Source organism: Taudactylus pleione, unplaced genomic scaffold (assembly GCF_031769625.1).
Source record: "Taudactylus pleione unplaced genomic scaffold, aTauple2 ptg001149l, whole genome shotgun sequence".
In the NCBI taxonomy this organism is placed as follows: Eukaryota; Metazoa; Chordata; class Amphibia; order Anura; family Myobatrachidae; genus Taudactylus; species Taudactylus pleione.
This window is the reverse complement of record NW_028285550.1, coordinates 115,060-403,417: the sequence shown is the minus strand read 5'-3', so window position 1 is coordinate 403,417 and position 288,358 is coordinate 115,060. Positions and strand designations below refer to the sequence as shown.

The 288,358-nt window shown below is 47.8% G+C and overlaps 2 protein-coding genes and 1 non-coding gene across 5 annotated transcripts; 1 reads left to right on the top strand and 2 right to left on the bottom strand.

Moving 5' to 3' along the window:
* Positions 1-25,972: 25,972 nt before the first annotated feature.
* On the bottom strand, positions 25,973-26,079 carry LOC148453469 (U6 spliceosomal RNA). Its single transcript, XR_015874938.1, has one exon. It is a non-coding gene; the product is annotated as a U6 spliceosomal RNA (small nuclear RNA).
* A 53,869-nt stretch (positions 26,080-79,948) lies between these two features.
* FAM117B (family with sequence similarity 117 member B) lies at positions 79,949-211,955 on the top strand. 2 transcript variants are annotated; one of them, XM_088462090.1, is made up of 9 exons: positions 79,949-80,688; positions 100,776-100,924; positions 102,995-103,087; positions 105,885-105,992; positions 140,465-140,611; positions 140,823-140,894; positions 155,557-155,764; positions 200,122-200,242; positions 210,041-211,955. In XM_088462090.1, exons 1-9 carry the CDS (start codon positions 80,139-80,141, stop codon positions 210,357-210,359), a joined length of 1,767 nt encoding a protein of 588 aa, XP_088318216.1. In that variant the 5' UTR covers positions 79,949-80,138; the 3' UTR covers positions 210,360-211,955. The 2 variants fall into 2 exon arrangements, with proteins under 2 accessions (XP_088318216.1, XP_088318217.1); XM_088462091.1 differs by lacking the exon at positions 140,823-140,894.
* Positions 211,956-227,259: 15,304 nt separating this feature from the next.
* ICA1L (islet cell autoantigen 1 like) lies at positions 227,260-284,254 on the bottom strand. 2 transcript variants are annotated; one of them, XM_088462092.1, is made up of 11 exons: positions 284,089-284,254; positions 280,299-280,371; positions 256,664-256,787; positions 256,310-256,508; positions 244,369-244,494; positions 240,829-240,927; positions 239,251-239,309; positions 238,753-238,802; positions 233,401-233,637; positions 228,995-229,069; positions 227,264-228,005 (listed from the first exon to the last, which is right to left on the bottom strand). In XM_088462092.1, the coding sequence occupies exons 1-11, from the start codon at positions 284,248-284,250 to the stop codon at positions 227,890-227,892; spliced, it is 1,320 nt and encodes a 439-aa protein (XP_088318218.1). In that variant the 5' UTR covers positions 284,251-284,254; the 3' UTR covers positions 227,264-227,889. The 2 variants fall into 2 exon arrangements, with proteins under 2 accessions (XP_088318219.1, XP_088318218.1); XM_088462093.1 differs by lacking the exon at positions 228,995-229,069 and having other exon boundaries at positions 227,260-228,005.
* Between the last annotated feature and the right edge of the window lie 4,104 nt (positions 284,255-288,358).

Below are 288,358 nucleotides of genomic sequence, written 5' to 3'. Positions count from 1 at the left end.
TTTCAGGCATATCATGGGACAATTTCAGTTTCTGCTGTTGCTGTTTTAACTGTTTACTCATTGATATAAGATACCTTACAGTTACCTCGTTGATACCTTTCAAATCTTCCTGTGGGCTTATAATCAAATGAGGTTGTCTACCCTATTTCAAAAGGGGAAAGATTTAGAGGGGATCTAGGAGTGGTCCTTATGCTATGTAGGAACAACGGTAGTGCTTCTGGCCATCCTAGTCCAGTTTCTGCCATGATTTTACTTAATTTGTTTTTAACAGTACTGTTCATCCTCTCCACCTTGGCACTAGCTTGCAGTCGGTAGGGGGTATGAAGTCGACTATTAATACCCATCAGTTTACACATATTTTGAAAAACATCACCTGTGAAATGAGTACCCCTATCACTCTCGATAATCTTAGGGATACCGTATCTGCATACAAACTCTTGAACAGTTTTCTTGGCAGTAAAGGCAGCAGTATTCGTGGCAGCTGGGTATGCCTCAACCCAATTGGAAAACACATCAGTGCACACCAATACATACTTGAGATACCTGCAGGGTGGTAATTGGATGAAATCAATTTGTATTACCTGGAAAGGTCCGTCAGTCGGAGGAACTGAAGACATTTGCAGTAGAGGCCTGGCAGAGCATCACCAGGGATGAAACCCAGCGTCTGGTGATGTCTATGCATTCCAGACTTCAGGCTGTAATTGCCTGCAAAGGATTTGCAACAAAGTATTAAAAAGTGAAAATGTTAGATTTAGGATTTTTTAGTTTGTCCCATTACTTTTGGCCCCTTAAAAAGTGGAAGGCACATATTGAAACCATTGTAATTCCTACACCGTTCACCCGATTTGGATGTAATTACCCTCAAATTAAATCTGAAAGTCTGCAGTTAAAGCACATCTTGTTTGTTTCATTTCAAAACCATTGTGTTGGTGAATAGAGGCCAAAATATGACAATTCTGTCAATGTCCCAATATTTATGGACCTGACTGTAACTCTCCAGTGTCAGTTTGTCTATGACAACTCCCATCCGTGTAAAATGTCACATCTACATTTTCTAAAGGTGTGTCCCATATGTCAGGTCTTGCAGTAAAGGTTTGATTCACATATTCCATACAGTCATGTGCATCAATATACCTGCAGAACTCACCTCTCTCCACTCTTTGTGCATCATGTTGCACATATGGTAAATACGTAGCTGGATTTAATGTACTGCACCTTTTGACGGTGATGTTTGCAGGTGCTATTAAGGCCAGTTCCCATTTTGTGAACCTAGCTGAGGAGACATGTCTGGTTTGGGCAGAGTTTAGCAAAGCAGATACAGCATGGGGAGTATAGACAATCATATCATGGCCTAATACCACATCCTCACTCTTACTGGCTTACCTTGTCCATCCCTCCAGAGCCCGGAGGACTCTTGCCCACATCCCTTGGACTTCCAAATGGACTTTTCCTGAATTGAACACAAATTTTGCATCTCAATTAATTTCAGCATATCAATTGTTTGGAAAGACATAATTGTTTCAGTTGGAGAAAACATTTTTAACCCTGCTGGCCATTTTGCAGCTTCATCAGCTCTGTTGTTGCCCAGTGACACCGGATCATCCTCACATGTATGGGCTTTGCATTTAATTACTGCCACCGCTTTGGGCAGTTGGATTGCTTCTAAAAGATGTTTTATGTGTTGGGAATGTGCAACTGGTGTGCCTGCTGCTGTCATAAATTTTCTCAGACGCCATAGAGCCCCAAAATCGTGCACCACCCCGAACGCATACCTCGAGTCAGTGTAAATGTTAGCAGATTTGCCTGCTGCCAGTTCACACGCTCTAGTTAGTGCTACTAACTCTGCCACCTGGGCTGAGTGAGGAGGACCAAGAGGCTTAGCTTCTATGATTTCTGTGTCATTTACAACAGCATAACCTGTACATAATTCACCTGTGTCTGTTTGTCTATGACAACTCCCATCCGTATAAAAAGTCACATCCACATTCTCTAAAGGTGTGTCATGTATGTCAGGTCTAGCAGTAAAGGTCTGCTTCAGATATGTCATACAATCGTGCATATCATTGTCTGCTGAACTCACCTCCCGCCAGCAACTCGTCTCCTTCCACCCTTTGTACATCATGTTGTACATATGGTAAATACGTTGCTGGATTCAGCATGCTGCAACATTTAACAGTGATGTTTGCGGGTGCGATTAGAGCTAGTTCCCATTTGGTAAACCTAGCCGAAGAGACATGTCTGGTTTGAGCTGAGTTCAACAGAGCAGATACAGCATGGGGAGTGTAGACAATCATATCATGACCCAGTACTATGTCCTCACTTTACTCACCAATAGAGCGGTAGCTGCTACACTTCTTAAACATGTATGGAGCAATCTTGCCACAGTGTCTAATTGTGCACTGCAGTATGCTACGGGCCTACTGGCATCACCATGTTTTTGTGTGAGGACACCTGCTGCACAACCATCAGCTTCCGTACAATACAAATCAAAAGGTTTTTCATAATCAGGTTCTCCCAATGCAGGTGCTCTTGTCAGACTATCCTTAAGATAAAGGAAAGCCTGCTCTGATTCCTCTGTGTGTATGACACGATGGGGCTTTGAGGAAGACACTAAGGACCTCATTCAGAGTCTGTCCTAGCGGCCGCACGGTCGTACGGGCTACGACCGCAAAATCCGATTGTACGGCAGGTCCATCGTAAACAAAGTGATCCACATTCATTAGCACTGCACCTCCTCTAGCTACCGACTGATCTGATCTAACAACCGATACAATCGTAGTCAGGCGCTGTCAGTCGCTGTATGCTAATTATGTTCTGATGTTTGTGGCCATATGTGTTGTATTGATGGTCACATGTCATGTTTACATGGACTATCAATCAGCTTGTTATTAGCTTGTTGTCAATTATCTAATTAAGATTGTTTAACTCTTGCTATTCTTTTTAACCAGTTTTTTTTTCATGTGTCAATAAACTTTATTGTTTTTTTCGTGGGTGTTTTCTCCGTTCTCTTTTTTTTCCAAAATTTCCAAAACAAAGTAATGTTTATTATCTGTGAATGTACTGTTGCTAATTGTGTTATCTTTAAAAATGCATGTGCATTTTGCGTTAGGATCATTTGCATTCTTATGTTTGCAAATGCACACTGCGTGTTTTATCCAATCAAATCTGACCTTATTTTTCGGGGCACATGATTAAAGGATTGGCCAATAGTGTTTTTTTTTAGGAAACTGAGTAAATATTTTAGCCAATCATCTTTATTTTACCCCATGTATATTTCATGTTTTCTGTAAAATCGGCCATTGCCATCATGAGAGCCACGGCCTTTACCCGTCGGGAATTGATGATCCTCGTTCAGATCATGGACAGGCGGATTACGACCGCCCAGCCTCCAATTTCAAACCGCATAAAGCGGGCGGCCTATGCGGAGGTGAGGCGAGCCCTTCGCAGTGCGGGATACAGGCGCAATATAGCGCAACTAGAGAGGCGGTGGTCAGATCTGCGCCACCGGTCGCCAGTCCTTTTGCGAAATTTGCAGACGTAAGTATGCGTTTGTATAAATGTTATAATTAGTGGACTGTTAAAAATGTATGTTCCTTTTCCAATTCTTTTAGTAACTGTAAAAAGACCCTCCTGTATGTTGTCCCTATTGTTCTGAATGTGTAAAGTGTACTTGTATTGTGTAGCCGAAAGTGAAAACTAAACTTATTTTTCTTTTTAATATCTTTAAATTTTAGAAACACAGCGGAGACAGAGAAGGGCCCGCAGATTTGAAGGAAATGCAGGGCCCAACCTGCAGCCCTCCCCCTCACCTTCCCCATCTGCTCAACCCAGCCCTCCCTCCCCACCACAATACTCCCCCAGTAACCCTCCCTCCCTCTTCCAAACCTCCCCTAATATTCCTCCCTCCCCTGCCCACTCATCCCAAATCTCCACTTCTGTGCCCGAGTCCTCCCTTTGATGTTTTCCACTCCATTTCCCCTCCCACCATTCCCCCAACTCCAACTTACTCCCCATCTCCTGCACCATCTCCTGCACCATCTCCATCGGGTGCTTTGTTAGAACGCTCTGATGGTATGTGTTTTGTAATATTTTGGTTTTGTTTTTTTTTGTTTGTAGTGTTGTTGTTATCCTTGTTTTTTTAAACATTTTTGGGCGGTGTGTTTGTTTTCTTTTTTTCAGTATGGGTGTCAAAATCATTGCGCAGTAATGCTGTTATTCAATATTTTGTGCTTATGTTTTGTGCCTGGGCCATTTTTTTGGGGGGAGCCCAAAAATGTATGCCTTTTGGGGTTTCCCAAATGCTTTTTATTTGGTGTAAAAAATGATTACATTTGGATTAGTATTTTTGATTTAAATCAAACATGTCACAGAACTTGGGAAGGTGATAGGAACCAGACTAACTTTGTTAATGTTGTGTACACTGTGTTTAAAATGTACTAATATGTAACTTCATTAGGAAAAGTGATGTTTGCCATAGCAAACAAACACATTTTAGTTTTGGATTATCAAGAACATTCTAGAAGTGAATACGTGCAGTGTGCTTTAAGGATATGGCTATCATGACTTAAGAATACACCTCCCATTTTTTTTTAAACATCCTAGGGGTTTTTTGCTTATGCCACATAGTTAGGGTTTCCAATTGTTTTTACACCATAAAAGTTTCAACAGATTAATAATATTGTGTGGATGAAACTTTCAAACACACCCTAACAACATTGTGTTTTCACACTTTTTGGGACATTGACTAATGTTTAATGTTCAAATGTTGGACATTTTTTAGATGTTTGTAACCTACAAATAAATGTTTCTGTCCACAGATCTAACCAACATCATGGTGGACATTCGGGAGGAGCTGAAAAGAACAAGTGGCCATTTGCTGCAGGCCTACTGCTGCCTACAGCGTATTGTGGGGAGTCTGGAGAGATTTTAATTTTTTTTTGTCGTCTTTGTCCATGTCAAAATTTTAGTTATTACAGTGAAGTTTTTTTGGGAAAAACATTTGTCCTCTTTATTTACAAAAATTAAAGGGTGTAATTCAGCATTTCAAATACTTTGTGAACAAAGTTGGGTGCCTTTCCATAGTGTAACAATTTCAAAAATGTTTTGGTAAACCTTAAGAACATTTGCAGTAATGTTTTTTAATAGTTTTGTTGGGGGTTGCCCTACATTATCCACCTCAAAATGGCTTTCCCAAAAAATTGACAACAAACATTTTTATTTAGGAAAATCATTTATTAACTAACAAACATGTTGCCAACATGCTTTTAATCGTAAAAAGCATTTCATCACAGAATCACACATAAATGTCATCAGGGTTTTTCAAAATAAAATATCTGGCTTAGTCAGACATAAAAAACAATATTATAAAACAAACATAAAATTTTTTGGGAATCAGACAAATTAATCAAACAAAATGCAAATTAACTAAACATGTTGTGGTATATCCGTGCAAAATTTGTTAGTTGTCCAAAAACAGTACAGGGTATTGCCAATGGGTTCCATTAGTTTAGCAGTTTTGGAAAGTGTTGAGATTTTTGTGGAAGAAAAAAAAAAAATTAGGTACACCTTAAAATACATTTGCTCTAAGTGTAAAAAAACAAAATAAATGTAAAAATTATTACCTAAAAAATTGAGAAACAACAGATTCGTGTCTGCCCCCCCCCGACAGCATCGCAACACCTTCCTCCAGGGGGCCATCCTCTGGCAAGGCATCCTCCTGGCTGCATGGGTACTCAACTCCTTATTGCAATGTTGTGTAAAATCCCACACAGGATCACAATGCGAGAAACCATATCCGGCGAGTACATGAGTGCACCACCAGAGTGATGGAGACACCAGAACTGGCCCTTTAAAAGGGCGATACAGTGCTCCACCACCTGCCTGGTGGCAGTAAACGCAGAATTATATTGAGTTTGTGGCCCTGGTGTGGGAGTCAAATAAGGAGTCAGCAGCCAGGGCGTTCAAGGATATCCACTGTCACCTGATGGAAATGGGACACCAAAAGATACATAAATTGACCATGAAAACATGTTTACACTATTACTATAGCTACATACTGGATTTATACTTACCAAGAAGCCAAGCGTCACCAGCTTGCAGTGTGCTTAATTTTGGCCAAATCCCTGAATGCTGGATCACGTACACATCATGGCTGCAGCCTGGAAATTTGGCATTCAGGGAGAGGATCTGGAGGGAGGCATCACATAGCACCATTACATTTAGTGAATGGAAATGTTTACGGTTCCTATATATTTGTTCCCTGCATGCAGGGGGCTGAAGTGCTATGTGAGTGCCATCCACTACCCCTATGACATGAGGAAAGCCTGCAATCTCAAAAAACTTCTACTTTACCACATCAAGGGCTTCCGTATCCAAAAGGCATACTAATAAAATGTGCTATATGATTGAAGAATGCATCTAGCACACGCCTCAGGATCCATGAAAATGAGAGCTGGGAGAGGCCACCCACCAGCCCCACAGTGGTTTGGAAGGACCCTGAGGTGCAGAAATGTAACACCGCCAACAACTGTGTAAGTGGTGAGATTGCTGTAGGAATGTGAATCTGACTTTCTAGATCATTCTTTATTATTAAAAGAGTGTCTAGGATAATATTTGGAGGCAGGCAATAAGTGGTTACAACCACATCATCTGGCATTCCAAAAAGGGTGACATGTGTTCTATATATCTTGGCCCTTGTACGCCTCCTATGCCTATGCCCAGGAGGAGGCTGAGGAAGGTTGGTGGGGGGCAACATGGCCACTATTTGCCGGGCCACATCGCTCTGTAAATTTAAAAAAAAAAAAAAAGTATTTTTGAGAATGATTTTTCAATATTTGGCCCAGAATACTTAGCTTAGTAATAATGGTGCATATTCTTACAGGGTCGGGCAGTGCCATCTTCGGGAACCCCTACAGGTGTATTTGGTGTACAGTTTTTTTTGGTGAAGAAAAAGAAAATAATATTATATTTTTAAAAATCCACTATTACTACTATTATTGTTAAAACAAACCTTAACTTTTAAATTGGGCAATATTACATTTTTAAAACTTTATTATTGTTTTTTCCAAAAAATTAAAAACTGCATTATTAAATGTTAAAAAAAACAGCAAAAACACTTCATAATTAAAATAAACAAACTTTTAGGATTGTAAAAATAGACACTTACCTGATTCAAGTACAAACAGGACTGTTAAACAACTTCAAAAAAAAAAAAAAAACATGATATAAATTTTTCGAATAATGTAATGTTTCTGGGTTTATATAACCAAAAAATGGCAGTAGGTTGGCACACTTACTGGAGTCTTCAACTAACGTTGGATTTTTGATCCTCCAAAAGTACGGCCACCCAAACACACCAAGTAACTGGGTTTGGGAAATGTATGCACCAAACAAAATTAGAAATTAAAAACCACCGCCCAAAATAAAATTAGAAATAAAAAACCACCACCCAAACAAAAAAAATAAGAAAGAAAAAACAACCACCCAAAAAAATAAAAAACAAAAACCACCATCCAAAATAAAATTAGAAATAAAAAACCACCACCCAAACAAAAAAAAAAAAAAAAACACCACCCAAAATAAAATTAAAAATTAAAAACCACCACCCAAACAAAACACAAAAATAAGAAAGAAAAAACAACCACCCAAAAAAAAAACACCACCCAAAATAAAAAAAAAAAAAAACCCACCACCCAAACAAAAAACAAAAATAAAAAAACACCCCAAAAAAACACTCAAACACACACAAGCACCACTCAAACAACTCCAAACAAGCACCACTCAAACAACACACACAAGCACCACTCAAACAACACACAAAAGCACCACTCAACACACACAAGCACCACTCAAACAACTCCAAACAATGTAACCACTAGCAATCCCTTCCTGCACCACAAATCACTCCAACTACAACCCACAAGTAAGGGAACATTTGGCTTTGCCTTAAATAAGGAAAAAAAACAAAAACACAATTATTGAATCATGCAGGCAAGGTGTGCATTGTACTTAGGCAAATAGGGATGCACGGGTAACCAATCCAGGGATGCGCTCACATCTAGCCCAACCCACGCAGTGATTACAGAATGCAGGCAAGGTGTGCATTGTACGTAGGCAAATAGGGATGCACGGGTAACCAATCCAGGGATGCGCTCACATCTAGCCCAACCCATGCAGTGATTACAGAATGCAGGCAAGGTGTGCATTGTACGTAGGCAAATAGGGATGCACGGGTAACCAATCCAGGGATGCGCTCACATCTAGCCCAACCCATGCAGTGATTACAGAATGCAGGCAAAGTGTGCATTGTACATAGGCAAATAGGGATGCACGGGTAACCAATCCAGTGATGCGCTCACATCTAGCCCAACCCACGCAGTGATTATGGAATGCAGGCAAGGTGTGCATTGTACTTGGTCAAATAGGGATGCATGGGTAACCAATCCAGGGATGCGCTCACATCTATAAAAAAGTCTGCACAAGCAGTATTCTTCATGCTCTCTCACATGTTTGTAAAATGTCAAGCGAGGAGCATGGTGAGCAGAGGCCAACTGAGGCAGGTAAGTGCGAATCACATTTTGAAAAAACCCAAGAACAGTTCATATTTACAAAATTAGACTTTTTTTATTTTATCTAATTTTAAAAATGTTGTAGGTGCTGGGAATCCAATTCCACCACTAGAGGAGGAGAGGCGGGCCCAAGCAGGCCAAGGCCAAGAAACCCTCCGTTTTCACGGATCGAGCTTGAGACATTGGTGACCATGACAATGGATAACCTTGTCTATGCCCCAAGAAATATGGGGGCTGGAGCCAAAGACAGGATTTGGGAGGAGATATCCAGGGCTGTTAATGCTGTGGGGGCAACCCACAGAACCATGAAAGTCGTTAAAAAACGGTAAGAAAATTATATTGTGAGTGTACTGAAGTCAAAAGCGAGATCTTATTTTAAAAAACTAACCCTTGAAAAATGCAAAATCACAATGACAGCTGGACGGATTTCAAATACCAGTTGAAGAGGAAGCTACGGAGTAGGGTGGACCATGCTGCGGGGACAGGTGGTGGTCCCATTCCTGAGGAGTTGGCCTTGACAAGGTTGGAGACGTTGGCTCAGGGATGTGTGACGGAAGAGGAGATAGTCGGCGTGTCCACTATGGACACTGACATGGCTGACTTCAACGCTCCACATGTGCAAGAATGTAAATATTTTTAAGACTCAAAAAAGTATGCGTTGTTTTATAGCATAAAAATACAAATGGTTTTTTTTTCTTCTTTTTTCCAGACTCAGAGGAGGTAGTACCTGTTCCTGAGGTCAGGTCTGGGTCCAGCACAGATGGAGACTCTGCAGGGGAGGATCCAAGTACTCCATCTGGGGACCCTGTGGAGTCTACTCCAGGGCAACCATCACACCGAGCAGTGCCTCTCCTCACCAGGTTGGTCTCCCAAACTCAGGAGAACAGATGTGTTCTTCTGAGGATGGAGACCACTCTGGTGAGGGTGGCGGTGGCCCTGGAGACCATTGCTGGGGCCTTTGATCATTGGGCCAATACCCAGGAGCAGGCAAACCCACCTGCCATGATGGAGTGAGACGCCCTTCCTCCCAGGACCACCACCTCTGGCAGCCCAACAGCCACCCCCGCAAGTATGGAGAGCCCTATGCCTAGGCCTGAGGAAATCCCATCTACCTCTGGCCAGGCCAGTCGGCGTGTTACACGCCAGTTGGCTGTCCGTAGCTTACCTCTTCCTCTGAGCTGGCCCAAATGACGAAAGTAGCCCCGGGTATCTCCTCCCTCACCTGTTGTCCAGTCCCCATATTTCTTGTCACCAATGTCTCAAGCTCTTTTTTTTTTTTATTATTTATTCAGAATTGTGTTTTGTTTTTGTTTTTTTTTTATTATATGCAAATGTTGCCCTAACAATTGTTATTTAAATTGTGCTGAATTCCCTAATGCACACGCAAGTGAAATCAGTTAGAAGGTAATTAGCAGTGTTAATAGTTACAATGCACCAATCTTAGCTGCTTGGTTTGTGTGGTTCCAATTAGAAACATTGCAAGTAACATCGGATTTACGATTGTACTGTTGTGGCTTACAGACGCTTCTTGCCTACCTTAGCCTGGACGATCATCCTGTTCGTAGAGTGACGTTGTCATGCATCCGCAATTCTTGGTCGTACGAAGCAGATAATTGATGCACTCCCCTAAAACGCCTGGAAACGCTGAAGAATGCCTCCATTTGCAGACCACCACCCCCGTATACTCCCACAAACGGACTTTCCTGTCAATCAACTTTAGCAATCCACTTCCGTGTCGGAAGCCCTACGACCGACAGTATTTTTCATCGGTAGAGCTCGTATGCACATGCGCACAGCTAGCCGTGCGCAGGCGCAGAAAGAAAAACATCGGATGCGTACGACCGTGCGGCCGCTACGACCGACTCTGAATGAGGTCCTAAGTCCTGTAATGGCAAGGCCAAAATAGAAAAACCTGGGATCCACATTCTGCAGTATCCACACATTCCCAAGAGGGTATGAATTTGCTGTTGATTCTGCGGCAGTGTCATGTTTTGTATGGCCTGGATTCTGTCATTTGTTAGATGTCGTAACCCCTGGGTTAGGCAGTGTCCCAAATATTTTACTCTGTATTGGCACGGCTGTAGTTTGTCCTTAGCAACCTTGTGTCCTGTATGCGAGAGATGAAATAACAAAAGTTTAGTATCATTCAAACATGACATAAACGAGTCAGAACATAGCAATAAATCGTCCACATATTGAATTAGAACAGATCCATTGGCAGGTTGGAAAGATTGTAAACAGTCGTGCAATGTCTGGGAGAAGATACTGGGGCTGTCTATGAAACCTTGGGGTAACAGTGTCCATGTATATTGTACACCTCTGTATGTAAATGCAAATAGATACTGACAGTCAGGGTGGAGAGGCACAGAGAATAAAGCAGAACAGAGGTCAATGACAGTGAAATGGGTTGCATTTGGTGGGATCTGCATCAGGATGACAGCTGGATATGGCACTACAGGGAATTGGCTCTCTACTACCTTATTAACACCTCTAAGATCTTGTACCAGCCTATAACCCCTCCCACCACTCTTCTTCACTGGAAAGATGGGACTGTTGGCTACACTAGCTGTACAAACTAAAATTCCCTGTTGCAATAATCGCTAAATTATTGGAAAAACCCCTAATTCTACCTCCTGTTTTAGTGGGTACTGGGGAATTTTTGGAGCTTGCCTACCGCTTTTTAAATTTACCATTACAGGGCTTACGTTTGCCATTAATCCAGTGTCCTGTCCATCCTTAGTCCAAAGGGAATCTGGAATTTGGGACAACATTTCATCTACCTGAGATGGATTTTCATTTAAACTTGTAGAGTGATACATTATCCTTTGGGGAGTGTCCAATATATCCCGCACCTCGTGTACAACTCTCTGGGATATCTAAAAATACACCATCAGGGGTGCAATATATAGCACATCCCATCTTACATAACAAGTCTTTACCCAGCAGGTAGTAGGAAAGAATGTCTGGTTTGCAATGGCCCAATAGTAACCTCTGTGGACTTTGTTAAAGGATAATGTTCCACTTTACCTGTTACACCCATTGTTGGTACTGTCTCATTGGTCACCTGTAAATTAACGAGGAGATTTCATCACTGACCTGGTTGCCCCTGTATCTACAAGAAAAGGATATTCAGTACCAGCTACATCAACCATCATGACCGGTTCTTCCCTAGTACTTCCCGTTAACCTGACCCCTAGCGTTGGCTACCATTCCCCAATAAGGCATTTACGGCCACAATTGGAGCTGGTGCCTGCTGAACATTTGCTGGTCTCTGTGAATATCCCTTATGGGGATATCCAGGTCTTCCCTGATTTGGGGTTCCTACTCTTTTTACTGTACAGTTTCTACTTAAGTGTCCTGTTTGCTTACAATTAAAACATGTCTGTGAATCGGGTAATATGTGTTGTTGTGAGGTTTGAGCAGAGGGTAAAGGTGGTGGATATGGGTAAGGATAGGGAGGGTAAGGATATTGTGGGGGATATGAGTATGGGACCTGTGGTTGTATTGGGTTAGTGGAATAGAGCTGTGTTTGTTGTTGCGTGGGGTTAGTGAGGGTATAAGTGTGTGTGCAGGTGCGAGTGTGTCTGTTGGCTTCCCTCCAGAGCTTGGATACTGACAGCCATTAGTTTTTCGCTCTGGGTCTCTCTCTTTTTTGAGATGTTTTTGTCATGTTCTATAGCAGACTCTATGAGGGTATCTATTGTGAGTCCCCTCCAGCCAGGCTGTGAGGTCTGAACCCAAGTCTTTAAATTCTCTTTCAGACCGTCCATTAGTACCGTGACTATCATTCCCCTGTGGTGAGTGCTATCTTTAATATCTTCTATCCCAGTGTACTGGGTGATAGCCTGCAGAGCCCGATCGCAATAATCTTCTGCAGTTTCACTCTCTTTTTGCTTAATGGTGAAATTTTATTCCAGTTAACTACTACTGGAAAATATATATCAAATTGAGTTACAATGCGGGAAATGTTACCTTGGTTTACTTGGTCTGTTAAGGGAACGTCACCATCCAATACACAATCCGTGATAAATTTTGTCACGTCGGTATTGCGTGGCAGACAGGCCCTTAACACCACACGCCAATCTTTATTAGTGGGCTCATGTGAACTACCCAAATTTCTCAAAAATCTTTGACATTTGGCTAGTTCCTTTTTGGGATTGGGGAAATAATTTATGATGGAATTTAGTTCCGCTCTTGTCCAAGGACAATGCATTACTACTTCCCTCATGGGCACTATACCATTCGCATCTGCATTTCCATTCGGAACGGTTATTGTCCGAATGGGATGCAGACCGGTAGCGCTGCTACCTTTGACCTGGTTACCTGGCTGGGGGTTTAATCGGCTGCTGCTACGTATGGTATGAACAACTTCCTCTGCGGGTGCAGAGGGTGTTAGCACTTCCCTTGCTGTTACCGATGGAGATGGCGGCACCACTCGTGATTGTGGTGATGCAGCATCTATCATTTGCACAGCATGGGAAATGGCAGACATTACAATAGGCTCATCATCCACATCATAAACATTTTCTTTATAGTTGCTTAAGAGAGGGTACAAGTTGCTTGTTACATTTTTATGGGTATTTTTGGTAACTGTACTTGCACCTCCATCCACATAAGGTGGGGGAGGTGATCGTGAACTGCTGGCAATACTATCCACAACGCTACCTTGCTGCACGTGTGCGCCATTTTGCGGCTTGCCCGTATTGCAATTTAGCGCTGCGGATGTATTCTCTGGCAATGCACTCGCGACGCTAGTTTGCGTCGCTTGCACATTTTTAAGCCACGCATCCCCTTCATGCTGCCACAATTTTAAACATTCATAATATTTAACCTTTTTCTCTCGGGAGCGCATCAGACTGATGTGATCCCGGGCATTATCTAATACATCTTTATCAAAACTACCAATTCTGGGAAACGGTCTAACACTCTTCATCGTCATTTTAAACAATACATCACAATACCTTTATTGCATAAGTACCTTACTCCATTAGCAGCACATCATTGTCTAACATCTCTACTGTTTGCGCGGCTCCCATTCTGAGACAAAATCCTACGCTTTTCAATAAAGATTTAAACTGGTGAAAGACAATCAAGATACTTTCACTTAACTGTGGACGATTTAAGTCGGCGGCGCCCACACACCTGGATAAGATTTTAAAAAGGCAACTTCCACACCCGGATAAGATTTAGTAAGGCAACTTCCACACCTATGGCAGTTTGTATGTCGGCTACTTCCACGCACCTCTCTACAACAAAGACAACATGTACACCTGCTACTGTGTATAGAACGGTAAGCTGCTTACCGAGCGGCTAGACTAACCCTTGCACTTAGCCCTTAAGGATCATACGATACCCTTAACTGTAGGGAACAAGTTACCCCTACCAACAAATACTCACTGTTACACACTTTAACCCAGATATTGATAATAATTGAAAAATGTAAACCTCAACGGCTTTATTTAAACACGTGGCAGCACAACCGTAAGTACATATACGCTATTGTGCGACCAGTCGCATACACAATAATGCGACTACCACACAACCGTATGACAACCTCTTTTAGCTGCATATGCAAAAGTGCGTCTTTGCTGTGCGCAAAACTGCGACTCAGCCGCGTACTCAATACTGCGGCACCCCTTTAAACGTTAGGTTCTATCAACAAAGGAAAACAAACTTTTTCCTTTCTTGTCCCTGGATTCTAGTCAGCTTCCTTGGCTCACACGGAAATGGATAGCGATCTTTCAGTACAAAGCGGTTGCAGGTAAACCCTGCATGTGGCCACTCCACCCTTTGCTGAGATATCTATAGCCGTATGTACCGTGTGAGTAGGTAAGTGACTTCACAACGAGCCCCCAACTAACGATACTGGATTAGAACCTCTATATACCCCTACCTATACCTTCTAATAATCCTACCTATAAACCTCTAAGGATGACGCTAATTTGCGTACGCAGTCATACAGTAAATAGAGACTCCAGACTTAGAACATCTGGTTCCAAAGCACAAAGTATTATTCAAGTAAAAGTACAGTCAGTTACATGCTATTGATCCAGACACAATTCGGCGCAAAGGAATTATACAGACCCAACTACAGTATACATACGCAGCGCTTCCGGACCTGATGTTAGGCATCAGCAAGAAACCCCTCGTCTATCAGCATTCAGCACGAAGACTAAAGACCCAGTGTTTGAGCACACATATTTATACCCCCCAGGAATAGACAAAACAATAGAGACGTTTGTTGCTGACGTCATTGGTTCCCAAGGGGGCTACATCTGTTACAGAGCGTTTAACAGGCTGATTCAAATAGACCCAACCTAGCCTCTAACAACTGGGGGTCTCTGGATTCCCGCCACATGCAACATCCTAACAGTTGTTCATATTATATACATTTTGTTGCTTGAAGTCTCTGCGGTCCATAAGTCGAGAATGCATGATGCGATCTCCACACCAATAATACCGGAATTTTGTTGAAAGAGTACGCATCAGAACAAAACCAAACACGCTTACTTAGCATGTATAAAACCTTAGTTACCAAATAATCTTTATTTCACAGCATTTATACTAAGTGAACAAACTTAAATCTTATACCTTAAAGCTTATGGAACCTTGTATGTGAATATGTAATGTGTGAGTATACAGGGTTTGATATAAAGACGCTAGTTAACTGGGGACATATGCGTGCGAATTTAGCTACTACTTATGCATTCGCTAATATGCAACTAGTTAACAGCGCAATTGTGCGTATTAATGTGTATATGAGAAATTATGAAAGATGCAATCGCATGGTGCTAATAGTACTATCGCAATATGTACTTAATTGTGAGTTTATCTAAAATGGCGCTTGGGCGGCCATTCGCAAAATGGCGTCTTGTGATCTAATTTCCAAGATGGCATCTTGCGGCCAGTCGCAAGATGGCGTCGCCACAAATAAATTTTAAACTGATCTTGTCTCAGCCAATTATCCAGCTTCGACAGTAATGACACCAATGGTTCAGAGTTGGGTTTATAATCAAGTTTCGGTATAGGATTTTTAAGAAAGTGCCTTTGTACTGTTAGATTGCGAACAAATTTCTTTAGATTGATAAAAAAGTAAAATTTGTCTACATGGGAATCCGGGGCAAATTTGAGACCCTTTTCTAGTAGCGAGGATTGTGGTATGGAAGGTGTTTTTTGGAATAGGTTGATAATCCCTGTTGTCCGTTTTCCTGGAAATTGGCTCATCTTTTTTGGGGGGAGTTTCCTCCCTCCCCTAATTCCTCTCCTCCTATTATTAGGATCCTCTTTACGCCCTGTGGAAAATCTATTCTCGTGAATAATTCCTCTTTTCTTTGGGTATTGGGGAACCGCGTTCCTTTCCTCCCCTCTAAAAAATTAGAGTGATACTCATTAAATACTGGGGATGGCGATCTTAAATTTTCAAATCTATTTCTATGATTATAATCTCTATTCCTTTCTCTTATAAATTGAGGAGAAGAGTAAGAAGAAGAATTTCTTCTTGGTTTCATTTTTATTTTCTGCCATTCAGATCTCCAATGGTGATGTGATTGTCTTTGTGGAAGACTTTCCCATCTATTTGATGTTCCATATTGGGTATCTGAATACCCTAATTGTGGGCCATTCTCATGTGATGTGGAAGATGTCCAATTATGGGCTTTTCCATTGTCATAATTTCTTTTATCTCTTAGAAATTTTCTTTGTTTAGTAGATGCTATATTTTCAAGTCTATCTAATTTTTCTTGAAATTCTTCCACATCTCTTTTGAACTCTTCACTTTGTTCAAATTTTGTTATCAATTTTTCAAACTTATTAATGTCTTCTTCTATTCTTACTAGATCTTTTTTCCTCTCTGATATTATTAGACCCATTAGTTCTGCTGAACATTTATCTAGAATTCGATACCAGTTTGATAAAAACATTTCATCTTGAGATCCGAAAGTGGGGGCTTTTGATCGTCTTAAGCCTCTTGGTATTCTACCTACTTCTAGGTACTTCTCTAGCGTCAAGATATCATACCAGCATTTTAATTCTCTTATGGCTAGTTTTTCCATACTTAAAAGATACCCTGAGTAATCACTATCATCATCCTCTAGTTCTAAAATTTGATCTTCATCTAAGAATATTGATCTACATTTTTGTGATCTTTTAGTACGGTCCCGAAAAACAGGCATCGCAACCAGCTGCAGGTAAGGCTACTAACAGTAAAATAAAACACACAAAAAAATGCCTTCAACTTGCGCTTCACATATTAAATATATAGAAGATGAATAACAGTACTTGTTAGATTCACAAGCTGCTCCCTTCACAAAATCCCCTGTTAGAAGGACTAGATAGAACACACACCAAATATATAGAAAGGGGCGCTAATAGTGATTTATAGTCTGTAGATGATGAATAATCTCAGTCTATTCTTTTTTGTAATTCAATCTATTAGTAGAAGAAGAAGAAGATACGATGATGACCCAGAAATCTTGTTGTCTTCTCTGAGATTGTATGATCCACGTTGTAACCTTTCTCTTGAAGGAATTTTTTCATGGATATCCTTTTACTAGAAATAAACCCTCGCACCAAGGGAAAAACACCCAAAATATAATAAGTCAACAGTTCATGTGAACATGAATATATTTATTCCAGCATAAAATCTTTTTTGATAAAAAATCTTTACAAGATATTTTTCACAGCAAAACAGTAAAACTCAGAATAAGGATAAAGCACAGCATCTGTTTTACAAATGTTTTATAAAAGGTTTCCCCACCTTTACATTCTATGATTCACAAATCGTGGGGACACAAAACAAATGTGCTCAAACTGTACCCGACGCGTTTCTTCCTAATAAGGGATCCTCAAGTGTAGTTTTAACACTACATTATAACAATAGAAATGGGTGTTAGAAATAATAGTGTGAGTTGGCTATAGTAGATTTGAATAGTTTATATAAACGGACATACCATAGTCATAATGCCTCACCAAACCAGTAGATGGAAATATTCTGGAATCCAAACCTCAAATATTCTGGGATCCAAACCTTAAAAATCTCTACAATGCCTACAATTTAATAAAAACAATTTCTCAGGGCTGTGATGATCAAAAATACAGTACTACTTTGTCTGATTTATCAAATACTCACAAATTTTAGCCATGATGACACACTTATTTCTGATGGTATATCTATAAAACCATATATACATCAGGTAGGTACCTAAAAATGGGTCAGAGGATATATAAGTGACTTCTCCTCTCTTACAAGATAGCATGAGTAACATTACTCTTCTATAATTACTTGTTTTATATGTCCCCAATACATTATTCATAATTAGGTAGTTGTGATCGTTAGTACAAAATAGGCTACATCTAAATAACTAACCTGAGTTATATTATTATTATTACCAGTTATATATATATAGCGCACACATATTCCGCAGCACTTTACAGAGGGAATATTTGACCATTCACATCAGTCCCTGCCCCAGTGGAGCAGTGTATGTGTGCATATGTGTGCGCATGTGGTAGGGTTAATTTGTGTTGGGAGCCACTTATCCTACCAGTATATTTTTGGAGTGTGGTAGGAAACCGGAGTACCCGGGGGAAACCCACACAAGCACAGAAAGAATATTCAAACTCCACACAGTTAGGGCCGTGGTGGGAATCGAACCCATGACCTCAGTTCTGTGAGGCGGTAATGCTAACCATTACACCGTCTGTGCTGCCCTGTTAAGGAGTATTAGTCACAGTGTTCACAACATATCTGAATTGTGGGCATTCAGAAATTGATAATCCCAACATTTATAACATAATATAGAACATACATACAATTATCTTAATCGCAAACTTTCTGAAGAAGCAAGTATAGTCTTACCTTGGACCTGTAAATTCAGTCCTGACAACAGTATTGAGCAAATGGTTGGTGTAGTGCAGGACTTACTATTTATTCACCTGGGCTTGGTGACCTCACTTCCTCCAATAATTGATTCCCAGTGACACTAAATCTAGTATAGTACTTTATTTCCTATAGTAAGCATAATGCTTTTTATTTCTTAACTTAGCTCGCATGAACATTATATATCTATCCATATCAAACTTCTATTTGCAATAAAACAATGTTTATATTGGCCTAATTGGGTACATTTACCCATCATACCTCCCGTGCGTGTCAACCCACTTTCTGTGATTGGCGGCGTGCGCTCCAAAAGACCTGGTCACGTGGTCACTGACCTGCGATTGTGTTCCTTAGGACTTAATCACGTGATCGTTGGTCCGCGATTAGGTGATCTCCCTAGTGTGCTTATGCACACTGCTCCGTCATAGAGCTGAGAGCTCTATATGGATACTAGGGAAAAGACGTGGATTCTTCATCTGTGACCATTTTGTGTATGACATAAATGTCTTTTGACACTTAGACTCTCAAAGAAGGGAGCTTTATATCAGCTAATAGTTTTAAAGGGAAAAGGAGCTTTTTATCTAGTGCTGGTACAAAAATAGAGAAAATCTACATTCATATTATTAGTTGAGTAAATTCATTATTGACAAATATAGATCTTATGACGGTGGCCATTTTGTTGAAGTTAATATTTTATTGTATTTTATTTTATATATAGTATTAGATATCAAACACAGAATGTAATGTATATCATAAAAAATTTTCATGGCATACATATATATATATATATATATATATATATATATATATAACTCTTTATATATACAACTGAATACTAGTTACAAATTTCACATTCAGCATTGGTATTAGACTATAAAAATAATAATAATAATAATAATAATAATAATAAATTCCCCCCCTTTTTGTTTTAGTGCTTATAAATACATTTCTCTCTATGTAGCCAATGTGTACTATATTTAGTGAACTAATATTACCTCTATTTAATTCTAAAAATTTTATTAAATAATCAACCTATCACTATATATCTCTATTATATTTCCTATATGTTGTGAATTCTCCATTAGTGCTTCATTATTAATTTATTACATCGATTCTTCATAATATTTATCGATTTTACAATATTTATATCCCAAATTTTACATAAATTTAAATTTCTTATATAACTGTGTTTCCTATTTTAACATTAGTATATTATATAGTCACAATCCTCAGTGCTAGATGTCACTTGATTTCCAACTTAACAGGGATCTGTTATTCACCTTGTCACAACATTATTTAAATGCTACCGTTTTTGAATTTCCCTTAGTTTTTAAATTCTTATCAAAATGTTTCTCCCTCAACTCAAGAGGTATCCAAAAATAATAGCTGTTGGATATATTTCTTATTTATTATTGTTCAAATGAATGCAACCACATCAATATTCTCATTTAGACCCTCAGGGTACATCGTACCTAAAGTATATATCCAAAAGGATTCCCTTTTGGATAACTCTAATTCTCTACTTCCTCCTCTTATATTGACCCGAATGTGTTCTAAGGCTGTATAAGTTAGACCTTTTCTGTTCGAATGGTGTATTTCTTTGTAATGTCTGGGTAGACTATGTGTTAGAACCTTATTACAGATATTTCGCAAATGCTCTTGAATGCGGATTTTTAGAGGTCTTTTTGTTTTTCCCACATATGCTTTCCCACAACTACATGTTATTCTGTATATCATAAATGTGGTATCACAAGTGATGACATCTATGATGGTATATTTTATATTACTATTGATTATATTAAATGAGTTTTTCTCCATAAATTTACAACATATGCATTTCCCACATGGGAAGCATCGTGTTCTTTTCATTAGGAAATTGTTTCCTCTATCCGTCTCTTTTTCTACCACTTTTAGTCTGCTTGGTGCTATTATACTTTTCTTTTTTTTGCCCTTTTGAAAATCATTCTTGGTTCTTGGGGAAGTGCAGGACCCAATATGGGGGTCTTTTAATAATATGGTCCAATGGCGTTTAAGAATGTTTTTGATTTTATTGTTCTCTCTGTTAAACTGAGTAATAAAAGGTCTGGCTTGTAATTTCATCTTTATTTTGACCATTTCTTTCTTGTCGGAGAGTATTTCTATCTAAATTAGAGGTTTTTTTCATTGCTTCTAATATCTTATCCTTATTATATCCTCTTTCCTCAAATCTTTCTTTTAACATATTTGACTGTTCCCAAAAATGACTTTTGTCGCTACAATTTTTTCGAATTCTTTTGCGAATTGGGAATAGGGTACATTATTAAGCCAAGATGGTAAATGGCAGCTTGAAGATAAAGCTATTTGCATCTACTTCTTTGAAAAAGGTTGTGGTTTCTATTCTTCCATTTGGTTTACCTTCTAAGACTATATCTAAATAGTCAATGACTTCTTTATGTTGTTTGAAGGTAAATTTTAAATAAAATTCATTTTTATTTAGATATGATAAAAAATGTTCAACATTGGTTACATCCCCCTCCCAAATGAAGATTAGGTCGTCTATATAGCGATGAAAAAAAATGATGTTATTCATTTCAAATTCTGAACCATAGATGTATTGTCGTTCCCACTGTCCCATCAGAATATTAGCGTATGATGTGGCAAATTTTGTGCCCATCGTTGTCCCTTGTTTTTGCAGGAAATATTCTCCCTCGAATTAAAAAAAGTTGTGTTCTAAAATAAACGCAATACTTTTTAAGATGAAATGTCTTTCTTTGTGGTCTATTTCTTCTGAAGCTTTTAATGTATCATCTATTGCTTGAATCCCTTTTAAATGTGGGATTGAAGAATATAGGGCCTGCACATCTACTGTAAGCCAAAGATATGATTGTAACCATGTCAAATCTTTCAACCATCTAATTAAGCTTGTAGAATCCTTAAGGTAAGATTTTAGTTCTTACATAAGGTTGTAGCTTTAGATCTAAATAATAGGATAAATTTGAAGTTAAGGACTCTATACCCGAAATTATCGGACAACATAGGCATTATGCCTATGTGTTAAAACTACCCCTGAGGAAGCCCTTATTAGGGCGAAACATGTCGGGTACAGTTTGAGCACGTTTGTTTTGGGTCCCCACAGTTTGTGAATCATAGAATGCAAAGGTGGGGAAACCTTTTATAAAACATTTGTAAAACAGATGCTGTGCTTTATTCTTATTCTGAGTTTTACTGTTATGCTATGAAAAATATTTTGTAAAGATTTTTTTTTTTTTAATTGAGTACATTTTTATTGGTTTATAGAAATACATTAACAAATAACCAAACAAAATAAATAATAAAAAATATATAATAAAAAATAAAAAATAAAAATAATAATAACATATATATATACATATACATACACACACATACATACATACATACACACACACATATACACATAAATACATAATCAAATAACAGTATCTGGAATATAAAACCTAGATCTACAAACTGCATCCCAGATCCATTGCTTATAAAAAATATAATATTAATGTGTATACCAAAACAATAAACATAGAGAATATATATATATATATACATACACATATACATATAAAAAAAAAAAAAAAAATTATTAAAATAAAAAAAATACCACACTATACAAATATTGGAATATTATCAAAAATAACACCTGAAAAATTGGCAAAATCAACTAGATCCCAATAAATTCTCAACTTATCACACAGCACATTACCTCCAACAAAGTAATAATCTACCTCATTATCCTAACAATAATATACTGGTCAATCATTAGGCAGTGCACGGGCATAACAGGATTTAAGCCAACTGCTCCAGATATGTTCATACTTCTTCTCAGCTTTGCGACAAATAAACACATGTTTTTCATGTTCAACAGTGGTACGGACCAAGGACAGCCAAGCATTATAATCTGGTCCTGTAGGAGCCATCCACGACCGAGCCACACATACCTTAGCTAGTGTACACATATTGACAATGTATTGTTTAAGATATCTGTCCACTACCTCATTGTCCATAGAGCCTAAACAGCACGTCAATGGCGTAGCTAAAGTGGGAGCAATACCTGTATTGGACAAAACTCTCAGAACCTTATTCCAAAAAGTGCTAACCACCGGACAATCCCATAGAAGGTGCCAGAAAGTACCGCTACTAATTTTACACTTAGGGCATATGTCAGATGCTCTCCCCCCAAACTTTAGCAAACGAACAGGAGTTAAATAGGTACAGTGTAGAATAAACAGTTGAATCTGTTGAAATCCTATAGAAGTCGTGGAAATACGAGGAGCTTCTAGAGCATTATCCCATTCCGTATCACTTATAAGGCCAATATCTCCCACTTTGATCTAAGATGTGGCAAACTATCCTTATGATAAGAAGACAATATATAGGAGTATAAGTAACAAAGCATCTACCAGGTACCTAAAGATAAAAGGAATGACTTCAATGGGGATATTTGAATTAGAGGAGGGCCATCTGAAAATTGAGCCAAGAGAGCATGCCGTAATTGTAAATATCTATAGAAATATGTTTGAGGGAGATGATGAGCTTCTTGGAGTTGTGCAAAAGATTTAAGAATTGAAGTGTCATATAAATGACCCAATGTAGTTACACCGTTAGAACCCCATGTCACCTCAAGCTGTAAAGAGGCCAGTTCAAGTAATATACGATAACTACATAGAGAAGTGTCTGGATCTAATCCCGTAAACTGTAGAATATTAGATACCAATTTCCATATCTTAATAGCTTGCATCAACAGGGGAGGGCCTTTCTGTATAATTCTACCCGCAAGCAAGGCCTGCAATGGTGTAAAGTTAGGGAAAATCTGAGAAACCAACAAAACGTGCAGGGCATTAGGGGAGTCATCTTGAAGCCATAACTGTATATGTGCCATCTGCGCCGCATAATAATAAAATTGTAAAGATTTTTTATCAAAAAAGATTTTATGCTGGAATAAATATATTCATGTTCACATGAACTGTTGACTTATTATATTTTGGGTGTTTTTCCCTTGGTGCGAGGGTTTATTTCTAGTAAAAGGTTATCCACAAAAAAATTCCTTCGAGAGAAAGGTTACAACGTGGATCATACAATCTCAGAGAAGACAACAAGATTTGTGGGTCATCATCGTATCTTCTTCTTCTACTAATAGATTGAATTACAAAAAGAATAGACTGAGATTATTCATCATCTACAGACTATAAATCACTATTAGCGCCCCTTCCTATATATTTGTTGTGTGTTCTATCTAGTCCTTCTAACAGGGGATTTTGTGAAGGGAGCAGCTTGTGAATCTATCAAGTACTGTTATTCATCTTCTATATATTTTATATTTGAAGCGCAAATTGAAGGCATTTTTCGGTGTGTGTGTGTGTGTATATATATATATATATATATAAACACTTGGCCTACCCCAAAAAGGGACAACCAGCCCCAGGCTCTGGAGACCCAGTACTGCTTGTGCTAAATACAGGGGACAAATGACATAGGGGTCCCCCGTATGAAGCACAACCAGCACTGGCTTTTCAGAACCAGTCTTGGTTGCCAAAATACAGGGGACAAATTACGTAGGGGTCCCCTGTACTAAGCGCAACCAGCACTGGAAACTGAGCTGGTCCTGGTTCTGGAAATACAGGGAAAAACTGCGTAGGGCTCCCCTGTAAATTTCAGAATCAGCACCAAACTTTTTCTAGTGGGGGGATAATGCCATAGCCAGGGGAGCCCATTCACCGGGTCCTCCAGCCGAAGCATCATTCCTGACAGCTAGTCAGCCCAGAACAGGGATCCCTGGGGAGTTGGGGACCCCCCATAAAGAGGTCCTCCTCTCCAGGCACCTCAGGCCTGGACTGATAGCCTGGGGCTATCCCCAGCACCCCTGGCCGGTGGGTGCCGGCTTGATAGTGTAGTGTGGTGTATATAAAAGTTAAAATATTGTCTTTTTCAGTAGGACTACAGGTCCCTTCAAGCCTCCCCCGCATGCTGGTACTTGGAGAACACAAGTACCAGCAAGCAAGGGATTAAGGGCCCGCTGGTACCTATAGTATCCCTGTAAATATAGAATTTTGGTACTTACTGGTGAATCCATTTCTCTGATTCCACAGGGGACACTGGAGCTGAAGATACTGGTGTATAGAATGTAATAGAGTAGAGACTGGCACTTTAAATCATTTAGAAGTGTGAGTGGCTCCTCCCCCTCTATGCCCTATCAGCCCACCATGTCCCATCAGCCACAGTTAAGAAACTGAGCCTGAGGAGAGACAGTGACAACAGGAAGCTTAGGAGAAGGAGAATTCCACAAAACGGAACAAGACCAACTGAAGGAAAACCGAGGAACCCACTGTAGAGAATACATGCAGTCACACAAACACATAATGCAAATAACTGGAATAGAACTAGAAGAGACCAACAAAATGGTAGGGAGCAGCGCTGGGCGGGCGTCCAGTGTCCCCCGTGGAATCGGAGAAATAGATTTACCGGTAAGTACCAAAATCCTATTTTCTCCTTCATCCACTAGAGGACACTAGAGCTGAAGACACTAGGGACGTCCCAAAGTGAACCTCCTGGGTGGGAAGCACTGAGAACTAGCCGACCCCTCGATTAACTGAAAGAGGGACCACCAAGGACTGAAGAACCAATCTAAAATAAAGAACTGAGAACTGAGGACCCTGCATAGTAGAGCACTGGAGACACTCAACTCCTAGCGGGACCATCACAGAAAACTCCACAACATACAGCGTCAATAAATGGAATAGGAGAACTGTGACTCTGGCGGACAACAAAAGACGGAACATCAGAACACCATAAGCACCGCTGAAACAGACCAACCTGACCATTGGTATCACAAACCTAACAAGAATCCTTAGGAGCTGGGAAGCAACACAAGTACAACACTCGAGAAAACCCGACCAGATCAGAAAAATTAGAAAGATGCAAAAGCCACTGACAGTAGAACCAAGCACTGGCGACCATCAAAGGTTACATAAAGATATGTAATATCATACGTACATCTATACAATAATAGCAGATTCCACAGACCCTTCCAACCAGAGTATACAGAAAGTCCAGAGCGAAGGACAGAACAATTCCAGAACCCAATATAAGGTCCATAGATTATGGGGATTGCAACCAGCAGAAGGAGACTATAACACCTTTCAGAGGATCAGATAGCTGGACAACCCATGCTAGAACAGATAGATAAGAGAGCAAATTGACCCCTTCAGTGAGCCCAGATGAAGAACAGCATCTACTTCGTCTAAAAAATTAAACCATCAAAGCATAAACCCAAAACGACAAACAACCTCCAACATGAAGGGAGAATGTAGTGGGTACCAGCCAATGTGGTGGTCTCAATCACTTGGGGAAGGTCCCGAAGCCTAGTATATGGCGTCCCAGACAGGAGCTTAAGGCACATACTACTGTGCCTGCCATCCTATAGGTACCTTAGATAAGGGGAAGATACACTTTATGCTTTGCAGTCAGACAGCTTACAAATGAGCTATCTGCTGTTACCCCAAAGAGGCCTTCCGTGCAGAATTCAAAAGAAGAACACTTCACAAAATTGCGTATCATCCTAGCTCAGGGGCCATGCTAATCTTCTCTGTATTGTACCAGCTTTAGTTTACGTGCTGCTGAAGCGAGCACACAAGAGTCGCTAATCTCTAGTCCTGCTTAAGAGATGAACAGGAGAGTCCTCAAACAAGCGACCATCCTAGTGAAGCAGAAGTGCGAGCTTACCTCCCGCTGCAAAGAGCGAACTATCATTTTTCCCAGGCAGAAAGTTGAAGTATAAAAAATTCCTTACAGAGTGTTAAGGTTCTCGCACGGTTACGATTGAAATTTGCCAAAAAATTTATTCTGTGCACTCTGGGGATCGTACCCCAAAATACCTGCCGAAACGGTAAGATTTTCAAAGAATAAAAAAAAGGGATGTCGTACAAAATCACACTGATGTAAACCATAGTGATATAATGTATCTGACCTGTGTAATGTATCTAATTTTTTATTATTTTTTAAATAATTTTTGTAGAGGTTTATAAATTTTTAAAGTGGTGAAATTATTAAATTCCATAAATATTTATTTACATTTATTTCTTAATATATATTTAATTTAGATGGAGTGACCTTTGCAGCCGACTCCGGTGAAAATGTAAATCTCGGATCCAGCACGAAAATGGGTCAGGGGTTCCCATCCCTCACCTCTTGCAACTGTCCCCACAGGATTTGAAAATTGTTGTTGCTGCCAATGATGCCCCACATGCTGTGTCTGGTACTTGTTTTCTACCTGTCTATTTGTAAATTCAAAATGGTTTCATTTTTTATTTTTTTTAGGAGACCAAGAGCAATGAAAAGCTGCAGTCGGATGGGGGGGGACAACCTCCATAATCAGTGTCACCCCATTCACCACTGCCACCCTTGCCCAAGTTATCTATGGGCTTAGGGTGACAGTGGACAGACAGACTGCAATCATTGTGGCAAAGCGCCAATCAATCCAGACCAGCATGGGGGTGCAAACCACTGTTCTGAGGGAAATTAAACAAGATCTCAGGGAGATAAAAGATAGACTTACTGGCCGAAGTGGATGCTCCCACGAAGTGGGCCAGTGCCCTGCCCAGCCAAGAACCAGCTCTGGGCAGGGTACACGATGGCCCACCCGGATCCAGGATAAGGCATCTCCTGAGTTGGCTGTTAAGCATCAGTGCACAGAATGAATTTTTGGGCAAATTTCAATCCAGAACTTTCCATGACCTATGTGACCTTTGGCCTACTATGAAATCTGGATATTGTCTCTTTAATGCACCTCCAGCTTACTAATACTTTGAACTTGTATCATGCCATCATATGTTGTGTCTGTTTAAGTTGTGGCAGACACATTTGGAGGTGAATATTTTGTTTGAGGAAGTGGAGTAGACAGGCGTAACTATGGTATTTAGAGCCCAGGGCAAAATTAAAATAGGAAACCTCCCCATGTGTGCTCGACAAAAAATGGGAGTGGTCATATGCCACAAGGGGCGTGATCACTGAAAAATGGGCGGGTCTACATGACACACACCCCTTTCTCGTCACTCTGGGAACATTCCTTTCCATTCTATATGCACCTTAATCCAGGCCCCCAGTAGTTATCACACATAGACATACACACACAAAACATAGACAGGCTTACCTGAATCCCCGCTCCTGATGCTGCTCCTCCGTCTCTGTCCTCCTGCTCTGCATTATGGGAGACGTCATGACGTGTCTCCCATCACCCACTGCAGGAGCCAGAAGGTGGAGCTCACGAGTGAGCTCCAGCCCGGATCTGGCAGTAGGCGCAGCAGCCAATGAGAGTCTGTCTGACTGTCATTGGCTGCTAACACACACACATCGCCGCCGTGTAGTACTGGCGACGGCGGCGATGTGTGTGTAAATGTGTAGTGCGACTGCACTCACTGCGGTCTGCACTACACTGGCTGACTAGGGCGTGGGGCGCCGCCAGTCCCACGACGCCCAGGGCACAAGTCCCGGTGGCCCTGCCCTAGTTACGCCACTGGGAGTCGGGACATTTGGTCATGTCCCTCTTCCAAATCCTTCCAGAAATTAATGTATATGAAAATGCCCAAATTTATTTTACTTTATTATTACTTGTTATTACTTACATATATTTTGTTTGTTTAAGAGCTATTATATTTTGGACATTATGAGCTATTATTTTTGGACATTATGAGCTATTATTTTTGGACATTATGAGCTATTATTTTTGGACATTATGAGCTATTATTTTTGGACTTTGAGCTATTATTTTTTGGACATTATGGCTGTTTTATAATTAAATAAAATAAAAATATGATATGTCTGTGATTGTTATTTTACATAAAAATTACATTATGGTACTATTATATATGCATTACAATTAATATAGACAAATTCACTAGTGTATTTATTAAGGGTGGGGAACGTGCGGCACTCCAGCTGCTGTGGAACTATACATCCAAGCATGGCCTGCCACACTATTGCTATTAAGGCCTGTAATAACTGTGCCAGAGCATGCTGGGATGTGCAGTTCCACAGCAGCAGGAGAGCCGAAACTATAAGACAACCACATTTAATTACAAAAACTATTCCAGAGTATCCAAGTACACTCCTGTATTGCACAATTGTGAATGGTTGTTAAATGAAAGATGCTGTTATCTTTTTGTGCACTTATATTAACACATAACAGTATGAAAGTCTTTAGTGTACATATAGGTTAGTGTCATTGCGATCATACCTCTGTAACAGACTCGCACTGTGCTGCGCTCTGCACCTGTACTGCTCTCTGCACCTGTACTGCGCTCTGCACCTGTACTGCGCTCTGCTTACAATGATATGTACAGCACCTGCTAGGTAATTACTTGTTTGCATTGGTACCATCGACAACCATCGGAACCATACGCACAATAGTGACCCTCCCGCAGACATTGCTACATTTCCTGCACGCAGTGAGAGCTCAGGCTGCGTAGGGCCACGCAATGGCTAATTAATGCACGCCCCAGCAACAGCGTTGAAACGCAATGGTGTGCCTGCGTTCGGCCGACCACCTCCCGTCAACACCCCCAAACGGTGCTTCCTGTCAGTCACTCGGTCATGGGTTTGCATACTTACTGCAATTGCTTTACCCTTAGCAGTTGCTAGTTCGCGTACTGCGATGCATTGCCCAGATCACCAACTTCAGCCGATTACGTGCGTATAAGTAACTGCGTTCCTGGCAGAATAAAGCCCAGAGTAGGATATTGTAAGTAACTGTTGTGCATCTTGGTAACACCAGGCTACACTGCAGGGGGCAGATGGAACATGGGCAGAGAGTTAGATTTGGGAGGGGTGAGTCCAAACTGAATGCAGTGTAATAATAAAGCTGTCCAGCATTTGTGGGCTACATGCAGAAGCTGCCAGTATTTACCCTGCATGCAACATAAAATGTATGAATATGCTCCCCCTGCATTGCAACATGGGCTGTCCAGGTACAGAGTAATGTGCTATATCTTACTCTATTCCCAACTCTGATCAGGTCCACTGTTATTTACAGTACAACATGGGCTGTCCAGGTACAGAGTAACCTGCTCTATCTTACTCTATTACCAACTCTGATCAGGTCCACTGTTATTTACAGTACAACATGGGCTGTCCAGGTACAGAGTAACCTGCTGTATCTTACTCTATTCCGAACTCTGATCAGGTCCTCTGTTATTTACAGTACAACATGGGCTGTCCAGGTACAGAGTAACCTGCTGTATCTTACTCTATTCCCAACTCTGATCAGGTCCACTGTTATTTACAGTACAACATGGGCTGTCCAGGTACAGAGTAACCTGCTCTATCTTACTCTATTCCCAACTCTGATCAGGTCCACTGTTATTTACAGTACAACATGGGCTGTCCAGGTACAGAGTATCCTGCTCTACCTTACTCTATTCCCAACTCTGATCAGGTCCACTGTTACTTACAGTACAACATGGGCTGTCCAGGTACAGTGTAACCTGCTGTATCTTACTCTATTCCCAACTCTGATCAGGTCCACTGTTATTTACAGTACAACATGGGCTGTCCAGGTACAGAGAATCCTGCTCTACCTTACTCTATTCCCAACTCTGATCAGGTCCACTGTTATTTACAGTACAACATGGGCTGTCCAGGTACAGAGAATCCTGCTCTACCTTACTCTATTCCCAACTCTGATCAGGTCCACTGTTATTTACAGTGCAACATGGGCTGTCCAGGTACAGAGAATCCTGCTCTACCTTACTCTATTCCCAACTCTGATCAGGTCCACTGTTACTTACAGTGCAACATGGGCTGTCAAGGTACAGTGTAACCTGCTGTATCTTACTCAATTCCCAACTCTGATCAGGTCCACTGTTATTTACAGTGCAACATGGGCTGTCCAGGTACAGAGTAACCTGCTGTATCTTACTCTATTCCCAACTCTGATCAGGTCCACTGTTATTTACAGTGCAACATGGGCTGCCCAGGTACAGAGTAACATGCTGTATCTTACTCTATACCCAACTCTGATCAGGTCCACTGGTATTTACAGTACAACATGGGCTGTCCAGGTACAGAGTAACCTGCTCTATCTTACTCTATTCCCAACTCTGATCAGGTCCACTGTTATTTACAGTACAACATGGGCTGTCCAGGTACAGAGTATCCTGCTGTATCTTACTCTATTCCCAACTCTGATCAGGTCCACTGTTATTTACAGTACAACATGGGCTGTCCAGGTACAGAGAATCCTGCTCTACCTTACTCTATTCCCAACTCTGATCAGGTCCACTGTTATTTACAGTACAACATGGGCTGTCCAGGTACAGAGAATCCTGCTCTACCTTACTCTATTCCCAACTCTGATCAGCTCCACCGTTATTTACAGTACAACATGGGCTGTCCAGGTACAGAGTAACCTGCTGTATCTTACTCTATTCCCAACTCTGATCAGGTCCACTGTTATTTACAGTACAACATGGGCTGTCCAGGTACAGAGTATCCTGCTCTACCTTACTCTATTCCGAACTCTGATCAGGTCCACTGTTATTTACAGTACAACATGGTTTGTCCAGGTACAGAGTAACCTGCTCTATCTTACTCTATTCCCAACTCTGATCAGCTCCACTGTTGTTTACAGTACAGCATGGGCTGTTCAGGTACAGAGTAACCTGCTCTATCTTACTCTATTCCCAACTCTGATCAGCTCCACTGTTATTTACAGTACAACATGGGCTGTCCAGGTACAGAGTAACCTGCTGTATCTTACTCTATTCCCAACTCTGATCAGGTCCACTGTTATTTACAGTACAACATGGGCTGTCCAGGTACAGAGTAACCTGCTCTATCTTACTCTATTCACTCTGATCAGGTCCACTCTTATTTACAGTACAACATGGGCTGTCCAGGTACAGAGTAACCTGCTCTATCTTACTCTATTCCCAACTCTGATCAGGTCCACTGTTATTTACAGTACAACATGGGCTGTCCAGGTGCAGAGTAACCTGCTGTATCTTACTCTATTCCAAACTCTGATCAGGTCCACTGTTATTTACAGTACAACATGGGCTGTCCAGGTACAGAGTAACCTGCTTTATCTTACTCTATTCCGAACTCTGATCAGGTCCACTGTTATTTACAGTACAACATGGTTTGTCCAGGTACAGAGTAACCTGCTTAATCTTACTCTATTCCGAACTCTGATCAGGTCCACTGTTATTGACAGTACAACATGCGCTGTCCAGGTACAGAGTAACCTGCTGTATCTTACTCTATTCCCAACTCTGATCAGGTCCACTGTTACTTACAGTACAACATGGGCTGTCCAGGTACAGAGTAACCTGCTCTATCTTACTCTATTCCAAACTCTGATCAGGTCCACTGTTATTTACAGTACAACATGGGCTGTCCAGGTACAGAGTAACCTGCTTTATCTTACTCTATTCCAAACTCTGATCAGGTCCACTGTTATTTACAGTACAACATGGGCTGTCCAGGTACAGAGTAACGTGCTCTATCTTACTCTATTCCCAACTCTGATCAGGTCCACTGTTATTTACAGTACAACATGGGCTGTCCATGTACAGAGTAACCTGCTCTATCTTACTCTATTCCCAACTCTGATCAGGTCCACTGTTATTTACAGTACAACATGGGCTGTCCAGGTACAGAGTAATGTGCTGTATCTTACTCTATTCCCAACTCTGATCAGGTCCACTGTTATTTACAGTACAACATGGGCTGTCCAGGTACAGAGTAACCTGCTCTATCTTACTCTATTCCCAACTCTGATCAGGTCCACTGTTGTTTACAGTACAGCATGGGCTGTTCAGGTACAGAGTAACCTGCTCTATCTTACTCTATTCCCAACTCTGATCAGCTCCACTGTTATTTACAGTACAACATGGGCTGTCCAGGTACAGAGTAACCTGCTGTATCTTACTCTATTCCCAACTCTGATCAGGTCCACTGTTATTTACAGTACAACATGGGCTGTCCAGGTACAGAGTAACCTGCTCTATCTTACTCTATTCACTCTGATCAGGTCCACTCTTATTTACAGTACAACATGGGCTGTCCAGGTACAGAGTAACCTGCTCTATCTTACTCTATTCCCAACTCTGATCAGGTCCACTGTTATTTACAGTACAACATGGGCTGTCCAGGTGCAGAGTAACCTGCTGTATCTTACTCTATTCCAAACTCTGATCAGGTCCACTGTTATTTACAGTACAACATGGGCTGTCCAGGTACAGAGTAACCTGCTTTATCTTACTCTATTCCGAACTCTGATCAGGTCCACTGTTATTTACAGTACAACATGGTTTGTCCAGGTACAGAGTAACCTGCTTAATCTTACTCTATTCCGAACTCTGATCAGGTCCACTGTTATTGACAGTACAACATGCGCTGTCCAGGTACAGAGTAACCTGCTGTATCTTACTCTATTCCCAACTCTGATCAGGTCCACTGTTACTTACAGTACAACATGGGCTGTCCAGGTACAGAGTAACCTGCTCTATCTTACTCTATTCCAAACTCTGATCAGGTCCACTGTTATTTACAGTACAACATGGGCTGTCCAGGTACAGAGTAACCTGCTTTATCTTACTCTATTCCAAACTCTGATCAGGTCCACTGTTATTTACAGTACAACATGGGCTGTCCAGGTACAGAGTAACGTGCTCTATCTTACTCTATTCCCAACTCTGATCAGGTCCACTGTTATTTACAGTACAACATGGGCTGTCCATGTACAGAGTAACCTGCTCTATCTTACTCTATTCCCAACTCTGATCAGGTCCACTGTTATTTACAGTACAACATGGGCTGTCCAGGTACAGAGTAATGTGCTGTATCTTACTCTATTCCCAACTCTGATCAGGTCCACTGTTATTTACAGTACAACATGGGCTGTCCAGGTACAGAGTAACCTGCTCTATCTTACTCTATTCCCAACTCTGATCAGGTCCACTGTTATTTACAGTACAACATGGGCTGTCCAGGTACAGAGTAACCTGCTCTATCTTACTCTATTCCCAACTCTGATCAGGTCCACTGTTATTGACAGTACAACATGGGCTGTCCAGGTACAGAGTAACCTGCTGTATCTTACTCTATTCCCAACACTGATCAGGTCCACTGTTATTGACAGTGCAACATGGGCTGTCCAGGTACAGAGTAACCTGCTCTATCTTACTCTATTCCCAACTCTGATCAGGTCCACTGTTATTTACAGTACAACATGGGCTGTCCAGGTACAGAGTAATGTGCTGTATCTTACTCTATTCCCAACTCTGATCAGGTCCACTGTTATTTACAGTACAACATGGGCTGTCCAGGTACAGAGTAACCTGCTCTATCTTACTCTATTCACTCTGATCAGGTCCACTGTTATTTACAGTACAACATGGGCTGTCCAGGTACAGAGTAACCTGCTCTATCTTACTCTATTCCCAACTCTGATCAGGTCCACTGTTATTTACAGTACAACATGGGCTGTCCAGGTACAGAGTAACCTGCTGTATCTTACTCTATTCCCAACTCTGATCAGGTCCACTGTTATTTACAGTACAACATGGGCTGTCCAGGTACAGAGTAACCTGCTTTATCTTACTCTATTCCCAACTCTGATCAGGTCCACTGTTATTTACAGTACAACATGGTTTGTCCAGGTACAGAGTAACCTGCTTTATCTTACTCTTTTCCGAACTCTGATCAGGTCCACTGTTATTGACAGTACAACATGCGCTGTCCAGGTACAGAGTAACCTGCTGTATCTTACTCTATTCCCAACTCTGATCAGGTCCACTGTTATTTACAGTACAACATGGGCTGTCCAGGTACAGAGTAATGTGCTGTATCTTACTCTGTTCCCAACTCTGATCAGGTCCACTGTTATTTACAGTACAACATGGGCTGTCCAGGTACAGAGTAACCTGCTGTATCTTACTCTATTCCCAACTCTGATCAGGTCCACTGTTATTTACAATACAACATGGTTTGTCCAGGTACAAAGTAACCTGCTTTATCTTACTCTATTCCGAACTCTGATCAGGTCCACTGTTATTGACAGTACAACATGCGCTGTCCAGGTACAGAGTAACCTGCTGTATCTTACTCTATTCCCAACTCTGATCAGGTCCACTGTTATTTACAGTACAACATGGGCTGTCCAGGTACAGAGTAACCTGCTCTATCTTACTCTATTCCCAACTCTGCTCAGGTCCACTGTTATTTACAGTACAACATGGTTTGTCCAGGTACAGAGTAACCTGCTCTATCTTACTCTATTCCCAACTCTGATCAGCTCCACTGTTATTTACAGTACAACATGGGCTGTCCAGGTACAGAGTAATGTGCTGTATCTTACTCTATTCCCAACTCTGATCAGCTCCACTGTTATTTACAGTACAACATGGGCTGTCCAGGTACAGAGTAACCTGCTGTATCTTACTCTATTCCCAACACTGATCAGGTCCTCTGTTATTTACAGTACAACATGGGCTGTCCAGGTACAGAGTAACCTGCTGTATCTTACTCTATTCCCAACTCTGATCAGGTCCACTGTTATTTACAGTACAACATGGGCTGTCCAGGTACAGAGTAACCTGCTCTATCTTACTCTATTCCGAACTCTGATCAGGTCCACTGTTATTTACAGTACAACATGGTTTGTCCAGGTACAGAGTAACCTGCTGTATCTTACTCTATTCCCAACTCTGATCAGGTCCACTGTTATTTACAGTACAACATGGGCTGTCCAGGTACAGAGTAACCTGCTGTATCTTACTCTATTCCCAACTCTGATCAGGTCCACTGTTATTTACAGTACAACATGGGCTGTCCAGGTACAGAGTAACCTGCTCTATCTTACTCTATTCCCAACTCTGATCAGGTCCACTGTTATTTACAGTACAACATGGGCTGTCCAGGTACAGAGTAACCTGCTGTATCTTACTCTATTCCCAACACTGATCAGGTCCTCTGTTATTTACAGTACAACATGGGCTGTCCAGGTACAGTGTAACCTGCTGTATCTTACTCTATTCCCAACTCTGATCAGGTCCACTGTTATTTACAGTACAACATGGGCTGTCCAGGTACAGAGTAACCTGCTCTATCTTACTCTATTCCCAACTCTGATCAGGTCCACTGTTATTTACAGTACAACATGGGCTGTCCATGTACAGAGTAACCTGCTGTATCTTACTCTATTCCCAACTCTGATCAGGTCCACTGTTATTTACAGTACAACATGGGCTGTCCAGGTACAGAGTAACCTGCTTTATCTTACTCTATTCCCAACTCTGATCAGGTCCACTGTTATTTACAGTACAACATGGGCTGTCCAGGTACAGAGTAACCTGCTCTATCTTACTCTATTCCCAACTCTGATGAGGTCCACTGTTATTTACAGTACAACATGGGCTGTCTATGTACAGAGTAACCTGCAGTATCTTACTCTATTCCCAACTCTGATCAGGTCCACTGTTATTTACAGTACAACATGGGCTGTCCAGGTACAGAGTAACCTGCTGTATCTTACTCTATTCCCAACTCTGATCAGCTCCACTGTTATTTACAGTACAACATGGGCTTTCCAGGTACAGAGTAACCTGCTTTATCTTACTCTATTCCCAACTCTGCTCAGGTCCACTGTTATTTACAGTACAACATGGGCTGTCCAGGTACAGAGTAACCTGCTCTATCTTACTCTATTCCCAACTCTGATCAGGTCCACTGTTATTTACAGTACAACACGGGCTGTCCAGGTACAGAGTAACCTGCTCTATCTTACTCTATTCCCAACTCTGATCAGGTCCTCTGTTATTTACAGTACAACATGGGCTGTCCAGGTACAGAGTAACCTGCTGTATCTTACTCTATTCCCAACTCTGATCAGGTCCACTGTTATTTACAGTACAACATGGGCTGTCCAGGTACAGAGTAACCTGCTCTATCTTACTCTATTCCCAACTCTGATCAGGTCCACTGTTATTTACAGTACAACATGGGCTGTCCAGGTACAGAGTATCCTGCTCTACCTTACTCTATTCCCAACTCTGATCAGGTCCACTGTTACTTACAGTACAACATGGGCTGTCCAGGTACAGTGTAACCTGCTGTATCTTACTCTATTCCCAACTCTGATCAGGTCCACTGTTATTTACAGTACAACATGGGCTGTCCAGGTACAGAGAATCCTGCTCTACCTGACTCTATTCCCAACTCTGATCAGGTCCACTGTTATTTACAGTACAACATGGGCTGTCCAGGTACAGAGAATCCTGCTCTACCTTACTCTATTCCCAACTCTGATCAGGTCCACTGTTATTTACAGTGCAACATGGGCTGTCCAGGTACAGAGAATCCTGCTCTACCTTACTCTATTCCCAACTCTGATCAGGTCCACTGTTACTTACAGTGCAACATGGGCTGTCAAGGTACAGTGTAACCTGCTGTATCTTACTCAATTCCCAACTCTGATCAGGTCCACTGTTATTTACAGTGCAACATGGGCTGTCCAGGTACAGAGTAACCTGCTGTATCTTACTCTATTCCCAACTCTGATCAGGTCCACTGTTATTTACAGTGCAACATGGGCTGCCCAGGTACAGAGTAACATGCTGTATCTTACTCTATACCCAACTCTGATCAGGTCCACTGGTATTTACAGTACAACATGGGCTGTCCAGGTACAGAGTAACCTGCTCTATCTTACTCTATTCCCAACTCTGATCAGGTCCACTGTTATTTACAGTACAACATGGGCTGTCCAGGTACAGAGTATCCTGCTGTATCTTACTCTATTCCCAACTCTGATCAGCTCCACCGTTATTTACAGTACAACATGGGCTGTCCAGGTACAGAGTAACCTGCTGTATCTTACTCTATTCCCAACTCTGATCAGGTCCACTGTTATTTACAGTACAACATGGGCTGTCCAGGTACAGAGTATCCTGCTCTACCTTACTCTATTCCGAACTCTGATCAGGTCCACTGTTATTTACAGTACAACATGGTTTGTCCAGGTACAGAGTAACCTGCTCTATCTTACTCTATTCCCAACTCTGATCAGCTCCACTGTTGTTTACAGTACAGCATGGGCTGTTCAGGTACAGAGTAACCTGCTCTATCTTACTCTATTCCCAACTCTGATCAGCTCCACTGTTATTTACAGTACAACATGGGCTGTCCAGGTACAGAGTAACCTGCTGTATCTTACTCTATTCCCAACTCTGATCAGGTCCACTGTTATTTACAGTACAACATGGGCTGTCCAGGTACAGAGTAACCTGCTCTATCTTACTCTATTCACTCTGATCAGGTCCACTCTTATTTACAGTACAACATGGGCTGTCCAGGTACAGAGTAACCTGCTCTATCTTACTCTATTCCCAACTCTGATCAGGTCCACTGTTATTTACAGTACAACATGGGCTGTCCAGGTGCAGAGTAACCTGCTGTATCTTACTCTATTCCAAACTCTGATCAGGTCCACTGTTATTTACAGTACAACATGGGCTGTCCAGGTACAGAGTAACCTGCTTTATCTTACTCTATTCCGAACTCTGATCAGGTCCACTGTTATTTACAGTACAACATGGTTTGTCCAGGTACAGAGTAACCTGCTTAATCTTACTCTATTCCGAACTCTGATCAGGTCCACTGTTATTGACAGTACAACATGCGCTGTCCAGGTACAGAGTAACCTGCTGTATCTTACTCTATTCCCAACTCTGATCAGGTCCACTGTTACTTACAGTACAACATGGGCTGTCCAGGTACAGAGTAACCTGCTCTATCTTACTCTATTCCCAACTCTGATCAGGTCCACTGTTATTTACAGTACAACATGGGCTGTCCAGGTACAGAGTAACCTGCTTTATCTTACTCTATTCCAAACTCTGATCAGGTCCACTGTTATTTACAGTACAACATGGGCTGTCCAGGTACAGAGTAACGTGCTCTATCTTACTCTATTCCCAACTCTGATCAGGTCCACTGTTATTTACAGTACAACATGGGCTGTCCATGTACAGAGTAACCTGCTCTATCTTACTCTATTCCCAACTCTGATCAGGTCCACTGTTATTTACAGTACAACATGGGTTGTCCAGGTACAGAGTAATGTGCTGTATCTTACTCTATTCCCAACTCTGATCAGGTCCACTGTTATTTACAGTACAACATGGGCTGTCCAGGTACAGAGTAACCTGCTCTATCTTACTCTATTCCCAACTCTGATCAGGTCCACTGTTATTTACAGTACAACATGGGCTGTCCAGGTACAGAGTAACCTGCTCTATCTTACTCTATTCCCAACTCTGATCAGGTCCACTGTTATTGACAGTACAACATGGGCTGTCCAGGTACAGAGTAACCTGCTGTATCTTACTCTATTCCCAACACTGATCAGGTCCACTGTTATTGACAGTGCAACATGGGCTGTCCAGGTACAGAGTAACCTGCTCTATCTTACTCTATTCCCAACTCTGATCAGGTCCACTGTTATTTACAGTACAACATGGGCTGTCCAGGTACAGAGTAATGTGCTGTATCTTACTCTATTCCCAACTCTGATCAGGTCCACTGTTATTTACAGTACAACATGGGCTGTCCAGGTACAGAGTAACCTGCTCTATCTTACTCTATTCACTCTGATCAGGTCCACTGTTATTTACAGTACAACATGGGCTGTCCAGGTACAGAGTAACCTGCTCTATCTTACTCTATTCCCAACTCTGATCAGGTCCACTGTTATTTACAGTACAACATGGGCTGTCCAGGTACAGAGTAACCTGCTGTATCTTACTCTATTCCCAACTCTGATCAGGTCCACTGTTATTTACAGTACAACATGGGCTGTCCAGGTACAGAGTAACCTGCTTTATCTTACTCTATTCCCAACTCTGATCAGGTCCACTGTTATTTACAGTACAACATGGTTTGTCCAGGTACAGAGTAACCTGCTTTATCTTACTCTTTTCCGAACTCTGATCAGGTCCACTGTTATTGACAGTACAACATGCGCTGTCCAGGTACAGAGTAACCTGCTGTATCTTACTCTATTCCCAACTCTGATCAGGTCCACTGTTATTTACAGTACAACATGGGCTGTCCAGGTACAGAGCAATGTGCTGTATCTTACTCTGTTCCCAACTCTGATCAGGTCCACTGTTATTTACAGTACAACATGGGCTGTCCAGGTACAGAGTAACCTGCTGTATCTTACTCTATTCCCAACTCTGATCAGGTCCACTGTTATTTACAGTACAACATGGTTTGTCCAGGTACAAAGTAACCTGCTTTATCTTACTCTATTCCGAACTCTGATCAGGTCCACTGTTATTGACAGTACAACATGCGCTGTCCAGGTACAGAGTAACCTGCTGTATCTTACTCTATTCCCAACTCTGATCAGGTCCACTGTTATTTACAGTACAACATGGGCTGTCCAGGTACAGAGTAACCTGCTCTATCTTACTCTATTCCCAACTCTGCTCAGGTCCACTGTTATTTACAGTACAACATGGTTTGTCCAGGTACAGAGTAACCTGCTCTATCTTACTCTATTCCCAACTCTGATCAGCTCCACTGTTATTTACAGTACAACATGGGCTGTCCAGGTACAGAGTAATGTGCTGTATCTTACTCTATTCCCAACTCTGATCAGCTCCACTGTTATTTACAGTACAACATGGGCTGTCCAGGTACAGAGTAACCTGCTGTATCTTACTCTATTCCCAACACTGATCAGGTCCACTGTTATTTACAGTACAACATGGGCTGTCCAGGTACAGAGTAACCTGCTGTATCTTACTCTATTCCCAACTCTGATCAGGTCCACTGTTATTTACAGTACAACATGGGCTGTCCAGGTACAGAGTAACCTGCTGTATCTTACTCTATTCCCAACACTGATCAGGTCCACTGTTATTTACAGTACAACATGGGCTGTCCAGGTACAGAGTAACCTGCTGTATCTTACTCTATTCCCAACTCTGATCAGGTCCACTGTTATTTACAGTACAACATGGTTTGTCCAGGTACAGAGTAACCTGCTGTATCTTACTCTATTCCCAACTCTGATCAGGTCCACTGTTATTTACAGTACAACATGGGCTGTCCAGGTACAGAGTAACCTGCTGTATCTTACTCTATTCCCAACTCTGATCAGGTCCACTGTTATTTACAGTACAACATGGGCTGTCCAGGTACAGAGTAACCTGCTCTATCTTACTCTATTCCCAACTCTGATCAGGTCCACTGTTATTTACAGTACAACATGGGCTGTCCAGGTACAGAGTAACCTGCTCTATCTTACTCTATTCCCAACTCTGATCAGGTCCACTGTTATTTACAGTACAACATGGGCTGTCCAGGTACAGAGTAACCAGCTCTATCTTACTCTATTCCCAACTCTGATCAGGTCCACTGTTATTTACAGTACAACATGGGCTGTCCAGGTACAGAGTAACCTGCTTTATCTTACTCTATTCCCAACTCTGATCAGGTCCACTGTTATTTACAGTACAACATGGGCTGTCCAGGTACAGAGTAACCTGCTCTATCTTACTCTATTCCCAACTCTGATCAGGTCCACTGTTATTTACAGTACAACATGGGCTGTCCATGTACAGAGTAACCTGCAGTATCTTACTCTATTCCCAACTCTGATCAGGTCCACTGTTATTTACAGTAGAACATGGGCTGTCCAGGTACAGAGTAACCTGCTGTATCTTACTCTATTCCCAACTCTGATCAGGTCCACTGTTATTTACAGTACAACATGGGCTTTCCAGGTACAGAGTAACCTGCTTTATCTTACTCTATTCCCAACTCTGCTCAGGTCCACTGTTATTTACAGTACAACATGGGCTGTCCAGGTACAGAGTAACCTGCTCTATCTTACTCTATTCCCAACTCTGATCAGGTCCACTGTTATTTACAGTACAACACGGGCTGTCCAGGTACAGAGTAACCTGCTCTATCTTACTCTATTCCCAACTCTGATCAGGTCCACTGTTATTGACAGTACAACACGGGCTGTCCAGGTACAGAGTAACCTGCTGTATCTTACTCTATTCCCAACTCTGATCAGGTCCACTGTTATTTACAGTACAACAGGGGCTGTCCAGGTACAGAGTAACCTGCTCTATCTTACTCTATTCCCAACTCTGATCAGGTCCACTGTTATTTACAGTACAGCATGGGCTGTTCAGGTACAGAGTAACCTGCTCTATCTTACTCTATTCCCAACTCTGATCAGGTCCACTGTTATTTACAGTACAACATGGGCTGTCCAGGTACAGAGTATCCTGCTGTATCTTACTCTATTCCCAACTCTGATCAGCTCCACCGTTATTTACAGTACAACATGGGCTGTCCAGGTACAGAGTAACCTGCTGTATCTTACTCTATTCCCAACTCTGATCAGGTCCACTGTTATTTACAGTACAACATGGTTTGTCCAGGTACAGAGTAACCTGCTCTATCTTACTCTATTCCCAACTCTGATCAGGTCCACTGTTATTTACAGTACAACATGGGCTGTCCAGGTACAGAAAATCCTGCTCTACCTTACTCTATTCCCAACTCTGATCAGGTCCACTGTTATTTACAGTGCAACATGGGCTGTCCAGTTACAGAGAATCCTGCTCTACCTTACTCTATTCCCAACTCTGATCAGGTCCACTGTTAGTTACAGTGCAACATGGGCTGTCAAGGTACAGTGTAACCTGCTGTATCTTACTCAATTCCCAACTCTGATCAGGTCCACTGTTATTTACAGTGCAACATGGGCTGTCCAGGTACAGAGTAACCTGCTGTATCTTACTCTATTCCCAACTCTGATCAGGTCCTCTGTTATTTACAGTGCAACATGGGCTGCCCAGGTACAGAGTAACCTGCTGTATCTTACTCTATACCCAACTCTGATCAGGTCCACTGGTATTTACAGTACAACATGGGCTGTCCAGGTACAGAGTAACCTGCTCTATCTTACTCTATTCCCAACTCTGATCAGGTCCACTGTTATTTACAGTACAACATGGGCTGTCCAGGTACAGTGTAACCTGCTGTATCTTACTCTATTCCCAACTCTGATCAGGTCCACTGTTATTTACAGTACAACATGGGCTGTCCAGGTACAGAGTAACCTGCTCTATCTTACTCTATTCCCAACTCTGATCAGGTCCACTGTTATTTACAGTACAACATGGGCTGTCCAGGTACAGAGTAACCTGCTGTATCTTACTCTATTCCCAACACTGATCAGGTCCACTGTTATTTACAGTACAGCATGGGCTGTCCAGGTACAGAGTAACCTGCTCTATCTTACTCTATTCCCAACTCTGATCAGGTCCACTGTTATTTACAGTACAACACGGGCTGTCCAGGTACAGAGTAACGTGCTGTATCTTACTCTATTCCCAACTCTGATCAGGTCCACTGTTATTTACAGTACAACATGGGCTGTCCAGGTACAGAGTAACCTGCTTTATCTTACTCTATTCCGAACTCTGATCAGGTCCACTGTTATTTACAGTACAACATGGGCTGTCCAGGTACAGAGTAACCTGCTGTATCTTACTCTATTCCCAACTCTGATCAGGTCCACTGTTATTTACAGTACAACATGGGCTTTCCAGGTACAGAGTAACCTGCTTTATCTTACTCTATTCCCAACTCTGCTCAGGTCCACTGTTATTTACAGTACAACATGGGCTGTCCAGGTACAGAGTAACCTGCTCTATCTTACTCTATTCCCAACTCTGATCAGGTCCACTGTTATTTACAGTACAACATGGGCTGTCCAGGTACAGAGTAACGTGCTCTATCTTACTCTATTCCCAACTCTGATCAGGTCCACTGTTATTTACAGTACAACATGGGCTGTCCATGTACAGAGTAACCTGCAGTATCTTACTCTATTCCCAACTCTGATCAGGTCCACTGTTATTTACAGTAGAACATGGGCTGTCCAGGTACAGAGTATCCTGCTCTACCTTACTCTATTCCCAACTCTGATCAGGTCCACTGTTATTTACAGTACAACATGGTTTGTCCAGGTACAGAGTAACCTGCTCTATCTTACTCTATTCCCAACTCTGATCAGCTCCACTGTTGTTTACAGTACAGCATGGGCTGTTCAGGTACAGAGTAACCTGCTCTATCTTACTCTATTCCCAACTCTGATCAGCTCCACTGTTATTTACAGTACAACATGGGCTGTCCAGGTACAGAGTAACCTGCTGTATCTTACTCTATTCCCAACTCTGATCAGGTCCACTGTTATTTACAGTACAACATGGGCTGTCCAGGTACAGAGTAACCTGCTCTATCTTACTCTATTCACTCTGATCAGGTCCACTCTTATTTACAGTACAACATGGGCTGTCCAGGTACAGAGTAACCTGCTCTATCTTACTCTATTCCCAACTCTGATCAGGTCCACTGTTATTTACAGTACAACATGGGCTGTCCAGGTGCAGAGTAACCTGCTGTATCTTACTCTATTCCAAACTCTGATCAGGTCCACTGTTATTTACAGTACAACATGGGCTGTCCAGGTACAGAGTAACCTGCTGTATCATACTCTATTCCAAACTCTGATCAGGTCCACTGTTATTTACAGTACAACATGGGCTGTCCAGGTACAGAGTAACCTGCTTTATCTTACTCTATTCCGAACTCTGATCAGGTCCACTGTTATTTACAGTACAACATGGTTTGTCCAGGTACAGAGTAACCTGCTTAATCTTACTCTATTCCGAACTCTGATCAGGTCCACTGTTATTGACAGTACAACATGCGCTGTCCAGGTACAGAGTAACCTGCTGTATCTTACTCTATTCCCAACTCTGATCAGGTCCACTGTTACTTACAGTACAACATGGGCTGTCCAGCTACAGAGTAACCTGCTCTATCTTACTCTATTCCCAACTCTGATCAGGTCCACTGTTATTTACAGTACAACATGGGCTGTCCAGGTACAGAGTAACCTGCTTTATCTTACTCTATTCCAAACTCTGATCAGGTCCACTGTTATTTACAGTACAACATGGGCTGTCCAGGTACAGAGTAACGTGCTCTATCTTACTCTATTCCCAACTCTGATCAGGTCCACTGTTATTTACAGTACAACATGGGCTGTCCATGTACAGAGTAACCTGCAGTATCTTACTCTATTCCCAACTCTGATCAGGTCCACTGTTATTTACAGTAGAACATGGGCTGTCCAGGTACAGAGTAACCTGCTGTATCTTACTCTATTCCCAACTCTGATCAGGTCCACTGTTATTTACAGTACAACATGGGCTTTCCAGGTACAGAGTAACCTGCTTTATCTTACTCTATTCCCAACTCTGCTCAGGTCCACTGTTATTTACAGTACAACATGGGCTGTCCAGGTACAGAGTAACCTGCTCTATCTTACTCTATTCCCAACTCTGATCAGGTCCACTGTTATTTACAGTACAACATGGGCTGTCCATGTACAGAGTAACCTGCAGTATCTTACTCTATTCCCAACTCTGATCAGGTCCACTGTTATTTACAGTAGAACATGGGCTGTCCAGGTACAGAGTAACCTGCTGTATCTTACTCTATTCCCAACTCTGATCAGGTCCACTGTTATTTACAGTACAACATGGGCTTTCCAGGTACAGAGTAACCTGCTTTATCTTACTCTATTCCCAACTCTGCTCAGGTCCACTGTTATTTACAGTACAACATGGGCTGTCCAGGTACAGAGTAACGTGCTCTATCTTACTCTATTCCCAACTCTGATCAGGTCCACTGTTATTTACAGTACAACATGGGCTGTCCAGGTACAGAGTAACCTGCTTTACCTTACTCTATTCCAAACTCTGATCAGGTCCACTGTTATTTACAGTACAACATGGGCTGTCCAGGTACAGAGTAACGTGCTCTATCTTACTCTATTCCCAACTCTGATCAGGTCCACTGTTATTTACAGTACAACATGGGCTGTCCATGTACAGAGTAACCTGCTCTATCTTACTCTATTCCCAACTCTGATCAGGTCCACTGTTATTTACAGTACAACATGGGCTGTCCAGGTACAGAGTAATGTGCTGTATCTTACTCTATTCCCAACTCTGATCAGGTCCACTGTTATTTACAGTACAACATGGGCTGTCCAGGTACAGAGTAACCTGCTCTATCTTACTCTATTCCCAACTCTGATCAGGTCCACTGTTATTTACAGTACAACATGGGCTGTCCAGGTACAGAGTAACCTGCTCTATCTTACTCTATTCCCAACTCTGATCAGGTCCACTGTTATTGACAGTACAACATGGGCTGTCCAGGTACAGAGTAACCTGCTGTATCTTACTCTATTCCCAACACTGATCAGGTCCACTGTTATTGACAGTGCAACATGGGCTGTCCAGGTACAGAGTAACCTGCTCTATCTTACTCTATTCCCAACTCTGATCAGGTCCACTGTTATTTACAGTACAACATGGGCTGTCCAGGTACAGAGTAATGTGCTGTATCTTACTCTATTCCCAACTCTGATCAGGTCCACTGTTATTTACAGTACAACATGGGCTGTCCAGGTACAGAGTAACCTGCTCTCTCTTACTCTATTCACTCTGAATAGGTCCACTGTTATTTACAGTACAACATGGGCTGTCCAGGTACAGAGTAACCTGCTCTATCTTACTCTATTCCCAACTCTGATCAGGTCCACTGTTATTTACAGTACAACATGGGCTGTCCAGGTACAGAGTAACCTGCTGTATCTTACTCTATTCCCAACTCTGATCAGGTCCACTGTTATTTACAGTACAACATGGGCTGTCCAGGTACAGAGTAACCTGCTGTATCTTACTCTATTCCCAACTCTGATCAGGTCCACTGTTATTTAGAGTACAACATGGGCTGTCCAGGTACAGAGTAATGTGCTGTATCTTACTCTGTTCCCAACTCTGATCAGGTCCACTGTTATTTACAGTACAACATGGGCTGTCCAGGTACAGAGTAACCTGCTGTATCTTACTCTATTCCCAACTCTGATCAGGTCCACTGTTATTTACAGTACAACATGGGCTGTCCAGGTACAGAGTAACCTGCTCTATCTTACTCTATTCCCAACTCTGATCAGGTCCACTGTTATTTACAGTACAACATGGGCTGTCCAGGTACAGAGTAACCTGCTGTATCTTACTCTATTCCCAACTCTGATCAGGTCCACTGTTATTTACAGTACAACATGGTTTGTCCAGGTACAAAGTAACCTGCTTTATCTTACTCTATTCCGAACTCTGATCAGGTCCACTGTTATTGACAGTACAACATGCGGTGTCCAGGTACAGAGTAACCTGCTGTATCTTACTCTATTCCCAACTCTGATCAGGTCCACTGTTATTTACAGTACAACATGGGCTGTCCAGGTACAGAGTAACCTGCTCTATCTTACTCTATTCCCAACTCTGCTCAGGTCCACTGTTTTTTACAGTACAACATGGGCTGTCCAGGTACAGAGTAACCTGCTGTATCTTACTCTATTCCCAACTCTGATCAGGTCCACTGTTATTTACAGTACAACATGGGCTGTCCAGGTACAGAGTAACCTGCTGTATCTTACTCTATTCCCAACTCTGATCAGGTCCACTGTTATTTACAGTACAACATGGGCTGTCCAGGTACAGAGTAACCTGCTGTATCTTACTCTATTCCCAACTCTGATCAGGTCCACTGTTATTTACAGTACAACATGGGCTGTCCAGGTACAGAGTAACCTGCTTTATCTTACTCTATTCCCAACTCTGCTCAGGTCCACTGTTATTTACAGTACAACATGGGCTGTCCAGGTACAGAGTAACCTGCTCTATCTTACTCTATTCCCAACTCTGATCAGGTCCACTGTTATTTACAGTACAACACGGGCTGTCCAGGTACAGAGTAACCTGCTCTATCTTACTCTATTCCCAACTCTGATCAGGTCCACTGTTATTGACAGTACAACACGGGCTGTCCAGGTACAGAGTAACCTGCTGTATCTTACTCTATTCCCAACTCTGATCAGGTCCACTGTTATTTACAGTACAACACGGGCTGTCCAGGTACAGAGTAACCTGCTCTATCTTACTCTATTCCCAACTCTGATCAGGTCCACTGTTATTTACAGTACAGCATGGGCTGTTCAGGTACAGAGTAACCTGCTCTATCTTACTCTATTCCCAACTCTGATCAGCTCCACTGTTATTTACAGTACAACATGGGCTGTCCAGGTACAGAGTAACCTGCTGTATCTTACTCTATTCCCAACTCTGATCAGGTCCACTGTTATTTACAGTACAACATGGGCTGTCCAGGTACAGAGTAACCTGCTCTATCTTACTCTATTCACTCTGATCAGGTCCACTGTTATTTACAGTACAACATGGGCTGTCCAGGTACAGAGTAACCTGTTGTATCTTACTCTATTCCCAACTCTGATCAGGTTCACTGTTATTTACAGTACAACATGGGCTGTCCAGGTACAGAGTAACCTGCTGTATCTTACTCTATTCCCAACTCTGATCAGGTCCACTGTTATTTACAGTACAACATGGGCTGTCCAGGTACAGAGTAACGTGCTCTATCTTACTCTATTCCCAACTCTGATCAGGTCCACTGTTATTTACAGTACAACATGGGCTGTCCATGTACAGAGTAACCTGCTCTATCTTACTCTATTCCCAACTCTGATCAGGTCCACTGTTATTTACAGTACAACATGGGATGTCCAGGTACAGAGTAAAGTGCTGTATCTTACTCTATTCCCAACTCTGATCAGGTCCACTGTTATTTACAGTACAACATGGGCTGTCCAGGTACAGAGTAACCTGCTCTATCTTACTCTATTCCCAACTCTGATCAGGTCCACTGTTATTTACAGTACAACATGGGCTGTCCAGGTACAGAGTAACCTGCTCTATCTTACTCTATTCCCAACTCTGATCAGGTCCACTGTTATTGACAGTACAACATGGGCTGTCCAGGTACAGAGTAACGTGCTGTATCTTACTCTATTCCCAACACTGATCAGGTCCACTGTTATTGACAGTGCAACATGGGCTGTCCAGGTACAGAGTAACCTGCTCTATCTTACTCTATTCCCAACTCTGATCAGGTCCACTGTTATTTACAGTACAACATGGGCTGTCCAGGTACAGAGTAATGTGCTGTATCTTACTCTATTCCCAACTCTGATCAGGTCCACTGTTATTTACAGTACAACATGGGCTGTCCAGGTACAGAGTAACCTGCTCTATCTTACTCTATTCACTCTGATCAGGTCCACTGTTATTTACAGTACAACATGGGCTGTCCAGGTACAGAGTAACCTGCTCTATCTTACTCTATTCCCAACTCTGATCAGGTCCACTGTTATTTACAGTACAACATGGGCTGTCCAGGTACAGAGTAACCTGCTGTATCTTACTCTATTCCCAACTCTGATCAGGTCCACTGTTATTTACAGTACAACATGGGCTGTCCAGGTACAGAGTAACATGCTTTATCTTACTCTATTCCCAACTCTGATCAGGTCCACTGTTATTTACAGTACAACATGGTTTGTCCAGGTACAGAGTAACCTGCTTTATCTTACTCTTTTCCGAACTCTGATCAGGTCCACTGTTATTGACAGTACAACATGCGCTGTCCAGGTACAGAGTAACCTGCTGTATCTTACTCTATTCCCAACTCTGATCAGGTCCACTGTTATTTACAGTACAACATGGGCTGTCCAGGTACAGAGTAATGTGCTGTATCTTACTCTGTTCCCAACTCTGATCAGGTCCACTGTTATTTACAGTACAACATGGGCTGTCCAGGTACAGAGTAACCTGCTGTATCTTACTCTATTCCCAACTCTGATCAGGTCCACTGTTATTTACAGTACAACATGGGCTGTCCAGGTACAGAGTAACCTGCTTTATCTTACTCTATTCCCAACTCTGATCAGGTCCACTGTTATTTACAGTACAACATGGGCTGTCCAGGTACAGAGTAACCTGCTGTATCTTACTCTATTCCCAACTCTGATCAGGTCCACTGTTATTTACAGTACAACACGGGCTGTCCAGGTACAGAGTAACGTGCTGTATCTTACTCTATTCCCAACTCTGATCAGGTCCACTGTTATTTACAGTACAACATGGGCTGTCCAGGTACAGAGTAACCTGCTTTATCTTACTCTATTCCGAACTCTGATCAGGTCCACTGTTATTTACAGTACAACATGGGCTGTCCAGGTACAGAGTAACCTGCTCTATCTTACTCTATTCCCAACTCTGATCAGGTCCACTGTTATTGACAGTACAACATGGGCTGTCCAGGTACAGAGTAACGTGCTGTATCTTACTCTATTCCCAACACTGATCAGGTCCACTGTTATTGACAGTGCAACATGGGCTGTCCAGGTACAGAGTAACCTGCTCTATCTTACTCTATTCCCAACTCTGATCAGGTCCACTGTTATTTACAGTACAACATGGGCTGTCCAGGTACAGAGTAATGTGCTGTATCTTACTCTATTCCCAACTCTGATCAGGTCCACTGTTATTTACAGTACAACATGGGCTGTCCAGGTACAGAGTAACCTGCTCTATCTTACTCTATTCACTCTGATCAGGTCCACTGTTATTTACAGTACAACATGGGCTGTCCAGGTACAGAGTAACCTGCTGTATCTTACTCTATTCCCAACTCTGATCAGGTCCACTGTTATTTACAGTACAACATGGGCTGTCCAGGTACAGAGTAATGTGCTGTATCTTACTCTGTTCCCAACTCTGATCAGGTCCACTGTTATTTACAGTACAACATGGGCTGTCCAGGTACAGAGTAACCTGCTGTATCTTACTCTATTCCCAACTCTGATCAGGTCCACTGTTATTTACAGTACAACATGGGCTGTCCAGGTACAGAGTAACCTGCTTTATCTTACTCTATTCCCAACTCTGATCAGGTCCACTGTTATTTACAGTACAACATGGGCTGTCCAGGTACAGAGTAACCTGCTGTATCTTACTCTATTCCCAACTCTGATCAGGTCCACTGTTATTTACAGTACAACACGGGCTGTCCAGGTACAGAGTAACGTGCTGTATCTTACTCTATTCCCAACTCTGATCAGGTCCACTGTTATTTACAGTACAACATGGGCTGTCCAGGTACAGAGTAACCTGCTTTATCTTACTCTATTCCGAACTCTGATCAGGTCCACTGTTATTTACAGTACAACATGGGCTGTCCAGGTACAGAGTAACCTGCTCTATCTTACTCTATTCCCAACTCTGATCAGGTCCACTGTTATTGACAGTACAACATGGGCTGTCCAGGTACAGAGTAACGTGCTGTATCTTACTCTATTCCCAACACTGATCAGGTCCACTGTTATTGACAGTGCAACATGGGCTGTCCAGGTACAGAGTAACCTGCTCTATCTTACTCTATTCCCAACTCTGATCAGGTCCACTGTTATTTACAGTACAACATGGGCTGTCCAGGTACAGAGTAATGTGCTGTATCTTACTCTATTCCCAACTCTGATCAGGTCCACTGTTATTTACAGTACAACATGGGCTGTCCAGGTACAGAGTAACCTGCTCTATCTTACTCTATTCACTCTGATCAGGTCCACTGTTATTTACAGTACAACATGGGCTGTCCAGGTACAGAGTAACCTGCTCTATCTTACTCTATTCCCAACTCTGATCAGGTCCACTGTTATTTACAGTACAACATGGGCTGTCCAGGTACAGAGTAACCTGCTGTATCTTACTCTATTCCCAACTCTGATCAGGTCCACTGTTATTTACAGTACAACATGGGCTGTCCAGGTACAGAGTAACATGCTTTATCTTACTCTATTCCCAACTCTGATCAGGTCCACTGTTATTTACAGTACAACATGGTTTGTCCAGGTACAGAGTAACCTGCTTTATCTTACTCTTTTCCGAACTCTGATCAGGTCCACTGTTATTGACAGTACAACATGCGCTGTCCAGGTACAGAGTAACCTGCTGTATCTTACTCTATTCCCAACTCTGATCAGGTCCACTGTTATTTACAGTACAACATGGGCTGTCCAGGTACAGAGTAATGTGCTGTATCTTACTCTGTTCCCAACTCTGATCAGGTCCACTGTTATTTACAGTACAACATGGGCTGTCCAGGTACAGAGTAACCTGCTCTATCTTACTCTATTCCCAACTCTGATCAGGTCCACTGTTATTTACAGTACAACATGGGCTGTCCAGGTACAGAGTAACCTGCTTTATCTTACTCTATTCCCAACTCTGATCAGGTCCACTGTTATTTACAGTACAACATGGGCTGTCCAGGTACAGAGTAACCTGCTGTATCTTACTCTATTCCCAACTCTGATCAGGTCCACTGTTATTTACAGTACAACACGGGCTGTCCAGGTACAGAGTAACGTGCTGTATCTTACTCTATTCCCAACTCTGATCAGGTCCACTGTTATTTACAGTACAACATGGGCTGTCCAGGTACAGAGTAACCTGCTTTATCTTACTCTATTCCGAACTCTGATCAGGTCCACTGTTATTTACAGTACAACATGGGCTGTCCAGGTACAGAGTAACCTGCTTTATCTTACTCTATTCCGAACTCTGATCAGGTCCACTGTTATTGACAGTACAACATGCGCTGTCCAGGTACAGAGTAACCTGCTCTATCTTACTCTATTCCCAACTCTGATCAGGTCCACTGTTATTTACAGTACAACATGGGCTGTCCAGGTACAGAGTAACCTGCTGTATCTTACTCTATTCCCAACTCTGCTCAGGTCCACTGTTATTTACAGTACAACATGGGCTGTCCAGGTACAGAGTAACCTGCTGTAATTTACTCTATTCCCAACTCTGATCAGGTCCACTGTTATTTACAGTACAACATGGGCTGTCCAGGTACAGAGTAACCTGCTGTATCTTACTCTATTCCCAAATCTGATCAGGTCCACTGTTATTTACTGTACAACATGGGCTGTCCAGGTACAGAGTAACCTGCTGTATCTTACTCTATTCCCAACTCTGATCAGGTCCACTGTTATTTACAGTACAACATGGGCTGTCCAGGTACAGAGTAACGTGCTGTATCTTACTCTATTCTCAACACTGATCAGGTCCACTGTTATTGACAGTGCAACATGGGCTGTCCAGGTACAGAGTAACCTGCTTTATCTTACTCTATTCCCAACTATGATCAGGTCCACTGTTATTTACAGTACAACATGGGCTGTCCAGGTACAGAGTAATGTGCTCTATCTTACTCTATTCCCAACTCTGATCAGGTCCACTGTTATTTACAGTACAACATGGTTTGTCCAGGTACAAAGTAACCTGCTTTATCTTACTCTATTCCGAACTCTGATCAGGTCCACTGTTATTGTCAAGTACAACATGCGCTGTCCAGGTACAGAGTAACCTGCTGTATCTTACTCTATTCCCAACTCTGATCAGGTCCACTGTTATTTACAGTACAACATGGGCTGTCCAGGTACAGAGTAACCTGCTCTATCTTACTCTATTCCCAACTCTGCTCAGGTCCACTGTTTTTTACAGTACAACATGGGCTGTCCAGGTACAGAGTAACCTGCTGTATCTTACTCTATTCCCAACTCTGATCAGGTCCACTGTTATTTACAGTACAACATGGGCTGTCCAGGTACAGAGTAACCTGCTGTATCTTACTCTATTCCCAACTCTGATCAGGTCCACTGTTATTTACAGTACAACATGGGCTGTCCAGGTACAGAGTAACCTGCTGTATCTTACTCTATTCCCAACTCTGATCAGGTCCACTGTTATTTACAGTACAACATGGGCTGTCCAGGTACAGAGTAACCTGCTTTATCTTACTCTATTCCCAACTCTGCTCAGGTCCACTGTTATTTACAGTACAACATGGGCTGTCCAGGTACAGAGTAACCTGCTCTATCTTACTCTATTCCCAACTCTGATCAGGTCCACTGTTATTTACAGTACAACACGGGCTGTCCAGGTACAGAGTAACCTGCTCTATCTTACTCTATTCCCAACTCTGATCAGGTCCACTGTTATTGACAGTACAACACGGGCTGTCCAGGTACAGAGTAACCTGCTGTATCTTACTCTATTCCCAACTCTGATCAGGTCCACTGTTATTTACAGTACAACACGGGCTGTCCAGGTACAGAGTAACCTGCTCTATCTTACTCTATTCCCAACTCTGATCAGGTCCACTGTTATTTACAGTACAGCATGGGCTGTTCAGGTACAGAGTAACCTGCTCTATCTTACTCTATTCCCAACTCTGATCAGCTCCACTGTTATTTACAGTACAACATGGGCTGTCCAGGTACAGAGTAACCTGCTGTATCTTACTCTATTCCCAACTCTGATCAGGTCCACTGTTATTTACAGTACAACATGGGCTGTCCAGGTACAGAGTAACCTGCTCTATCTTACTCTATTCACTCTGATCAGGTCCACTGTTATTTACAGTACAACATGGGCTGTCCAGGTACAGAGTAACCTGCTGTATCTTACTCTATTCCCAACTCTGATCAGGTCCACTGTTATTTACAGTACAACATGGGCTGTCCAGGTACAGAGTAACGTGCTCTATCTTACTCTATTCCCAACTCTGATCAGGTCCACTGTTATTTACAGTACAACATGGGCTGTCCATGTACAGAGTAACCTGCTCTATCTTACTCTATTCCCAACTCTGATCAGGTCCACTGTTATTTACAGTACAACATGGGATGTCCAGGTACAGAGTAAAGTGCTGTATCTTACTCTATTCCCAACTCTGATCAGGTCCACTGTTATTTACAGTACAACATGGGCTGTCCAGGTACAGAGTAACCTGCTCTATCTTACTCTATTCCCAACTCTGATCAGGTCCACTGTTATTTACAGTACAACATGGGCTGTCCAGGTACAGAGTAACCTGCTCTATCTTACTCTATTCCCAACTCTGATCAGGTCCACTGTTATTGACAGTACAACATGGGCTGTCCAGGTACAGAGTAACGTGCTGTATCTTACTCTATTCCCAACACTGATCAGGTCCACTGTTATTGACAGTGCAACATGGGCTGTCCAGGTACAGAGTAACCTGCTCTATCTTACTCTATTCACTCTGATCAGGTCCACTGTTATTTACAGTACAACATGGGCTGTCCAGGTACAGAGTAACCTGCTCTATCTTACTCTATTCCCAACTCTGATCAGGTCCACTGTTATTTACAGTACAACATGGGCTGTCCAGGTACAGAGTAACCTGCTGTATCTTACTCTATTCCCAACTCTGATCAGGTCCACTGTTATTTACAGTACAACATGGGCTGTCCAGGTACAGAGTAACATGCTTTATCTTACTCTATTCCCAACTCTGATCAGGTCCACTGTTATTTACAGTACAACATGGTTTGTCCAGGTACAGAGTAACCTGCTTTATCTTACTCTTTTCCGAACTCTGATCAGGTCCACTGTTATTGACAGTACAACATGCGCTGTCCAGGTACAGAGTAACCTGCTGTATCTTACTCTATTCCCAACTCTGATCAGGTCCACTGTTATTTACAGTACAACATGGGCTGTCCAGGTACAGAGTAATGTGCTGTATCTTACTCTGTTCCCAACTCTGATCAGGTCCACTGTTATTTACAGTACAACATGGGCTGTCCAGGTACAGAGTAACCTGCTGTATCTTACTCTATTCCCAACTCTGATCAGGTCCACTGTTATTTACAGTACAACATGGGCTGTCCAGGTACAGAGTAACCTGCTTTATCTTACTCTATTCCCAACTCTGATCAGGTCCACTGTTATTTACAGTACAACATGGGCTGTCCAGGTACAGAGTAACCTGCTGTATCTTACTCTATTCCCAACTCTGATCAGGTCCACTGTTATTTACAGTACAACACGGGCTGTCCAGGTACAGAGTAACGTGCTGTATCTTACTCTATTCCCAACTCTGATCAGGTCCACTGTTATTTACAGTACAACATGGGCTGTCCAGGTACAGAGTAACCTGCTTTATCTTACTCTATTCCGAACTCTGATCAGGTCCACTGTTATTTACAGTACAACATGGGCTGTCCAGGTACAGAGTAACCTGCTTTATCTTACTCTATTCCGAACTCTGATCAGGTCCACTGTTATTGACAGTACAACATGCGCTGTCCAGGTACAGAGTAACCTGCTCTATCTTACTCTATTCCCAACTCTGATCAGGTCCACTGTTATTTACAGTACAACATGGGCTGTCCAGGTACAGAGTAACCTGCTGTATCTTACTCTATTCCCAACTCTGCTCAGGTCCACTGTTATTTACAGTACAACATGGGCTGTCCAGGTACAGAGTAACCTGCTGTATCTTACTCTATTCCCAACTCTGCTCAGGTCCACTGTTATTTACAGTACAACATGGGCTGTCCAGGTACAGAGTAACCTGCTCTATCTTACTCTATTCCCAACTATGATCAGCTCAACTGTTATTTACAGTACAACATGGGCTGTCCAGGTACAGAGTAACCTGCTCTATCTTACTCTATTCCCAACTCTGATCAGGTCCACTGTTATTTACTGTACAACATGGGCTGTCCAGGTACAGAGTAACCTGCTCTATCTTACTCTATTCCCAACTCTGATCAGGTCCACTGTTATTTACAGTGCAACATGGGCTGTCCAGGTACAGAGTAACCTGCTGTATCTTACTCTATTCCCAACTCTGATCAGGTCCACTGTTATTTACAGTACAACATGGGCTGTCCAGGTACAGAGTAACCTGCTGTATCTTACTCTATTCCCAACTCTGATCAGGTCCACTGTTATTTACAGTACAACATGGTCTGTCCAGGTACAGAGTAACCTGCTCTATCTTACTCTATTCCCAACTCTGATCAGGTCCACTGTTATTTACAGTACAACACGGGCTGTCCAGGTACAGAGTAACCTGCTCTATCTTACTCTATTCCCAACTCTGATCAGGTCCACTGTTATTGACAGTACAACACGGGCTGTCCAGGTACAGAGTAACCTGCTGTATCTTACTCTATTCCCAACTCTGATCAGGTCCACTGTTATTTACAGTACAACACGGGCTGTCCAGGTACAGAGTAACCTGCTCTATCTTACTCTATTCCCAACTCTGATCAGGTCCACTGTTATTTACAGTACAGCATGGGCTGTTCAGGCACAGAGTAACCTGCTCTATCTTACTCTATTCCCAACTCTGATCAGCTCCACTGTTATTTACAGTACAACATGGGCTGTCCAGGTACAGAGTAACCTGCTGTATCTTACTCTATTCCCAACTCTGATCAGGTCCACTGTTATTTACAGTACAACATGGGCTGTCCAGGTACAGAGTAACCTGCTCTATCTTACTCTATTCCCAACTCTGATCAGGTCCACTGTTATTGACAGTACAACATGGGCTGTCCAGGTACAGAGTAACGTGCTGTATCTTACTCTATTCCCAACACTGATCAGGTCCACTGTTATTGACAGTGCAACATGGGCTGTCCAGGTACAGAGTAACCTGCTCTATCTTACTCTATTCCCAACTCTGATCAGGTCCACTGTTATTTACAGTACAACATGGGCTGTCCAGGTACAGAGTAATGTGCTGTATCTTACTCTATTCCCAACTCTGATCAGGTCCACTGTTATTTACAGTACAACATGGGCTGTCCAGGTACAGAGTAACCTGCTCTATCTTACTCTATTCACTCTGATCAGGTCCACTGTTATTTACAGTACAACATGGGCTGTCCAGGTACAGAGTAACCTGCTCTATCTTACTCTATTCCCAACTCTGATCAGGTCCACTGTTATTTACAGTACAACATGGGCTGTCCAGGTACAGAGTAACCTGCTGTATCTTACTCTATTCCCAACTCTGATCAGGTCCACTGTTATTTACAGTACAACATGGGCTGTCCAGGTACAGAGTAACGTGCTTTATCTTACTCTATTCCCAACTCTGATCAGGTCCACTGTTATTTACAGTACAACATGGTTTGTCCAGGTACAGAGTAACCTGCTTTATCTTACTCTTTTCCGAACTCTGATCAGGTCCACTGTTATTGACAGTACAACATGCGCTGTCCAGGTACAGAGTAACCTGCTGTATCTTACTCTATTCCCAACTCTGATCAGGTCCACTGTTATTTACAGTACAACATGGGCTGTCCAGGTACAGAGTAATGTGCTGTATCTTACTCTGTTCCCAACTCTGATCAGGTCCACTGTTATTTACAGTACAACATGGGCTGTCCAGGTACAGAGTAACCCGCTGTATCTTACTCTATTCCCAACTCTGATCAGGTCCACTGTTATTTACAGTACAACATGGGCTGTCCAGGTACAGAGTAACCTGCTTTATCTTACTCTATTCCCAACTCTGATCAGGTCCACTGTTATTTACAGTACAACATGGGCTGTCCAGGTACAGAGTAACCTGCTGTATCTTACTCTATTCCCAACTCTGATCAGGTCCACTGTTATTTACAGTACAACACGGGCTGTCCAGGTACAGAGTAACGTGCTGTATCTTACTCTATTCCCAACTCTGATCAGGTCCACTGTTATTTACAGTACAACATGGGCTGTCCAGGTACATAGTAACCTGCTTTATCTTACTCTATTCCGAACTCTGATCAGGTCCACTGTTATTTACAGTACAACATGGGCTGTCCAGGTACAGAGTAACCTGCTTTATCTTACTCTATTCCGAACTCTGATCAGGTCCACTGTTATTGACAGTACAACATGCGCTGTCCAGGTACAGAGTAACCTGCTGTATCTTACTCTATTCCCAACTCTGATCAGGTCCACTGTTATTTACAGTACAACATGGGCTGTCCAGGTACAGAGTAACCTGCTGTATCTTACTCTATTCCCAACTCTGCTCAGGTCCACTGTTATTTACAGTACAACATGGGCTGTCCAGGTACAGAGTAACCTGCTGTATCTTACTCTATTCCCAACTCTGATCAGGTCCACTGTTATTTACAGTACAACATGGGCTGTCCAGGTACAGAGTAACCTGCTGTATCTTACTCTATTCCCAACTCTGATCAGGTCCACTGTTATTTACTGTACAACATGGGCTGTCCAGGTACAGAGTAACCTGCTGTATCTTACTCTATTCCCAACTCTGATCAGGTCCACTGTTATTTACAGTACAACATGGGCTGTCCAGGTACAGAGTAACCTGCTGTATCTTACTCTATTCTCAACACTGATCAGGTCCACTGTTATTGACAGTGCAACACGGGCTGTCCAGGTACAGAGTAACCTGCTCTATCTTACTCTATTCCCAACTCTGATCAGGTCCACTGTTATTTACAGTACAACATGGGCTGTCCAGGTACAGAGTAACCTGCTCTATCTTACTCTATTCCCAACTCTGATCAGGTCCACTGTTATTTACTGTACAACACGGGCTGTCCAGGTACAGAGTAACCTGCTGTATCTTACTCTATTCCCAACTATGATCAGCTCAACTGTTATTTACAGTACAACATGGGCTGTCCAGGTACAGAGTAACCTGCTGTATCTTACTCTATTCCCAACTCTGATCAGGTCCACTGTTATTTACAGTACAACATGGGCTGTCCAGGTACAGAGTAACCTGCTGTATCTTACTCTATTCTCAACACTGATCAGGTCCACTGTTACTGACAGTGCAACATGGGCTGTCCAGGTACAGAGTAACCTGCTCTATCTTACTCTATTCCCAACTCTGATCAGGTCCACTGTTATTTACAGTACAACATGGGCTGTCCAGGTACAGAGTAACCTGCTGTATCTTACTCTATTCCCAACTCTGATCAGGTCCACTGTTATTTACAGTGCAACATGGGCTGTCCAGGTACAGAGTAACCTGCTGTATCTTACTCTATTCCCAACTCTGATCAGGTCCACTGTTATTTACAGTACAACATGGGCTGTCCAGGTACAGAGTAACCTGCTGTATCTTACTCTATTCCCAACTCTGATCAGGTCCACTGTTATTTACAGTACAACATGGTCTGTCCAGGTACAGAGTAACCTGCTCTATCTTACTCTATTCCCAACTCTGATCAGGTCCACTGTTATTTACAGTACAACACGGGCTGTCCAGGTACAGAGTAACCTGCTCTATCTTACTCTATTCCCAACTCTGATCAGGTCCACTGTTATTGACAGTACAACACAGGCTGTCCAGGTACAGAGTAACCTGCTGTATCTTACTCTATTCCCAACTCTGATCAGGTCCACTGTTATTTACAGTACAACACGGGCTGTCCAGGTACAGAGTAACCTGCTCTATCTTACTCTATTCCCAACTCTGATCAGGTCCACTGTTATTTACAGTACAGCATGGGCTGTTCAGGCACAGAGTAACCTGCTCTATCTTACTCTATTCCCAACTCTGATCAGCTCCACTGTTATTTACAGTACAACATGGGCTGTCCAGGTACAGAGTAACCTGCTGTATCTTACTCTATTCCCAACTCTGATCAGGTCCACTGTTATTTACAGTACAACATGGGCTGTCCAGGTACAGAGTAACCTGCTCTATCTTACTCTATTCACTCTGATCAGGTCCACTGTTATTTACAGTACAACATGGGCTGTCCAGGTACAGAGTAACCTGCTGTATCTTACTCTATTCCCAACTCTGATCAGGTCCACTGTTATTTACAGTACAACATGGGCTGTCCAGGTACAGAGTAATCTGCTGTATCTTACTCTATTCCCAACTCTGATCAGGTCCACTGTTATTTACAGTACAACATGGGCTGTCCAGGTACAGAGTAACCTGCTTTATCTTACTCTATTCCGAACTCTGATCAGGTCCACTGTTATTTACAGTACAACATGGTTTGTCCAGGTACAGAGTAACCTGCTTTATCTTACTCTATTCCGAACTCTGATCAGGTCCACTGTTATTGACAGTACAACATGCGCTGTCCAGGTACAGAGTAACCTGCTGTATCTTACTCTATTCCCAACTCTGATCAGGTCCACTGTTACTTACAGTACAACATGGGCTGTCCAGGTACAGAGTAACCTGCTCTATCTTACTCTATTCCCAACTCTGATCAGGTCCACTGTTATTTACAGTACAACATGGGCTGTCCAGGTACAGAGTAACCTGCTGTATCTTACTCTGTTTCCAACTCTGATCAGGTCCACTGTTATTTACAGTACAACATGGGCTGTCCAGGTACAGAGTAACCTGCTGTATCTTACTCTATTCCCAACTCTGATCAGGTCCACTGTTATTTACAGTACAACATGGGCTGTCCAGGTACAGAATAACCTGCTCTATCTTACTCTATTCCCAACTCTGATCAGGTCCACTGTTATTTACAGTATAACATGGGCTGTCCAGGTACAGAGTAACCTGCTCTATCTTACTCTATTCCCAACTCTGATCAGGTCCACTGTTATTTACAGTACAGCATGGGCTGTTCAGGTACAGAGTAACCTGCTCTATCTTACTCTATTCACTTTGATCAGGTCCACTGTTATTTACAGTACAACATGGGCTGTCCAGGTACAGAGTAACCTGCTCTATCTTACTCTATTCCCAACTCTGATCACGTCCACTGTTATTTACAGTACAACATGGGCTGTCCAGGTACAGAGTAATGTGCTGTATCTTACTCTGTTCCCAACTCTGATCAGGCCCACTGTTATTTACAGTACAACATGGGCTGTCCAGGTACAGAGTAACCTGCTGTATCTTACTCTATTCCCAACTCTGATCAGGTCCACTGTTATTTACAGTACAACATGGGCTGTCCAGGTACAGAGTAACCTGCTCTATCTTACTCTATTCCCAACTCTGATCAGGTCCACTGTTATTTACAGTACAACATGGGCTGTCCAGGTACAGAGTAACGTGCTGTATCTTACTCTATTCCCAACTCTGATCAGGTCCACTGTTATTTACAGTACAACATGGGCTGTCCAGGTACAGAATAACCTGCTGTATCTTACTCTATTCCCAACTCTGATCAGGTCCACTGTTATTTACAGTACAACATGGGCTGTCCAGGTACAGAGTAACCTGCTGTATCTTACTCTATTCCCAACACTGATCAGGTCCACTGTTATTGACAGTGCAACATGGGCTGTCCAGGTACAGAGTAACGTGCTCTATCTTACTCTATTCCCAACTCTGATCAGGTCCACTGTTATTTACAGTACAACATGGGCTGTCCAGGTACAGAATAACCTGCTCTATCTTACTCTATTCCCAACTCTGATCAGGTCCACTGTTATTTACAGTACAACATGGGCTGTCCAGGTACAGAGTAACCTGCTGTATCTTACTCTATTCCCAACTCTGATCAGGTCCACTGTTATTTCAGTACAACATGGGCTGTCCAGGTACAGAGTAACCTGCTGTATCTTACTCTATTCCCAACTCTGATCAGGTCCACTGTTATTTACAGTACAACATGGGCTGTCCAGGTATAGAGTAATGACGATATTAAAATGAACCTCTATATACCCCTGCTTGTACCTTCTAAAATCCTTCCTATAAACCTCTAAGGATGATGCTAATTTGCGTACGCAGTCATACAATAAAAAGAGACTCCAGACTCAGAACATGTGGTTCTGAAGCACAAAGTATTATTCAAGTAAAAGTACAGTCACTTACATGCTATGATCTGTGTACAATTTAGCGCAAAGGAATTATACAGACCAAAGTACAGCATACATACGCAGCGCCTCTGGACCAGATCCCGGCATTCAGAAATAAAACCTCCGTCAATCAGCATTCAGCAAGAAGACTAAGACTCAGTGTTTGAGCACACATGTTTATACCCCCCCAGAATAGACAGGACAATAGAGAAGTTTCTTGCTTATACCATTGGTTCCCAGGGGAGATGCATATGTTACAGTGCATTTAACAGGCTGGTTCAAATAGACTCGCCCAGCCTCTAACAACTGAGGGTCTTTTCCCTCCCGTCTCCCCATGCTGCATCCTAACAGCTGTTCATAAAATATACATTTTGTTGCTTGTAGTCTCTGCAGTCCATAAGTTGGGAATGCACGATGCGATCTCCACACCGATAGTACCGGAATTCTGTTGAAAGAGTATGCATCAGTTCAAAACCAAACACGGCTGTCTTAACATGTACAGAACCTTAGGTATCAAATATCTTTATTTCACAGCATTTAAACTAACTGAACCAACTTAAATCATATACTTTAAAGCTTATTAAACCTTGTGTGTGAATATATAATGTGTGAGTATTCGGGGTTTGATATAAAGACGTATTAATGTGTGTATGAGGAAGGGTGCACTTAGCTCTCACTAAGTGAACATCTTAGCAGTGTGACATGCTGAGCCAGATAGTTCCACATGCCCACTCTGTCAGCAGTCCCCCCCACCTGTCCCAGGCTTCAAAAGAAAAACTCTTTATTCTCCCAGTCTCTTGTGTGAAATGCAAATAGCCCAGCTACAGGAGACAGACCTAAGATGACACTCTAGTCTTTGAAATCATGTCATTGCAGGAAGCCTGCTAATGTAAGGTGTGTATTCGAGCCAGACCACCTGTAGTGAGGGCAGACACTGTCCAGGAAGGTTATCTACACAAGCTAGTTGTCACGTAGCCATTTGCTCTATTCATCTAATGCAGTCAATTTTGGCATACTGTAAAGCCATTTCTGAAATATATATATCCTTTATAATACGTAAAGTAATGAAATGGACTTTTGGTGAATCGCCGTGAACCTATGGCGATGGTCACAGATGCATTTGCATGATGCTAATAGTATTATCGCCACATGTATTAAAGTGTGAGTTTATCTAAAATGGCGCTTAGGTGGCCATTTTGCAAACTGGCGTCTTGCGGCCAGTCGCAAGATGGTGTCGCTGCGATTCAATTTTAAACTGATCTTGTCTCAGCCAATAATCCAGTTTCGACAGTCCACCCTTTCATAGTGAACAACATGCTATCACAATCTGATCTTAAAATTTAATTTAGGCTTACATTTATATATTATTTAGTGTTATTATGGGATGGCACAAGGTGGTTCTTAATCCATCAATAATGTGTCTCTGGTTGGGGACATAAAACTACTATTATGCGCACACCGCGGATCTTGGAAGATCATGTGAAAGGTGTGGGGATACACCAGTCCTATAAAAGCAGTCTTGAAGGGGAATTTAGACTTTACATTATCTGAGGTGTTTTAAAAATAACATTTCAATAATACATTTTTATGCATGGCTAAATATAATACATTAAATGATGGTATTTCGTAGCTCAGGGTTGTAATGCAGTTCTGTATTTACCTCGGTATTCATACTGGCCACTATCATATTTTCATTCTTTCATTTTACTCTATTTTTACATTTTCCACACTTCAACACAATAGGAACACACCGGACGCATATGCCAATTATTATGATGACAATCAGTATAAGGATTAAGAATTTGCCTATGCTGGCGATCACTTCCTGTACCCATTCCCCTAGACCTGAGAACCATTTCACTGGGTTCAGCCATGAAACCCATCCTTCTATCTTCTCCCCTACTTCAGCCACTGAAGCATTATGGTTCTTGCGAAATTCCCACTTTAGCTGCAGAATTTCATCCATCTTCCGGTCTATCACCTCCTTGGGGTTGCTGGTATAATTGGTGACATAGGTGCAACATTTTACTCCAAATTGGGTGGCTAACGTTACGCAATACCCTCCAGTAACAGCAGTTAAATAATTCAGCACTAGCCTGTGTTGCACCAGTTCTTCCATGTACGCTTGCAATTCTCTCCCTGTATACCTGAATGTGTCATCGTACATCTCGGTGATATTATCTATCAATTTGGCAAGTTCCTGAATATATCTAAATTTTAATGTACCCCTAGCAATTCTGGTGGGATCCAGTGCTACTAAAACTTGAAAGCCAGTTGTCTCACTGATTAACTGAGTGGCTTTATGCACATCACCAGGTATCATATTTCTCTTGCCTCTGTGTTCATATTGCGTGTGAAGATATGGTGATTGTGTGTTTTTATGTATACCAAGCATTTCAACATGTGTGAGGGTCATAACTTCTGGAAGTATTCTTCCCAAATAACATAACAATTACAATACTAAGATTGGTCAGACACTCCCCTGATTGGTATAGCACTCCTCCTCATGACTCCACTCCATCAGCACTGCCATCAGCTCCCATCTCCTCTATCCGTCCTCCATCACAGACACTGGGTATCTCCAAACAGATCACCATGACAGAAACTTCTGGAAGAAAGAACTAGGATGACCACAGCAGACCATTCCATTGCTGGAAGCACTGATCTACACATTTCTTTAGCTCAGAAATCTCACCGTCACCTTTTTAATCCTTCCGGCACAAGCTCGCAATCGACAGGTCCATGTTATCGGCCTTGTCTCTGCCTTGTATCTCCACCGGTTGGTTAACCTCCCTATAGTGAGTGGAAAGGACCCACGTATCTTCCCCGGCCACCTTTTGAGGATGCTGTATCGTCAGATACGGATTTTTCCACCGATCAGTCAAATGACCTGAGCTAAAAAAAAAAATTTGGATCATAACAAATTCTCCAGGTTTAACATCATGACAGTTTGCATCAGACATGTTAGTTAATAACACTTTCAATTTCTGTTATTCGCATTCATCTTCGTGAGACCCTGCACAGTAACCTCATTATCATATTTTCACATGAGGCTACCTGTTTGAAAAGTATCTCAAAGGGGTGCAAATAAAGGAAAAGACAGTCTGGGATAATCTTAGTGTTGTTACCCATCACCTTAGACATGTTCTTAGAAACGTCACCTGTAAAATAAGTCCCCCTATTATTTTTTTTTATAATTCTAGGGAAAGAGGCCCTCATTCAGAGGCGGTCGGACGATGAAAGCGGTCGCTCAGAAACTGGGCGGCCGCTTGCATCCTGACCGGCCGCCTCTGTTTCGGTCGTTAGGCTGTGGGTTAACACCCACAGCTCTAATGACCGCTAGGGTGATGGTCGCGATGGTCATTGACCATCGCGACCATCGGGGCTTACGACGAGACCCTAGGGTAGGGTCTCACTTGTCGTAAGCCCCGGAGAGCTTCTGGTTCTGTCAGAGCCGGAAGCTCTCCACTGACATCACTAGTGATGTCAGTGGGGCCTCCCCCAAACGGCAGGCGTACCCATGGGAACGCCTCCATTTGGGCTGCCACCCCCCCGGCCCGCCTTCCAAATGGGGCGAGCTGTCAATCAACATTGACAGCTCGCCCCCTTTGGAAAGAGACCTGCTACGACTGGCGCTGTCGGTCGTAGCGGGTCTCACGCATGCGCACGAAGGAGCCGGCTCCCTCGTGCGCATGCGCACTAGACAAACATCGAGGCGGCCATGCGGTCGTAGACCGTATGGCCACCTCTGAATAAAGCCCATAGTATCTGCATACAGGTTCCTGCAATTAAATCTTGTTATTAATAGCTACTGCTCTAAATAATGCCTGTGCCGCTGGGTTGGATAGTTTTCCGAGTAGTCGACCTCAGCCTGGCATGGCTGCCGTTTATCCTTAGCAACCTTGTGTCCTATGAGTGGGAGATAAAGCACAACAGTTTAATATCATTTAAACATGACCTAAAATACAACAATAAATCGTCCACATTTTACATTAGAACAGATCCATTGGCAGGTTGAAAAGATTGTAAACAGTCATATAAGGCCTGGGAGAAGATACTGGGGTTACCTATGAACCCATGGGAAACCCGTGTTCATGTGTGGTGTTCTTCACTTTGCAGTACTTACTTACGTGTCCCACTTGGTGACAGTTAAAACATAATTTTGAACGGGGTGGATGAAATGATTGTTGTGGGATTTGAGCAAGAGGGAAAGGTGGTGGGTATGGGTAAGGATAGGGAGGGTAAGGATATTGCGGGGGATATGAGTATGGGACCTGTGGTTGTGTATGATATGTGGGGTAAGGATGTGTTTGCTGTGGTGTGGGATTGGTGAGGACATGTAATTGTTCAGGTGCAGGTGTGTGTGTGGGTGCAGGTGTGTCGGTTGGCTGTGATGTTATTGTCATTCCTTCCAGAGCTTGGATACTGACAGCCATTAGTTTTTTGCTCTGGGTCTCTCTCTTCTTTGTGATATTTTTATCATGTTCTATGGCCGACTCTATGAGGTTATCTATTGTGAGTCCCCTCCAGCCAGGCTGTGAGGTCTGAGCCCGAGTCTTTAAGTCGTCTCTCAGACCGTCCATGAGTACCGTGACTATCATTCCCCTGTGGTGAGTGCTATCTTTAATATCTTCTATCCCAGTGTACTGGGTGATAGCCTGCAGAGCCCGGTCACAATAATCTTCTGCAGATTCACTCTCTTTCTGTTTAATTGTGAAAATTTTGTTCCAGTTAACTACTACTGGAAAATATATACCCAATTGAGTTACAATGCGGGAACCTTGGTTTACTTGGTCTGTTAAGGGAATGTCTTTGACATTTGGCTAGTTCCTTTTGGGGATCGGGGAAATCATTTATGATGGAATTTAGTTCTGCTCTTGTCCAGGGACAATGCACTACACCGTTTGCATCCGCATTTCCATTCGGAACAGTTATTGTCCGAATGGGATGCAGACCGGCAGCGTTGCTGCCTCTGACCTGGTTACCTGGCTGGGGGTTTAATCTGCTGCTGCTACGTATGGTATTAACAACTTCCTCTATGGGTGCAGAGTGTGTTAGCACTTCCCTTGCTGTTACCGATGGAGATGGCGGCACCACTCGTGATTGTGGTGATGCAGCAAATGGCAGACATTACAATAGGCTCATCATCCACATCATAAATATTTTCTTTATGGTTACTTAAGAGAGGGTACAAATTGCTTGTTACATTTTTATGGGTATTTTTGGTAACTGTACTTGCACCTCCATCCACATAAGGTGGGGGAGGTGACCGTGAACTGCTGGCAATACTCTCCACAATGCTAACTTGCCGCACGTGCGCGCCATTTTGCGGCTCGCCCATATTGCTATTTAGCGTCGCGGATGTATTTTCTGGCAATGCGCTCGCGACGCTAGTTTGCGTCGCTTGCTCATTTTTAAGCCACGCATCCCCTTCATGCTGCCACAATTTTAAACATTCACAATATTTGACCTTTTTCTCTCGGGAGCGCATCAGACTGATGTGATCAAAACTACCAATTTTGTGTAACGGTCTAACACTCTTCATCATCATTTTAAACCATACATCACAATACCTTATTGCATAAGTACCGTACTTAGTATGCATAATACGACGGGCCGATCCAAACGGCGCTTGCATTTGCAGCACATCATTCTCTAACATCTCTATTGTTTGCATGGCTCCCATTCTGAGACAAAATCCTACGCTTTTCAATAAAGATTTAAACTGGTGAAAGACAATCAAGATACTTTCACTTACCTGTGGACGATTTAAGTCGGCGGCGCCCACACACCTGGATAAGATTTGAAAAAGGCAACTTCCACACCCGGATAAGATTTAGTAAGGCAACCGGTAAATCATTTTCTCTGATTCCACAGGGGACACTGGAGGTGCTTACGCTGGGGTACAGAGGCGTGGATAACTGGAGCCGGCACTTTAAATAATTTAGAAGTGTGAAGCTCCTCCACCTCTATGCCCCATCAGCCCTCAGTTTAGAAAATGAAGACCGAGAGGAGATGGAGAACAAGCGGAATAAGAAAAGGAGAGAACACACAAATATCATACAACATACAGAACAAGCCTAATAGGCAGGCTAAGAGCGCTGAGGTGGGCGTCCAGAGAAAAAGATTTACCGGTAGGTACCAAAATCCCATTTTCTCTTTCATCCACTAGGGGACACTGTAGGTGCTTACGCTGGGGACGTCCCAAAGTTTTCCCACGGGCGGGAGCGCTCTGCGTCACCTGCAGACCTAGGCAGCCAAAACGGGATGCCGAAGTAGCAAACATATCAAAGGTATAAAACTTGACAAACCTGTGAACTGAAGACCAAGTGGCCGCACGGCACAATTGTGACGTGGAGGCTCCTCTACCGGCCGCCCATGACGCACCCACAGAACGTGTGGAATGAGCCTAATGGACGAAGGAGGCCGACAGTCGACACTAACATAAGCCCGATGAATAGTCAGCCGAATTCAACGTGCCAAAGTCTGGTTAGACAATGGCCAACCCCTCCGAACAGCATCATAGAGGACAAAAAGCGACTCAGACTTACGGATGGACGCTGTTCTGGCAACATAGATGCGGAGAGCCCTAACCACATCCAAGGTAGAAGAAACACCAGAGTCCTCCACCAACAACGGTACCACAATAGGCTGATTGATATGAAAAGCCAACACAACCTTGGCAAGGAAAGCGGCTGCCGTCCCGCTTATAAGACAGAGCACCCACTTCTGAACGTCTACAAGCCGAAGCGAGAGCCAGGAAGAGAAACGTCTTCCAAGACAGGTACTTAAGATCAACCTCCTCCAAAGGTTCAAACATGGGCGACTGAAGAAACAGAAGCACTAAGTTTAGATCCCAGGAAGCTATTGGAGGTACAAAAGTGGGCTGCACGCGCAAGACCCCTTGAAAAAATGTCTGCACCTCAGGAATGAGGGCCAATTTCCTGTGAACGAAAATGGAAAAGGCAGAGACCTGCACCCTTAAGGTTCCCAGACGAAGGCCAGAATCCAGACCTGTCTGAAGGAAAAGCAGAAACCGGGTGAAATATGAGCACACCAGATGCGATGATAATGCGCAGCCGAAACGGGTGAAAGAGCCACCCCGGTAAACGCAGTTGTGCTAGGTTTGGGTGTATGAAAGGGCCCTGCTGTAGAAGATCCGGGCGCAGAGGAAGGGATCACGGATCGTCTGACAATAGGGATCGAAGGTCCGAGAACCAACTTCTCCAAGGCCAATTCGGAGCCACGAAAATTACAGAGGCTGTCGCTTGTCTTATCCTTTTTTAGAAGACAAGGAGGAAGCGGAATCGGAGGAAGAAAAGGTAAACGAAGTCATAGATCCACTGACTTGTCAGAGCGTCTACTGCTTCCGCCTGCGGATCTCGAGTTCTTGACCCGTATACTGGTAGCTGACAATTCAGTAGTAACACCATGAGGTCCACCTGAGGACATCCCCATCGACGTATCAGCACGTTGAACACGTCTGGATGAAGCTTCCATTCCCCGGAATGGATATCCTGTCAATTTAGGTAATCTGCTTCCCAGTTGTCCACACCCGGGATGAATACCACCGACAGGATTACTGAATGGTTCTCGGCCCACCGGAGGATCCGAATTACTTCTCGCATAGCCATGCGACTCAGAGTTTCTCCTTGGTGGTTGATGTAAGCGACAGCCGTCGCGTTATCGGACTAAACTCTTACCGGATGAGCCTTTAGAAACTAGGTTGCCTCTATCAGAGCATTGTAAAGCGCTCTGAGTTCCAATGCATTTATGGGCCATCTCTGTTCTAGAGAGGACCCTCTAAAAGTGGTAATCGAGGACTACTGCTCCCCATCCTCGGAGGCTGGCATCCGTTGTTACAATGATCCAGTCCCACACTCTGAATCTCCGGCCCGCTAAAAGATTTGTGGATTATGTCCACCAGAGAAGGGCCATTCTGGTAATCTGGCTCAGACGGATCTGTTGATGTAGAAGCAGATGAGACCCTGCCCCTGTGCTAACAGGTCCAGCTGAAAAACCTTGGAGTGAAATCGGCCGAACTGTAGTGCCTCGAAAGTAGCTACCCTCTTTCCTAAGAGACGCGGACAAAGAAGCATTAACACCTTCTTTGGACTGAGGACAAGCTGAACTAACAACCGGATATCCCTGGCCTTGTCTGTTGGAAGAAAAATCCTCTGTGATTCCATATCCACTATCATGCCCAGAAATAGAAGCTTCTGGGACGGATTGAGATTTGACTTCTTGAAGTTGATTATCCAACCGTGTTGGGTTAGAGTGTGATAGCTCAGTAAGGCATGATCTAATAGAAGAGATACCGATGGAGCCTTGAGCAACAGATAGTCCAAATAAGGGATTATGTTCACTCCTGATGACCAAAGGAGAGCGATCATGACTGACATGATCTTGGGGAATATGCGGGGAGCCGAGGATAACCCGAACGGCAATGCTGAAACTGGTAATGATCTTTCAATATGGCAAAACGCAGAAAAGCTTGGTGTGGTTCCCAATGGGAACATGGAGATAAGCCTCCTTGATATCCAGGGATAATAAGAACCCCCCTGGTTCCAAGCTCGCAATGACAGACTGCAGATGTCCCATTTTGAAATGATACATCTTCAGAGACAGATTTTAAGCTCCTGAGGTTTAAGATGGGTCTGACCGCACCATTCGGTCTGGGCACTACAAACAGGTTTGAGTAAAACCCCATACCTCGCTGATGCTCCGGAACTGGAACTAGCACAGATGAAACTACTAGAGACCTGAAGCCTCCTGTAGAACTTGAAATTCTTGCAAGCATGCTCCCACCGCAGGAAACCCCAGGTGGGACAGAAGACCATCAAGCCACCCATTTCTCAGCTGGTTTAGGCTCTGGTCTATGTGCCACCGTGAGTGGACGACCTCTACCTCTGCAGCCTCTCGGTTGCGTGGAAGCATCTCTGGCTCTACCTCAAAAGGAATGAGGCGCACGAAAGGAATGAAACGAAGGTCCAGTATAAGGTCTTCTGGAAGCCGGGGCAGTAGACCTGAGGAAAGAGGACTTACCCCCCCCCCCCCCGTGGCCTAGGATATCCACTTGTCCAATTCCGGGCCAAGAAACATATCACCCATGAATGGTAAACCCTCAACCGCACGCTTGGACTCTGCGTCTGCTTGCCAAGCGTGCAACCACAGAGCTCTGCGTTCAGAAATAGCAGATGCAGGCACTAATCTGACTGATATCCTTAGAAACTTCCCCTAAGTAAACTGCAGACTCACAGATGTGTTCTGCTAGTAGACTTAATTCTGCTCTGGAAGTACCCGAGTGTAATCAACTGGTCAACCCAGCAAACCACAGCCTTGTTAACCCAGGCGGTAATAAGAGTAGGTCAAAGCTGAGCTCCTGCTGCGGTATATATAGATCATAGTGTTGTCTCAAACTTACGATCCGAAGGGTCCTTTAAAAACAGTAGCTCCCGGCACCGGAACTGCTGTTTTCTTAGAGAGACTGAAATCAGATGCATCTACAGGAGGAGGTGTTTCCTAGTTCTCCATCGTGGATGATGGAAAAGGGTAGCTAGGGGGAAACCAGCGTGGAATTTGGAACCGCTTATCCGGAACCGTTTATCGGTTTCCAGGCCACTGATAACTGTTGTTGAAGTTGTTGTGAGAACGGAAAACCCGCTGAACACTTAGGTTGTTCGTGAAATAGTTCCCACTCCTGGGATGCAGTAACTATCTTCTCAGGCAAATTAAGGACCTTTCTGACTGCCAAGATTAGAGATTCCACCCCAGGGGGTTTCTTGTAAAACTTCCTCCAAATCACCCTCTACGGTATCCTCTGTAGCGAGGAATTGTTCGTCCAACTCTTCTGACTGGAGAACAGTCAGAGTACGCTCTTGTGACTGTTTTTTTTTTTTTTGATAGGAAGTGGAGGGTGCAGGCACCATTGTACTCTGAACCAGGGTGTCTCCTGCCCATGGCGGAGCAAAAGAGCTAGTAATCGCCATCTGTGAACCCGTTGTTATACAAGCATCACATAACGTGGACCCAGTGGCATGTGGCTTGGTCTGTTTGTTGTTACACTTGGAACAGACAAACAGCCTTAGAGAAGCCTTGGTTCTGTTGGACCTGGTACACACAGTCACCCAGAAAAACAGCATAAAACAGAAAAGACACAGACAAGATAAACAAGAAGGCTGTGGGACACAGAGGAGGAGAAACCCCCCTCCCACAGATCAGATTCCCCTGCACTTACACCCCAGTTACTTACAGCCTCTCTACCAGAGATGTAATCAGGAGATGTACTTGTGCAGCACTTGGCAGCAGAGGAATCCATCCTTCTGTTTCTTACACTGCAATCTCCTGTATAGAGATGCAGTATGTGCTGCTGTGTAATAAAGAACAGCAGCCCTGCTGTTATACAGCCGCTTGCTGCATAGAGAGACCCGCGCTGCCTTTAAGCTCCGCCCCCTTCTTTATGCCCTGAAGGGCTACACAAGATGGCTTCTGTGGCCATTACACTCCCCCCGCGCATCTCACACCGCGTGTACAGCGGGGAGAGTTAGAGCAGGTGGCCGCGCTTGTAGCGCACTTAACCTGCTGCCCAGTGCCACTGTAAAGCGGGAAGAGGGATTGAGAGAGCTCTGCATAAGCTGCCCTGCGCTGTAACAGCGGGGAGAGGGAGACCTGGTGCCGCGCTATCAGCGGGAGGGACAGCGGTGAGCCGCGCTGATCAGCAGGTGGAGTGAGATCCGGGTGCCACGTTGTAGCGCGCTTCATAAGCAGCCCAGCGTCTCCAGTAATAGCGGGAGAAGGGAGAGCAGGGGAGCCGCGTGTAGCACTCTGCATAAGCAGCCCAGCGTTTCCAGTAATAGCGGGAGAAGGGAGAGGAGGGAGAGCAGGGGAGCCGCGTGTAGCACTCTGCATAAGCAGCCCAGCGTCTCCTGTAATAGCGGGAGAAGGGAGAGGAGGGAGAGCAGGGGAGCCGCGTGTAAAACTCTGCATAAGCAGCCCAGCGTCTCCTGTAATAGCGGGAGGAGGGACAGCAGGGAGCTGCGTGTAGCGCTCTGCATAAGCTGCCCAGCACACTAAGTTTGTACAACGCTGGGCAGTGGCGGGGCTGGGAGCAGGGGGATGCGCAGGTGGTTACTCTCTGCGTGGTCCCCGATAGAAGTCTCTCTGCAGCTCCAGCACTTCTCTTCTTCTTCCTTGTTGAGAATGTGCTGTGGCGGTAAGGAGCTGTCAGTGCTTTTAGTATAAGCGCTGTGCACTCCTTCCTACCTTCTATAAAGAGCAGGGCGCCAGGTACCCGGACCCCACCTTTAGAGAGGTGGCGAAGGGTACCTAAAAGTGTCAAAAAAAGATGCTATAAATAAAATAACCTAAATAAATAAATAAATATATGTGTTGCTGGAGCACACGGATTGTGACCAGCTCCTAGTAGGCACATTTTCTAAACTGAGGGCTGATGGGGCAGAGAGGGGGAGGAGCTTCACACTTCTAAATTATTTAAAGTGCCGGCTCCAGTTATCCGCGCCTCTATACCCCAGCGTAAGCACCTCCAGTGTCCCCTAGTGCATGAAAGAGAAAAGGCAACTTCCACACCCGGATAAGATTTAGTAAGGCAACTTCCACACCTATGGGAGTTTATATGTCGGCCGCTCCTACGCACCTCTCTACAACAAAGACAACATGTACACCTGCTACTGTGTATAGAACGGTAAAGCTACTTACCGAGCGGCTAGACTAACCCTTGCACCTAGCCCGTAAGGATCATACGATACCCTTAACTTTGTCCAACAAATATTCACTGTTACACTTTTTCCTGCGCAGAAAAATACACGTTAACCCAGATATTGATAACAATTGAAAAAGCTAAACCTCAACGGCTTTGCTTATACACGTGGCAGTAGAACCGGAAGTACGTATACACTATTGTTTGACCAGCCGCATACACAATAATGCGACTACCACACAACTGTATAATGACTTTACAACTGCGTACGCAAAAGTGCGTCTTTGCTGTGCGCAAAGCTGCGACTCAGCCGCGTATTCAATACTGCGGCACCCCTTTTAAATGTTAGGTTCTATCAACAAAGGAAAACAAACTTTTGCCTTTCTTGTCCCTGGATTCTAGTCAGCTTCCTTTGCTCACAGGAAAACGGATAGCGATTTTTCAGCACAAAGCGGTTGCAGGAAAACCCTGTATGTGGCCACTCCACCCTTTGCTGAGATATCGATAGCCGTATGTGCCGTGAGTAGGTAAGTGACTTCACTCGATGAGCCCCCATCTGACGATATTAAAATGAACCTCTATATACCCCTGCCTGTACCTTCTAAAATCCTTCCTATAAACCTCTAAGGATGATGCTAATTTGCGTACGCAGTCATACAGTAGAGACTCCAGACTCAGAAAATGTGGTTCCGAAGCACAAAGTATTATTCAAGTAAAAGTACAGTCACTTACACGCTATGATCTGTGTACAATTTAGCGCAAAGGAATTATACAGACCAAAGTACAGTATACATACGCAGCGCCTCTGGAGCAGATCCCGGCATTCAGAAAGAAAACCTCCGTCAATCAGCATTCAGCAAGTAGACTAAAGACCCAGTGTTTGAGCACACATGTTTATACCCCCCCAGAATAGACAGGACAAGAGAAGTTTCTTGCTTATGCCATTGGTTCCCAGGGGAGAAGCATATGTTACAGAGCATTTAACAGGCTGGTTCAAATAGACTCATCCCAGCCTCTAACAACTGGGGGTCTCTGCCCTCCCGACCCCCCATGAACATCCTAACAGTTGTTCATAATATACATTTTGTTGCTTGCAGTCTCTGCAGTCCATAAGTTGGGAATGCATGATGCGATCTCCACACCGATAGTACCGGAATTCTGTTGAAAGAGTAAGCATCAGTTCGAAACCAAACACGGCTGTCTTAACATGTATAGAACCTTAGTTATCAAATATCTTTATTTCACAGCATTTAAACTAACTGAACCAACTTAAATCTTATATTTTAAAGCTTATTAAACCTTATGTGTAAATATGTAATGTGTGAGTATGCGGGGTTTGATATAAAGACGTATTGATGTGTGTGTGAGGAAGGGTGCACTTAACTCTCACTAAGTGAACATCTTAGCAGTGTGACATGCTGAGCCAGATAGTTCCACATGCCCACTCTGTCAGCAGTCCCCCCCACCTGTCCCAGGCTTCAAAAGAAAAACTCTTTATTCTCCCAGTCTCTTGTGTGAAATGCAAATAGCCCAGCTACAAGAGACAGACCTAAGATGACACTCTAGTCTTTGAAATCATGTCATTGCAGGAAGCCTGCTAATGTAGGTGTGTATTCGAGCCAGACCACCTGTAGTGAGGCGGCAATTTTGCAAAATGGCGTCTTACGGCCAGTCGCAAGATGGTGTCGCTGCGATTCAATTTTAATCTGATCTTGTCTCAGCCAATAATCCAGTTTCGACAGTAACCTGCTGTATCTTACTCTATTCCCAACTCTGATCAGGTCCACTGTTATTTACAGTACAACATGGGCTGTCCAGGTACAGAGTACCCTGCTCTATCTTACTCTATTCCCAACTCTGATCAGGTCCACTGTTATTTACAGTACAACATGGGCTATCCAGGTACAGAGTAACGTGCTCTATCTTACTCTATTCCCAACTCTGATCAGGTCCATTGTTATTTACAGTACAACATGGGCTGTCCAGGTACAGAGTAACCTGCTGTATCTTACTCTATTCCCAACTCTGATCAGGTCCACTGTTATTTACAGTACAACATGGGCTGTCCAGGTACAGAGTAACCTGCTGTATCTTACTCTATTCCCAACTCTGATCAGGTCCACTGTTATTTACAGTACAACATGAGCTGTCCAGGTACAGAGTAACCTGCTGTTTCTTACTCTATTCCCAACTCTGATCAGGTCCACTGTTATTTACAGTACAACATGGGCTGTCCAGGTACAGAGTAACCTGCTGTATCTTACTCTATTCCCAACTCTGATCAGGTCCACTGTTATTTACAGTACAACATGAGCTGTCCAGGTACAGAGTAACCTGCTGTTTCTTACTCTATTCCCAACTCTGATCAGGTCCACTGTTATTTACAGTACAACATGGGCTGTCCAGGTACAGAGTAACCTGCTGTTTCTTACTCTATTCCCAACTCTGATCAGGTCCACTGTTATTTACAGTACAACATGGGCTGTCCAGGTACAGAGTAACCTGCTGTTTCTTACTCTATTCCCAACTCTGATCAGGTCCACTGTTATTTACAGTACAACATGGACTGTCCAGGTACAGAGTAACCTGCTCTATCTTACTCTATTCCCAACTCTGATCAGGACCACTGTTATTTACAGTACAACATGGGCTGTCCAGGTACAGAGTAACCTGCTGTATCTTACTCTATTCCCAACTCTGATCAGGTCCACTGTTATTTACAGTACAACATGGGCTGTCCAGGTACAGAGTAACCTGCTGTATCTTACTCTATTCCCAACTCTGATCAGGTCCACTGTTATTTACAGTACAACATGGGCTGTCCAGGTACAGAGTAACCTGCTCTACCTTACTCTATTCCCAACTCTGATCAGGTCCACTGTTATTTACAGTACAACATGGGCTGTCCAGGTACAGAGTAACCTGCTGTATCTTACTCTATTCCCAACTCTGATCAGGTCCACTGTTATTTACAGTACAACATGGGCTGTCCAGGTACAGAGTAACCTGCTGTATCTTACTCTATTCCCAACTCTGATCAGGTCCACTGTTATTTACAGTACAACATGGGCTGTCCAGGTACAGAGTAACCTGCTGTATCTTACTCTATTCCCAACTCTGATCAGGTCCACTGTTATTTACTGTACAACATGGGCTGTCCAGGTACAGAGTAACGTGCTCTATCTTACTCTATTCCCAACTCTGATCAGGTCCACTGTTATTTACAGTACAACATGGGCTGTCCAGGTACAGAGTAACCTGCTGTATCTTACTCTATTCCCAACTCTGATCAGGTCCACTGTTACTTACAGTACAACCCGCAGACCAGGCAGAGACCACGTCTATAGGATTTATACATAATATTATTATCTGCTGGTGACTGAGAGGACCGGTGCCACACACAGGAGTGAGGCTGCTGCTACATCTACAGCCCCTGCCCCCCCTTCCTATGAGTGACAGCCCCCTACCCCCTGTGACAGCCCCCCGCCCCCTGTGAGTTTCAGTGACAGCCCCCACCCCCTATGAGTTTGAGTGACCGCACCCTGCCCCGTGAGTGACAGCCCCCACCCCCTTTGAGCGCCAGTCACCGGCGCCCCCTGTCTACGAGTGTGGGTGACAGCCCCCACCCCCTCTGAATTTGAGTGACAGCCCCTGCCACCTGTGAGTGTAAGTGACAGCCCCCTGCCCCATGAGTGACAGCCCCGTGAGTGTGAGTGACCACCCCGTGTGACAGCCCCCTGTGAGACAGTCCCCGCCCCCTGTGATTGTGAGTGACTGCCCCCACCCCCTGTGAGTGTGACATCCCCCGCCCCTGTGTGAGTGATAGCCCCCGCCACCTGTGAGTGTAAGTGACAGTCCCCCACCCCGTGAGTGACTGTCCCGTGTCAGCCCCCGCCCCATGTGAGTGACTGCCCCCTGTGAGACATGCCCCGCCTCCTGTGATTGTGAGTGACAGCCCCCGCCCCTTGTGAGTGCGTAACAGCCCCTACCACCCCATGAGTGACAGCCCCCTGTGAGTATGACAGCATCCACCCTGTGTGTGACATCCCCCTCCCCTGTGTGACAGCCCCCTGCGTGTGACAGCCCCTGCCCTTTTTGAGTGACAGCCCCCTGTGAGTATGCAAGCCCTCGCCCCCTGTGAGTGACAGCCCCTTGAGTGAGTCACAGCCCCCTGGGAGTATGACAGCCCCTGCCCCTGGGAGTGACAGCCCCATCCCTGTGAGTGACAGCCCCCGACCTCTGTGAGTGTGACAGCCCCGCCCCGTGAGTGCCAGCCTCCGCCTCCTTTGAGTGTGACAACCCCCGCCTCCTGTGTGTGACAGCCCCCGCCCCCTGTGAGTGTGAATGACAGCCCCGCCCCCTGTGAGTGACAGCCCCCGCCCCCTGTGAGTGTGAGTGACAGCCCGACCCCGTGAGTGTGAGTGACAGCCCCGCCCCCTGTGAGTGTGAGTGACAGCCCCCGTCCCCTGTGTGAGTGACAGCCCCCGCCCCCTGTGAGTATGAGTGACAGCCCCGCCCCCTGTGAGTGTGACAGCCCCCGTCCCCTGTGAGTGACAGCACCAGCCTCCTGTGAGTATGTGTCAGCCCCGCCCCCTGTGAGCATGAATGACAGCCCCTGCCCTTGTGAGTGACAGCTTCCGCCCCCTGTGAGTGTGACAGCCCCGTCCCGTGAGTATGAGTGACAGCCCCGCCCGTGTGACAGCCCAACCCCTTTGAGTGTGACAGCACCCGCCTTCTGTGAGTATGAGTGACAGCCCCGCCCCCTGTGAGTGTGAGTGACAGCTCCTGTCCCCTGTATGAGTGACAGCCCCCGCCCCCTGTGAGTGTGAATGACAGCCCCGCCCCCTGTGAGTGACAGCCCCCGCCCCCTGTGAGTGTGAGTGACAGCCCGACCCCGTGAGTGTGAGTGACAGCCCCGCCCCCTGTGAGTGTGAGTGACAGCCCCCGTCCCCTGTGTGAGTGACAGCCCCCGCCCCCTGTGAGTATGAGTGACAGCCCCGCCCCCTGTGAGTGTGACAGCCCCCGTCCCCTGTGAGTGACAGCACCAGCCTCCTGTGAGTATGTGTCAGCCCCGCCCCCTGTGAGCATGAATGACAGCCCCTGCCCTTGTGAGTGACAGCTTCCGCCCCCTGTGAGTGTGACAGCCCCGTCCCGTGAGTGTGAGTGACAGCCCCGCCCGTGTGAGTGACAGCCCAACCCCTTTGAGTGTGACAGCACCCGCCTTCTGTGAGTATGAGTGACAGCCCCGCCCCCTGTGAGTGTGAGTGACAGCTCCTGTCCCCTGTATGAGTGACAGCCCCCGCCCCCTGTGAGTGTGAGTGACAGCCCCGCCCCCTGTGAGTGTGAGTGACAGCCCCCGTCCCCTGTGTGAGTGACAGCCCCCGCCCCCTGTGAGTATGAGTGACAGCCCCGCCCCCTGTGAGTGTGACAGCCCCCGTCCCCTGTGAGTGACAGCACCAGCCTCCTGTGAGTATGTGTCAGCCCCGCCCCCTGTGAGCATGAATGACAGCCCCTGCCCTTGTGAGTGACAGCTTCCGCCCCCTGTGAGTGTGACAGCCCCGTCCCGTGAGTATGAGTGACAGCCCCGCCCGTGTGAGTGACAGCCCAACCCCTTTGAGTGTGACAGCACCCGCCTTCTGTGAGTATGAGTGACAGCCCCGCCCCCTGTGAGTGTGAGTGACAGCTCCTGTCCCCTGTATGAGTGACAGCCCCCGCCCCCTGTGAGTATGAGTGACACCCCTGCCCCCTGTGAGTGTGAGTGACAGCTCCCGTCCCCTGTATGAGTGACACCCCCGCCCCCTGTGAGTGTGAGTGACAGCCCCACCCCCTGTGAGTGTGAGTGACAGCACCCGCCTCCTGTGAGTGTGAGTGACAGCACCCGCCTCCTGTGAGTGCCTCAGCAGGTGAGTGGCCGCCGTGCTGTTGCCAATGACATGATGACAGACAGAGCAGCAGCAGCAGCAGCACGTTCCCTCCCACTTTCATCACTCCCTGGAGGCCAGGGAACCGCCGATCGCTCATTGGCTCCCCAGCGCCTAGGAGACGCAGCCAAACCAATCAGCTGCTGTTGCCTCGCTGAATGCCGCGGTCTTATTGGCCAGTTGCAGGCGGACCAATCAGGGCGAGGATCGGGCGGCGCAGGCGCACTGGCTGTTGTGTTGTCTCCTCACAGCCGCCACCGGCGCTACAGGTGCAGCAGCTGCATTCGGTACCGAGCGCCTCCCACGTGACCCCCGCCGCCTGCATCCAGGCCCACACACGCCGCCGTCTCCACGGAGTCTGAGGAGCGGGAGATGTCCCAGCAGCGGGTGAGACGGAACGGCTCCCCCCCGCCGCCGCCGGTAACCCCCGTCAGTAAGGGCGGAGCACCGGCAGGCCGGCTGCAGCCCATGAGAGCCACGGTCCCGTTCCAGCTCAAGCAGCACGGCAGCCCCACCCGGGTCAACAACAACGGGACCGGCCAGCGCCACTCATCCCGGAGCAGCAGCCCCAGCAGAGGGAACGGGAACGGGCTGGAGTCCCCGCCCGCTGTCACCAGCACCCGGGGGAGCCCCACGGTGTCCACCCAGACCGGCTCCTCACCCCCCCGAGGACATCACCACCATCATCACCATCACCACCATCATCACTCCCACCACCACCACCATCATCACCACCACAGCGGCCAGCAGCCGGGGTCACCTACCTCCACCTCCCCCATACCGCCTGGCACACCGGCCGGGGACTGCGGAACACCGGCCGCTCTCTGCTCCTCCTCCTCCCCGTCACCGGTGTCCAATGTCAGCAGGTCGGTCTGGCAGCAGCGGAGCTCTCCGGAGAGCAAGAGCCCGTGCTCCCCCAAAGGTAACCCTCCCCCCCGCAGTGCTGGCCCGCAGAGGGCGGCTAGTGTCTATGGTCCACAGAGGGCGGTCCCCCCTGGGGGCATCTGTACTCTGCCTGGTCCAGTGCCTCCCCGGAGGTGTCCGCACTCAGCCTGCTCTACTACCTCGGGGGTGTCCGCGCTCAGCCTGCTCTAGTACCCTCGGAGGGTGTCCGCGCTCAGCCTGCTCTAGTACCCTCGGAGGGTAACCGCGCTCAGCCTGCTCTAGTACCCTGGGGGGTGTCTGCGCTCAGTCTGCTCTAGTACCCTGGGGGGTATCTGCGCTCAGCCTGCTCTACTACCTCGGGGGTATCTGCGCTCAGCCTGCTCTACTACCTCGGGGGTGTCCGCGCTCAGCCTGCTCTAGTACCCTCGGAGGGTGTCCGCGCTCAGCCTGCTCTAGTACCCTCGGAGGGTAACCGCGCTCAGCCTGCTCTAGTACCCTGGGGGGTGTCTGCGCTCAGTCTGCTCTAGTACCCTGGGGGGTATCTGCGCTCAGCCTGCTCTACTACCTCGGGGGTATCTGCGCTCAGCCTGCTCTACTACCTCGGGGGTGTCCGCGCTCAGCCTGCTCTAGTACCCTCGGAGGGTAACCGCGCTCAGCCTGCTCTAGTACCCTGGGGGGTGTCTGCGCTCAGCCTGCTCTAGTACCCTGGGGGGTGTCCGCACTCAGCCTGCTCTAGTACCTCAGGTGTGTCTGCGCTCTGCCTGCTCTAGTACCCTGGGGGGTGTCCGCACTCAGCCTGCTCTAGTACCTCAGGTGTGTCTGCGCTCTGCCTGCTCTAGTACCCTGGGGGGTGTCCGCGCTCTGCCTGCTCTAGTACCCTGGGGGGTGTCCGCGCTCAGCCTGCTCTAGTACCCTCGGAGGGTGTCCGCGCTCAGCCTGCTCTAGTACCCTCGGAGGGTAACCGCGCTCAGCCTGCTCTAGTACCCTGGGGGGTGTCTGCGCTCAGTCTGCTCTAGTACCCTGGGGGGTATCTGCGCTCAGCCTGCTCTACTACCTCGGGGGTATCTGCGCTCAGCCTGCTCTACTACCTCGGGGGTGTCCGCGCTCAGCCTGCTCTAGTACCCTCGGAGGGTGTCCGCGCTCAGCCTGCTCTAGTACCCTCGGAGGGTAACCGCGCTCAGCCTGCTCTAGTACCCTGGGGGGTGTCTGCGCTCAGTCTGCTCTAGTACCCTGGGGGGTATCTGCGCTCAGCCTGCTCTACTACCTCGGGGGTATCTGCGCTCAGCCTGCTCTACTACCTCGGGGGTGTCCGCGCTCAGCCTGCTCTAGTACCCTCGGAGGGTAACCGCGCTCAGCCTGCTCTAGTACCCTGGGGGGTGTCTGCGCTCAGCCTGCTCTAGTACCCTGGGGGGTGTCCGCACTCAGCCTGCTCTAGTACCTCAGGTGTGTCTGCGCTCTGCCTGCTCTAGTACCCTGGGGGGTGTCCGCACTCAGCCTGCTCTAGTACCTCAGGTGTGTCTGCGCTCTGCCTGCTCTAGTACCCTGGGGGGTGTCCGCGCTCTGCCTGCTCTAGTACCCTGGGGGGTGTCCGCGCTCTGCCTGCTCTAGTACCCTGGGGGGTGTCCGCGCTCTGCCTGCTCTAGTACCCTGGGAGGTGTCCGCGCTCTGCCTGCTCTAGTACCCTGGGGGGTGTCCGCGCTCTGCCTGCTCTAGTACCCTGGGGGGTGTCCGCGCTCTGCCTGCTCTAGTACCCTGGGGGGTGTCCGCGCTCTGCCTGCTCTAGTACCCTGGGGGGTGTCCGCGCTCTGCCTGCTCTAGTACCCTGGGGGGTGTCCGCGCTCTGCCTGCTCTAGTACCCTGGGGGGTGTCCGCGCTCAGCTTGGTCCGGTGTCCGCGCTTTGCCTGGACCAGTGGGCGTCCGTGCTTTGCCTAGTCCAAGTGGGGGGGGGGGGGGGCGCCTGTGCTATGGACCAGTTTTCAAGTTTGCAGCACATGAACATAGAGCATATAGTGCACATGAGATGCCACACTGTAGTGTATCGCCATTACCAGGTGGCAGCCCACATGCTGCATATAACCTTCCTGTACTAATGTGGACGGATTATTAGGACAAAGGGCTCGATTCAATTGACCGCGAATTAAATAGCGCCCGGTGGGAGCTGCGCACAGGTGGGGGAATGCCCGTTCTCGCGCCATAAGGGTGTTTAGTCGTGAGAATGGGCATTCTCTGACTAAACTTCCCGGTGCGATGCTGTTTTCCAGGCGCTAAGGGCAGAAGACAGCATCGCGCCTGTACTTTTGTTGGATTTCTGCTCGCATCCCTGGAGGGGTGCAAGAAGAAATCCTTAACAGCTCCCTCCCGGCACTATTTAATTTGTGGTTAATTGAATCGATCCCTTAGGGGTCAATCCTATTAGGTGCGAATTGCGAGTAGCAACTTTGTTTCTTGAAACTCTCACACTTCGCAGCAAAGCGCGCTCCCAAAAATTCTCCAATTAAAAATGCTTATTCACACTACTCGCAGCGGAGGGGTGCGAATTGTCCGCCAAATGAGGCTTGCCCAGAAATGCATGAAAAATGTGGGGAGACCATCCCAGACCCCCAGAATGGATAATTTAGTTAGCAGGACCATATAGGCGGCTGTTTGTGGCCATTAGGAAGTTACTGTAGGTTTTTAAATGGTGACAAATAGCCGCTTTGTGCTTTTTATTTATTTATTTATTTAAATGCAAGAAAATTATAAAAAAAACAAACTTTTCGTTTGCCTTTTTTCCACCAGAAACCCAGGTTGGACACCGTTTACATAGCACCATCGATCTGGGTTATTCTCAGGTCAGCCCCGTTCACATTGAACCTGGATCTGCTCTGCTAAACGTGTGAGGTCATAAAAAGTGGGAGTTGACTGCTCCACAACCACCAATCAGCTTGTTTTAGCCATGACCCAGGTCGGATAACCCGGGTTGTGCCGTTTACACTGCACCATTACCCAGGTCCATCCTGGTAGCTACATGGGCTGGATTGCCAGGTCACTTGACCTAGGGTTTTTTCAGGGACCCTTTTAAACTGAGCTTCGACCCGGGTAGACCCAGCAATAACCCAGGTTTTTACTTTGGTGTAAAAGGGGTCTGAACCTCAAACAAACTAAGCAAAAAGCTGCAAAAAAAAAGTAGGAAAAAGGGTGATTTTTTGGGGGGTACTTTGAGGGCACCTTGAAAAATTTAAATAAATGATAAAAACAATTTTTCAACGTAAAAATTATTGTAATTAAATTTGGGGTGCCTAAACTAACGAAAAAGTTGATTTTGGAGTAATTTGAGGACTTTTTAATTAATTTTTTTAACCCCAAAAATTACATGTAGTTATTGGACTAATTAAGCTAATTGGAAACTTCCAAATGTTTAGTCATTAGGGGCTGTCTGAGGGGTTCAGCACAGTATCCCGACATTTTAACCTTTAAAATAAAGATTTTCCTTCCCATCTCTCAGCCTCAGGGAGGTGTCAATTCAGTCTGATCAGTGCGAGTTGCTAATTGGATTGCAGAATGAATTTGTTATGTGAAATTATTAACTCGCAATTCGCACCTAATGGGATTGACCCCTTCGTGTTGGATATGAGCACCGTGCGCTGCTGCCAGTGTTCTCCCCAGAATCGTCAGTACAGCTTGACTTTCGGCTGCATCACAGTGCCGGACGGCAGGGAAATGTTGCTGTGCGAACTGCCCCAGAAATCTAGTATGGGGAGAACATTGCCCGTGATGTGTGCCTCCACTGCAGTGATGGCAATCCGAGGGCGCGTGCATGCTGCTTACACCTCATTGTAATGAGTGATTATTATTGTCAGGATACTTGTAATTAACATGGTCGCACTTCTAGACAATCACTACAGCACACTGCAATATTCTGCGCACACCGCTGCAATGGTGTGTAGTCAGGGAGCCGGCGGTATAACGTAGAGATTACGCTGCATTGGTGTGTAGTCAGGGAGCCGGCGGTATAACAGAGATTACGCTGCAATGGTGTGTAGTCAGGGAGCCGGCGGTATAACAGAGATTACGCTGCAGTGGTGTGTAGTCAGGAAGCCGGCGGTATAACGTAGTGATTACGCTGCAGTGTTGTGTAGTCAGGAAGCCGGCGGTATAACAGAGATTACGCTGCAGTGTTGTGTAGTCAGGAAGCCGGCGGTATAACAGAGATTACGCTGCAGTGGTGTGTAGTCAGGAAGCCGACGGTATAACATAGAGATTACGCTGTAATGGTGTGTAGTCAGGGAGCCGGCTGTATAACAGAGATTACACTGCAGTGGTATGTAGTCAGGAAGCCGGCGGTATAACGTAGAGATTACGCTGCAGTGGTGTGTAGTCAGGAAGCCGGCGTTATAACAGAGATTACGCTGCAATGGTGTGTAGTCAGGGAGCCGGCGGTATAACAGAGATTACGCTGCAGTGGTGTGTAGTCAGGGGGGCGGCTGTATAACAGAGATTACGCTGCAGTGGTGTGTAGTCAGGGAGCCGGCGGTATAACAGAGATTACGCTGCAGTGGTGTGTAGTCAGGGAGCCGGCGGTATAACAGACGACGCTGCAGTGGTGTGTAGTCAGGAAGCCGGCGGTATAACAGAGATTCCCCTGCAGTGGTGTGTAGTCAGGGAGCCGGCGGTATAAGGTAGAGATTCCCCTGCAGTGGTGTGTAGTCAGGAAGCCGGCGGTATAACGTAGCGATTACGCTGCAGTAGTGTGTAGTCAGGGAGCCGGCTGTATAACCGATTACGCTGCAGTAGTGTGTAGTCAGGGAGCCGGCTGTATAACAGATTACGCTGCAGTGGTGTGTAGTCAGAAGCCGGCGGTATAACGTAGCGATTACGCTGCAATGGTGTGTAGTCAGGAAGCCGGCGGTATAACGTAGAGATTATGCTGTAATGGTGTGTAGTCAGGAAGCCGGCGGTATAACGTAGCGATTACGCTGTAATGGTGTGTAGTCAGGAAGCCGGCGGTATAACGTAGAGATTACGCTGCTGTGGTGTGTAGTCAGGAAGCCGGCGGTATAACGTAGAGATTACGCTGCAATGGTGTGTAGTCAGGAAGCCGGCGGTATAAGGCAGAGATTACGCTGCAGTGGTGTGTAGTCAGGAAGCCGGCGGTATAACAGAGATTCCCCTGCAGTGGTGTGTAGTCAGGAAGCCGGCGGTATAACAGAGATTCCCCTGCAGTGGTGTGTAGTCAGGGAGCCGGCGGTATAAGGTAGAGATTACGCTGCAGTGGTGTGTAGTCAGGAAGCCGGCGGTATAACGTAGCGATTACGCTGCAGTAGTGTGTAGTCAGGGAGCCGGCTGTATAACCGATTACGCTGCAGTAGTGTGTAGTCAGGGAGCCGGCTGTATAACAGATTACGCTGCAGTGGTGTGTAGTCAGAAGCCGGCGGTATAACGTAGCGATTACGCTGCAATGGTGTGTAGTCAGGAAGCCGGCGGTATAACGTAGAGATTACGCTGTAATGGTGTGTAGTCAGGAAGCCGGCGGTATAACGTAGTGATTACGCTGTAATGGTGTGTAGTCAGGAAGCCGGCGGTATAACGTAGCGATTACGCTGTAATGGTGTGTAGTCAGGAAGCCGGCGGTATAACGTAGAGATTACGCTGCAGTGGTGTGTAGTCAGGAAGCCGGCGGTATAACGTAGAGATTACGCTGCAGTGGTGTGTAGTCAGGAAGCCGGCGGTATAACGTAGAGATTACGCTGCAGTGGTGTGTAGTCAGGAAGCCGGCGGTATAACGTAGAGATTACGCTGCAGTGGTGTGTAGTCAGGAAGCCGGCGGTATAAGGTAGAGATTGCGCTGCAGTGGTGTGTAGTCAGGAAGCCGGCGTTATAACAGAGATTACGCTGCAGTGGTGTGTAGTCAGGAAGCCGGCGGTATAACGTAGAGATTACGCTGTAATGGTGTGTAGTCAGGAAGCCGGCGGTATAACGTAGCGATTACGCTGCAGTGGTGTGTAGTCAGGAAGCCGGCGGTATAACGTAGCGATACCCCTGCAGTGGTGTGTAGTCAGGGAGCCGGCGGTATAACGTAGCGATACCCCTGCAGTGCTGTGTAGTCAGGGAGACGGCGGTATAACGTAGCGATTACGCTGCAATGGTGTGTAGTCAGGGAGCCGGCGGTATAACGTAGCGATACCCCTGCAGTGGTGTGTAGTCAGGAAGCCGGCGGTATAACGTAGCGATTACGCTGCAATGGTGTGTAGTCAGGGAGCTGGCGGTATAACATAGCGATACCCCTGCAGTGGTGTGTAGTCAGGGAGCCGGCGGTATAGCGTAGCGATTACGCTGCAATGGTGTGTAGTCAGGGAGCCGGCGGTATAACAGAGATTACGCTGCAATGGTGTGTAGTCAGGAAGCCTGCGGTATAACGTAGAGATACCCCTGCAGTGTTGTGTAGTCAGGGAGCCGGCGGTATAACGTAGCGATACCCCTGCAATGGTGTGTAGTCAGGGAGCCGGCGGTATAACATAGCGATACCCCTGCAGTGGTGTGTAGTCAGGAAGCCGGCGGTATAACATAGCGATACCCCTGCAGTGGTGTGTAGTCAGGAAGCCGGCGGTATAACGTAGCGATACCCCTGCAATGGTGTGTAGTCAGGGAGCTGGCGGTATAACATAGCGATACCCCTGCAGTGGTGTGTAGTCAGGGAGCCGGCGGTATAGCGTAGCGATTACGCTGCAATGGTGTGTAGTCAGGGAGCCGGCGGTATAACAGAGATTACGCTGCAATGGTGTGTAGTCAGGAAGCCTGCGGTATAACGTAGAGATACCCCTGCAGTGTTGTGTAGTCAGGGAGCCGGCGGTATAACGTAGCGATACCCCTGCAATGGTGTGTAGTCAGGGAGCCGGCGTTATAACGTAGCGATACCCCTGCAGTGGTGTGTAGTCAGGAAGCCGGCGGTATAACGTAGCGATACCCCTGCAGTGGTGTGTAGTCAGGAAGCCGGCGGTATAACGTAGCGATACCCCTGCAGTGGTGTGTAGTCAGGAAGCCGGCGGTATAACGTAGCGATACCCCTGCAGTGGTGTGTAGTCAGGAAGCCGGCGGTATAGCGTAGCGATTACGCTGCAATGGGTAATGTGTCATTGTGGGAAAGCAAATGGAAAATTATTTTAGTGTCCTCCAAGTAGGAACCGTTGTAACTTGAACTTTAACCCTCATATTAAAATGTTAACGAGTGGGAAAGTTTGTTTATTATTAACTTTTCCCTATTATTATTATTAATATCGTTTATTTATATGGCGCCATAAGTGTTCCGCAGCTCTTTACAAAGTACATAAACAAATAATTTGACAACGGACTTACAGTAAAAAATAGGACAAGGACATGGATAATATACATTGATACATAAGTGACCATAACACCTAGATATGCAACAGAGCGTAAACAACCTAGTGTTAGGAGCCATGGTGGGGGAAAGATGTAGGTGAGAGTAAAGTAAGGAGAAGCACAAGAGGGTAGAGGCCCTGCTCGTAAGAGCTTACATTCTAAAGGGGAGGGGAAGACAAACAGGTGTGACACAGATGGGGTAAACGGAGGAAGGAGCATGTTGCAGCAAGTTAGGATGGGAGCTGGAAGGCTTTGATGAATTAGTGGGTCTTGAGAGCCCGTTTGAAGGATTGTAAAGAGGAGGAGAGTCTGATAGGGAGAGGGAGAGAGTTCCAAAGGTTGGGAGCATCCGGGCAAAATCTTGGAGGCGGGAGTGGGAGGAAGTAATCAGTTGGCATGAGAGGCGGTGTGCATTGGTTGAGCGAAGGGGGCGTCCTGGAGAGTGGAGGGAGATGAGGTCAGAGATGTAAATGGGAGAGGAATGGGTGAGGGCTTTGTAAGCAAGTGTGAGAACCTTGAAGTGGGTTCTAAAAGGGAAGGGGAGCCAGTGGAGGGCTTGTAGGAGAGGGGAGGCAGATGTAGAGCGTTTGGAGAGGAAGATGAGTCGAGCAGCAGCATTGAGGACAGACTGGAGAGGAGAGAGATGGGAGTTGGGGAGGCCAGATAGGAGGAGGTTACAGTAGTCCAATCTGGATATGACCAGTGAGTGTATGAGGGTTTTGGTTGCATCCTGGGTGAGAAAGGGTCTAATCTTGGAAATATTTTTGAGATGGAAGCGACAGAACTGTGAGAGGCTCTGGATATGTGGTTTGTAGGAGAGGGAGGAGTCCAGGATAACTCCAAGACAGCGCACCTTCGGGCTAGAAGAGATAGTTGTGCCATCAATTGTTAAAGAAATAGTGGGAAGTGAGGTTATGTTGGAGGGTGGAAAAATGATCAGCTCAGTCTTAAACATATTAAGTTTAAGAAATCGCTGGGACATCCAGGAAGAAATAGCAGAGAGACAGTTGGAGATACGAGTGAGGAGAGAGGGGGAGAGGTCAGGGGAGGAAAGGTAGATCTGAGTATCATCAGCATAGAGATGATAATGGAGGTCAAAAGAGCTGATGAGTTCACCTAGAGAGGACATATAGAGGGAAAATAGTAGAGGTCCAAGAACGGAACCTTGGGGAACACCTACTGTAAGAGGCTGTGGTGGGGAAAAGGAGTCATGAGAAGAGACAGGGTAGGACGACAGCCAGGAGAGGGCAGTGTCACGTAAACCAAGAGATTGAAGGATTTGCAGCAAGAGAGGGTGGTCAACCGTGTCAAATGCAGCAGAGAGGTCAAGGAGAATAAGCAGAGAGTAGTGGCCCTTGGATTTGGCAGCAAGGAGGTCATTGCTGATTTTTGTGAGGGCAGTTTCAGTGGAGTGGAGAGAACGGAAGTCAGACTGAAAAGAATCAAGGAGGGAGTGGGAGGTAAGAAAGGTGGTAAGGCGTTTGTAAACAACACGCTCAAGGAGCTTGGAGGCAAAAGGGAGGAGAGAGATGGGACGGTAGTTAGAGAGAGTGTTGGGATCAAGGGTAGGTTTTTTAAGAATGGGGGAGACTATCGCATGTTTGAATGCAGAAGGGACAGTGCCAGATGAGAGGGAGAGATTGAGGAGATGGGCAAGATGGGAACAGGCACAAGGAGAGAGGTAGCGGAGGAGACGTGAAGGGATAGGGTCAAGGAGGGATGTAGAAAGGGGGAGGACTGGATGAGAGCTATGACTTCCTCTCCAGATACAGGGGAGAAGGCTGTCAGAGTCTGTGAAATGGATGGAGATGGGTGATCAGGGAAAGAAGGAGGTGTAGAGCAGGGGGACTGGTGGGATGTTATGTCCTGACGTATGGAATCTATTTTTAATGTAAAGTAGGTAGCAAAGTCAATGGCAGTGAGTGAGGAGGGGAGGCGGGGAGGGGGTGGACAGAGGAGGGAGTTGAAGGTGGTGAAGAGACGCTGGGGATTTGAGGACTGGGAGGAAATGAGGTTCTTGAAATAGGACTGTTTAGATAGGGAAAGAGCAACACTGTAGGATGAGAGCATAAATTTGAAGTGGAGAAAATCTGCCTTAGAGCGTGATCTTCTCCACTGTCGCTCGGCAGTTCTTGAACACCTTTGCAGATATCTGGTGCATTTGGAATGCCAGGGTTGTAGTGTGGATCTGCGAGGGTGAGTAGTGATTGCCGGTGCAACAGAGTCCAGAGCAGAAGTAAGGGAGGCATTGTATAGGGAAGCAGCTTGTTCAGGGCAGGAGAGAGAAGAGAGGATAGGTGAGAGAAGAGAGTCAAGCAGGAAAGATAAAGAAACGGCATTGATATCCTCAATGTTTCGTTTAGTGATGGTGGCCTTCGGAGGTAGAGGAGGGAGAGAGAGAGGTTAAAAGAAAGAAGGTGATGATCAGAGAGGGGGAATGGGGAGTTGGAATAATTAGAAATATTACAGCGGTGAGTGAAGGCTAAATCAAGTGAGTGCCCACTCACATGTGAGGGTGAGGAGGTCCATTGTGAGAGACCAAATGAAGATGTGAGGGTAAGGAGTTTGGAGGCAGAGGATTCTGTGGGGATATCAATTGGAATATTGAAGTCACCAAGGATAATGGAGGGGAGGTCAGAGGAGAGAAAGTGAGGGAGCCAGGAAGCAAAGTTGTCAAGGAACTTGGAGGGTGGGCCAGGGGGACGGTAAATGACAGCTACTCGCAGGTGTACTGGTTGGAAGAGGCGTATAGCGTGAACCTCAAATGTAGAGAATGTAAGGGATGGTTCAGAGGGTAGGAGTTGGTAGGAGTAACCTGGGGATAGAAGGACCCCCACACCACCACCATGGCGACCCCCAGACCGAGGGGTGTGAGAGAAGGTGAGGGCCCCAGAAGAGAGAGCTGCAGGGGAAGTGGTGTCAGAGGGTGAAATTCAGGTTTCAATAATGGCTAGGAGATGCAAGTTTTTGGAAATGAAAAGGTCATGGGTGGGAACCAGTTTATTACAGACTGATCTGGCATTCCAGAGGGCACAAGATAGCGGGACAGTGTTTATGGGAGAGATGTGAATGAGATTATCAGGGTTGCTGTGATGAGAAGGTGAGATTAATTTGGGTGATCGAGATGAATGTAGTGGAGAGATTGTGCGGGCACCAGTGTTGGGAAGGGAACCTGGAGGTGGTGGGCAGGGAAGGAGTTTAATGAGATGTGGGTGGAGGCGGGGTGGCATGGCGTGGAGAGGAGGCTTGGAGGAAGGATTAGCGGTGGGGTAGTAGGACCCAGGTGGGGTAGAAGAGAACAAATGTGGAGTAATGGGAGAGGAGAGGGAGGAAGGCAGACAGAGGAGGAGAGATAAAGGAAGGAAGAGGTGGAGGAGATAAGGGGGACATGATAAAGGTGGAAGAAGGGGGCAAAGCAGTGATCGGGTATACACTGAGTGGAGGAGGAATTGGATGAAAACATGGTCATGGTGTGGCTGGGTAGAGTTTGGGGAGGAAATCTAGATGTAGGAACAGAATATATATGTAAGAGAAAGTGCAGGAGATTTGCAGAGAATCAAGTAAAAGTACAGTGGAAGAAGGTGTATGTGTGTAATGATAAAAGGTTAGAATTGAGGGAAGGAAAAATGGAGATTTAGTGGGGAAGAAATGGATTATTAAAGTAAACTGTCACAGATAAAGGCACAGACACAGTACATTATGCTGTGAAATATTTGTGAAATCAGAGAGCCAGCACAAATATTAGCAAGTGACGTGTAAGTTCATAGTGAGTCCAGTGAGTAATGTCCAGACAGCAGTTTCTTGTAGAGAAGAGATTGTGAAGTTACATATCTTGTTTATACTGTGTCCAGATGGTCAGGTTTTTTGGATGGGTTGAGGTTAGAGTGGTCTCCTTCTGTAAAGCTGCATACACACACAACGATTTAGTTAATGAACGATTTTAGTAAACGATTTTCTCCCTTGAAAAAATGAACTAAAATCGTTTACTAAAGTTGTTCATTTACTATGTTCATTTAAATGTAATGAACGATTTTTATGAACTACAAACGATTTTTGCATATTAACTTAATGAAAATCGTTGAGTTGACAAGTCTGACTGAACTACAAACGTGAACGCGCATGAACAATAATCGTTCATCGTTTGACTCAGAAAGTGAACGATTTTTTCAAACGATTATCGTTAAACGATATCGTTTAACGATTATCATGTAAAAAATCATTGTGTGTATGCACCTTTAGACTTCGGTTTAACGCCGGTATAATGCCAAAATATGGATACAGTGCACTTATTAATATTATGCACCAGCAGCCTCTCAATGAAAGTTAAATAGTGAATGCTGACATGTGTATGCAATGCATCTCTGTGATATGTGTGTGTGTGTGTATGTATATATATATGTGTATATATATATTACACACACATTATATTTTCTAGTTCTGTGCATCATACTCCTGGGGGCAGCATGTGAGACCTGGCTATGAGCACGTGTTAGCTGGGCCCTGTATTTACGCCTGTGTGTGTATTATAATAATAATAATAATAAGTTTCTCTCTTATGGTGCATACACACGGTCAGATTTTTCCTTCAGATATGAACGATAACGATTTAAAAATCGTTCAGTCGTTCATATCTGAAGGAAAATCTGACATATCTGACATACCTGAACGATGGACGATCAACGATGCGCGTTCCCGATGGTCAGATAACGATATCTGACATCTGATGGGTTTGCAGTCAGACTTGGACGATTCCATTCATTTTAATGCAGTCAAAAATCGTTCAATCGTTCAAATCGTTCAAATCGTTTAATCGTTCAGTCGTTCATCTGACAAATCTGACAAGTCTGACAAATCTGACCGTGTGTACGCTCCATTATACCTGTATCTGGAGACATCTTTCTTTACTAACGTGGATGTGAAGTGATAGAGCCACGTTCCCGGAGTATGTATGGAGAGGGGCAGATGTGGGGCGCTGGCTCTTTATCCCCCCATGTTTATGTACATGAGTGTTTCCCTGACTTATTGCTTTGAATGGATTTTTGTACCTAGTTCTCACTTATTGCACCCGGGAAACAATATAAAAAAGTCTTCTGCTAATATTGTGCAGGCAGAGAGCATGGGTATCTGTTATGTAACCTCTGAGAAAAATGGAGCTTTAGTTATTATTATCTACATTACAGAGGTGTAGACGGTGTTCCCTGTGTCGGGTCAGTAATCAGATGTACCTATGAAGCATTCAGGGGGCTCAGAGCGGCCACGTTGCTGTATAATGATCATAGAGACATAACGAGAATTATAATCGTGTCAGGCTATAGGGACATGTGCACCCTGCCTATATCAGATCAGTATTTACTATTACTATTTCTGCTGATTACAGTGTTCTCTTTAGGATCACATTAGTAACACCCGCAATACACTGCTACTGAATAGCAAGTTCTGAATTAAAAGCAGCTTAATAAGGATTTTATGTTGGTGTGCTGCCGGTCTCCAGGCCCTGTCTCGGTCTCCAGGCCCTGTCTCGGTCTCCAGGCCCTGTCTCGGTCTCCAGGCCGTATTAGGGTCTTGTATGACCCGTCAGTCTCTTGGGTCAGGAGGTTAGATGGACCCCCTCATTGCTAGCACTGATACAATCAATATATCATGGAAATACGGAGTTACATGTAAAAAAACCGGTATACGTTCAGGAAGCCGGCCGTGGCAATGCCGACAGCAGGATTCCCGACTGTCTAACTATAGAAAAAACTGCTGCGCTAATCTTTTTGTGATGTTTGTAATATCGTGAAATGAACCAAAGCTAGAACCCTTCTTATTTTAACCAGCAACTGATAATTAATTCTGAGTCAGGAAAAGATAAAATAGTTTACTAATCGGTTCAGCACGTGATTAAGGATACAATAAATGGTTACAATAGAAATAAGCACATTAATAAACGTATAAATGAAGTCGTACAAAAAATATTGCACTGAAAGATTTCAGTGACAACTTATGGTGGTATATGTCCTTGTCCCATAAGTGTGGTCAATGCAGGCCTGCAGCCTAATTATGATAGACAGGTAGCTTGTGACATGTAACATACATTTATAGTGACGGTATATGTACATTCATGTTTGCTGGCAAGTGCCAGATAGTCTTTGCCCGATATGTTGTCAGTAAGAGTCACTCACGTGCCCATGTATTGATGACAGTCAATTTAAAAATAATAAATGGAAATAAAGTACAGTCTCATGCGGCGTCCCCCTTGTATATAGTACAGTCTCATGCAGCGTCCCCCTTGTATATAGTACAGTCTCATGCAGCGTCCCCCTTGTATATAGTACAGTCTCATGCAGCGTCCCCCCTTGTATATAGTACAGTCTCATGCAGCGTCCCCCTTGTATATAGTACAGTCTCATGCAGCGTCCCCCTTGTATACAGTACAGTCTCATGCAGCGTCCCCCTTGTATATAGTACAGTCTCATGCAGCGTCCCCCTTGTATATAGTACAGTCTCATGCAGCGTCCCCCTTGTATATAGTACAGTCTCATGCAGCGTCCCCCTTGTATATAGTAGTCTCATGCAGCGTCCCCCTTGTATATAGTACAGTCTCATGCAGCGTCCCCCTTGTATATAGTACAGTCTCATGCGGCGTCCCCCTTGTATATAGTAGTCTCATGCGGCGTCCCCCTTGTATATAGTACAGTCTCATGCGGCGTCCCCTTTGTATATAGTACAGTCTCATGCGGCGTCCCCCTTGTATATAGTACAGTCTCATGCGGCGTCCCCCTTGTATTTAGTACAGTCTCATGCGGCGTCCCCCTTGTATTTAGTACAGTCTCATGCGGCGTCCCCCTTGTATACAGTACAGTCTCATGCGGCGTCCCCCTTGTATACAGTACAGTCTCATGCGGCGTCCCCCTTGTATACAGTACAGTCTCATGCGGCGTCCCCCTTGTATATAGTACAGTAGGTATTTAAGGGATTCCGTTGGTGCACATGCCGCAGTGCGAGGGGTCAGATATTGCACTTGGGCTGCGGGCAAGGCCAGATTAACAATGGGGCGGATGGAGCTACAGCTCCAGGCCTCCACATAAATATAGGTCCATCATCACGACAGCACGATGTTGACTGGCCATCTGCTGTCCACAAGGCCAAAATTGTAGTAAAATTATATTTCTAGTTGCCTCACAAAATGAAGCTTTTTTTTTTTCTTACTTAGGGAGACATTGGGGATGACAGTGTAGGGTGTGTACACTCCCACATGGCACTGCCACACCCACGCACCAATGGTCACACCTCCTCTGCTTCTCATAATAGGCCCTTTGATCATTTTCAGCTCCAGGCCCATGTGGCCCTCAATCCGGCCCTGGCTGCGGGCTATCGGCGTGAGTGATGTCAAGTGCTCCGGACTTGGCTCAGTCTCCGATTTGCCTAACACTGGGGGTCCGCCTTTGTGCAGGTGCCCCCAGTATCTAGCTCTTGCGGAGTTGATGCCGTTGTCTCAGGTGGGGATAAGCCGATCACCGGGTACCCTGCCACTACAGAGTCTTACCTGTTTGATGCTCACACTGACCGCTCTGGGAGGTTAGGGGGAGGGTTAGGGTTAGGGGGGGATTAGGGTTAGGCGCAGGGGGGAGGTTAGGGGGGATTAGGGTTAGGCACAGGGGGTGGAGGTTAGGGTTAAGGGGGGATTAGGGTTAGGCACAGGAGGGGGAGGTTAGGCACAGGGGGATTAGGGTTAGGCACAGGGGGGAGGTTAGGGGTGGATTAGGGTTAGGCACGGGGGGGAGGTTAGGGGTGGTTTAGGGTTAGGCACAGGGGGGGAGGTTAGGGGTGGATTAGGGTTAGGCACAGGGGGGGAGGTTAGGGGGGGATTAGGGTTAGGCACAGGGGGGGAGGTTAGGTGTGGATTAGGGTTAGGCACAGGGGGGGAGGTTAGGGGGGGATTAGGGTTAGGCACAGGGGGGGAGGTTAGGGGGGGATTAGGGTTAGGCACAGGGGGGGATTAGGGTTAGGCACAGGGGGGGAGGTTAGGGGGGGATTAGGGTTAGGCACAGGGGGGGATTAGGGTTAGGCACAGAGGGGAGGTTAGGGGGGATTAGGGTTAGGCACGGGGGGATTAGGATTAGGCACAGGGGGGGGAGGTTAGGGTTAGGCAAAGGGGGGCGATTAGGGTTAGGCACAGGGGGGGAGGTTAGGGTTAGGCACAGGGGGGGAGGTTAGGGTTAGGGGAGGATTAGGGTTAGGCACGGGGGGAGGTTAGGGTTAGGGGGGATGAGGGTTAGGCACAGGGGGGGAGGTTAGGGGGGATTAGGGTTAGGCACAGGGGGGGGATTAGGGTTAGGCACAGGGGGGGAGGTTAGGGTTAGGGGGGGAGGTTAGGGGAGGATTAGGGTTAGGCACGGGGGGAATAGGGTTAGGCACAGGGGGGGAGGTTAGGGTTAGGGGGGGATTAGGGTTAGGCACAGGGGGGGAGGTTAGGGGGTATTAGGGTTAGGCACAGGGGGGGATTAGGGTTAGGGGGGGAGGTTAGGGTTAGGGGGGGATTAGGGTTAGGCACTGTCCAGTGCTGGCTGACTTTGCAGTTGAATGTGATGAATGCAGCTTGTGTGCCAGGCCCCACTGTTACTGCATAATAATGGATGTATGCAATAGCAACTACTGTACTAAATCATTTTCTACCTGATCTAAGTGAAGTCCAAGATAAAAATGAAATAGTGCAAATAGCAATGATATTCTTTATTGTTGCCATGGTATTCACGGCGTGATACTGCGCAGCTACAGACTGAGGCTTTTGTAAGACTTGTGTTGTGAAATGTCCACTGAGAATAATCCGCAAAATGATAATGCAAAGTCCTGTGGCCACAATCCCAGCGCTTCCCCTGTATGACTCCCGTATGCTGTTACAGCCTGGTATGGAAATTCCTTTATATATTCCTGCTTAGAACAGTCCGTGTTTCAAATGGCATCTAAGTATGTGAGGAGTTTTTGATGAAGAGGGAAAAAATAAAACCTCCTTCCGGTAAGGCCAAGGTCATAGCTTTGAGCGCCAGGACATTCACATGCGTTAGAGAAGGTTTAGGGCCTACTCGTAGACTGTATTTAAAGCTTTGAATACACTTAAGCTGGCCACACACATGGTGATCTGCCCACGCTCAGCCGATGTGTACGATTTGTGTACGATTTCCCTTGATACTCTCCCCGGCAGCTCTGCACACAATTTGGTGTCCAATCTTCATACGATCTCTCCTGCATCCAGGCTTTTCTCCTGTGCATCGTGTCCTAGATTGTCAGATCTGCCCTACTGCACGGCAGATCTGACGATGCGATGTGTGACCCGCGGGGACTCGCATCGTGAGTGGGGACTCGCGATTTCCTCAGGATTTGGCCATATTTTACATGATCTGTCGTTCCAATGTGTCGGAATCGGCCAGATCGGGTAAAATATCGCTGTGTGTGTGGCCAGCTTTTAATATGGTGTCCGTGTAGTCTCCCGGTTGTGGTATGTACATGGGTTGGGTATGAAGTCCCGTCCTCAGCGCCATGTGCAAAGCCGATGCCGTAAGCCCGAAATACCAGAATCCTGACGGGGCAGGTAAGTATACTAAACCTACCCTTCTAACCCTCCCTTAGGGGTGCCTAAACCAAAAACTCCTCGGGTGGTGCCAAACCCTGTCCCTCCCGGGGGTGCCTAAACGCTAACCCTGTCCACGCTTACCTTCGTTCGGGGAGCCGTCTTGTAGGGAGTCCGTCATCTGGCCTAAAGATAAGTGTCGGTATTTAGACGCCTATCTTTAGTACTAAGTTGGGATTTCGACGCTGGGATTCCGTCAGATGGCTTCTCATGTCTCGTATTCTAACTACATCCCATGTACACACAGGCAACAGGAGAAAGCCTTGGACAGCACAAAAGGATTTCTAACCAGATCTTACTTTTCTTTTGCTGACAACTTTTCTCAGTTGCCAACGTCCTGCCAGGCTAGAGGTTTAATTTGTAAAGAAAAATCTCAACCAATCCAGCACCTAAAAACTGCTACCAGCAACAGAAAAGGGAGATCTGGTTAAAGTAGTGATTTGTGCTGTTCATGGCTTTTACCCATGGTGACTGTACCTACTTCAACGGAGAGACTCCACTGATGCCTGTGGGTCCCTGTCCCAGCCAACTGAGAGACTCCACTGATGCCTGTGGGTACCTGCCCCAACCAACGTAGAGACTCCACTGACGCCTGTGGGTACCTGCCCCAACCAATGGAGAGACTCCACTGACTCCTGTGGGTACCTGCCCCAACCAACGGAGAGACTCCACTGACGCCTGTGGGTACCTGCCCCAACCAACGGAGAGACTCCACTGACGCCTGTGGGTACCTGCCCCAACCAACGGAGAGACTCCACTGACGCCTGTGGGTACCTGCCCCAACCAACGGAGAGACTCCACTGACGCCTGTGGGTACCTGCCCCAACCAACGGAGAGACTCCACTGACGCCTGTGGGTACCTGCCCCAACCAACGGAGAGACTCCACTGATGCCTGTGGGGTACCTGTCCCAGCCAACTGAGAGACTCCACTGATGCCTGTGGGTACCTGCCCCAACCAACGGAGAGACTCCACTGATGCCTGTGGGTACCTGCCCCAACCAACGGAGAGACTCCACTGATGCCTGTGGGTACCTGCCCCAACCAACGGAGAGACTCCACTGATGCCTGTGGGTACCTGTCCCAGCCAACGGAGAGACTCCACTGATGCCTGTGGGTACCTGCCCCAACCAATGGAGAGACTCCACTGATGCCTGTGGGTACCTGCCCCAACCAACGGAGAGACTCCACTGATGCCTGTGGGTACCTGCCCCAACCAACGGAGAGATTCCACTGACGCCTGTGGGTACCTTCCCCAACCAACGGAGAGACTCCACTGACGCCTGTGGGTATCTGCCCCAACCAACGTAGAGACTCCACTGACTCCTGTGGGTATCTGCCCCAACCAACGTAGAGACTCCACTGACTCCTGTGGGTACCTGCCCCAACCAACGTAGAGACTCCACTGATGCCTGTGGGTACCTGCCCCAACCAAGGGAGAGACTCCCCTGATGCCTGTGGGGGTACCTGTCCCAGCCAATGGGGGGACCACACAGACGCCTGCAGGTACCTGCCCCATCAGGGAAACTGTTTATCATGGGCGGTAGTGTGGTGTTAATCAGGCTTTTGGCTGACGTGTGGCTCCCTTGTACAGTGACACGCTCAATTGTTTGGGGCTGTTGGAGGAGATAAGTGAAGTCTTTGTGGTCTCTACGTTGGTTGGGGCAGGATGCTGTAACCACACCCATTTTGTGTTTTCTGGGCGTAACTTATTCCACCCAGGGTAATCCTATGTAGTGCGCCCAAAACGGCTGCCTCAATTGGTACTTTTGTGGGTGGAATATTTAACCCATAGAAGGTAATTTCCAAAATGTCTGCACCAACCCTGCAATACGCTTATTGTGCTCTCTAGATTTCAGTTGATTGTAATTATCTCAATGCGGATTTCTACTGTTTGTTTTTTTTCCAACACCAAATCCTTGTACAACGTACCATGTTTTCTGACGTTTGTAAAGCGACTTTGAGTCCTATGGGAGAAAAGCGCTATATAAATACAATTATTATTATTAGATATGAGAGAGAACTGTATTTACAGTAGACGCTGGACTTATTTGGGGCAACATATTTGGCTACAGAAAATGATCATTCAATTTCAAAGTGCTGAGATTAGTATCAGCGGTTCTGTGTAGGCACTGATAGAAATAAATGTCTGTAATCCATAGAAGAGACCCCTGCCTAATTCCTCTAGCAGAATATAAAAGGCAATGTGAGACCGTCCTGCATGCTATTGAATCCCATCTTACTCCATTGTTGTATAATATCCCCAATAAGTGTTAGGAAAGGCTCTGCTCCCTACACGCACATATTCAGCAGTGTTATTTACAATATATTATGCCACACCACATATTTCACATCCTGTGTGTCCCTGATCTCTATGGGGGTGATTCAATTCAGTGCCATGTGAATAGCGCCGGGAAGGAGTACCCGGAGCTATTCAATTGACCGCGCTGTTAGGTCCCACTAAAACCACTTAAGTCGGAGTATGCCGGTTACCGCGCCTAAAGCTGGGTGTTTAGTGCTCAGCTGTTGGCACCGCACTGAGTCGGAAAACAGCATCGCGGCTGGCACTTAAGTCCTTCAAGGTGGCGCTGTATTGAATATCCCCCTATATGACTACACATGTTTAGCTCAGCAAGTTGTGAGTGTTCTGTAAGAGAAGACTGTGATGTCCTTTTACTCTTAGTTGTGGCCCTGGGGCACCCTGTGTCTGCTTCTTTATGCTTAATCATTAGTAAAGAAAATTCAGCAGTGCTTTGTGCGGCCTTGAATGCCCGGGCAGGGTGTGGTGAATGCGCCGGCAGGGTGTGGTGGATGCACGGGCAGTGTGTGTGGTAAATGTGCCGGCAGTGTGTGTGGTGAATGCGCTGACAGGGTGTGGTGAATGCCCGGGCAGCATGTGGTGAATGCCCGCGCAGCGTGTGGGGTGAATGCGCCGGCAGGGTGTGTTGGATGCACGAGCAGTGTGTGTGGTAAATGTGCCGGCAGTGTATGTGGTGAATGCGCCGGAAGGGTGTGGTGAATGCCCGGGCAGCGTGTGTGGTGAATGCACGGCAGTGTGTGGTGAATGTTGAATAGTTTATGAAGGACACAAGATAAATATTTGCACTAGGAGGAGCCGCTTTCTGGAGGGGTTGATGATAAATGTGTTTCTCTTATCAGGTGATAAACCGCCGCCGCCTTCGTCCAGCCCATCAAGCTTAATCCGTCGCACATCATCGCTAGATACTCTGGCTGCTCCTTATCTCTCTGGACAGTGGCCCCGAGAACACGGCCAGATCGCTCCATGCATGAGAGATAAATCCACTCAGGTAACTGGGAGGGTGACGGTGTCATTACTGCCGACCACTAGCCCCTGTGTATCTCCCCTCCGCACCGGTGTAGCCATTCTCACTTTTATTTCTTCACTACGGTAATAATGACACATACGTACTATGGCTTCTCCTCTCCCCTGTACCCTAACTACGGTAATAATGACACATACGTACTATGGCTTCTCCTCTCCCCTGTACCCTAACTACGGTAATAATGACACATACGTACTATGGCTTCTCCTCTCCCCCGTACCCTAACTACGGTAATAATGACACATACGTACTATGGCTTCTCCTCTCCCCCGTACCCTAACTACAGTAATAATGACACATACGTACTATGGCTTCTCCTCTCCCCCGTACCCTAACTACGGTAATAATGACACATACGTACAATGGCTTCTCCTCTCCCCCGTACCCTAACTACGGTAATAATGACACATACGTACTATGGCTTCTCCTCTCCCCTGTACCCTAACTACGGTAATAATGACACATACGTACTATGGCTTCTCCTCTCCCCTGTACCCTAACTACGGTAATAATGACACATACGTACTATGGCTTCTCCTCTCCCCTGTACCCTAACTACGGTAATAATGACACATACGTACTATGGCTTCTCCTCTCCCCCGTACCCTAACTACGGTAATAATGACACATACGTACTATGGCTTCTCCTCTCCCCCGTACCCTAACTACGGTAATAATGACACATACGTACTATGGCTTCTCCTCTCCCCCGTACCCTAACTACGGTAATAATGACACATACGTACAATGGCTTCTCCTCTCCCCCGTACCCTAACTACGGTAATAATGACACATACGTACTATGGCTTCTCCTCTCCCCTGTACCCTAACTACAGTATCTGCATCCACCCGCTGCTCAGTATAGGACCGCTCTCACCTCTCCCATTCCACAGCTAACCCCAGGGGCCGCACATAATTGGGGGGTCGACAATCACAATTGTTAAAATCAATACATTATTTTTGGTTGAATTGAGCAGCGTGGGTGGGTTGGCATGCAGGGTAGTGGGTGGGTTGGCATGCAGGGTAGTGGGTAGGTTGGCATGCAGGGTAGTGGGTAGGTTGGCATGCAGGGTAGTGGGTAGGTTGGCATGCAGGGTAGTGGTTGTGCAGTGGTAGGTACACCTGAAACCTGAAGATAAAATGTTTCAGCTGCTCGGAATGAACGTCGGTGAAAATGTCGGTACAGATCTCCCATATTGCTCCTATACATTTGGCTAAATGCACGGGCAGAGCTTTTCCTGGTGTTGGGGCATCTGGCAGCCTCAGCGTAGGGTACTGTGTTCTAATAGAGCCCTAGCCCTTCCCATTGGTGCAGGATCCCTGATATGCTTTGTGTGTTAGTGTATTCCGGCCCATCACTTTCATTCATTCACGGACTGTCTGCATCATAGCTTGTTTGTGCCGTAAGTGGCAGATCCCAGAGGCGGTACACATCGCAAAGTGCGCCCGCGCGTGCTTCGCTACAACTCTCCATCATTAGTGTAGGAGATGCAGCACAGGCTACGCATCCTAATGCTGCTCTGATTATCTACTTTATTAAAGCTAATGTTACGGAAACTAGTTATGGTTACAGAATAAATGCACAGGTGACCGATTGGTTGTGGCCAGTAACTAGTGGCGATATGGCTGTAAAATATCCCTGTCTCCTATAGATAATGGAGGCAGCCAGTATTCCCGAGACGCAGTGCATTGCAGCAAGTTAATGGTATTAATTCTACGTATCTTAGTGTAGCTTCCTTTATTAATGGATGCCTTGGCGCTGTGTACATGAGTTAGTAAATACTAGTAGAAGCTGTGCGGGGACTCTCTCTGGTTGGCTGATATTTCGGGGCCGTTTTGCATTGAATAAACATGATCATGAGAAGATTACTTTATTGTAGGTCTCTAGTAAGAATCGCAAACAGACCAAGCGTTAGTGATGGAAATGATTGTGCTACATACCAAATACACGATACCCCGCTAAATCATCGTCCGAGCATGCTCTAATGAAGCGCTGCATAATTATAATATATATCTTCTTCATCCCAAATGCAGACGGAGAATGCCTGGGCCGAGGAGTACGCAGAGAAGAAGAAAAGCTCCCACAAGCGTTCTGCGTCCTGGGGTAGTAACGAGCAGCTGAAAGAGGTTAGACAGCTACCATCATGTGTCATTGTACGTGTGTGGTTATTCCTCCTCATCCTCACACTGCCCATTCTCATGTGTTATGGGGCATGGCTGGTATTCAGCCCCGGTTACTCTGTGTCATTGTACGTGTGTGGTCACTCCTCATCCTCACACTGCCCATTCTCATGTGTTATGGGGCATGGCTGGTATTCAGCCCCGGTTACTCTGTGTCATTGTACGTGTGTGGTCACTCCTCGTCCTCACACTGCCCATTCTCATGTGTTATGGGGCATGGCTGGTATTCAGCCCCGGTTACTCTGTGTCATTGTACATGTGTGGTCACTCCTCGTCCTCACACTGCCCATTCTCATGTGTTATGGGGCATGGCTGGTATTCAGCCCCGGTTACTCTGTGTCATTGTACGTGTGTGGTCACTCCAACTCATCCTCACACTGCCCATTCTCATGTGTTATGGGGCATGGCTGGTATTCAGCCCCGGTTGTAATTGTACGTGTGTGGTCACTCCTCCTCATCCTCACACTGCCCATTCTCGTGTGTTATGGGGCATGGCTGGTATTCAGCCCCGGTTGTAATTGTACGTGTGTGGTCACTCCTCCTCATCCTCACTCTGCCCATTCTCATGTGTTATGGGGCATGGCTGGTATTCAGCCCTGGTTACTCTGTGTCATTGTACGTGTGTGGTCAGTCCTCATCCTCACTCTGCCCATTCTCATGTGTTATGGGGCATGGCTGGTATTCAGCCCTGGTTACTCTGTGTCATTGTATGTGTGTGGTCACTCCTCCTCATCCTCACTCTGCCCATTCTCATGTGTTATGGGGCATGGCTGGTATTCAGCCCTGGTTACTCTGTGTCATTGTACGTGTGTGGTTACTCCTCATCCTCACACTGCCCATTCTCATGTGTTATGGGGCATGGCTGGTATTCAGCCCCGGTTACTCTGTGTCATTGTACGTGTGTGGTCACTCCAACTCATCCTCACACTGCCCATTCTCATGTGTTATGGGGCATGGCTGGTATTCAGCCCCGGTTGTAATTGTACGTGTGTGGTCACTCCTCCTCATCCTCACACTGCCCATTCTCATGTGTTATGGGGCATGGCTGGTATTCAGCCCCGGTTACTCTGTGTCATTGTACGTGTGTGGTCACTCCTCGTCCTCACACTGCCCATTCTCATGTGTTATGGGGCATGGCTGGTATTCAGCCCCGGTTACTCTGTGTCATTGTACGTGTGTGGTCACTCCTCGTCCTCACACTGCCCATTCTCATGTGTTATGGGGCATGGCTGGTATTCAGCCCCGGTTGTCATTGTACGTGTGTGGTCACTCCTCATCCTGACACTGCCCATTCTCGTGTGTTATGGGGCATGGCTGGTATTCAGCCCCGGTTGTAATTGTACGTGTGTGGTCACTCCTCCTCATCCTCACACTGCCCATTCTCATGTGTTATGGGGCATGGCTGGTATTCGGCCCCGGTTACTCTGTGTCATTGTACGTGTGTGGTCAGTCCTCATCCTCACACTGCCCATTCTCATGTGTTATGGGGCATGGCTGGTATTCAGCCTCGGTTACTCTGTGTCATTATACGTGTGTGGTCACTCCAACTCATCCTCACACTGCCCATTCTCATGTGTTATGGGGCATGGCTGGTATTCAGCCCCGGTTGTAATTGTACGTGTGTGGTCACTCCTCCTCATCCTCACACTGCCCATTCTCGTGTGTTATGGGGCATGGCTGGTATTCAGCCCCGGTTGTAATTGTACGTGTGTGGTCACTCCTCCTCATCCTCACACTGCCCATTCTCATGTGTTATGGGGCATGGCTGGTATTCGGCCCCGGTTACTCTGTGTCATTGTACGTGTGTGGTCAGTCCTCATCCTCACTCTGCCCATTCTCATGTGTTATGGGGCATGGCTGGTATTCAGCCCTGGTTACTCTGTGTCATTGTACGTGTGTGGTCACTCCTCATCCTCACTCTGCCCATTCTCATGTGTTATGGGGCATGGCTGGTATTCAGCCCTGGTTACTCTGTGTCATTGTACGTGTGTGGTCACTCCTCCTCATCCTCACTCTGCCCATTCTCATGTGTTATGGGGCATGGCTGGTATTCAGCCCTGGTTACTCTGTGTCATTGTACGTGTGTGGTTACTCCTCATCCTCACACTGCCCATTCTCATGTGTTATGGGGCATGGCTGGTATTCAGCCCCGGTTACTCTGTGTCATTGTACGTGTGTGGTCACTCCAACTCATCCTCACTCTGCCCATTCTCATGTGTTTATGGGGCATGGCTGGTATTCACATGAAATGGCGTTTACAATCTGAACAAAGGTATATAATGTGAAATGTCTTTGTTACACTGTTGGAGGGGTTCCCATGGGTGGTCTTGCTGCATTGATGGGACGGGCACACATTGTACATCACTTGGTGTTAGAAGGTGAACGCAGGTATATTGTAGCGCTCTTCCATAAAGGGCTTGTTACAGAGCCCATGTACTGCGCTGCGACACTACCAGTCCATGTCCTCACCTCTGTCCTGCTCATTCGTTATTGGGGGTTAATCCTGAGCTGCTGTCAGACTTGTTTGGTTCAATATTAGGGAAAGTCACTGGCGTCAGTGTAAGTCCTCATATGTACAGCCAGGGGCACTGATCAGCCACACTTCCTAGAAAGGTATATATAGAGATTGTTTGTGATTGTTCCTTTTTGTATTATTTTCTTTGACTCTCACACAGAAAAATAATTTTCATTAAATACAAATTCATTTCCCAGCAGCCACTAATGTCTCCTGCTCTCTCCTTAGATTGCAAAATTACGTCAGCAGCTTCAGAGAAGTAAACACAGCAGCAGACACCACCGGGATAAGGAGCGGCAGTCTCCGTTCCATGGCAACCACACCGCTATAAACCAGGTAAGGCTCTGCAAGAGGCGATACCATGGAAACCAGCTAGGATTTCTCCGGAGCGCGCTCCGCATTGTGTGAGCGTTACAGCACTATATATTAAAACTGTGACATGGCCGCAGGATTGCCATACCTAATGCTACAGCTCTGGTACATAATTATATTACCATACCTAATGCTACTGCTCTGGTACATAATTATATTACCATACCTAATGCTACTGCTCTGGTACATAATTATATTACCATACCTAATGCTACTGCTCTGGTACATAATTATATTACCATACCTAATGCTACTGCTCTGGTACATAATTATATTACCATACCTAATGCTACTGCTCTGGTACATAATTATATTACCATACCTAATGCTACTGCTCTGGTACATAATTATATTACCATACCTAATCCTACTGCTCTGGTACATAATTATATTACCATACCTAATGCTACTGCTCTGGTACATAATTATATTACCATACCTAATGCTACTGCTCTGGTACATAATTATATTACCATACCTAATGCTACTGCTCTGGTACATAATTATATTACCATACCTAATGCTACTGCTCTGGTACATAATTATATTACCATACCTAATGCTACTGCTCTGGTACATAAATCCTGCCTTATTATATTGCCAGCCGTTCTCTTTCCTGATGTACATAGATTTGTACATTCCAGTAACATTGTGACGGGTTCTCCTACTGTAATGTGGCTGCAGATTTGCATCTTCTGACAATGAAATGGGATAGTGTAAGTCATGACTGGATAATTGCCTCTATTAGCAGCAAAGTCCAGATTTGCTGTCACTGACCCCTGCCTGACCAAGCATCAGCTACGGAGGTCCCTGTATGTCTTTGTGTACATTTAGCGCTATTATAGGGATCTTCATGGATTTTCCCAACATCCTTTTAGTGTGTAAAATATCCTCCTGTTTAGTAGCAATGTATCCTAAGCCGGGAGTCGTGTGTGTGTGTCTGTGTGTGTCTGTGTGTGTCTGTGTGTGTCTGTGTGTGTCTGTCTCTGATGAGGCCTTCTAGGCTAAACGCCATCCTAATACACTTTACATACTTTAGGGGAGGTGGGTGGTGTCAGACTCGGAGGGGTGAAGACGTCTCAGTTATATATATATATATATATATATATATATTATATATATATGTATGTATAATATGCACTCTCTGATAGTGAGCAGTAATTGGTACACAGTGATAAAACGTATGTTAATGAAGCATCTCCACATGGTCTGGGTGATATATGAAAATGTACGTGATGGATTCTCTTGGTTCATTTGTTTACTGTAGTGTTACACCAAACACGCTCCTGAGGCGAGCGCTCACTGCGATAATACGGTCTACCAGTATAGTTTTCTATGAAAATGCTGCCTGTCCTGGTTACTTATAATTGTGGCTGCAAGGGGCATGTTTGGTGGTGTAACACGCTGTAGGGTCACCTCCCTCTAATGATGGGACAGGCTCCCTAATTCTCACCTGCCCAGGTGGTGTAACACGCTGTAGGGTCACCTCCCTCTAATGATGGGACAGGCTCCCTAATTCTCACCTGCCCAGGTGGTGTAACACACTGTAGGGTCACCTCCCTCTAATGATGGGACAGGCTCCCTAATTCTCACCTGCCCAGGTGGTGTAACATGCCGTAGGGTCACCTCCCTCTAATGATGGGACAGGCTCCCTAATTCTCACCTGCCCGGGTGGTGTAACACGCTGTAGGGTCACCTCCCTCTAATGATGGGACAGGCTCCCTAATTCTCACCTGCCCGGGTGGTGTAACACGCCGTAGGGTCACCTCCCTCTAATGATGGGACAGGCTCACTAATTCTCACCTGCCCAGGTGGTGTAACACGCCGTAGGGTCACCTCCCTCTAATGATGGGACAGGCTCCCTAATTCTCACCTGCCCAGGTGGTGTAACATGCCGTAGGGTCACCTCCCTCTAATGATGGGACAGGCTCCCTAATTCTCACCTGCCCAGGTGGTGTAACACGCTGTAGGGTCACCTCCCTCTAATGATGGGACAGGCTCCCTAATTCTCACCTGCCCGGGTGGTGTAACACGCTGTAGGGTCACCTCCCTCTAATGATGGGACAGGCTCCCTAATTCTCACCTGCCCAGGTGGTGTAACACGCCGTAGGGTCACCTCCCTCTAATGATGGGACAGGCTCACTAATTCTCACCTGCCCAGGTGGTGTAACACGCCGTAGGGTCACCTCCCTCTAATGATGGGACAGGCTCCTTAATTCTCACCTGCCCAGGTGGTGTAATACGCCGTAGGGTCACCTCCCTCTTATGATGGGACAGGCTCCCTAATTCTCACCTGCCCAGGTGGTGTAACACGCCGTAGGGTCACCTCCCTCTAATGATGGGACAGGCTCCCTAATTCTCACCTGCCCAGGTGGTGTAACACGCTGTAGGGTCACCTCCCTCTAATGATGGGACAGGCTCCCTAATTCTCACCTGCCCGGGTGGTGTAACACGCTGTAGGGTCACCTCCCTCTAATGATGGGACAGGCTCCCTAATTCTCACCTGCCCAGGTGGTGTAACACGCCGTAGGGTCACCTCCCTCTAATGATGGGACAGGCTCCCTAATTCTCACCTGCCCAGGTGGTGTAATACGCCGTAGGGTCACCTCCCTCTTATGATGGGACAGGCTCCCTAATTCTCACCTGCCCAGGTGGTGTAACACGCCGTAGGGTCACCTCCCTCTTATGATGGGACAGGCTCCCTAATTCTCACCTGCCCAGGTGGTGTAACACGCTGTAGGGTCATCTCCCTCTAATGATGGGACAGGCTCCCTAATTCTCACCTGCCCAGGTGGTGTAACACGCCGTAGGGTCACCTCCCTCTAATGATGGGACAGACTTAATGCTCTGAAGCTTAAACCCACCAGTGTGTGGAATTATTGTCCTACATTTGGCTGCACAAAATCAAATTTTTCTCCCGTGGAATCTGGCTTAAGTGTGGAATTCCCCTCATCTTATTTATTTGTAGCTTTCAGTATGCAGATTTCAAAACAAAACTTTTCTGTATATAGGGTGTGTACACACTATATACAGTACCACATACACACTATATACAGTACCATATACACACCCGCCCAGGCTACCTGAGTGTCTCTGAGAATAAGCCTGTTCTGTACATACACACTATATACAGTACCACATACACACTATATACAGTACCACATACACACTATATACAGTACCACTATATACATACACACCCGTCCAGGCTACCTGCGTGTCTCTGAGAATAAGCCTGTTCTGTACGAACACACTATATACAGTACCACATACACACTATATACAGTACCACTATATACATACACACCCGTCCAGGCTACCTGCGTGTCTCTGAGAATAAGCCTGTTCTGTACGAACACACTATATACAGTACCACATACTCACTATATACAGTACCACATACACACTATTTCTACTTCAGGGTCCATAGGGGGTCCACAGGGTTGACCTTGGGGTTATAGCTGGAACAGGATCCATGGGCACCACACAGTTAAGCTTTTAGCTCCCAGGATGCACTTGGGTCCTCCTCTATACCCCGCCCCCGAGCCACAGGCACCTCAGTGTAAGCTGGTGCCCGGCCGGAGTCGGTCACCGCACAGGGGGGCTGCAGGAGCAGCCCCCAGAAGCTTTTTATTTTAAGTTAAATTTTATTTAGTTTTTTAATCTATTTTTACTACAGACGGCAGCGAAGGGCTGTCTGTACAGACGCCCACGCTGCCGCTCTGATCCCCGACTGGCGCCGCGACGCCAGTACTGATCTGGGGATCGCGGCGGGAGGACAGAGTCCGTACTAGCCGGACTCTGTCTACCTCCCAGGACTGCTGCCGGAGTCGCCGGGGATGCAGGTAAGCCGCGCGTCGCTGGCTAGCGGCGGCGCGCGGAATGCCTTAAATGCAGTCCTTTAGTGCTGGCAGTGGCGGCGGGCCCCCCCCCATAACCCGTGGGACCACTAGACCACCAGGGATAACCGGCAAGCGGGAAGCCAGCATCCCTGGGGTTATGGCCAGCCAGGGGAGGAAGCCTTCCCTGTCAGCGGCTCCTCCCCTCAGCTCAGCGCGCCTTTCAGCACGCAGTCTGGCGTCGCTGAGCTGCAGATTCCTCGGCCACTCCTCCTCTGAGGTCTCCAGCGGCCATTTTCCCACAGTGGCAGCGCAGATCTCAGGGAGCACGCGGACCGGTCCCCCTGTGTACCTCTCCCCTGATTAAGGACAGCGTACACAGCACTATAGCCCTCCCAGACACTGAATCTGGGCAGGTTGATTGTAGTGTAAAGGTGCAGTGAGTATATCTTCCTGCATGGTATGTGACTTTTTGCTAGTGCTGCCTGTCTGTGCTTATTTTCCGCTTACTGTCAGCTTATACCTATCCCTTTACTTCTCCTACAAGCCCTGCAGGTGTGTGGGGGAGGGGCGTTTCTACTGACCTCACTTATATAGATCACGTATTTGTGAGGTCCGTCACATACAGTAGTGTGCTACTCAGTGCCATATTGTGGGCTGTTGTTCAGCACACCGGTGAGTGCGTTTCACTTCTACCCTGGTGCCAGATATATAATATATTCTGTCATGTCAGACGAGGAGGTTGAGCGCTCAGTGGCTCCGGTGTTGGCCTCCTGCGGACGCTGTTCTGCAGGAGTAGATAGGGAGGATTTGTCACAGGATGGCCTGTGTAGTCGATGCCAGGTGGCTCCTGGCCCATCCAGACCTTCTCTGGTGCAGGAACCACCGTGGGCGATGTTTTTTCAAGTGCTGGTGTCTATTGCGGACCGTCTGTCGGTCCCGACTGCTCTCCCTACTAGGGCGGTGCCCCAGCCGACCATCCCCCATTCCCCGGGTGTCCCGCAGTTATTGCGGAGTCCTCCTGGGTCTCAATCAGTTGGTCCCTATGCGGGGTTGCCTATGTATATACAGGCTTCCCCTGTGCCGCAGCAGCCTGTGGTACCTTTTCAGGCCCCTATGGCGACGCCTCCACCATGGGTGGATGTGCTCTCCAACTCCGTGCAAAATTTGGCGGCCGCTTCCTCGGCTTTTCAGTCAATGTTGCAGACTGACATGCCTTCTAGGATTTCTAAACGCCCACTCATGACACGGGCTGCTCAGGTATCGGACTCAGAGGGTTCCTCAGATGATGGGGAGGTCCCTGATGACACTGACTCGGACGCCTCGGTCCAGGAAATGGATACCAAGTCGTCCATTAATGTGCGAGCACTAGTTAGGGCGGTGCGAGCTATTCTTCTTATAGAGGATGAGGCACCGGTTCCTAGGTCGAAGTTTCCTAGTTTCAAAAAAACTAAGGTGGCTTCTGCGGTGTTTCCCCTGTCGGATCAGTTGATGGATCATATGGCGGTAGCTTGGCAGGCGCCCAGTAAGAGATTCCTTCCTCAGAAGCGGTTGGCTTCTAATTACCCCTTCCCTGAGGCACATTGTAAAAAATGGGAAACTCCACCGGCGGTGGATTCCCATGTCACCCGTTTAACTCGGGGCGCCACCTTACCATTACCGTCGATATCCTCGCTGAAGGATCCCACGGACAGGAAAGTTGAGACTTGCTTAAAGTCTATTTACTCCCTCTCCGGGGCGGTGGCCCGACCGTCCATGGCCATTTCCTGGGTGGCCAAGGCCATTGAGGGGTGGGCCAATGCTTTGGAAGATACCTTCCCGGACGACGCTCCGGATGTCCAGCGGGCGTTGTTGGGACAAATGAGGGACGCCGCTTCTTACATTGGAGAAGCTTCTTTAGATGCTAGTCTGCTGACCTCGCGGGTATCGGCTGCAGCGGTGTCTGCCCGCCGATCCTTATGGTTGCGGTCCTGGAGAGCGGACTCTGATTCAAAGAAAGGTCTGGAGGCCTTACCTTTCAATGGGGAATTACTATTTGGTCCGGACTTGGACAAAATAGTGGACACCCTGGCTAAATCCAAGTCGGCCTTCCTCCCTTCGGCGGCACTGCCTGCTAAGGTTCGGAGTTCGGCTTTTCGTTCCTTTCGGGTTCAGGGTAAGGCGAAAGGTCAGTCCTTCCCAAGACAGTCTGCAAGTAAGACGGCCTCTAAACCCAAGAAGCAAGCCTGGAGTGCTCGGCGCCCTTCTTCCAAGCAGGAAGATAAACCTGCGGCCTGATGGGACGGGCCTCCCTCTGGGGGACCTCAGAGTGGGAGGCCGACTTCTTCTATTTGCCCAGTGCTGGCACAATACCACCACGGATGCCTGGGTTCGAGAAGTGGTCTCCCAGGGGTACGCCCTGTCTTTTCGGCACAGACCACACCACCAGTTTTTCTGCACAAGTCCTTCTCAGAACAAGACCAAGGCGTTACAGGTTCAGGAGGCTATAGAGTCCTTGCTGAAAGCAGGGGTCATTGTTCCCGTTCCTCTATCACAACGAGGGACGGGGTATTATTCGTCTCTGTTTCTGGTGCAGAAACCCAATGGTTCTCATCGCCCTATCCTCAACTTGAAGTCTCTGAACAAATTCCTCAGAGTTCCCAAGTTCAGGATGGAAACGTTACGTTCCATCATTCTGGCGATGGAACCGGGGGATTACATGGTGTCCCTGGACATCCAGGACGCCTACCTCCATGTTCCGATAGCATCTTCACACCAGCGGTATCTGAGGTTCGCTATCCTTCAACACCACTATCAGTTCCAGGCGCTACCCTTTGGTCTCTCCACGGCACCGAGGGTGTTCACGAAGATTATGGCGGTCATGGCCACACATCTTCGGAACCAGAATGTACGGCTGCTGCCGTACCTGGACGACCTCCTGTTGCTGGCGAGCTCCCCGGAGGTACTGCTTCAACATCTCCACCTGACGATCGCTTGCCTGCAAGCGCACGGGTGGTTGATAAATTGGAAAAAGTCCTCTCTGATTCCATCACAGCGGATGGTTCATTTGGGAGCCCTGCTGGATTCGCGTCAGCAAAGGATCTTCCTGACTCCGGAGAAGGTCGCCTCACTACAGCTGCGGATACGCAGTTGCCTGAGCCGTTGCCGCCTGTCGGTCCATTCGGCTATGAGAGTTCTGGGGTCCATGGTGTCGACATTCGACATGGTGGAATTTGCCCAGTTCCATTCCCGGCCCCTGCAAGGGCTGATTCTATCAGAATGGAACGGGTTACCTCACCGGATCCGCTCTCAGGTGCTGGTGTTGTCTCCGGACGTTCGGCTATCTTTGGCTTGGTGGCTTCAGACAGCTCATCTGGTCGAGGGGCGCCCATTTTGGATCCCGGACTGGGTCCTGCTCACGACGGATGCCAGTCTCCGGGGTTGGGGGGCAGTGACCGGCTCTTTGTCGCTTCAGGGTCGTTGGTCAGCGGAAGAAGCACTTCTCCCCATCAACATCCTGGAACTGCGGGCAGTATACAAGGCCCTGCAGTCGTCCGGCCCCGCTCTTCACGGAAGGGCGGTACAGGTGCAGTCCGACAACGCCACCACGGTGGCGTATATCAATCACCAAGGCGGAACTCGCAGTCAGGCAGCGATGTCGGAGGTGTCTCGTATCCTGTCTTGGGCGGAGGGTCACATTTCAGCGATCTCGGCGGTCTTCATCCCCGGAGTCCTCAATTGGGAGGCGGACTTCCTCAGCCGGCACGACGTGCATCCCGGGGAATGGTCGCTTCACCCAGAGGTGTTTCAGCTACTCGTGGACAGGTGGGGACTGCCGGAGCTGGACTTGATGGCCTCCCGTCACAATCACAAGTTGCCCGTTTACGGGTCAAGGACAAGAGACGCAGGTGCAAGTCTGGTGGACGCGCTGTCGGTGACATGGACGTTTCACCTGGCGTATCTGTTTCCTCCGATATCCCTGCTTCCTCGGGTTCTGCGGAAATTCAAGCAGGACGGCGGCATGCTCGTGCTGGTAGCTCCGGCGTGGCCCAGACGTCCTTGGTACTCCGATCTGAGGAGCCTCTCCATCGACGCTCCGTACCTTCTTCCTCAACGTCGGGACCTGTTGTCTCAGGGGCCCTGCCTTTACCCGGATCTGGGTCGGCTGTCTTTGACGGCGTGGCTCTTGAGACAGCCGTCTTGAGGTCTCGGGGCTTCTCCAGTTCGGTTATTGGTACGATGCTCAGGGCACGCAAGCCTGCTTCAGCACGGATTTATCACAGAGTGTGGCACACTTACTTTCAGTGGTGTGAGTCCAGACTTTATGATCCTCAGGTGTTCCGAGTTTCTAGGATCTTGGAATTTCTTCAGTCAGGATTGGATCTCGGCTTACGCCTTGCATCTCTGAAGGTTCATGTGTCCGCCTTGTCCGTGTGGTTTCAACGGCGGATTGCAATACTACCAGACGTTCACACCTTTTTCCAAGGTGTTCTCAGGATCCAGCCTCCCTTTGTGCCTCCTGTGGCTCCTTGGGACTTGGCGGTGGTGCTACAGGTCCTGCAGGGTCCTCCGTTTGAGCCTCTTGAGGCGGTGGAGCTCAAGTGGCTGACATTTAAGACGGTTTTTCTCCTGGCAATTGCTTCGGCCAGGAGGGTGTCTGAATTGGGGGCGCTTTCCTGTCGCCCTCCTTTCCTGATTTTTCACCAGGACAGAGCGGTGCTCCGCACTCGTCCTGAGTTTTTGCCCAAAGTGGTCTCGAAGTTCCATATTAATCAGGAACTTGTTGTGCCAGCTTTTCAGTCCCCTGATCTTTCAGCTGGTGAGACTTCCTTAGATGTGGTCCGGGCGCTTAGAATTTATGTAGACCGGACGGCTTCGGTTAGGAAGTCTGATTCCTTGTTTATCCTCTTTGGTTTTCACAAGAGGGGTTGGCCTTCCAACAAACAAACGTTAGCCCGTTGGCTTCGTTCCGTTATTTGTGAGGCTTATGCACAGGAGGGCTTACCTGTGCCAGCCTCTGTTAAGGCTCATTCCACTCGTTCTGTGGGTCCCTCTTGGGCTGCTAGACGTGGCGCTTCTGCTGTTCAGCTGTGTAAGGCGGCCACTTGGTCTTCAATTCAAACGTTTTTGAGGTTCTATGCGTTTGACACCTTTGCCTCTCAGGATGCATCCTTTGGGCGCCGGGTACTCCTTTCAGCACAGGAGCGTCCCCGCCCTTAGTTGTACTGCTTTGGGACATCCCCAAGGTCAACCCTGTGGACCCCCTATGGACCCTGAAGTAGAAAACAAGAGATATGGTAAGAACTTACCTTTGTTATCTCTGTTTCTACGAAGTCCATAGGGTCCACAGGGCGCCCGCCCTGACGCACCTGGCTTCAAATGGGCTGTGTGGCTGGTCACCGGTTTTCCGTCTCCTATTGCTGTGAGTATGGTTTCTTGTGTGTTCCAGTCTTCCTTCTCTCTGTTCCATATTCTCCTCCGGCCTAGGCTGCTTACCAACTGAGGTGCCTGTGGCTCGGGGGCGGGGTATAGAGGAGGACCCAAGTGCATCCTGGGAGCTAAAAGCTTAACTGTGTGGTGCCCATGGATCCTGTTCCAGCTATAACCCCAAGGTCAACCCTGTGGACCCTATGGACTTCGTAGAAACAGAGATAACAAAGGTAAGTTCTTACCATATCTCTTGTTATACAGCACCACTATATACATACAAGCCTGTCATGTACGTACACACATACACTATATACAGTATTACATACACACTATATACAGTACGACTATATACATAGATATAAGCCTGTCATGTACGTACACACATACACTATATACAGTACGACTATATACATAGACATAAGCCTGTCATGTACGTACACACACACTATATACATACACATAAGCCTGTCATGTACGTACACACACACACTATATACATACACTATATACATACATATAAAGCCTGTCATGTACGTACACACATACACTATATACATAGACATAAGCCTGTCATGTACGTACACACATACACTATATACATAGACATAAGCCTGTCATGTACGTACACACATACACTATATACATAGACATAAGCCTGTCATGTACGTACACACATACACTATATACATAGACATAAGCCTGTCATGTACGTACACACATACACTATATACATAGACATAAGCCTGTCATGTACGTACACACACACACTATATACATAGACATAAGCCTGTTATGTACGTACACACATACACTATATACATACACATAAGCCTGTCATGTACGTACACACACACTATATACATACACATAAGCCTGTCATGTACGTACACACATACACTATATACATAGACATAAGCCTGTCATGTACGTACACACACACACTATATACATACACATAAGCCTGTCATGTACGTACACACATACACTATATACATAGACATAAGCCTGTCATGTACGTACACACATACACTATATACATACACATAAGCCTGTCATGTACGTACACACATACACTATATACATACATATAAAGCCTGTCATGTACGTACACACATACACTATATACATACACATAAAGCCTGTCATGTACGTACACACATACACTATATACATAGACATAAGCCTGTCATGTACGTACACACATACACTATATACATACACTATATACATAGACATAAGCCTGTCATGTACGTACACACATACACTATATACATAGACATAAGCCTGTCATGTACGTACACACATACACTATATACATACATATAAAGCCTGTCATGTACGTACACACATACACTATATACATAGACATAAGCCTGTCATGTACGTACACACATACACTATATACATAGACATAAGCCTGTCATGTACGTACACACATACACTATATACATACACATAAGCCTGTCATGTACGTACACACATACACTATATACATACATATAAAGCCTGTCATGTACGTACACACATACACTATATACATACACATAAAGCCTGTCATGTACGTACACACATACACTATATACATACATATAAAGCCTGTCATGTACGTACACACATACACTATATACATACATATAAAGCCTGTCATGTACGTACACACATACACTATATACATACATATAAAGCCTGTCATGTACGTACACACATACACTATATACATACATATAAAGCCTGTCATGTACGTACACACATACACTATATACATACACATACACTATATACATACACATACACTATATACATACACATACACTATATACATACACATAAGCCTGTCATGTACGTACACACATACACTATATACATACACATAAAGCCTGTCATGTACGTACACACATACACTATATACATACACATACACTATATACATAGACATAAGCCTGTCATGTACGTACACACATACACTATATACAGTATCACATACACATACACTATATACAGTATCACATACACTATATACATACATATAAAGCCTGTCATGTACGTACACACATACACTATATACATAGACATAAGCCTGTCATGTACGTACACACATACACTATATACATAGACATAAGCCTGTCATGTACGTACACACATACACTATATACATACACATACACTATATACATACATATACACTATATAAATACACTATATACATACATACATAAACACTATATACATACACTATATACATACATATACACTATATACATACACTATACATACACTATATACATACACTATACATACACTATATACATACATATACACATACACTATACACATACACTATACACATACACTATACAAATAGACTATACACATACACTATACACATACACTATACACATACACTATACACATACACTATACACATACACTATACACATACACATACACTATACACATACATATAAAGCCTGTCATGTACGTACACACATACACTATACACATACACTATACACATACACATAAAGCCTGTCATGTACGTACACACACACACTATATACATAGACATAAGCCTGTCATGTACGTACACACATACACTATATACATAGACATAAGCCTGTCATGTACGTACACACATACACTATATACATAGACATAAGCCTGTCATGTACGTACACACATACACTATATACATACATATAAAGCCTGTCATGTACGTACACACATACACTATATACATACATATAAAGCCTGTCATGTACGTACACACATACTCACACTATATACATACACTATATACATAGACATAAGCCTGTCATGTACGTACACACACACTCACTATATACATACACATACACTATATACATAGACATAAGCCTGTCATGTACGTACACACATACACTATATACATACATATAAAGCCTGTCATGTACGTACACACATACACTATATACATACATATAAAGCCTGTCATGTACATACACTCACACTATATACATAGACATAAACCTGTCATGTACGTACACACACACTCACTATATACATACACATACACTATATACATAGACATAAGCCTGTCATGTACGTACACACATACACTATATACATACACATAAAGCCTGTCATGTACGTACACACATACACTATATACATAGACATAAGCCTGTCATGTACGTACACACATACACTATATACATAGACATAAGCCTGTCATGTACCTACACACATACACTATATACATAGACATAAGCCTGTCATGTACGTACACACATACACTATATACATAGACATAAGCCTGTTATGTACGTACACACATACACTATATACATAGACATAAGCCTGTCATGTACGTACACACACACTATATACATACACATAAGCCTGTCATGTACGTACACACATACACTATATACATAGACATAAGCCTGTCATGTACGTACACACACACACTATATACATACACATAAGCCTGTCATGTACGTACACACATACACTATATACATAGACATAAGCCTGTCATGTACGTACACACACACACTATATACATACACATAAGCCTGTCATGTACGTACACACATACACTATATACATACATATAAAGCCTGTCATGTACGTACACACATACACTATATACATACACATAAAGCCTGTCATGTACGTACACACATACACTATATACATAGACATAAGCCTGTCATGTACGTACACACATACACTATATACATAGACATAAGCCTGTCATGTACGTACACACATACACTATATACATAGACATAAGCCTGTCATGTACGTACACACATACACTATATACATAGACATAAGCCTGTCATGTACGTACACACACACACTATATACATACACATAAGCCTGTCATGTACGTACACACATACACTATATACATAGACATAAGCCTGTCATGTACGTACACACACACACTATATACATACACATAAGCCTGTCATGTACGTACACACATACACTATATACATACATATAAAGCCTGTCATGTACGTACACACATACACTATATACATACACATAAAGCCTGTCATGTACGTACACACATACACTATATACATAGACATAAGCCTGTCATGTACGTACACACATACACTATATACATAGACATAAGCCTGTCATGTACGTACACACATACACTATATACATAGACATAAGCCTGTCATGTACGTACACACATACACTATATACATACATATAAAGCCTGTCATGTACGTACACACATACACTATATACATAGACATAAGCCTGTCATGTACGTACACACACACACTATATACATAGACATAAGCCTGTCATGTACGTACACACATACACTATATACATACACATAAGCCTGTCATGTACGTACACACATACACTATATACATACATATAAAGCCTGTCATGTACGTACACACATACACTATATACATACACATAAAGCCTGTCATGTACGTACACACATACACTATATACATACATATAAAGCCTGTCATGTACGTACACACATACACTATATACATACATATAAAGCCTGTCATGTACGTACACACATACACTATATACATACATATAAAGCCTGTCATGTACGTACACACATACACTATATACATACATATAAAGCCTGTCATGTACGTACACACATACACTATATACATACACATACACTATATACATACACATACACTATATACATACACATACACTATATACATACACATAAGCCTGTCATGTACGTACACACATACACTATATACATACACATAAAGCCTGTCATGTACGTACACACATACACTATATACATACACATACACTATATACATAGACATAAGCCTGTCATGTACGTACACACATACACTATATACAGTATCACATACACTATATACATACACATACACTATATACAGTATCACATACACTATATACATACATATAAAGCCTGTCATGTACGTACACACATACACTATATACATAGACATAAGCCTGTCATGTACGTACACACATACACTATATACATAGACATAAGCCTGTCATGTACGTACACACATACACTATATACATACACTATATACATACATATAAAGCCTGTCATGTACGTACACACATACACTATATACATACACTATATACATACATATACACTATATACATACACTATATACATACACATACACTATATACATACATATACACTATATACATACACTATATACATACACGTACACTATATACATACACGTACACTATATACATACACATACACTATATACATACATATACACTATATACATACATATACACTATATACATACACTATATACATACATACATATACACTATATACATACACTATATACATACATATACACTATATACATACACTATACATACACTATATACATACATATACACTATACACATACACTATACACATACACTATACACATACACTATACACATACACTATACACTATACACATACACTATACACATACACTATACACATACACATACATATAAAGCCTGTCATGTACGTACACACATACACTATACACATACACTATACACATACACTATACACATACACATAAAGCCTGTCATGTACGTACACACACACACTATATACATAGACATAAGCCTGTCATGTACGTACACACATACACTATATACATAGACATAAGCCTGTCATGTACGTACACACATACACTATATACATAGACATAAGCCTGTCATGTACGTACACACATACACTATATACATACATATAAAGCCTGTCATGTACGTACACACATACACTATATACATACATATAAAGCCTGTCATGTACGTACACACATACTCACACTATATACATACACTATATACATAGACATAAGCCTGTCATGTACGTACACACACACTCACTATATACATACACATACACTATATACATAGACATAAGCCTGTCATGTACGTACACACATACACTATATACATACATATAAAGCCTGTCATGTACGTACACACATACACTATATACATACATATAAAGCCTGTCATGTACGTACACACATACTCACACTATATACATACACTATATACATAGACATAAGCCTGTCATGTACGTACACACACACTCACTATATACATACACATACACTATATACATAGACATAAGCCTGTCATGTACGTACACACATACACTATATACATACATATAAAGCCTGTCATGTACGTACACACATACACTATATACATACATATAAAGCCTGTCATGTACGTACACACATACACTATATACATACATATAAAGCCTGTCATGTACGTACACACATACTCACACTATATACATACACTATATACATAGACATAAGCCTGTCATGTACGTACACACACACTCACTATATACATACACATACACTATATACATAGACATAAGCCTGTCATGTACGTACACACATACACTATATACATACATATAAAGCCTGTCATGTACGTACACACATACACTATATACATACATATAAAGCCTGTCATGTACGTACACACATACACTATATACATACATATAAAGCCTGTCATGTACATACACTCACACTATATACATACACTATATACATAGACATAAGCCTGTCATGTACGTACACACACACTCACTATATACATACACATACACTATATACATAGACATAAGCCTGTCATGTACGTACACACATACACTATATACATAGACATAAGCCTGTCATGTACGTACACACATACACTATATACATAGACATAAGCCTGTCATGTACCTACACACATACACTATATACATAGACATAAGCCTGTCATGTACGTACACACATACACTATATACATAGACATAAGCCTGTTATGTACGTACACACATACACTATATACATAGACATAAGCCTGTCATGTACGTACACACACACTATATACATACACATAAGCCTGTCATGTACGTACACACATACACTATATACATAGACATAAGCCTGTCATGTACGTACACACACACACTATATACATACACATAAGCCTGTCATGTACGTACACACATACACTATATACATAGACATAAGCCTGTCATGTACGTACACACATACACTATATACATACACATAAGCCTGTCATGTACGTACACACATACACTATATACATACATATAAAGCCTGTCATGTACGTACACACATACACTATATACATACACATAAAGCCTGTCATGTACGTACACACATACACTATATACATAGACATAAGCCTGTCATGTACGTACACACATACACTATATACATAGACATAAGCCTGTCATGTACGTACACACATACACTATATACATAGACATAAGCCTGTCATGTACGTACACACATACACTATATACATACATATAAAGCCTGTCATGTACGTACACACATACACTATATACATAGACATAAGCCTGTCATGTACGTACACACATACACTATATACATAGACATAAGCCTGTCATGTACGTACACACATACACTATATACATAGACATAAGCCTGTCATGTACGTACACACATACACTATATACATACACATAAAGCCTGTCATGTACGTACACACATACACTATATACATACACATAAAGCCTGTCATGTACGTACACACATACACTATATACATACATATAAAGCCTGTCATGTACGTACACACATACACTATATACATACATATAAAGCCTGTCATGTACGTACACACATACACTATATACATACATATAAAGCCTGTCATGTACGTACACACATACACTATATACATACATATAAAGCCTGTCATGTACGTACACACATACACTATATACATACACATACACTATATACATACACATACACTATATACATACACATACACTATATACATACACATACACTATATACATACACATAAGCCTGTCATGTACGTACACACATACACTATATACATACACATAAAGCCTGTCATGTACGTACACACATACACTATATACATACACATACACTATATACATAGACATAAGCCTGTCATGTACGTACACACATACACTATATACAGTGTCACATACACTATATACAGTATCACATACACTATATACATACACATACACTATATACAGTATCACATACACTATATACATACATATAAAGCCTGTCATGTACGTACACACATACACTATATACATAGACATAAGCCTGTCATGTACGTACACACATACACTATATACATAGACATAAGCCTGTCATGTACGTACACACATACACTATATACATACATATAAAGCCTGTCATGTACGTACACACATACACTATATACATACATATACACTATATACATACACTATATACATACATATACACTATATACATACATATACACTATTTCTACTTCAGGGTCCATAGGGGGTCCACAGGGTTGACCTTGGGGTATAGGTTGGGAACCAAATCCGGGCACCACGCAGTTAAAGCTTTTAGCTCCCAGGATGCACTTGGGTCCACTCTCCCTATAACCCCACCCCCCAGCCAGAGGCACCTCAGTTTAAGTTGGTACCCGGCCGGAGTTGGGTCACCGTTACTGCAGGGGGGCTGCTTAGCAGCCCCTAAGCTTAAAAGAGTTTTATTTTATTATTTTTTACTACTCTTCAGAGCGGCAGCATCAGACTGTCCAATGGACGTCTGAGCTGCCGCTCCTACACCCCGCCGGCGCTGCGACCCCAGTACAGATCTGGGGATCGCAGCGGGACCCCAGAGTCTGTACTAGCCGGGCTCTGGAGGAATCCCTGGGCTGCTGCCGGATCGACGGGGACAGGTAAGTCGCGTGGTCACCGCTTGCGGTGATCCACGTGTGAATATGCAGCCTTATGCCTCCGGTCTCTGGGGACAGACCGGAGGCGCTAGCGGTGGCGGCGGGCTCCCCCTCCATGGAGGCATACCCCGCGTGTCCACAGCCCACCAGGGATTATAGCGGCAGCGGGAGCCGGCATCCCGGGGGGTTAATTGCTAGCCAGGGGAGGAAGCCTTCCCTGTCTAGCGGCTCCTCCCCTCAGCTCAGCGCGCCTTTCAATAATACAGTCTGGCGTCGCTGAGCTGCTTCCTCCGCGGGCCACGCTTCTTCTGAGGTCTCCAGCGGCCATTTTCTCTCTGTGGTGCTGCAGAACTCTTAGGATGTCAGTGAGCCCAGTCCCCCTGCGTACCTGGCCATTTTGGGTGAGTGTACACAGCGCTATAGCCTTCCCAGACACTGAATCTGGGCAGTTGAATGTAGCGACATTGTGCAGTATATTATATGTCATGCTTATGTATGTATATATATTTTTCTGCATTGTATGTGACTTATGCTAGTGCTGACTGTCTGCTTTTTCTCTCACCTGTCAGTGTATATCTATCCCTTTTCTTTATCTGCCCTAATACAGGTGTACCTGGGGTGGTTCTGAGACCTCACATATATATATTTGTTAATATCTGTGAGGTTTGTCACATACTGTTACGTGCTGCACGTTGCCATATTTTAGATGGAACTGTGAGTTGCGTACGCTGATAATGGGTCCCTGCAGCTAATCTTAGCGTCAGTCAGGACCGGTATGGCGCTGCTTAATATTTCCGTCAAGATAGTCAGATATATCTGACCAGGAGATTGCACACGATACTGCACCCATTATTGCGATCCTGCAAGTCATAGCCTGCAGGAATTAGTGCGGAGGATTTTAACTCAGAAAGGTTTATGTATGCGGCACCATCTGGCGCCGGGCCCCTTGCACGACCCCCTTAAAGGGCGGTTTATTTCTCAGGATCCTCTCCTTTGAGGATCGCCGGGCGGGCCCCATTGTCGTCACTCGCTTGGAGTTACTTCACCATACTGCCCTTTTGAACTCGGGGTATCTCGCAATTTCTTGCAATTTACCCCTGTGCAACAGACTGTCGCTCCCCGCCGGGGTTTTTCACAGTACATGAATTACCTCCGATACCACATCGGTCTGTCATTCCCCTTGCAGGGATTACCACAACGGCCACCCTGGTGGATGTTGTTTTATAGAAATACTAATTGGCGTGATATACGTCCTGTGGTTACTGACCAGTGGCTCTGCCGTGAACTGGATGGTATATTCGGCTCTTTCCCTCTCACATGGGTGGAGCCGATTTCAAGTATTATTATCCCTGCTTTGGGGCTGGTAGCCAGGTTCATTCTGGATATAGAGAATGTCGATCCTGCACCTGTATCATACATCTCCCGTTTTCTGCCCAGAGGGTGGATCTCATAGCGGGAGTCTGGCTGTCGCCAGATACGAGGAGTCACAAAGGCCTCCTGTTTCCCATTCCCTGAGGGTCCTCACAAGTAATGGAAATCCCCTTCTGGGATGGATTTGTATGTTAATCATCGGGTTACAGGCATTAATACGCCTCCCATCCCGGCCTGGACGGATTTTACGGATCCGTAGGTGGTAACTTTGCCTGAAATCAATGTACTCGTTTTCAGGGCCTGTTGCCCGTCCTACCATGGCCATCGCATGGTGATGCTTTTGTGACGTTTTTCCCCTCCAACACGTCCTGAGGTTCAAATATCTTTTGCCGCTCACATAAAATATGCAGTGGTCATATGTGGGATTACCTCATGGGATGCCGGTCTTCTAACTTTCAGGGTTTCGGCTGCGTCTGTATCCGCCGCAGTACCCTATGGCTGCGTTATGGGAAAGCAGAGGTGCACACTCCTTCCATGGGGAAGATCTTGTTTGGTCCTGACCTTGACAAGATCGTTGCATCATTGGCAGTATCACTAATGGGGAGATACCGTCTTTAGCTACTCCCACTACATTCGGACTAACTCTGTTAAGTCTTTTTGTCCTCAGGGTCAGCCTAAAGGCCTGTTTTTTCCTAGGCTGTCGGCCTCCACGGGGGCCACCATATCCAGTACCGAGCAGTCCTGGACTTCCGGACGACCCTGTTTCTACACCTGAGGATATACCCTCAGCCTGACGGGACAGGTCTACATCTGGGGAATTTCCAGAGTGAGGTACTGATTCTCAACGGCCTCTCATTGCTCATGCAGCCTCCTCACAGGCATTGTTACACGGGCCCTTCTTCAGAACTGATCAGGGCCTTACAATCCCAGAAAGCTATACAGTCTTTGTGGTAAGCAGAGCTATTTCGGCCAACCTCACTATCTCAGTGAGGGCCTGGTTGTTCTACTTTCTTTCTGGGGCGGTGACCGACTGGTCCTCATTTGCCTATACTCTGTCTCAAATCCCTGAATCAGATTCCAACGGTGCCTGGACTCAGGTGGAATCGTCCATGCTCCATCATCCGACGTTTGGAACCTGGGGATTTTAGGGTATATCTGAGTATTCAGGATACGTACCTACGGGTACGTACAGAGCCATCTCATCAGCATGGGTTCAGGTTTGCTGTGCCACAGCAACACTTGTAAGTTTCGGGCTCTGCCTTTTGGGACTGTCCTCAACTCCACCGGGGTTTACCAGCCTTATGGATTTTCTGACAGTTCACCTGTTCAGGGTATCCGAATGCTCCTTTCTCTGGACGGTCTCCTGCTTTTAGCAGGATCACCAAGGTACTTTACCGCCAGGTCAGGATAACCGTGGCTTCTTCTCGGCACAGATAATTAGTCAACGGAGAAAAAGTCCTCCCTACATCCCTCACAGGGTTTTCTTCATCTGGGAGCACTGCTGGATTCTCAGACTCTGAGAATTTTTCTGGCGTAAGACAAGATCTCCACTCTTCAACTTGGAGTGTGCGGATATCTACGCATTCGACATATGTCATTACTCTTTGTGATGCGCGGTCTACCAGAGTGTCTACCTTTTGGTAGGGTGGAATGTGCTCAGTTCCATTCCAGACCTTGCCATAATTGACTCCCCTCCAGATGGATCGAGTTTTTCCCATCGGATCGCTGTTCGAACGATGATACTTTCTCCGGAGGCGAGTTGGTCTCTGTCCGGGTGGCTATGGCCATCTCGTCCAGGGTGTTCTTTGCTACAGACAGTGTCTGGTCCGCATTCGTTTCGGGGCAGTTGGACGTCTGTCGTTTCTGTCCTGCCACTTAACTTGTTGATACTTTAGGCTGTCTTGGACCTTCACTCTGGCCTAACCCATATGTCACGGTAAACCTGAATAGGTTCAGTCCGACAGTGTCACAACAGTGACTTCCATCTAGGCAACACTGGTAGTTGGGTGGCAATGTCAGGTATGTCATCCATTCTGACATAGTCCAAGGGTCTTCTCCTGGCCAACTCTGCAGTGTTTATTCCCGGAGCTCTCCATTGGGAAGCGGGCTTCCTCAGCTGTTGCGACGTGCATCCCAGGGACTAGTCTCTTCTCCAAGAGAGGTTTCAACTCCTGGTGAGCAGAGGGGGCCTCCCTGAGGGGATTGATCCTCATGGCCTTCTGACTTGATCACACATTACCGGTGTTACAGTCCAGCTCCAGGAGTACTGAAGCTACCTTCAGTGACTCTTTGTCAGTGAAGTGGTCCTTCCACTTTGTGTACCTGTGTCCTCCGGTCTCCCTTCTTCCTCGAGGTCTTCGGAAGTTTAATTCGAGACGGAGGGGTTTTCCTTCTGGGGGCTCCAGTTCGTCCCAGACATCACTGGTACTGAGATTTTCGGAGTCTCCTCATCGATACTCCGTTCCTACTGCGTCACTATCTGGACCTGTTGTCTCAGGGTCCTTGTTTTTCCCTGGACCTGGATCGTTTGTCTTTGACTGCGCCCCTACTGTGGTCCTAGGGCTTCCCTGGCTCTGTCTTCATTGAGATGTTTAGAGCAGATAGGCCAGACTTTGCTGGGATCTGCCACGGACTGTGGCATACATAATTCTTATGGTATCGTACCTGTCGATACGATCCTCCGGTGTCCAGGATTTTCAGATATTCTGGCATTCCTTCCGGCTGGCTTGGGTTTCACCCTTGGCCTGGCCTTCCTGACAGTGCGGATCTCTACACTGTCGGTATGGTTAAGATATGGAATTGCTCCGCTCTGGTATCCAGTTCATCCTTTGGAGTGTTTTCTGGATTATGTCTCCACTTGTCCTCCCTAGGGACTCCTGGGGAGTTAGTAGTGGTTCTTTGTTCCGTCCGGGGACAGTCAATGGAACTGCTGGTTGTGATAGCCATTACATGGTCTATTGTTTAAGCTCTCTCTCTCTCAGGGTGTTTAAATCAACCAGGAGAGTGTCTGAATTGGGAGCGTTCTCATGTGGCTCCCTCTTCTGGAGGGCATCAGGTCAGGGTGTGAGTTGCTCTCGCCCTGTATTTCTTCTTAGAGTGGTTTTTAGGTTCCATATTATTCTGGAACTTATGGTACGGCCATTCAGTCCCCAGTCTTCTCGGCTGGTGTGGCCTCATTGACTGTGGTCCGGCCTCTTTGGCTTTATATGATCCGTTCAAGTTCCTTATGGTAATCGGACTCCTTATTGGTGGTCTGCGGTTTCTGGTTTTCACAGGAAACGATGGCCGGCCTATAATGAAATGTTGGCTGGATGGCCTCGTATGTCTTCCTCAGGGGCCTACCCATAGGTAGGCATTTCTGTCGTTTAGGCTTGTTTTTTCTCGGGTCATGTAACCCTCGTGGGCGGCTCGTTGTGGCGCCTCGGCTGTTTTGCCTTACTAGGTGTCCACGTGGTCTTCTGTCCAAACCTTTTTTTAAGGTTCTAGGCATTGGTTTCCTTTGCCTCTCAGGATGCTTCCTTTTTGGCGACGGATTCTCCTCTCAGCACAGGAGCGTCCCCACCCTTGGTTGAACTGCTTTGGGACATCCCCAAGGTCAACCCTGTGGACCCCCTATGGACCCTGAAGTAGAAAACAAGAGATATGGTAAGAACTTACCTTTGTTATCTCTGTTTCTACGAAGTCCATAGGGTCCACAGGGCGCCCGCCCTGACGCACCTGGCTTCATATGGGCTGTGTTACTGGTCACCGGTTTCCCGTCTCCTTTTCTGTGAGTATGGTTCTAGAGTGTTCCAGTTTTCTCTCTCTTTTTCTCTCCTCCTCCGGCCTTTGGCTACTTACAAACTGAGGTGCCTCTGGCTGGGGGGTGGGGTTATAGGGAGAGTGGACCCAAGTGCATCCTGGGAGCTAAAAGCTTTAACTGCGTGGTGCCCGGATTTGGTTCCCAACCTATACCCCAAGGTCAACCCTGTGGACCCTATGGACTTCGTAGAAACAGAGATAACAAAGGTAAGTTCTTACCATATCTCTTGTTATACATACACTATATACATACATATACACTATATACATACATATACACTATATACATACATATACACTATATACATACACATACACTATATACATACACTATATACATACACTATACACATACACTATACACATACACTATACACATACACTATACACATACACTATACACATACACTATACACATACACTATACACATACACTATACACATACATATAAAGCCTGTCATGTACGTACACACATACACTATACACATACACTATACACATACACATAAAGCCTGTCATGTACGTACACACACACACTATATACATAGACATAAGCCTGTCATGTACGTACACACATACACTATATACATAGACATAAGCCTGTCATGTACGTACACACATACACTATATACATACATATAAAGCCTGTCATGTACGTACACACATACACTATATACATAGACATAAGCCTGTCATGTACGTACACACATACACTATATACATACATATAAAGCCTGTCATGTACGTACACACATACACTATATACATAGACATAAGCCTGTCATGTACGTACACACATACACTATATACATACACTATATACATAGACATAAGCCTGTCATGTACGTACACACATACACTATATACATAGACATAAGCCTGTCATGTACGTACACACATACACTATATACATACATATAAAGCCTGTCATGTACGTACACACATACACTATATACATAGACATAAGCCTGTCATGTACGTACACACATACACTATATACATAGACATAAGCCTGTCATGTACGTACACACATACACTATATACATACATATAAAGCCTGTCATGTACGTACACACATACACTATATACATAGACATAAGCCTGTCATGTACGTACACACATACACTATATACATAGACATAAGCCTGTCATGTACGTACACACATACACTATATACATACACATAAGCCTGTCATGTACGTACACACATACACTATATACATACATATAAAGCCTGTCATGTACGTACACACATACACTATATACATACACATAAAGCCTGTCATGTACGTACACACATACACTATATACATACACATAAAGCCTGTCATGTACGTACACACATACACTATATACATACATATAAAGCCTGTCATGTACGTACACACATACACTATATACATACATATAAAGCCTGTCATGTACGTACACACATACACTATATACATACACATACACTATATATATACACATACACTATATACATACACATACACTATATACATACACATAAGCCTGTCATGTACGTACACACATACACTATATACATACACATAAAGCCTGTCATGTACGTACACACATACACTATATACATACACATACACTATATACATAGACATAAGCCTGTCATGTACGTACACACATACACTATATACATACACATACACTATATACATAGACATAAGCCTGTCATGTACGTACACACATACACTATATACATACACATACACTATATACAGTATCACATACACTATATACATACACATACACTATATACAGTATCACATACACTATATACATACATATAAAGCCTGTCATGTACGTACACACATACACTATATACATAGACATAAGCCTGTCATGTACGTACACACATACACTATATACATAGACATAAGCCTGTCATGTACGTACACACATACACTATATACATACATATAAAGCCTGTCATGTACGTACACACATACACTATATACATAGACCTAAGCCTGTCATGTACGTACACACATACACTATATACATACATATAAAGCCTGTCATGTACGTACACACATACACTATATACATAGACATAAGCCTGTCATGTACGTACACACACCTGGTTCAGAGAACCTGCCAATGGCTGTCCCTACGTTCCGGGTCACGTTGTGTGTGTGGAGCTCAGACCTCTGTCCCTCTGACCATATGTTATAACCAGTAATTGTCCAGCTTAGTAATGAGGATTACTGTTACTAAGAACACAAAGTGGCTTCATCTGCTCTCTAAGCATTTTCCTGTGATGTTTGGAAGCTTTAGCCGCCCCCTATTATATGTCTGAGCTGTGACCGTGTCATTGTAACCCATCCATGCTCGTGTAACCCCCCTGCTGCGTATGTCCTGTATACAGGTATATACTACACCAGGCTCCGTAACCTGCCGGCACGGCCTGCTCATTACACAGTGCTGTAATATAGGCCTAGAATTAAGCTCACACTTATTTTTATGTTACTTAATGAAAACCAGGTCCCCCCCCCCCCCCCCCCCAGCAGCTGACACTTCTGTCCCGGGAACAGTCTATAGAGCAGTCAGTGTTTGGTTAGTTACTGTGCAGCCTATGTATGACTGGGGCTGCTCTATAGAACATGTAAGTAACTCTGCGCTTTTGGTGGTAAAGTGGAATAAAGCAATGTCCCACTTTATTATGTGTGTCTGAGAATATGCTCATACAGAACAGCTAGCAGCATTGCTCTTCCCCCAGACAGCAGCAATGAGCCCCAGGGGAAGCCGTCCTGTCTGCTCTGTATTCAGAGAGCGCTTCTACCCCCTGCTGGGTACCACAGATTTACCCTGCACATAAGCCCCAAATGCAGGTTACCAGCTGCCACTCGCATAAAGCTCAGTCTGCAGCACTGGCACCGCCCTCTAGCTGCCCAACCACCGCTCTCCCGCAGGCTCGTCCCTCACTTCTATTCATTTACTTATAGTGCAAAATACCGTCTCAGTCCTTTTATTTACTGCTTTGTTCTAAAAGCAAAGATGAACTCCTATCACTTAGATCTCTCACCACACACACACACACATATATATATATATATATATATATATATATATATATATATATACACCTGCCTTACAATAACACAAAACACCTTAAGAAACCTGAACAGAATTCTCTATGGGGAGCGGACAGTCTATTGCAGGATTCATATATTGTGTTTGTTGGGACATCCTGAGGAGCCGATAGGAGAGAAGGTCATTGTGATGGGGGGATAGGAGCTGGGGTCTTCTCTCCATACCTTTGGGGCCCATCTCTATTCATACACACTGTGTTATGGAGACTGTAATTAGTGAGAAGAAGGTGTCTTGGAGCCCGTGGTCAGTCTGTATTAGGCCTAACCTGTGGGGATCTGGAACTAGTGGAACCCCCTGGAATGGAGAATAAGAAATCTATTAGACCCCTGGCTGAGGGGATGTCTGATCCATTCCGTTACCGCTGGCTGGGGATGTCCACCTACCATGGGAAGATTCAAGCACCTCGTGGTGAAGGAAAAATGTTTTTTGTGTGTTCCTAAAAAGACAATCCCCAGAGACATACAGATGTGTCCTGCTACGTGTTTCCTCATAACGTGGCATCCTGGCTTCCCTGCCGCGTTGTGGCGTACTGTATTCCACGAAGACTACACGCCATACAGTACGCAGTTTAACCCCTGGGTGGTGAATGCTCCACAGATGAAGACTGCAGTACAGTGCTGAAAACAATACTGCCGCAATGGGTGGCGATGTGTGCGAGGCGGCCAATCACGTTCCGGCAGTGTAAACGGTCACTCCTCCAGGTGCTGGAAACGATCACTTTGTGTCCAGACTATACTGACATTAATGTATATTGTACAATATGGAGACTTCTGATGCATCACCGCAGTGTTAGACACCAAAGCCGCCTTTTTGGAACAGCAGAATTTTGGGGTAGATGTGGAGCAGATATTTGCTGTTGTAAAGGGCTGAGGGTGACAAAAGTCTGAAAACTGTTACGATTTATTCTGAAAAATTGTTATAAATGTAGAATAATGTGCCAGAAAGCCTAAAACACCCGTCTAGTAACGCATAGATCCTGCTTTCCATCAGATTACAGCAGCAACACGACCGGGCATGAACTCCGCCATCTCTCTGAAGTACTGTGTATAGTGTTCCCGCTAGGCTGTTTTAGCGGGGCACCACGCCCTGCCCGATTCTAAAAGGGCCCAGTGTGCCCTGCCCTTTTAGCGGTGCTTAGCTAAAACAACCTGCCCTGATCCTTCTTCACCAACCGCAGGCCATAGTGTTTTCCGAGGGATGGAAAAGTTGCAGTGAACGATCACCGCCAGGTGCATGCGCACGCCATCTATTCACCGAGTAGGGAGAGCTTGGGGGAAACCCAGCACCTCCGCGAGTGAGACGAATTATTGGCAAGTTACAAAGTCACACCCCCTACCTGGTCGGCCACGCCCCCTTTTCGGGAGCACGCCAAAGACACTCGCAGAGGCCCCCTGCTACAGTCTAGAAGGAACACAAGTGTAGATGGTGTACACCAGTGGTGTCAAACTCTGGCCCTTCAGGTTTTGTGGGACTACATATCCCAGCATGCCCTCCACAGTTTTAGCATGCCCTAATAGCAAAACTGTGACACTGCATGCTGGGATGTGTAGTTCCACTGCAGCTGGAGGGCCCGAGTTTGACACCACTGGTGTGCACCAAGCCTCCTGAATAATGGTCCACAATTCCGTAATATTCGCCGGTGGTAGAACCAAACCATTGATGGCACATTAAACTGCGTTCCACGTGTGTCCAGTTGGGTTCAAATCTGGTGAATGAGGGGCCAACACATGGTGCCAAACTCTTGAGGAATGCTCCTCCAGCCATAATCTGGTGGCTTCATTCAGTGGCGCATTGCCCTGAAAGAGCCAGCTCCCATCTGAGCAAATGCATGACATGAATGGGTGCAAATGATCAGCAAGGATGGGTTACGTAGCGTCCGTCGGTCAGTGATGTCTGCAGATGTATCAGGGGTCCTAATACGTGCCAGCTGAAAAGAACCCACACCATAACTGCATCACCGCTAACCTGGATTGTGCCCTGTTGGCATGAGAGGTCCATTGCGTTGTGTGGTTTTCTCCACACATGAAATTGTCCATCTGCCTAAAACAGGTAGAACCTGGACACGTGGGATCAGGCTACACATTTCGTTATCTTGCGTCCGGTGGTATTGGTGGTGCACGCGAGCCCGAACGGTTGTGTCAACGACGGGACCCAAGTGGGCTGTCTGCTCCTTTACCTCATAGAAGAAATGCTGATGTTAGTTGTGGTCGAATGTGACCGTGTGTTTAATGCAGGGTGGCATGTACTGGGAATGGCAGCGGATGTCTGTCTGGCACATGACTGTATAGGACAAGGTTGTATATTGCTCCCCCTTTTTCTCCTTCATCCACTAAGGGACACTGGAGGCTTCATGACAGTGGGGTATGGATGGTGCTAAGGCACTTTACATTTTAGAAGTGTAACTAGCTCCTCCCCCTCTATACCCCCTATAAGCCCAGTCTTAGATTGTGCCCGAGAGGAGCTGGTAGTGTAACCACATTCTCCAACGGGTTTTTAGAGTTTTATAATAGCGCTACTGCGCTGAAGCTGACAAGCTCTGAGGACAGACAGGCAGCATCTGCCCCTTCCTGTCTGCTCCGTTAGAAGCTGCCGAGAGAGACCCACTCGCAACTGCTTGCAATACGCCTGGGGTCTGTTTACAAAAGAGACCACTGTCTCTGGGGGTACTGCATGCCACTGCGTGCAGAGAGGTCCCCTGTTAGTCTGACCGCCGCTGGCAGCCAGGTGGTCTCTAAGTATGCCCTGGCTACCTCGATTAGCGAGGTAGCCAGGTTAAACCGCTTCAAGGCGGTCCTTTTATAGCAGCAGTGGTTCCGGCATACAGTAGCGGCTGTGTGGGGTCTCCCTCCGGAGCCCAGCTCCTTCCTCCCTGCGGCCCCAGCGCTTCTCTGAAGTGTGCTGGCGGCCATTACACGGATGACGCTGTATGATGCTGCGATGAGACTGAGCGCCAGTCCTGTCCTGTAAGTGCACAGTGGGGTGTAGGCTGGTTAGAACAGCATTTAAGAAGACGGTAACTACCTTATTCTCAGTTACTTGTTATAGTGCCTAGCATTTTCTGCACTGCTGGAAGCGCTTTTTGGGGGTAAGTGTGATGCTCCTTTCTCTCCTGCCTCTGCATAGCTCAGTCTTTACCCGTTAACCCTTTCTACTACACGTTACTGTTGTTTGTGTGGGGTTTGTACTGTATGTACCATGGCTGGAAGGGGCTCTAAGGCTTCTCAGAAGGGTGCAGAAAAGCATACACATGGGCAGTCCTCTAGCCCCACATTCTGTGACCAGTGTAATCCACAGCAAGAGTCTCCTCAGACGACAGAACCGCTGGAGGCTTCTCGTAAGGAGAGCAAACTTTCTAGATCCGCTACTATAGAAGAACCGGCTTGGGCGCGGTCTTTAGCTACATCTATGGAAGGGGATTGCAAAAACCATGGTATCTTCCGGTGCTACGTCATCTGGACCCTCACCGCAGGTCTCAAAATAGAGACAGTTTCCCTCAGTTCTCCAGTCGGAGGAAGAGGAAATTACGGCTCTAGAGGAGGGCGAATATACTCAGGATTCGTCTGAGGCGCTCCAGGAAGAACCTGAGCCTGTGTCCCAAGGGATAGAAGGGTTAATTTCTACAATTCGACAGGTATTGCAGATAGAAGATGAGGAAAAGGGGCCTGCACGGACGTCTTTCTTTTAACAAAGCAAAGGCAGGTTACTACTTTTCCAATTTCTTCTGGTTTCAGCTTGAGAACATCCTGATAAAAAATTTTGGATGTCCCGGCAGTTGTTATCTTCCTATCCTTTTCCTGCAGATAGTAGAAAATCTTGCGAGACTCCTCCTACAGTAGATCCTTCGGTCTCTTGTCTATCTAAAAAGACTATTCTACCGGTCCCTGGAGCCGCGGCTTTGAAAGAGACATCGAACAGGAGACTGGAGAATACTCTCAAGTCCATTTACACAGCTGCCGGGGTGACACTGCTTCCTGCGATTGTAAGCTGCTGATCTAACAAAGCTATTGAGGTTTGTGCAAAACGGTTAGATGATGGGATGAGGGACCAGCTCCCGCGGAGGAACTTATTCCTCTAGCAGAACACACAGGGGAAGCTGCAGCCTACCTTGGAGAGGCGTCCAAGGATGTTTGTAATCTCTCCTCCAGAACTTCAGCTCTGGTGGTTTCAGCGCGCAGGGCGCTTTGGCTTAGTCAATGGCAGGCGGACGCGGAAACGAAAAAAGCTGTGGAAACTCTTCACTTCAAGGGAAGTGTCTTATTTGGAGCGGAACTTGATAAGTGGATTTCTCGGGCTACTGGGGGTAAATCCACTTATCTTCCGTCGGCTGCTCTGTCTCCTAGAGGGCCCTACTCACTGCCCTCGTTTCGGTCCTTTTTGTTCCCAGGGTCGTTTCCGTGGTCGCACCAGAGGAGGACCTAATACTTCCTGTGGTTCCAGAGGTTGTAGAGAAAAGACAATATACTGCGCTTAAATACCTCAGTCAGGACATTAATTCAAACAAATGTAAAAAATTATTAGGTTTAATTACCCACACTTATGGTCAGCAATAGTACATACATACCAATAAATACACAACCTAAAGGAATTTATATATCATACTGATAACAACATAGATAGTATTATAAAAAATACAGAGAGTTGGTCAGACTCTATGTATAGGAACCATATCTTACTGTCCCCAATCACAGGTTTCAGTTTCAACCTCCCCCTCGGTTTTTCACAATAGGTTTGCCAGATTACAACGACACGAGTGTCTTATTACAACGGGCGATAGACAAATTTCTGTCCACGAGGGTTTTGGTCCAGGTTCCTAGGCATCAGACCGGACAAGGTTTCTACTTTGTCAGACCTATTCTGAACTTGAATGATCTCAATCCCTACCTGAAGAAGATTTTCAAGTTCAAGATTGAGTCCCTTCAGTCGATTATTTTGGTACTTGAGGAAGGCGAATTCATGGTACCTCCTAGATACCAAGAACACCTACCTTCACATCCCTATCTGGCCGCCTCACCAGGTGTTTCTGAGATTCGCCATTCGGAAATCACATTTCCAGTTTTAGGCTTATCAGCCCCTAGGGTATTCACGAAGGTCATGGCGGTGATGATGGGTCTCCTTCGGAAACCAAGGATTACGATTATACCTTACTTGCATGATCTCCTTCTGAAGGCTCATTCCAGAGAACAATTACTGCAGAATATCGCACTAACTCACAAGCTCCTCACAGGTGGATCCTGAACTGTCCCAAGTCTTATCTGCAACCGACACAGAGTCTCCAGTTTCTAGGAATGATTCTGGACACACTATGTCAGCGGGTTTTCCTTCCCGAAGAAAAGGCAGCCACCATTCAGGAGATGGTGAGGACAATCCTTCGACCGTCTGGTATCTGTGCACGTCTGCAATCGACTCCTGGGAAAGATGGTGGCGACATTCGAGGCCATTCCTTACGGACGTTTCCACTCCAGAACATTTCAGCTCAACCTACTCTCCCAATGGTCAGGATCCCATCTTTTCCTCCACCAACGTGTGAGGTTAAATCCCATAACTCTGATATCCCTTCTCTGGTGGCTGAACTCATCGCACCATTTGGAGGGTAAGCGATTCTGTGTGGGATTGGACTGTCCTCACTACAGATGCGAGTCTGAGAAGGTGGGGGGCAGTGATTCGGGAACACCACTTCCAAGGCGCTGGACCTCCACAGGAACGAATCTGCCGATTAAACATCCTGGAATTACGGGCAGTGTTCTACACTCTTCAACCAGCACATCACCTGTTGCGGGGCCAAGCAGTCAGTCCAGTCAGACAACGCCATGGCAGTTGCGTACATAAAGAGACAGTGTGGCACCCGAAGTCAGGCGGCAATGAAGGAAGTAAGCCGCATCCTACTCTGGGCAGAAAAAGTTTGCGGTGGCGATTTCAGCAATTTTTATTCCAGGCGTTGCATATTGTGAGGCAGACTACCTCAGCCGGCAGGAGGTGCATCCAGGGGAATAGGTGTTAGACTTAAGGCGGTTACATTTGATGACGTGGCTGTTGAACGGGCCATATTACGACGAAGAGGAAAGCCATCCAGGGTAATCCCTACTATGCTTCGAGCCCGATAAGAAGTTACTTCGAAACATTACCACCATATTTGGAAGGCTTATGTTTCATGGTGTGAAAGACGAGAGTTGCCTCCTATAGTTTTTAGTCTAGCCAGACTCCTGCTTTTTTTTTGCAAGTAGGCTTCTCGGCCAGACTACGTCTGGGCTGCCTGAAAGTTAAAATTTCGGCACTGTCAGTATTTTTCCAGAAAAAGAAGAAGCTGGCCTTAATTCCAGATCTTCAGACCTCTCTGCAAGGAGTTATCCGGTTACAACCACCCTTTGTGCCTCCGACGGCCCCATGGGATCTGGATCTGGTCCTTTCATTCTTACAATCTCCTCTGTTTGAGCCTTTGGAGACTTTGGAGTTTAAATACCTTTCATAGAAGGTGGTACTTCTTCTACTCGTTCTGGCCTCAGCCAGATGGGTGTTGAAGCTTGGGGCCCTGTCCTGTCGTCCTCCATACTTGGTATTTCACTCGGATAGGGCGGAACTCCGTACGAGAATGGAATTCCTTCTCAAACTGGTTTCGGCTTTCCACATCAATCAATTTATTGTGGTACCGGTTCTTCCACAGGATTCACCAATTTCAATATCCTTGGACGTCGTTGGAGCACTTCAGATCTATGTGGAACGGACTGCAGATATACGTAAGACAGACGCTTTGTTTGTCTTATATGACGCTGCTCGTCCTGGTTGGCCAGCCTCCATAACAGATGCCTGCCCGCTGGATTCATCTGACCATCAGTCAGGCATATGTGGCCTCCTCCGAAGGAGCCTCCTTTTTCTATTACTGCGCATTGCACTTGCTCAGTGGGTTCCTCATGGGCGGCTGCTCGCGAGATTTCCATGGAGTTGCTTTGCCGGGTAGCCACTTGGTCGGCCTGGCATACCTTTCTCCTTTTTTACAGATTTGACACCTTTTGCGGCCTCTGCAGTGCAGTATGGCGTGCTGTTTTGCAGGGTTCTCAGCGCTCTCCCGTCCGTAATGGGAGCTCTGGGACGTCCCCACTGTCATGAAGCCTCCAGTGTCCCCTAGTGGATGAAGGAGAAAACTGGATTTTGGTACTTACCGATAAATCCCTTTCTCCGATTCCATAGGGGAGACTGGATGCCCACCCTGTGCTGTTCCTTCCTGCCAGGGTTATAGTCATTATAAGTTATGACTGGTTTGGTGTTTTTCTTGTGTACTGTTTCAAACTTTCTATACGTTCCGTGTTGTGTACTAGTTTCACCTCCTCCTCCTCTTACGTTTGTTTCTCCTAGCTCCCCTCGGGTACAGTTTCCCAAGACTGGGCTTGTAGGGGGGGTATAGAGGGGGAGGAGCTAGTCACACTTCTAAAATTTAAAGTGCCAGCTCCCACTTAGCACCGTCTATACCCCACTGTCTTGAAGCCTCCAGTGTCCCCTATGGAATCGGAGAAAGGGATTTATCGGTAAATACCAAAATCCTGTTATTTCCAGAATATATTTCTAATTAAGTATTGTCTAATAGAAGCCCTGAAGTGCGTGCGCGATGGAATCAGGCAATGATTACGATTTCTGCGTGTATGTGTAGATGGATGGATGGATGTAGCCTGGACATGTTGGAAGGAGCTGTTACAGCATAAAGTGGTACCTTTTTTTTTAATCCATTGTGAATGTATTTAGTTGAATGTTGATAAAAAAATAAAAAATAAAAAAATCCTCGTGCTTACCTGGCTAAAGGCGGAAAATGAATCTATTTGTTAGTATTTATACTTTGCATCATTTAGGCTTCTGGTCGTTCCCTTGCAGCAACATACTCCATAGCGTAACATCTGCGCCCATGCTCCATAGCGTAACATCTGCGCCCATAGCGTAACATCTGCGCCCATGCTCCATAGCGTAACATCTGCGCCCATGCTCCATAGCGTAACATCTGCGCCCATGCTCCATAGCGTAACATCTGCGCCCATGCTCCACAGCGTAACATCTGCGTCGGAGCATAGTATGAAGTGACTCTCTCTCTCTCATTTGTTTTAAAATATAATTTAAGGCTAACTTAATTTCCACAGGCATCCATGTCCAAGAATGTACTGACGCCAATGACTATACCCATCACCAAGTCCTCGGGGTCTCGCTTCCGGAACAGTGTGGAGGGGCTGAACCAGGAGATTGAGATCATCATTAAGGAGACTGGGGAGAAGGAAGAGCAGCTGCTGGTAAGTGATCACTGGAGCCGTATCCCACTTACTGGTTCTTGATGGTAATTTATGTCTTACCATTGAGAAGGCTCTATTCACTTTTCTCCGCTGCACATGGAATCAAGAAGCATTTTTATTTTAAGATTTCACCCTCCATATTATGGGTTTATTAAGGAGGGCGGGTTGCTCCAATATTCATCTTGAAGCATATATCCTTGTGGTTTCCCAGCATGGTGACTGGTCAGGCCTTCCTGATGTCAATGGGAACATTACAATGAGTTTCCTGCATCTGCTTCCAGAGGTGAGTTCTTGCTGTGTGTGCTCTTTTATTATTCATATTAATCTGAAATGTCTGTTGTATATGTGTCAGCTTGGAGGACAAAGTGCTGTTTAATATGAAATGTTTTTAATTCCTGCATTTCTAGCTTCAAACCTTAAATTAGTAGATTTGGGCTCTAGTATCATTAAGTAATTTCATATAATGTGTGTGTGCACGCTACATAAACCTTTTATATAGTGTATATAATCCTTAATATGATCTGCCCTATATGTTTAAGGAGAAATCTGTCGCCTCCATCACCATGTTTTGTGCCCTGTTGTAGCTGCGCTGTGTGTTCCCGCGCTGTGACTGTGCTGGAGCTATAGACGTGATGACGGAAATACGGTTACCCTGTAACGTCGCCCTGTTGTACCTGCGCTGTGTGTTCCCGCGCTGTGACTGTGCTGGAGCCATAGACGTGATGACGGGAATACGGTTACCCTGTAACGTCGCCCTGTTGTAGCTGCGCTGTGTGTTCCCGCGCTGTGACTGTGCTGGAGCCATAGACGTGATGACGGAAATACGGTTACCCTGTAACGTCGCCCTGTTGTAGCTGCGCTGTGTGTTCCCGCGCTGTGACTGTGCTGGAGCCATAGACGTGATGACGGGAATACGGTTACCCTGTAACGTCGCCCTGTTGTAGCTGCGCTGTGTGTTCCCGCGCTGTGACTGTGCTGGACCTATAGACGTGATGAGAGGAATACGGTTACCCTGTAACATCGCCCTGTTGTAGCTGCGCTGTGTGTTCCCGCGCTGTGTGTTCCCGCGCTGTGACTGTGCTGGAGCCATAGACGTGATGAGGGGAATACGTTACCCTGTAACATCGCCCTGTTGTAGCTGCGCTGTGTGTTCCCGCGCTGTGACTGTGCTGGAGCCATAGACGTGATGATGGGAATACGGTCACCCTGTAACGTCGCCCTGTTGTAGCTGCGCTGTGTGTTCCCGCGCTGTGACTGTGCTGGAGCCATAGACGTGATGACGGGAATACGGTTACCCTGTAACGTCGCCCTGTTGTAGCTGCGCTGTGTGTTCCCGCGCTGTGACTGTGCTGGAGCCATAGACGTGATGACGGGAATACGGTTACCCTGTAACGTCGCCCTGTTGTAGCTGCGCTGTGTGTTCCCGCGCTGTGACTGTGCTGGGGCCATAGACGTGATGACGGGAATACGGTTACCCTGTAACGTCGCCCTGTTGTAGCTGCGCTGTGTGTTCCCGCGCTGTGACTGTGCTGGGGCCATAGACGTGATGACGGGAATACGTTTCCCTGTAACAGCTTTAGGACTTGTATTGATAACATAATTGTCTGACATGTCTTAGTGTGACCCATTTGCTCACATGTTGCATATTCCATGTTCCATGTGTGGAGCATGTTACATGTCAATCAGTGTAAGCTGTATTTATACGAATGTTCAGGGTAACCTGCAAAATTTTGTGACTGATTAAATGGTTGCCACTATGAAAATACAGGCACGTATGCTGGAATGACGCAGGGTATTACCTAATTGCCCAAGTAATGTTCACCGGCACTAGGTTAGATGAAGCCCCATAGCAATCTATCAGATGATTGCAGAGAAGTACACACGTGCCATGTTTGCGATATACCAGCATTATAAACTACAGCAGGTCGGAGGGTTCCTGACGGGCTCATGAGTTAAAGGATATTAATGATTTATAGCCTGCTAGCCTATGTCTGTATTAACCTAAAATGGCAAAAATATGTTGTCACATTTGTTACTAATGTCAGGCTGTGGCCGAGTCCCCAGTCCCGTTGCCGGCTCCCAACCCCCCCTCCCCCCCACCCCACCAAGAAGGGGTTTACTCCTGTGGTGTGGCGCCATACTTGAACTGATATAGACGTCGTGGGCCCATAGTAAATGTATATGCCGCAGACCTGCTCCTGCGGCAATGATGTGTGTTAACCCCTGGTGCGCTTTACTGTGGTGACTATAGCACCGCAGCCCTGGACCATCTCCGGCGGCTGCAGCAACGGAGGATGTTAACCCCTGGTGCGCTGCACCAGGGGACGGGGAACAATGTGGAAGGAGCCGCTGGGTGCTCCTTGCGGGACAATTGTATGTTTAGGCATGTTGAACCCCCGAGCGCTGCATAGGGGGGGACCAGGGAGAAGGTGCCACTGCTGTCGGGACTTGGTCCCAGGCTGCAGCGTGGTGAGCGGTAAGCTGACCGCTGGGGACTAGGAGCAAAGCTCTTAGCACTACAGCTTCCTGCTGCCCTGAGACGCCGAGTGCCGCACACAGGGGGACCGAGCTGCATGCAGGGCAGTGTGCCGGGACGCTGGAGACCGTTGAGCTAAGCTGAGGCACTACGTTGCGCAGGGATCTGGTGCCACTACTTGGGACGCACTGGTTGACCTTATGTGCCGCCCAGCTAGCTGAAAAGTATGTGCAATTCGGCCACAAGGGCAAAAGCGCCCGAACAGCAGCCAACCCCAAAAGACTGTACAACCAGGCGAACAACACTCTTCTAGTCATCACCCCCCAAAAGCAAGCATCCTCCAACCCGGGTGCTCTTGGCCAGCAACCGCCTCGTCCTGTCCCTGCAAATCATCAGAGACCACCGGGGCCCCGACTGGACAAGAAGTGCTACAGCTGTGGGAAAATCGGACTTCTGAAGATGAACTGTCCCACACCCCAAGCACCCCAGACTTGTGTCCCAGATCAGAGTGCTGGAGCCCGGCTTGCTTGTCTGACCCGGGGAGGTGAGACCAAAGAGACTGTTCCTACTCCAGTCAGTCCAATGAAGTGTGGTGAGAATCAGGTCACCTGCATGGCCAAGGGGCCACCCCAAAATTTGTGGCAGCACCTGCAGATGGTCCAAGTGGGGCCCGAGCAGGGACAAGGATTAGGAGACTCTTGGGCCTCAGTCACTGTCGTGAGCCCCCAACTTATCGATCCTACCGCAGTACTGCCAGGTCGCACTGCCAAAGTGACCGTGGCAGGCGGAATGGAGCGAGAGGTACCTGTGGCGAGAGTCTACCTGGACTGGGGAGCTGGCCCGGAGTTGAGGGATGTTGCCACCATGGATGGCCTTCCAACCAATGTGGTCCTGGGGAATGACCTTGGTGGTGGAATCGTTACCACGTTTGCTGACGCCATCGCCCGGAGTCAAGTTTCCAGATCACTGTCTACAACATTTGCACCAGAGCAACCCAGCCCACAGGAAAAGACAACAGCGGCTAGACAACTGCCAGCGCAGCCTACCACAGCATTAACCAGCCCAGAGGTAAAGATTACAGCGGCTAGATCAGCACATCTACCCAGCATGCCTTTTGCCTCTGGTATGCCTACGTCCCCTAGCAACGCAGAGGATGTTGGTTCCAGCTTGTTGGATCCTGTGAGGGTGCCCAGTGATGCTCCTGTCCCTAGTGGTTTGCCAACTGTGGCGGTTAGTATGAGTGACCACACTGACTTCCCTTTGACTGACCTCAACTAGACTGACCCTAGTGATCCCAACCCATATCCCCCTGTAGACTGTCCCTACTTAGAAGGAAGTGAGTGCCCCAGACAGAAGTTCAGGGAAGCTCAGCTTGCTGACCCATCACTGGAAGGCATATCGTGCCAAGCTGGCAGCGGCCTTTCAGGGATAGCAGCAGTGAGTGTGACCTGGCGGGGAGGGTAAAGATACAGAGTAGCCTGGAAGGTAGAAGAGGTTAGGTCAGAGGGGGAACATGTCCAGCTGGTGCCCCCCAGGGAGCTTTTCTGCGCAACTGCTGTCAGTTACCAATTTGTTGGCAGCTTGGGCACTCCAGTGTTTGTATTTCCTCCAGGTCTCTGCCCATAGTAGAGCCCTTACAGCAAGTTGCTGTGGGTATAGCAGATTCCTTGCTTGTGCCCAGTAGATCGGGGAAGACACAAGGTGGTAAGAGAAGGCCTGGGTGACAGGATAGGTTCCCCTAGTCATAGATCATTGGAGGGCAGGATTGACAAGACAGATGCCAGGTAGAAGTGACGGAGGTGCAGCGTCTGGGGTATAGTGTGGGGGGAGACGGGTAGGCCCAGACCAGTGGAGGTAGAGGCAACCAGAGACTGTCCCCGTCCCACAAGCCCCAGGCAGGTGTGGACCTTAGAAACTGTAAGGCCCTACGGACGACTTTAGTACTGTAGTGACACCACTTACAGATTGGACTAGGGAGGGACTTCCCAAGTCAGTGGACTGGATACCCGCTGGTGAGTTGGCATTCCAGTCTTTGAAGGAGGCTCTGATACCGGCTCCAGTACAGATGGCGCAATTTCAGGACCAGGACATTGTGGTACGAACTAATGCGGCATTGCACAGACTGGGAGCAGTACGGAGCCAGGAGGAGCCATATGGGCAGGAGCACCCTGCGGCCTGTTTGAGCAGGATACTGCTATGGTGAGAGGTGGGGTATGCCACAATTGGAACACAGTGGTTGGCAATTGTTTAGGCATTGGACCAACTTCATCACGATGTGTGCAACTGGCCCCCCACAGTGGTAACTGACCACCACCCTTTTCAGTGGCTGCAAACTACCTTGTGGGAAACTGATAGACTGTTGTGGTGGAGCCTTGGACTTCAGTGTGACTATTTGGACATTGTGGACCGACAAAGGAAGGCCCACTGCAATATGGATGATCTGTCTAGGCCAGAGCCAAAGCCCCCCAAGCTGGTTTTATTCATAGACATGTGAAAGGACGAATGGAATTGAAATCAACATTATATTTACCTTTTCTACTTCAGGGTCCATAGGGGGTCCACAGGGTTGACCATGGGGTATAGCTGGATCTGGATCCACGGGCACCACGCAGTTAAAGCTTTGCTGCTCCCAGGATGCACTTGGGTCCGTCCTCCTCTATACCCCGCCCCGGCCACAGGCACCTCAGTTTTAGTTGGTGCCCGGCCGGAGTCGGGTCACCCTGTCGCAGTGGGGCTGCAGGAGCAGCCCCTAAGCTTTATTTTAAAAGAGAAATTTTTTATTTTTTTCTACTTTTTTTACACTGTTAGAGCGGCAGCATCAGACTGTCCTTTAGGACGTCCACGCTGCCGCTCCTTCTCCCCGCTGGCGCCGCGACGCCAGTACAGCTCTGGGGATCGCGGCGGGACCCCAGAGCCTGTACTAGCCGGGCTCTGGGGACTCCCTTGACTGCTGCCGGACGCGACGGGGATCAGGTAAGCCGCGGGTCGCCGCGTGCGGCGGGCCGCGGATACTTCAATGCAGTCAGGAGCCTCCGGTCTCTGGGGACAGACCGGAGGCGCTAGCGGCGGCGGCTGGCTCCACCTCAATTGAGGAATACCCCGCGTGTACGCTAGACCACCAGGGTATCAGGCTGGTAGCGGGACCGGCAACCCGGGGGTTAATTGCTAGCCAGGGGAGGCAGCCTTCCCTGTCTAGTGGCTCCTCCCCTCAGCTCAGCGCGCCTTTCAACTAGGAGTCTGGCGTCACTGAGCTGCTCTTATCTCTCGGCCACTCCTCCTCTGAGGTCTCCGGCGGCCATCTTTACTGGCACATCGCAGACTCCCAGGCGGTATCAAGTGGACCGGTCCCCCTGTGTACCTCTCCCCTGCAAAAGGACAGTGTACACAGCGCTATAGCCCTCCCAGACACTGAATCTGGGCGGTTGATTGTAGCGGAAGGTGCAGTGAGTATAACTTTTCTGCATTGTATGTGACTATTGCTAGTGCTGCCTGTCTGTGACTTATTCTCCTTACTGTCAGCTTATAACTATCCCTTTCCTTCTCCTACGGCCCGGCAGGTGTGTGGGGGAAGGGCGTTTTTCTGAGACCCTCACTTATATAAAACACGTATTTGTGGGGTCAGTCACATACTGTTGTGTGCTACACAGTACCATATCTGGGCTGTTGTGTCGCATACTGGTGAGTGCGCGGGTGTTAAAACCGTAATTCCTCTGGTGATACCTATTTCTTGTGATTTACGGTATCATGTCTGATGAGGAGACTGAGCGCTCTGTGGCTCCTGTGCTATTTTCCTGCAGACGCTGTGCTGCTGGAGTTGATGGGGAGGACTTATCTCAGGATGGTCTGTGCGGGCGGTGCCAGCTGGTACCGGGCCCCTCCAACCCCCCTGTATCACAGGACCCTCCTTGGGCGATGTTTTCACAGGTGCTGGCGTCTATTGCGGACCGGTTATCGGTCCCATCAGCGGTCCCTTCTAGGGCGTTACCGCAGCCCACCATCCCCCATTCCCCGAGGGTTCCACAAATGTTGCGGTCTTCCCCCGGGGCCCAGACTGTGGGTCCTTACTCGGGACTGCCTGTGTATGTGCAGTCTTCCCCAGGGACGCGTCAGTCTGTAGTGCCTTTGCAGAGTTTTGCTCCGACGGCTCCTCCGCCTTGGGTGGATGTTCTATCCAGCTCCGTACAGAGTCTGGCGGCTTCATCCTCGGCGTTTCAGTCCATGTTGCAAGGTGATGTGCCACCAAGGGTGTCTAAACGTCCGGTTGTGAGTTCACTAGCTGCGCAGTTGTCGGACTCGGAAGTGTCCTCAGATGATGGAGAAATCCATGAGGACTCTGACTCTGATGTCATGGGGCAGGAGGTGGAAGCTAAGTCCTCCATTAATGTTCCAGCCTTAGTTAGGGCGGTGCGGGCTATCCTACATGTTGAGGATGATGCGCCGGCTCCTAGGTCGAAGTTTCCTAATTTTAAAAAGGCCAAGGTGACCTCAACTGTGTTCCCCCTGTCTGATCAATTATCGGATCATATGGCGGCGGCCTGGCAATTACCTAGTAAGAGGTTCCATCCACAGAAGAGGTTGGCGGCGAACTATCCTTTTCCTGAAGCTCATTGCAGGAAATGGGAAACTCCGCCGGCGGTGGATTCCCACGTTACCCGCTTGATCAAAAGCGCGACGCTGCCATTGCCGTCTATCTCCTCTTTGAAGGATCCCACGGACAGGAAGGTGGAGACTTGTTTAAAGTCCATTTATTCTCTTTCCGGGGCGGTGGCTCGCCCGTCCATGGCTATCTCCTGGGTGGCTAAAGCCATTGAGGCATGGGCCAATGCCTTGGAGGATACCTTTCCTGATGAGGCTCTGGATATCCAGAGAGCGTTAGTGGGACAGATGCGGGATGCAGCTTCCTATATTGGGGAAGCGTCTTTGGATGCCAGCCTGCTCACTTCTAGGGTGTCGGCTGCAGCGGTGTCTGCTCGGCGCTCCCTGTGGCTGAGGTCCTGGAGGGCTGATGCAGATTCAAAAAAGGGTCTGGAGGCCTTGCCTTTTAATGGTGATTTACTATTTGGTCCGGATTTGGACAGAATAGTGGATACTTTGGCTAAGTCCAAGTCGGCTTTTCTCCCTTCGGCCTCTGCGCCGGCTAAAGTGAGGAGCTCTGCCTTTCGGTCCTTTCGGGTTCAGGGTAAGGCCAAGGGCCAGTCCTTCCCGAGACATTCGGCGACCAAGGCCGCACCCAAGCCCAAGAAGCAGGCATGGAGTGCTCGGCGTCCTTCTTCCAAGCAGGAGGATAAGCCTGCTGCCTGATGGGACGGGCCTCTCTCTGGGGGACCCCAGAGTGGGAGGCCGACTTCTCCAATTCGCCCAGTGTTGGCACAATACCACCACGGATGCCTGGGTTCGAGAAGTAGTCTCTCAGGGGTACGCCCTGTCTTTTCGGTTCAGGCCGCCCCACCAGTTTTTCTGTACGAGTCCTTCTCTGGACAAGACCAAAGCTGGTCAGATTCAGGTAGCTATAGAATCCTTGCTACAAGCAGGGGTCATTGTTCCCGTTCCGCAGTCTCAGCGCGGGACGGGGTACTATTCTACTCTGTTTCTGGTACAGAAACCCAATGGTTCTCATCGCCCTATCCTGAATTTGAAGTCTCTGAACAGATACCTCAGAGTTCCCAGGTTCAGGATGGAAACGTTACGTTCCATCATTCTGGCGATGGAACCCGGGGATTATATGGTCTCCCTCGATATCCAGGACGCCTATCTCCATGTGCCCATAGCACCGGCACATCAGCGGTATCTGAGGTTTGCTATCCTGAACCATCGCTACCAATTTCGGGCGTTGCCTTTTGGCCTTTCCACGGCTCCGAGGGTGTTCACCAAGGTGATGGCGGTTATGGCTGCCCACCTTCGGGGTCAGGGTCTACGTCTGTTGCCGTACCTGGACGATCTTCTGCTGCTGGCGAGCTCCCCGGAGGTGCTTCTTCGACATCTCCACCTGACCATTGCTTGTCTTCAAGCACACGGGTGGTTGATAAACTGGAAGAAGTCCTCCCTGATTCCATCACAGCGGATGGCTCATTTGGGAGCCCTGCTGGATTCTCGTCAGCAGCGGATTTTCCTGACTCCAGAGAAGGTCTCCTCCCTGCAGCTGCGGATACACAGTTGCCTGAGCAGTTGCCGCCTGTCGGTCCATTCAGCTATGAGAGTTCTGGGGTCCATGGTGTCGACATTCGACATGGTGGAATTTGCCCAGTTCCATTCCCGGCCCCTGCAGGGGCTGATTCTATCGGAATGGAACGGGTTACCTCACCGGATCCGCTCTCAGATGCTGGTGTTGTCCGCGGAGGTTCGGCAGTCTTTGGCTTGGTGGCTTCAGACGGCGCATCTGGTCGAGGGGCGCCCCTTTTGGATCCCGGACTGGGTCCTGCTCACGACGGATGCCAGTCTTCGGGGTTGGGGGGCAGTGACCGGCTCATTATTGCTTCAGGGTCGTTGGTCCGCGGAAGAAGCACTTCTCCCCATCAACATCCTGGAACTGCGGGCTGTGTACAGGGCCCTGCAGTCGTCCGGCCCCGCTCTTCACGGAAGGGCGGTTCAGGTGCAGTCCGACAACGCCACCACGGTGGCGTACATCAACCACCAAGGGGGAACTCGCAGTCGGGCAGCAATGTCGGAGGTGTCTCGCATTCTTGCTTGGGCGGAGTGTCACGTTCCAGCGATCTCGGCAGTCTTCATTCCCGGAGTCCTCAATTGGGAGGCGGACTTCCTCAGCCGTCACGATGTGCATCCCGGGGAATGGTCGCTTCACCCAGAGGTGTTTCAGCTACTCGTGGACAGGTGGGGGCTGCCGGAGCTGGACTTGATGGCCTCCCGTCACAATCACAAGTTGCCCGTTTACGGGTCAAGGACAAGAGACGCAGGCGCCTGTCTGGTAGACGCTCTGTCGGTGAAATGGGCGTATCTGTTTCCTCCGATATCCTTACTTCCTCGGGTTCTGCGGAAATTCAAGCAGGACGGCGGCACGCTCATGCTGGTGGCTCCGGCGTGGCCCAGACGTCCTTGGTACTCCGATCTGAGGTTCCTCTCCATCGACGCTCCGTACCTTCTTCCTCAGCGTCGGGACCTGTTGTCTCAGGGGCCCTGCCTTTACCCGGATCTGGGTCGGCTGTCTTTGACGGCGTGGCTCTTGAGACAGCCGTCTTGAGGTCTAGGGGTTTCTCCAGTTCAGTGATTGGTACCATGCTTAGGGCACGCAAGCCTGCTTCCGCGCGGATTTACCACAGGGTGTGGCGCACTTATTTTCAGTGGTGTGAATCCAGAAACTATGATCCGCAGGTGTTCCGGGTTTCCAGAATCTTGGAATTTCTTCAATCGGGTTTGGACCTCGGCTTACGCCTGGCCTCTCTGAAGGTTCATGTGTCTGCTTTGTCCGTGTGGTTTCAGCGACGGATTGCTACACTGCCAGATGTTTACACCTTTTTCCAAGGTGTTCTCACGATCCAGCCTCCCTTCGTGCCTCCGGTGGCTCCGTGGGACTTGACGGTGGTACTGAGTGTCTTGCAGGGTCCTCCTTTTGAGCCGCTTGAGTCGGTGGAGCTCAAGTGGCTGACGTTTAAGACCATTTTTCTCCTGGCAATTGCTTCGGCCAGGAGGGTTTCAGAATTGGGGGCGCTTTCCTGTCGCCCTCCTTTTCTGATTTTTCACCAGGACAGGGCAGTGCTCCGCACGCGTCCTGAGTTTTCGCCCAAAGTGGTTTCAAAGTTCCACATTAATCAGGAACTTGTTGTGCCAGCTTTTCAGTCACCTGATCTTGCTGCTGGTGAGGCTTCCTTGGATGTGGTCCGGGCACTTAGAATCTATGTGGACCGGACTGCTTCGGTTAGGAAGTCGGATTCTTTGTTTGTCCTCTTCGGTTTTCACAAGAGGGGTTGGCCTGCCAACAAGCAAACGTTAGCCCGTTGGCTTCGTTCAGTTATTTGTGAGGCTTATGCGCAGGAGGGTTTACCTGTGCCAGCCTCTGTTAAGGCTCATTCCACTCGTTCTGTGGGTCCCTCTTGGGCTGCTAGACGTGGCGCCTCCGCTGTTCAGCTGTGTAAGGCGGCTACTTGGTCTTCAATTCAGACGTTTTTGAGGTTTTATGCGTTTGACACCTTCGCCTCTCAGGATGCATCCTTTGGGCGCCGGGTGCTCCTTTCAGCACAGGAGCGTCCCCGCCCTTAGTTGAACTGCTTTGGGACATCCCCAAGGTCAACCCTGTGGACCCCCTATGGACCCTGAAGTAGAAAACAAGAGATATGGTAAGAACTTACCTTTGTTATCTCTGTTTCTACGAAGTCCATAGGGTCCACAGGGCGCCCGCCCTGACGCACCTGGCTTCAAATGGGCTGTGTGGCTGGTCACCGGTTTTCCGTCTCCCATTTCTGTGAGTATGGTTTCTTGTGTGTTCCAGTCTTCCTTCTCTCTGTTTAGTCTCCTCCTCCGGCCTTAGCTGCTTACCAACTGAGGTGCCTGTGGCCGGGGCGGGGTATAGAGGAGGACGGACCCAAGTGCATCCTGGGAGCAGCAAAGCTTTAACTGCGTGGTGCCCGTGGATCCAGATCCAGCTATACCCCAAGGTCAACCCTGTGGACCCTATGGACTTCGTAGAAACAGAGATAACAAAGGTAAGTTCTTACCATATCTCTTGTTTTAAGATAGTTATACTGTATGCTAAATCAGTTTGTGTTTTAGGAAGCAACTGGTTTTGGGTGGTATATTAGAATGGTGGAAATTGCTTCACTACTTTGAAATCTAAGATCTATTTATTTATATTTTATGAGATAGTTTGATGAAGTAACCACATGACTGAGTTACCCCCCATGGTAATGTGTATTGGAGTAGGATAAAAGAGGACATGTGAGTCCTGTATGTGTGTATTTTGAACATCAAGACTGCTGTAACATCTGTATGCTGTACCCCCTTGACACTGAGGGGAAGAGTCTTTCCAAGACTATTGAGCAATAAACATCTCTGCCTTACGACTGCATCCGAATCCTGCGACCAACAGAATTGCACAACACGCTATTCCGTTCTCCGGCTGTTCTGGACTGAGCCCAGGTGCCTCCAAGCTCAAGTCCTCTGCCACCTACAGTGTAGAGCCTGGTTCACTGCGAGGGATCAGGAGGAATTGGCCGACACCAATCAGGAGGTGCGGCCGCAGCTAGTCAACGCATAAGCCGCAGAAGCCGTTCCAGGTGCCGAGGGTAGGAGCATGGTTCTATGTAAGAAGAGGTTCAAAACACCGATGGTAGTTTGGTGGTGGTGGCAGCATCGTTACATGCCCATGGCGCAGTGGGTGGAGTTAGTGACAGGCGGTTACTGACGTTAAGTGGGAATCCCGAATACCCTAATATCCAGTGGGGATCAAACACAGTCTGCGATCGGGTGTCGAGTTGAGGTCCTCCAGTCACACTGATCGTATATGTTATTGTACCATATTTCTTATAATACTAGAATCTGTTGTTGTACAGGATCTCTTCTAGTAATCGGATCTGTTGTTGTACAGGATCTCTTATAATACTTGAATCTGTTATTGTACATTATCTCTTCTAGTGATCGGATCTGTTGTTGTACAGGATCTCTTAGAATACTAGAATCTGTTATTGTACAGGATCTCTTCTAGTAATCGGATCTGTTGTACAGGATCTCTTAGAATACTAGAATCTGTTATTGTACATTATCTCTTCTAGTGATCGGATCTGTTGTTGTACAGGATCTCTTAGAATACTAGAATCTGTTATTGTACAGGATCTCTTCTAGTAATCGGATCTGTTGTACAGGATCTCTTAGAATACTAGAATCTGTTGTTGTACAGTATCTCTTCTAGTGATCGGATCTGTTGTTGTACAGGATCTCTTAGAATACTAGAATCTGTTATTGTACAGTATCTCTCCTAGTGATCGGATCTGTTGTACAGGATCTCTTAGAATACTAGAATCTGTTATTGTACAGGATCTCTTCTAGTAATCGGATCTGTTGTACAGGATCTCTTAGAATACTAGAATCTGTTATTGTACAGTAGCTCTTCTAGTGATCGGATCTGTTGTTGTACAGGATCTCTTAGAATACTAGAATCTGTTATTGTACAGTATCTCTCCTAGTGATCGGATCTGTTGTACAGGATCTCTTATAATACTAGAATCTGTTATTGTACAGTATCTCTTCTAGTGATCGGATCTGTTGTTGTACAGGATCTCTTATAACACTAGAATCTGTTATTGTACAGTATCTCTTCTAGTGATCGGATCTGTTGTTGTACAGGATCTCTTATAACACTAGAATCTGTTATTGTACAGTATCTCTTCTAGTGATCGGATCTGTTGTTGTACAGGATCTCTTATAATACTAGAATCTGTTATTGTACAGTAGCTCTTCTAGTGATCGGATCTGTTGTTGTACAGGATCTCTTCTAGTAATCGGATCTGTTGTTGTACAGGATCTCTTATAATACTAGAATCTGTTATTGTACAGGATCTCTTCTAGTGATCGGATCTGTTGTTGTACAGGATTTCTTATAATACTAGAATAAGTTATTGTACAGGATCTCTTCTAGTAATCGGATCTGTTGTACAGGATCTCTTATAATACTAGAATCTGTTATTGTACAGGATCTCTTCTAGTGATCGGATCTGTTGTACAGGATCTCTTATAACACTAGAATCTGTTATTGTACAGTAGCTCTTCTAGTGATCGGATCTGTTGTACAGGATCTCTTATAATACTAGAATCTGTTATTGTACAGTATCTCTTCTAGTGATCGGATCTGTTGTACAGGATCTCTTATAATACTAGAATAAGTTATTGTACAGGATCTCTTCTAGTGATCGGATCTGTTGTACAGGATCTCTTATAATACTAGAATCTGTTATTGTACAGTATCTCTTCTAGTGATCGGATCTGTTGTTGTACAGGATCTCTTATAACACTAGAATCTGTTATTGTACAGTATCTCTTCTAGTAATCGGATCTGTTGTTGTACAGGATCTCTTATGCTGGGTACACACGGGATGATCTGTTCAGCGAACGATCTCCCTTGAAATTCCTGGTGTGCTGGATGAACGATATTGTTCATCGTTGGTGATATCTTTGGTGTGTGGATGAACGACCAACGATCACATGCCCCTATGGAAAGTGCACGATATCGTCCAGCGGGAGCGCGCATTGTTTGTCGTTCATTGCATACACACGGAACAATATGAGCGATATATCGTTGAAAGATATCGTTAGCGTTCATATCTTAACGATATATCGTTCCGTGTGTATGCACCTTTATAGTGGCAGGATGTGTACTAGATGTTAGATGGAACAGTTCTATGTGGTCATTGCTTTCTTCCTGCTCTTTTCTTCCTGTCACAACCAAGCATGAATAGAGCAGCAGGTTTGGTTGTGCCAGCTCACAATTCTAAGCTGGATTAGTCCTTTTCCATAGGCCAAGGTGAGATCCGGCAGCTCATCTCAGTGGCCATCAGCAGCTCTATTGTCCTGTGCTTGGCTGTGAGCTGAGCTCTGCAAAGGAAGGACCTAATGCAATTCACAGTAAGATGCTGAACTGTCCGGAAGCACATTTATACACGAGTTGTTTAGTATTGCCATCCCCTGCCTAGTGCCTGGTGCCTGGTACTGCCGCTGTATTACAGTGCGGCATATTTCCCCATACTGAATATTATTGGTGGGACGTTCTGTACAGTGAGAGGTACAGGAGGCGGCTATATAACGCACATTATATTCATGTGATAATTCTATCTCTTAAAAATAAAGTGAAACATTTTAACCTTTTTGTTTTTGTAAACCTCTATAACGCCAGGAAATTCTACAGAGTCAGCAAAACGTTGTATATAATAAACCATTAGAGCAGAGGTTCCCAAATACTGTCCTCAAGGCTCCCTAATAATCCAGGTTTCATTTAAAGAGATCCTTGGTTACGCACAGATGGTTCAATCAAATGACAGAGGTACTAATTAAGTCACCTGTGGTTAAGCATGGATATCCTTAAAACCAGGACTGTTGGGGTACCTCAAGGACAGAGTTTGGGAACCACTAGCTTAGAGTATTCTTATGCAGGTGCTGTCACGCCTCTATCTGTGCTTCCCGGGCATGCAGTAACCCTAGTGGCCTGTAGGTGGTGCTCTCCTTTGTATGTGCCATGGCCGGTGACTCTATGCTCTCCTGCTAAACCAACCCAGCCCCAATCTGGGATCAGAGACGAGTACATAAATGCCGCAATGGCTAAAAGTTCCGCAAGTAAAACACAATATTTGCTTTACACAAATACAAACTGAAAATAAAATAAAGTTGTTCAATGTCTTTCATATGGTAAATTCTAGTGATGTGCTAAATCCAGGACATTATAATTCTGAGCACTTTGGGTTTTAAGGAAAAATTATTTGCATCATTTTTTTTTATTTTTTTGTTTTGTATGTTTTCTCTATTTCTTTTCTAGCCACAAGATATCCCAGATGGACACCGCGCCCCCCCACCGCTTTCCCTACGCAGTGTGGACACTCAAACTCCCGGAGGGAATGACCGCAGCAACAACAGCAGCCGCTCGCAGTCCATATCGCCCGCCTCCTTCATCACCATATCTAACGAATGCAATGAGGAAAGCCTGTGCCCAGCTGACTGCACCCTGGCAGAGCCTCCAGACAAAGGTAGTGATGCTGGCGCTAATGCCATCCACTGACCTATAAGAGCTGTGGTGTATAGAAAATCTAATAACGTGTATGTATGTACACACACACACACACACACACACACACACGTTATTGTATTAGTGTGTATAGCAGACTCCCTGTCCCTAAGACTTATTGTGGGTACTATGAAAAAACATGGTACACGGTGCCCAACGCATCTACTTCATTCACTAAACTGCGGGAAAAACATGAACCAATACGTGGCCCAATTATCACTGACAACGCTACTACAAATATTATATATTCCTGTAATAATCCATGTGCCTCCAGATGTCTGATAAGTGCGTGCAGTGCAGAGATAAATAACCTGCACATACTGCATGGCTCCCTTACACACGCACACTGCATGGCTCCCTTACACACGCACACTGCATGGCTCCCTTACACACGCACACTGCATAGCTCCCTTACACACACACACGCACACTGCATAGCTCCCTTACACACGCACACTGCATAGCTCCCTTACACACGCACACTGCATAGCTCCCTTACACACACACACTGCATGGCTCCCTTACACACACACACACACACTGCATGGCTCCCTTACACACACACACTGCATGGCTCCCTTACACACACACACACTGCATGGCTCCCTTACACACACACACACACTGCATGGCTCCCTTACACACACACACACACACTGCATAGCTCCCTTACACACACACACACACACACACACACACACACACACTGCATAGCTCCCTTACACACACACACACACTGCATAGCTCCCTTACACACACACACACACACACTGCATAGCTCCCTTACACACACACTGCATAGCTCCCTTACACACGCACATTGCATAGCTCCCTTACACACACTGCATGGCTCCCTTACACACACACTGCATAGCTCCCTTACACACACACACTGCATGGCTCCCTTACACACACACACACTGCATAGCTCCCTTACACACACACATTGCATAGCTCCCTTACACACACTGCATGGCTCCCTTACACACACACTGCATAGCTCCCTTACACACACACACTGCATGGCTCCCTTACACACGCACATTGCATAGCTCCCTTACACACACACACACACACACACACACTGCATAGCTCCCTTACACACACACACACACATTGCATAGCTCCCTTACACACACTGCATGGCTCCCTTACACACACACACACACTGCATAGCTCCCTTACACACACACACTGCATGGCTCCCTTACACACGCACATTGCATAGCTCCCTTACACACACACACACACACACACTGCATAGCTCCCTTACACACGCACACTGCATAGCTCCCTTACACACACACACACTGCATTGCTCCCTTACACACACACGCACACTGCATTGCTCCCTTACACACACACGCACATTGCATAGCTCCCTTACACACGCACATTGCATGGCTCCCTTACACACACACACACACACACACACACACACACACACACTGCATGGCTCCCTTACACACACACACACACACACTGCATGGCTCCCTTACACACACACACACACACACTGCATAGCTCCCTTACACACGCACATTGCATAGCTCCCTTACACACACACACACACTGCATGGCTCCCTTACACACACACTGCATGGCTCCCTTACACACACACACACACTGCATAGCTCCCTTACACACACACACTGCATAGCTCCCTTACACACACACACACACACACACTGCATGGCTCCCTTACACACACACACACACACTGCATAGCTCCCTTACACACGCACACTGCATAGCTCCCTTACACACACACACACTGCATGGCTCCCTTACACACACACACACTGCATAGCTCCCTTACACACACACACACTGCATGGCTCCCTTACACACACACACACACACACACTGCATGGCTCCCTTACACACACACACACACACACTGCATGGCTCCCTTACACACACACACACACACTGCATGGCTCCCTTACACACACACACACGCACTGCATGGCTCCCTTACACACACACGCACTGCATAGCTCCCTTACACACACACACTGCATAGCTCCCTTACACACACACACTGCATAGCTCCCTTACACACACACACACTGCATAGCTCCCTTACACACACACACACACACACACACACACACACACACTGCATGGCTCCCTTACACACACACTGCATAGCTCCCTTACACACACACACACTGCATAGCTCCCTTACACACACACACTGCATAGCTCCCTTACACACACTGCATAGCTCCCTTACACACACACACACACACACACACACACACACACACACACACACACTGCATGGCTCCCTTACACACTGCATAGCTCCCTTACACACACACTGCATGGCTCCCTTACACACACACACTGCATGGCTCCCTTACACACACACACACACACACACACACTGCATGGCTCCCTTACACACACACACACACACTGCATGGCTCCCTTACACACACACACACACACACACACACACACACACTGCATGGCTCCATTACACACACTGCATAGCTCCCTTACACACACACACACACTGCATGGCTCCCTTACACACACACACACACACTGCATAGCTCCCTTACACACACACACACACACACACACACACACACTGCATAGCTCCCTTACACACACACACACACTGCATAGCTCCCTTACACACACACACACACACACTGCATAGCTCCCTTACACACACACTGCATAGCTCCCTTACACACGCACATTGCATAGCTCCCTTACACACACTGCATGGCTCCCTTACACACACACTGCATAGCTCCCTTACACACACACACTGCATGGCTCCCTTACACACACACACACTGCATAGCTCCCTTACACACACACATTGCATAGCTCCCTTACACACACTGCATGGCTCCCTTACACACACACTGCATAGCTCCCTTACACACACACACTGCATGGCTCCCTTACACACGCACATTGCATAGCTCCCTTACACACACACACACACACACACACACTGCATAGCTCCCTTACACACACACACACACACATTGCATAGCTCCCTTACACACACTGCATGGCTCCCTTACACACACACACACACTGCATAGCTCCCTTACACACACACACTGCATGGCTCCCTTACACACGCACATTGCATAGCTCCCTTACACACACACACACACACACACTGCATAGCTCCCTTACACACGCACACTGCATAGCTCCCTTACACACACACACACTGCATTGCTCCCTTACACACACACGCACACTGCATTGCTCCCTTACACACACACGCACATTGCATAGCTCCCTTACACACGCACATTGCATGGCTCCCTTACACACACACACACACACACACACACACACACACACACTGCATGGCTCCCTTACACACACACACACACACACTGCATGGCTCCCTTACACACACACACACACACACTGCATAGCTCCCTTACACACGCACATTGCATAGCTCCCTTACACACACACACACACTGCATGGCTCCCTTACACACACACTGCATGGCTCCCTTACACACACACACACACTGCATAGCTCCCTTACACACACACACTGCATAGCTCCCTTACACACACACACACACACACACTGCATGGCTCCCTTACACACACACACACACACTGCATAGCTCCCTTACACACGCACACTGCATAGCTCCCTTACACACACACACACTGCATGGCTCCCTTACACACACACACACTGCATAGCTCCCTTACACACACACACACTGCATGGCTCCCTTACACACACACACACACACACACTGCATGGCTCCCTTACACACACACACACACACACTGCATGGCTCCCTTACACACACACACACACACTGCATGGCTCCCTTACACACACACACACGCACTGCATGGCTCCCTTACACACACACGCACTGCATAGCTCCCTTACACACACACACTGCATAGCTCCCTTACACACACACACTGCATAGCTCCCTTACACACACACACACTGCATAGCTCCCTTACACACACACACACACACACACACACACACACACACTGCATGGCTCCCTTACACACACACTGCATAGCTCCCTTACACACACACACACTGCATAGCTCCCTTACACACACACACTGCATAGCTCCCTTACACACACTGCATAGCTCCCTTACACACACACACACACACACACACACACACACACACACACACACACACTGCATGGCTCCCTTACACACTGCATAGCTCCCTTACACACACACTGCATGGCTCCCTTACACACACACACTGCATGGCTCCCTTACACACACACACACACACACACACACACACTGCATGGCTCCCTTACACACACACACACACACTGCATGGCTCCCTTACACACACACACACACTGCATAGCTCCCTTACACACACACACACACACACACACACACACACTGCATGGCTCCATTACACACACTGCATAGCTCCCTTACACACACACACACTGCATGGCTCCCTTACACACACTGCATGGCTCCCTACACACACACACACACTGCATGGCTCCCTACACACACACACACACACACTGCATGGCTCCCTTACACACACACTGCATAGCTCCCTTACACACACACACACACACTGCATGGCTCCCTTACACACACACACACACACACACACACACTGCATGGCTCCCTTACACACACACACACACACACACACTGCATAGCTCCCTTAAACACACACACTGCATAGCTCCCTTACACACACACACTGCATGGCTCCCTTACACACACACACACACACTGCATAGCTCCCTTACACACACACACACACTCTGCATAGCTCCCTTACACACACACATTGCATAGCTCCCTTACACACACACACTGCATGGCTCCCTTACACACACACACACACACACTGCATGGCTCCCTTACACACACACACACACACACTGCATGGCTCCCTTACACACACACACACACACTGCATGGCTCCCTTACACACACACACACTGCATAGCTCCCTTACAGGCACACACACTGCATGGCTCCCTTACAGGCACACACACTGCATGGCTCCCTTACACACACACACACACACACACACACTGCATGGCTCCCTTATACACACACACTGCATGGCTCCCTTACACACACACACACACACACACACTGCATGGCTCCCTTACACACACACACACACACTGCATGGCTCCCTTACACACACACACACACACACTGCATAGCTCCCTTACACACACACACACACGGCATAGCTCCCTTACACACACACACACACGGCATAGCTCCCTTACACACACACACACACGGCATAGCTCCCTTACACACACACACGGCATAGCTCCCTTACACACACACACACACGGCATGGCTCCCTTACACACACACACACACACACACACACACTGCATGGCTCCCTTACACACACACACACACACACACACACACTGCATGGCTCCCTTACACACACACACACACACACACACTGCATGGCTCCCTTACACACACACACACACTGCATAGCTCCCTTACACACACACACACACACACACACACTGCATAGCTCCCTTACACACACACACACACACTGCATAGCTCCCTTACACACACACACACACACACACTGCATAGCTCCCTTACACACACACTGCATAGCTCCCTTACACACGCACATTGCATAGCTCCCTTACACACACTGCATGGCTCCCTTACACACACACTGCATAGCTCCCTTACACACACACACTGCATGGCTCCCTTACACACACACACACTGCATAGCTCCCTTACACACACACATTGCATAGCTCCCTTACACACACTGCATGGCTCCCTTACACACACACACACACTGCATAGCTCCCTTACACACACACACTGCATGGCTCCCTTACACACGCACATTGCATAGCTCCCTTACACACACACACACACACACACACACTGCATAGCTCCCTTACACACACACACACACATTGCATAGCTCCCTTACACACACTGCATGGCTCCCTTACACACACACACACACTGCATAGCTCCCTTACACACACACACTGCATGGCTCCCTTACACACGCACATTGCATAGCTCCCTTACACACACACACACACACACACACACTGCATAGCTCCCTTACACACACACGCACATTGCATAGCTCCCTTACACACACACACACTGCATTGCTCCCTTACACACACACGCACATTGCATAGCTCCCTTACACACGCACATTGCATAGCTCCCTTACACACACACACACTGCATGGCTCCCTTACACACACACACACACACTGCATGGCTCCCTTACACACACACACTGCATGGCTCCCTTACACACACACACACACACACACACTGCATGGCTCCCTTACACACACACACACACACACTGCATGGCTCCCTTACACACACACACACACACTGCATAGCTCCCTTACACACACACACACACACACACTGCATAGCTCCCTTACACACACACACACACACTGCATAGCTCCCTTACACACACACACACACACACACACTGCATAGCTCCCTTACACACACACTGCATAGCTCCCTTACACACGCACATTGCATAGCTCCCTTACACACACTGCATGGCTCCCTTACACACACACTGCATAGCTCCCTTACACACACACACTGCATGGCTCCCTTACACACACACACACTGCATAGCTCCCTTACACACACACATTGCATAGCTCCCTTACACACACTGCATGGCTCCCTTACACACACACACACACTGCATAGCTCCCTTACACACACACACTGCATGGCTCCCTTACACACGCACATTGCATAGCTCCCTTACACACATACACACACACACACACTGCATAGCTCCCTTACACACACACACACACATTGCATAGCTCCCTTACACACACTGCATGGCTCCCTTACACACACACACACACTGCATAGCTCCCTTACACACACACACTGCATGGCTCCCTTACACACGCACATTGCATAGCTCCCTTACACACACACACACACACACACTGCATAGCTCCCTTACACACGCACACTGCATAGCTCCCTTACACACACACACACTGCATTGCTCCCTTACACACACACGCACATTGCATAGCTCCCTTACACACGCACATTGCATAGCTCCCTTACACACACACACTGCATGGCTCCCTTACACACACACACACACTGCATAGCTCCCTTACACACACACACACACACACACACTGCATAGCTCCCTTACACACACACTGCATAGCTCCCTTACACACGCACATTGCATAGCTCCCTTACACACACTGCATGGCTCCCTTACACACACACTGCATAGCTCCCTTACACACACACACTGCATGGCTCCCTTACACACACACACACTGCATAGCTCCCTTACACACACACATTGCATAGCTCCCTTACACACACTGCATGGCTCCCTTACACACACACACACACTGCATAGCTCCCTTACACACACACACTGCATGGCTCCCTTACACACGCACATTGCATAGCTCCCTTACACACACACACACACACACTGCATAGCTCCCTTACACACACACACACACATTGCATAGCTCCCTTACACACACTGCATGGCTCCCTTACACACACACACACACTGCATAGCTCCCTTACACACACACACTGCATGGCTCCCTTACACACGCACATTGCATAGCTCCCTTACACACACACACACACACACACTGCATAGCTCCCTTACACACGCACACTGCATAGCTCCCTTACACACACACACACTGCATTGCTCCCTTACACACACACGCACATTGCATAGCTCCCTTACACACGCACATTGCATAGCTCCCTTACACACACACACACTGCATGGCTCCCTTACACACACACACACACACACACACACACACACACTGCATGGCTCCCTTACACACACACACACACACACTGCATGGCTCCCTTACACACACACACACACACACACTGCATAGCTCCCTTACACACGCACATTGCATAGCTCCCTTACACACACACACACACTGCATGGCTCCCTTACACACACACTGCATGGCTCCCTTACACACACACACACACACTGCATAGCTCCCTTACACACACACACTGCATAGCTCCCTTACACACACACACACACACTGCATGGCTCCCTTACACACACACACTGCATAGCTCCCTTACACACGCACACTGCATAGCTCCCTTACACACACACACACTGCATGGCTCCCTTACACACACACACACTGCATAGCTCCCTTACACACACACACACTGCATGGCTCCCTTACACACACACACACACACACTGCATGGCTCCCTTACACACACACACACACACACTGCATGGCTCCCTTACACACACACACACACACTGCATGGCTCCCTTACACACACACACACGCACTGCATGGCTCCCTTACACACACACGCACTGCATAGCTCCCTTACACACACACACTGCATAGCTCCCTTACACACACACACTGCATAGCTCCCTTACACACACACACACTGCATAGCTCCCTTACACACACACACACACACACACACACACACACACTGCATGGCTCCCTTACACACACACTGCATAGCTCCCTTACACACACACACACTGCATAGCTCCCTTACACACACACACTGCATAGCTCCCTTACACACACTGCATAGCTCCCTTACACACACACACACACACACACACACACTGCATGGCTCCCTTACACACTGCATAGCTCCCTTACACACACACTGCATGGCTCCCTTACACACACACACTGCATGGCTCCCTTACACACACACACACACACACTGCATGGCTCCCTTACACACACACACACACACACTGCATGGCTCCCTTACACACACACACACACACTGCATAGCTCCCTTACACACACACACACACACACACACACACACACACACTGCATGGCTCCATTACACACACTGCATAGCTCCCTTACACACACACACACTGCATGGCTCCCTTACACACACTGCATGGCTCCCTACACACACACACACACTGCATGGCTCCCTACACACACACACACACACACTGCATGGCTCCCTTACACACACACTGCATAGCTCCCTTACACACACACACACACACTGCATGGCTCCCTTACACACACACACACACACACACACACACACTGCATGGCTCCCTTACACACACACACACACACTGCATAGCTCCCTTAAACACACACACTGCATAGCTCCCTTACACACACACACTGCATGGCTCCCTTACACACACACACACACACTGCATAGCTCCCTTACACACACACACACACTCTGCATAGCTCCCTTACACACACACATTGCATAGCTCCCTTACACACACACACTGCATGGCTCCCTTACACACACACACACACACACTGCATGGCTCCCTTACACACACACACACACACACACACTGCATGGCTCCCTTACACACACACACACACACTGCATGGCTCCCTTACACACACACACACTGCATAGCTCCCTTACAGGCACACACACTGCATGGCTCCCTTACAGGCACACACACTGCATGGCTCCCTTACACACACACACACACACACTGCATGGCTCCCTTATACACACACACTGCATGGCTCCCTTACACACACACACACACACACACACACACTGCATGGCTCCCTTACACACACACACACACACTGCATGGCTCCCTTACACACACACACACACACACTGCATGGCTCCCTTACACACACACACACACACACTGCATAGCTCCCTTACACACACACACACACGGCATAGCTCCCTTACACACACACACACACGGCATAGCTCCCTTACACACACACACACACGGCATAGCTCCCTTACACACACACACGGCATAGCTCCCTTACACACACACACACACGGCATGGCTCCCTTACACACACACACACACACACACACACACACACACACTGCATGGCTCCCTTACACACACACACACACACACACACACACACTGCATGGCTCCCTTACACACACACACACACACTGCATGGCTCCCTTACACACACACACACACTGCATAGCTCCCTTACACACACACACACACACACACACACTGCATAGCTCCCTTACACACACACACACACACTGCATAGCTCCCTTACACACACACACACACACACACTGCATAGCTCCCTTACACACACACTGCATAGCTCCCTTACACACGCACATTGCATAGCTCCCTTACACACACTGCATGGCTCCCTTACACACACACTGCATAGCTCCCTTACACACACACACTGCATGGCTCCCTTACACACACACACACTGCATAGCTCCCTTACACACACACATTGCATAGCTCCCTTACACACACTGCATGGCTCCCTTACACACACACACACACTGCATAGCTCCCTTACACACACACACTGCATGGCTCCCTTACACACGCACATTGCATAGCTCCCTTACACACACACACACACACACACACACTGCATAGCTCCCTTACACACACACACACACATTGCATAGCTCCCTTACACACACTGCATGGCTCCCTTACACACACACACACACTGCATAGCTCCCTTACACACACACACTGCATGGCTCCCTTACACACGCACATTGCATAGCTCCCTTACACACACACACACACACACACTGCATAGCTCCCTTACACACGCACACTGCATAGCTCCCTTACACACACACACACTGCATTGCTCCCTTACACACACACGCACATTGCATAGCTCCCTTACACACGCACATTGCATAGCTCCCTTACACACACACACACTGCATGGCTCCCTTACACACACACACACACACTGCATGGCTCCCTTACACACACACACTGCATGGCTCCCTTACACACACACACTGCATGGCTCCCTTACACACACACACACACACACTGCATGGCTCCCTTACACACACACACACACACTGCATAGCTCCCTTACACACACACACACACACACACTGCATAGCTCCCTTACACACACACACACACTGCATAGCTCCCTTACACACACACACACACACACACACTGCATAGCTCCCTTACACACACACTGCATAGCTCCCTTACACACGCACATTGCATAGCTCCCTTACACACACTGCATGGCTCCCTTACACACACACTGCATAGCTCCCTTACACACACACACTGCATGGCTCCCTTACACACACACACACTGCATAGCTCCCTTACACACACACATTGCATAGCTCCCTTACACACACTGCATGGCTCCCTTACACACACACACACACTGCATAGCTCCCTTACACACACACACTGCATGGCTCCCTTACACACGCACATTGCATAGCTCCCTTACACACACACACACACACACACACTGCATAGCTCCCTTACACACACACACACACATTGCATAGCTCCCTTACACACACTGCATGGCTCCCTTACACACACACACACACTGCATAGCTCCCTTACACACACACACTGCATGGCTCCCTTACACACGCACATTGCATAGCTCCCTTACACACACACACACACACACACACACTGCATAGCTCCCTTACACACGCACACTGCATAGCTCCCTTACACACACACACTGCATTGCTCCCTTACACACACACGCACATTGCATAGCTCCCTTACACACGCACATTGCATAGCTCCCTTACACACACACACACTGCATGGCTCCCTTACACACACACACACACACACACACTGCATGGCTCCCTTACACACACACACACACACACTGCATGGCTCCCTTACACACACACACACACACTGCATAGCTCCCTTACACACACACACACTGCATAGCTCCCTTACACACGCACATTGCATAGCTCCCTTACACACACACACACACTGCATGGCTCCCTTACACACACACTGCATGGCTCCCTTACACACACACACACTGCATAGCTCCCTTACACACACACACTGCATAGCTCCCTTACACACACACACACACACACACTGCATGGCTCCCTTACACACACACACACACACTGCATAGCTCCCTTACACACGCACACTGCATAGCTCCCTTACACACACACACACTGCATGGCTCCCTTACACACACACACACTGCATAGCTCCCTTACACACACACACACTGCATGGCTCCCTTACACACACACACACACACACACACACACTGCATGGCTCCCTTACACACACACACACACACTGCATGGCTCCCTTACACACACACACACGCACTGCATGGCTCCCTTACACACACACGCACTGCATAGCTCCCTTACACACACACACTGCATAGCTCCCTTACACACACACACACACTGCATAGCTCCCTTACACACGCACATTGCATAGCTCCCTTACACACACACACACTGCATAGCTCCCTTACACACACACACACACACACACACACACACACACACACACACACACACACACACACTGCATGGCTCCCTTACACACACACACACTGCATAGCTCCCTTACACACACACACTGCATAGCTCCCTTACACACACTGCATAGCTCCCTTACACACACACACACACACACACACACACTGCATGGCTCCCTTACACACTGCATAGCTCCCTTACACACACACTGCATGGCTCCCTTACACACACACACTGCATGGCTCCCTTACACACACACACACACACACACACACACTGCATGGCTCCCTTACACACACACACACACACTGCATGGCTCCCTTACACACACACACACACACACACACTGCATAGCTCCCTTACACACACACACACACACACTGCATGGCTCCATTACACACACTGCATAGCTCCCTTACACACACACACACTGCATGGCTCCCTTACACACACTGCATGGCTCCCTACACACACACACACACTGCATGGCTCCCTACACACACACACACACACACTGCATGGCTCCCTTACACACACACTGCATAGCTCCCTTACACACACACACACACACTGCATGGCTCCCTTACACACACACACACACACACACACACACACACACACACACACACACACACACTGCATGGCTCCCTTACACACACACACACACACACACACTGCATAGCTCCCTTAAACACACACACTGCATAGCTCCCTTACACACACACACTGCATGGCTCCCTTACACACACACACACACACACTGCATAGCTCCCTTACACACACACACACTCTGCATAGCTCCCTTACACACACACACTGCATAGCTCCCTTACACACACACACTGCATGGCTCCCTTACACACACACACACACACACACTGCATGGCTCCCTTACACACACACACACACACACTGCATGGCTCCCTTACACACACACACACACTGCATGGCTCCCTTACACACACACACACTGCATAGCTCCCTTACAGGCACACACACTGCATGGCTCCCTTACAGGCACACACACTGCATGGCTCCCTTACACACACACACACACACACTGCATGGCTCCCTTATACACACACACTGCATGGCTCCCTTACACACACACACACACACACACACTGCATGGCTCCCTTACACACACACACACACACACTGCATGGCTCCCTTACACACACACACACACACACTGCATAGCTCCCTTACACACACACACACACGGCATAGCTCCCTTACACACACACACACACGGCATAGCTCCCTTACACACACACACACACGGCATAGCTCCCTTACACACACACACGGCATAGCTCCCTTACACACACACACACACGGCATGGCTCCCTTACACACACACACACACACACACACACACACTGCATGGCTCCCTTACACACACACACACACACACACACACACACACACACACTGCATGGCTCCCTTACACACACACACACACACACACACACACACTGCATGGCTCCCTTACACACACACACACACTGCATAGCTCCCTTACACACACACACACACACACACACTGCATAGCTCCCTTACACACACACACACTGCATAGCTCCCTTACACACACACACACTGCATAGCTCCCTTACACACACACTGCATAGCTCCCTTACACACGCACATTGCATAGCTCCCTTACACACACTGCATGGCTCCCTTACACACACACACTGCATAGCTCCCTTACACACACACACTGCATGGCTCCCTTACACACACACACACTGCATAGCTCCCTTACACACACACATTGCATAGCTCCCTTACACACACTGCATGGCTCCCTTACACACACACACACACACTGCATAGCTCCCTTACACACACACACTGCATGGCTCCCTTACACACGCACATTGCATAGCTCCCTTACACACACACACACACACACACACACACACACTGCATAGCTCCCTTACACACACACACACACATTGCATAGCTCCCTTACACACACTGCATGGCTCCCTTACACACACACACACACACACTGCATAGCTCCCTTACACACACACACTGCATGGCTCCCTTACACACGCACATTGCATAGCTCCCTTACACACACACACACACACACTGCATAGCTCCCTTACACACGCACACTGCATAGCTCCCTTACACACACACACGCACACTGCATAGCTCCCTTACACACACACACGCACACTGCATAGCTCCCTTACACACACACACACACACTGCATTGCTCCCTTACACACACACACACTGCATTTCTCCCTTACACACGCACATTGCATAGCTCCCTTACACACACACACACTGCATGGCTCCCTTACACACACACACACACACTGCATGGCTCCCTTACACACACACACACACACTGCATGGCTCCCTTACACACACACACACACACTGCATGGCTCCCTTACACACACACACACACACTGCATGGCTCCCTTACACACACACACACACACACTGCATGGCTCCCTTACACACACACACACTGCATAGCTCCCTTACACACGCACATTGCATAGCTCCCTTACACACACACACACTGCATGGCTCCCTTACACACACACTGCATGGCTCCCTTACACACACACACTGCATAGCTCCCTTACACACACACACACACACACACACACACACTGCATGGCTCCCTTACACACACACACACTGCATAGCTCCCTTACACACACACACACTGCATGGCTCCCTTACACACACACACACACACACTGCATAGCTCCCTTACACACACACACACTGCATGGCTCCCTTACACACACACACACACTGCATAGCTCCCTTACACACACACACACACTGCATGGCTCCCTTACACACACACACACACACTGCATGGCTCCCTTACACACACACACACACACTGCATGGCTCCCTTACACACACACACACGCACTGCATGGCTCCCTTACACACACACGCACTGCATGGCTCCCTTACACACACACACTGCATAGCTCCCTTACACACACACACACTGCATGGCTCCCTTACACACGCACATTGCATAGCTCCCTTACACACACACACACTGCATAGCTCCCTTACACACACACACACACACACACACACACACTGCATGGCTCCCTTACACACACACACACACTGCATGGCTCCCTTACACACACACACACACTGCATAGCTCCCTTACACACACACACACTGCATAGCTCCCTTACACACACACACTGCATAGCTCCCTTACACACACTGCATAGCTCCCTTACACACACACACACACACACACACACACACTGCATGGCTCCCTTACACACACACTGCATGGCTCCCTTACACACACACACTGCATGGCTCCCTTACACACACACACACACACACACACACACTGCATGGCTCCCTTACACACACACACTGCATGGCTCCCTTACACACACTGCATAGCTCCCTTACACACACACACACTGCATGGCTCCCTTACACACACTGCATGGCTCCCTACACACACACACACACACTGCATGGCTCCCTACACACACACACACACTGCATGGCTCCCTTACACACACACTGCATAGCTCCCTTACACACACACACACTGCATGGCTCCCTTACACACACACACACACACTGCATGGCTCCCTTACACACACACACACACACTGCATAGCTCCCTTAAACACACACACACTGCATAGCTCCCTTACACACACACACTGCATGGCTCCCTTACACACACACACACACTGCATAGCTCCCTTACACACACACACACTCTGCATAGCTCCCTTACACACACACACACTGCATAGCTCCCTTACACACACACACTGCATGGCTCCCTTACACACACACACACACACTGCATGGCTCCCTTACACACACACACTGCATGGCTCCCTTACACACACACACACACACACTGCATGGCTCCCTTACACACACACACACACTGCATAGCTCCCTTACAGGCACACACACTGCATGGCTCCCTTACAGGCACACACACTGCATGGCTCCCTTACAGGCACACACACTGCATGGCTCCCTTACACACACACACACACACACTGCATGGCTCCCTTACACACACACACTGCATGGCTCCCTTACACACACACACACACACACTGCATAGCTCCCTTACACACACACACACACTGCATAGCTCCCTTACACACACACACGGCATAGCTCCCTTACACACACACACGGCATAGCTCCCTTACACACACACACGGCATAGCTCCCTTACACACACGCACACGGCATAGCTCCCTTACACACACGCACACTGCATAGCTCCCTTACACACACGCACACTGCATAGCTCCCTTACACACACGCACACTGCATGGCTCCCTTACACACACACACACTGCATGGCTCCCTTACACACACACACACTGCATGGCTCCCTTACGCACACACACTGCATGGCTCCCTTACACACACACACACACACTGCATGGCTCCCTTACACACACACACTGCATGGCTCCCTTACACACACACACTGCATGGCTCCCTTACACACACACACTGCATGGCTCCCTTATACACACACACTGCATGGCTCCCTTACACACTGCATGGCTCCCTTACACACACTGCATGGCTCCCTTACAGACACACACACTGCATAGCTCCCTTACAGACACACACACTGCATGGCTCCCTTACACACACACACTGCATGGCTCCCTTACACACACACACACTGCATGGCTCCCTTACACACACACACACACACTGCATGGCTCCCTTACACACACACACACTGCATGGGTCCCTTACACACACACACACTGCATGGCTCCCTTACACACACACACACTGCATGGCTCCCTTACACACACACTGCATAGCTCCCTTACACACACACACACACTGCATGGCTCCCTTACACACACACACACACACACACACACACACACACACACACACACTGCATGGCTCCCTTACACACACACACTGCATAGCTCCCTTAAACACACACACTGCATAGCTCCCTTACACACACACACACACACACTGCATAGCTCCCTTACACACACACACACTCTGCATAGCTCCCTTACACACACACACTGCATAGCTCCCTTACACACACACACTGCATGGCTCCCTTACACACACACACACACACTGCATGGCTCCCTTACACACACACACACACTGCATGGCTCCCTTACACACACACACACACTGCATGGCTCCCTTACACACACACACACACTGCATGGCTCCCTTACACACACACACACTGCATAGCTCCCTTACAGGCACACACACTGCATGGCTCCCTTACAGGCACACACACTGCATGGCTCCCTTACACACACACACACACACACACACACACACACTGCATGGCTCCCTTATACACACACACTGCATGGCTCCCTTACACACACACACACACACACACACTGCATGGCTCCCTTACACACACACACACACTGCATGGCTCCCTTACACACACACACACACACACACACTGCATAGCTCCCTTACACACACACACACACACTGCATAGCTCCCTTACACACACACACACACACACACACACACGGCATAGCTCCCTTACACACACACACGGCATAGCTCCCTTACACACACACACGGCATAGCTCCCTTACACACACACACACGGCATGGCTCCCTTACACACACACACACACACACTGCATGGCTCCCTTACACACACACACACTGCATGGCTCCCTTACACACACACACACACACACTGCATAGCTCCCTTACACACACACACACACTGCATAGCTCCCTTACACACACACACACACTGCATAGCTCCCTTACACACACACACACACACTGCATAGCTCCCTTACACACACACTGCATAGCTCCCTTACACACGCACATTGCATAGCTCCCTTACACACACTGCATGGCTCCCTTACACACACACTGCATAGCTCCCTTACACACACACACTGCATGGCTCCCTTACACACACACACACTGCATAGCTCCCTTACACACACACATTGCATAGCTCCCTTACACACACTGCATGGCTCCCTTACACACACACACACACTGCATAGCTCCCTTACACACACACACACTGCATGGCTCCCTTACACACGCACATTGCATAGCTCCCTTACACACACACACACACACACACACACACACACACACACACACACACACACTGCATAGCTCCCTTACACACACACACACACATTGCATAGCTCCCTTACACACACTGCATGGCTCCCTTACACACACACACACACTGCATAGCTCCCTTACACACACACACTGCATGGCTCCCTTACACACGCACATTGCATAGCTCCCTTACACACACACACACACTGCATAGCTCCCTTACACACACACACGCACACTGCATAGCTCCCTTACACACACACACGCACACTGCATAGCTCCCTTACACACACACACGCACACTGCATAGCTCCCTTACACACACACACACACACACTGCATTGCTCCCTTACACACGCACACTGCATTGCTCCCTTACACACGCACATTGCATAGCTCCCTTACACACACACACACTGCATGGCTCCCTTACACACACACACACACACACACACACACACTGCATGGCTCCCTTACACACACACACACACACTGCATGGCTCCCTTACACACACACACACACACACTGCATGGCTCCCTTACACACACACACACTGCATGGCTCCCTTACACACACACACACTGCATGGCTCCCTTACACACACACACACTGCATAGCTCCCTTACACACGCACATTGCATAGCTCCCTTACACACACACACACTGCATGGCTCCCTTACACACACACTGCATGGCTCCCTTACACACACACACACTGCATAGCTCCCTTACACACACACTGCATAGCTCCCTTACACACACACACACACACACACTGCATGGCTCCCTTACACACACACACACACTGCATAGCTCCCTTACACACACACACACTGCATGGCTCCCTTACACACACACACACACACTGCATAGCTCCCTTACACACACACACACACACACACACACTGCATGGCTCCCTTACACACACACACTGCATGGCTCCCTTACACACACACACACACACGCACTGCATGGCTCCCTTACACACACACACACACACACACTGCATAGCTCCCTTACACACACACACACACACGCACTGCATAGCTCCCTTACACACACACACACACTGCATAGCTCCCTTACACACACACACACACTGCATAGCTCCCTTACACACACACACACACACACACACTGCATAGCTCCCTTACACACACACTGCATAGCTCCCTTACACACGCACATTGCATAGCTCCCTTACACACACTGCATGGCTCCCTTACACACACACTGCATAGCTCCCTTACACACACACACTGCATGGCTCCCTTACACACACACACACTGCATAGCTCCCTTACACACACACATTGCATAGCTCCCTTACACACACTGCATGGCTCCCTTACACACACACACACACACTGCATAGCTCCCTTACACACACACACTGCATGGCTCCCTTACACACGCACATTGCATAGCTCCCTTACACACACACACACACACACACACACACACACTGCATAGCTCCCTTACACACACACACACACACTGCATAGCTCCCTTACACACACTGCATGGCTCCCTTACACACACACACACTGCATAGCTCCCTTACACACACACACTGCATGGCTCCCTTACACACGCACATTGCATAGCTCCCTTACACACACACACACACACACACACACACTGCATAGCTCCCTTACACACACACACGCACACTGCATAGCTCCCTTACACACACACACGCACACTGCATAGCTCCCTTACACACACACACGCACACTGCATAGCTCCCTTACACACACACACACACACTGCATTGCTCCCTTACACACACGCACATTGCATAGCTCCCTTACACACGCACATTGCATAGCTCCCTTACACACACACACACTGCATGGCTCCCTTACACACACACACACACACACACACACACACACTGCATGGCTCCCTTACACACACACACACACACTGCATGGCTCCCTTACACACACACACACACACACACTGCATGGCTCCCTTACACACACACACACTGCATAGCTCCCTTACACACGCACATTGCATAGCTCCCTTACACACACACACACTGCATGGCTCCCTTACACACACACTGCATGGCTCCCTTACACACACACACACTGCATAGCTCCCTTACACACACACACTGCATAGCTCCCTTACACACACACACACACACACACACTGCATGGCTCCCTTACACACACACGCACACTGCATAGCTCCCTTACACACGCACACTGCATAGCTCCCTTACACACACACACACTGCATGGCTCCCTTACACACACACACACACACTGCATAGCTCCCTTACACACACACACACACACACTGCATGGCTCCCTTACACACACACACTGCATGGCTCCCTTACACACACACACACACACGCACTGCATGGCTCCCTTACACACACACGCACTGCATGGCTCCCTTACACACACACGCACTGCATGGCTCCCTTACACACACACACACTGCATGGCTCCCTTACACACACACACACTGCATAGCTCCCTTACACACACACACACGCACTGCATGGCTCCCTTACACACACACACTGCATAGCTCCCTTACACACACACACTGCATAGCTCCCTTACACACGCACATTGCATATCTCCCTTACACACACACACACTGCATAGCTCCCTTACACACACACACACACACACACACACACACACACACACACACACACACACACACTGCATGGCTCCCTTACACACACACACACACTGCATAGCTCCCTTACACACACACACACTGCATAGCTCCCTTACACACACACACTGCATAGCTCCCTTACACACACTGCATAGCTCCCTTACACACACACACACACACTGCATGGCTCCCTTACACACTGCATAGCTCCCTTACACACACACTGCATGGCTCCCTTACACACACACACTGCATGGCTCCCTTACACACACACACACACACACACTGCATGGCTCCCTTACACACACACACTGCATGGCTCCCTTACACACACTGCATAGCTCCCTTACACACACACACACTGCATGGCTCCCTACACACACACACACACTGCATGGCTCCCTACACACACACACACACTGCATGGCTCCCTTACACACACACTGCATAGCTCCCTTACACACACACACACTGCATGGCTCCCTTACACACACACACACACACTGCATGGCTCCCTTACACACACACACACACACTGCATAGCTCCCTTAAACACACACACACTGCATAGCTCCCTTACACACACACACTGCATGGCTCCCTTACACACACACACACACACTGCATAGCTCCCTTACACACACACACACTCTGCATAGCTCCCTTACACACACACACACTGCATAGCTCCCTTACACACACACACTGCATGGCTCCCTTACACACACACACACACACTGCATGGCTCCCTTACACACACACACACTGCATGGCTCCCTTACACACACACACACACACACACACTGCATGGCTCCCTTACACACACACACACTGCATGGCTCCCTTACACACACACACACACTGCATAGCTCCCTTACAGGCACACACACTGCATGGCTCCCTTACAGGCACACACACTGCATGGCTCCCTTACACACACACACACACACACACACACACACACACACTGCATGGCTCCCTTACACACACACACTGCATGGCTCCCTTACACACACACACACTGCATAGCTCCCTTACACACACACACACACACACTGCATAGCTCCCTTACACACACACACGGCATAGCTCCCTTACACACACACACGGCATAGCTCCCTTACACACACACACGGCATAGCTCCCTTACACACACACACGGCATAGCTCCCTTACACACACACACACGGCATAGCTCCCTTACACACACACACACGGCATAGCTCCCTTACACACACACACACGGCATAGCTCCCTTACACACACGCACACTGCATAGCTCCCTTACACACACGCACACTGCATAGCTCCCTTACACACACGCACACTGCATAGCTCCCTTACACACACACACACTGCATGGCTCCCTTACGCACACACACTGCATGGCTCCCTTACACACACACACACACACACACACACACACACACACACACACACTGCATGGCTCCCTTACACACACACACTGCATGGCTCCCTTATACACACACACTGCATGGCTCCCTTACACACTGCATGGCTCCCTTACACACACTGCATGGCTCCCTTACAGACACACACACTACATAGCTCCCTTACAGACACACACACTGCATGGCTCCCTTACACACACACACACACTGCATGGCTCCCTTACACACACACACACACTGCATGGCTCCCTTACACACACACACTGCATGGCTCCCTTACACACACACACACTGCATGGCTCCCTTACACACACACACACACTGCATGGCTCCCTTACACACACACACACACTGCATGGCTCCCTTACGTACACACACTGCATGGCTCCCTTACGCGCACACACTGCATAGCTCCCTTACACACACACACACACACACACACTGCATAGCTCCCTTACACACACACACACACACACTGCATGGCTCCCTTACACACACACACACACTGCATGGCTCCCTTACACACACACAACAAGAGATATGGTAAGAACTTACCTTTGTTATCTCTGTTTCTACGAAGTCCATAGGGTCCACAGGGTTGACCTTGGGGTATAGGTTGGGAACCAAATCCGGGCACCACGCAGTTAAAGCTTTTAGCTCCCAGGATGCACTTGGGTCCACTCTCCCTATAACCCCACCCCCAAGCCAGAGGCACCTCAGTTTGTAAGTAGCCAAAGGCCGGAGGAGGAGAAAAAAAGAGAGAGAAAACTGGAACACTCGATAACCATACTCACAGAAATGGGGGACGGAAAACCGGTGATCAGCCACACAGCCCATTTGAAGCCAGGTGCGTCAGGGCGGGCGCCCTGTGGACCCTATGGACTTCGTAGAAACAGAGATAACAAAGGTAAGTTCTTACCATATCTCTTGTTTTCTACTTCAGGGTCCATAGGGGGTCCACAGGGTTGACCTTGGGGATGTCCCAAAGCAGTTCAACCAAGGGAGGGGACGCTCCTGTGCTGAGAGGAGAATCCGCCGCCAAAAAGGAAGCATCCGGAGAGGCAAAGGAAACCAATGCCTAGAACCTTAAAAAGGTGTGGGCAGAAGACCACGTGGCCATCTAGCAAGGCAAAACAGCCAAGGCGCCACAGCGAGCCACCCACGAGGGTTACATGGCCCGAGAAAAAACAAGCATCAACAACAGAAAGGCCTACCCATGGGTAGGCCCCTGAAGAAGACATACGAGGCCGTCCAGCCAACATTTGGCCATAGGCCGGCCATCCTTTCCTGTTAAAACCAGAAATCTCAGACCACCAATAAGGAGTCCGATTTCCGTCAGGAACTTTAACGGATCACATAAATCCACAGAGGCCGGACCACAGTCAATGAGGCCACACCAGCCGATAAGACTGGGGACTGAATGGCCTCACCATAAGTTCCAGAATAATATGGAACCTAAAAATCACTAAGAAGAAACACAGGGTGAGAGCAACTCACACCCTGACAAGATGCCCTCCAGAAGAGGGAGCCACATGAGAACGCTCCCAATTCCGACACTCACCTGGGTGATATAAACTCCCTGAGAGAAAGCCAAAGCAATAGACCATGTAATGGCAATCACAACCAGCGGTTCCATTAACTTTCCCCGGAGTCAACGAAGAACCACTACTAACTCCCAAGGAGTCCCTAGGGAGGACAAATGGAGGCATAATCCAGAAAACACTCCAAAGGATGAACTGGATACCAGAGCGGAGCAATTCCATATCTTAATCATACTGACAGTGTAGAGATCCGCACTGTCAGGAAGGCCAGGCCGAGGGTGAAACCCAAGCCAGCCGGAAGGAATGCCAGAATATCTGGAAATCCTGGACACCAGAGGATCATATCGACAGGTATAATACCATAAGAATTATGGCTGCCACAGTTTGTGGTAGGTCCCAGCAAAAACTGATCCATGTGCTCTAATCATTCCAACGATGACAAAGCCAGGGAAGCCGTAAGACCACTGTAGGGACGCAGTCAAAGACAAACGACCCAGGTCCAAGACAAACCCCAGGACCCTGAGACAACAGGTCTGGGCAGTGAAGCATCAGGAATGGAGTATCGATGGAGAGACTCCAAAAAACCAAGTACCCCTGACATCTGGGGCAATCAGGAGCCACCAGCAGGAAAGCATCTCCGTCTCGATTGAAACACTTCCCTCGAGGAAGAATGGAGACCGGAGAACACAGGTACACAAATTGGAAGAACTACTTCACCGACAAAGAGTCACTGAAGGTTGCTTCAGAATCCCCAGAGTTGGACTGTAACACCATAGTGTGATAGAGTCAGAAGGCCATGAGGGTCACCTCAGGAGGACCCCCCCCCCCCTGCTCACCAGGAGATGAAACCTCTCTTGGGGAAGAGACTAGTCCCCTGGATGCACGTCGTGACGGCTGAGGACTCCCGCTTACCAATGGAGAGCACCTGAAATGAACACTGTCGAGATGGTCGGGAGGAGACCCTCAGACAATGTCCGAATGTATGACATACCTGACATTGCCACCCAACGAACAGTATTGCTAAAAAGGAAGCCACTGTTCTGACCCTGTCGGACTGAACTTTTTCAGGTTCACCGGGAAACAAGGGTTATGCCAGAGTGAAGGCCCAAGACAGGCTAAAGTTCCAACCAGTTAATTGACAGGGTGGAATCGACAGACATCCAACTGCACTGAAATGGATGCGAACCAGACACTGTCCTTAGCAAAGAATACCCTGGACGAGATGGCCATAGTCACCCGAAAAGGGACCGACTTGCCTCCGGGGAGAGCATCATCGTTTGAACAGTGATCAGACAGAAATAACTTGTTCCATCTGGAGATAAGCCAATTATGGAAAGGCCTGGAATGGAACTAAGCCCATTCCACCCTTCCAAAGGCAGACACTGAATAGTGGACCATGCATCCCAGAGTGTAAAGACATATGTCGACTGCGCAGACATCCATGTACTCCTAATGGAAGAGTGGAGATGCCGTCTTACGCCAGAAGAATTCTCAGATTCTGAGAATCCAGCAGGGCTCCTAGGTGAAGAATACCCAGAGAGGGATGCAGGGAGGACTTTTTCCCCATTGATTAAACGTCTGCAGTCAACCCCCCTGTCAGTCAGTCAGACCCGGCTGTAAAGTACCCCGGTGATCCTGCTAAGAGCAGGAGGCCATCCAGGTACAGGAGCATTGGGATATACTGAACAGAAGAACTGTCAGAAAATCCAAAACGCTGGTAAACCCCTGTGGGGCTGAGAGCAGTCCCAACAGGCAGAGCCCGAAAAAATCGTAAGTGCTGTGATACAGCAAACCTCAGTCCATGCTGAGGTAAGGTCTCTGTAAGTACCCGTAGGCACGCGTCCTGTATATCCAGTGATACCATAAAGTCCCCAGGTTCCAAACATAGTATGATGGAGCATAGGGATTGCTTCCTGAGCCCAGGTAGCTTTAGGAACTGGTTCGGGGAATTGAGACAGAGAATAGGCCAAAGAGGACCATTCAGCCACTGCACCAGAAAGAAAGCAGAACAACCAGTCCCTCGCTGAGAAAGTGGGGATGGCCCAATTAGCTCCGCTTACCGCAACAACTGTATAGCTTTCTGGATTTGTAAGGCCCTGTTCCGAATAAGGGCCTGCGTACCATCACATGGAAATAGGCCGCCTGAGCAAAGAGAGTGCGTACCCTCCTACCCACGTAGCCGCGGCAACTAGACACTAGTACCGGGCAAACTGAGAAATCGCCATCTCCCAGTGGTAGGCCTGTCTCGTCAGGCTGACGATATATCCGTAGGTTCAGAAGCAGGATCGGCTGGCAGTCCAGGTCTGCTCGGAACTGGATATGTCGGCCCTTGTAAAGGCCGACAGTCTATGAAGAAACAGACCTTTAGGCTGACCCAGAGGACAAAAAGACTTAATAGTCTGAGGCCCCGTAGTGAGCATAGCTGACGGCGGGAAATTTGTACTGCCACTGTCAAGGTCAGGACCCAACAAGATATACCCTATAGATGGTATCTGCACCTCTGCATTCCCAGAGCGCAGCCATAGGGTATTACGGAGGATACCGTCGCAGCCGGAACTCTGAAAATTAGGAGCTGGTATCCAATATAGGCATGTCCATCTATGACAACTGCATATATTACGTGAGCAACCAAATACATTTGAACCCCAGACGTGTTGGAGGGGAAAAAACATTACAAATGCATCAGCTCAGTATGCAATAGTATTAACCAACCATGCTATCGCCATGGTAGGATGGGTAACAACCCCTGAAAGCAAGTATACTGATTTCAGGCAGAGTTACCACCTACGGATCAGAAGAATCCGACCACGCAGGAATGGGAGGAGTCAACGTCTGTAATCCGACGAGTAACACGCCCATCCACCCCAGGAGGGGCTCATGATGACCCTCAGGGAATTTGGGACAGGAGACCAAACACTGTTGTAATACCTCATATCTGGCAACAGCCAGAGTCCCGCCATGCGATCCACCCGCTAGTCAGCAACAGGCACCCAAAAGGCACGTAATACTGAGGGGTGTATGATACAGGTGCAGAATGGACCTGCTACCAGCCCTAAAACAGGGATAATAATACTTGAGATAGGCTTCCCCCCGTGTAAGAGGGAAAGAGCCCAAAACAGTATCCAGTTCACGGTAGAGCCAAGTGGGAAGTAAGCACAGGGCGTCAACCACGCCAATTTGCGTTTCATAGAAAAACGACATCCACCCAGGGTGGCTGTTGTGGTAATCCCTGCAAGGGGCATGACAGACTATTGTGGCACCAGGGGGAATTCATATACTCGAAAAACCCCTGTAGGGAGCGGTAGTCTGTGTCACAGGCGAAGAGTGCAAGAAACTGCGAGATACCCTGAGATGAAAAAGGGCAGTATGGTGAAGTAACCCCAAGTGAGGTACAACAATGGGGCCCGCCCGGGATCCGCAATTAAGAGGATCCCGAGAAAACAAACCGCCCAAGGGGGTCGTGAAAGGGGCCGGCACCCGATGACGCCACATACAGAACCCTTTAAGAGTTAAATCCTCCGCACTAACACCTGCAGCACATGGCTTGCAGGATAGTAAAAATGGGTGCAGTATAACGCTCTATCTCCTGGTCAGACATATCTGACCAAGCCTTGTGATCAAGCAGCGCTATACTGGTCCTGACTGAAACTAAAAATTAGCTGCAGGGACCCATTTTCAGCGTATGCAACACACAGTTCCACTCAAAATATGGCAACGTGCAGCACGCAACAGTATGTGACAAACCTCACAAATATTAACAAGTATATAAATGTGAGGTCTCAGAACCACCCCAAGTACAGCTGTATTAGGGCAGATAAGGAAAGGGATAGATATACACTGACAGGTGAGAGAATAAAGTACAGTCAGCACTAGCATAAGTCACATACAATGCAGATATATACATATATACATAAACATGTCATATAATATACTGCACTATTACACTGCATGCAACTTACCCAGATTCAGTGTCTGGGAAGGCTACAGCGCTGTGTACACTGACCTGATGGTGAGGTACGCAGGGAGACTGGACTCACTGCCATCTTCGGAGATCTCTGCTGCACCACAGAGAAAATGGCCGCTGGAGACCTCAGAAGAAGCGTGGCCCGCGGAGGAAGCAGCTCAGCGACGCCAGACTATGGATACTGAAAGGCGCGCTGAGCTGAGGGGAGGAGCCTCTGTAACAGGGAAGGCTGTCTCCCCTGGCCGGCTATTAACCCCCGGGACGCCGGCTCCCTGCACCGAACACTAAGTCCCTGGTGGTCTAGTGGACACACGGGGTATGGGGGGCCCGCCGCCACTGCCGGCACCTCCGGTCTGTCCCCAGAGACCGGAGGCACAGGACTGCATTTCAAATGCGCGGATCACCGCAAGCGGTAACCCGCGCCTTACCTGCTCCCCGTGGATCCGGCAGCAGTCCTGGGCGCCCGCAGAGTCCGGCTAGTACAGACTCTGGGGTCCCGCTGAGATCCCCAGATCTGTACTGGCGTCTCAGCGCCAGCGGGGTGACGGACCGGCAGCTTAGACGTCCTATGGACAGTCTGACGCTGCCGCTCTGAAGAATCCAAAGGAAAAATAAAAAACTTTGTCCTTTAGAAAAAATAAAGCTTAGGGGCTGCTAATCAGCTCCCCACTGCACTAAACGGTGACCCGATTCCGGCCGGGCACCAACTTAAATTGAGGTGCCTCTGGCTTGGGGGTGGGGTTATAGGGAGAGTGGACCCAAGTGCATCCTGGGAGCTAAAAGCTTTAACTGCGTGGTGCCCGGATTTGGTTCCCAACCTATACCCCAAGGTCAACCCTGTGGACCCCCTATGGACCCTGAAGTAGAAACACACTGCATGGCTCCCTTACACACACACACTGCATAGCTCCCTTACACACACACTGCATAGCTCCCTTACACACACACACTGCATAGCTCCCTTACACACGCACACTGCATGGCTCCTTACACACACACCACTGCATGGCTCCCTTACACACACGCACACTGCATGGCTCCCTTACACACACGCACACTGCATAGCTCCCTTACACACACGCACACTGCATAGCTCCCTTACACACACGCACACTGCATAGCTCCCTTACACACACGCACACACTGCATGGCTCCCTTACACACACGCACACTGCATGGCTCCCTTACACACACGCACACTGCATGGCTCCCTTACACACACGCACACTGCATAGCTCCCTTACACACACACACACACACACTGCATGGCTCCCTTACACACACACACACACACTGCATGGCTCCCTTACACACACACACACACACTGCATGGCTCCCTTACACACACACACACACTGCATGGCTCCCTTACACACACACACACACTGCATGGCTCCCTTACACACACACACACACACTGCATGGCTCCCTTACACACACACACACACTGCATGGCTCCCTTACACACACACACACACTGCATGGCTCCCTTACACACACACACACACTGCATGGCTCCCTTACACACACACACACACACACTGCATGGCTCCCTTACACACACACACACACACACACACTGCATGGCTCCTTTACACACACACACACACACACTGCATGGCTCCCTTACACACACACACACACACTGCATGGCTCCCTTACACACACACACACTGCATGGCTCCCTTACACACACACACTGCATGGCTCCCTTACACACACACACTGCATGGCTCCCTTACACACACACACACACTGCATAGCTCCCTTACACACACACACACACACACACTGCATGGCTCTCTTACACACACACACTGCATAGCTCCCTTACACACGCACACTGCATGGCTCCCTTACACACGCACACTGCATGGCTCCCTTACACACGCACACTGCATGGCTCCCTTACACACACACACACTGCATAGCTCCCTTACACACACGCACACTGCATAGCTCCCTTACACACACGCACACTGCATGGCTCCCTTACACACACACACACACTGCATGGCTCCCTTACACACACACACACACACACACACTGCATGGCTCCCTTACACACACACACACTGCATGGCTCCCTTACACACGCGCACACACACACACACACTGCATGGCTCCCTTACACACACGCACACACACTGCATGGCTCCCTTACACACACACACGCACACACACTGCATGGCTCCCTTACACACACACACACACACACACTGCATGGCTCCCTTACACCCACACACACACACACACACTGCATAGCTCCCTTACACCCACACACACACACACACACTGCATAGCTCCCTTACACACACACACACACACTGCATGGCTCCCTTACACACACACACACACACTGCATGGCTCCCTTACACACACACACACACTGCATGGCTCCCTTACACACACACACACTGCATGGCTCCCTTACACACACACACACTGCATGGCTCCCTTACACACACACACACTGCATGGCTCCCTTACACACACACACACTGCATGGCTCCCTTACACACACACACACTGCATGGCTCCCTTACACACACACACACTGCATGGCTCCCTTACACACACACACACTGCATGGCTCCCTTACACACACACACACACACACACACACACACTGCATGGCTCTCTTACACACACACACACTGCATAGCTCCCTTACACACACGCACTGCATAGCTCCCTTACACACGCACACTGCATGGCTCCCTTACACACACACACTGCATGGCTCCCTTACACACACACACACTGCATGGCTCCCTTACACACACACACACTGCATGGCTCCCTTACACACACACACACTGCATGGCTCCCTTACACACACACACACTGCATGGCTCCCTTACACACACACACTGCATGGCTCCCTTACACACACACACACTGCATGGCTCCCTTACACACACACACACACACACACACACACACTGCATGGCTCTCTTACACACACACACACTGCATAGCTCCCTTACACACACGCACTGCATAGCTCCCTTACACACGCACACTGCATGGCTCCCTTACACACGCACACTGCATGGCTCCCTTACACACGCACACTGCATGGCTCCCTTACACACACACACACTGCATAGCTCCCTTACACACACGCACACTGCATAGCTCCCTTACACACACGCACACTGCATGGCTCCCTTACACACACACACACACACACTGCATGGCTCCCTTACACACACACACACACACTGCATGGCTCCCTTACACACACACACACTGCATGGCTCCCTTACACACGCGCACACACACACACACTGCATGGCTCCCTTACACACACGCACACACACTGCATGGCTCCCTTACACACACACACACACACTGCATGGCTCCCTTACACCCACACACACACACACACTGCATGGCTCCCTTACACACACACACACACACTGCATGGCTCCCTTACACACACACACACACACACACTGCATGGCTCCCTTACACACACACACACACACACACTGCATAGCTCCCTTACACACACACACACACTGCATAGCTCCCTTACACACACACACGGCATAGCTCCCTTACACACACACACACGGCATAGCTCCCTTACACACACACACACGGCATGGCTCCCTTACACACACACACACACACTGCATGGCTCCCTTACACACACACACACACACACTGCATGGCTCCCTTACACACACACACACACTGCATAGCTCCCTTACACACACACACACACTGCATAGCTCCCTTACACACACACACACACTGCATAGCTCCCTTACACACACACACACACACACTGCATAGCTCCCTTACACACACACTGCATAGCTCCCTTACACACGCACATTGCATAGCTCCCTTACACACACTGCATGGCTCCCTTACACACACACACTGCATAGCTCCCTTACACACACACACTGCATGGCTCCCTTACACACACACACACTGCATAGCTCCCTTACACACACACATTGCATAGCTCCCTTACACACACTGCATGGCTCCCTTACACACACACACACACACTGCATAGCTCCCTTACACACACACACTGCATGGCTCCCTTACACACGCACATTGCATAGCTCCCTTACACACACACACACACACTGCATAGCTCCCTTACACACGCACACTGCATAGCTCCCTTACACACACACACGCACACTGCATAGCTCCCTTACACACACACACACACACTGCATTGCTCCCTTACACACACACACACTGCATTGCTCCCTTACACACGCACATTGCATAGCTCCCTTACACACACACACACTGCATGGCTCCCTTACACACACACACACACACACACACACACTGCATGGCTCCCTTACACACACTGCATGGCTCCCTTACACACACACACACACACTGCATGGCTCCCTTACACACACACACACTGCATAGCTCCCTTACACACGCACATTGCATAGCTCCCTTACACACACACACACTGCATGGCTCCCTTACACACACACTGCATGGCTCCCTTACACACACACACACTGCATAGCTCCCTTACACACACACACTGCATAGCTCCCTTACACACACACACACACACACACACACACTGCATGGCTCCCTTACACACACACACACACTGCATAGCTCCCTTACACACGCACACTGCATAGCTCCCTTACACACACACACACTGCATGGCTCCCTTACACACACACACACACTGCATAGCTCCCTTACACACACACACACACTGCATGGCTCCCTTACACACACACACACTGCATGGCTCCCTTACACACACACGCACTGCATAGCTCCCTTACACACACACACACTGCATAGCTCCCTTACACACACACACACTGCATGGCTCCCTTACACACACACACACTGCATAGCTCCCTTACACACACACACTGCATAGCTCCCTTACACACGCACATTGCATAGCTCCCTTACACACACACACACTGCATAACTCCCTTACACACACACACACACACACACACACACTGCATGGCTCCCTTACACACACACACACACACTGCATAGCTCCCTTACACACACTGCATAGCTCCCTTACACACACACACTGCATAGCTCCCTTACACACACTGCATAGCTCCCTTACACACTGCATAGCTCCCTTACACACACACTGCATGGCTCCCTTACACACACACACTGCATGGCTCCCTTACACACACACACACACACACACACACTGCATGGCTCCCTTACACACACACACACACACACACACACACACACACACTGCATGGCTCCCTTACACACACTGCATAGCTCCCTTACACACACACACACACACACACTGCATAGCTCCCTTACACACACACACACACACACTGCATGGCTCCCTTACACACACTGCATAGCTCCCTTACACACACACACACTGCATGGCTCCCTTACACACACACACACTGCATGGCTCCCTTACACACACTGCATGGCTCCCTACACACACACACACACTGCATGGCTCCCTTACGCACACACACTGCATGGCTCCCTTACACACACACACACACTGCATGGCTCCCTTACACACACACACTGCATGGCTCCCTTATACACACACACTGCATGGCTCCCTTACACACACTGCATGGCTCCCTTACACACACTGCATGGCTCCCTTACAGACACACACACTGCATAGCTCCCTTACAGACACACACACTGCATGGCTCCCTTACACACACACACACTGCATGGCTCCCTTACACACACACACACTGCATGGCTCCCTTACACACACACACACTGCATGGCTCCCTTACACACACACACACTGCATGGCTCCCTTACACACACACACACTGCATGGCTCCCTTACACACACACACACTGCATGGCTCCCTTACACACACACACACTGCATGGCTCCCTTACACACACACACACTGCATGGCTCCCTTACACACACACACACTGCATGGCTCCCTTACGTACACACACTGCATGGCTCCCTTACGCACACACACTGCATAGCTCCCTTACACACACACACTGCATAGCTCCCTTACACACACACACACACACTGCATGGCTCCCTTACACACACACACACTGCATGGCTCCCTTACACACACACACACACACACACACACACTGCATGGCTCCCTTACACACACACACTGCATAGCTCCCTTACACACACACTGCATAGCTCCCTTACACACACACACTGCATAGCTCCCTTACACACGCACACTGCATGGCTCCCTTACACACACACACACACACTGCATGGCTCCCTTACACACACGCACACTGCATAGCTCCCTTACACACACGCACACTGCATAGCTCCCTTACACACACGCACACTGCATGGCTCCCTTACACACACGCACACTGCATGGCTCCCTTACACACACGCACACTGCATGGCTCCCTTACACACACGCACACTGCATGGCTCCCTTACACACACGCACACTGCATGGCTCCCTTACACACACACACACTGCATGGCTCCCTTACACACACACACACACTGCATGGCTCCCTTACACACACACACACTGCATGGCTCCCTTACACACACACACTGCATGGCTCCCTTACACACACACACACACACACACACACACTGCATGGCTCCCTTACACACACACACACACACACTGCATGGCTCCCTTACACACACACACACTGCATGGCTCCCTTACACACACACACACTGCATGGCTCCCTTACACACACACACACTGCATGGCTCCCTTACACACACACACACTGCATGGCTCCCTTACACACACACACACTGCATGGCTCCCTTACACACACACACACTGCATGGCTCCCTTACACACACGCACACTGCATGGCTCCCTTACACACACGCACACTGCATGGCTCCCTTACACACACGCACACTGCATGGCTCCCTTACACACACGCACACTGCATGGCTCCCTTACACACACACACACTGCATGGCTCCCTTACACACACACACACTGCATGGCTCCCTTACACACACACACACTGCATGGCTCCCTTACACACGCGCACACACACACACACTGCATGGCTCCCTTACACACACGCACACACACTGCATGGCTCCCTTACACACACACACACACTGCATGGCTCCCTTACACCCACACGCACACACACACTGCATGGCTCCCTTACACACACACACACACACACACACACTGCATGGCTCCCTTACACACACACACACACACACACTGCATGGCTCCCTTACACACACACACACACTGCATAGCTCCCTTACACACACACACACACACACACTGCATAGCTCCCTTACACACGCACACTGCATGGCTCCCTTACACACGCGCACACTGCATGGCTCTCCCTTACACACGCGCACACTGCATGGCTCCCTTACACACGCACACACTGCATGGCTCCCTTACACACGCACACACTGCATGGCTCCCTTACACACACTCACACTGCATAGCTCCCTTACACACACACGCACACTGCATGGCTCCCTTACACACACACACACACTGCATGGCTCCCTTACACACACACACACACACACACTGCATGGCTCCCTTACACACACACTGCATGGCTCCCTTACACGCACACACACACACACTGCATGGCTCCCTTACACACACACACACTGCATGGCTCCCTTACACACATACACTGCATGGCTCCCTTACACACACACACACACTGCATGGCTCCCTTACACACACACACACACTGCATGGCTCCCTTACACACACACACACACTGCATGGCTCCCTTACACACACACACACACTGCATGGCTCCCTTACACACACACACACACACTGCATGGCTCCCTTACACACACACACACACACTGCATGGCTCCCTTACACACACACACACACACTGCATGGCTCCCTTACACACATACACACTGCATGGCTCCCTTACACACACACACACACACACACACACACTGCATGGCTCCCTTACACACACACACACACACTGCATGGCTCCCTTACACACACACACTGCATGGCTCCCTTACACACACACACACACACTGCATGGCTCCCTTACACACACACACACTGCATGGCTCCCTTACACACACACACACACACACACTGCATGGCTCCCTTACACACACACACTGCATAGCTCCCTTACACACAGACACACACACACACACTGCATGGCTCCCTTACACACACACACACACTGCATGGCTCCCTTACACGCACACACACACACACACACACACACACTGCATGGCTCCCTCACACACACACTGCATGACTCCCTTACACACACACACTGCATGGCTCCCTTACACACACACACACACACACACAGCAGGGCTCCCTTACACACACACACTGCATGGCTCCCTTACACACACACACACACACACACACACTGCATGGCTCCCTTACACACACACACACACACTGCATGGCTCCCTTACACACACACACACACAGCATGGCTCCCTTACACACACACACACACACACACACACTGCATGGCTCCCTTACACACACACACACTGCATGGCTCCCTTGCACACACACACACTGCATGGCTCCCTTGCACACACACACACACACTGCATGGCTCCCTTACACACACACACTGCATGGCTCCCTTACACACACACACTGCATGGCTCCCTTACACACACACACACACACACTGCATGGCTCCCTTACACACACACACACACACTGCATGGCTCCCTTACACACACACACACACTGCATGGCTCCCTTACACACACACACACACACTGCATGGCTCCCTTACACACACGCACACACTGCATGGCTCCCTTACACACACGCACACACTGCATGGCTCCCTTACACACACACACGCACACACTGCATGGCTCCCTTACACACACACACGCACACTGCATGGCTCCCTTACACACGCACACACTGCATAGCTCCCTTACACACACGCACACTGCATGGCTCCCTTACACACACACTGCATGGCTCCCTTACACGCACACACACACACTGCATGACTCCCTTACACACACACACGCGCACACACACTGCATGGCTCCCTTACACACACACACACACACACTGCATGGCTCTCTTACACACACACACTGCATGGCTCCCTTACACACACACACTGCATGGCTCCCTTACACACACACACACACACACACTGCATGGCTCCCTTACACACACACACACACACACACTGCATGGCTCCCTTACACACACACTGCATGGCTCCCTTACACACACACTGCATGGCTCCCTTACACACACACACTGCATGGCTCCCTTACACACACACACTGCATGGCTCCCTTACGCACACTGCATAGCTCCCTTACACACACGCACACTGCATAGCTCCCTTACACACACGCACACTGCATAGCTCCCTTACACACACACACACACTGCATGGCTCCCTTACACGCACATGCACACACTGCATGGCTCCCTTACACGCACATGCACACACTGCATGGCTCCCTTACACGCACATGCACACACTGCATTGCTCCCTTGCGCACACACACGCGCGCTCACACACACACTGCATGGCTCCCTTACACGCACACACACACACACTGCATGGCTCCCTTACACACACACACACACACTGCATGGCTCCCTTACACACACACACACTGCATGGCTCCCTTACACACACACACTGCATGGCTCCCTTACACACACACTGCATGGCTCCCTTACACACACACACACACACACTGCATAGCTCCCTTACACACACGCACACTGCATAGCTCCCTTACACACACACACTGCATGGCTCCCTTACACACACACACACACACACACACACACACTGCATGGCTCCCTTACACACACACACACTGCATAGCTCCCTTACACACACACACACTGCATGGCTCCCTTATACACACACACACTGCATGGCTCCCTTACACACACACACACACACACTGCATGGCTCCCTTATACACACACACTGCATGGCTCCCTTACACACACACACACACACACACACACACTGCATGGCTCCCTTACACGCGCGCACACACACACACTGCATGGCTCCCTTACACACACACACACACACACACTGCATGGCTCCCTTACACACACACACACTGCATAGCTCCCGTACACACACACACACACTGCATAGCTCCCTTACACACACTGCATAGCTCCCTTACACACACACACACTGCATAGCTCCCTTACACACGCACACTGCATGGCTCCCTTACACACACGCACACTGCATGGCTCCCTTACACACACGCACACTGCATGGCTCCCTTACACACACACGCACACACTGCATGGCTCCCTTACACACACACACTGCATGGCTCCCTTACACGCGCACACACACACACACTGCATGGCTCCCTTACACACATACACTGCATGGCTCCCTTACACACACACGCGCACGCACACACACACACTGCATGGCTCCCTTACACACACACACACACACTGCATGGCTCCCTTACACACACACACACTGCATGGCTCCCTTACACACACACACACTGCATGGCTCCCTTACACACACACACACACTGCATGGCTCCCTTACACACACACACACACACTGCATGGCTCCCTTACACACACACACACACTGCATGGCTCCCTTACACACACACACACTGCATGGCTCCCTTACACACACACACACACTGCATGGCTCCCTTACACACACACACTGCATGGCTCCCTTACACACACACACACACACTGCATGGCTCCCTTACACACACACACACACACACACACACTGCATGGCTCCCTTACACACACACACACACTGCATGGCTCCCTTACACACACACACACACTGCATGGCTCCCTTACACACACACACACACTGCATGGCTCCCTTACACACACACACACACACTGCATGGCTCCCTTACACACACACACACACACACACACACTCTGCATGGCTCCCTTACACACACACACACTGCATGGCTCCCTTACACACACACACACACTGCATGGCTCCCTTACACACACACACTGCATGGCTCCCTTACACACACACACTGCATGGCTCCCGTACACACACACACACTGCATAGCTCCCGTACACACACACACACTGCATGGCTCCCGTACACACACGCGCGCGCGCACACACACACACACTGCATGGCTCCCTTACACACACACACACACTGCATGGCTCCCTTACACACACACACACACACACTGCATGGCTCCCTTACACACACACACACACACACACACACTGCATGGCTCCCTTACACACACACTGCATGGCTCCCTTACACACACACTGCATGGCTCCCTTACACACACACACTGCATGGCTCCCTTACACACACGCACACTGCATAGCTCCCTTACACACACGCACACTGCATAGCTCCCTTACACACACGCACACTGCATAGCTCCCTTACACACACACACACTGCATGGCTCCCTTACACGCACATGCACACACTGCATGGCTCCCTTACACGCACATGCACACACTGCATGGCTCCCTTACACGCACATGCACACACTGCATGGCTCCCTTACACACACACTGCATGGCTCCCTTACACACACACACTGCATGGCTCCCTTACACACACACACTGCATGGCTCCCTTACACACACACACTGCATGGCTCCCTTACGCACACTGCATAGCTCCCTTACACACACGCACACTGCATAGCTCCCTTACACACACGCACACTGCATAGCTCCCTTACACACACGCACACTGCATAGCTCCCTTACACACACACACACTGCATGGCTCCCTTACACGCACATGCACACACTGCATGGCTCCCTTACACGCACATGCACACACTGCATGGCTCCCTTACACGCACATGCACACACTGCATGGCTCCCTTGCGCACACACACGCGCGCTCACACACACACACACTGCATGGCTCCCTTACACGCACACACACACACACACTGCATGGCTCCCTTACACACACACACACACTGCATGGCTCCCTTACACACACACACACACACACTGCATGGCTCCCTTACACACACACACTGCATGGCTCCCTTACACACACACTGCATGGCTCCCTTACACACACACACACACTGCATAGCTCCCTTACACACACGCACACTGCATAGCTCCCTTACACACACACACACTGCATGGCTCCCTTACACACACACACACACACACACTGCATGGCTCCCTTATACACACACACACTGCATGGCTCCCTTACACACACACACACACTGCATGGCTCCCTTATACACACACACTGCATGGCTCCCTTACACACACACACACACACACACACTGCATGGCTCCCTTACACGCGCGCACACACACACACTGCATGGCTCCCTTACACACACACACACACACACACTGCATGGCTCCCTTACACACACACACACACACACACACACACTGCATGGCTCCCTTACACACACACACACACTGCATAGCTCCCTTACACACACACACACACTGCATAGCTCCCTTACACACACACACACTGCATAGCTCCCTTACACACACACACACTGCATAGCTCCCCTTACACACGCACACTGCATGGCTCCCTTACACACACGCACACTGCATGGCTCCCTTACACACACGCACACTGCATGGCTCCCTTACACACACACGCACACTGCATGGCTCCCTTACACACACACGCACACACTGCATGGCTCCCTTACACACACACTGCATGGCTCCCTTACACGCACACACACACACACTGCATGGCTCCCTTACACACATACACTGCATGGCTCCCTTACACACACACGCGCACGCACACACACACACACACACACACTGCATGGCTCCCTTACACACACACACACACACTGCATGGCTCCCTTACACACACACACACACACTGCATGGCTCCCTTACACACACACACACACTGCATGGCTCCCTTACACACACACACACTGCATGGCTCCCTTACACACACACACACACTGCATGGCTCCCTTACACACACACACACACTGCATGGCTCCCTTACACACACACACACACTGCATGGCTCCCTTACACACACACTGCATGGCTCCCTTACACACACACACACACTGCATGGCTCCCTTACACACACACACACACTGCATGGCTCCCTTACACACACACACTGCATGGCTCCCTTACACACACACACACACTGCATGGCTCCCTTACACACACACACACACTGCATGGCTCCCTTACACACACACACACACACACACACACTGCATGGCTCCCTTACACACACACACACTGCATGGCTCCCTTACAAACACACACACACACTGCATGGCTCCCTTACACACACACACACTGCATGGCTCCCTTACACACACACACACACACTGCATGGCTCCCTTACACACACACACACACACACACTGCATGGCTCCCTTACACACACACACACACTGCATGGCTCCCTTACACACACACACACACTGCATGGCTCCCTTACACACACACACTGCATGGCTCCCTTACACACACACACACACTGCATGGCTCCCTTACACACACACACACACTGCATGGCTCCCTTACACACACACACACACACACACACACACACTGCATGGCTCCCTTACACACACACACACTGCATGGCTCCCTTACAAACACACACACACACTGCATGGCTCCCTTACACACACACACACTGCATGGCTCCCTTACACACACACACACACACTGCATGGCTCCCTTACACACACACACACACACACACTGCATGGCTCCCTTACACACACACACACACTGCATGGCTCCCTTACACACACACACACACTGCATGGCTCCCTTACACACACACACTGCATGGCTCCCTTACACACACACACACACACACACTGCATAGCTCCCTTACACACACACACACTGCATGGCTCCCTTACACACACACACTGCATGGCTCCCTTACACACACACACACTGCATGGCTCCCGTACACACACACACACTGCATGGCTCCCTTACACACACACACACACACACACACACTGCATGGCTCCCTTACACACACACACACACACACACACACACACACACACTGCATGGCTCCCTTACACACACACACACACACACACACACACACTGCATGGCTCCCTTACACACACACACACACACACTGCATGGCTCCCTTACACACACACACACACTGCATGGCTCCCTTACACACACACACACACACTGCATGGCTCCCTTACACACACACACACACACTGCATGGCTCCCTTACACACACACACACACACACTGCATGGCTCCCTTACACACACACACACACACACACACACACTGCATGGCTCCCTTACACACACACACACACACACACTGCATGGCTCCCGTACACACACACACACACTGCATGGCTCCCTTACACACACACACACACACTGCATGGCTCCCTTACACACACACACACACTGCATGGCTCCCTTACACACACACACACACACACACACTGCATGGCTCCCTTACACACACACACACACACTGCATGGCTCCCTTACACACACACACACACACACAGACACTGCGTGGCTCCCTTACACACACACACACACACTGCATGGCTCCCTTACACACACACACACACACTGCATGGCTCCCTTACACACACACACTGCATGGCTCCCTTACACACACACACTGCATGGCTCCCTTACACACACACACACACACTGCATGGCTCCCTTACACACACACACACTGCATGGCTCCCTTACACACACACACACACACTGCATGGCTCCCTTACACACACACACACACACTGCATGGCTCCCTTACACACACACACACACACACTGCATGGCTCCCTTACACACACACACACTGCATGGCTCCCTTACAAACACACACACACACTGCATGGCTCCCTTACAAACACACACACACACTGCATGGCTCCCTTACACGCACACACACACACACACACTGCATGGCTCCCTTACACACACACACACTGCATGGCTCCCTTACACACACACACACTGCATGGCTCCCTTACACACACACACACTGCATGGCTCCCTTACACACACACACACTGCATGGCTCCCTTACACACACACACACTGCATGGCTCCCTTACACACACACACACTGCATAGCTCCCTTACACACACACACACACACTGCATGGCTCCCTTACACACACACACACACACACACTGCATGGCTCCCTTACACACACACACACACACACACTGCATGGCTCCCTTACACACACACACACTGCATGGCTCCCTTACACACACACACTGCATGGCTCCCTTACAAACACACACACACACTGCATGGCTCCCTTACACACACACACACTGCATGGCTCCCTTACACACACACACACTGCATGGCTCCCTTACACACACACACTGCATGGCTCCCTTACAAACACACACACACACACACACACACTGCATGGCTCCCTTACACACACACTACATAGATCACCGCTGTACTGGTTAGAGAAGACGGCCATTATACTATAACACGGCTCCCCGCGCACGCTGCATAGATCACCGCTGTACTGGTTAGAGAAGACGGCGATTATACTATAACACGGCTCCCCGCGCGCGCTGCATAGATCACCGCTGTACTGGTTAGAGAAGACGGCGATTATACTATAACACGGCTCCCCGCGCGCGCTGCATAGATCACCGCTGTACTGGTTAGAGAAGACGGCGATTATACTATAACACGGCTCCCCGCGCGCGCTGCATAGATCACCGCTGTACTGGTTAGAGAAGACGGCGATTATACTATAACACGGCTCCCCGCGCGCGCTGCATAGATCACCGCTGTACTGGTTAGAGAAGACGGCGATTATACTATAACACGGCTCCCCGCGCGCGCTGCATAGATCACCGCTGTACTGGTTAGAGAAGACTGTGATTATACTATAACACGGCTCCCCGCGCGCGCTGCATAGATCACTGCTGTACTGGTTAGAGAAGACGGTGATTATACTATAACACGGCTCCCTGCGCACGCTGCATAGATCACTGCTGTACTGGTTAGAGAAGACGGTGATTATACTATAACATGGCTCCCCGCGCACGCTGCATAGATCACTGCTGTACTGAGCTTTGAATTGATCTTGGGGCAGAACGTGGTTGAAGATGCAACGCCTGGGATTACCTATAGTATAATGGCAGAGTTTATAGGGAAAGCACTTGTGTATAACCATGCATACATTTTATACATGGCGGAATAGCTCCTAATAGTAATTGTTTCCTCCCTGCAGAGAATGGAAACCACTCTCCTCTTCCAAAGTATGCAACATCCCCAAAACCAAATAACAGCTACATGTTCAAGCGAGAACCACCTGAGGGTTGTGAGAGGGTCAAAGTTTTTGAGGAAAGCTCGTAAGTACATAGAACCTTCTGCAAGTGTTTCAAGCATTTTCTTTCTGTGATTGTTTTATGTTATTATTGGCTGTTATACACGTGTGATTATAGTCAGAGTAGGACTAATACATGACATATTGTATTAGCACAAACAAATCACATGTTACCGTGTACAGTATATTACAGAACTAAAACAAGGTAACATTTTAGGGCTTTCATTTAAAAATAAAATATTGCGATTCACCTAGAAAATATTATGTAGGTCAGCAAGAATCTTATTTCTACTTCAGGGTCCATAGGGTATCCACAGGATACCTTGGGGTATAGGTGTGACGTCAGTCGCAGGGCACCAAAGAGTTAAGCTTTCAGCCTCCCAGGATGCACTAGGTCCCCCTCCTATACCCCGCCCCCAGGCCAAGGCACCTCAGTTTAGTTTGGTGCCCGGCCGGAGTCGGGTGCACCTGTTGGAGTGGGGGCTAGAAGAGCCCCTGAAGCTTATTCTTCATGCAGCTGTGGCTGCACAACTGGATGAACAGCATGGACAGTCAGTCCTGACGTCCATGCTGTCTTCCCTACACCCCGCCGGTACCAGAACGCCGGTACTGATCCGGGGATGCTGGTGGGCGTCTGGGGTCACAGCTAGCGGTGACCCCAGATGCTCCGGACCATGGCCGGATTCAAGGGGGACAGAGGTAAGCAGCGGGGTCCCGCGGTGGGTCCCCGCTGATCACATGGTCCTAAGTCCCCAGGCAGGGGGCTCCCTGGGGACTGGCTGCAGCGTGGAGCCAGGCGACCAACCTGCGCTTCCACTACCCCCTGGGACAGCGGACCGCAGCAGAGCGGTAGCGCTGCGGCGTCCCAGGGGTTAAATGCATGCCAGGGGAGCGCGCCTTCCCTGTCTCACAGCCGGCGCCTCCCCCGCTGCACACAGCCCTCTCTGCACTGTGCTGACTGGTCCTGTGTCAGCGCTCCTCCCCCAGGCCAGCTTCTCTCTGCTCCTCGGCGGCCATCTTCTCTGCAACGCATGGTGAACGCTGCTGGAAGTCTGGAAGGAAGCATCGTGGTCTGGGTCCCCCCGCATACCTCTCCTCCGCTGTGGCTCAGGTCTGTGTATGCAGCGCTGTGTCCTACCAGGCCCTGTGTCTGTGTAGTTGAGTGATCAGCGCTGTTAGTGCAGGAATTGTTATTTCTCTGCATTGTATGTGACTGTGCTAGCGCTGCCTGTAACTATTCTTCACTAAACTGTCAGCTTTATTACTGTCCCTGTTCTTTCTGCTAAAGCCCTTGCGGTGCGGTGCTGCAGGGTGGTCTCTCGCCTATTTAATACTTAATTGGTGAGAGAGGTCACATACGTGGTGCCATCATGTCTGAAAGTGATTTTCCCCTCCGGCTACAGTGTACCACGTGCAAAGTACCGTTAGCGGAGGGGGAGGGTAGCGCGGAGGGCCTTTGCCGGCAGTGTTGTCCATGGCGCGGCCTATTACGGTTACAGCACCGGTACAGGAGCCGCCCTGGGCTTGTTTCGCTCAGGCGTTAACAGCTTTAGTGGGCCAGTTAGCTCCGCAGCCCGCGTTTACTCCGATGGGTTTGTCCCAGCAGTCTGTGGTGTCGTCACCCATGCAGGGGTTCCCACGACAATTGGTGGTACCCCACAGTCTCCCTATTTCCCCGCACCCGGGTTCTCAGGAGCCAGCGTGGGTTAACTCCCTGACGAGTTCTTTACAGCACTTGTCGGATGTATTGCAAGGGGAGTCTGTGATGCGGCCTCATAAAAGGCCGGTGGCGTCTCTGTCCGCTCCTTATGAGGATGACGAAGGGACGTCTGATGATGGGGAGATTCTGGATCCTTACGATCAGGAACCTTTCCATACTAAGGACGCTGATGCTAAGTCCAAAGTATATATTCCTGGACTTATTCGGGCGGTCCGCACAGCCTTGGTGATTGAGGACGAAGTTCCCCCAGCGGCTAAATCTAAGTATGCCTTTTTCAAAGATGTGAAGGGCGATGCCACAGTCTTTCCTCTTTCGGGTCAGTTGGTGGACCATTTAGAGGAGGCGTGGAAACAACCTGGCAAAAGATACCAGCCGCAGAGACGCCTGGCGGTGGCTTATCCGTTCGCGGATAATTATTTTGCTAAGTGTGAATCCCCTCCACAGGTGGATTCTCACGTGACCCGTCTTGTCCGTAGTGCCACATTGCCGATGCCATCCATGTCCTCCCTTAAGGATGCTACGGACTGCAAGGTAGAAATCTGCCTGAAGTCCGCTTATTCCCTTGCAGGGGGGGCAGCACGGCCGGCTATGGCCATTTGCTGGGTTGCCAGAGCGATGGAGCGCTGGGCGGATTCATTAGAGGCTTCTTTTGAATCCGACTGTCCGGCCGAACAAGCGGAGTTGATTGGCAATCTCCGTGATTCGGCCACCTACATCAACGAGGCGGCTCTAGACATTAGTACTCTGGTGTCTAGAATTTCTTCAGCAGCGGTAGCTGCTCGTCGCACCTTGTGGCTGCGATCCTGGAAGGCGGACGCAGATCCAAGAAAGGTCTGGAAGCGTTGCCGTTTACCGGAGAAGTTCTCTTCGGTCCGGATCTGGATAAGATTGTGGCCACGCTGGCGGCAGCCAAATCTGCTTGTCTCCCGTCGGCCGCTGCTCCTTCTGGTTCTGGACCATCGTCCTTTCGGTCATCTAGGGCCCAGGGCAGGCCCAAACCACAGTCGTTTCCTCGACAGGCTGGCCCTAAGAAATCGGGCAAGTCCCGGAAACAGGCATGGAGTACCAGACGTCCGGCCCCCAAGCCAGATGACAAGCCTGCGGCCTGACGGTCCGGGTCTCCCCTTGGGGGATCCCAGGGTGGGAGGCCGCCTGCTGCAGTTCTCCCGGTGTTGGTCGTTCACTACGACAGACACTTGGGTTCTGGAGGTGGTCTCTCACGGGTACGCCCTCTCCTTCCGGCACAGACCCCCGGCTCGATTCTTCACCACGGGTCTACCATCAGACCGGAACAAGGCTACGGAGCTGCGGAAGGTATTGCACACTATGCTCCAGGCTGGAGTTATAGTGCCTGTTCCATTCTCCCAGAGGGGCCAGGGTTTCTATTCAAATCTATTTTTGGTACAGAAACCCAATGGGTCATATCGTCCGATTCTCAACCTCAAAGCACTCAACAAGTCTTTGCGGGTCCCGAAGTTTCGGATGGAGACCCTACGGTCCATCATTCTGGCGCTGGAACCTGGGGACTACATGGTGTCATTGGACATACAGGACGCTTACCTGCATGTCCCTATTCTTTTGCGCCATCAAGAGTTCTTTCGGTTTGCAACCGCAGCGACCATTTCCAGTTTCGGGCGTTACCTTTTGGCCTGGCGACAGCACCACGTGTTTCACCAAGGTGATGACGGTCATGGCGGCTTCTCTGCGGCTGCAAGGAGTCCGCATGTTGCCGTACTTGGACGACCTGTTATTGGTGACAGGATCTCCAGAGCTCCTGTTACACCACTTGGACCTGACCATTGCACTGCTGCAACGGCACGGCTGGCTAATCAACTGGCAGAAGTCCACTCTAATCCCGTCTCGGAGGATTCTGCATCTTGGAGCCTTATTGAACTCGGGACAGCAAAGGATCTTCGTGACGGAGGACAAGATCTCTGCTTTACAGTCAAGGGTGCGCAGTTGTCTGCACAGCCGCCGGGTGTCCTTACACTCGGCGATGAGGTTACTGGGCTCCATGGTGTCGGTGTTCGACATGGTGGAATACGCCCTGTTTCACTCCAGACCTCTGCAGCACCTGATCCTGTCCAAGTGGAACGGGCTGCCTCAGTCTCTGAAGTTCCAGACGATTGTGCTCACCCCGGAGGTTCGCCTGTCCCTTGCGTGGTGGTTAAAGACGACCCACCTCAACAAGGGACGTCCGTTCTGGGTTCCAAATTGGGTCCTGTTGACAACGGACGCCAGTCTTCGGGGCTGGGGAGCAGTTTCGGGTCCACACTTGTTCCAGGGCAGGTGGACGCCGACAGAAGCGGAGCTTCCAATAAATATCTTGGAACTCCGTGCGGTCTTCAATGCTCTCCTGCAGGCACAGCGGTTTCTCCAGGGTCACCCGGTGCAGGTCCAGTCGGACAATGCTACCACCGTGGCCTACATAAACAGGCAAGGAGGAACTCGCAGTCGGGAGGCTCTCGTAGAGGTCTCTCGGATCCTGGTTTGGGCGGAGCGCAATCTTCCGGCCATATCAGCGGTCTTCATCCCGGGAGTGCTAAATTGGCAGGCGGACTTTCTAAGTCGCCAGGACGTTCATCCAGGGGAATGGTCCCTGCACCCGGACGTTTTTCAACTACTGGTGGACAGGTGGGGTCTTCCAGAAATCGACCTCATGGCGTCCCGGCACAACAACAAGTTGCCGGTGTACGGGTCTCGCACAAGAGACGAAGGGGCGTCTCTGGTGGATGCTCTGTCCGTCCGGTGGACGTTCAGGTTCACATACCTGTTCCCTCCGGTCTCCCTTCTTCCACGGGTAGTCCGGAAATTCAAACAGGAAGGAGGGATGCTCCTGTTGATAGCTCCCGCGTGGCCCAGACGGCACTGGTTCTCAGACCTTCAGGGTCTGTCCGTGGACAGTCCTCTGCGGTTGCCGCTACGACCGGACATTCTGTCTCAGGGTCCTTGTCTTCACCCGGACCTGACTCGGCTGTCTTTGGCGGCGTGGCTATTGAGACGGCCATGCTGAGGTCCCGGGGGTTTTCCAGCTCTGTGGTGCGTACCATGTTACGAGCTCGGAAACCGTCTTCCGCGAGGATATACCATCGCGTGTGGCATATGTTCTTCCAGTGGTGTCGACCGAGAGGTTATGCACCGCGGGAGTTTCGTCTGTCTCGGATTCTCGCCTTCCTGCAAGCGGGACTAGATCATGGGCTTCGCCTTGTTTCTTTGAAGGTACAGGTTTCGGCCCTATCTGTCTGGTTTCACCGTAGGATTGCTACAATCCCGGATGTGCGCACCTTTATGCAAGGTGTTCTCCGTATTCAGCCGCCCTTTGTTCCACCTGTGGCGCCTTGGGATTTGGCTGTGGTCCTGAGGGCTCTCCAAGGACCGCCGTTTGAACCACTGGGCTCAGTGGATATTAAATGGCTAACAGCTAAGACTGTTTTCCTTCTGGCCGTTGCTTCAGCCAGACGTGTTTCTGAGTTAGGGGCTCTTTCTTGTAGACCCCCTTTCTTGGTTTTTCATGGGAACAGGGCAGTGCTCCGCACTCGGCCCAAGTTTCTTCCCAAAGTTGTTTCCCAGTTTCATGTTAACGAGGAAATAGTTGTTCCGGCCTTTAACTCACCGGGTCTTTCCGTGGGTGAGGCCTCTTTGGATGTTGTGCGGGCCTTAAGGACTTATGTGGACCACACTTCTTTGTTTAGGAAGTCGGACGCTTTGTTGTTCTCTATGGCTTCTGTAAAAAGGGTTGGCCTGCTTCAAAGCAAACTTTGGCAGCCTGGATCCGTATGGCTATTTCTGAAGCTTATCTTCATGAAGGCCTACCGGTCCCTCCTTCTCTGAAGGCTCATTCCACTAGGTCTGTGGGTCCTTCGTGGGCAGCTTGACGTGGTGCCTCGGCAGTTCAGATCTGCAAGGCTGCTACGTGGTCTTCTGTCCATACCTTCGTGAGGTATTACAGGTTTGACACCTTCGCCTCTCAGGATGCTTCCTTCGGGCGGCGGATTCTCCTTTCTGCACAGGAGCGTCCCCACCCTTAAAGGATACTGCTTTGGGACATCCCCAAGGTATCCTGTGGATACCCTATGGACCCTGAAGTAGAAAATATGAGATATGGTAAGAACTTACCCTTGTTATCTCTATTTCTACGAAGTCCATAGGGTTCCACAGGACTCCCGCCCTGTCGCACCTGTGCTGCAGATGGGCTTTGCTCTGGTCACCGGTTTTCCGTCTCCCTCTGGTGAGAATGTGATTCTTGTATGTGTCCAGATCTTTGTTCTCTCTCTTCCTTCTCCTCCTCCGGCCTATGGCTTGGTAACTAACTGAGGTGCCTTGGCCTGGGGGCGGGGTATAGGAGGGGGACCTAGTGCATCCTGGGAGGCTGAAAGCTTAACTCTTTGGTGCCCTGCGACTGACGTCACACCTATACCCCAAGGTATCCTGTGGAACCCTATGGACTTCGTAGAAATAGAGATAACAAGGGTAAGTTCTTACCATATCTCATATTTTACTGACCCTGTGTGTTGCCGGTGACACTCTACTGACCCTGTGTGTTGCCGGTGACACTCTACTGACCCTGTGTGTTGCCGGTGACACTACTGACCCTGTGTGTTGCCGGTGACACTCTACTGACCCTGTGTGTTGCCGGTGACACTCTACTGACCCTGTGTGTTGCCGGTGACACTCTACTGACCCTGTGTGTTGCCGGTGACACTAGGATATATTAGGGAAATATATATGCAGAAGTGGTGTTGTAAGGATCACCTTTCAGGGGGAAATAATTGTAGTAGCCGTCTCCCACACCCCAATTGGGTGCATGACTGGGTGTAGATCAGAGAGATTCCCAGCTCTTCTAGTTACCCGTCCATGGTATGTCTCAGTTGCTGATCTCATTGTACACTCAGATCAGCACACAAACACTATCCATGCAGGCTGAGTGTACAATGAGATCAGCACACACTATCCATACAGGCTGAGTGTACAATGAGATCAGCACACACTATTCATACAGGCTGAGTGTACAATGAGATCACCACACACTATCCATACAGGCTGAGTGTACAATGAGATCAGCACACACTATTCATACAGGCTGAGTGTACAATGAGATCACCACACACTATCCATACAGGCTGAGTGTATAATGAGATCAGCCCACAGACACTGTCCATACAGGCTGAGTGTACAATGAGATCAGCACACACTATCCATACAGGCTGAGTGTACAATGATATCAGCACACAGACACTATCCATACAGGCTGAGTGTACAATGATATCAGCACACAGACACTATCCATACAGGCTGAGTGTACAATGAGATCAGCACACACTATTCATACAGGCTGAGTGTACAATGAGATCAGCACACAGACACTATCCATGCAGGGTGAGTGTACAATGAGATCAGCACACACTATCCATACAGGCTGAGTGTACAATGAGATCAGCACACAGACACTAGCCATACAGGCTGAGTGTACAATGAGATCAGCACTCAGACACTATTCATGCAGGCTGAGTGTACAATGAGATCAGCACACACTATCCATACAGGCTGAGTATACAATGAGATCAGCACACAGACACTATCCATACAGGCTGAGTGTACAATGAGATCAGCCCACACTATTCATACAGGCTGAGTGTACAATGAGATCAGCACACACTATCCATACAGGCTGTGTACAATGATATCAGCACACAGACACTATCCATACAGGCTGAGTGTACAATGATATCAGCACACAGACACTATCCATACAGGCTGAGTGTACAATGAGATCAGCACACACTATCCATACAGGCTGAGTGTACAATGAGATCAGCACACACTATCCATGCAGGCTGAGTGTACAATGAGATCAGCACACAGACACTATCCATACAGGCTGAGTATACACTGAGCTCAGCACACAGACACTATCCATGCAGGCTGAGTGTACAATGAGATCAGCACGCAGACACTATCCATGCAGGCTGAGTGTACAATGAGATCAGCACACAGACACTATCCATACAGGCTGAGTGTACAATGAGATCAGCACACACTATCCATACAGGCTGAGTGTACAATGATATCAGCACACAGACACTATCCATACAGGCTGAGTGTACAATGAGATCAGCACACACTATTCATACAGGCTGAGTGTACAATGAGATCAGCACACACTATTCATACAGGCTGAGTGTACAATGAGATCAGCACACACTATCCATACAGGCTGAGTGTACAATGAGATCAGCACACACTATCCATACAGGCTGAGTGTACAATGAGATCAGCACACACTATCCATACAGGCTGAGTGTACAATGAGATCAGCACACACTATCCATACAGGCTGAGTGTACAATGAGATCAGCACACAGACACTAGCCATACAGGCTGAGTGTACAATGAGATCAGCACACAGACACTATCCATACAGGCTGAGTGTACAATGAGATCAGCACACACTATCCATGCAGGCTCATTGTACACTCAGCCTGTATGGATAGTGTCTGTGTGCTGATCTCATTGTACACTCTGTATGGGTAGAAGCTGACCAGGTCCCTTGCTTGGGATTTCAGAGCTACAGATTCTACATTCTGTATCCCTGGAAACTATGTAACTAAAGATGTAGAGCAGTGTATATAGGAGACGTAGGACGTGGAAAGCAGTGTATATAGGAGACGTAGGATGTGGAAAGCAGTGTATATAGGAGACGTAGGACGTGGAAAGCAGTGTATATAGGAGACGTAGGACGTGGAAAGCAGTGTATATAGGAGACGTGGAAAGCAGTGTATAGAGGAGACGTGGAAAGCAGTGTATAGAGGAGACGTGGAAAGCAGTGTATAGAGGAGACGTGGAAAGCAGTGTATAGAGGAGACGTGGAAAGCAGTGTATAGAGGAGACGTGGAAAGCAGTGTATAGAGGAGACGTGGAAAGCAGTGTATAGAGGAGACGTGGAAAGCAGTGTATAGAGGAGACGTGGAAAGCAGTGTATAGAGGAGACGTGGAAAGCAGTGTATAGAGGAGACGTGGAAAGCAGTGTATAGAGGAGACGTGGAAAGCAGTGTATAGAGGAGACGTGGAAAGCAGTGTATAGAGGAGACGTGGAAAGCAGTGTATAGAGGAGACGTGGAAAGCAGTGTATAGAGGAGACGTGGAAAGCAGTGTATAGAGGAGACGTAGGACGTGGAAAGCAGTGTGTATATAGGAGACGTGGAAAGCAGTGTGTATATAGGAGACGTGGAAAGCAGTGTATATAGGAGACGTTGGACGTGGAAAGCAGTGTATATAGGAGACGTAGGACGTGGAAAGCAGTGTATATAGGAGACGTGGAAAGCAGTGTATATAGGGGACGTGGAAAGCAGTGTATATAGGAGACGTTGGACGTGGAAAGCAGTGTATATAGGAGACGTAGGACGTGGAAAGCAGTGTATATAGGGGACGTGGAAAGCAGTGTATATAGGGGACGTGGAAAGCAGTGTATATAGGGGACGTGGAAAGCAGTGTATATAGGGGACGTGGAAAGCAGTGTATATAGGAGACTTAGGACATGTGCAAGGCGAGAATTTAGTCACCGTGTCACATACAGAGACACTGAGGGAGATGTTACATACAGGTGACTGCCCAGGTTCCCTCCTCCCACCAGTATTATGTGCATACACAGGACTCAGAGGTCAGGGGCCTATAACATGTATTAGAGAAGCAGCTTGTACAATAGACAATCGTACAGAGAAATCTACAAAAAACTTCTCATACCCAAAGGTACTAAAACATTTATTTTTCAGTCGGTTACATTCAGCGAGTGAGGATTATGCCTTTAATGAATGTTCTCTGTGTAGAGATCCAGTGGAACCTGGGATTTTACCAGTGGTCTCTGTTTTGCCCTCAGCTGTACGTTAGCTTTCCCCAAATCTATACATTGTGGCATCTGTCCCAGTGATTGTATGACCTAACTGTACATAGGGGTGTTAGTATTTCAGCACCAGCCATGTATGAGTTCCCGCGTCATGATGCCACCTTCCCTGTAGTGCCAGCTCTGGACTCTTGTTAGGAGGAGGATAGGAAGGGAATACAAAGGACTTGCTGTATGAATAACCTGAATATTCTCTGTATCGTCAGACCAAAGCCGCTGCATGAAATCCCCCAGTTCTACTGCCCTGACAAGAACAAAGTGAACTTTATTCCAAAGAGCGGATCTGCCTTCTGCCTTGTCAGCATCCTGAAGCCGCTTCTGCCCAACCAGGAAATTACCTTCAAAGGCTCCACCCACAGTCTGACCGTGCCCTCCGGTATCCCGCCGGCATTAATCCAGAATTTCAGCTTGGCCTCCATATCAGCCAACATAGAACAGGAGCGCAGCTCTCGTGGCACCAATACGCTGGCCTCTCCCATGTCTCTGCTGCACCCGACTGGCCAGATCGATGAGGAGGATGACTGAGCGCAGGTGTCTACTCTCACCTGGGACTCTAGAGCGCAGTATTGTCACTACAAGTAACACGGACAGCATGCCTTACCATTGTGGGTATTAATCTGATCCTGGAAAGGGCTTTCAGCTTCAGCTCATTCTTAAAAGACTTTTTTTTTTTTTTTTTAATATATATTTTATTTGAAATGCAGCTGCCATAAGAAATGGGTAGTTAGTAGGAATACTGTAGCGGTATTGGCCAATTTGCTGTTATAGATGACTTGTTGGGCTTTCATTGAACCATTGTGGTGCTAGTGTGCCAGGGACGGGGACCCTGCAGCTTTTATGGTGATTGCTGGATGAGGTCTCCCCTGGCGCACAACTAGCGGGGGGAAGGGGGGGAAGTTAGACCCCCATCCATTGCCTCATGAGGGGAGAGCTCTGCTGCAGTCCATATGCCGGAGGTCACCCATCCCTTGTAGTAGGTACAAATTAGATTATTGTAACCGTAGTGAATACATAATGATGGAGAGATCCGCTGTGTTATTACTTCTGCATGTGTGTTATTTCCTATTCATTTCAGCTGTGCTCCAGCTGTGGGGACCAAACCTATGGGATAAAGTCTATATACACGTTACAGCTCCCCATTAGGAATGTAAACCTGTAAGTAGGGCAAAGACGATAAAGTGCTCAGCAAATGTATCATTGTGTTACGTGGCTGCTACATTGTCAGCAGATTGGTTCTCCTATAAATGCTGTTACATCGCGCCCCAAAGCCAGGCATATGCTTTCTGCTAGGGGTGCGTCACCCTTCCCGAGGATGGGCGTCTGCTTGCTCTCAGCTTTGCGCGGATTCATATGAGCGGACGCAGCGGCTGGGAATGGCTCCTGTCACTTCACACACTGATAACTATGAGCAGATAAAGACGCCATAGTTACTATTGTATAACCGGTTTATTCATGTCTGTGTGTGCGCAGAGAGAACAAACCACCAGTGATTAGTGCACCTGGAGGGTGAATCAGTAGCACCAGGATTATGGTAGTCTGTGCGTCCTGTGACGTACAAGATGGCAGCTGATTCTTATCCACTTCCCTCCTGTTTATTCCTAGAATCCAGCACAGGGCATAACATTGAGAAAAGTAGCACGTCTGATATTCTGTGGTGTCTGCCATTGCTGGCCGGGTGCATAGGGGTGATCCAATCGTGCTAATGTTACTGCTCCAAATTTCCTACAACGTACCCCATGACTAACGTGCAGGGGGTGCTGGGCCTGTTCTTTCATAGCAGACTCGCGCTAAGCTAATGCAGACTACACAGAAGTTTGGCTGTGATCGCATTAGTCAGAGCTTCCCCTGGGCCTTGGCGGAGGTTGTGGTAATTTCTAAGCAGTAATGTTGCATCTATACTTGTGATTCTCTGTAAAACAACGCCCGTTCCCATGATTTATTTCTACAGCAATAACTCTTCTAGCGCGGGCGGCCTGTACACCAGCCTTTACGTAAAGCATAGTGAACATCTTTTTACACTGTAGCCCAAGCACGGAATGAATAGTTGTGTGTAAGTCACTATGTTTCCAACATGGTGAAATGTGAGTATCGGACTTAAGTTAATAAAACTTTGTTTGGAAATCTGTGTTGATCGTCATTATGTTACATGGAACTGTGTAACTATTTTTTGGACTCCTTGTATTTGTGTCTGCTTTAGAAGGTTACGCTCAGTCTCTGAGAGCTATATTACAAGTAGGAGGCAAATCGACATTCGGGCCAGCTCCTAGGAAAAGTGAGGCATTCAGCAGAGGAAAAGTGAGGCATTCAGCAGAGGAAAAGTGAGGCATTCAGCAGAGGAAAAGTGAGGCATTCAGCAGAGGAAAAGTGAGGCATTCAGCAGAGGAAAAGTGAGGCATTCAGCAGAGGAAAAGTGAGGCATTCAGCAGAGGAAAAGTGAGGCATTCAGCAGAGGAAAAGTGAGGCATTCAGCAGAGGAAAAGTGAGGCATTCAGCAGAGGAAAAGTGAGGCATTCAGCAGAGGAAAAGTGAGGCATTCAGCAGAGGAAAAGTGAGGCATTCAGCAGAGGAAAAGTGAGGCATTCAGCAGAGGAAAAGTGAGGCATTCAGCAGAGGAAAAGTGAGGCATTCAGCAGAGGAAAAGTGAGGCATTCAGCAGAGGAAAAGTGAGGCATTCAGCAGAGGAAAAGTGAGGCATTCAGCAGAGGAAAAGTGAGGCATTCAGCAAAGGAAAAGTGAGGCATTCAGCAAAGGAAAAGTGAGGCATTCAGCAAAGGAAAAGAGACGACATAGAGGCATCTGTAAGTGTCAAAGAAAAATACTTCAGCCGGGATGTACTGTCATCGTGCGTGTAGTGCTTATCGGATATTTCACATTAACGTCTGAGGTGACTTGTGGCTATCCTGCTTTCCATAGTAGCTTATACATATGTATTTCGCTCTTCAAGGCTTATTTTCATATCGATAGTGGTAATTATATAAATTGGGTCCCCTCCAACTAACTTGCAGGACGTGTAACTGCTGACACTGTACATGTATGACAACCAGCCTTCATGCTTTTCAGACAATGAGAGAGACGCTTTGCCAGTCTGTGATGTGTATCTGCTGTGAAATGACCCAGAAATCGGATACATGTGTGACTGCCTGCATTAGAACACTGCGTTCCTCCCTCACCTCTACAGAGCATGGTAATAGTGTTAGAGTGCTTGTGGGCTCTCTCTCTCCGCAATGTTGCACCCATTCTGCTCTCCTGCAGGCTATGTGCTGCACCCATTCTGCTCTCCTGCAGGCTATGTGCTGCACCCATTCTGCTCTCCTGCAGGCTATGTGCTGCACCCACCACTCTGCTCTCCTGCAGGCTATGTGCTGCACCCACCACTCTGCTCTCCTGCAGGCTATGTGCTGCACCCACCACTCTGCTCTCCTGCAGGCCATGTGCTGCACCCACCACTCTGCTCTCCTGCAGGCCATGTGCTGCACCCACCACTCTGCTCTCCTGCAGGCCATGTGCTGCACCCACTCCTCTGCTCTCCTGCAGGCCATGTGCTGCACCCACTCCTCTGCTCTCCTGCAGGCCATGTGCTGCACCCACCACTCTGCTCTCCTGCAGGCTATGTGCTGCACCCACCACTCTGCTCTCCTGCAGGCCATGTGCTGCACCCACCACTCTGCTCTCCTGCAGGCCATGTGCTGCACCCACTCCTCTGCTCTCCTGCAGGCCATGTGCTGCACCCACTCCTCTGCTCTCCTGCAGGCCATGTGCTGCACCCACTCCTCTGCTCTCCTGCAGGCCATGTGCTGCACCCACCACTCTGCTCTCCTGCAGGCTATGTGCTGCAGGGGTGAGTAAGGAGGATTTAATTCAGGATGTGTGGGGTGCTATCAGTTGCCTGGCCCCTCAAACCCCCCAACTACGGGACAGGACCCCCCCCCCCTTGGGCATTTTTTCCCTCGGTCCTGGCCTCTATTGTGGGTTGCCTGGCGGTCACGACTGTTTTACCCCATATGGGGGTTACCTCAACAAACCATCCTTCCTTCTCAGGGTATCCCGCATTGTTAGCAGTCTACTCCTGTACCACAGTCTGTCTCTCCCTACCAGGCGTTACCGCAATACAGTATATACAATCCCCTTCGGTTCTGCAACAGTCTGTCAGTCCCTTCCCTAACACAAGCTGTACATCCACCCTGGGTGAATGATTTATCTAGTTCACTTTAGAGTTTGGCAGCTTCCTCTATGGCCTTTCAGACCATGTTGCGGAATGAAGGACCTCAGAAGGCGTCTAAATGCCCTGTAATGTCATCCCAGCCTACACAACTATCAGACACAGACGTGTCGTCAGATGATGGGGAAGGGGCTGAGGCGTCTGATTCCCCTGCACAGGAGGTGGAGCCTAAATCAGCTATTAATATTCCGGCTTTGGTCCGATCCATACTAGATATAGAGGATGACGTTCCTGCCCCTAAATCCAAATACCCTGAGTTTAAACAGGTAAAGGTGACTTCGGCAGGTTTTCCTCTCTCTGACCAGCTGGTAGACCTGGCAAGCGCCTGGTAAAAGGTATCAGCCGCAAAAGCGTTTGGCCTCATGTTATCCATTCCCTGAGGGGCACTGTAAGGAGTGGGAATCACCTCCTGCGGTGGATTCTCATGTTACTCACTTAGTAAAAAGTGCCACACTACCCATGCCTTCCTTTTCCTCCTTGAAGTATTCCATGGATAGGAAGGTGGATACGGGCCTGAAATCTATTTACTCTCTCTCAGGAGCGGTTGCCCATCCATCCATGGCTATCTCATGGGTGGCTAAGGCAATAGGTTAGGCAAATGTTCTGGAGGACACTTTACCTGAAGAGGCTCCTGAAACTGAGAGGTCTTTGGTGGGCCACATTAGAGATTTGGCTGCTTATATTGGTGAGGCTGCTTTGGAGGCCAGTCTGCTGACCTCTAGTGTGTCAGCCGCGGTTGAGTCTAATCACCGCTCCCTGTGGCTACACTCCTGGAGGGTGGAAGCTGATTCTAAAAAGGGCCTGGAGGCCTTGCCCCACATTGGGGAGATATTATTTGGCCCGGACTTGAACAAAATTGTAGACACACTGGCAAAATCTAAATCTACATTTCTGCCATCTGCACCTTCCAAGGCTAGAACCTCTTCCTTTCGTCCGCGAGGAAAACCCAAAGGACAGTCTTTCCCTAGACAATCGGCGACCAAATCTAACACGAAAGCCTAAGAAACAGGCCTGGAACGCAAGACGCCCTGCTTCCAAGTTTGAGGATAAACCCTCAGCCTGATGGGACGGGCCTTCCTATGGGGGATCCCAGAGTGGGAGGCCGACTTCTTTAGTTCACCCAGTGCTGGTGTCAAACCACCAAGGATGCATGGGTAAAAGTGCCAGAATGAGAGAGCGTGAGCGTACCCCTGAGAGACCAAAGACCTCCCCACCAATTTTTCTGCATGAGCCCTCCTTCCGACAAGAACAAGGCCTTGCAGATCCAGGAAGCCATAGACTCCTTGCTGAAAGCAGGGGTAATTGTGCCAGTTCGACTATCTCAATGTGGGACTGGTTATTATTCTACTCTGTTTCTGGTTCAGAAGCCAAATGGGTGTCATCGGCCTATCCTCAACTTCAAATCTCTGAACAAGTTCCTCAGAGTGCCCAAGTTCAGGATGGAAACTTTACGTTCCATCATACTGGCTCTGGAACCTGGGGATTACATGGTCTCCCTGGACAAGCAGGATGCTTACCTGCATATCCCCATAACGTCTTCTCACCAGCATTATCTACGGTTTGCTATGCTGCACCACCACTTCCAGTTTCAAGCTATGCCCTTTGGCCTAGCCACGGCTCCAAGGGTCTTTATGAAAGTTATGGCTGTCATGGCAGCTTATCTGCGGAGTCAGGGTATACGACTCCTGCCGTACCTGGACAACGTTCTCCTGCTGGCGGGTTCTCCAGAGGTGCTTCAACACCGCCTACACCTGACAATTGCTTGTCTACAAGCGTACGGGTGGCTAATCAATTGGAAAAAGTCCTCCCTAATTCCCTCACAAAAGGATGGTTCATTTGGGAGCCTTTCTGAATTCTCACCAGCAGAGAATCTTCCTAACTCCAGAAAAGATCTCACTGCGAGTGCGCAGATTCCTCCGCAGCCATCGGGTGTCAATACACTCGCCAGGTTCTAGGGTCATTGGTGTCCACATATGACATGGTGGAAAATGCTCAGTTTCATTCAAGGCCCCTGCAGGCGCTGATCCTTTCCAAATGGAGAGGCTTAGGCCACTGGATCAAGGCTCAGACGATGGTGCTCTCTCCAGAGGTGTGCTTGTCTGTGTATTGGTGGCTCCTGCCACCTCATCTCACCACAAGTCGCCCCTTTAAGGTCCCGCACTGGGTTCTCCTCATGACAGACTAAAGTCTCCGGGGCTGGGGTGCAGTAACCAGTCCCCACCCATTTCAGGGCTGTTGGGCAGAAGTCGAAGCGGCCCTGTCCATTAACATATTGGAACTTGGCAATTCACATTCTTCACGGAGAATCCGTGCAGGTTCAGTCCGACAATGCCACCACAGTGGTTTACATCAACCATCAGGGAGGCACTCAAAGACTGGCAGCAATGACAGAAGTGTCATGTATTCTGACATGGGCGAAGTGCCACCTCCTGGCAATTTTGGCAGTGTTCATTCCAGGAGTTCTCAATTGGTAAACGGACTTCCTCAGCCCTCACGATGTGCATCCATGGTATTGGTCTCTTCACCAAGAGGTGTTTCAACTCCTAGTGGACAAATGGGGCCTCCAGACACAATCACAAGTTACCAGTGTACGGATCCAGAACAAGAGATGCCGAAGCAAGCTTGGTGGACACTCTGTCGGTAAAGTGGGTCTTCCAGTTTATGTACCTCTGTCCTCCAGTATCCCTGCTTCCTCTGGTTCTTTGGAAGTTCAAGCAAGACGGAAGCACAGTCCTGCTGGTGGCTCCAGCTTGGCCAAGACGTCATTGGTACTCAGATCTTCGGAGTCTATCCATTGACACTCCGTTCCTGCTGCCTCAACGTCCGGACCTGTTGTCTCAGGGTCCTTGCCTTTAACCGGACCTGGATAGTCTCTTTGACGGCGTCGCTCTTGAGACATCCCTCCTAAGGTCCAAGGGGTTCTCTAGCTCAGTCATCGGAACGATGCTCCAAGCACGCAAGCCTGCTTCAGACAGAATATACTACAGACTGTGGAATACATATTTCCAGTGGTGTTGCTCTCGGGATTACAACCCTCAGGTGCTTCCAGGATTCTGGCATTCCTTCAAGCAGGATTGGACCTCTACCTTCGCCTGGCTTCATTGAACGTACATGTCTCCGCACTGTCAGTGTGGTTCCAACGAAGGATAGCTCCGCTCCCAGATATCCACACCTTTCTATAGGGTGTTCTCCAGATTCAACCTCCCTTTGTCCCACCTGTGGCTTCATGGGATTTGGTGGTTCTTCGGGCCCTCCAGGGTCCTCCATTTGAACCGCTAGATTTGGTGGATCTCAGTGTCAGAATTGGGGACGCTCTCCTGTTGTCCTCCCTTTCTGATATTTCACCTGGACAGGGCTGTGCTTCACACGCGCCCTGAATTTCTTCCTAAAGTGGTTTCTAATATCCATATTAGTCAGGAAATTATTGTATCAGCCTTTGTCACCTGATCTCTTGGCAGGTGAGGCCTCATTGGATGTGGTCCGTGCTCTCCAGATGTATGTAGACCGGACAAGTTGTCTTAGGAAATCAGGCTCCTTATTTGTGCTCTACAGATTTCACAAGAAAGGATGGCCAGCCAATAAACAAACATTGGCCAGATGGCTTCGTATGACTGTTTCAGAGGCTTGCACACAGGCAGGCTTGCCTGTTCCGGCTTCTGTTACTGCTCATTCTACTTGGTCTGTGGGCAGCTCGCCATGGCGCCTCGGTTGTTCAGCTTTGTAAGGCGCCACGTGGTCTTCCATTCAGACCTTTCTAAGGTTCTATGCATTTGATACCTTCGCCTCTCGGGATGCTTCCTTTTGGGCGCTGGATTCTCCTCTCAGCGCAAGAGCGTTCCCACCCTTAAAAGGACTGCTTTGACCCAATCCCCAAGGTCTCCCTGTGGAGCCTATGGACCCTGAAGAAGAAAATGCGTTATGGTAAGAACATACCTTGGTTAACGTTCTTCGCAGTCCTTATGGTCCACAGTGCATCTGCGCTGACACATCAGGCTTCATATGGGCTATTTGGCTGGTCACCGATTTTCCGTCTCCTTCTATGTGAGTGTGATTCTCGAGTGTTCCAGTCTTCCCTCTCTCTTTTTCCTCCTCCGACCTTTTGGCTACTTACAAACTGAGGTGCCTCTGGCTAACGGATGGGGTATAGAGGAGGATGGACCAGTGCATCCTGGGAGCAAAGTTTAACTGTGTGGTGCCTGGTATCCAGATCCAGCTATACCCCAAGGTCTCCCTGTGTACGTTATGGACTTCGAAGAAATAAGAGTTAACCCAGGTAAGTTCTTACCATAACATTCATTTTGTCATTGGTTGGTTGGTTGCTGACAGCGAAGAAAGTATAATTTCCTCAATGGTAATTAATGTACTTTGGGTGGAAAAGGACTAGTGCTAATTTGTCCATATACATACAGTGCATCCAGAAAGTATTCACAGCGCTTCACTTTTTCCACATTTTGTTGTTACAGCCTTATTCCAAAATGGAAGAAATTAAATTTTGTCCTCAAAATTCTACACACAGTACCCCATAATGACAATGTGTAAAAAGTTGAGATTTTTGCTAGCTTAATTAAAAAAAAAAACAACCTAAAATCACATGTACAAAGTATTCACGGCCTTTGCCATGAGGCTCAAAAATACAGGTGTCACATATCACATTACTCAGCACAGTCTCCCATATACAGACTCAGGAGCACACAGATATACTGGTGTCACATATCACATTACTCAGTGCAGTCTCCCATATACAGACTCAGGAGCACACCGATATACAGGTGTCACATTACTCAGCGCAGTCTCCTATATACAGACTCAGGAGCACACAGATATACAGGTGTCACCTATCACATTACTCAGCGCAGTCTCCTATATACAGACTCAGGAGCACACAGATATACAGGTGTCACATATCACATTACTCAGCACAGTCTCCTATATACAGACTCAGGAGCACACAGATATACAGGTGTCACATATCACATTACTCAGCGCAGTCTCCCATATACAGACTCAGGAGCACACAGATATACAGGTGTCACATATCACATTACTCAGCGCAGTCTCCCATATACAGACTCAGGAGCACACAGATATACAGGTGTCACATATCACATTACTCAGCGCAGACTCCTATATACAGACTCAGGAGCACACAGATATACAGGTGTCACATACCACATTACTCAGCGCAGTCTCCCATATACAGACTCAGGAGCACACAGATATACAGGTGTCACATATCACATTACTCAGCGCAGTCTCCCATATACAGACTCAGGAGCACACAGATATACAGGTGTCACATATCACATTACTCAGCGCAGTCTCCTATATACAGACTCAGGAGCACACATATATACAGGTGTCACATATCACATTACTCAGCGCAGTCTCCTATATACAGACTCAGGAGCACACAGATATACAGGTGTCACATATCACATTACTCAGCGCAGTCTCCTATATACAGACTCAGGAGCACACATATATACAGGTGTCACATATCACATTACTCAGCGCAGTCTCCCATATACAGACTCAGGAGCACACAGATATACAGGTGTCACATATCACATTACTCAGCGCAGTCTCCTATATACAGACTCAGGAGCACACAGATATACAGGTGTCACATTACTCAGCGCAGTCTCCTATATACAGACTCAGGAGCACACAGATATACAGGTGTCACCTATCACATTACTCAGCGCAGTCTCCTATATACAGACTCAGGAGCACACAGATATACAGGTGTCACATATCACATTACTCAGCACAGTCTCCTATATACAGACTCAGGAGCACACAGATATACAGGTGTCACATATCACATTACTCAGCGCAGTCTCCCATATACAGACTCAGGAGCACACAGATATACAGGTGTCACATATCACATTACTCAGCGCAGTCTCCCATATACAGACTCAGGAGCACACAGATATACAGGTGTCACATATCACATTACTCAGCGCAGTCTCCCATATTCAGACTCAGGAGCACACAGATATACAGGTTTCACTTATCACATTACTCAGCGCAGTCTCCTATATACAGACTCAGGAGCACACAGATATACAGGTGTCACATATCACATTACTCAGCGCAGTCTCCCATATACAGACTCAGGAGCACACAGATATACAGGTGTCACATATCACATTACTCAGCGCAGTCTCCCATATTCAGACTCAGGAGCACACAGATATACAGGTTTCACTTATCACATTACTCAGCGCAGTCTCCTATATACAGACTCAGGAGCACACAGATATACAGGTGTCACATATCACATTACTCAGCGCAGTCTCCTATATACAGACTCAGGAGCACACAGATATACAGGTGTCACATATCACATTACTCAGCGCAGTCTCCCATATACAGACTCAGGAGCACACAGATATACAGGTGTCACATATCACATTACTCAGCACAGTCTCCTATATACAGACTCAGGAGCACACAGATATACAGGTGTCACATATCACATTACTCAGCACAGTCTCCTATATACAGACTCAGGAGCACACAGATATACAGGTGTCACATATCACATTACTCAGCGCAGTCTCCTATATACAGACTCAGGAGCACACAGATATACAGGTGTCACATTACTCAGCGCAGTCTCCTATATACAGACTCAGGAGCACACAGATATACAGGTGTCACATTACTCAGCGCAGTCTCCTATATACAGACTCAGGAGCACACAGATATACAGGTGTCACATATCACATTACTCAGCACAGTCTCCTATATACAGACTCAGGAGCACACAGATATACAGGTGTCACATATCACATTACTCAGCACAGTCTCCTATATACAGACTCAGGAGCACACAGATATACAGGTGTCACATATCACATTACTCAGCGCAGTCTCCCATATACAGACTCAGGAGCACACAGATATACAGGTGTCACATATCACATTACTCAGCGCAGTCTCCCATATACAGACTCAGGAGCACACAGATATACAGGTGTCACATATCACATTACTCAGCACAGTCTCCCATATACAGACTCAGGAGCACACAGATATACAGGTGTCACATTCATTAGCAGAGTCTCCTGGTGTGTCATAGTAACACCATGTTGCGACAGACATTTTCAACAGAAGAGACGCCCTGAGCTAGCAGAGTCTCACAGGACCTGGCACATCTGTATATCTGTCAGAGCTGGCAGTGAGGGGTGACAAGAGTCACAAATGCTTTTTTTATGTGTTAATAATGAAATTACATTTCTACTTCAGGGTCCATAGGGGGTCCACAGGGTTGACCTTGGGGTATAGGTTGGGAACCAAATCCGGGCACCACGCAGTTAAAGCTTTTAGCTCCCAGGGTGCACTTGGGTCCACTCTCCCTATAACCCCGCCCCCCAGCCAGAGGCACCTCAGTTTAAGTTGGTGCCCGGCCGGAGTTGGGTCACCGTTACTGCAGGGGGGCTGCTTAGCAGCCCCTAAGCTTAAAAGAGTTTTGTTTTATTATTTTTTACTACTCTTTCAGAGCGGCAGCATCAGACTGTCCAATGGACGTCTGAGCTGCCGCTCCTACACCCCGCCGGCGCTGCGACGCCAGTACAGATCTGGGGATCGCAGCGGGACCCCAGAGTCTGTACTAGCCGGGCTCTGGAGGAATCCCTGGGCTGCTGCCGGATCGACGGGGACAGGTAAGTCGCGTGGTCACCGCTTGCGGTGATCCACGTGTGAATATGCAGCCTTATGCCTCCGGTCTCTGGGGACAGACCGGAGGCGCTAGCGGCGGGCTCCCCCTCCATGGAGGCATACCCCGCGTGTCCACAGCCCACCAGGGATTATAGCGGCAGCGGGAGCCGGCATCCCGGGGGGTCAATTGCTAGCCAGGGGAGGAAGCCTTCCCTGTCTAGCGGCTCCTCCCCTCAGCTCAGCGCGCCTTTCAATAATACAGTCTGGCGTCGCTGAGCTGCTTCCTCCGCGGGCCACGCTTCTTCTGAGGTCTCCAGTGGCCATATACACCTGTATATCTGTGTGCCTCTGAGTCTGTATATTCTGTGGTGCTGCAGAACTCTTAGGATGTCAGTGAGCCCAGTCCCCCTGCGTACCTGGCCATTTTGGGTGAGTGTACACAGCGCTATAGCCTTCCCAGACACTGAATCTGGGCAGTTGAATGTAGCGACATTGTGCAGTATATTATATGTCATGCTTATGTATGTATATATATTTTTCTGCATTGTATGTGACTTTTGCTAGTGCTGACTGTCTGTACTTTCTTCTCTCACCTGTCAGTGTATGTCTATCCCTTTTCTTTATCTGCCCTAATACAGGTGTACCTGGGGTGGTTCTGAGACCTCACATATATATATTTGTTAATATCTGTGAGGTTTGTCACATACTGTTACGTGCTGCACGTTGCCATATTTTAGATGGAACTGTGAGTTGCATACGCTGATAATGGGTCCCTGCAGCTAATCTTAGCGTCAGTCAGGACCGGTATGGCGCTGCTTAATATTTCCGTCAAGATAGTCAGATATATCTGACCAGGAGATTGCACACGATACTGCACCCATTATTGCTATCCTGCAAGTCATAGCCTGCAGGAATTAGTGCGGAGGATTTTAACTCAGAAAGGTTTATGTATGCGGCACCATCTGGTGCGGGGCCCCTTGCACGACCCCCTTAAAGGGCGTTGTTTCTCAGGATCCTCTCCTTTGAGGATCGCCGGGCGGGCCCCATTGTCGTCACTCGCTTGGAGTTACTTCACCATACTGCCCTTTTGAACTCGGGGTATCTCGCAATTTACCCCTGTGCAACAGACTGTCGCTCCCCGCCGGGGTTTTTCACAGTACATGAATTACCTCCGATACCACATCGGTCTGTCATTCCCCTTGCAGGGATTACCACAACGGCCACCCTGGTGGATGTCGTTTTATACGAAATACTAATTGGCGTGATATACGCCCTGTGGTTACTGACCAGTGGCTCTGCCGTGAACTGGATGGTATATTCGGCTCTTTCCCTCTCACATGGGGGGAGCCGATCTCAAGTATTATTATCCCTGCTTTGGGGCTGGTAGCCAGGCTCATTCTGGATATAGAGAATGTCGATCCTGCACCTGTATCATACATCTCCCGTTTTCTGCCCAAGGGTGGATCTCATAGTGGGAGTCTGGCTGTCCCCAGATACGAGGAGTCACAAAGGCCTCCTGTTTCCCATTCCCTGAGGGTCCTCACAAGTAATGGAAATCCCCTTCTGGGATGGATTTGTATGTTAATCATCGGGTTACAGGCATTAATACGCCTCCCATCCCGGCCTGGACGGATTTTACGGATCCGTAGGTGGTAACTTTGCCTGAAATCAATGTACTAGTTTTCAGGGCCTGTTGCCCGTCCTACCATGGCCATCGCATGGTGATGCTTTTGTGACGTTTTTCCCCTCCAACACGTCTGAGGTTCAAATATCTTTTTGCCGCTCACAAAATATGCAGTGGTCATATGTGGGATTACCTCATGGGATGCCGGTCTTCTAACTTTCAGGGTTTCGGCGGCGTCTGTATCCGCCGCAGTAGCCTATGGCTGCGTTATGGGAAAGCAGAGGTGCACACTCCTTCCATGGGGAAGTTCTTGTTTGGTCCTGACCTTGACAAGATCGTTGCATCATTGGCAGTATCACTAATGGGGAGATACCGTCTTTAGCTACTCCCACTACATTCGGACTAACTCTGTTAAGTCTTTTTGTCCTCAGGGTCAGCCTAAAGGCCTGTTTTTTCCTAGGCTGTCGGCCTCCACGGGGGCCACCATATCCAGTACCGAGCAGTCCTGGACTTCCGGACGACCCTGTTTCTACACCTGAGGATATACCCTCAGCCTGACGGGACAGGTCTACATCTGGGGAATTTCCAGAGTGAGGTACTGATTCTCAACGGCCTCTCATTGCTCATGCAGCCTCCTCACAGGCATTGTTACACGGGCCCTTCTTCAGAACTGATCAGGGCCTTACAATCCCAGAAAGCTATACAGTCTTTGTGGTAAGCAGAGCTATTTCGGCCAACCTCACTATCTCAGTGAGGGCCTGGTTGTTCTACTTTCTTTCTGGGGCGGTGACCGACTGGTCCTCATTTGCCTATACTCTGTCTCAAATCCCTGAATCAGATTCCAACGGTGCCTGGACTCAGGTGGAATCGTCCATGCTCCATCATCCGACGTTTGGAACCTGGGGATTTTATGGTATATCCGAGTATTCAGGATACGTACCTACGGGTACATACAGAGCCCTCTCATCAGCATGGGTTCAGGTTTGCTGTGCCACAGCAACACTTGTAAGTTTCGGGCTCTGCCTTTTGGGGCTGTCCTCAACTCCACCGGGGTTTACCAGCTTTATGGATTTTCTGACAGTTCACCTGTTCAGTGTATCCGAATGCTCCTTTCTCTGGACGGTCTCCTGCTTTTAGCAGGATCACCAAGGTACTTTACCGCCAGGTCAGGATAACCGGGGCTTCTTCTCGGCACAGATAATTAGTCAACGGAGAAAAAGTCCTCCCTGCATCCCTCACAGGGTTTTCTTCATCTGGGAGCACTGCTGGATTCTCAGAATCTGAGAATTTTTCTGGCGTAAGACAAGATCTCCACTCTACAACTTCGAGTGTGCGGATATCTACGCAGTCGACATATGTCATTACTCTTTGTGATGCGCGGTCTACCAGAGTGTCTACCTTTTGGTAGGGTGGAATGTGCTCAGTTCCATTCCAGGCCTTGCCATAATTGACTCCCCTCCAGATGGATCGAGTTTTTTCCATCGGATCGCTGTTCGAACGATGATACTTTCTCCGGAGGCGAGTTGGTCTCTGTCCGGGTGGCTATGGCCATCTCGTCCAGGGTGTTCTTTGCTAAAGACAGTGTCTGGTCCGCATTCGTTTCGGGGCAGTTGGACGTCTGTCGCTTCTGCCCTGCCACTTAACTTGTTGATACTTTAAGCTGTCTTGGACTTTCACTCTGGCCTAACCCATTTGTCACGGTAAACCTGAATAGGTTCAGTCCGACAGTGTCACAACAGTGGCTTCAGTCTAGGCAACACTGGTAGTTGGGTGGCAATGTTAGGAATGTCACCCATTCTGACATAGTCCAAGGGTCTTCTCCTGGCCAACTCTGCGGTGTTTATTCCCGGAGCTCTCCATTGGGAAGCGGGCTTCCTCAGCCGTCACGGCGTGCATCCCGGGGACTAGTCTCTTCTCCAAGAGAGGTTTCAACTCCTGGTGAGCAGAGGGGGCCTCCCTGAGGGGATTGATCCCCATGGCCTTCTGACTCGATCACACATTACCGGTGTTACAGTCCAGCTCTAGGAGTACTGAAGCTACCTTCAGTGACTCTTTGTCAGTGAAGTGGTCCTTCCACTTTGTGTACCTGTGTCCTCCGGTCTCCCTTCTTCCTCGAGGTCTTCGGAAGTTTAATTCGAGACGGAGGGGCTTTCCTTCTGGGGGCTCCAGGTCGTCCCAGAAATCACTGGTACTAAGATTTTCGGAGTCTCCTCATCGATGCTCCGTTCCTACTGCTTCACTATCTGGACCTGTTGTCTCAGGGTCCTTGTTTTTCCCTGGATCTGGATCGCTTGTCTTTAACTGCGCCCCTACTGTGGTCCTCGGGCTTCCCTGGCTCTGTCTTCATTGAGATGTTTAGAGCAGATAGGCCAGACTGCTGGGATCTGCCACGGACTGTGGCATACATAATTCTTATGGTATCGTACCTGTCGATACGATCCTCCGGTGTCCAGGATTTCCAGATATTCTGGCATTCCTTCCAGCTGGCTTGGGTTTCACCCTTGGCCTGGCCTTCCTGACAGTGCGGATCTCTACACTGTCGGTATGGTTAAGATATGGAATTGCTCCGCTCTGGTATCCAGTTCATCCTTTGGAGTGTTTTCTGGATTATGTCTCCACTTGTCCTCCCTAGGGACTCCTGGGGAGTTAGTAGTGGTTCTTTGTTCCCTCCGGGGACAGTCAATGGAACCGCTGGTTGTGATAGCCATTACATGGTCTATTGTTTAAGCTCTCTCTCTCTCAGGGTGTTTAAATCAACCAGGAGAGTGTCTGAATTGGGAGCGTTCTCATGTGGCTCCCTCTTCTGGAGGGCATCAGGTCAGGGTGTGAGTTGCTCTCGCCCTGTATTTCTTCTTAAAGTGGTTTTTAGGTTCCATATTATTCTGGAACTTAGGACTGGGAACTGAATGGCCATACCATCTCGGCTGGTGTGGCCACATGGACTGTGGTCCGGCCTCTTTGGCTTTATGTGATCCGTTCAAGTTCCTTATGGTAATCGGACTCCTTATTGGTGGTTTGCGGTTTCTGGTTTTAACAGGAAACGATGGCCGGCCTATAATGAAATGTTGACTGGATGGCCTCGTATGTCTTCCTCAGGGGCCTACCCATAGGTAGGCATTTCTGTCGTTGAGGCTTGTTTTTTTCTCGGGCCGTGTAACCCTCGTGGGCGGCTCGTCGTGGCGCCTCGGCTGTTTTGCCTTACTAGGTGTCCACGTGGTCTTCTGTCCATACCTTTTTAAGGTTCTAGGCATTGGTTTCCTTTGCCTCTCAGGATGCTTCCTTTTTGGCGACGGATTCTCCTCTCAGCACAGGAGCGTCCCCACCCTTGGTTGAACTGCTTTGGGACATCCCCAAGGTCAACCCTGTGGACCCCCTATGGACCCTGAAGTAGAAAACAAGAGATATGGTAAGAACTTACCTTTGTTATCTCTGTTTCTACGAAGTCCATAGGGTCCACAGGGCGCCCGCCCTGACGCACCTGGCTTCATATGGGCTGTGTTACTGGTCACCGGTTTCCCGTCTCCTTTTCTGTGAGTATGGTTCTAGAGTGTTCCAGTTTTCTCTCTCTTTTTCTCTCCTCCTCCGGCCTTTGGCTACTTACAAACTGAGGTGCCTCTGGCTGGGGGGTGGGGTTATAGGGAGAGTGGACCCAAGTGCATCCTGGGAGCTAAAAGCTTTAACTGCGTGGTGCCCGGATTTGGTTCCCAACCTATACCCCAAGGTCAACCCTGTGGACCCTATGGACTTCGTAGAAACAGAGATAACAAAGGTAAGTTCTTACCATATCTCTTGTTTTTTATTTAGTTTCTGAGAATATTAATCACTCTTGTTGTTTATTTTAAAAATTCAATTAAAATCTTTAATGTGTAGTGTGTACAATGGGTGGGGGTGTTAGAATAAATGTATACACAGATGGATACGGTGGTCCTGTGCTATGTTCCGTGGATCTGACACCAGTGTCTCGCTGAACATATCACACAGACAGAAAGAGAACGTCAACAGTTTTTATTTATTAGGATAGTAAATTTTCCTTATAAATCTATCAACCTTGTGGCCGACCGTGGTTCAGCTTTCAGTCACATTACTTGTACACTATGGGGCATCAGCGCCAGTGCTTGTGGGGTGTAAGTAACACTCAGGGTGGTATGCCCCTAATTAGACCAGCTGAGCGATCATCCACTCAGCGCACTGAATGTACAGCCGCCACGGTATGTCCGGTTACCTATAGCGGCCATCTTACAATGTGAAATAAGTGAGGATACTGAATGAGAGTTTTGTGACCATGAGGGAGAAAACCTGCAGCCAGATTACAGAGCATCCGTATTCCATGTGCATAGAACCCCTTCCCGTGAGAGGCGGCCAGACTACAATGTTGGCTCCGGGTGTGTAAAGTATCACAGACTGGGGAGGGAGAGGAATGTCAGTAAAAGCACTTTAAGTGGTTTGTTATGCTCCAGGAGAGCTCAAAAAGTATTTTTGTAAATTAGAGCAGGAGACTCCGGGGAAAACAGCGATCCTTTTACATCATCTTCCCCCGTCTCCGGTCACGCACTGAAAGGTTCATTGTCTGAGTGGTTGGTGGCATCAGGACTTGCAAGTGGGTCAAGATCTGCAAACATGTTTAACCACGCTGACATATCTGTACTTCCTGGCTTCAGGCCTGCAAGAGACAGGGGAACGTTAGTAGTGACTATGGGAAATGGACAAACAATGCCTGGGTTCCTGCTGCTGGCATGATGGAGAACATGTTTGGGGCTGGAGACAGCGAAACTGAAATAACTGCGTGGATACAAGGTGAGATGATATTGCCGATGTCTGGCCATACTAACCTCTTCCTTTATCTATTCTCATCAGGCCATGGGTAAGTGGGGCCTATAGCATAACGTGTAATCACTCTGTACACCTTAGAAGTGATGAGCCAGCCAATTAGACTGCAGCAATCTAGCACTGAGTGTAAAGATGGCGCTAAAAACAGCGAGGCTCGAACCCACGATGCGGCAGTTCCAGGAATCAACAGCATCCATCTAATAATCACAGAGGAGGAATAACCCACAAGGTGGCACAAAGGGGGAGCGGCCACAGATTGGTTCCCGGGGAAGGTGGCATATGGGTCATCTCTGTACTCGCACAGAGAAATGTAACTGACCCCCAGCGACATGTGAACAAACCAATGTGCCCACTTTTCACGTAAGCTACAGGGAACACTATTGGCGAAACAGACATGGTAATATGCATGATTCACCAGCGGTTTCCACTACCACCTATGTGGGTACCTGTAGGCTGTTCAGCAGCGGTCCAGTTACAATGCTGCCCATCTGTCTGAACCCTTAGAACAGGGATGGGCAATCCTGAGCGGCCCACTGCCCCGGTCTACATTACAATGAGAACTGATCTGAGAGCGTCATTACACCAGACTGCAGGATTGTAGCCAACTTTCTATAGTGACAGCCGAATAACACGGATCTGGTTATAAAGATATGGTGGCACAGTGGTTGGTAGTGCTGCTGCACAGTGCTGCCTGTGTTGAGTTTATGATTAAAATGATGAAGCTAAATATGTCGCTATATAAATACGGGTTAATGATGATGTCATAAGACGCAGCAGTCAGGTTCATGTATTGGGTGCGGCTGGGGCGGTATTTGTACTTACTATTGGCTGGCAGCTCAGGTGATTTAATGACAGAAGCCTTAATGCCACCGGAAGACGGGCCTTGCATTGTCCAGCCTAAGGGTATAGAAACAGTTCATTCACTATAGAGTAGATGGGAATCTATTACCTGCTCCAGGCTACTCCCAGCCCGATAACGTCATTACATAGACATGCATTGCCAAGCAATCATCACATACACAATCTATCTGCACCATCTTCCTGTGTGTTCCTGTAGTCTCGTTCACCTGGATCTTTCACTAACCATAACCATGGACTCGCATGGCTGAGACGCAGCCAAAGTCTTCTGCACCTCTCCTTGTGCAGACGCTAGCAGTGGTGCAGAGGCTTTCAGCACCTAATGGGTTGGCTGGGAGGAGGTGAGACTGCTTGGTAAGAAAGAGTAGGCACATTGGTGCTCCTGGTTTGGGTAGCAGGATTTCCTGTTGTGACATCGGAGCATTTTTTGCAGTGTTCTGTCCTGTGCTGAGGGGCACATGCCCAAGTCACTGCTATAACCACAGGTGGGGCCGGGTAAACACATATGTGGCTGATGCCCCTTGTATACCATGGTGACTGCCTCCCATCTTGCTGCAGTATGTCATGTGCTGTGACAAGAGGGAGTAAAATAAGTATGCCACACTCTGTGGTAAATCCTGGCGGAGGCAGGCTTGCGCGCCTGCAACATCGTGCCGATGACTGAGCTGGAAAAACCCAGAGACCTTAAGACTGATGTCTCAAGAGCCACGCCGTCAAAGACAGACGACACAGATCCGGGTAAAGGCAGGGAGTCTGAGACAACAGGTCACGACATTGAGGCAGAAGGAATGGAGTGTCGATGGAGAGGCTCCGAAGATCGGAGTACCAAGGAAGTCTGGGCCAAGCCGGAGCCACCAACAGAAGCGTGCCGCCGTCCTGTTTGAATTTCCGAAGGACCCAAGGAAGTAGGGATATTGGAGGGAATAGATACACCAACTGAAAGGTCCACTTCACTTGCGTCCGGATCTCTTGTCCTGGACCTGTACACGGGCAACTTGTGATTGTGACAGGAGGCCATGAGGTCCACCTCCGGCAGTCCCCACTTGTCCACGAGTAGTTGAAACACCTCTGGGTGAAGCCACCATTCCCCGGGATGCACGTTGTGATGGCTGAGGAAGTCCGCCTCCCAATTGAGGACTGCTGGGATGAAGACTGTCGAGATGGCCGGAAGGTGGCAATCTGCCCAAGACAGGATGCGTGACACCTCTGACATCGCTGCTTGACTGTGAGTCCCCCCTTGATGGTTGCTGTACACCACCGTGGTGGCGTTGTCAGACTGAACTTGCACAGCCCTTCCTCGAAGAGCGTGAACGGACAACTGGAAGGCCCTGTATATGGCCCGAAGTTCCAGAAAGTTGATCGGGAGAACTGCTTCTTCCACAGTCCAATGGCCCTGAAGTGAAAGCTGACCTGTCACTGCACCCTAACCCCGGAGACTGGCATCTGTCGTGAGCAGAACCCAGTCCGGGATCCAAAAGGGGCGATCCTTGGTGAGATGAGACATCTGAAGCCACCAAGCATACAACAAGCGCACCTCCGGTGACAATACTAGCATCTGAGTCCGGATCCGGTGTGGTAACCCGTTCCATTTGGATAGAATCAGTCCCTGCAGGGGCCTGAAATGGAACTGGGCATACTCCACCATGTCGAACGCCGACACCATGGACCCCCAAAACCCTCAGGCAACTGCGCACTCATAGTTGTAGGGAGGAAATCTTTTCTGGAGTCAGAAAAATCCTTTGCTGACGAGAATCCAGAAGGGCTCCCAAATGAACCATCCTTTGTGACGGAATCAGTGAGGAATTTTTCCAGTTTATCAGTCACCCGTGCGATTGCAGACAAGCGATTGTCAGGTGCAGATGCTGTAGAAGTACCTCCGGAGAGCTTGCCAGCAATAGGAGGTCGTTGAGATACGGCAGAAGCCGTATACCCTGGCTCCGCAGATGGGCAGCCAGGACAGCCATAATTTTGGTGAATACCCTTGGAGCCGTGGAGAGGCCAAAGGGCAGAGTCTGAAATTGGAAGTGGTGCTGACTTATAGCAAATCGCAGATACCGCTGGTGTGAAGGCGCTATAGGAACATGGAGGTAAGCGTCCTGGATGTCAAGGGAGACCATGTAATCCCTCGGTTCCATAGCCAGAATGATGGAACGTAAAGTTTCCATCCTGAACTTGGGCACTCTGAGGAACTTGTTCAGTGACTTTAGGTTGAGGATAGGCCAATGACACCCTATTCTGTTTCTGGTTCAGAAACCCAATGAGTAGTAACCCGTCCCGCGTTGAGAAGGCGGAACGGGAACAATGGCCCCTGCTTTCAGCAAGGACTCTCTGGCTCCCCGAATCTGCAAGGCCTTGGTCTTGTCCTGAGAAGGACTCGTGCAGAAAAACTGGTGGGGAGGTCTGTGACGAAAGGAAAGGGCGTACCTCTGAGAGACCACTTCTCGTACCAAAGCATCCGTGGTGGTAGTGCACCAGCACTGGGCGAATTGAAAAAGTCGGCCTTCCATTCTGGGATCCCCCAGAGGGAGGCCCATCCCATCAGGCTGAAGGTTTATCCTCTGGCTTGGAAGCAGGGCTTCTAGCGCCCAAGGCCTGCTTCTTTGGTTTAGGGGCGGCCGTGGTTGTCGACTGCTTCAGGAAGGACTGTCCCTTGGACTTCCCCTGAGTTCAAAAGTACCGAAAAGCAGAGGTCCTAGCCTTAGAAGGCGCAGCCACCAATGGTAGAAAAGCTGACTTAGACTTTGCCAGGGTATCTACAATTTTGTCCAGGTCTGGAATCCACATCCGCTCTCCAAGAACGTAACCACAAAGACCGGCGAGCACACGCAGCTGCAGCTGATACTCTGGAAGTCAGAAGACTGGCATCCAAAGATGCTTCTCCAATATAGGAAGCGGCATCCCTCATCTGTCCCACTAAAGCTCTCTGAACCTCCGGAGCTTCCTCAGGAAAGGCATCTTCCAGCACATTGGCCCAGCTCTCAATGGCTTTGGGCACCCAAGAGATAGCCATGGACGGACGGGCCACCTCCCCTGAAAGAGATGAGATTGATTTTAAACAAGTATCCACCTTCCTGTCTGTGGGATCCTTTAGGGATGTAATGGACGGCATTGGCAAGGTAGCACTCTTGATCAAGCGAGTAACATGAGAATACACCGCAGGTGGAATTTTCCCCACGTTTTGCAATTGCTTGCAGGGAATGGATAACTAGACGCTAAACGTTTCTGTGGCTGGAACCGTTTACTAGGTGACTGCCAGGCCTCCGCCATATGATTAGTCAGTTGGTCAGATAGAGGAAAAACACCGGTCCGCACGCTGCCCCAGAGATCTGCGATGTGCCAGGGAAGATGGCCGCTGGAGACCTCAGAGGAGGAGTGGCCAAAGGAGGAAGCAGCTCAGTGACCCCAGACCCGAGCAGAAAAGGCACACTGAGGGGAGGAGCCGCTAGGCAGGGAAGGCTGGCAATTAACCCCCGGGACGCCAGTTCCCGCTACCGGCATAACTCCCTGGTGGTCTAGTGGACACACGGGGTATGCCTCCGCAGAGGGGTAGCCCGCCGCCACTGCTGGCGTCTCCGGTCTGTCCCGAGACCGGAGGCAAGAGACTGCATGTACACTTACCTGATCCCTGGGAATCCGGCAGCAGTCATGGGATTCCTCCAGAGCCCGGCTAATACAGATTCTGGGGTCCCGCCACGATCCCCAGGTCTGTACTAGCGTCGCGCGCCAGCGGGGTGTAGAAGCGGCAGCTTGGACGTCCAATGGACAGTCCGACACTGCCACTCTGAAGAGTCATTAAAAGTTAAAAAATATAAAAGAAACCTCAAAATTAAGCTTAGGGGCTGCTAATCAGCCCCCCTGCGCTAACGATGACCCGACTCCGGCCGGGCACCAACTTAAACTGAGGAGCCTGTGGCTCAGGGGCGGGGTATAGAGGAGGATGGACCCAGTGCATCCTGGGAGCTTAAGCTTTAACTGCCTGGTGCTCGTGGATCCAGATCCAGCTATACCCCAAGGGCAACCCTATGGACCCTGAAGAAGAAAGAAGCAGCACAATATAAAGTAAATAGACTGAAATTGTGTAAACGAAAAAGAAACAATGTTAGTATGATAAACTCCTGCAATGTATGGTAGGATTCTGGGCACAATGATTCACCAGGAAATATACAGATAGATCTTTGTACTATGAATGGTTTGGAGAACAGGATATCTGAGCATCAATTTGAAGATAAATATTGGCTCAGTGACACACAAATGCAACCAAGTCAGTGTGTTCTATCCACTTACACCAAAGTGCTACAGACCTGTACAACACTCCAATACATTATTATATTGCAGAACACAGAGAGAATAAATGTCACCTATTCACTTACCGCTGAGGCCTCCCACAGACTGAAGACTCATGTCTAGGAGCTGCGAAGGGAGGAATCCTGACACACTGGCTGGCTGCTTTCCCCATGGGCTCGCCTCTTCTGATCCCCTACCCCCAAATATCTCCTGCTCTTCTGGAGGAAAGTCTGGAGACATGGGAGGCTGCAGGCGTAGGAAGGAGAACTCCTGATCAAAGTCTTCCCCCTCCTCTGTGTTGTCCAGGAGCAGGTGCTTGGGTTCTGTAAGTGAGAATCAGAGTTACATCTACATAACATCGGGATATGGTGTATAATAGCCAAGCACATACAGTATTCCCTGCTGGCACACGCCATAATGTGTATAGTCATTTATATAGCCGCGCTGATAAGCCGCCCACATATCCCTCAGGGACTGTTCATTAGTTTGGTATTTGTTTTACTATTTAGAAATAAATATGTTATTCTGAGTTATAATGAATGTGACGTACAGGCTGAGAGCGCTACAGTATCGGGGGCTTTTCTCATGCACCGCCGCCAAGCAGCGAGACTCTCTAGCGCACTGCCCTGTTCAGTCTCAGGTCTTCCTCTTAGGGTTTGTACTGGAGCGGCGGTATAACCACCCAAGGTTAGTTGCCCTACACTAAGCTCACTGGATGATGACCGCAGCTGAGCAACGGACCACAGGGCAGACATTCTACATCTACAGGTAACCATTGCCTTTCTACAAACGCACGGTTGGCTGATCAACTGGAAAGAGTCTTCCTTGACACCTTCTCAAAGAATGGTATATCTGTGAGCCCTCCTGGACTCTCAGGTTCAGAGAATCTTCCTAACAGCAGACAAAATCTCAGTATTACAGCACCGGGTGCGCAGATAACTACACAGTCGCCTAGTGTCAATTCACTCTGCAATGCAGACCCTGGGCTTTATGGTGTCCACCTTCGACATGGTGGAGTTCGCTCAGTTTCACTCCAGGCCCCTACAACACTTGATCCTCCCCAGGTGTAACGGGCTGCCCCATTTGCTCAGATCCCAGATGATGGTCCTCTCCCCGGAGGTTCGCCTGGCCCTATCCTGGTGGCTACAGACGTCCCACTTAAACAAGGGGCGCCCCTTTTGGATCCCGGACTGGGCACTCCTAACCATGGATGCAAGCCTTCGCGAGTGAGGCGCAGTGGCCGGCCAGCACTCCTTCCAAGGACGTTGGACTCCAGCCAAGGCGATAATGCCTAGCAATGTTCTGGAATGCCGAGCCATATACAGAGCTCTCACTCTGGCTCAGGATATTCTGCAGGGCAGGCCAGTACAAGTACAGTCCGACAACGCCACGGCAGTGGCCTACTTCAATCACCAAGGAGGCACTCGAAGTCGGACAGCAATGGCTGAAGTGTCCCGCATTCTCACATGGGGCAAACGCCATCTCCCAGCCATCTCCACAGTGTTCATCCCAGGAATTCTCAATTGGGAAGCGGATTTCCTCAGCTGTCACGACGTGCAGGCAGGGGACTGGTCTCCACATCCAGAAGTCCTTCAGCTCCTGATAGACAACAGATGTGGACCTCATGGCCTCACGACGCAACCACAAACTTCCAGTGTATGGAGCCAGGACAAGGGAACATAACACGGTCTTCATGGCCGCATTATCTGTGAGGTGGACCTTCCATTTGGAGTACCTCTTTCCTCCAATCTCCCCTCTTCCTCGGGTTCTTCGGAAGTTCAAACAGGAAGGGGGCACAGTCCTGTTGGTAGCTCCGGCTTGGCCCAGATGCCATTGGTACGCTGATCATGAAAGTCTCTCCATAGACGTTCCTCTTCAACTACTTCTACGACCAGACCTGTTGTCTCAGGGTCCCTGTCTACATCCGGACCTGGCTCGTCTGTCTTTAGCGGGTTGGCTCTTGAGACATCCCTCCTACAGTGCATCCTGAAAGTATTCACAGCGCTTCACTATTTCCACATTTTGTTATGTTACAGCCTTATTTCAAAATGGAATAAAATTAATTTTTGTCCTCAAAATACTACACACAATACCCCATAATGACAATGTGTAAATAGTTTTTTTTTTTTTATTTTTGCAAATTTAATAAAGAAATAAAAACTAAGAAATCACATGTACATAAGTATTCACAGCCTTTGCTCGATACTTCACCCGGAGTGAGTAAGATTTAGATAGCCCTTTCTCAGTGAGTCCAATAATAGATGGAGGGTCCCTCTTTACCACCAACGCGTTTCTGACCTATCGGGTCCTTCCTCAGGGTGAAGGGGATAGGGTAGCCCTGTGAGACCATTTTTTCATTTGGAGGAGGAGGAGTTTTTTGGTTTTTTTGGGACTGTGTTTTATTGACTTTGTTTGGAATAAATAATCTTTAATGAAAAATCATCGGGAGCTTTTGATGTTTCCCCCTATGAAGTGTGCATAATCGGTGTATGGATTTTTTTCAACATCCAAAAAGATACCTTTTGAGGAACGCCTATACCTGTACCCAGGTGAGTCTATCCCCAAGGGGGAGATTGATTATCCCACCGTCGTTTTGATTACCATACATAGGAGGTGTGACAACTTGAAAGAAACCTTTTAGTGAATGCATTTCACCTTTATTAGGTGAGTCTGAAGCTATTCCAGGCTATTGAATACTGAGATTGCAGATATTGGCAATTAATTAAGGAAAATTGTGTCTCTGTTTTTTCTCCTGAGAGTGACATATCTCCAGTGCTTGACTCTAGAGGAGACTGATATATTCCCATTCAAGGGACAGCGCCTATTGGACCGCTCATTCTTTCTAATTGCCCAAACTGCTCCCTGCCCCAAGCACTGCCCAAACTGCTGCCTGCCCCAAGCACTGCCCAAACTGCTGCCTGCCCCAAGCACTGCCCAAACTGCTGCCTGCCCCAAGCACTGCCCAAACTGCTGCCTGCCCCAAGCACTGCCCAAACTGCTGCCTGCTACCCCAAGCACTGCCCAAACTGCTGCCTGCTACCCCAAGCATTGCCCAAACTGCTGCCTGCCCCAAGCACTGCCCAAACTGCTGCCTGCTACCCCAAGCACTGCCCAAACTGCTGCCTGCTACCCCAAGCATTGCCCAAACTGCTGCCTGCTACCCCGAGCATTGCCCAAACTGCTGCCTGCTACCCCAAGCATTGCCCAAACTGCTGCCTGCTACCCCGAGCATTGCCCAAACTGCTGCCTGCTACCCCGAGCACTGCCCAAACTGCTGCCTGCCCCAAGCACTGCCCAAACTGCTGCCTGCCCCAAGCACTGCCCAAACTGCTGCCTGCCCCGAGCACTGCCCAAACTGCTGCCTGCCCCAAGCACTGCCTAAACTGCTGCCTGCCCCAAGCACTGCCTAAACTGCTGCCTGCTACCCCAAGCACTGCCCAAACTGCTGCCTGCTACCCCGAGCACTGCCCAAACTGCTGCCTGCCCCGAGCACTGCCCAAACTGCTGCCTGCTACCCCGAGCACTGCCCAAACTGCTGCCTGCCCCAAGCATTGCCCAAACTGCTGCCTGCCCCAAGCAATGCCCAAACTGCTGCCTGCCCCGAACACTGCCCAAACTGCTGCCTGCTACCCCGAGCACTGCCCAAACTGCTGAAAAGTCAATTCACATGGAGAAGTGCACATTTTCATACTAAAAGTCTGATGTATTTATCTGCAGTGACCTCTCCAGTGTTCTCTTTTTTTTCCAGATATGATCCAACAAATTAATCTCCGCAAGATTTTTACCCAGAAGAGAATAAATATATATATAAGGTGCAGAACGTTCCAAACACGCAAAAGGTATTTATTCATAAAAAAATCTCATCTGTAAAAATGATGACATACATAAAACAAATAAAAATAGTAACACTTGTAGCCCTTAGTGTACAGTACAGATGATTGAGCGGAACCGTACTGCGATCGCTTCTGTAAAAGGAGGGAAGAAGTGCACTAAGATATGGTAAGAGGGAGATTCCGCTATTCCCACATTTGAGCGCACTTCTTCGCTCCTTTTACAGAAGCTATCACGCTACGGTTCCGCACAACTCTGGATGCTACAAGTGTTACTGCATTTTTTGTTTTATCTATTTTACATATATGAGATTTTTTATGAATAAATATCTTTACATGTTTGGAACGTTCTGCACCATATATATGGTTTCTTTTCTTTTGGGTAAAAATCTTGCGGCGATTCATTTGTTGGATTATAGCCCCCAAAAAAGAGAAGACTGGTGTGGTGACTGCAGATTAATACAACAAACTACTGTACGGAAAAGTGGTCTTATTCATGTGAATGAGAACTTTTGGATGATACGATTCCTAAGGGAAGTTTCTTTTAATAAATATTTATTATATTCTGTGTGTGACTACCAGAAGCGCCAAAGAACGTTCTCTCCCTTTTATTTTTATCATTGTGTATTTCTGGTGGCAGGGAACCAACGTGAGAATGTACAGGCCGTATATCTGGGGACGCCAGCACAAATTCAACTCTATATATATATATATATATATATATATATATATATATATATATATCCCAAACTGCTAGCTGCCTTTACTCACCCCCTCCCTACCGCCAGCACAGTAATGCCTGCCCTTACTCCCTCCCTATCACTGCCTGCACCCCCCCCTTTACCCCAACGGCTGCCTGTCGCAAGCTGTTTTTATAAGCAGTGTATGTGTAAGCAATGTGGAGTGGTCTGATGTGATGTGAGGAAGCATATGGGTGCTCAAAAGCATAAATTGTGATGGGACCCAGAGTAGGTCCCCATTTTTTTTTTAGTGAGGGGTCCCTGAAACCCACAATTCTTTTTGCTCAGCGCGATCACTGTACATATCCTTGAAAAGTTACCGTTTTCTCCTCAATTTGCAAATATCACATTTTATTGACAATCTGTTGTCAGGAAGAGAGTTCCAGGTGCTTAAAGTGGCGGCAACCAAGCATCGGGCTGCACTGAGAATTGCATGGAGAGTTGATGGGAATATTTATCCAGTCCCTCCAGCAGATATATAAAGGAGGAAGGACCATTTACTTGTTTGAGTTTAGAACATCATTAATAAGGATGGCTACATCATACCAGGACTAAACAATTTAGGGGCAGGAGCGCCAGACATAGGACCTTTTTCTATTTCCCCCAGCACCACCAGCAGAGGTGTGAGCCAGCGCTATGCCCAATCTAGTGGGCACCATGTGTTACCTATAATAGCCCTTACAGATGTTCTCCTTTACTAGGGGTGAGATTGCAGATCTAGAGATCCTTTCCCTCACAAGGGAATATAGTCATTAATATTTTATCTTTTTTTTGCAAATGGATAAACATGATCTAACAATGAAGGTAAATAGCCGCTGTAGATATTGAATGAGTAACACAAATGAGAAAAGTGATAATGCAGACTTACTGGGGCTGGTTTCCTGATGCTTTGGTGCTTCCCCTTGTAATTCAAGTAGCCTGAATGCAAGAAGTGTCCGATTAAAACAGAATTGTACACTAGGGGGCGATACACTAGGGGGCTATACAGTGTTGTACGTGTGCCCACTTGTGCAGCGCATCTTACGTGTTTCACACTGCGTGCTCCGGAAGCAAGCTTATGTAAGCCCACGGGCGATACAGAGTCACATGCATTATAGTCCTGACTGTGTCTGATGTATGTAATATAGGCAGAGGTCTGAGAGGGGGTGCGAGTGCAACCGGGGGCTACGCAGAGGTGGATGACAGTGTATCTGGTTCCAGATGAATCACTTGTACCAAGTAAGGGGGCTCAGATAAGGATGATGGGTACCAAACCACGGATACGGGGAGGGTACAACTCAATATATATGCGCTGTGTGTGAGCAACTCCATCTGGCATCAGGCCCCATGTCAGTAGCACATACAGCTGCAGCACGCATGTACTCACGTGTGGTTATCCCCGTCTGTCTGGTCCTCAGGCACCTGCTCAGAATACTCCATGCTGGGCTGCAGAACAATAAGTACATGATGAGGAACGGGATCTCCCTGTGATACACATAATGTGATGGCGGACGTAGGGTAGAATGCTGGGCTGCAGAACAATAAGTACATGATGAGGAACGGGATCTCCCTGTGATACACATAATGTTATGGGGGACGTAGGGTAGAATGCTGGGCTGCAGAACAATAAGTACATGATGAGGAACGGGATCTCCCTGTGATACACATAATGTGATGGCGGATGTAGGGTATAATGCTGGGCTGCAAAACAATAAGTACATGATGAGGAACGGGATCTCCCTGTGATACACATAATGTGATGGCGGATGTAGTGTAGAATGCTGGGCTGCAGAACAATAAGTACATGATGAGGAACGGGATCTCCCTGTGATACACACAATGTTATGGCGGACGTAGGGTAGAATGCTGGGCTGCAGAACAATAAGTACATGATGAGGAACGGGATCTCCCTGTGATACACATAATGTGATGGCGGACGTAGGGTAGAATGCTGGGCTGCAGAACAATAAGTACATGATGAGGAACGGGATCTCCCTGTGATACACATAATGTGATGGCGGACGTAGGGTAGAATGCTGGGCTGCAGAACAATAAGTACATGATGAGGAACGGGATCTCCCTGTGATACACATAATGTGATGGCGGACGTAGGGTAGAATGCTGGGCTGCAGAACAATAAGTACATGATGAGGAACGGGATCTCCCTGTGATACACATAATGTTATGGCGGACGTAGGGTAGAATGCTGGGCTGCAGAACAATAAGTACATGATGAGGAACGGGATCTGCCTGTGATACACATAATGTGATGGCGGACGTAGGGTAGAATGCTGGGCTGCAGAACAATAAGTACATGATGAGGAACGGGATCTCCCTGTGATACACATAATGTTATGGCGGACGTAGGGTAGAATGCTGGGCTGCAGAACAATAAGTACATGATGAGGAACGGGATCTCCCTGTGATACACATAATGTGATGGCGGTCGTAGAGTAGAATGCTGGGCTGCAGAACAATAAGTACATGATGAGGAACGGGATCTCCCTGCGATACACATAATGTGATGGCGGACGTAGGGTAGAATGCTGGGCTGCAGAACAATAAGTACATGAAGAGGAACGGGATCTCTGCCACATCCCCCCCTCTGCTCTGTCCCGCCCCGTCCCCCCCTCTGCTCTGTCCCGCCCCGTACCCCCCTCTGCTCTGTCCCGCCCCGTCTCCCCGTCTGCTCTGTCCCGCCCCGTCCCCCCGTCTGCTCTGTCCCACCCTCTGCTCTGTCCCGCCTCGTCTGCTCTGTCCCACCCTCTGCTCTGTCCCGCCCCGTCCCGCCCTCAGCTCTGTCCCGCCCCGTTCCACCCTCTGCTCTGTCCCGCCCCGTCCCACCCTCTGCTATGTCCTGCCCCGTCCCACCCTCTGCTCTTGAGAAGTAGTGTGTGACAAGCTCAGCATTAGACCCTATATCTGTAGGATAATACAAATAGAGGACTAGTAAAGACACAGAAACCTTTAGATAAGACGGGGTATATGGAAGCATCTCCTGGTATTCCGCCTGGATCTCAGACATTAGATGAGCCGTCCTCCTCCAGAAGTGCAGCAGCGTTGTCTGTGAGAGGGAGACATGGTGAGACCCTGGCAATCCCTGTAGTCACATGAAAGGATGGTGCACATGACAGGTGAGAATGATTGCAGCTGAGAAGGGAGAGTGGCAGGACCGCCGCCTGTTTTGGCCATATGCAGGATTACAGAACACACTGGCCGGATAGCGAGCACACACACCCCTACAGTTGTCATCTTCCAAAAGCATGTACACATATAATGATCCAATCATCTTCAATCAAGTTATCGGGAACCATGCTTACGGTCTATATTCGCAGGGATGTACGGTAAGGTCAATGCCTGGAGGGGCACACATAGAGACGGGTCTGAGTGCTGGCAGCCTGTCTCACCCCCTACTCACTGTAACTCTCCCCTCACTACACTAAGCTTCAGTGTCCATTGACACTGACTGAGCTCCGATCTCCAAACACTGCAGTGCACTTCCTGGTCACATGACACATCCAAGGTGTCCATCAGTGCTCAAGGCGCACACCCCCCCCCCCCCATACTCAGAGGCATGCCTCTATTAGATCTCTTTCTGTGCAGCTTACTGCCCGTGGTGTGGTCCCACCCCATCTCTGCCAGCAGTGTCTGACTATACAGAAGCGAGGCTGAGCCGTTGCTGCCTCATCTCCCTGCAGTGCTTTTTGTATTCCAATTATTATTATATATCAAATCTCAGGAGTATGACAGCAGAGGCACTGCCTCCATTGCCTGCACGTATATTCGGTAATATTAGGCACATTACTAAACATAGTCAGTGATAAAGACACAAACAATGAGCAAGATCAGGTCAAATCTTAGCTGGTCTACTTTTATTAACAAGTACAATTCACCTCCGTTATCTCTCACTATTGTATCTACATCCATTAATCTCACCTGAAGCTCACGGCTGGACTGGATTATGTTCTGCTTCATATTTGCATTTCATTTTTTCAGCTACAGTATTTAACTACACTCAGTGGCCACTTTATTAGATATCCACTTGTAGTACTGGGATTGGGTCCCTATTGCCCCCAGAACAGCCGGAATTCTTCATGACATAGACACAACAAGAGGCTGGAGAGATTCCTCAGAGACTCTGGGCCTGATTCAGATCCGCTCGCGAGCGCTATGCAAGCGGGTCGGTGGTGGCCCAGTGCGCATGCGCACGACGGAGCCGGCTCTGTCGTGCGCATGCGAGAGACCCGGATAGCGACTGTCAAACCGTCGCTCCGGGTCTCGTACCAAAGGGGGCGTGCTGTCGATGTTGAGTGACAGCACGTCCCCTTTGGTGGGCAGGCCGGGGGCGTGGCTGCCCAGACCTAGACGTTCCCATGGGAATGCCTACCGTCTGGGGCCGGCCCCACTGACATCACAAGTGATGTCAGTGGGAGTGCTTTCGGCTCTGTTGCACTCCTGGGCTTGCGGCAACGAGATCCTACCACAAGGGTCTCGTCGCAAGCCCGATGGTCGCGATGGTCTTGACCATCGCGACCATCTTCCTAGCCGCTTGCTATAGCTGTGGGTGTACACCCACAGCTATGCGAGCGGCCAGGAGGCCGCTCTAAAAAAACAGGCCGGCCCTGATTCAGAGCGAGCGCTCTGTCAGAGCGTCCGGCTCTGAATCAGGGCCTCTGGCTGATAGTGACAAGATGGCGTCACGCAGTACTACAACACTAAAGACTGTTGTGCCTCAAAATCCCAGACACTGAGCAGAATCTGAGATACTAAAGCTATCCGACCTCAGGCACCAATCATCAGTCTATGTTCACAGTCACTTAGATGGCATTCCCTCCACATTCTAGGCGGCCAGTGACGTTACCCCTAGTAATTGGAGCCCTGTACCTGGTAGGAGGCCAGTGACGTCACCCCTAGTAATTAGGAGGCCTGTACCTGGTAGGAGGCCAGTGAGTGTCACCCCTAGTAATTGGAGCCCTGTACCTGGTAGGAGGCCAGTAAGTGTCACCCCTAGTAATTAGGAGGCCTGTACCTGGTAGGAGGCCAGTGAGTGTCACTCCTAGTAATTGTAGCCCTGTACCTGTAGGAGGCCAGTGACGTCACCCCTAGTAATTGTAGCCCTGTACCTGGTAGGAGGCCAGTGACGTCACCCCTAGTAATTGTAGCCCTGTACCTGGTAGGAGGCCAGTGAGTGTCACTCCTAGTAATTGTAGCCCTGTACCTGTAGGAGGCCAGTGCGTGTCACCCCTAGTAATTGTAGCCCTGTACCTGGTAGGAGGCCAGTGACGTCACCCCTAGTAATTGTAGCCCTGTACCTGGTAGGAGGCCAGTGAGTATCACCCCATGTAATTGTAGCACTGTACCTGGTAGGAGGCCAGTGAGTATCACCCCTAGTAATTGTAGCCCTGTACCTGGTAGGAGGCCAGTGAGTATCACCCCTAGTAATTGGAGCCCTGTACCTGGTAGGAGGCCAGTGAGTATCACCTCTAGTAATTGTAGGCCCTGTACCTGGTAGGAGGCCAGTGAGTATCACCCCTAGTAATTGGAGCCCTGTACCTGTAGGAGGCCAGTGACGTCACCCCTAGTAATTAGGAGGCCTGTACCTGGTAGGAGGCCAGTGACGTCACCCCTAGTAATTAGGAGGCCTGTACCTGGTAGGAGGCCAGTGACGTCACCCCTAGTAATTGTAGCCCTGTACCTGGTAGGAGGCCAGTAAGTGTCACCCCTAGTAATTAGGAGGCCTGTACCTGGTAGGAGGCCAGTGAGTGTCACTCCTAGTAATTGTAGCCCTGTACCTGTAGGAGGCCAGTGCGTGTCACCCCTAGTAATTGTAGCCCTGTACCTGGTAGGAGGCCAGTGACGTCACCCCTAGTAATTGTAGTCCTGTACCTGGTAGGAGGCCAGTGCGTGTCACCCCTAGTAATTGTAGCCCTGTACCTGGTAGGAGGCCAGTGACGTCACCCCTAGTAATTGTAGCCCTGTACCTGGTAGGAGGCCAGTGAGTATCACCCCTAGTAATTGTAGCCCTGTACCTGGTAGGAGGCCAGTGAGTATCACCCCTAGTAATTGTAGCCCTGTACCTGGTAGGAGGCCAGTGAGTATCACCTCTAGTAATTGTAGGCCCTGTACCTGGTAGGAGGCCAGTGAGTATCACCCCTAGTAATTGGAGCCCTGTACCTGTAGGAGGCCAGTGACGTCACCCCTAGTAATTAGGAGGCCTGTACCTGGTAGGAGGCCAGTGAGTATCACCCCTAGTAATTGGAGCCCTGTACCTGGTAGGAGGCCAGTGAGGTCACCCCTAGTAATTGTAGCCCTGTACCTGGTAGGAGGCCAGTGAGTGTCACCTCCAGTAATTGTAGCTCTGTACCTGGTAGGAGGCCAGTGAGGTCACCCCTAGTAATTGTAGCCCTGTACCTGGTAGGAGGCCAGTGAGGTCACCCCTAGTAATTGTAGCCCTGTACCTGGTAGGAGGCCAGTGAGGTCACCCCTAGTAATTGTAGCCCTGTACCTGGTAGGAGGCCAGTGAGTGTGACAGCAAGTTGCAGCGGCTGGCTCCCAGAAGATCTACTTTCTGGCACACGTCCATCTTGGTTTTGTCGAAGTGGCTCTTGGTGTTTCTGACTTCTATCTGCACCTGAGGACATTGCACAATAGCTGGTAGTCAGGTCTTCTGAGGATGGATGCTGCAATAGCTTATTGTAATAATCTCACCAAGCATAACCTAATACAGTTCCCGGAAATAGCTGTCTAGTATTACACAATGCTTGTGTCATCTGCACTGCAAAACCAGGGGCACCTACCACCTACGGGTCAGCTAACGAGTGCCAACGGCTAACATAGTTTTCTGCTTTCAACACTTCTATCGGATTGGGGCAGGATGGATTTCGGCAAATATAATACCAAACTGGTCACCAAGCTGTTCATATGCTTGGCATGCAGAAGAGATGGATTTAATGCGGGACAAACTTGTAACCAGATAGGCACAGAATACAAATATCTCCTCTGGAACAATACAGATGGTCTGAAATATTGTGCATGTACCATGAATCATAGTAGTAGTGGCCCCATCCTGTGCATGAGATCACTGCATGGGATGGGGCTACTACCGGGCCCAGAGGAGCACCACTAGGTATTGTGCTGGTCCCACCGTCTATGCTCACAGATCAGAGGGGGCGGCCCAGCATCGCTATAGGGTGCTCCGCATCTCATAGACTCTGAAAGCAAATTATATATATATATATATATATATATATATATATATATATATATACATATATATACACACACACATATATATATTGTAATTTTCTATTGTAATTCTGTAAATAAACTTATTCACAGAATTACAAGGATGGAAAAGCTCCACACAAAACTTAGAATGTTGTAATGGCTCCAGTCACCTAATTATACTGATGTTATTTTAGGCAACTAGAACCATTACTACATCTTTGCAATTCTGTAATGTGGGTTTTATCCTAAACCTACTCACAATACAAAAATACAATATATAGTAACACTATTAATACCGCACCTTTATATTTAGCTAATTTACTACAGCACATAATCTGACATTTTGGCAGCATTGGAGGAACATTACATTACAAAAAGGTAGTGTGTGCTAATGTTAAATCCTTTTCTCGGACTCCATTGGGAGTAGAGGTTCATGCAAGCAATAGCCTCCTCCCCGTCATTGGGAATAGAGGTGCACGCAAGCAATAGGCTCCTCCCCGTAATTGGGAATAGAGGTGCATGCAAGGAATAGGCTCCTCCGTGTCATAGAGAATAGAGGTGCACGCAAGGAATAGGCCCCTCCCCATCATTGGGAATAGAGGTGCACGCAAGGAATAGCCTCCTCCCCGTCATTGGGAAGAGAGGTGCACGCAAGGAATAGGCTCCACCCAGTCATTGGGAATAGAGGTGCATGGAAGGAATAGGCCCCTCCCAGTTATTGAGAATAGAGGTGCATGGAAGGAATAGGCTCCTCCCCATCATTAGGAATAGAGGTGCATGCAAGGAATAGGCTGCTCCCTGTCATTGGGAATGGAGGTGCACGCAAGGAATAGCCTCCTCCCCGTCATTGGGAAGAGAGGTGCATGCAAGGAATAGGCTCCTCCCCATCATTGAGAATAGACAGGGAGAAGCAGTGGGTGACAGGGGAGAGGTGACAGGGAGAGGGAAGAGGCAGTGGGTGACAGGGGAGAGGGTGAGAGGTGACAGGTAGAAGCAGTGGGTGACAGGGGAGAGGTGACAGGGAGAGGGAAGAGGCAGTGGGTGACGGGAGAGGGTGAGAGGTGACAGGGAGAGGGGAGAGGCAGTGGGTGACAGGGAGAGGGGAGAGGCAGTGGGCGACAGGGAGAGGGGAGAGGCAGTGGGCGACAGGGAGAGGGGAGAGGCAGTGGGCGACAGGGAGAGGGAAGAGGCAGTGCGTGACGGGACAGGGTGAGAGGTGGCAGGAAGAGGCAGTGGGTGACAGGGAGAGGGAAGAGGCAGTGGGTGACAGGGAGAGGGTGAGAGGTGACAGGGAGAAGCAGTGGGTGACAGGGAGAGGGAAGAGGCAGTGGGTGACAGGGGAGAGGGTGAGGTGACAGGGAGAGGGGAGAGGCAGTGGGTGACAGGGGAGAGGGTGAGAGGTGACAGGGAGAGGGGAGAGGCAGTGGGTGACAGGGAGAGGGAAGAGGCAGTGGGTGACAGGGGAGAGGGTGAGAGGTGACAGGGAGAGGGGAGAGGCAGTGGGCGACAGGGAGAGGGAAGAGGCAGTGCGTGACGGGACAGGGTGAGAGGTGGCAGGAAGAGGCAGTGGGTGACAGGGAGAGGGAAGAGGCAGTGGGTGACAGGGAGAGGGTGAGAGGTGACAGGGAGAAGCAGTGGGTGACAGGGAGAGGGAAGAGGCAGTGGGTGACAGGGGAGAGGGTGAGGTGACAGGGAGAGGGGAGAGGCAGTGGGTGACAGGGGAGAGGGTGAGAGGTGACAGGGAGAGGGGAGAGGCAGTGGGTGACAGGGAGAGGGAAGAGGCAGTGGGTGACAGGGGAGAGGGTGAGAGGTGACAGGGAGAGGTGACAGGCAGTGGGTGACAGGGAGAGGGGAGAGGCAGTGGGTGACAGGGAGAGGGGAGAGGCAGTGGGTGACAGGGAGAGGGGAGAGGCAGTGGGTGACAGGGAGAGGGAAGAGGCAGTGGGTGACAGGGGGGAGGGTGAGAGGTGACAGGGAGAGGTGACAGGCAGTGGGTGACAGGGAGAGGGGAGAGGCAGTGGGTGACAGGGAGAGGGGAGAGGCAGTGGGTGACAGGGAGAGGGGAGAGGCAGTGGGTGACAGGGAGAGGGTGAGAGGTGACAGGGAGAGGGAAGAGGCAGTGGGTGACGGGAGAGGGTGAGAGGTGACGGGGAGAGGGAAGAGGCAGTGGGTGACAGGGAGAGGGAAGAGGCAGTGGGTGACAGGGAGAGGGAAGAGGCAGTGGGTGACAGGGAGAGGGTGAGAGGTGACAGGGAGAGGGAAGAGGCAGTGGGTGACGGGAGAGGGTGAGAGGTGACGGGGAGAGGGAAGAGGCAGTGGGTGACAGGGAGAGGGAAGAGGCAGTGGGTGACAGGGAGAGGGTGAGAGGTGACAGGGAGAGGGAAGAGGCAGTGGGTGACAGGGAGAGGGAAGAGGCAGTGGGTGACAGGGAGAGGGAAGAGGCAGTGGGTGACAGGGAGAGGGAAGAGGCAGTGGGTGACAGGGAGAGGGGAGAGGCAGTGGGTGACAGGGAGAGGGGAGAGGCAGTGGGTGACAGGGAGAGGGGAGAGGCAGTGGGTGACAGGGAGAGGGGAGAGGCAGTGGGTGACAGGGAGAGGGGAGAGGCAGTGGGTGACAGGGGAGAGGGTGAGAGGTGACAGGTAGAAGCAGTGGGGGACAGGGTGAGAGGTGACAGGGAGAGGCAGTGGGTGAGAGGGAGAGGGAAGAGGCAGTGGGTGAGAGGGAGAGGGAAGAGGCAGTGGGTGACAGGGAGAGGGAAGAGGCAGTGGGTGACAGGGAGAGGGAAGAGGCAGTGGGTGACAGGGAGAGGGAAGAGGCAGTGGGTGACAGGGAGAGGGAAGAGGCAGTGGGTGACGGGAGAGGGTGAGAGGTGACGGGGAGAGGGAAGAGGCAGTGGGTGACAGGGAGAGGGAAGAGGCAGTGGGTGACAGGGAGAGGGAAGAGGCAGTGGGTGACAGGGAGAGGGTGAGAGGTGACAGGGAGAGGGAAGAGGCAGTGGGTGACGGGAGAGGGTGAGAGGTGACGGGGAGAGGGAAGAGGCAGTGGGTGACAGGGAGAGGGAAGAGGCAGTGGGTGACAGGGAGAGGGAAGAGGCAGTGGGTGACAGGGGACAGGGTGAGAGGTGACAGGGAGAGGCAGTGGGTGACAGGGAGAGGGAAGAGGCAATGGGTGACAGGGAGAGGGAAGAGGCAGTGGGTGACAGGGAGAGGGAAGAGGGAGAGGGAAGAGGCAGTGGGTGACAGGGAGAGGGGAGAGGCAGTGGGTGACAGGGAGAGGGGAGAGGCAGTGGGTGACGGGAGAGGGTGAGAGGTGACAGGGAGAGGGAAGAGGCAGTGGGTGACAGGGAGAGGGAAGAGGCAGTGGGTGACAGGGAGAGGGAAGAGGCAGTGGGTGACAGGGAGAGGGTGAGAGGTGACAGGGAGAGGGAAGAGGCAGTGGGTGACGGGAGAGGGTGAGAGGTGACGGGGAGAGGGAAGAGGCAGTGGGTGACAGGGAGAGGGAAGAGGCAGTGGGTGACAGGGAGAGAGAAGAGGCAGTGGGTGACAGGGAGAGGGAAGAGGCAGTGGGTGACAGGGAGAGGGAAGAGGGAGAGGGAAGAGGCAGTGGGTGACAGGGAGAGGGGAGAGGCAGTGGGTGACAGGGGAGAGGGTGAGAGGTGACAGGTAGAAGCAGTGGGTGACAGGGGAGAGGTGACAGGGAGAGGGAAGAGGCAGTGGGTGACAGGGAGAGGGAAGAGGCAGTGGGTGACAGGGAGAGGGAAGAGGCAGTGGGTGACAGGGAGAGGGAAGAGGCAGTGGGTGACAGGGAGAGGGAAGAGGCAGTGGGTGACAGGGAGAGGGAAGAGGCAGTGGGTGACAGGGGACAGGGTGAGAGGTGACAGGGAGAGGCAGTGGGTGACAGGGAGAGGGAAGAGGGAGAGGGAAGAGGCAGTGGGTGACAGGGAGAGGGGAGAGGCAGTGGGTGACAGGGAGAGGGAATAGGCAGTGGGTGACGGGAGAGGGTGAGAGGTGACAGGGAGAGGGAAGAGGCAGTGGGTGACAGGGAGAGGGAAGAGGCAGTGGGGGACAGGGGGAGAGGTGACAGGGAGAGGCAGTGGGTGAGAGGGAGAGGGAAGAGGCAGTGGGTGAGAGGGAGAGGGAAGAGGCAGTGGGTGAGAGGGAGAGGGAAGAGGCAGTGGGTGAGAGGGAGAGGGAAGAGGCAGTGGGTGACAGGGAGAGGGAAGAGGCAGTGGGAAGAGGCAGTGGGTGACAGGGAGAAGGGAGAGGCAGTGGGTGACAGGGGAGAGGGTGAGAGGTGAGAGGGAGAAGCAGTGGGTGACAGGGAGAGGGAAGAGGCAGTGGATGACAGGGGAGAGGGTGAGAGGTGACAGGGAGAGGGAAGAGCCAGTGGGTGACAGGGGAGAGGGTGAGAGGTGACGGGGAGAGGGAAGAGCCAGTGGGTGACAGGGGAGAGGGTGAGAGGTGACAGGGAGAGGCAGTGGGTGACAGGGAGAGGGAAGAGGCAGTGGGTGACAGGGAGAGGGAAGAGGCAGTGGGTGACAGGGAGAGGGAAGAGGCAGTGGGTGACAGGGAGAGGGAAGAGGCAGTGGGTGACAGGGAGAGGGAAGAGGCAGTGGGTGACAGGGAGAGGGAAGAGGCAGTGGGTGACAGGGAGAGGGGAGAGGCAGTGGGTGACAGGGAGAGGGGAGAGGCAGTGGGCGACAGGGAGAGGGGAGAGGCAGTGGGCGACAGGGAGAGGGGAGAGGCAGTGGGCGACAGGGAGAGGGAAGAGGCAGTGCGTGACGGGACAGGGTGAGAGGTGGCAGGAAGAGGCAGTGGGTGACAGGGAGAGGGAAGAGGCAGTGGGTGACAGGGAGAGGGTGAGAGGTGACAGGGAGAAGCAGTGGGTGACAGGGAGAGGGAAGAGGCAGTGGGTGACAGGGGAGAGGGTGAGGTGACAGGGAGAGGGGAGAGGCAGTGGGTGACAGGGGAGAGGGTGAGAGGTGACAGGGAGAGGGGAGAGGCAGTGGGTGACAGGGAGAGGGAAGAGGCAGTGGGTGACAGGGGAGAGGGTGAGAGGTGACAGGGAGAGGTGACAGGCAGTGGGTGACAGGGAGAGGGGAGAGGCAGTGGGTGACAGGGAGAGGGGAGAGGCAGTGGGTGACAGGGAGAGGGGAGAGGCAGTGGGTGACAGGGAGAGGGAAGAGGCAGTGGGTGACAGGGGGGAGGGTCAGAGGTGACAGGGAGAGGGAAGAGGCAGTGGGTGACGGGAGAGGGTGAGAGGTGACGGGGAGAGGGAAGAGGCAGTGGGTGACAGGGAGAGGTGACAGGCAGTGGGTGACAGGGAGAGGGGAGAGGCAGTGGGTGACAGGGAGAGGGGAGAGGCAGTGGGTGACAGGGAGAGGGGAGAGGCAGTGGGTGACAGGGAGAGGGTGAGAGGTGACAGGGAGAGGGAAGAGGCAGTGGGTGACGGGAGAGGGTGAGAGGTGACGGGGAGAGGGAAGAGGCAGTGGGTGACAGGGAGAGGGAAGAGGCAGTGGGTGACAGGGAGAGGGAAGAGGCAGTGGGTGACAGGGAGAGGGAAGAGGCAGTGGGTGACAGGGAGAGGGTGAGAGGTGACAGGGAGAGGGAAGAGGCAGTGGGTGACGGGAGAGGGTGAGAGGTGACGGGGAGAGGGAAGAGGCAGTGGGTGACAGGGAGAGGGAAGAGGCAGTGGGTGACAGGGAGAGGGTGAGAGGTGACAGGGAGAGGGAAGAGGCAGTGGGTGACGGGAGAGGGTGAGAGGTGACGGGGAGAGGGAAGAGGCAGTGGGTGACAGGGAGAGGGAAGAGGCAGTGGGTGACAGGGAGAGGGAAGAGGCAGTGGGTGACAGGGAGAGGGAAGAGGCAGTGGGTGACAGGGAGAGGGAAGAGGCAGTGGGTGACAGGGAGAGGGGAGAGGCAGTGGGTGACAGGGAGAGGGGAGAGGCAGTGGGTGACAGGGAGAGGGGAGAGGCAGTGGGTGACAGGGAGAGGGGAGAGGCAGTGGGTGACAGGGGAGAGGGTGAGAGGTGACAGGTAGAAGCAGTGGGGGACAGGGTGAGAGGTGACAGGGAGAGGCAGTGGGTGACAGGGAGAGGGAAGAGGCAGTGGGTGACAGGGAGAGGGAAGAGGCAGTGGGTGACAGGGAGAGGGAAGAGGCAGTGGGTGACAGGGAGAGGGAAGAGGCAGTGGGTGACAGGGAGAGGGAAGAGGCAGTGGGTGACAGGGAGAGGGAAGAGGCAGTGGGTGACGGGAGAGGGTGAGAGGTGACGGGGAGAGGGAAGAGGCAGTGGGTGACAGGGAGAGGGAAGAGGCAGTGGGTGACAGGGAGAGGGAAGAGGCAGTGGGTGACAGGGAGAGGGAAGAGGCAGTGGGTGACAGGGAGAGGGTGAGAGGTGACAGGGAGAGGGAAGAGGCAGTGGGTGACGGGAGAGGGTGAGAGGTGACGGGGAGAGGGAAGAGGCAGTGGGTGACAGGGAGAGGGAAGAGGCAGTGGGTGACAGGGAGAGGGAAGAGGCAGTGGGTGACAGGGAGAGGGAAGAGGCAGTGGGTGACAGGGGACAGGGTGAGAGGTGACAGGGAGAGGCAGTGGGTGACAGGGAGAGGGAAGAGGCAGTGGGTGACAGGGAGAGGGAAGAGGCAGTGGGTGACAGGGAGAGGGAAGAGGCAGTGGGTGACGGGAGAGGGTGAGAGGTGACAGGGAGAGGGAAGAGGCAGTGGGTGACAGGGAGAGGGAAGAGGCAGTGGGTGACAGGGAGAGGGGAGAGGGAGAGGGAAGAGGCAGTGGGTGACAGGGAGAGGGGAGAGGCAGTGGGTGACAGGGAGAGGGAAGAGGCAGTGGGTGACGGGAGAGGGTGAGAGGTGACAGGGAGAGGGAAGAGGCAGTGGGTGACAGGGAGAGGGAAGAGGCAGTGGGTGACAGGGAGAGGGAAGAGGCAGTGGGTGACAGGGAGAGGGTGAGAGGTGACAGGGAGAGGGAAGAGGCAGTGGGTGACGGGAGAGGGTGAGAGGTGACGGGGAGAGGGAAGAGGCAGTGGGTGACAGGGAGAGGGAAGAGGCAGTGGGTGACAGGGAGAGAGAAGAGGCAGTGGGTGACAGGGAGAGGGAAGAGGCAGTGGGTGACAGGGAGAGGGAAGAGGGAGAGGGAAGAGGCAGTGGGTGACAGGGAGAGGGGAGAGGCAGTGGGTGACAGGGGAGAGGGTGAGAGGTGACAGGTAGAAGCAGTGGGTGACAGGGGAGAGGTGACAGGGAGAGGGAAGAGGCAGTGGGTGACAGGGAGAGGGAAGAGGCAGTGGGTGACAGGGAGAGGGAAGAGGCAGTGGGTGACAGGGAGAGGGAAGAGGCAGTGGGTGACAGGGAGAGGGAAGAGGCAGTGGGTGACAGGGGACAGGGTGAGAGGTGACAGGGAGAGGCAGTGGGTGACAGGGAGAGGGAAGAGGGAGAGGGAAGAGGCAGTGGGTGACAGGGAGAGGGGAGAGGCAGTGGGTGACAGGGAGAGGGAATAGGCAGTGGGTGACGGGAGAGGGTGAGAGGTGACAGGGAGAGGGAAGAGGCAGTGGGTGACAGGGAGAGGGAAGAGGCAGTGGGGGACAGGGTGAGAGGTGACAGGGAGAGGCAGTGGGTGACAGGGAGAGGGAAGAGGCAGTGGGTGAGAGGGAGAGGGAAGAGGCAGTGGGTGAGAGGGAGAGGGAAGAGGCAGTGGGTGACAGGGAGAGGGAAGAGGCAGTGGGTGACAGGGAGAGGGAAGAGGCAGTGGGAAGAGGCAGTGGGTGACAGGGAGAAGGGAGAGGCAGTGGGTGACAGGGGAGAGGGTGAGAGGTGAGAGGGAGAAGCAGTGGGTGACAGGGAGAGGGAAGAGGCAGTGGATGACAGGGGAGAGGGTGAGAGGTGACAGGGAGAGGGAAGAGCCAGTGGGTGACAGGGGAGAGGGTGAGAGGTGACGGGGAGAGGGAAGAGCCAGTGGGTGACAGGGGAGAGGGTGAGAGGTGACGGGGAGAGGGAAGAGCCAGTGGGTGACAGGGGAGAGGGTGAGAGGTGACAGGGAGAGGCAGTGGGTGACAGGGAGAGGGAAGAGGCAGTGGGTGACAGGGAGAGGGAAGAGGCAGTGGGTGACAGGGAGAGGGAAGAGGCAGTGGGTGACAGGGAGAGGGAAGAGGCAGTGGGTGACAGGGAGAGGGAAGAGGCAGTGGGTGACAGGGAGAGGGGAGAGGCAGTGGGTGACAGGGAGAGGGGAGAGGCAGTGGGTGACAGGGAGAGGGGAGAGGCAGTGGGTGACAGGGGAGAGGGTGAGAGGTGACAGGTAGAAGCAGTGGGTGACAGGGGAGAGGTGACAGGGAGAGGGAAGAGGCAGTGGGTGACAGGGAGAGGGAAGAGGCAGTGGGTGACAGGGAGAGGGAAGAGGCAGTGGGTGACAGGGGACAGGGTGAGAGGTGACAGGGAGAGGCAGTGGGTGACAGGGAGAGGGAAGAGGCAGTGGGTGACAGGGAGAGGGAAGAGGGAAGAGGCAGTGGGTGACAGGGAGAGGGGAGAGGCAGTGGGTGACAGGGAGAGGGAAGAGGCAGTGGGTGACGGGAGAGGGTGAGAGGTGACAGGGAGAGGGAAGAGGCAGTGGGTGACAGGGAGAGGGAAGAGGCAGTGGGTGACAGGGAGAGGGAAGAGGCAGTGGGTGACGGGAGAGGGTGAGAGGTGACGGGGAGAGGGAAGAGGCAGTGGGTGACAGGGAGAGGGAAGAGGCAGTGGGTGACAGGGAGAGGGAAGAGGCAGTGGGTGACAGGGAGAGGGAAGAGGCAGTGGGTGACAGGGAGAGGGAAGAGGCAGTGGGTGACAGGGGAGAGGGTGAGAGGTGACAGGTAGAAGCAGTGGGTGACAGGGGAGAGGTGACAGGGAGAGGGAAGAGGCAGTGGGTGACAGGGAGAGGGAAGAGGCAGTGGGTGACAGGGAGAGGGAAGAGGCAGTGGGTGACAGGGAGAGGGAAGAGGCAGTGGGTGACAGGGAGAGGGAAGAGGCAGTGGGTGACAGGGGACAGGGTGAGAGGTGACAGGGAGAGGCAGTGGGTGACAGGGAGAGGGAAGAGGGAAGAGGCAGTGGGTGACAGGGAGAGGGGAGAGGCAGTGGGTGACAGGGAGAGGGAATAGGCAGTGGGTGACGGGAGAGGGTGAGAGGTGACAGGGAGAGGGAAGAGGCAGTGGGTGAGAGGGAGAGGGAAGAGGCAGTGGGTGACAGGGGAGAGGGTGAGAGGTGACGGGGAGAGGGAAGAGCCAGTGGGTGACAGGGGAGAGGGTGAGAGGTGACAGGGAGAGGCAGTGGGTGACAGGGAGAGGGAAGAGGCAGTGGGTGACAGGGAGAGGGAAGAGGCAGTGGGTGACAGGGGAGAGGGTGAGAGGTGACAGGTAGAAGCAGTGGGTGACAGGGAGAGGGAAGAGGCAGTGGGTGACAGGGAGAGGGAAGAGGCAGTGGGTGACAGGGAGAGGGAAGAGGACAGGGTGAGAGGTGACAGGGAGAGGCAGTGGGTGACAGGGAGAGGGAAGAGGCAGTGGGTGACAGGGAGAGGGAAGAGGCAGTGGGTGACAGGGAGAGGGAAGAGCCAGTGGGTGACAGGGAGAGGGAAGAGCCAGTGGGTGACAGGGAGAGGGAAGAGCCAGTGGGTGACAGGGAGAGGGAAGAGCCAGTGGGTGACAGGGAGAGGGAAGAGCCAGTGGGTGACAGGGAGAGGGAAGAGCCAGTGGGTGACAGGGAGAGGGAAGAGGCAGTGGGTGACAGGGAGAGGGAAGAGGCAGTGGGTGACAGGGAGAGGGAAGAGGCAGTGGGTGACAGGGAGAGGGAAGAGGCAGTGGGTGAGAGGGAGAGGGAAGAGGCAGTGGGTGAGAGGGAGAGGGGAGAGGGAGATGCAGTGGGTGCCCGACACATTGTACTACACTGTAGTGCCCCACACACTATGCTACACTATAGTGCCCCACACACTATGCTACACTATAGTGCCCACACATTATGCCACCTGTAGTGCCCACACAGTGTACTCACCAGCAGCCTCCTCAGGCAGCCGGCATACCAGCAGTCACAGCCTCAGTCAGAGGACTCTTCCAATCAGAGCTCAGCACATGCTCCTCTGACCCCACTGCAGAGACTACTGGGAGTTATTGCGAAAACATCAGCATTACATATAACCCTGAATTAGGCTCAAGGATAGGAGTAACAAAACCATAAACGCTCAGTTCAGCAATGCCATAAGCAGCAGAGTCATACCCCTTTTACAGTGCGGCGCCGACCCAGGCTATGCCCGAGTCGGCACCGTTCAGAACTGACCCGGCTGCCCGGCGACGGTGGGCAGCGCTTTTCCCCTCCCTCCCACCTCCGCGACCTACTTACCTTATCCTGCAGCGGTCCGGAAGCAGGGAGAGCGGGTGGGGTGCGCTGCTTCGTCCCGCTCGGCCAGGCGCTGCTTGCAGTGGCCGCTTGGAGATGTCATCTCCGAGCGCCACTGAAGCCAGCCAATCAGGCGGAATGCGGCGCGACCTGGGTCATCGTGAGCCGGGCCGCGCCGTTTACATTGCAGGGTGACACGGGAATAACCCACGCTAAACCCTGCAATGGAGCAGGGTCGGATCACCGGGTCACTGGACCCGGGTTGATCCGTTCACACCAACGAAATTCCCGGGATCATGCGCGTTCACGTGCATCAACCCGGGATATTTCAGTCGGTGTAAAAAGGGTATAACAGAAAGCACCCCGCTTCCCGATCCCAGCCTGGTGATACATTTCCTGCACCTCTATACCCCATGGTTCCAGTGTCCCATAGTGCCATTAGCAGCAGAGTAACAGAAAGCACCCCGCTTCCCGCTCCCATCCAGGGGATACATTTCCCTACCTTCACCTCTATACCCCATGGTTCCAGTGTCCCAAAGTTCCATTAGCAGTAAAGTATAAGAAAGCACCCCGCTTCCCGATCACAGCCAGGGGATACATTTCCTGCACCTCTATACCCCATGGTTCCAGTGTCCCATAGTGCCATTAGCAGCAGAGTAACAGAAAGCACCCCGCTTCCCGATCCCAGCCAGGTGATACATTTCCCTGTCTGCACCTCTATACCCAAGTCCCTTTCACATATATCTGGATTATGAGATGTGCAGAACATGTCCCTCTTGCATGTATATATGTATAATGATAAAATATCTTCATGCTGCCATTATTTATAAACCATCTGTCCTGGAGACTCCCTGCCCACCTTTCTGAACTTCTCCATCTGCTTGCAGGTGTCTGGGTCCAGCTCTTGGGAGACGTCTTTCATCCACAGCAGGGCCCCTCTGTATTCAGTCCGAGACTTCTCCATGTGGTTGATGGTCAGCAGGGTATCGGAGACTGCCCATCCGGTAAAGGTGGCCATTTCTTGTTGAAGGCGCGTCAGTGGAGCACAGAGGGTTAGCCTGGAAAGCATAAGGTAACGCCACAGTTACTTGACGTACGTTTAGCCTTCATCTGTTCGCAGATGACTTATACTGATTAACATTCAAAGTATTTCAAAACATCAAACTAGCCTTTACCAGGCGGTCATTGCTGCTTCCACCATAAAAGAGCGTACCTCTGGCCGGCGGCAGAACACAGAGCGTTACCAGCGGCTTTCATCATCTTCCCGGCCTGGGAGCTGTTCTGCTGAGCGTGTACCTTCAGGTGCAGCCCAAAGTCATGTTCCTCCTGGGACAGCTCTGAGGAAAAGGAAACAGCAGTGACATTGCCGACTCAGGGAGAGCGTAACACAGTGACATTGCCGACTCAGGGAGAGCGTAACACAGTGACATTGCCGACTCAGGGAGAGCGCAACACAGTGACATTGCCGACTCAGGGAGAGCGCAACACAGTGACACTGCCGACTCAGGGAGAGCGCAACACAGTGACACTGCCGACTCAGGGAGAGCGCAACACAGTGACACTGCCGACTCAGGGAGAGCGCAACACAGTGACACTGCCGACTCAGGGAGAGCGCAACACAGTGACACTGCCGACTCAGGGAGAGCGCAACACAGTGACACTGCCGACTCAGGGAGAGCGCAACACAGTGACACTGCCGACTCAGGGAGAGCGCAACACAGTGACACTGCCGACTCAGGGAGAGCGCAACACAGTGACACTGCCGACTCAGGGAGAGCACAACACAGTGACACTGCCGACTCAGGGAGAGCACAACACAGTGACACTGCCGACTCAGGGAGAGCGCAACACAGTGACACTGCCGACTCAGGGAGAGCGCAACACAGTGACATTGCCGACTCAGGGAGAGCGCAACACAGTGACATTGCCGACTCAGGGAGAGCGCAACACAGTGACATTGCCGACTCAGGGAGAGCGCAACACAGTGACAGGAGATTACCGGCAGAACGGACATCGGGCTCATCCACTACACACCTGTCATAACAAAATATTCTAAATCATCAAAGTGACTAAAGCCAAACTAATAAAAACTGCTTTCCAAACCTAGAAAACACAATCAGCAAACACATTTATTATCCTTTATTTGGGATGGGTATGTAATACCGACTGTCAGGGTGCCTCCTGTCAGTATACCCACAGCACCATCCCGATGGTTGGTATCCCGACAGGGGTCAGGTAAGTATACTTACCCTCCCCCTAACACTCCTTGCTTGTAGCCTAACCCCCCCCCTCCCTGCACCCTAACCGTTAGTGCCTAGCCCTAACCCCCCAGTGGTACCTAACCCTCCCTCCTAGGGGTGCCTAACCCTAACCTCCTCCCCCCAAATCCTAACGCTAACCCCGCTATGTAATCTAACCCTCCCCCCTTAGTGCCTAACCCTAACCCACCTGTGGTACCCAACCCTCCCTCCTAGGGGTGCCTAACCCTAACCTCCTCCCCCCAAATCCTAACGCTAACCCCGCTATGTAACCTAATCCCCCCCCTTAGTGCCTAACCCTAACCCCCCAGTGATACCCAACCCTCCCTCCTAGGGGTGCCTAACCCTAATCTCCTCCCCCCAAATCCTAACACTAACCCCGCTATGTAACCTAATCTCCCCCCCTTAGTGCCTAACCCTAACCCCCCGTGGTACCCAACCCTCCCCTCCTAGGGGTGCCTAACCCTATCCTCCCCCCCCAAAACCTAACGCTAACCCCGCTATGTAACCTAATCCCCCCCCCCTTAGTGCCTAACCCTAACCCCCCAGTGGTACCCAACCCTCCCTCCTAGGGGTGCCTAACCCTAATCTCCTCCCCCCAAATCCTAACGCTAACCCCACTATGTAACCTAATCCCCCCCCTTAGTGCCTATCCCTAACCCCCCAGTGGTACCCAACCCTCCCTCCTAGGGGTGCCTAACCCTAATCTCCTCCCCCCAAATCCTAACGCTAACCCCGCTATGTAACCTAACCCCTCCCCCCAGTGCCTAACCCTAACCCCCCAGTGGTACCCAACCCTCACCTCCTCCCCCCAAATCCTAACGCTAACCCCGCTATGTAACCTAACCCCCCCCCCCCGCCATTAACACGAAGGACGCCCCGGACTTGCCTCGTTCGGGAAGCTGTCTTTCTGTGTTACGGCGTCGGGATTAAGATAGGTGTCGGTATTTTGACGCCTATTTTAATTCCCTTGTCGGGATTCAGCCATCGGGATTTAGACCTCATAACTACATCCCCTTTGTTTATATGGCGCCACAAGTGTTCCGCAGCGCCTTACATAGTACTAATAAGTGAACAAGAAACGAGTAACTGACAGTACATTACAGTGCAGGACAAGGACACGATGTATATACATTGCTGCAATAGCGATTATTACACTCACAATAAGCAGCCGGGAGTCAGCAGTCACGTGTTAGGTGCCCTTATGGGGAGTAAGGTGTAGAAGACAATGTAAGGAGAAGCACATGAGGGAGGAGGGTCCTGCTCGTCAGAGCTTACATGACAATCCCTAAATGCCGTGTATAACAGGAGAGTCTATGGATGTTGTTTCCCCAGGTGAAGGAGTCACTCAACAGAAATGAATGTAACAAGTATTTTCCCATGTTCCAGAATCGGAGGTCTTTAATTAGATGGTTAATTCATTTGTTAACACTTTGATTTTGCTGAATATTGAGAGCTTTCTGCTATTTCATTAATGTCACTGCAGAACCTTTCATTATTCTGCATAGTCACAGTGTTAGTAACGGGGTAATCAGGCAACGGAAGACGTCGGATTCTCCCGCGATGAGACTGATGCAGTTTTTACACCTAGTAAGTGTCGGGCGGATACTGGGGACACGGGAAAAGCAGGATCTGACAAGTCCAGGAGAGTCTCCATACGTCGTACTACGCTACATCTATCCTGGTCTCCTAGTAAGTGTCGGGGGGGAAACTGGGGACATGGGAAAAGCAGGATCTGACAAGTCCAGGAGAGTCTCCATACGTCGTACTACGCTACATCTATCCTGGTCTCCTAGTAAGTGTCGGGGCGGATACTGGGGACACGGGAAAAGCAGGATCTGACAAGTCAAGGAGAGTCTCCATACGTCGTACTACGCTACATCTATCCTGGTCTCCTAGTAAGTGTCGGGGCGGATACTGGGGACATGGGAAACGCAGGATCTGACAAGTCCAGGAGAGTCTCCATACGTCGTACTACGCTACATCTATCCTGGTCTCCTAGTAAGTGTCGGGGCGCATACTGGGGACACGGGAAACGCAGGATCTGACAAGTCCAGGAGAGTCTCCATACGTCGTACTACGCTACATCTATCCTGGTCTCCTAGTAAGTGTCGGGCGGATACTGGGGACACGGGAAAAGCAGGATCTGCCAAGTGCAGGAGAGTCTCCATACGTCGTACTACGCTACATCTATCCTGGTCTCCTAGTAAGTGTCGGGCGGATACTGGGGACACGGGAAAAGCAGGATCTGCCAAGTGCAGGAGAGTCTCCATACGTCGTACTACGCTACATCTATCCTGGTCTCCTAGTAAGTGTCGGGGCGGATACTGGGGACACGGGAAAAGCAGGATCTGACAAGTCCAGGAGAGTCTCCATACGTCGTACTACGCTACATCTATCCTGGTCTCCTAGTAAGTGTCGGGGCGCATACTGGGGACACGGGAAACGCAGGATCTGACAAGTCCAGGAGAGTCTCCATACGTCGTACTACGCTACATCTATCCTGGTCTCCTAGTAAGTGTCGGGCGGATACTGGGGACACGGGAAAAGCAGGATCTGCAAAGTGCAGGAGAGTCTCCATACGTCGTACTACGCTACATCTATCCTGGTCTCCTAGTAAGTGTCGGGCGGATACTGGGGACACGGGAAAAGCAGGATCTGCAAAGTGCAGGAGAGTCTCCATACGTCGTACTACGCTACATCTATCCTGGTCTCCTAGTAAGTGTCGGGCGGATACTGGGGACACGGGAAAAGCAGGATCTGCCAAGTGCAGGAGAGTCTCCATACGTCGTACTACGCTACATCTATCCTGGTCTCCTAGTAAGTGTCGGGGGGGAAACTGGGGACATGGGAAAAGCAGGATCTGACAAGTCCAGGAGAGTCTCCATACGTCGTACTACGCTACATCTATCCTGGTCTCCTAGTAAGTGTCGGGCGGATACTGGGGACACGGGAAAAGCAGGATCTGACAAGTCCAGGAGAGTCTCCATACATCGTACTACACTACATCTATCCTGGTCTCCTAGTAAGTGTCGGGGCGGATACTGGGGACACGGGAAAAGCAGGATCTGACAAGTCCAGGAGAGTCTCCATACGTCGTACTACACTACATCTATCCTGGTCTCCTAGTAAGTGTCGGGGGAGAAACTGGGGACATGGGAAAAGCAGGATCTGACAAGTCCAGGAGAGTCTCCATACGTCGTACTACGCTACATCTATCCTGGTCTCCTAGTAAGTGTCGGGGCGGATACTGGGGACATGGGAAAAGCAGGATCTGACAAGTCCAGGAGAGTCTCCATACGTCGTATTACGCTACATCTATCCTGGTCTCCTAGTAGTGGATCTTTGCCACAATCATTCATTATAATAGACTGACGATTGGTAACAGCTCGGAGATTGCTGAAAATCGCTGGTGAATTCACATTTTGTTAAATCAATAGAAATTGATAAAAAAAAAAAAACATTCTGCTTCATGGATTAAAATTTTGGGCAAAGAATTCCATGGGTTGTTCCAGTCTATGAGGCCAATGTGCGCTGGTTTGTGGAGTGTATCCGGCGTGTTTTATCATTGCTCCAGAACTGTGCGCACGCAACAGCTCATTGCAGGTATACTAATGACCGAGGGGGCAAAAAGGGCTGTAATGGGGCACTAGGATGTGGGTGCACGCAGTGCGGGTGCTGGGATGTGGATGCTCACAGTGCAGGCGCGGTGACGTAATAACTGTGGGCTTGAAGAGTTGGACATAGTTGAAAAAGGGGATTTATGGTCTTCGACTCAATAGGGGGCACAGGGATCACTCTGGATGTAGCCTGGAGAGGAGAGTCTGGGCACCAAAGAGAGTTACTTATTTTCTTCTCAGCAGCCCCCAGGTTCCCACTCCAGCCAGTTTAAGTTAGCAAGCCAATGGTAGGAGCGAGGAGAAGATGGAAAAGAAAGACCAGCACACACGTCAAAAAAGGTAAGTCAAGAACCGGCATCAGAGGGAATAAACCTGGGCTGTGCTGGTCCATAGACGGGAACACTACCCTTGAGCGGTTAATCTCTTAATGATAAAGTGCCACAAACAGAGAAATAAGTAGTAGGTTGTTTGTCAGAAGTGGGATCTGAACACACGTCTCCAGTAGAGATTGTGCCCTAGACCACTCGGCCATCCTCACCCCACGCTGGGGTTCCCAAGTGAAAATCCACCCCAACCTGCGGCAACAGACCTGCCAACTGTATGGCGGACTAAGGTCACCTATGTCAGGACCCAGGACCCATAGAGGAAGAACTCCTTAATCTAGAAGGTAGACGGCCTGGTGCAGAAGGCAGACAATATACCGGGGCGCTACCTAGAGGCTATCTTGTCCAACACCGGATCACGAGGACCTTCTCTAAATACATAAGAGCCTCTAAGTACTTGGAGTCCGTAACAGTGGAGGTTAATATGACTATGTCAATGACCTCCTAATGAACTAGGTAGTAGCCCGACTGCCCCACAAGGGACAATACTTTGCCTGTATGCACGCTCACCACGCAAGACTCCATTGCTGAAGAAAAAGCATGTTGAAGCTCGTTTAAAGTTTGCTGCACAACATTTGGACAAGCCTGTGAAATACTGGGAGAATATAGTCTGGTCAGATGAGACCACAAATGAACTCTTTGGATGCCATGTATGGAGGAGAAATGGCACTGCACATCACCCCAAATACACCATACCAACAGTGAAGTTTGGAGGTGGGAACATCATGGTGTGGGGCTGTATTTCAGCATACGGTACTGTTATACTTGAAGGAAGGATGAATGGAAAAATGTACCAAGACTTCTTGATAACAATCTGCTGCCATCTACCAGGATGCTGAAGATGAAACGAGGGCGGACATTACAGCAAGACCATGATCCCAAACACACAGCCAAGGACACACTCACCTGGTATCAGAGAAATAACATAAAGCTGCTGGAATGGCCCAGCCAATCACAGCCAATCACCTGACTTGTATCCAATAGAAAATCTATGTAGAGAACTATAGATCAGAGTCCATAGAAGAGGCCACGGAACCTCCAAGATGTGAAGACTGTTTGAGTGGTAGAATGGGCCAAAATCACACCTGAGCAATGCGTGCGACTAGTTTCTCCATACAGGAGGCGTCTTATACCTGTCATTACCAACAAAGGCTTTTGTACGGAGTATTAAATACATTTCAGTAAGTGTGTCAATACTTTCTCCCTGTGTCATTTCACATTATTACACATAACTTATTTTATGGACATCTATGATGTGATCCCTTTGCATGTATGGGTTGTTGCTGACATTTGGTGAAAATTTAATTACAATATCCCCATTACATATATATTTACTGAGAAAAATGTTGATGTGATCAATACTTATTTTACAGATATATATATATATATATATACACACACATACATACATACACACACACACAGCCGTGGTGTGCTAGTTATAAATATATACATATACACACAGCTGTGCAATGTTAGTAACACATACATACTGTATACACATACTGTCACAGAGCCATGTTTGTAATAAGTACATACATACATCCATATACTCACACACACAGTGGTGAAAGTAATACATAGTCGTACGTACTCACACACGTACAGCCATGCTAGAAATACATACATACAGCCATGCTAGAAATACATACATACAGCCATGCTAGTAATACACACACACAGCCATGCTAGTAATACATTCATACATACACACACATACAGCCATTCTACTAATACATACATACACACATAGAGCCATGCTAGTAATACACACATACACACATGCTAGTAATACATACATACTCACACACATACAGCCATGCTAGTAATACATACGTACTCACCCATATGAAGCCATGCTAGTAATACATACTCACACACATACAGCCATGCTGGTAATACATACATGCTAGTAATACATACATACTCATACACACGTTAGTAATACATACACACATACAGCCATGCTAGTAATACATACACACAGAGCCATGCTAGTAATACATACATACACACACACATACAGCCATGCTAGTAATAAATACATACTCACATAGAGCCATGCTAGTAATACATACATACACACATACAGCCATGCTAGTAATAAATACATACATACACACACACATACAGCCATGCTAGTAATACATACATACATACATACATACTCACACAACTACAGACATGCTAGTAATACGTACATACACACATACAGCCATGCTAGTAATACATACATACACACAGCCATGCTAGTAATACATACATACAGCCATGCTAGTAATACATACATACACACACATACAGCCATGCTAGTAATAAATACATACTCACACAACTACAGACATGCTAGTAATACATACATACACACATAGAGCCATGCTAGTAATAAATACATACATACATACACACACACATACAGCCATGCTAGTAATACATACATACATACACACACACACACATACAGCCATGCTAGTAATACATACATACATACTCACACATATACAGCCATGCTAGTAATACATACATACATACATACAGCAATGCTAGTAATACATACATACATACATACACACACACACACATACAGCCATGCTAGTAATACATACATACATACTCACACATATACAGCCATGCTAGTAATACATACATACATACAGCAATGCTAGTAATACATACATACATACATACATACATACTCACATACTCACACATATACAGCCATGCTAGTAATACATACATACATACAGCAATGCTAGTAATACATACATACATACATACTCACACATATACAGCCATGCTAGTAATACATACATACTCACACATATACAGCCATGCTAGTAATACATACTCACACACATACAGCAATGCTAGTAATACATACTCACACACATACAGCCATGCTAGTAATACATACATACACACATACAGCAATGCTAGTAATACATACATACACACATAAATTTGAAGTATATCGTTGTCAGTGCCGATAGCAAAAGTTTTTCTGCATATACAGTCAGGTTGGAACATTGACAGAATTGTCATATTTTGGCCTCTAGTCACCACCACAATGGCTTTGAAATGAAACAAACAAGATGTGATTTACCTGCAGACTTTCAGATATAATCTGAGGGTAATTACATCCAAATCAGGTGAACGGTGTAGGAATTACAACGGTTTCTATATGAGCCTCCCACCATTGTAATTCCTACACCGTTCACCTGATTTGGATGTAATTACCCTCAAATTAAATCTGAAAGTCTGCAGGTAAATCACATCTTGTTTGTTTCATTTCAAAGCCATTGTGGTGGTGACTAGAGGCCAAAATATGATTATTCTGTCAATGTCCCAATATTTATGCACCTGACTGTACATACATACACATACAGCCATGCTAGTAATGCATACATACACACATGCTAGTAATACATACATACATACACATACAGCCATGCTAGTAATACACACATGCTAGTAATACATATATACATACTCACACACATACAGCCATGCTAGTAATACATACTCACACATATGCAGCCATGCTACTAATACATACATACAGCCATGCTACTAATACATACATACAGCCATGCTACTAATACATACATACAGCCATGCTAGTAATACATACATACAGCCATGCTAGTAATACATACATACAGCCATGCTAGTAATACATACTCACACACATACAGCCATGCTAGTAATACATACATACATACAGCCATGCTAGTAATACATACTCACACAAATACAGCCATGCTAGTAATACATACACACATAGAGCCATGCTAGTAATACATACATACACATAGAGCCATGCTAGTAATACATACATACATACTCACACACATAGAGCCATGCTAGTAATACATACATACACATAGAGCCATGCTAGTAATACATACATACTCACACACATACAGCCATGCTAGTAATACATACATACACATAGAGCCATGCTAGTAATACATACATACTCACACACATAGAGCCATGCTAGTAATACATACATACACACATAGAGCCATGCTAGTAATACATACATACACACATACAGCCATGCTAGTAATACATACATACAGCCATGCTAGTAATACATACATACATACAGCCATGCTAGTAATACATACTCACACAAATACAGCCATGCTAGTAATACATACACACATAGAGCCATGCTAGTAATACATACATACATACTCACACACATACAGCCATGCTAGTAATACATACATACACATAGAGCCATGCTAGTAATACATACATACTCACACACATAGAGCCATGCTAGTAATACATACATACACACATAGAGCCATGCTAGTAATACATACATACACACATACAGCCATGCTAGTAATACATACATACAGCCATGCTAGTAATACATACATACACACATACAGCCATGCTAGTAATACACACATACAGCCATGCTAGTAATACATACTCACACACATACAGCCATGCTAGTAATACATACATACATACAGCCATGCTAGTAATACATACTCACACAAATACAGCCATGCTAGTAATACATACACACATAGAGCCATGCTAGTAATACATACATACACATAGAGCCATGCTAGTAATACATACATACATACTCACACACATAGAGCCATGCTAGTAATACATACATACACATAGAGCCATGCTAGTAATACATACATACTCACACACATACAGCCATGCTAGTAATACATACATACACATAGAGCCATGCTAGTAATACATACATACTCACACACATAGAGCCATGCTAGTAATACATACATACACACATAGAGCCATGCTAGTAATACATACATACACACATACAGCCATGCTAGTAATACATACATACAGCCATGCTAGTAATACATACATACATACAGCCATGCTAGTAATACATACTCACACACATACAGCCATGCTAGTAATACATACACACATAGAGCCATGCTAGTAATACATACATACATACTCACACACATACAGCCATGCTAGTAATACATACATACACATAGAGCCATGCTAGTAATACATACATACTCACACACATAGAGCCATGCTAGTAATACATACATACACACATAGAGCCATGCTAGTAATACATACATACACACATACAGCCATGCTAGTAATACATACATACAGCCATGCTAGTAATACATACATACACACACATACAGCCATGCTAGTAATACATTAACACACATACAGCCATGCTAGTAATATACACATACACACATGCTAGTAATACATACATACACACATAGAGCCATGCTAGTAATACATACATACAGCCATGCTAGTAATACACACATGCACACATTCTAGTAATACATACATACTCACACACATACAGCCATGCTAGTAATACATACATACTCACACACATAGAGCCATGCTAGTAATACATACATACACACATAGAGCCATGCTAGTAATACATACATACACACATACAGCCATGCTAGTAATACATACATACAGCCATGCTAGTAATACATACATACATACAGCCATGCTAGTAATACATACTCACACAAATACAGCCATGCTAGTAATACATACACACATAGAGCCATGCTAGTAATACATACATACATACTCACACACATACAGCCATGCTAGTAATACATACATACACATAGAGCCATGCTAGTAATACATACATACTCACACACATAGAGCCATGCTAGTAATACATACATACACACATAGAGCCATGCTAGTAATACATACATACACACATACAGCCATGCTAGTAATACATACAGCCATGCTAGTAATACATACATACACACATACAGCCATGCTAGTAATACACACATAGAGCCATGCTAGTAATACATACTCACACACATACAGCCATGCTAGTAATACATACACACATAGAGCCATGCTAGTAATACATACATACATACTCACACACATACAGCCATGCTAGTAATACATACATACACATAGAGCCATGCTAGTAATACATACATACTCACACACATAGAGCCATGCTAGTAATACATACATACACACATAGAGCCATGCTAGTAATACATACATACACACATACAGCCATGCTAGTAATACATACATACAGCCATGCTAGTAATACATACATACACACACATACAGCCATGCTAGTAATACATTAACACACATACAGCCATGCTAGTAATATACACATACACACATGCTAGTAATACATACATACACACATAGAGCCATGCTAGTAATACATACATACAGCCATGCTAGTAATACACACATGCACACATTCTAGTAATACATACATACTCACACACATACAGCCATGCTAGTAATACATACATACTCACACACATAGAGCCATGCTAGTAATACATACATACACACATAGAGCCATGCTAGTAATACATACATACACACATACAGCCATGCTAGTAATACATACATACAGCCATGCTAGTAATACATACATACATACAGCCATGCTAGTAATACATACTCACACAAATACAGCCATGCTAGTAATACATACACACATAGAGCCATGCTAGTAATACATACATACTCACACACATACAGCCATGCTAGTAATACATACATACACATAGAGCCATGCTAGTAATACATACATACTCACACACATAGAGCCATGCTAGTAATACATACATACACACATAGAGCCATGCTAGTAATACATACATACACACATACAGCCATGCTAGTAATACATACATACAGCCATGCTAGTAATACATACATACACACATACAGCCATGCTAGTAATACACACATAGAGCCATGCTAGTAATACATACTCACACACATACAGCCATGCTAGTAATACATACACACATAGAGCCATGCTAGTAATACATACATACATACTCACACACATACAGCCATGCTAGTAATACATACATACACATAGAGCCATGCTAGTAATACATACATACTCACACACATAGAGCCATGCTAGTAATACATACATACACACATAGAGCCATGCTAGTAATACATACATACACACATACAGCCATGCTAGTAATACATACATACAGCCATGCTAGTAATACATACATACACACACATACAGCCATGCTAGTAATACATTAACACACATACAGCCATGCTAGTAATATACACATACACACATGCTAGTAATACATACATACACACATAGAGCCATGCTAGTAATACATACATACAGCCATGCTAGTAATACACACATGCACACATTCTAGTAATACATACATACTCACACACATACAGCCATGCTAGTAATACATACATACTCACACATATACAGCCATGCTAGTAATACATACATACACACATACAGCCATGCTAGTAATACATACATACAGCCATGCTACTAATACATACACACATACAGCCATGGTAGTAATAAATACATACAGCCATGCTACTAATACATACACACATACAGCCATGGTAGTAATAAATACATACAGCCATGCTAGTAATACATACATACATACATACATACATACACACATACAGCCATGCTGGTAATACATACATGCTAGTAATACATACATACTCATACACACGTTAGTAATACATACACACATAGAGCCATGCTAGTAATACATACATACAGCCATGCTAGTAATAAATACATACTCACACACATACAGCCATGCTAGTAATACATACATACACACACATACAGCCATGCTAGTAATACATACATACACACATACAGCCATGCTAGTAATATACACATACACACATGCTAGTAATACATACATACAGCCATGCTAGTAATACACACATGCACACATTCTAGTAATACATACATACTCACACACATACAGCCATGCTAGTAATACATACATACTCACACATATACAGCCATGCTAGTAATACATACATACACACATACAGCCATGCTAGTAATACATACATACAGCCATGCTACTAATACATACACACATACAGCCATGGTAGTAATAAATACATACAGCCATGCTACTAATACATACACACATACAGCCATGGTAGTAATAAATACATACAGCCATGCTAGTAATACATACATACATACATGCTAGTAATACATACATACTCACACACATACAGCCATGCTAGTAATACATACGTACTCACCCATATGAAGCCATGCTAGTAATACATACTCACACACATACAGCCATGCTGGTAATACATACATGCTAGTAATACATACATACTCATACACACGTTAGTAATACATACACACATACAGCCATGCTAGTAATACATACACACAGAGCCATGCTAGTAATACATACATACATACATACATACACACACACATACAGCCATGCTGGTAATACATACATGCTAGTAATACATACATACTCATACACACGTTAGTAATACATACACACATACAGCCATGCTAGTAATACATACATACAGCCATGCTAGTAATACATACATACATACTCACACACATACAGCCATGCTAGTAATACATACATACAGCCATGCTAGTAATATACATACACACATACAGCCATGCTAGTAATACATTCATACATACACACACATACAGCCATTCTACTAATACATACATACACACATAGAGCCATGCTAGTAATACACACATACACACATGCTAGTAATACATACATACTCACACACATACAGCCATGCTAGTAATACATACGTACTCACCCATATGAAGCCATGCTAGTAATACATACTCACACACATACAGCCATGCTGGTAATACATACATGCTAGTAATACATACATACTCATACACACGTTAGTAATACATACACACATACAGCCATGCTAGTAATACATACACACAGAGCCATGCTAGTAATACATACATACATACACACACACATACAGCCATGCTAGTAATAAATACATACTCACATAGAGCCATGCTAGTAATACATACATACACACATACAGCCATGCTAGTAATAAATACATACATACACACACACATACAGCCATGCTAGTAATACATACATACATACATACATACTCACACAACTACAGACATGCTAGTAATACGTACATACACACATACAGCCATGCTAGTAATACATACATACACACAGCCATGCTAGTAATACATACATACAGCCATGCTAGTAATACATACATACACACACATACAGCCATGCTAGTAATAAATACATACTCACACAACTACAGACATGCTAGTAATACATACATACACACATAGAGCCATGCTAGTAATAAATACATACATACATACATACACACACACATACAGCCATGCTAGTAATACATACATACATACACACACACACACATACAGCCATGCTAGTAATACATACATACATACTCACACATATACAGCCATGCTAGTAATACATACATACATACAGCAATGCTAGTAATACATACATACATACACACACACACACATACAGCCATGCTAGTAATACATACATACATACTCACACATATACAGCCATGCTAGTAATACATACATACATACTCACACATATACAGCCATGCTAGTAATACATACATACATACAGCAATGCTAGTAATACATACATACATACATACTCACACATATACAGCCATGCTAGTAATACATACATACATACAGCAATGCTAGTAATACATACATACTCACACATATACAGCCATGCTAGTAATACATACATACTCACACATATACAGCCATGCTAGTAATACATACTCACACACATACAGCAATGCTAGTAATACATACTCACACACATACAGCCATGCTAGTAATACATACATACACACATACAGCAATGCTAGTAATACATACATACACACATAAATTTGAAGTATATCGTTGTCAGTGCCGATAGCAAAAGTTTTTCTGCATATACAGTCAGGTTGGAACATTGACAGAATTGTCATATTTTGGCCTCTAGTCACCACCACAATGGCTTTGAAATGAAACAAACAAGATGTGATTTACCTGCAGACTTTCAGATATAATCTGAGGGTAATTACATCCAAATCAGGTGAACGGTGTAGGAATTACAACGGTTTCTATATGAGCCTCCCACCATTGTAATTCCTACACCGTTCACCTGATTTGGATGTAATTACCCTCAAATTAAATCTGAAAGTCTGCAGGTAAATCACATCTTGTTTGTTTCATTTCAAAGCCATTGTGGTGGTGACTAGAGGCCAAAATATGATTATTCTGTCAATGTCCCAATATTTATGCACCTGACTGTACATACATACACATACAGCCATGCTAGTAATGCATACATACACACATGCTAGTAATACATACATACATACACATACAGCCATGCTAGTAATACACACATGCTAGTAATACATATATACATACTCACACACATACAGCCATGCTAGTAATACATACTCACACATATGCAGCCATGCTACTAATACATACATACAGCCATGCTACTAATACATACATACAGCCATGCTACTAATACATACATACAGCCATGCTACTAATACATACATACAGCCATGCTACTAATACATACATACAGCCATGCTAGTAATACATACATACAGCCATGCTAGTAATACATACATACAGCCATGCTAGTAATACATACTCACACACATACAGCCATGCTAGTAATACATACATACATACAGCCATGCTAGTAATACATACTCACACAAATACAGCCATGCTAGTAATACATACACACATAGAGCCATGCTAGTAATACATACATACACATAGAGCCATGCTAGTAATACATACATACTCACACACATAGAGCCATGCTAGTAATACATACATACACATAGAGCCATGCTAGTAATACATACATACTCACACACATACAGCCATGCTAGTAATACATACATACACATAGAGCCATGCTAGTAATACATACATACTCACACACATAGAGCCATGCTAGTAATACATACATACACACATAGAGCCATGCTAGTAATACATACATACACACATACAGCCATGCTAGTAATACATACATACAGCCATGCTAGTAATACATACATACATACAGCCATGCTAGTAATACATACTCACACAAATACAGCCATGCTAGTAATACATACACACATAGAGCCATGCTAGTAATACATACATACATACTCACACACATACAGCCATGCTAGTAATACATACATACACATAGAGCCATGCTAGTAATACATACATACTCACACACATAGAGCCATGCTAGTAATACATACATACACACATAGAGCCATGCTAGTAATACATACATACACACATACAGCCATGCTAGTAATACATACATACAGCCATGCTAGTAATACATACATACACACATACAGCCATGCTAGTAATACACACATAGAGCCATGCTAGTAATACATACTCACACACATACAGCCATGCTAGTAATACATACACACATAGAGCCATGCTAGTAATACATACATACATACTCACACACATACAGCCATGCTAGTAATACATACATACACATAGAGCCATGCTAGTAATACATACATACTCACACACATAGAGCCATGCTAGTAATACATACATACACACATAGAGCCATGCTAGTAATACATACATACACACATACAGCCATGCTAGTAATACATACATACAGCCATGCTAGTAATACATACATACACACACATACAGCCATGCTAGTAATACATTAACACACATACAGCCATGCTAGTAATATACACATACACACATGCTAGTAATACATACATACACACATAGAGCCATGCTAGTAATACATACATACAGCCATGCTAGTAATACACACATGCACACATTCTAGTAATACATACATACTCACACACATACAGCCATGCTAGTAATACATACATACTCACACATATACAGCCATGCTAGTAATACATACATACACACATACAGCCATGCTAGTAATACATACATACAGCCATGCTACTAATACATACACACATACAGCCATGGTAGTAATAAATACATACAGCCATGCTACTAATACATACACACATACAGCCATGGTAGTAATAAATACATACAGCCATGCTAGTAATACATACATACATACATACATACACACATACAGCCATGCTGGTAATACATACATGCTAGTAATACATACATACTCATACACACGTTAGTAATACATACACACATAGAGCCATGCTAGTAATACATACATACAGCCATGCTAGTAATAAATACATACTCACACACATACAGCCATGCTAGTAATACATACATACACACACATACAGCCATGCTAGTAATACATACATACACACATACAGCCATGCTAGTAATATACACATACACACATGCTAGTAATACATACATACAGCCATGCTAGTAATACACACATGCACACATTCTAGTAATACATACATACTCACACACATACAGCCATGCTAGTAATACATACATACTCACACATATACAGCCATGCTAGTAATACATACATACACACATACAGCCATGCTAGTAATACATACATACAGCCATGCTACTAATACATACACACATACAGCCATGGTAGTAATAAATACATACAGCCATGCTACTAATACATACACACATACAGCCATGGTAGTAATAAATACATACAGCCATGCTAGTAATACATACATACATACATGCTAGTAATACATACATACTCACACACATACAGCCATGCTAGTAATACATACGTACTCACATAGAGCCATGCTAGTAATACATACATACACACATACAGCCATGCTAGTAATAAATACATACATACACACATACAGCCATGCTAGTAATACATACATACATACATACATACTCACACAACTACAGACATGCTAGTAATACGTACATACACACATACAGCCATGCTAGTAATACATACATACACACAGCCATGCTAGTAATACATACATACAGCCATGCTAGTAATACATACATACACACACATACAGCCATGCTAGTAATAAATACATACTCACACAACTACAGACATGCTAGTAATACATACATACACACATAGAGCCATGCTAGTAATAAATACATACATACATACATACACACACACATACAGCCATGCTAGTAATACATACATACATACACACACACACACATACAGCCATGCTAGTAATACATACATACATACTCACACATATACAGCCATGCTAGTAATACATACATACAGCAATGCTAGTAATACATACATACATACATACACACACACACACATACAGCCATGCTAGTAATACATACAGACATACTCACACATATACAGCCATGCTAGTAATACATACATACATACATACATACATACAGCAATGCTAGTAATACATACATACATACATACATACTCACACATATACAGCCATGCTAGTAATACATACATACATACATACAGCAATGCTAGTAATACATACATACATACTCACACATATACAGCCATGCTAGTAATACATACATACATACTCACACATATACAGCCATGCTAGTAATACATACTCACACACATACAGCAATGCTAGTAATACATACTCACACACATACAGCCATGCTAGTAATACATACATACACACATACAGCAATGCTAGTAATACATACATACACACATAAATTTGAAGTATATCGTTGTCAGTGCCGATAGCAAAAGTTTTTCTGCATATACAGTCAGGTTGGAACATTGACAGAATTGTCATATTTTGGCCTCTAGTCACCACCACAATGGCTTTGAAATGAAACAAACAAGATGTGATTTACCTGCAGACTTTCAGATATAATCTGAGGGTAATTACATCCAAATCAGGTGAACGGTGTAGGAATTACAACGGTTTCTATATGAGCCTCCCACCATTGTAATTCCTACACCGTTCACCTGATTTGGATGTAATTACCCTCAAATTAAATCTGAAAGTCTGCAGGTAAATCACATCTTGTTTGTTTCATTTCAAAGCCATTGTGGTGGTGACTAGAGGCCAAAATATGATTATTCTGTCAATGTCCCAATATTTATGCACCTGACTGTACATACATACACATACAGCCATGCTAGTAATGCATACATACACACATGCTAGTAATACATACATACATACACATACAGCCATGCTAGTAATACACACATGCTAGTAATACATATATACATACTCACACACATACAGCCATGCTAGTAATACATACTCACACATATGCAGCCATGCTACTAATACATACATACAGCCATGCTACTAATACATACATACAGCCATGCTACTAATACATACATACAGCCATGCTAGTAATACATACATACAGCCATGCTAGTAATACATACTCACACACATACAGCCATGCTAGTAATACATACATACATACAGCCATGCTAGTAATACATACTCACACAAATACAGCCATGCTAGTAATACATACACACATAGAGCCATGCTAGTAATACATACATACACATAGAGCCATGCTAGTAATACATACATACATACTCACACACATAGAGCCATGCTAGTAATACATACATACACATAGAGCCATGCTAGTAATACATACATACTCACACACATACAGCCATGCTAGTAATACATACATACACATAGAGCCATGCTAGTAATACATACATACTCACACACATAGAGCCATGCTAGTAATACATACATACACACATAGAGCCATGCTAGTAATACATACATACACACATACAGCCATGCTAGTAATACATACATACAGCCATGCTAGTAATACATACTCACACAAATACAGCCATGCTAGTAATACATACACACATAGAGCCATGCTAGTAATACATACATACATACTCACACACATACAGCCATGCTAGTAATACATACATACACATAGAGCCATGCTAGTAATACATACATACTCACACACATAGAGCCATGCTAGTAATACATACATACACACATAGAGCCATGCTAGTAATACATACATACACACATACAGCCATGCTAGTAATACATACATACAGCCATGCTAGTAATACATACATACACACATACAGCCATGCTAGTAATACACACATAGAGCCATGCTAGTAATACATACTCACACACATACAGCCATGCTAGTAATACATACACACATAGAGCCATGCTAGTAATACATACATACATACTCACACACATACAGCCATGCTAGTAATACATACATACACATAGAGCCATGCTAGTAATACATACATACTCACACACATAGAGCCATGCTAGTAATACATACATACACACATAGAGCCATGCTAGTAATACATACATACACACATACAGCCATGCTAGTAATACATACATACAGCCATGCTAGTAATACATACATACACACACATACAGCCATGCTAGTAATACATTAACACACATACAGCCATGCTAGTAATATACACATACACACATGCTAGTAATACATACATACACACATAGAGCCATGCTAGTAATACATACATACAGCCATGCTAGTAATACACACATGCACACATTCTAGTAATACATACATACTCACACACATACAGCCATGCTAGTAATACATACATACTCACACATATACAGCCATGCTAGTAATACATACATACACACATACAGCCATGCTAGTAATACATACATACAGCCATGCTACTAATACATACACACATACAGCCATGGTAGTAATAAATACATACAGCCATGCTACTAATACATACACACATACAGCCATGGTAGTAATAAATACATACAGCCATGCTAGTAATACATACATACATACATACATACATACATACATACACACATACAGCCATGCTGGTAATACATACATGCTAGTAATACATACATACTCATACACACGTTAGTAATACATACACACATAGAGCCATGCTAGTAATACATACATACAGCCATGCTAGTAATAAATACATACTCACACACATACAGCCATGCTAGTAATACATACATACACACACATACAGCCATGCTAGTAATACATACATACACACATACAGCCATGCTAGTAATATACACATACACACATGCTAGTAATACATACATACAGCCATGCTAGTAATACACACATGCACACATTCTAGTAATACATACATACTCACACACATACAGCCATGCTAGTAATACATACATACTCACACATATACAGCCATGCTAGTAATACATACATACACACATACAGCCATGCTAGTAATACATACATACAGCCATGCTACTAATACATACACACATACAGCCATGGTAGTAATAAATACATACAGCCATGCTACTAATACATACACACATACAGCCATGGTAGTAATAAATACATACAGCCATGCTAGTAATACATACATACATACATACATACATACATACACACATACAGCCATGCTGGTAATACATACATGCTAGTAATACATACATACTCATACACACGTTAGTAATACATACACACATACAGCCATGCTAGTAATACATACATACAGCCATGCTAGTAATACATACATACATACTCACACACATACAGCCATGCTAGTAATACATACATACAGCCATGCTAGTAATATACATACACACATACAGCCATGCTAGTAATACATACATACTCACACACATACAGCCATGCTAGTAATACATACATACAGCCATGCTAGTAATATACATACACACATACAGCCATGCTAGTAATACATACATACTCACACATATACAGCCATGCTAGTAATACATACATACACACATAGAGCCATGCTAGTAATACATACATACAGCCATGCTAGTAATACATACACACATACAGCCATGCTAGTAATACATACATACAGCCATGCTAGTAATACATACATACAGCCATGCTAGTAATACATACACACATACAGCCATGCTAGTAATACATACATACAGCCATGCTAGTAATATACATACACACATACAGCCATGCTAGTAATACATACATACTCACACACATACAGCCATGCTAGTAATACATACATACAGCCATGCTAGTAATATACATACACACATACAGCCATGCTAGTAATACATACATACTCACACATATACAGCCATGCTAGTAATACATACATACACACATAGAGCCATGCTAGTAATACATACATACAGCCATGCTAGTAATACATACACACATACAGCCATGCTAGTAATACATACATACAGCCATGCTAGTAATACATACATACACACACATACAGCCATGCTAGTAATACATACATACACACATACAGCCATGCTAGTAATATACACATACACACATGCTAGTAATACATACATACAGCCATGCTAGTAATACATACATACACACATTCTAGTAATACATACATACTCACACACATACAGCCATGCTAGTAATACATACATACTCACACACAGCCATGCTAGTAATACATACATACAGCCATGCTACTAATACATACACACATACAGCCATGGTAGTAATAAATACATACAGCCATGCTAGTCATACATACACATACAGCCATGCTAGTAATACATACTAGTAATACATACATACACACATACAGCCATGCTAGTAATAAATACATACAGCCATGCTACTAATACATACACACATACAGCCATGCTAGTAATACATACATACATACATACACACATACAGCCATGCTAGTAATACATACATACACACACATACAGCCATGCTAGTAATACATACATGCTAGTAATACATACATACTCATACACACGTTAGTAATACATACACACATACAGCCATGCTAGTAATACATACATACAGCCATGCTAGTAATACATACATACAGCCATGCTAGTAATATACATACACACATACAGCCATGCTAGTAACACATACACACATACAGCCAAGCTAGTAATAAATACATACAGCCATGCTAGTCATACATACATACACACATTGCTAGTAATACATACATACTCATACACACATGCTAGTAATACATACATACACACATACAGCCATGCTAGTAATACATACATACATACACACATACAGCCATTCTAGTAATACATACATACTCACACACATACAGCCATGCTAGTAATACATACATACAGCCATGCTAGTAATACATACTCACACACATACAGCCATGCTAGTAATACATACATACACACATACAGCAATGCTAGTAATACATACTCACACACATACAGCCATGCTAGTAATAAATACATACTCACACACATACAGCGATGCTAGTAATACATACATACAGCCATGCTAGTAATACATACTCACACACATACAGCCATGCTAGTAATACATACATACACACAGAGCCATGCTAGTAATACATACATACACACAGAGCCATGCTAGTAATACATACATACTCACACACATACAGCCATGCTAGTAATACATACATACAGCCATGCTAGTAATACATACATACATACTCACACAAATACAGACATGCTAGTAATAAATACAAACATACATAGAGCCATGCTAGTAATACATACATACTCACACACATACAGCTATGCTAGTAATACATACATACTCACACACATACAGCTATGCTAGTAATACATACATACATACTCACACACAGAGCCATGCTAGTAATATATACATACACACATATACATGCTAGTAATACATACATACATACATGCGAGTAATACATACATACATGCTAGTAATACATACATACATACATGCGAGTAATACATACCATTCAGTGCTTGCTGGTATTTTTCAATAATTTTAAGCAGCTGTGACCCTGTTGCCTGGATACTATGAAATACCTGCAAAATAAAGGGGAAATCGTTCTGTCATGTAACACAAATGTGCAACAAATGCAGGAGAGCACCACACTGCGACAGAGCACACCACACACTGCGAGACAGAGCACACCACACACTGCGAGACAGAGCACACCACACACTGCGAGACAGAGCACACCACACACTGCGAGACAGAGCACACCACACACTGCGAGACAGAGCACACCACACACTGCGAGACAGAGCACTACGATGGTGAACACGTAATATACAAGGTCACATTACTGACAGAAAATCGCTAAGTATCACTACAGCTTATGCCATATAATTATATCACATTCACAACAGCTAAATGTCACTATTGCAGCACTAGTAGGAAAGATTCTAATTATTTTCCTCAGTTGTATATTATTGGATGAAAAACAGGCACATACAAAGAAACAAGCAGGGGTAAGAAGGGAGGGGAAGGGAGGGGAAGGGAGGGGATGGGAGGGGAGGGGAGGGGAAGGGAGGGGATGGTGCACTTGTGCTGATAGGATAGTGTCCTGAGATAGCAGCTAGGTGTCATGTCTAATGCTGAGCATACACCACACAATAATCGGGGCGATCCGCCCGATATCAGCAGATCACCCCAATAATTGTACTGTGTATGCAGGTGACCAGCATGCCCGTGCGATCCAATATTTTGCAAGGTAAAGGTCAGGTGCATCGGGCACTGTATGCCCAGCCGCGTCCGACAAACAGAAATTTCCCCTGTTCCTTCACAGGAAAACGCCTCCACCCCAGGGGCGGAGCGCAGAGATTAGGGCCAATACACTGTGAGATATCGCTCAGTGTATGCCCACGATATCTGCAGGCTGTCAGTCTGACAGGCATTTTATCTGGCAGTGTATGGACAGCTTAATATGCGTGCCACCAAACCCATATCACAGGGGGAGGATGCAGGCAGCTAGGTGTCCTGTGTAATACCTGTGCCCCCAAACCCATATCACAGGGGGAGGATGCAGGCAGGTAGGTGTCCTGTGTAACACCTGTGCCCCCAAACCCATATCACAGGGGGAGGATGCAGGCAGCTAGGTGTCCTGTGTAACACGTGTGCCCCCAAACCCATATCACAGGGGGAGGATGCAGGCAGCTAGGTGTCCTGTGTAACACGTGTGCCCCCAAACCCATATCACAGGGGGAGGATGCAGGCAGGTAGGTGTCCTGTGTAACACCTGTGCCACCAAACCCATATCACAGGGGGAGGATGCAGGCAGCTAGGTGTCCTGTGTAACACCTGTGCCACCAAACCCATATCACAGGGGGAGGATGCAGGCAGCTAGGTGTCCTGTGTAATACCTGTGCCCCCAAACCCATATCACAGGGGGAGGATGCAGGCAGGTAGGTGTCCTGTGTAACACCTGTGCCCCCAAACCCATATCACAGGGGGAGGATGCAGGCAGCTAGGTGTCCTGTGTAACACCTGTGCCACCAAACCCATATCACAGGGGGAGGATGCAGGCAGCTAGGTGTCCTGTGTAACACGTGTGCCCCCAAACCCATATCACAGGGGGAGGATGCAGGCAGCTAGGTGTCCTGTGTAACACGTGTGCCCCCAAACCCATATCACAGGGGGAGGATGCAGGCAGGTAGGTGTCCTGTGTAACACCTGTGCCACCAAACCCATATCACAGGGGGAGGATGCAGGCAGCTAGGTGTCCTGTGTAACACCTGTGCCACCAAACCCATATCACAGGGGGAGGATGCAGGCAGCTAGGTGTCCTGTGTAACACGTGTGCCACCAAAACCATTTCACAGGGGGAGGATGCAGGCAGCTAGGTGTCCTGTGTAACATCTGTGCCACCAAACCCATATAACAGGGGGAGGATGCAGGCAGCTAGGTGTACTGTGTAACACCTGTGCCGCCAAACCCATATAACAGGGGGAGGATGCAGGCAGCTAGGTGTACTGTGTAACACCTGTGCCGCCAAACCCATATCACAGGGGGAGGATGCAGGCAGCCAAGTGTCCTGTGTAACACGTGTGCCGCCAAACCCATATCACAGGGGGAGGATGCAGGCAGCTAGGTGTCCTGTGTACCACGTGTGCCCCCAAACCCATATCACAGGGGGAGGATGCAGGCAGCTAGGTGTCCTGTGTAACACGTGTGCCACCAAAACCATATCACAGGGGGAGGATGCAGGCAGCTAGGTGTCCTGTGTAACACGTGTGCCACCAAAACCATATCACAGGGGGAGGATGCAGGCAGCTAGGTGTCCTGTGTAACACGTGTGCCACCAAAACCATATCACAGGGGGAGGATGCAGGCAGCTAGGTGTCCTGTGTAACACGTGTGCCACCAAACCCATATCACAGGGGGAGGATGCAGGCAGCTAGGTGTCCTGTGTAACACCTGTGCCACCGAAACCATATCACAGGGGGAGGATGCAGGCAGCTAGGTGTCCTGTGTAACACCTGTGCCACCAAACCCATATCACAGGGGGAGGATGCAGGCAGCTAGGTGTCCTGTGTAACACCTGTGCCACCAAACCCATATCACAGGGGGAGGATGCAGGCAGCTAGGTGTCCTGTGTAACACCTGTGCCACCAAACCCATATCACAGGGGGAGGATGCAGGCAGCTAGGTGTCCTGTGTAACACCTGTGCCACCAAACCCATATCACAGGGGGAGGATGCAGGCAGCTAGGTGTCCTGTGTAACACCTGTGCCACCAAACCCATATCACAGGGGGAGGATGCAGGCAGCTAGGTGTCCTGTGTAACACCTGTGCCACCAAACCCATATCACAGGGGGAGGATGCAGGCAGCTAGGTGTCCTGTGTAACACGTGTGCCGCCAAACCCATATCACAGGGGGATGATGCAGGCAGCTAGGTGTCCTGTGTAACACCTGTGCCACCAAACCATTTCACAGGGGGAGGATGCAGGCAGCTAGGTGTCCTGTGTAACACCTGTGCCACCAAAACCATTTCACAGGGGGAGGATGCAGGCAGCTAGGTGTCCTGTGTAACACCTGTGCCACCAAACCATATCACAGGGGGAGGATGCAGGCAGCTAGGTGTCCTGTGTAACACCTGTGCCACCAAACCCATATCACAGGGGGAGGATGCAGGCAGCTAGGTGTCCTGTGTAACACGTGTGCCACCAAACCCATATCACAGGGGGAGGATGCAGGCAGGTAGGTGTCCTGTGTAACACGTGTGCCACCGAAACCATATCACAGGGGGAGGATGCAGGCAGCTAGGTGTCCTGTGTAACACGTGTGCCACCGAAACCATATCACAGGGGAAGGATGCAGGCAGCTAGGTGTCCTGTGTAACACGTGTGCCACCAAACCCATATCACAGGGGGAGGATGCAGGCGCAGGATTCTGGAATTGGATAGTTTCCATTACAAAGCTCCTTTGATTCTCAGTTACTATGGCAGAGAGGAACCTGGAGGACAGTGATGTAAGAGTGCCAGCTCCGGGGCGCAGGGGACGGTATTTGAACTACGCGGTTTGTTAGATCAAAGCTTCAGTCTACAAATGATACAGTAATAGGAAGCTCCAGAACATATGTATAATGTCACTTCCCGCACTTTGTACAGATGTTATCAGCCCTCATATACAAGTAATGAATAATCGCAGCCTCCCAAATACCCCCCCAGCTAGAACCCAGCCCCTAGTGTCAGAGGTAGAGCTCAGGCGGCAGATTCGTATAGGCAGACTGCTCTGTATACATTAATACGACCCCTACCTCTAGCTTAGCGTCCAGCTCAGCGTCTGACGCCACCACGTGCTCATCTTCCTTCTTCCTCGTAACCTTCATTAACGCTTGTTTGGTTTTCCAAAATTTCTTCTGCATACGGCTGACCACGGATTGGTCGTCTCCCAGCCATGGCTGCCCGCTGCTGTACATGGGGTAACTGCAAGGTATAAGAGGGTGATTACATGTATGACCTCAGGGCATGGCTGCCTGCTGCTGTACATGGGGTAACTGCAAGGTATAAGAGGGTGATTACATGTATGACCTCAGGGCATTGTTGCCCGCTGCTGTACATGGGATAAGAGGGTGATTACATGTATGACCTCAGGCCATGGCTGCCTGCTGCTGTACATGGGGTAACTGCAAGGTATAAGAGGGTGATTACATGTATGACCTCAGGGCATGGCTGCCCGCTGCTGTACATGGGGTAACTGCAAGGTATAAGAGGGTGATTACATGTATGACCTCAGGGCATGGCTGCCCGCTGCTGTACATGGGGTAACTGCAAGGTATAAGAGGGTGATTACATGTATGACCTCAGGGCATGGCTGCCCGCTGCTGTACATGGGGTAACTGCAAGGTATAAGAGGGTGATTACATGTATGACCTCAGGGTATCGCTTCCCGCTGCTGTACATGGGGTAACTGCAAGGTATAAGAGGGTGATTACATGTATGACCTCAGGGCATGGCTGCCCGCTGCTGTACATGGGGTAACTGCAAGGTATAAGAGGGTGATTACATGTATGACCTCAGGGCATGGCTGCCCGCTGCTGTACATGGGGTAACTGCAAGGTATAAGAGGGTGATTACATGTATGACCTCAGGGCATGGCTGCCCGCTGCTGTACATGGGGTAACTGCAAGGTGTAAGAGGGTGATTACATGTATGACCTCAGGGCATGGCTGCCCGCTGCTGTACATGGGGTAACTGCAATGTATAAGAGGGTGATTACATGTATGACCTCAGGGCATGGCTGCCCGCTGCTGTACATGGGGTAACTGCAAGGTATAAGAGGGTGATTACATGTATGACCTCAGGGCATGGCTGCCCGCTGCTGTACATGGGATAAGAGGGTGATTACATGTATGACCTCAGGGCATGGCTGCCCGCTGCTGTACATGGGGTAACTGCAAGGTATAAGAGGGTGATTACATGTATGACCTCAGGGCATGGCTGCCCGCTGCTGTACATGGGGTAACTGCAAGGTATAAGAGGGTGATTACATGTATAACCTCAGGGCATCGCTGCCCGCTGCTGTACATGGGGTAACTGCAAGGTATAAGAGGGTGATTACATGTATGACCTCAGGGCATGGCTGCCCGCTGCTGTACATGGGGTAACTGCAAGGTATAAGAGGGTGATTACATGTATGACCTCAGGGTATCGCTTCCCGCTGCTGTACATGGGGTAACTGCAAGGTATAAGAGGGTGATTACATGTATAACCTCAGGGCATCGCTGCCCGCTGCTGTACATGGGGTAACTGCAAGGTATAAGAGGGTGATTACATGTATGACCTCAGGGTATCGCTTCCCGCTGCTGTACATGGGGTAACTGCAAGGTATTAGAGGGTGATTACATGTATAACATCAGGGCATGGCTGCCCGCTGCTGTACATGGGATAAGAGGGTGATTACATGGGGTAACCTTCATTAACGCTTGTTTGGTTTTCCAAAATTTCTTCTGCATACGGCTGACCACGGATTGGTCGTCTCCCAGCCATGGCTGCCCGCTGCTGTACATGGGGTAACTGCAAGGTATTAGAGGGTAATTACATGTATGACCTCAGGGCATGGCTGCCCGCTGCTGTACATGGGGTAACTGCAAGGTATTAGAGGGTAATTACATGTATGACCTCAGGGCATGGCTGCCCGCTGCTGTACATGGGGTAACTGCAAGGTATAAGAGGGTGATTACATGTATAACCTCAGGGCATGGCTGCCCGCTGGCTCTGTACTCAGCTACGTCTGTGCCCTGTCACTAGACACCTTCATGAATAAATCACATCCTCATCATGTAGCACAATGTGGCCTGGATGAAATAAATAATACATGTACTGTATAAGCCTGCGTAGGTGTAACCGGGTCCTTCTAAGCCTGCAGCCCGGAACCACAGACACAACACGGCCTGAAGGGCCCCATCGGTTCCTCAGATTTGTGTACAATACGCAGAGTAGAGATAGAAGAAAAGATCTGTGTAAATGGGAACCAGAACAACGGGCGTCTGACGCCATCTGTCCACCGTCTGGATATATTAAACGCCAGAGGAGTTAAAGAATTGGGCAAGATATGCATAAAAGGGCCTATTACTGATGTACTAAGGAGAAGATTCTCAGAGCGCTACCGATCATCCTCATCGTTATTTATTACCAGCTTCTTATATAGCGCAGCATATTCCGTTGCGCTTTACAAATGGAAACAACATTAATAGAACAACACTGGGTAATAACATACAGACACAGAGGTAAGGAGGGCCCTGCTCGCAAGGTTACAATCTATAGGGAAATACTCAGGGCAGTTTCTAGGGTCTGAGGCTCCCAGTGCGAGCAGTCAAAATGCACCCCCCCCCCCCCTCAAAGCAGTAATATTGTGGAGTGGGCGTGACCTCATCGTGAGGGGGTGTGGTATCACAGTAAGGGAGCGTGATCTAGAAAGACCACAGAATGACAGTCACCGTGACTACTGAGCCCAGGGGTGTCTAACCTGTCAGGGGCAAAGCGCTGAAAAATATATGTAGTGAAACTAAAGACAGACAGCATGCACGTGCCGGAGGCGCGCGCTCAAAAAATGGGGTGTGGCCTAGCTGTCACAAGCCCACGCCCACGCTGCATGCCTGTGGTGTGACATTTGCAGAAGTATGACCTTGTATCACACCAGGTTTTAGTCGCGTTGGGAGCGAATCCAGCACATTGAAAATACAAGCCAGATCCACATAAAATACACTGAAATAAGCCAGATCCACATAAAATACACTGAAACAAGCCAGATCCACATATAATACACTGAAATAAGCCAGATCCACATAAAATACACTGAAATAAGCCAGATCCACATAAAATACACTGAAATAAGCCAGATCCACATAAAATACACTGAAATAAGCCAGATCCACATAAAATACACTGAAATAAGCCAGATCCACATAAAATACACTGAAATAAGCCAGATCCACATAAAATACACTGAAACAAGCCAGATCCACATAAAATACACTGAAACAAGCCAGATCCACATAAAATACATTGAAATAAGCCAGATCCACATAAAATACACTGAAATAAGCCAGATCCACATATAATACACTGAAATAAGCCAGATCCACATATAATACACTGAAATAAGCCAGATCCACATATAATACACTGAAATAAGCCAGATCCACATAAAATACACTGAAATAAGCCAGATCCACATAAAATACACTGAAATAAGCCAGATCCACATAAAATACACTGAAATAAGCCAGATCCACATAAAATACACTGAAATAAGCCAGATCCACATAAAATACACTGAAACAAGCCAGATCCACATATAATACACTGAAATAAGCCAGATCCACATATAATACACTGAAATAAGCCAGATCCACATATAATACACTGCAACAAAACACTTCCACATACAATACACTGCAACAAACCACATCCACCTCAAATACATTATTAAATCCAGAACCACATAAAATACATTGAAAAAACAAGATTCACATAATACACACTTAATTCCAGCCCCCTCCCTTACCATTCCAGCCCCCTCCCTTACCATTCCAGCCCAACAGGTCTTACGCTTCCCCCCCCTGGCTCTCAGACAAAAGTGCCCATTATGCAGTGCCCCCTGTAGTTGTCCCCATATGCAGTGCCCCCTGTAGTTGTCCCCATATGCAGTGTCCCGTGTATTTATGCCCCTTATGCAGAGCCCACAGTGGTAGTGTAACTTATGCAGAACCCCCATTAGTAATGCCCCCAGTAGTAATGGTCCCTGTTGTAGTGCCCCAGTAGTAGTGTCCCCAGTTGTATTGCCCCCAATAGTAATGCCCCCTGTAATAGTGTCCCCAGTATAAATTCCCCAGTATTAACGCCGCTGTATTAGTGCCCCCAATAGTAATGCTCCCTTTATAGTAGTGCCCCCAGTAGAAGTGCCCCTGGCCCCTGAGTAATGCACCCAGTAGTGGTGCCTCCTAAGCAATGACCCCAGTAGAAGTACCCCGAGTAATGTCCCCACTAGTAGTGCCCGGGTGCCCCCAGTAGTGGTGTCTCCCC

Excerpts from the sequence above, each read along its gene's own strand:
- FAM117B (XM_088462090.1), top strand. The coding sequence starts at position 80,139 with ATGTCCCAGCAGCGGGTGAGACGGAACGGCTCCCCCCCGCCGCCGCCG. Across the intron at positions 80,689-100,775 it reads GAGCCCGTGCTCCCCCAAAG|GTGATAAACCGCCGCCGCCT; the intron begins GTAACCCTCCCC and ends TTCTCTTATCAG. Across the intron at positions 100,925-102,994 it reads TGAGAGATAAATCCACTCAG|ACGGAGAATGCCTGGGCCGA; the intron begins GTAACTGGGAGG and ends TCCCAAATGCAG.
- ICA1L (XM_088462092.1), bottom strand. The coding sequence starts at position 284,250 with ATGTACAGCAGCGGGCAGCCATGGCTGGGAGACGACCAATCCGTGGTC. Across the intron at positions 244,495-256,309 it reads AGATGGAGAAGTTCAGAAAG|GTGCAGATAGAAGTCAGAAA; the intron begins GTGGGCAGGGAG and ends CAATGTCCTCAG. Across the intron at positions 238,803-239,250 it reads ACAGACGGGGATAACCACAC|GCTACTTGAATTACAAGGGG; the intron begins GTGAGTACATGC and ends TCTTGCATTCAG.